At 35.9% G+C, this 288358-nt stretch overlaps 3 protein-coding genes and 1 long non-coding RNA gene across 4 annotated transcripts; 1 reads left to right on the plus strand and 3 right to left on the minus strand.

Annotated features, from left to right (window-relative positions):
- Window positions 1–26800: 26800 nt before the first annotated feature.
- On the plus strand, window positions 26801–146443 carry LOC145664193 (uncharacterized). Its single transcript, XR_014127330.1, has 3 exons — window positions 26801–27032; window positions 71436–71599; window positions 143915–146443. It is a non-coding gene; the product is annotated as an uncharacterized LOC145664193 (long non-coding RNA).
- LOC145664190 (uncharacterized) lies at window positions 33563–45120 on the minus strand. The gene is made up of 2 exons (XM_081730627.1): window positions 44991–45120; window positions 33563–39378 (listed from the first exon to the last, which is right to left on the minus strand). Exon 2 carries the CDS (start codon window positions 39360–39362, stop codon window positions 37293–37295), a length of 2070 nt encoding a protein of 689 aa, XP_081586753.1. The 5' UTR covers window positions 39363–39378; window positions 44991–45120; the 3' UTR covers window positions 33563–37292.
- On the minus strand, window positions 51410–111809 carry LOC145664191 (aldo-keto reductase family 1 member A1-A-like). The gene is made up of 6 exons (XM_081730628.1): window positions 111630–111809; window positions 69433–69597; window positions 65436–65636; window positions 62154–62401; window positions 60454–60622; window positions 51410–51606 (listed from the first exon to the last, which is right to left on the minus strand). Exons 1-6 carry the CDS (start codon window positions 111702–111704, stop codon window positions 51481–51483), a joined length of 984 nt encoding a protein of 327 aa, XP_081586754.1. The 5' UTR covers window positions 111705–111809; the 3' UTR covers window positions 51410–51480.
- LOC145664192 (1,5-anhydro-D-fructose reductase-like) lies at window positions 145626–226752 on the minus strand. Its single transcript, XM_081730629.1, has 7 exons — window positions 226490–226752; window positions 216608–216775; window positions 211504–211704; window positions 207423–207670; window positions 202312–202471; window positions 151508–151605; window positions 145626–145837 (listed from the first exon to the last, which is right to left on the minus strand). Exons 1-7 carry the CDS (start codon window positions 226562–226564, stop codon window positions 145807–145809), a joined length of 981 nt encoding a protein of 326 aa, XP_081586755.1. The 5' UTR covers window positions 226565–226752; the 3' UTR covers window positions 145626–145806.
- Between the last annotated feature and the right edge of the window lie 61606 nt (window positions 226753–288358).

The raw sequence follows: 288358 nt of genomic DNA on the forward strand, positions 1-288358 counted from the left end.
AGAGATGTGATAGAAAGTAAGTTGGCAGGAAAAAGGGGGAGCGGAAGAGACTACAGTTGATGAACAGTACAGTAGAGCGTCGATTATCCGAACGTCGGTCACCGCTTAACCGAACTGTGTACTCGCTCGCACCTGTTACTCTCCCACCCTACCGTCCATCATCCCCCTCACTCCCAAACCAAGTTTCCCACAGTAGTCGCCGCACTGAGCCACCGCTGGCGAAACATTGCTTCTAATGGGGCCTTCATAAGGCGCTGCTGACCGGCCAAGCCGCCAGTCGCTGTGTTTCAACAATCAGCACTTCTGTCGGTCTGTCAACAATCAGCCTACTAAAGTTGCCTTTGTACGTTACTTTGTAATACTTAAAGATATGCCTGTTTTTATGAATAAATTTACTGTACAGTACTTCTTTTTGGCAAATAAACATGTACAGTTCGATTATCCGAACAAACCAGTTTTCCGAACACCCATGTTCACCAATTACTTCGGATAATCGACGCTCTACTGTATTAAACTAGAAAATTCGTATATGAAGACGAAGAGGCCAACTGACAACAACGGTAACAGTAATACAAAAGTTTCTCAGTTTGCGACAAGTGTCATGCCAAAAATGACCGATGATGATGGTCATGATGAGTTATATCGAATTACTGACAAATGTGCTGTTATCATACACATAATTATAATGAAGTATAACACAAGAAAATATGAAATATTTCAGTTTAACGTCCCACGATTATGATCTTTAGGATAATGAGGACGATGATTAAGGCAAGTGAATTATGATGGAAGAATTGACGGAATGAGAATGTGGGAGGAAACAGGAGTACTCCCAGAAAACCCACGGACACGATGTCAACCAGAAACTTATTTGGCCGAACATCTAACGAGGGACCCAACGCACCAAAGGTAAGCGCTCTACCACTTAGCCACCATGTCCCCCCGTGTAACACAAGAAATATGGTTCGTATTAAAATAAATAATAATTTATTATTATTATTATTATTATTATTATTATTATTATTATTATTATTATTATTATTATTATTATTATTATTATTATTATTATTATTACTGACCATTACTTAATTTCCACCTATTCCTTGTGCTATCCATTGTTGAAATTTAGAAACGACGATATGGTAAATTTCTTTGCCAGTGGTTAGCTGTTATTTAACAGAAATTCTAATTATAAATTTGAAATTGATAATGTACAGTTTTGTTCCAAGAAAACTCTTATTAGTCATCTCCCTGTATTATTATTTATAGATGGATTTAAATCAAATAAATGAGTACTTACTAGACGAGGTAGACACAATAGAATACCGTTGAACCACTGACTGAGGCTGTGATTGTTGAAAGATTCTTCGAATTCTCAGAATAAAAAAGGGGGATTACTCCCTTCTCCCATGTAGCAAAATTTCGTAGTTACGTTAGCAATGAAAATCTACTTTAGTCAATTGACATTTTTCGCGAACCTAAATAATTTCTTATATTTGGTTGATGGAATATTACCTTTAAAGTAACTGATTCATACTAGCTTTGCTATATATAAGAGCTTACAATAAAATACAAATGCTGAGCAAAGCAACGTTTTATTATAAAATTAGTTGAATATACCCATGCTTCGCACGGGGGCTGTATTTGGAAATCAACGCCTGTGGGTGTACCACCATTGATCTCAGCGACCGCGAAAACTATGGATTTGACACTAATATCGGTCATTTTGGGCTATTTTTTTTTTACATGTCTCGGAATCCCCCGTCCCCCGCTGACTCCCGGCCCGCATGCAATTGTAACTAAATTTGCAAGTCATCGCTAATGGAAGTGTCACCATTGATTTCAGCGACCGCGAAAACTATGGATTTGACACTAATATCGGTCATTTTGGATTACTTTTACATATCTCGGTATTTCAACCCCCCCCCCCGGTTACCCCCGACCCGGAGCCGAATAGCGTGAATTTGGAAGTTAATGCGATCGGAGTTTCACCATTGATATCAGCGACCGCGAAAACTATGAATTCGACACTTATATCGGTCATTTTCTACTACTTTTACATATCCCGGTAAACGCCCTTCTTTTACATGCCCCCCTGGTTCGAATTTTGACAAAAACGTTTAACTCTGGTAATGCGAGCCTGAACTAAGGTATTCGTGTCTAAAATTTGGTAACTCACGATCAATTTGTCTGGTTTCCAAGTCGGTTCCGGTAAACGCCCCCCTGGTTCGAAATTTGAAAAAAGGGCTTCGTCTTGTTCTGGGGTCTGGGCCAAGGTAAACCTGACCAAAATTTGGTAACTCTCGGTCCATTCTTGTGGTCCCAGGCCGCACACAGCCAGCCAGCCAGACAGACAGACAAACACACAAACAAACTCTTTATTTTATTATTTTATAATAAAACGTTGCTTTGTTCAACATTTGTATTTTAGTGTAAGTTATGCCTTTAAAGGTGAGAGCGATGGTCAGTTCTTTTCTTTTCTTTCTTTCTTACTTTCTTTCTTTCTTTCTTTCTTTCTCTCTCTCTTTAACAAAACTATGCGAATTAGTAAGTTAAGAAGAAGTAAAGCTACAGTTGCAAGATTATCATAACCATAGGTATCCTGTCAGTGACTATAAACCGAGAACAGATCCTCAGCTAAGCCCAACACTTCTCTGTTTTCATACTGTTAATCAATTCGTATAACTTCTTTCTCCCTGTTTTCTTTTTCCTTCCACTTACTATCTATATCATGTGCTTTGGAATACATTTTTTTAGAAGTCAATGTTTTGACCAATTTATCTCTCTGTTTCTAGTTTTACCTAATATTACTCTTTCCTTCTCTTTTATTTCTAATATTTCCTAATTAATTTTCGTTTAATCTAGTTAATTTTTCGCATTCTTCCCAACACCCACCAGTTAGTAATATTCCCCACCCAGTTAGTAGGGTATAATAATTTTGGGTTACATCTCATTAACTATACTGTGTGTTCTCATCGTGTTATTGTAATAATAAAAACCTTGATGAGATTCCGACAAAAGCTCATGTTGTTCGGATTCCACGTTAGAGTATAGGTCCACGTCTTATATAGGCTCGTAGCTGAAAAGGATGACAGAGCTCAGATCAGTGAAACACCCATTGGTTGATATATGCCTTATTTTTGGAGATTTTTCACCCCGTTAAACGCTAATAACATTGTATGGTCAACGCCAAAAGTTCTTTCCGTTTGGGTAAAAGTTATTTTGGAAATAACTGTGGTATGGCTGAAACGTATAACGGTGGCATACCTGAAACGTATAGCGCTGGTATGGCTGGAACGTACAGAAAATTACATTCTTTTAATTTACTGAAAACTGTACTCAAGTTCTCATTTCATTTGGAAGTTACTTACGAAATTAATTCCATCAAAAGGAAGTGGCTAGCACGCTTGACTTCGGTTTGCGTGTTCCCGGATTCGATTCAAGGTGGGGGTATAGTTGAAAAACCGAAGTGGTTCGAATTCCACTATAATCAGAGGTCCACGTCCCCTATAATTGTAGGCCGTTAAACCAAACTATAACGGAAAGAACTTTTGTCGCTGACTGTACAATTTAACTATATGTTTTAAAATTATGCTTTAAAATTGATTTATGTTTTAAAATTATGCTTTTTAAAATTAGTTTTATCTGAATCCTTAGATAAACAAAATCGTGTTCATGGTTACAGTCATAGTGGTTGTTGTAATTTGTTGTTCATTTATTGTGTCTATGTGTATGTGCTTTTGGATAGCTTTACTAATTAGGAGCACAAACTTCCGTAGTACCAAATTTACATTAACATATATATATATGAAATCACGCTTCTATTACCTCTGAACAATTCTACATACTTCAATATCGTGCATGGTATATCTTGTATTTAGAGCTATTATCCGGAGAATACTGAATGATTTTTTCCTCCAATTTGCAAGTGTTTCGAATTAAACCTCGAAACGACTGAGAGTATTTACATAGACGTCTTGCTTTGTAGTTCCATGAATACACAGTAAGTTACCTATAAGTACGAAAGCGATATACATCTCAATACATACAAGTGACCTTTCGTCGTACTTCACAGAAGTATATAAATGCTTGTACTATCTGTTACGAAAGCAAATTGCATTTTTTTCATGGGATAGTATCTTCTGCCCTTTCAAGCAGTGGAAAATATGAGAAAAACAGTTCGCTTAATAATGTAATTCTCCTTATTAAAACTTTTAAAGCTGTGAATCCTAGTAAAATAACAAAATAAATAATGTTTGAAAATGCAGTTTACATAATACATAACACAAATAGTGCAACCAAACAAGGAAAACAGAAATAAAAACTGTTATATGGTAAGTCCCACACAACAGAAACATAAAAATCACTATACAGTATATGGTATTGTGGGTAACGTTCTTACCTACCAATGAGCTGGCCCATGTTCTAATCTTCAAGAACACCTCTTCTTTTCATTTCCTCAAACGAACAACTATTTAATGTAAATTAGAGTATTAGATATGGTTTCATTGTGTTAGATCTTTTTTTTATTATTATTATTTTTCTATGGTAATAATATAAGGCTATAAGTACGATTTTAGATGAAAAGTAAGGGTGTTCTAGATTTTTAAATTAATAAAATATAGAAATAAGCTTACATTCGAAATTAAATATACACGTAATTGATACTAAAGTAGCAAGTGTCTACTAATTGACTCAATCAGCATTTGTGTCTGTGTCCGTTCGTCTGTTTGTTTCACCATAACTCTCGTTAAATTTATCCGATTTTAATGAAACTTGGTATATGTCTTCTTCCAATCTTTGAAAATAAACTTACTGTTTGACGTTGAAAGAATCTTTCTAAACTAAGAGGCTAAAAGGGATTAAAATTCTCCCCATGTTGCAAGTTTTCACATACGAAAAATCATTTTCTGGTAGGAACTACGTAAATATGATTTGAACTTGATAAAATGTAGTGCATACTTTCTTTAGGGTATCCCAAACATTCCAAATTGTTGCGGTTGAAACCGATCAAGGATAAGTTGATAAAAGATTAAGTCTCCAAAACTTCGAAGTTTCATTGTTGAAATAATATTACACTAAAAAATTATTTTTCTTTGATAACTTTACAACAATGATTCGATTTTGATGTAATATGGCGTATACTTTAATTTAAGCTTCCCAATCCACTGCATGGGGTTAAAACCTGTCACGAATTTAAACGTGATTTCCCAAAGAAATATATAAGATTATCTATATAAAATTGATTTTGTAGCAATATAGCACATTTGAGATTTTCAACGATTCCCTCTGGATACAGTTAAAATCAGTAAAAAATGTGGACTATCGGATGCATGTATTTAAGGCTTTCTAGTCATTCTCCAACGTTTGGGTATAGAATCAGTCAAGGATAAAGAAATGAATTTAACTCCCTCTCTGCAGCTTAAAAACAGAGTTGTAAATGAGTGCCGCTGACTTGAGAGCGCTCGTTTTCCGTGAGTTCTATCATGAGATAACTCATTTTCAAAAATGTGAGCGTGAGTCGAGTTTAACTCGAAATATAGGTGAGTTTGAGCAACCTCAAACTAAGCTCAAGTTCATGTTCAACACTGGATCTTGTTATTTTCACAAAAATAATGTAATCGTCTATTTGTACATTTGCTGTTGTCCGAGAAGAGACTTTAATTACTGATTTGTCATAGACCAAATGATGCAGGTTAGGAAGGTTAGCACTAGAAATATCTCAAAGTGAGTGGAAGTTAATTTATTTCAAGTGATATTTGTTTACTTGACAGAATTTATCGTACTCTTTTAATATTTATCCAAAATTATAACACGAAAGTTATGTGCGAACCAAAGATAGAGAAAATATTATGTATAATTAGTAGGTTATTTTACTTGTAAAGAAATCAACAGAAATAAAGATTGTTGTAACCTACCAGTTTTGTGAAAGAAAAAATCATCTTAGTGTTTTTAAAAATTATTTTTTTTTAATTTCTCCATGTAATAACAAATTGTAAGTCGTAGGGTCAAATTATTGACATTTTTCCCTTTCTTTTCTCTCCTTTGTAAACTTGATGATTTTGGTGGGGTGGGGAGCATGGTAGCTCAGTAGCAGAGAGCTTAACTCTGTTGCGTGGGGTCCCTGGTTCGATTCCCGGCTAAGTAAGATTTTGGTGGATATGTCGTGTCTGTGTGCTTTCTCGCGATAATCCCGTTTCCTCCCAGAATGTCATTCTACCAATTCTTCCGTCATCATTTACTTGCTCTCATGATCCGTCTACTTTAGCCTAAAGGGCATAATCATGGACATTAAACTGGAAAATTTAATCTAATTTTTAAAGCTTTTTAGCATTAAGCATTAATAATTCTGTATTAAATTAGCTTTTTTTTGCAAGAAATAAATTATACGTAAGTCAGTTGTTGTTTTTTTGTTTTTTTTTTAAATTTCTACTCTCGAGAGACGATAGGAGAGAAAAATGTAAGGTGTCTGTGGAAAAGTCAAATTCGAGATATTAACTAATTTACACGTTTCATAACCCCCTACAAGCCGAATAATTGCTTTTAGAATGGTCATCTGTCTGTTCGTTTGTCTTGATATAGGTACATTTGTCTAGAGGCCATATTGTTCAACGTATCCACACCAAATTTGAAAGATAAGCTTTTTAAATACTAATGTAAGATTTCTCATTAAGGTCTTTTGACTTTTCCTCTTCCTCCTCCGAACATTGTAGTTTACTCAAGAATGTAAATAAAAAAATACGATTTTGTCCCCCCCCCCAAAAAAAAAATACGCGCTAACAATCTTGTTTATATTTCATACATTAATATTTTATTAACACCCTCAACTGCGGTGTAAGGATTTTTCTGGAAAATAGGGGCCACGGTGGCTCAGTGGTAGAACGTTCACCTCTGATGCATGGGGTCCCTGGTTTGATACCAGCTCACACCAAATGGACTTTGTGGTGGACAAACACCGTGTGTGTGGGTTTTATCGGAGTTCTCGTGTTTCCTACCAGCTTCTTCATTCCACCATTTAATTCATTTCTCATCATCACCTTCTCCTTTAGCCTAGCCAGCAAAAGCGTGGGACGTAAAACTTAAAGGATTTCATTTTTTGTGGAAAATTTCCAGAAGTGATGTTGGCTGTGAGTTATTTTCAGATGATTTTCTCAAAATGGCTGAGGCAATTTTGCTCATGTTTCATAAATAAATATAAATTCATGATCTGACAGTATATCAACTCATTTGTCCTGGAAAAATTCATAAGGGATAGCTTAATCTTGGGACGAGTTTTTCCAAAGATTTGCTTGTAAATGATTCAGATTTTTTTTCATATTTCGTAAATAAATATTCCATTAAGAACCTATCAAAATGGCGTGACTCATGTATCCTTTAAAACTCCACAACGCGTAGTTTATTTTGGGTGGGATGAGTTTTTCCAAGACGATTTTTTCAAAAATGACTGAGGCGATTTTATTCATAATTCATAAATTCTACAGTATAATTAGAGCTTAACGAAACCGAAAGTGAGACATGAAAATGTATCAATAGATATATTTTATTGAACTTATTTATGCATGAGCGGAAAATGCATGCGTAGTTTCCGAGGAAATGGAGAAAAACTATAATTAATCTGTGAACCTAAAAGCTGAAGCTTTACGACAACCGTTCCACTTATTGATATAAAACTGATCTTGAATTATATTCTCATTAAGGTCTTCATTATAATGTTAGGAAGACAACAACATAGTATGATTAATGAGATATACCCTAATATTATCATAAAATCTAAAATTTTAATTTCTGATACCACTCGTGCGATTATGTTGATAGTTTGGCATAGATCTGAATAATATCTCCAGAAAAATCGAGAATGGGTAGTTTAATTTTGGGCTGAATTTTCTTCGTGTGAAGTTTTCTGAGAATGTCCTATAATTTTGTTTCATAAATAAATGTCTCAGTAATAACTGCAGTTTCATTTGATTTAGTTTAAGAAATTGGAGCGAGAAAGTTCAGTGCGCTAGTCGCTGCTTTTCACTTTTTAAGTTTTTTCTTGCTTTTTAATGCATTTGCGTAGTGGACGTCTTACAAGCCGATGCTTGTAGGTTTTTAAAATTTTCTTTTAACTTAATACACTGGATAAGGTTTTTGAAACTTTAACCATCAATTTGTTAAATTAACACTCATTGTGTAAGCATATCAATAAGGTATGTATTTTATTTTTAAAACTAATAGGTTGTATTTTCGAGGTTTTAAGGTTTACTAACAATTTATTCTTGTGGGACAAGAAAATAAATAATACATTTAATATTATATTTGCAGAAATCGAACATTTTCTTTACAATGAGAATTTAATTTTCTGTTAGTCTTTGCAAGCTGGTTTTACTTACTTCACGCTTTAGTGTTCCTCCTCCTCCATCCTTCTTCCTCCATTGCAGACATTATTCCTGTGGCAAGAGGCAAACAAATGTTTCTATGCAAATGTTTGAAGTTTTTTCTATTCTTACATTGGCTGCCCATTACATCCGAAAAGTTAATAATGAGCGTATAAAGACATTGTTCTACCTATTGTACTTATTCTTAATGGATAAATGTAAAGTGAGCATAGTGGGGTTGAGTGAAGTGATATGGTCAGGAAAAGGTGAGATTGTATAGGGAAACTCGCTAAAGCTCGCTGGGGGCTCCGCCCCCAGACCCCCGGTCATAGCTTTGACATAAGGTGTCAAGTTCTAGAAAACGATTCCTTGAGGAATTCACTTCCCTTTACAGCACACACCTGTTACCAACACATACTTCAATTGAACCGGTATTATTGATTCCATTTAACTTTGGACAGCAAACACACAATTTATAAGAAAGAACTCTATTACTACTTCTATTCTGGCAATCATGTACATGGCTAATTATATACACTTTGGGCACATCTATACATGTTAGAGACAATAACAGAATGTATTTTCTGAAACATAAACAGCGGAAACTGTCTTGCAATAGCCTACCAATTAAACCTTTCATTTTCCGAAAACACTCACTGTTTACAAATGTGAATTTTTCCACTCTTCTAAATATTATGTTTTGCAGTGTAATTTAGTACGTAAATGTATTATAATAGTGTCCCTGTTGTTAATTGTACATATTACCTGCACTAAAAGTAATTCACATCTGTGATATAAGAGTGCGAAAATATTTCAGGCTTCCTGCATATTTATTCTTGTATTTACAATGAAGACTACAATTTACTAGGTAATTTACAAATATGAATATTGTTGGAAATTATTTATTTTTTTTTCATAGCATTTGAGTGAACACTACTTTTGTACTGTAATGTAGTACAGTGGATTATAATGGAAACCTTGGGCATAGTTGTACATATTACCTGCAGCAAGACTTTTTCAAATATTTCATATTTACTGGACAATTTCTTGCAGTCAACCTGTATCTCTCGTCTTGTATTTTCAATAAAGACTACAATTTGTAGGTAATTTATAAAAATGAATTTTGTTAAGGCTTTTTAAACATTAGTTCATAACATTTGATTCAACACTAGTTTTTGCAGTGTAACGTAGTACATCTTATTATAATGGTGTCCTTTGGTAAAAAATGTACTTACTGGGCAGCAAGACTTCTTGAAATGTTTATATACACTGGGCAATTACATAGAGTCTTCGTGTATCTTTACTCTCATATTTTCAATGAAGACGATTATTAACTAATTAATTTAGAATATAAATATTATTGGAGGCTTTTGAAAATTTGCTTATAGCACTTTAAGCAAACCACTATTTGCGTAGTAGTATAACAGTGTATTAGAATGGTGTCTTTCTCATTTCTTATTACAATTAAATAACAAGACATCATTTCCTTAATGATACTAAAAAACACATATATAAACCGATTACTATTCCGATTTTAGAGGTATAATTCCCCACAGATGCCGGCCGCAACGTACCAGTATTATGTGAGCAGTAAGAACGAAGTCGAAAATCTAAGGAAATCGGTAGTGTAGGGGATTGACGTGAGCCTACTGGACAGGAGACCTGGGTTCGATTCCTAACAATCTTTTTCTCACTTTTTCTTTCTTTGAAAGTTTATTTTTACAGCACATATTGTTTGCCTATAAGGTTGAGTCTATTATAAAACGCATTTCACTCCAACCGGTCCTGTAAACAAAGTACTGAACCGAAAAAGAAACTTTTCCACGTATCCCATATATTATAACTATATACGCTACCAACGAGAAAATTGTCAAAAGGTGCGTATATATATATATATATATATATATATATATATATATATATATATATATATATATATATATATATATATATATATATATATATGCGTGTGTTTGTGTGTGTGTGTGTGTGTATTTCCTTAAAAGTTATAATCTTATACTTTTTCAGTTGTGGTATAGACTTCAAACTTGGTATACGCATCTATCTAAACGACCAGTATAAACAGGGAGATTGTTTGCAATTATTTCCGGTTCGAAGCACACACTATCCTCGCGAGACAAATGTATTTTTGTCTCGTCTGTATACTATATCGTGGAAATGATGCTTAATGTTTTTTTCCAAAATGTTTTTGGGGGGTACACTGCCCCCTTGGGGCTCTTAGAGTGCCCCCGCAGGAGACCAAATAATACGTGTATAATAGAATAATAAATAGAATACTATGAGCAGTGCCCCTGGAAATACTAACTGTGATCCTCAGGAACATTGTTTCTGAAAGAAACACTGGTGTTGCCCCATCTCTAAAGCTACATATGTTTCTTTCTAAATAGTTGAGTATCGTCTCGAAGCTTCACACGAACATACTGCCTAGTTCCGAGACGATATCAACAAGTAGTGTATAAATATATTATTTTCGTCTTTGTCTGTAATAACGAAAATATTTTGTTCACGCAATGCCAACAGAAACTATTTTGATAAAACGAAGCAACGTGATAAAAAAAACGTAAGATTAAACAAGGTTCGGCGGGGAATCGAACCCAGACCTGCTACTCAGAAAGCAGACACTTTACCGCGGAGCTAACTTACTACGTTGAATTCTGTTTGATTTATTCTCCTCAATATACCACATAAGAGTCCAAATGAAGGCAATTCAAAAATATGGCAATTTTGCATTCAAGATGGCGACCTTTCCAATGATTTGTTTTTTCACTTAAACTAAACTACGTCCTTAATAACATAGCGAAACCTGGCTTACCTACCAAGAGCACAACTTACAATTTTCATGGTTACAAATTTTTGAGCCACCATTTTGAATCGAAGATGACGACTTTTCCAACATGTCGGAATTTTCCCCTCACATGAGTTGTAATCTACACACTTGAACGCAATTTCGTGATTCCACCATATCTACAAGTTGTGTAGAATTAGACGCCCCCTTATAACATTCCTAGAACTTTCTTACACCGAACATGACTATTTTTTTCAAGTTTAAGGGCGGATTCGCAAATTACGCATCAGAATAAACATCACCTCGAAATTTCAACGTCCTACATACAGCCATTACAAATTTCACATTTTTTCGATTTGCGCCGCGAAACGAAAACGAATTTTAATGCTCTTTTTTCTATCATAAACTATGTTCCTAGCTTCACTGCCTGACAAAATATGACGTTCCTATGGTGTGCGGAAGAACTCTAAAAACCAGCATTTCGAAACGACGAAAAATTTCGACACTGCATTCACAAGGAAAATGTCGCCTTTTTCGTGATATCGGAATTTTCCCATTACCCACATCCCATGACGAACAAGTATGCAAAATTAGGTGTTTGTATGTTTTGTGGAAGTATGCGAACAATTAAGTGTGTTTCCGATTATAGAGGTATATAATTCCCCACAGATGCCGGCCGCAACGTACCAGTATTATGTGAGCAGTAAGAACGAAGTCGAAAATCTAAGGAAATCGGTAGTGTAGGGGATTGACGTGAGCCTACTGGACAGGAGACCTGGGTTCGATTCCTAACAATCTTTTTCGCACTTTTTCTTTCTTTGAAAGTTTATTTTTATAGCACATATTGTTTGCCTATAAGGTTGAGTCTATTATAAAACGCATTTCACTCCAACCGGTCCTGTAAACAAAGTACTGAACCGAAAAAGAAACTTTTCCACGTATCCCATATATTATAACTATATACGCTGCCAACGAGAAAATTGTCAAAAGGTGCGTATATATATATATATATATATATATATATATATATATATATATATATATATATATGCGTGTGTGTGTGTGTGTGTGTGTGTGTGTGTGTGTGTGTGTGTGTGTGTGTGTATTTCCTTAAAAGTTATGATCTTATACTTTTTCAGTTGTGGTATAGACTTCAAACTTGGTATACGCATCTATCTAAACGACCAGTATAAACAGGGAGATTGTTTGCAATTATTTCCGGTTCGAAGCACACACTATCCTCGCGAGACAAATGTATTTTTGTCTCGTCTGTATACTATATCGTGGAAATGATGCTTAATGTTTTTTTCCAAAATGTTTTTGGGGGGTACACTGCCCCCTTGGGGCTCTTAGAGTGCCCCCGCAGGAGACCAAATAATACGTGTATAATAGAATAATAAATAGAATACTATGAGCAGTGCCCCTGGAAATACTAACTGTGATCCTCAGAAACATTGTTTCTGAAAGAAACACTGGTGTTGCCCCATCTCTAAAGCTACATATGTTTCTTTCTAAATAGTTGAGTATCGTCTCGAAGCTTCACACGAACATACTGCCTAGTTCCGAGACGATATCAACAAGTAGTGTATAAATATATTATTTTCGTCTATGTGTGTAATAACGAAAATATTTTGTTCACGCAATGCCAACAGAAACTATTTTGATAAAACGAAGCAACGTGATAAAAAAAACGTAAGATCAAACAAGGTTCGGCGGGGAATCGAACCCAGACCTGCTACTCAGAAAGCAGACACTTTACCGCGGAGCTAACTTACTACGTTGAATTCTGTTTGATTTATTCTTCTCAATATACCACATAAGAGTCCAAATGAAGGCAATTCAAAAATATGGCAATTTTGCATTCAAGATGGCGACTTCTCCAATGATTTGTTTCTTCACTTAAACTGAACTACGTCCTTAATAACATAGCGAAACCTGGCTTACCTACCAAGAGCACAACATACAATTTTCATGGTTACAAATTTTTGAGGCACCATTTTGAATCGAAGATGACGACTTTTCCAACATGTCGGAATTTTCCCCTCACATGCGTTGTAATCTACACACTTGAACGCAATTTCGTGATTCCACCATATCTACAAGTTGTGTAGAATTAGACGCCCCCTTATAACATTGCTAGCACTTTCTTACACCGAACATGACTATTTTTTTCAAGTTTAAGGGCGGATTCGCAAATTACGTATCAGAATAAACATCACCTCGAAATTTCAACGTCCTACATACAGCCATTACAAATTTCACATTTTTTCGATTTGCGCCGCGAAACGAAAACGAATTTTAATGCTCTTTTTTCTATCATAAACTATGTTCCTAGCTTCACTGCCTGACAAAATATGACGTTCCTATGGTGTGCGGAAGTACTCTAAAAACCAGCATTTCGAAACGACGAAAAATTTCGACACTGCATTCACAAGGAAAATGTCGCCTTTTTCGTGATATCGGAATTTTCCCATTACCCACATCCCATGACGAACAAGTATGCAAAATTAGGTGTTTGTATGTTTTGTGGAAGTATGCGAACAATTAAGTGTGTTTCCGATTATAGAGGTATATAATTCCCCACAGATGCCGGCCGCAACGTACCAGTATTATGTGAGCAGTAAGAACGAAGTCGAAAATCTAAGGAAATCAGTAGTGTAGGGGATTGACGTGAGCCTACTGGACAGGAGACCTGGGTTCGATTTCTAACAATCTTTTTCTCACTTTTTCTTTCTTTGAAAGTTTATTTTTATAGCACATATTGTTTGCCTATAAGGTTGAGTCTATTATAAAACGCATTTCACTCCAACCGGTCCTGTAAACAAAGTACTGAACCGAAAAAGAAACTTTTCCACGTATCCCATATATTATAACTATATACGCTGCCAACGAGAAAATTGTCAAAAGGTGCGTATATATATATATATATATATATATATATATATATATATATATATATATATATATATATATATATATATATATATGCGTGTGTGTGTGTGTGTGTGTGTATTTCCTTAAAAGTTATAATCTTATACTTTTTCAGTTGTGGTATAGACTTCAAACTTGGTATACGCATCTATCTAAACGACCAGTATAAACAGGGAGATTGTTTGCAATTATTTCCGGTTCGAAGCACACACTATCCTCGCGAGACAAATGTATTTTTGTCTCGTCTGTATACTATATCGTGGAAATGATGCTTAATGTTTTTTTCCAAAATGTTTTTGGGGGGTACACTGCCCCCTTGGGGCTCTTAGAGTGCCCCCGCAGGAGACCAAATAATACGTGTATAATAGAATAATAAATAGAATACTATGAGCAGTGCCCCTGGAAATACTAACTGTGATCCTCAGAAACATTGTTTCTGAAAGAAACACTGGTGTTGCCCCATCTCTAAAGCTACATATGTTTCTTTCTAAATAGTTGAGTATCGTCTCGAAGCTTCACACGAACATACTGCCTAGTTCCGAGACGATATCAACAAGTAGTGTATAAATATATTATTTTCGTCTATGTGTGTAATAACGAAAATATTTTGTTCACGCAATGCCAACAGAAACTATTTTGATAAAACGAAGCAACGTGATAAAAAAAACGTAAGATCAAACAAGGTTCGGCGGGGAATCGAACTCAGACCTGCTACTCAGAAAGCAGACACTTTACCGCGGAGCTAACTTACTACGTTGAATTCTGTTTGATTTATTCTCCTCAATATACCACATAAGAGTCCAAATGAAGGCAATTCAAAAATATGGCAATTTTGCATTCAAGATGGCGACCTTTCCAATGATTTGTTTTTTCACTTAAACTAAACTACGTCCTTAATAACATAGCGAAACCTGGCTTACCTACCAAGAGCACAACTTACAATTTTCATGGTTACAAATTTTTGAGCCACCATTTTGAATCGAAGATGACGACTTTTCCAACATGTCGGAATTTTCCCCTCACATGAGTTGTAATCTACACACTTGAACGCAATTTCGTGATTCCACCATATCTACAAGTTGTGTAGAATTAGACGCCCCCTTATAACATTCCTAGAACTTTCTTACACCGAACATGACTATTTTTTTCAAGTTTAAGGGCGGATTCGCAAATTACGCATCAGAATAAACATCACCTCGAAATTTCAACGTCCTACATACAGCCATTACAAATTTCACATTTTTTCGATTTGCGCCGCGAAACGAAAACGAATTTTAATGCTCTTTTTTCTATCATAAACTATGTTCCTAGCTTCACTGCCTGACAAAATATGACGTTCCTATGGTGTGCGGAAGAACTCTAAAAACCAGCATTTCGAAACGACGAAAAATTTCGACACTGCATTCACAAGGAAAATGTCGCCTTTTTCGTGATATCGGAATTTTCCCATTACCCACATCCCATGACGAACAAGTATGCAAAATTAGGTGTTTGTATGTTTTGTGGAAGTATGCGAACAATTAAGTGTGTTTCCGATTATAGAGGTATATAATTCCCCACAGATGCCGGCCGCAACGTACCAGTATTATGTGAGCAGTAAGAACGAAGTCGAAAATCTAAGGAAATCGGTAGTGTAGGGGATTGACGTGAGCCTACTGGACAGGAGACCTGGGTTCGATTCCTAACAATCTTTTTCTCACTTTTTCTTTCTTTGAAAGTTTATTTTTATAGCACATATTGTTTGCCTATAAGGTTGAGTCTATTATAAAACGCATTTCACTCCAACCGGTCCTGTAAACAAAGTACTGAACCGAAAAAGAAACTTTTCCACGTATCCCATATATTATAACTATATACGCTGCCAACGAGAAAATTGTCAAAAGGTGCGTATATATATATATATGCGTGTGTGTGTGTGTGTGTGTGTGTGTATTTCCTTAAAAGTTATGATCTTATACTTTTTCAGTTGTGGTATAGACTTCAAACTTGGTATACGCATCTATCTAAACGACCAGTATAAACAGGGAGATTGTTTGCAATTATTTCCGGTTCGAAGCACACACTATCCTCGCGAGACAAATGTATTTTTGTCTCGTCTGTATACTATATCGTGGAAATGATGCTTAATGTTTTTTTTTCAAAATGTTTTTGGGGGGTACACTGTCCCCTTGGGGCTCTTAGAGTGCCCCCGCAGGAGACCAAATAATACGTGTATAATAGAATAATAAATAGAATACTATGAGCAGTGCCCCTGGAAATACTAACTGTGATCCTCAGAAACATTGTTTCTGAAAGAAACACTGGTGTTGGCCATCTCTAAAGCTACATATGTTTCTTTCTAAATAGTTGAGTATCGTCTCGAAGCTTCACACGAACATACTGCCTAGTTCCGAGACGATATCAACAAGTAGTGTATAAATATATTATTTTCGTCTATGTGTGTAATAACGAAAATATTTTGTTCACGCAATGCCAACAGAAACTATTTTGATAAAACGAAGCAACGTGATAAAAAAAAAACGTAAGATCAAACAAGGTTCGGCGGGGAATCGAACCCAGACCTGCTACTCAGAAAGCAGACACTTTACCGCGGAGCTAACTTACTACGTTGAATTCTGTTTGATTTATTCTTCTCAATATACCACATAAGAGTCCAAATGAAGGCAATTCAAAAATATGGCAATTTTGCATTCAAGATGGCGACTTCTCCAATGATTTGTTTCTTCACTTAAACTGAACTACGTCCTTAATAACATAGCGAAACCTGGCTTACCTACCAAGAGCACAACATACAATTTTCATGGTTACAAATTTTTGAGGCACCATTTTGAATCGAAGATGACGACTTTTCCAACATGTCGGAATTTTCCCCTCACATGCGTTGTAATCTACACACTTGAACGCAATTTCGTGATTCCACCATATCTACAAGTTGTGTAGAATTAGACGCCCCCTTATAACATTGCTAGCACTTTCTTACACCGAACATGACTATTTTTTTCAAGTTTAAGGGCGGATTCGCAAATTACGTATCAGAATAAACATCACCTCGAAATTTCAACGTCCTACATACAGCCATTACAAATTTCACATTTTTTCGATTTGCGCCGCGAAACGAAAACGAATTTTAATGCTCTTTTTTCTATCATAAACTATGTTCCTAGCTTCACTGCCTGACAAAATATGACGTTCCTATGGTGTGCGGAAGTACTCTAAAAACCAGCATTTCGAAACGACGAAAAATTTCGACACTGCATTCACAAGGAAAATGTCGCCTTTTTCGTGATATCGGAATTTTCCCATTACCCACATCCCATGACGAACAAGTATGCAAAATTAGGTGTTTGTATGTTTTGTGGAAGTATGCGAACAATTAAGTGTGTTTCCGATTATAGAGGTATATAATTCCCCACAGATGCCGGCCGCAACGTACCAGTATTATGTGAGCAGTAAGAACGAAGTCGAAAATCTAAGGAAATCAGTAGTGTAGGGGATTGACGTGAGCCTACTGGACAGGAGACCTGGGTTCGATTCCTAACAATCTTTTTCTCACTTTTTCTTTCTTTGAAAGTTTATTTTTATAGCACATATTGTTTGCCTATAAGGTTGAGTCTATTATAAAACGCATTTCACTCCAACCGGTCCTGTAAACAAAGTACTGAACCGAAAAAGAAACTTTTCCACGTATCCCATATATTATAACTATATACGCTGCCAACGAGAAAATTGTCAAAAGGTGCGTATATATATATATATGCGTGTGTGTGTGTGTGTGTGTGTGTGTGTGTGTATTTCCTTAAAAGTTATGATCTTATACTTTTTCAGTTGTGGTATAGACTTCAAACTTGGTATACGCATCTATCTAAACGACCAGTATAAACAGGGAGATTGTTTGCAATTATTTCCGGTTCGAAGCACACACTATCCTCGCGAGACAAATGTATTTTTGTCTCGTCTGTATACTATATCGTGGAAATGATGCTTAATGTTTTTTTCCAAAATGTTTTTGGGGGGTACACTGCCCCCTTGGGGCTCTTAGAGTGCCCCCGCAGGAGACCAAATAATACGTGTATAATAGAATAATAAATAGAATACTATGAGCAGTGCCCCTGGAAATACTAACTGTGATCCTCAGAAACATTGTTTCTGAAAGAAACACTGGTGTTGCCCCATCTCTAAAGCTACATATGTTTCTTTCTAAATAGTTGAGTATCGTCTCGAAGCTTCACACGAACATACTGCCTAGTTCCGAGACGATATCAACAAGTAGTGTATAAATATATTATTTTCGTCTATGTGTGTAATAACGAAAATATTTTGTTCACGCAATGCCAACAGAAACTATTTTGATAAAACGAAGCAACGTGATAAAAAAAACGTAAGATCAAACAAGGTTCGGCGGGGAATCGAACCCAGACCTGCTACTCAGAAAGCAGACACTTTACCGCGGAGCTAACTTACTACGTTGAATTCTGTTTGATTTATTCTTCTCAATATACCACATAGGAGTCCAAATGAAGGCAATTCAAAAATATGGCAATTTTGCATTCAAGATGGCGACTTCTCCAATGATTTGTTTCTTCACTTAAACTGAACTACGTCCTTAATAACATAGCGAAACCTGGCTTACCTACCAAGAGCACAACATACAATTTTCATGGTTACAAATTTTTGAGGCACCATTTTGAATCGAAGATGACGACTTTTCCAACATGTCGGAATTTTCCCCTCACATGCGTTGTAATCTACACACTTGAACGCAATTTCGTGATTCCACCATATCTACAAGTTGTGTAGAATTAGACGCCCCCTTATAACATTGCTAGCACTTTCTTACACCGAACATGACCATTTTTTTCAAGTTTAAGGGCGGATTCGCAAATTACGTATCAGAATAAACATCACCTCGAAATTTCAACGTCCTACATACAGCCATTACAAATTTCACATTTTTTCGATTTGCGCCGCGAAACGAAAACGAATTTTAATGCTCTTTTTTCTATCATAAACTATGTTCCTAGCTTCACTGCCTGACAAAATATGACGTTCCTATGGTGTGCGGAAGTACTCTAAAAACCAGCATTTCGAAACGACGAAAAATTTCGACACTGCATTCACAAGGAAAATGTCGCCTTTTTCGTGATATCGGAATTTTCCCATTACCCACATCCCATGACGAACAAGTATGCAAAATTTGGTGTTTGTATGTTTTGTGGAAGTATGCGAACAATTAAGTGTGTTCCCGATTATAGAGGTATATAATTCCCCACAGATGCCGGCCGCAACGTACCAGTATTATGTGAGCAGTAAGAACGAAGTCGAAAATCTAAGGAAATCAGTAGTGTAGGGGATTGACGTGAGCCTACTGGACAGGAGACCTGGGTTCGATTCCTAACAATCTTTTTCTCACTTTTTCTTTCTTTGAAAGTTTATTTTTACAGCACATATTGTTTGCCTATAAGGTTGAGTCTATTATAAAACGCATTTCACTCCAACCGGTCCTGTAAACAAAGTACTGAACCGAAAAAGAAACTTTTCCACGTATCCCATATATTATAACTATATACGCTACCAACGAGAAAATTGTCAAAAGGTGCGTATATATATATATATATATATATATATATATATATATATATATATATATATATATATATATATATATATATATATATATGTGCGTGTGTGTGTGTGTGTGTGTGTGTGTGTATTTCCTTAAAAGTTATAATCTTATACTTTTTCAGTTGTGGTATAGACTTCAAACTTGGTATACGCATCTATCTAAACGACCAGTATAAACAGGGAGATTGTTTGCAATTATTTCCGGTTCGAAGCACACACTATCCTCGCGAGACAAATGTATTTTTGTCTCGTCTGTATACTATATCGTGGAAATGATGCTTAATGTTTTTTTCCAAAATGTTTTTGGGGGGTACACTGCCCCCTTGGGGCTCTTAGAGTGCCCCCGCAGGAGACCAAATAATACGTGTATAATAGAATAATAAATAGAATACTATGAGCAGTGCCCCTGGAAATACTAACTGTGATCCTCAGGAACATTGTTTCTGAAAGAAACACTGGTGTTGCCCCATCTCTAAAGCTACATATGTTTCTTTCTAAATAGTTGAGTATCGTCTCGAAGCTTCACACGAACATACTGCCTAGTTCCGAGACGATATCAACAAGTAGTGTATAAATATATTATTTTCGTCTTTGTCTGTAATAACGAAAATATTTTGTTCACGCAATGCCAACAGAAACTATTTTGATAAAACGAAGCAACGTGATAAAAAAAACGTAAGATTAAACAAGGTTCGGCGGGGAATCGAACCCAGACCTGCTACTCAGAAAGCAGACACTTTACCGCGGAGCTAACTTACTACGTTGAATTCTGTTTGATTTATTCTCCTCAATATACCACATAAGAGTCCAAATGAAGGCAATTCAAAAATATGGCAATTTTGCATTCAAGATGGCGACTTCTCCAATGATTTGTTTTTTCACTTAAACTAAACTACGTCCTTAATAACATAGCGAAACCTGGCTTACCTACCAAGAGCACAACTTACAATTTTCATGGTTACAAATTTTTGAGCCACCATTTTGAATCGAAGATGACGACTTTTCCAACATGTCGGAATTTTCCCCTCACATGAGTTGTAATCTACACACTTGAACGCAATTTCGTGATTCCACCATATCTACAAGTTGTGTAGAATTAGACGCCCCCTTATAACATTCCTAGCACTTTCTTACACCGAACATGACTATTTTTTTTTCAAGTTTAAGGGCGGATTCGCAAATTACGCATCAGAATAAACATCACCTCGAAATTTCAACGTCCTACATACAGCCATTACAAATTTCACATTTTTTCGATTTGCGCCGCGAAACGAAAACGAATTTTAATGCTCTTTTTTCTATCATAAACTATGTTCCTAGCTTCACTGCCTGACAAAATATGACGTTCCTATGGTGTGCGGAAGAACTCTAAAAACCAGCATTTCGAAACGACGAAAAATTTCGACACTGCATTCACAAGGAAAATGTCGCCTTTTTCGTGATATCGGAATTTTCCCATTACCCACATCCCATGACGAACAAGTATGCAAAATTAGGTGTTTGTATGTTTTGTGGAAGTATGCGAACAATTAAGTGTGTTTCCGATTATAGAGGTATATAATTCCCCACAGATGCCGGCCGCAACGTACCAGTATTATGTGAGCAGTAAGAACGAAGTCGAAAATCTAAGGAAATCGGTAGTGTAGGGGATTGACGTGAGCCTACTGGACAGGAGACCTGGGTTCGATTCCTAACAATCTTTTTCTCACTTTTTCTTTCTTTGAAAGTTTATTTTTACAGCACATATTGTTTGCCTATAAGGTTGAGTCTATTATAAAACGCATTTCACTCCAACCGGTCCTGTAAACAAAGTACTGAACCGAAAAAGAAACTTTTCCACGTATCCCATATATTATAACTATATACGCTACCAACGAGAAAATTGTCAAAAGGTGCGTATATATATATATATATATATATATATATATATATATATATATATATATATATATATATATATATATATATATATATATATATATATATATATTTGCGTGTGTGTGTGTGTGTGTGTGTGTGTGTGTGTGTATTTCCTTAAAAGTTATAATCTTATACTTTTTCAGTTGTGGTATAGACTTCAAACTTGGTATACGCATCTATCTAAACGACCAGTATAAACAGGGAGATTGTTTGCAGTTATTTCCGGTTTGAAGCACACACTATCCTCGCGAGACAAATGTATTTTTGTCTCGTCTGTATACTATATCGTGGAAATGATGCTTAATGTTTTTTTCCAAAATGTTTTTGGGGGGTACACTGCCCCTTGGGGCTCTTAGAGTGCCCCCGCAGGAGACCAAATAATACGTGTATAATAGAATAATAAATAGAATACTATGAGCAGTGCCCCTGGAAATACTAACTGTGATCCTCAGGAACATTGTTTCTGAAAGAAACACTGGTGTTGCCCCATCTCTAAAGCTACATATGTTTCTTTCTAAATAGTTGAGTATCGTCTCGAAGCTTCACACGAACATACTGCCTAGTTCCGAGACGATATCAACAAGTAGTGTATAAATATATTATTTTCGTCTTTGTCTGTAATAACGAAAATATTTTGTTCACGCAATGCCAACAGAAACTATTTTGATAAAACGAAGCAACGTGATAAAAAAAACGTAAGATTAAACAAGGTTCGGCGGGGAATCGAACCCAGACCTGCTACTCAGAAAGCAGACACTTTACCGCGGAGCTAACTTACTACGTTGAATTCTGTTTGATTTATTCTCCTCAATATACCACATAAGAGTCCAAATGAAGGCAATTCAAAAATATGGCAATTTTGCATTCAAGATGGCGACCTTTCCAATGATTTGTTTTTTCACTTAAACTAAACTACGTCCTTAATAACATAGCGAAACCTGGCTTACCTACCAAGAGCACAACTTACAATATTCATGGTTACAAATTTTTGAGCCACCATTTTGAATCGAAGATGACGAATTTTCCAACATGTCGGAATTTTCCCCTCACATGAGTTGTAATCTACACACTTGAACGCAATTTCGTGATTCCACCATATCTACAAGTTGTGTAGAATTAGACGCCCCCTTATAACATTCCTAGCACTTTCTTACACCGAACATGACTATTTTTTTCAAGTTTAAGGGCGGATTCGCAAATTACGCATCAGAATAAACATCACCTCGAAATTTCAACGTCCTACATACAGCCATTACAAATTTCACATTTTTTCGATTTGCGCCGCGAAACGAAAACGAATTTTAATGCTCTTTTTTCTATCATAAACTATGTTCCTAGCTTCACTGCCTGACAAAATATGACGTTCCTATGGTGTGCGGAAGAACTCTAAAAACCAGCATTTCGAAACGACGAAAAATTTCGACACTGCATTCACAAGGAAAATGTCGCCTTTTTCGTGATATCGGAATTTTCCCATTACCCACATCCCATGACGAACAAGTATGCAAAATTAGGTGTTTGTATGTTTTGTGGAAGTATGCGAACAATTAAGTGTGTTTCCGATTATAGAGGTATATAATTCCCCACAGATGCCGGCCGCAACGTACCAGTATTATGTGAGCAGTAAGAACGAAGTCGAAAATCTAAGGAAATCGGTAGTGTAGGGGATTGACGTGAGCCTACTGGACAGGAGACCTGGGTTCGATTCCTAACAATCTTTTTCTCACTTTTTCTTTCTTTGAAAGTTTATTTTTATAGCACATATTGTTTGCCTATAAGGTTGAGTCTATTATATATTCGTTTGCCTATAAGGTTGAGTCTATTGTTTGCCTATAAGGTTGAGTCTATTAAAAATTTCGACACTGCATTCACAAGGAAAATGTCGCCTTTTTCGTGATATCGGAATTTTCCCATTACCCACATCCCATGACGAACAAGTATGCAAAATTAGGTGTTTGTATGTTTTGTGGAAGTATGCGAACAATTAAGTGTGTTTCCGATTATAGAGGTATATAATTCCCCACAGATGCCGGCCGCAACGTACCAGTATTATGTGAGCAGTAAGAACGAAGTCGAAAATCTAAGGAAATCAGTAGTGTAGGGGATTGACGTGAGCCTACTGGACAGGAGACCTGGGTTCGATTCCTAACAATCTTTTTCTCACTTTTTCTTTCTTTGAAAGTTTATTTTTACAGCACATATTGTTTGCCTATAAGGTTGAGTCTATTATAAAACGCATTTCACTCCAACCGGTCCTGTAAACAAAGTACTGAACCGAAAAAGAAACTTTTCCACGTATCCCATATATTATAACTATATACGCTACCAACGAGAAAATTGTCAAAAGGTGCGTATATATATATATATATATATATATATATATATATATATATATATATATATATATATATATATATATATGTGTGTGTGTGTGTGTGTGTGTGTGTGTATTTCCTTAAAAGTTATAATCTTATACTTTTTCAGTTGTGGTATAGACTTCAAACTTGGTATACGCATCTATCTAAACGACCAGTATAAACAGGGAGATTGTTTGCAATTATTTCCGGTTCGAAGCACACACTATCCTCGCGAGACAAATGTATTTTTGTCTCGTCTGTATACTATATCGTGGAAATGATGCTTAATGTTTTTTTCCAAAATGTTTTTGGGGGGTACACTGCCCCCTTGGGGCTCTTAGAGTGCCCCCGCAGGAGACCAAATAATACGTGTATAATAGAATAATAAATAGAATACTATGAGCAGTGCCCCTGGAAATACTAACTGTGATCCTCAGGAACATTGTTTCTGAAAGAAACACTGGTGTTGCCCCATCTCTAAAGCTACATATGTTTCTTTCTAAATAGTTGAGTATCGTCTCGAAGCTTCACACGAACATACTGCCTAGTTCCGAGACGATATCAACAAGTAGTGTATAAATATATTATTTTCGTCTTTGTCTGTAATAACGAAAATATTTTGTTCACGCAATGCCAACAGAAACTATTTTGATAAAACGAAGCAACGTGATAAAAAAAACGTAAGATTAAACAAGGTTCGGCGGGGAATCGAACCCAGACCTGCTACTCAGAAAGCAGACACTTTACCGCGGAGCTAACTTACTACGTTGAATTCTGTTTGATTTATTCTCCTCAATATACCACATAAGAGTCCAAATGAAGGCAATTCAAAAATATGGCAATTTTGCATTCAAGATGGCGACCTTTCCAATGATTTGTTTTTTCACCTAAACTAAACTACGTCCTTAATAACATAGCGAAACCTGGCTTACCTACCAACAGCACAACTTACAATTTTCATGGTTACAAATTTTTGAGCCACCATTTTGAATCGAAGATGACGACTTTTCCAACATGTCGGAATTTTCCCCTCACATGAGTTGTAATCTACACACTTGAACGCAATTTCGTGATTCCACCATATCTACAAGTTGTGTAGAATTAGACGCCCCCTTATAACATTGCTAGCACTTTCTTACACCGAACATGACTATTTTTTTCAAGTTTAAGGGCGGATTCGCAAATTACGCATCAGAATAAACATCACCTCGAAATTTCAACGTCCTACATACAGCCATTACAAATTTCACATTTTTTCGATTTGCGCCGCGAAACGAAAACGAATTTTAATGCTCTTTTTTCTATCATAAACTATGTTCCTAGCTTCACTGCCTGACAAAATATGACGTTCCTATGGTGTGCGGAAGAACTCTAAAAACCAGCATTTCGAAACGACGAAAAATTTCGACACTGCATTCACAAGGAAAATGTCGCCTTTTTCGTGATATCGGAATTTTCCCATTACCCACATCCCATGACGAACAAGTATGCAAAATTAGGTGTTTGTATGTTTTGTGGAAGTATGCGAACAATTAAGTGTTTCCGATTATAGAGGTATATAATTACCTATATTCTATTCGGTGGCGTTAAGGTCGGGAATAGTGTCGTGATAATAAGAACAGAGTAGCAAGAAGTGTAACCAAAGTGAAATACTGTAGTGACTGTTTGATGTTTGTAAAGCTAAGTGCAAAATCAGTAGATAGTACTATAGTAGTAAAATGAAAATCAGTAGCAAAATAGGAAAAAACTGATCACTGAAAATATTTATGTTTTTTTTAGTTTGAAAATTTTTGAAGTATTGTAGTTATGATTTATAGTCTGTTATTGGTGGAAAGTTATTCTTGGTGCAAACCGATTGATTGATTACTTTCAAATCTTTGTTAAAAATTTTAAGAAAAGTTTCAAAATTGTTAGTTTGAAAAATTTTTCAACCACTGTTTAAAATATGATTGAATATTTGTAAATTTTAGGATTGTAATTACAATTCATAGTCTAAAATCACTGATAGATAATTATAAAAACAATCTAGACCTACATGTAAAAATAATAATTTCACACTTTGAACTTTGTCATGACTCATCGTCTGAGGTCATTAGTGAAAAACTATCTTTGATGTGATCTGATTGGCTGATTACCTTGAAATTTTAATTTTAAAATTTTAAAACGTTTTGAAAACTTTTGTTTAGAATTTTTAAAATCAGTTTTAAACTTTTAGTGTGAAAATTTGTTGAACATTAGGATTGTAGTCACGAATCATAGTCTAAGATCATTGTAAAAACAGGACATAGGTAATCATTGAAGCCTTTTGAAATGTAACGGCAATTTGTCACTTTGAACTTAAGTTACAACTCATAGTCTAAGGTCATTAGTAGAAAGCTATCAATGGTACAATTTGATTGGATGTGCATTGTCAAAAGTTTTTGTTTAAAATATTTTTGATCAATGTTTTAAAATATTTTGTTAGAACTTCTTTGTTTAAAACTTTTTAGGTTAGAAAATTTTGCACTCATTAGCAATTTTTGATTTTTAAATTAAATTGTTAGTTTAATTTTTTAACTCATTCAAAACTTTTATTTTTTAATCAATGTTTTAGTTTGAAACTTGTTAGCACTTGTTGAAAAGGTTTTAAAGTTTTGTTTAGAAATTTGAGTTTGGAAAATTTTGTTTACATTTTTTCACTACCTAAAATTTTGTAGCTTACTAAAAAAAATAGTGTAAGAAAAGTATCTGAGAAACGATTTAGAACAAAAAGATATGGCAACAATGTACAGAAGAATCACATCATTATGATGCAATCATGCATGTTAGAACAAGTTAATGAGCATCAGCAGAAATGCACGGCATCTGATTGCTTTGGGTACAGAACTAAAATTTTATTTTTACTTTTTATAAAGGCATTGATTATTTAAGGTTACTGTTAATAGCAACATCCATGCCGGATAAAGGATTTAGATACTGTTTATACCAGGGATGCAAATAAGCACTCGCCCGGGGTGAGTGGTTCATCGGTGCGGGCGATTATTTAACAGCATACCGAAAGTAAGTAAATGATTTCTATTGTGAGATGTGGGCTAGTAGCTTTTTTCTTGGGCTAGTAAAATTTTGTTGCTTATTTGTAGAGCAACCCACATTATGCTTTATTTTTTGTTTAATTATGCTTTATTTTTCCAAATTATGCTTTATTATGCTTTATTGTTAGTTTCAAATATTGTTTTATATGAATTGTATACAGTATAATGTATAATATTTACTATACATTAAATATTCTAAATATCTTGAGCTATTAATTAATATTTTATGCAAGCAATTTCTTTCATATTCAATGAACTTTCTATTTAATGCACTATAAAGAGAGAGGTATGCTTTACTCGAGTCAGTTTTTTATATCACTTGTGCGCCTTAGAGGTGCATATATACAGAAGGGAAAAGTATGATGCCACCAAAAAGTACAGAAAGTGCTCAAGTTCAAGAGGTACACATAATAATATAGTGTGGAGTTATTGTGTACTATTCACTATTGGCGGAGAGTTTTCTTCTTTTCCTTTTTTCTTTTCTCCATGTCAAAGGATTACACCGAAAAATTTACAGAAGTAAAAATAAGCTTTTCATTGTTGCATCGTTATGTTCTCATAGATTTTGCATTGTAAATATTACTTTAAAAATGTATTAATACAATATGTTAAACTTGTAGTTAAACAGAATTATCCAAGAATTGTGCTATATATTTAAAATTATGCTTTATGTTTTATTTTCTAAAATTATGCTTTATTATGCTTTTAAAATTACTTTCTTCTGGACCCTTACACAACCACAACCATGTTCAAGGTACCAACCATATGTCTAAATTGCTATTATGCTTTTTATGCTTTTGGGTTGCCCTACTTATTTGCATCCCTAGTTTATACAGTTTATTTTCAACTTCTTGCACCGAAAAAATGGGTACAGTTTATAACGATCTGGCAATACTGTACACAAGAATTGTATCACTGACGTTGCATGAACTTGTTCCGATACGCATAAGTCATTAGTTTTCAATCTTTTCTACCCGTCATGATACTTTTCCATTCAAGCGTGTACGCTCATATTTCAGCTATTCTTAATTTAAATTACAAGTAACTATTTAAAAAAGAAATTATATAATTCATTCCTTATTAATTAAATAACTCTGTTTTAATATAAACAGTAGAAGTGTGCTATAAATTTAATAGAAGCAAGTCACAGAATAACGTATCATATTATGAACTAAATCGTTTCTGAATTGTTGACGAAATGGCTGAGTTTCATTTCTGAGTACCAGCTCCTCGATTCGTGACTGAATGGTTCATTTTAAATCTTACGTACTCCCTAAGGCATATTTTTTTTTTTTACGCCCGAGAATCCACATTACTCTATTCTGATTGGTTGAGTGTTCTGACGTCACAAATCACTCTTGGTTTTCATTCCGTGATTTCAATTCGACTCTCAGAAGTTCTGTGACAGAACTAGATCACCGGAATATTAAACAAAAAACGAGCACTGAGCGTACAATGAATTGTCTAATTAAATAAGCGTGTTTATGGTTTACTATAGTATAGTATTGTGCTATATGCAAAGCATAATAGAGAATTCTTAATACATACATAGCATATAATTCCTTGTAATAAGCACAATTCTCTCTGCACAAGTAGAATAATAGAAATACATTGCGTTTTCGTAGTGCAATAACCTTTAGTAGCTTTTAGTTTATTAAACAATTTTCACTGCGTCACTTAAACAAAAGTAACTTCGAAAATTATGCAGTATAACAAAAACTACATGCACATTTACAACACGCAAATTAAAATAAATATCTTATTTTTCTTGACATAATTTGCAGAGTACATGATTTGAGCAGACAGTTCTACCAAAGTGCAGCCACGGTGGCTCAGTGGTAGAGCGTTCACCTCTGGTGCATGGGGTCCCGGGTTCAAACTCTGCTCCCACCAAGTGAACTTTGTGGTGGACAAACTTTGTGCGTGGGTTTTCTCGGGGTTCTCCCGTTTCCTCCCACTTCATTCCACAATTTCATTCATTTCTCATAATCACCGTCTCCTTTAGCCTAACCGGCATAATCGTGGGACGTAAAACTCAAATATTTCATTTGATTTCAAAGTTCTACCAAATTTTGACACATATCTTACATTTTCAGGTCTGGTTAGAACTTTGGGCAAGTCTTTACTTTAGGCAAGGCAGTGAATAAGCAATGAATCTGAACCGGTTCCCGCAGTTATGGTTACAGTTCCCAAGAAGGAAAGGCAGAAAACAACGTGCCCTGCGGGGCTCTAACCCGCCTTCACTCGCTGATGCTCGCTCGGCAATAATATGTATTGATAGTATATCATTGCCTTGCCCAAAGTAAAGAGTTACCGAACTTTGTATTTCTATTAGCAGAGCATGCATTAAATGAAGAGCTCCATTAGCAGAACTTGCAGATTGACTTAAGGAGGGCTCAGTATACATACTTTTTGCTAGGTAGCCTCTAAAAAGCAAAAATGCTATCAAACCGAATCAGGACTGGAGCACAGCAGGGAGGCCCATGCTAGGCGAGGGGGTCGTCCGTAGGGAGCAGGCGCGTCATCGACAGGAGGTATATGCAGAAACGTGGATACGGGAAGAGCACAATACATCCACTATCACTCAAAACTCATTTCGGCCTATGTTTAGCAGAAGGGGTCCAGCTATTTTCTCTAAAAAATGTTACAATTTTGGTAATTTCTGTTCACATTCGCTTAGTTTAGGGTAGGTTATGTTAGTTTATGTTATATTAGTGTAGGGGTCCCGCACAATTTTCCAAAAAATGATAGTATTTCGCTTATTTCTACCAATATTAGGTTAGTTTAGTTACGTTATGTAACGTCTAAGTACTTGCATCATTCATTTCGCCTGTAAATTTTGTGTTTTTACGTGCTTCTGGACCCTTGTACTAAACATACTACCTCATTTCAACATGCTGTGTGCTGACAGTAATTACATTTACACTCTCATTCTTTGAGAAAAAATGTTTCATATCGTATTTTACCTATAAATTTCCATTTGGTAGAATTGTGTGCTTGAGTGAACTTGCAGAGAGTCTGCTGTCTCATTTTACAGCCTCATGCCTAAATTACCACGTACAGATTGAAAATATGGGTGCTACTGATGTAACATGGAGGTGTGGCCTATTTTAAGAAGGCCACATTAAAAAAGTACGAAAGAAATGATGTAGCCTAAAATAATTTTGAAAGGCTTGAGTTCAGTTGAGTTGATTTTGAGTTTAACGTTCCTTTCAGTACAGAGGCTATATGAGACGGGACCTACTAATTAACGTGGAATCCAAGCAACATGAATTCTCTCCAGGATTCGTACCCAGCTCTCCCACGCCAATTTGAAAAGCTTATTGTACTAGTAGCCTCAATATGTGGGCGGAGTCACCAAACCCACACTATCCCATTTTAGGACTGCAAACTTACATTAATAATTAGAATGACTTACATTAAGTCTTTTAGCACCAATTGCCTTAGAACGTGTTTCTGAAGGGTAAAAAGTGGATTACATACCCTAAACTTTTTTTTTTTTTTTTTTTTTTTTTTTTAGAGTTGCACACTCAAATTCGTGAAATATTAACTTTTTACTGCCAAGTACATTACATAGCCAAAAACCAACTTATTCACCATTTTCATATCTACCTATTGTAAATCTGCACCAAAACTATTTTGCCGAGCGAATATATACAGGGTGTTAATCATAAGCGGAGTTAGAAATTCTCTGCTGGGGGACAGACCTTCAGAACAACCGTGGAATTTTTATTATCTTATACGTAGCATTTTTTATTTTTTGTCAAAAAGTTGGGGCAATGCTCCTCCATAGCTCCGCCCCTGGTGTTATTGAACTATGTCGACAAAGTGAAAGAGGTGATTCTTTACATCAAAATAAAGAAAAGTTCATGTTTGTTAAAGAACATAATTTAAACCCATTTTAACGTCCTCGTCGTCTTCCATAATTCTGCTAGGAGTATGACTGAAATTTTGTCCTTAGGGAATCTTCTATGCATATATTGCACATTGAAGAAATCTATTTTTTTTTTTCTTTTTACACCAAGCTCCGTATGTTCAAAATAGCGTGTGTTGATTTTTTTGCATTTTGGACAATCCTAGCTCTAAAACTATGTACACTCGTTTGAGATAACAGATAATACAAAGACTCTTATAATATAATCTCGATGTGTACATTGTACTTTTCCCAATGCCTAAGAGAACTACTTTTTCTTGAGGAATGGCTTCCTTCAGTTTGTTGGCTTAGTTCATTAACACCATATTTTATATTTATCCAGAATAACACAACGATAATTTGTTACAGATGGAGTTGTACAAATTTTGACTAAGAGCTCCTTCGTGGCCAAGCGGTTAGTATACGCACCTTTGGCGTGAGAGATCCGGGTTCGATTCTTGGCGGGAGTTCATGTGAAGCGGATTCCACGTTAATCAACTCAACAAATTTTGACTCTTTCCCGTTGCACATCCAGTATAACAGGCTATGTCAAGAGTATATTACCTGGCTAACATCTGCAACACCAGCCTCCTTAAGTTTTCGAAGTAGATCAGAAAATAGAAGGAATTACTACACAGTGCGCTATGACCACTTTTTTCGCTTCCTTTCTTGCATGCACAGAATGGGTACAGCTTACTACTTTCCTTTTTTCAGTAAGCTTGAAGTTGCACAACAAGATAAAACGATTATAATTCATTAGGAAAATATTTCTGTTCTTTGCTTCATCGTAAAAAAAGCACTGATGCTACATGAGACGTAAACCAAAGGTAGAATTCGAACTACCGTAATTCATTCAAATGTCTGGACTCTTACACCACGAATCGAACCAAAGACACCGTACACCAAAGGCATGCTTGTCATTGAACCAGCAAGAAGATCGAAGATTATATTCGTGTTATCAACGAACTTAATGGTGCAAGTAAAACGGGAGACTTTACACCGAGAAACCACTTAGGGCAGTCACTAAGAGGAAATAGGCACAGTTGGAAGTACCAGTACTGCGTGTTTTTTTCTTTAAAGCAAACTCATGGAATATTTTTCGTGAATGTCTTTCAGTTTCTCTTTAAGAACTAAGATACAGTCTTCAATTTAAGTACAGTGAAGTTCCGGTATTCCGAATAAGTCCGGGAGGAAAATTTTTATTTATTTATTTATTGTGGCAAAAATACGCAATTTTAGGAAGTTAATAACAAAGAGGATGAAAATGGATGCATGTTTTCGTAAAAAAACAAAATAAACTTTCGTTAAACACAGTTTTTTTTTTTCATTGATACTTGTATTTTTTAAATATTGTTCAAGCTTTGCACGGTTTTTTCTTCACTCAAATTGTAGCTTTGCCAACATTTAACTCTGTGGCCAATTTAGTCACACTTTAATCATTATCTAAACGCTTTAGAGCGTCTAGCTTGTCTTCTTTACGCTTACTCGCCATAACAATCGACTCTCGCACTGTAATACGCAAATGCTCAAAACAGAGGAAACAATGTTCGCACTGAGACAACAGCTGACAAACTGCCGACCGCTGCAGAGTGAACAACACAAAGATAATACAGCCATAATGGGAAAATTTGTAACTACGGTACGTGGAAAAATAAAGGCAACATATTTTCCCAACATTTATAACTTATCCAGTACAGTACATATAGTGTTGTCAGAAAACGTGTTTTGAAATATTATATGCTATATATTGCAACACAATAGATCCGATTACCCGCTTCAAACCACGATTTTATTGTTAATCCGGGTAATCTGAACAGGGTTCGGTCCCAATTAGTTCAGATTAGCAGGACCCCACTGTATCGTTAGAAAGAAGTCCACCTCTAAACGTTTGGTACATCTTTACACCTAGTATGACCATGATAAATAGATGTCTTAGTATTGAAGTATCTTACTCAATGGGGCATGCACTGTATCCAAGAAATACAAAAAGATATGCTATGGCGTGAAAAACGCCAAAGCATTTGTTGCTTTACTTTTTTTTTAATAATAATAATAATAATAATGAGAAACTGCCATTATGTGCTTCCGTCTAAAGCAGGCCTAAGTCTTTAATTCTCTGGTGGACAACATAGAAATAAATTTATTATCTTTCAACGTGTTCTCTAGACTAATCAATATTAACATCTTAAGGACGAAGAACGTTTAACGAGGGGAAAAAGTTCTAGTTGTATGTAAAACTTAGTGAAGCTTTTCCGCGTACTTTGAGTGGAGCTAAATATTTGGGTAGCCCAAGTTGTAACACACAAATCTGTCTACTCAAGAAAATACTAACAAATAATTTACTTTGTGTATGTAAATCCGTTCGAGACACACACTCATTGTATGAAATTAAAACTACTGGAACTTACACTTGAAAAATACATCGACAGTATTTTTCTTCATCAAGGAGTTTGGTATTTAGATTTATGCAAAATTTGTGTCACTGGAAGCCTAAAAGGAAGACAGTACGTATCTCAGTACTGCTTTTAAATTTTTGTACAAAATAAATTCTGATTGTAAAAATAAATAAATAAAATAGGAGTACATTTATTCACATTTTTAAAAAATTTTATTAACTATATTTTTTACAGTGAGTTCCATTATGACGATTCTCTACTTTCTCTTGTAGTAGCAAGCTTACGGAAAGAATTTACTACACTTACTATACCAAAAATAAACAATAGAAACATCAAATGAACGCCAATTACTTCAATGTGCCACAAACTAATGTGTTACATTAATGAGATTAACACTAAAACATTAAGAAGTTATTTTTAACATTTAAAAATAACTAACCAATCCAACATAAATAGCTTAGATAAATTCAATACAATAAAACATTACCAAACATCTACTCGCCTCGTTCGGTGGTCCTCTGGATGATTTAATGCTTGAAGAATCTGATAATTTCAAGTGCATTTTTCTTCTTGATAAATACACTTTTTGGACTTTCTTGTCTACATTTCTAGTCCTTCGATGAACTGAAAGATCTACATTGCACTTAGACTTATTGTATTTCCTTTGCATTAATATCTGCATTAATTAGTTCGTAGATGAACTGTGAAATAAATTCTACACTGCACTTTGTTAAACTATAGAAGACTAAACACTATCCCTGTGGTTATGTACGTGTGTGTGTGTCTATATCAATGATCAAGGAAAAAGGACTTGTAGCAAAGCTATACAACAAACATATTAATTATTTATAGACTAACATAACCACACGGATAGGGGTGCAGTCCTTGTCTACAGCTTTACAGTGGACAGTGCAGAATTTGTTTTACAGTTCCTCTATCAACTAAGTAATGTAGATAATAGTGCAAAGGAAATACAATATCTTTGACTCAGTACAATGTAGATTTTTCAGTATATTTAAGGACTAGGAATGTAGACCAGAAAGCGCAAAAAGAATATTTAACGGCTCTGACGAAGAAGAAAGAAGCCTTCAAAATTATCAGATTGTTCAAAAATTAAATGAACAAGAGGACCACGTATCAATAAACCGAATAGCTTCCATCAGTATTCACAGTATTGCCAAGGTTAAGACCGATGATCGCTTTATTAGATTCAGCATAATTTTCGAAGTAACAAGTACAATCAGATGCTACTGGTAAGAAGACATGAATATCCGAAACTATCGATATATTACTGAAAGAATACGTCACATCTGGAAGCAAATTGAAGTTAGTGAAGTTTATTACGATGATAGCTCGTTTATACACTTGCGAAATACATAAAAAGTGATTAAATTAGGTTCTATTATACTGAACGTAAATTTCAGACGATTAAGTTTGAACACTTCTTTCGCATCTACCGTATTAAATGTAGTTAGGCACTTTCACTGTGATTAAATATAATAGTTATTTATTATTATTTCTCTCCGATTGTTAGTAACCGAACACTGCCTAACAACTGATTCCATTTATCAAAAGGAAAAAGCAGATAAATCGTATAGTTACTATTTAATATGTCTGTCAAATATTGAGATAAACTACTAACACAATAAAAAAGATGTAAGGCAAATCATCTTCATATTAGCTACAACCAGCACTAACTAAATCATTTAGATTAGCACTAATAAATAGCACGTTATAGGCAGTTATAATTAGCCACAGGAGATAAATTTCAATTATCAAATATTGTTTCACTTTCAACTATTGCAGTGCTAATTTGATATGCCACATTTGTGCAATCATTCCCTCCCCCATTTATGATTTAAGCTTAGTTAGTTTGGCCACCATTAGCACATATAATATGCTTAAATCTAACACAGAAAATTCTATCTTTACATATTCTCGCATTTATTTACAACTATGTTTTCAAACGAAGGTTATGGTGAAATCAAATTTACAAGTATTCGAAGTGAAAATAAAATTGAACCTTGAAATAAATTGACAAACATATTTTCTCTCTCTCACATTTACGAATTTGTAATACGTACTCTGATAACTGTTGCATACACTTATTATTTACCTGTTTCCTTTGCTTTAATATCAATACTATATTATACAAGTATATTATAATACTTGTATATTATATACAAGTACTGGGTGTTCAATATACAATGCAACCCGGAGTTTGGGATAGTAGAAATTTTGAACCGGAAGCGGTACACAAATAATGGTTATACCAAAATGAAACCTTGTTCATACATATATTTTTAAACTAGGAAGCAACGACTGAAGTACACTAGGAACCACTTTTTTTTTTTATTACAAGTCACGTAAATTGACTCATAACTTATACGTGTAGATGTTGTGTCGTTAATTTTCAGTTTGTATAGTTGGAGTAGCTTGGAAACTATAGAATGGAAAAAAGAATTTTTCATTTCCATCGATAACTAATCGGATGAGGCCTCTGTAAGGGGGTTACTAAGGAAAATTTGGTTTTCATAAATTAACGTTCTGAATTGGCAACAGTGCTGATGTTTCAGTGCATCAAAAGGTGTGTTAAGGATCTGTCTACATTATGCAATTCCTCAAAACAATTTTCAAAAAAACTTTGAAATTATCGTGATAAAACTTTTACGTACATGCACCCGACAACACTGCTATTCATCACGAACTGAATTGTCAGTTCCACGGCAGATTCTAGAAGTGCCCCCGTTTTGATTCAATGAATAGCAGTGTTGCCGGGTGCATGTGAGAAAGTTTTATCGCGATAATTTCAAAGTTTCTTTTCCATTGATTTTAGAAATAGCATAATGTAGACAGATCGCATTTTCGCCGATCCCAAGAGGTTCAGTCAGAACATGGCTGAAGTAGCATTCTTAATGACCACGTACCGATGACGTCACCTATTACTACTACTACTACTACTACTACTACTACTACTGCTGCTGCTGCTTTTGCTTTGGATCTGTATAGTACAAGGGCAAACTTATTTTAATGATAATTTTAAAAAGTAATCGTTAAATCACTTTCTGAATATTATTTTAACAAAAGAAGTGTTATAAAAAATTTTAAAAATTATTAAAAAAACTCTCCTTAGGCAGGAGGCAGGGTTTGAGCCCACGCCAAAACGATTTTCCTTACTAGCGTGTTGCGCTAGTCCAATCAGCCCCGACAGCAGCTAGCATTTACTTTGTGCTATATGTATGTCATGACTCGTGATGTCGTATCTGTATCGGCCAATCAGATCAAAGGATATCGGAAGCTCTTGGGATCCGCGAAAATACACTGAAACATCAGCACTGTTGCCAATTCAGAATGTTAATTTATGAAAACCACGTTTTCCCTAGTAACCCCTTACAGAGGCCTCGTCCGATTAGTTATCGGTGGAAATTAAAAAATTCTTTTTTCCATTCCATAGTTTCCAAGCTACTCCAACTATACAAACTGAAAATTAACGACACAACATCTATACGTATGAGTTATGAGTTAATTTACGTGACTTGTAAAAAAATTGATTTACACCTTCGGTTACATCTGGCAACACTGTGTGGTTCCTAGTGTACTTCAATCGTTGCTTCCTAGTTTAAAAATATATATACGTACAGTGTTTTATTTTGGTATAACCAATATTTGTGTACCACTTCCGGTTCAAAAGTTCTACTATCCCAAACTCCAGGTTGCATTGTATATTGGACACTCTGTATAATACTATATAATACAAGATACTTGTATCTTAACAGTAAGTCTTAGTACAACTTGCTTTTTTTTTTTTTTTTTTTTTTTTTTTTTTTTTTTTTTTTTTTTAGTAACATTTCCCTGTGTGTAAGGCTTTATCAACCTGCACATTAAAACTTACATTTAAGTGAGTTTCACGACATTTTTTTCATTTTTTTGCATGTGATTTCCCTAAGGACGCATTCTGACTTATACATCCTGACAAAGAGTGGGGAGCCGCCGCTTTCTGCCTGTCACATTTTGGATGTATAAACGAGCGTTTACTTCGAGAATATCCGTGCTCGAGAGTGAAACTATACTTAGGAGGACGTCCAGTTTGAAGACATTTTCTTCCTGGAAGCTGAGTTCGCCTTCGTGAGACAGCTGTGGGTTGTACAGGAATGGTGGTTGCTCTGCGTCCTGCCGATACTTTTAACAATCCCAATCCCTTTTTGCCATACGAGTGGAGAGCTGACAAAAGTGAGGATTCAGTTATAAGACGTCTATGAGCCCGATGTAAAGCTTTAATAGCAGAATGAAATTCTCCGGGATTATTATCGTATTTCATCAGTATATCCTCAAAAATTTCCTGAAGTTCTCTTGTGGCTTTCTCTTTCAGTTGCGCTGTGTGCTCAATCATTGGTAATTCACCAGAGATTGAGGCACGTTCTGAAACGTGTTCTTCACCATTCTTCTCTGAACTGGCTATATTGCCACTTTCCGCAGATGATGCTAGAATGGCTTGTCCTTTACGTGGGCTATTATACGTAAGAGACCCAAACCAATCAGGAGGCAAATCCATTTTTCCCGTTGCTACCCAATATAATTCCTCCTTGGTCTTCGAATCCTGGGGAAGTATATTATTTGAGGTTACGTTAGCTTTTATGGAAACTGCATGTTGGTGTTTGCATGGTGCACCAGATCTTCCCATCATGCAATCACACCTTCCCAAGTCCATATCAACTAGGTACGTTGTCGCCTCATCGGAAGCAGATGCTACACTATATAATGATCCACTTACGTAATGCACTGCTAGCTTCTCGATCTTCTCTGGATTTGGTTTGTAGCGTGACTGCAGCACCTCATCCCATCTACCATTAGCAACATTAATAATTTTTCGTTCATAATACGATGGCATATCTCTTACCAAGAAATCTAGTAATTGAGGGATGCTGAAAGCTCTGTGCCTCATTAAAATTCTGTCCTTCAAAACTCTAAATGCTGCTTCAGTAATGTTATTTGTATTGTTTCCATGAGTTATCATACTTTTGCGGCTATACAAGCTCCAAGCATCACGTCTTTCACTAAGAGTTTTGATGTACGAGACGTATTGTGGATATTTTAATGAATTATCGCTACAGAGTTTCTCCAAACTATCCTCAAATTCTTTTTTGCTTGAAGCGTATACCAATTTAGAAAAGCTCCTGTAAAGGTTTTGTCTGTCTCTTTTGTCAATGGAGTTCGTGGCACAATATAACCAACGCCACACAGCTTGAAGGACATGAAAAATGCAAAGCATTAACAATGTTTCCGGAAAGCACACAGATAAACTATTCCGCAGTGCAATGCAGTCATCAGTGATAAATATTTTTGGCCCGGAAAGAGCACGACCACCAAAAGAATACTGTGTAAGTAGCTTTTTATATTCACTCAAAGCCTTAGTCAAAATATCCTCTTTCTCAGAACTTGTAAGAACTACTCCTATCGGTAATCCCCCAACAATGGTGTCAACCATTAAAAGAAAAATCCTACAGTTGAACCTATCAGCATTACCTGAACTATCAACAAATGCTATGTCCGCACTACTTTTCAGACGGTGCACACGCTCCATTAATGGTGTACACAGAACAACGATAAAATTATTGTCTACTTCGCAGAAACTTATCCTAGGATTTTCACACCTTAGATCTGCCACTTTTTTTTTAATACTTTCCATTATTTTGTTCGGCGTGTACTCCCCATATTCATTTTTAAACACCTTATAATATAATCTATAGACCCATTGTAATTCTGGACAAATGGAACGATCCGCAGAGACAACAGCATAGTCTTCGTGTTCCTCCATTAGTGTTCTCTTGTGGATTTCCATTGCTTGAGATGGGCTGTTACCTGCCTTGAAAAGCTCCAAAAAAGTTATTCTTGTTTCTGTAGACGGGTCCCGAAATTTCAAAGCTTCAGATCCCGTGGTGCGATGGTTGTGGTCACCAATTATTCTAACGATTGTTGGATACTTGGGCATGTATATGTTCTTAGACCTGAAATAATCATAACAAAAACAATTAAATAACTCATTGTATTAAAAAGAAAAGCTATCAAATTTTAGCGAGAAACACGACTAATTTACAATTATCTGACATAGAAAGTATCTAACTGTTTCATTTATATCAGCGTCTCCAAAAATTTTTGTCGTTGACACCCTGAAACAACTATTAATTATCTGCAGCCCCCAAGAAATAAAAGATTATTTAAGAAAGAAATTACATATAATGAAAATCAAGTAAAATTACGATTTTATAACACTAATGCCCAATTGCACCAATCGAGGATTAAAACCACATAAGGCACTCCGTTATTTTCATCTTTGCATAAGAGTTGAGCTGAGTTGATTTTGAGCAGCGAATCTATAGGAGACGGAACTTACTGATTAACGTAGAATCCGAACCACATGAGCTCTCGCCGGGAATCGAACCTGGGTGTCCCACGCCAAAGGCGCGCGCGCTAACAGTAGCCACAAAGGAGCTTTCATCTTTGGATAAGAATCTTACATCGTTGCACCAAGAGTCTGTGAAAAAGGATTAACTTCTCCATGCTCGTGGACATTTTTTTTTTTTTTTTTTAAGCCATATCAACTACTGAAAATTAAATTGCATTTCTGCTTTTTCAGAATATTAAGGGTGCTCAGTGCACTATAACGGCATTCAGATATTGAAGGAAATATCTGCAGGAAATCTGTGAATGTACCATTTGGGGTTATTATTTGTCGTTTTATATGCACAGTGAATAGCATGCACGAAGCACTACCAAAGTCCAACAGCTTTGGATCTGAAGGTGAATCATCTAAGTACTTCTTTAGATCGTTCAAAAACTTGAGGTTTACATTCGGCCCGTCCATTGATACTTGCAGCATCTTTTTCGTATCTAAACCAATGTCTTTCAAGTTTCCAAAAATGCCATCAGATGATCCTCAGCAGCAGCATGACCTAAAAATGCGGACATAAGATATCTTGTTCGTCCCAAAATCTAGAACTATATCCATTTGACCCTTCTGAGCGACAGGACTGAAACTTTCATCAAAAGAAATACAGATGATAGGACACTCTTTAACCACGTTTGTCAATTCTTTTTGAAAGTGTGGGCACAGTCAATGTGCATCTTGAACTGTTTCGCAATTTCGCCGAGAAACATCACTTTAAAAAGATCACTACAAATGCCAAACTTCTAGCAAAAGAAGGGTTATAACTTGATTAATAGCCCACAATATTTCTGCAGTAATAACTTCATGTTTGATGATAAAATTGTTGAGTATTTCTAGGCATAACACAAATATTGAATGTTGTGATTCTGTTATCAATAACACAAGTATGTTCGTTATTAACAACTCAAGTTCGCACTTCACGAAGTTCAGTTTTCACCGAAACAGAGTTGTAGTTGATGAAGCAGCATTCACAGGAACAGAGTCTGTAGTTGCTGTCTTAGCAGGTACCATGTGAAACAGTTTTTTGCTCAAACTTGAAGAATTTACTCTTTTAATATGCATTTTGCTTTCGGCATGAGATCGAACTGAAAAAATCCCATATTGCTAATATAAAAATTTGTCATCCACAAAGAGCAATACCCATACTTATTTTCTAACCTCTGAAGCAAATTCCAATTTGAATTTATTGTTCTGTCCAACCACTCATCTCTGAAAGAAGTCTTTCCTCTTATTTCACTCATTGTCTCTGAACAGATAAGTGCAACATTAACGTAAGTAAGTAAATGCATAACAATGGATGCAGTATATTATATACCGTACATAATATACTCAGGTCTGCAAACTAGCTGTAGGGTAAAATTTACTGACTAAAAATGTGGAAATGCTGACTAAATACCTGACAGTACTGACATCAATCCTCATTTATCCCTTTGGGGATCTTATGGTACAATTTGTACCATACGCGTTTTTCATGGTACATTGCGTTATTTGAGCTTTTTCGTCCGGTTTTTTTTTTTTGTTTTTGTTTTTGTTTTTCAAGTCCAAAGGCATTGTAGAAGACATTACGTATGGTTTCAGACCTTCCTGCGTCCAGACATAGGAGGTGATGACGTCATAAATCAAATTTATTTTCTCATTTACTAAGCCTATGTTCAATATCTTTTGGCGGGCTTATTTTTCCACGTAGAAGATTGAAATTTTGCACAAACATTCAGTCCACCGAGTAGTATTTACCAGGTTTTTTTTTCAGATTTGTGAGTTGAAACAGGGGCGGAACCAAAGGGCAAAGGGGTGAAAAAGGGATATTTTTACCCCCAAAATCCCGTTTTTCAGGATTTTCCAGCCTCACGTACATGATTGGGACACCTGAGTCATACCGTCTGAAAGGCAGTTCCATTCTGAAGAGAATGACGGTCGAATCATTATCCTAGGGTAATTAGGGACGTCTCAGGGATTTTTTGAAAAATATACTTCTGTATAGGGTAACATGGGTATTTTCTGAATTATTTTTCTGGCGGGCTTATTTCTGCACCTAGAAGATTGAAATTGTGCACAAACATTCAGTCCACCGAGTAGTATTTAACAGATTTTCAGATTTCTGCGCTAAAACAGGGGGGTCCAACGGGGCTAAAAGTTAAAAAAAGGGAAATTTAGTCCCAAAAATTCCCTTTTTTTTGGAATTTCCCGCCTTAGATACATGATGGAGACAAGTGAGTAATACCGCCTAAAGGCAGTTCTATTCAGAAGAGAATATGGGCGACACATGACCCTAGGGTAATTAGGGATGTTTCAGGAATCTTTTTCCCTGAGATCAATGTGTTTTGTGGTAATTTGGGGCATTGTGGGAATTCTTGATAAAATTTCTCCCGCCCTTACTATTCAAGATAGAAACTTGAAATTTGGCACACACATTCAGTATACCAAGTACTATTTATCAGTATTTTGTAGATGGCTACGTTCACACAGGAAGGTCCAGGGGGGGGGGGGCAAAGTTCGAGAAAAAAATTTTCCCTCCGAAATTTTCACTTTGACATTTTCTTTCCCGCTTCTGGTATATGGTATGAGCATGCAAGTGGTACCATTTGAAAGTCAGCTCTATTCTGAAGAGAATGAGGTATGAACCATGATCCTAGGATAAATAGTGACGATGCAGTAGCTGCTTGACTGAAAGTCTAAAAAATAGCCCAAAAAGCCGGGATCCGGAAAAGATCCCCAAAGGATTAAAATATGAAGCAGGCTAGGCTACAATAACAAATCAAATAATTAACTGTTTTTAAAATTGGCCGCCACCTTCTCCTCACTAAGCAGCTGTGAAAATTGATCTTGAAACGACAAAGAAACGCGATAAATAGGTAATGCTGTGCAATCATCTGGGGGGGGGGAGAAAATCACAGCTGCTTAGGCCAATCCCCTTGCCTCCTTCTTAATATACAATATAAAAACAAAGAAGTACGTACACAAAAATTTGTGCTGCATTGTGTACGACAAAAAATAATAATAATAATAATAATAATAAAATAAAATAAAATAAAATAAATCAACAAACACTTCGTAGACTTCACAAAATATTTTTTCAAAAATCAATAGGTAATGCGCCTTGCAACAAAAGACACTTCACCTGAAACTCAATATCACTACTTTCATGATCTCTTGACCGACAACCCCACCTCAGACACCCTGATCGGAGGTCTGATACAGTAAGCCTAGAGCATTATTTGTATTATATAAATGTATTATTAATTTATATTACAACTTGTATAAATAATTGTATATTATTCTATTCTAGTTATAATACAAGATTGTTATTACCCTTAACTTTTAGAATTCAAAAATCCAGGGTAGATTAAAGAGAAGGATAATATTTGTATATTTCATAATTTTTCCAGTATGTGGATCAAAATTGCAGTATCAAAATTAAATTCCAGTATAGTTCAAATATTTCCACTATCAGTATACACCATGAAATTAGCAAGTGAAAGTGAATCACTGCGGTCCCACGAGGAATTTCATAGTTTCATTTGTACAATAAAATATGAATGTTCATATTGTATTCTAAGTAGGATTATAGGAATATGGCTTTAAATATATATGCAAATTTAATAAAACCCAACATTGCCAAATAATACCCAATTTTGCCCAATAAAACCCACTGGGCTGGGCTTTAAAAATATGGGTTTTTCACAACCCTTCTTTTACCAAATGTGAGAAGAGAGCAGTCACCTCTTCTCAAGGAATATGGGAACGAAGAAAATCTGTGATGAATTGATATAAACAATGGCCAATGATTGTCTTTCATATAGCACAATGAAATCTTGCTAGCAGTTTGGAGGAGCACTGAAGATAAGGAGAGATGTGGAAGACCAAAAATAGTGGTGACCGTGGAAACTGTGGATCGTGTGCACGACACGAATCTTGCAGACAGGCGACCTAGTCTTTCACGTATTGCAGAGACCCTTGGGATCAGTGTGGAACATGTGAATTACATCGTGCATGAAAAACTTTGTTTAAAAAAGCGTCGCAAAGTGGGTACCCAAACTCCTCACAGCTAATCAGAAGCGGACAAGACAGGACTGTGCAGAGTGTTTTGCGCCTTCTTTTAGTAAGTGCTTCCAGCTTTATTAAACAAATTATTACTGCTGATGAAACGCAAATATGTCTGTCTGAATGCGAGATCGAAACTTAGTCTATGCAGTGGTGCCATAGTGGGTCTCCCAGGCCGAAAAAATGCCGTAGAGAAAGCGAAGGATGTCGATTTTGGGAATTGTTAGGGGGTAATATTGAGCGAATAGCTGGAAAATTACACACCGCATTGAAGGAAAACTGGTGAGGAAAACTGTCCAAACGCACAGTCTTCTTGCCAGACAATGCTCCTTGCCACAAAGCAAGCCATCGCAATGCACAATCTGTGTAAAATGAAGTTCGATATCATTGACCATCCCCTATTCTCCAGATATGGTCCCTCAGACTATTATATTTTCCGAAAACTTAACATGGACCTAAAAGGAACTGAATTTAGACAATGACGTCATAGCAGCTGCAGAGTTGTGGTTTGTACCGCACGACAAAATGTTTTATCATCATGGGATAGAATTGCTGCAGGATCGTTCTATTAAGAGTGTCAACTTACAAGTCAACTATGTTGGATAAAATGCTATCACTGTGCACCTAGCGTCATGTTTTCACTCTGAGGCCAGAAACTTAAGTAATCCGCTTCGTAAATGGATATTCAATAAACTACGATCATACCAGGTAGGCCAATAAGTATAAATTCAACGATCACCTAATGTGACAGCTGATGCTGTTTTTGAGATTTCAATTTCCGCATGTCTGGAGTAAACTGGATAATTTCAGACTCAAGATCTGGCTGCATGTTAAGTGTTCCTGTATTTGTTCTCCTTAAGAACGAGGTGAGAAAACATTCTATCAAACAGATATGTAGTGGCAAATGGAAACAGAAATCGTACAGCCCTTTTGGAAACTTTAGGATAAACAGCCTTAGTTTGGAACCAAACTCCAGCAACGATAATAAAGTAAACAGCATTTTGAACGTCAAATTACAAGGTAGCTCGACAAATCGGAAAATACAGGTGTAGGTGAGACGCCAATCATCTCATTAAGATATCATAAATTAAATATAACATAATCTATAAAAATATAAGTTAGTAGACATACCAACATCTCTTGCCAACTTTCTTTATCGTTACTCTGATGTGGGATGGGCATCCTGTGTGCTTCGCTGAAGCTTTACTTTTATCTATGGGATGCGTGTTGTGATGACACCGATAATCTGCCTATAATGAAAAAAAAGAAAAAAATGAAATCGATGTGATAAATCCATTCTGAAGTTCTTATTAATTACTATAACAATAATTAAAATCTACTAAAACTACTTGAAGTTCAGAGATTGTAGTGCATAATTTAGTTACTGCAGTAGGAAACCATATGTATGTCACACAATGTATACTACAATAAATTAAGTTAAGCTTCTGCTTCGCCCCCAGACCCTTCGACCTATTATTACAATTTCAATTAGGGCCTACCGAAACCATGAGATATGTATTTAAAAAATCCTATTTAAATACCATGAAGATCAGGATGGATTGATTTAAATCAGTCTGATTTAAATCACTTGATTTTTTAAATAAAAATCGTTGATTTAAATCAAATTCCGAAATAATTTAAAGTGAAAATAAGTAAAGTCCCGTTTCTGTTCTGTTATTTCGATTATGGAAGATGACAATCATAATACAATGAGACTCAAATGTACAGTATGTACAGTATTGTATGAAAACAAGTGTCATGCAGAGGATGATTAGGGAAAATCCCGTTTTGAAGGGGTAACAGGGCAAACCTGTTCTCTTCTTAACATATGGTTTATATTGTAAATCGTTAACTATTCCAACGGGGAAATCACTATCGACATTTAAGACGAAGATTCTTTTGTGTGCGCGTCTATATATTTGTTCCCAGATAATAGGGCGTATTTAGAAGTGTCCTATCCCCTCTCGATTTTTTTTTTTTTTTTTTTTTTTTTTTTTTGATTTTATAACTTTGGGCAAAATTTATGTATTTCGTACCGCAAGCTAGTTACAACTTCCTTAAAAATATGCCCTTGCCAAATATCAGTAACTTTTGTGAAAAAAAAAAGTGTCACTTTGATAAGCGTTGCTGTACTTTTCCTTAACGCTTAACCTTTTAAATTGTATCACCTATTTTTAGGTGATAGGCTAAAATCTCCATTATTCGATTAAAAAAGTACCAATAAAGATTTTTACTTCGTTTTCTCGAAGGCATTGTAGAGCATGTTACATATGCTTTCACGCCTCTCTGCGTCAAGACATAGGATGTGATGACATCATATTTAAAAAAGATATTTTCTGTTGTGCCTATTTTTATTATTTTTTGGCAGGCCTACATTTTGCATTCAGAAGACAAATTCTGCATACTCGTTCAGTTCACCCTTAGTATTTTTTAGATGATTTCAGATCTCTGCGTGAAAACAGGGGGATCTAGAGGGGAAAAAATATTTAAAAAAATGGATTTTTTTTAACAAAAAATAGCTTTTTTCGCGATTTTCCCGCCTAAGATGGAGACATATGAATGGTACCATCTGAAAGGCTGTTCTATTCTGAAAAGAATGATGTACAAACCTTGATTTTAGGATAAATAGGTATGTCTCAGGAAACTGTTACCTGAGATCCTGTTTTATACGCGAATCTGGGGATATTATTTTTCGCGGGCTTACTTTTGCGTCTAGAAGTTTGAAATTTTGGACACTCATTCACTGCACCCCTTAGTATTTTTCAATTTGTTTCAATCTTTACCTTTAAACAGAGGCGGTACAGAGGGATAAAAAGTAAAAATGGGATATTTCTTAACAGAAAATCCCTTTTCTCGTGATTTTCCAGCCCCAGATAGCCTACACGATGGAGACATTTGAATGTTACCGTTTGAAACTTTGTTTTATTCCGAAGAGAATAATGTACAAATCATGATTCTAGGATAAATAAGAATGAGTAAATTTCTATATTACATCCGGGTCATCTGGGGTATTGTGGGGATGTTCTTAGCTCATTGTTAAATATTTTTCCCGCCCTTACTATTCAAGATAGAAGCTTGAAATTTAGTACACTCTTAGTATTTCCCAGTTGATTTTGAGATCTGTGCGTTAACATAGGGGAGTCCAGAGGGGATCAAAATTAAAAAAAAAAAAAAAAATCCCCTCTCAAAATTTTCCGCTTTAGGGACATGATAGGGAAAATGTGAATGTCATCGTTTTAAAGGCTGTTCTATTCTGAAGAGAAGGTGGTATGAACCATGATCCTAGGATAAATATGAATGATGCTTGACGGAAAGTCTATAATTTACACCCCCCCCCCCAAAAAAAAAAAAACAATTTAAAATTGTTAAAAAACAATGTTTAGGATTGATATAGGTTAACGACTGGGGATTAATTCAAAATTCAATCCCAATACTTTCACTTAAATGGCATAATTAACATTTAATACTAATTCCTAATACTTTTCCTTCAGTTCAAGACTTGTATTATACGAGGAGAAAGATTTGATTTAAATTTTTAAAAAATCATCAAAAATGTTTTAAAAAAAAAAATCATGATTTTTTTCCACCCTGATGAAGATTAAACTTCCTTTAGGCACCTACAGAACTAAAAATATTCGCTTTTAGCAATTTTTCTAAGGATTAGTTCCAGGAAACTAGAAAATTGCCAAATAGGGTCAAAATTTCTAATAAACTGACGTATTACGGTTTGATAAAGTACAACTTTGTTGAAATAGCAACACTGTTAGTCTAGTAGTATTGAATAGCATGTCAAAAATAGGTTCTCCCGGCCGATACTTTAATGGTGCAAAATGTCAACGTTTTATATTTATTAGTTAGAAGCTACAAAGGCGTATCAAGATAAATGGTCCACCTGTATACCGCCCAACTCAATGCTGAAACGGAACGTTCCCGATTAATGAATATTTACATAGGAGTGCCGAATCAAATTGGTAAAGCTTACATTCAGTTGTTTCATACTAGGAAATCAGATTATGATTATTGTAATTTAGTAGGCACACCAACCGAAATAAGAACTTTCTATGGATACTGTGCTGTAAGTGCGTTCTTTTTAAAGGACACCCCCTCCTGGTGAAACTGGAAGTGGGGGATCATCTTTTTTGCCTTTTTTCGTCATAAGGTAATAATATGAGCTAAAATAAAAAAGATTAAAACAATAAATAGTAGAATTTTTTTCAGGCATAACTGGGTTAATACAGTTTCCATACATTTTGCTAAACTTTTCCGACGGTGGAAATTAATATCTAATAGAGTGCTCTTTTGTATGCAATCACTCAAATTAACAATAAATTTACTGTTTTTGGCCTACCTATGCTGCGTCTTTACCATTTCAGGATTGTAAGCATGCAACCATACAAGGTGCATAATTTACTTAATGAATGTAGTGTGCATCCTTAAAATGGGATAGAGAATTTTTAACCGTTCAGAAACACTTGCTAATGTTGAAAGACTATTTTGTGAAAAAAAAAAAAATAAAATAAAATAAAAATAAACGTAAGTATGCAGTCATAGAATAAGACAGTAGGGAACATGCCGTGAATACTTGTTCGCAGGGTTGGCTGGTTTAAACCACAAACCAAAAAACGAAACATGTTTGTAAAATCTTGATGAATACACACTTGTGGGTTATCACGATTCACTCCCGTATATTATTAGTATTATATTCAGATCTAAATTCCCCATTCATTACTCAGAGATTATATTACAAAAGCATCTTTTTCTTTATAAGTTTATGAATATTTCTTTTGTGATTTTTTATAGTTGTATATTGCATTATAGTTATGCAATTACAAAGAAAAACTCTAAATATTATTTCGGTGCTTGGGGTCCCTGGTTCGATCCCAGCTCACGCCGTGTGGACTTTGTGGTGGACAAACACCATGCTCGTGGGTTTTCTCGGGGTTCTCCCAACTCATCCCATTTTCTTCATTTCACTCATCACCATCTCCTTTAGCCTAACCGGCATAAACGTGAGATGTAAAACTTGAAGATTTCATTTCATTTCAAAATACATCGAAATGCCGTACTCTTTTGGGAGGAGGGGGTCATACAAACCCCACAAAAGGCATTTATTAAAATCAGAAGTATCTTTGGTATCTATTTATGTATAAATGGGACAGAGCCAAAGTGGACTCAAACAATTCTTATCTTTATTCACTTTTCTTATATGTAAATTAAGTAGTCGTATTTCTTTAACTTGTACTAATAAAAGTCGTAGCGAACTAACTTGGACTGAAATAGTTCTGTACTCTGCACTATTTTGAAATTGTACATATAATTCTGTATAATTGTTTCACTTGTGTAACTGTTTATCTTTAGTCCTTCTGAAATGACTCTTGATAGTTATATTAACAAGCAGGGTTGGCAAAAACCATGGTTTTTATTGAAAAAACAAAAAAAAATGTTTTTTTTTTGTTTAAACCTGGTTTTTTTGGTCGGCAGAGGTATCGCATTTGTGGCCAATTAGTCCCGGTTTCGAGTTAAAATGGAGGACAATTTCTCTCGGATGTAAGCCGAGAAGCAGTTTGGATTCCGCTTTTACCTTATGTGACCGCTTCCTGCATAACCTGATTGTTGCATAATAACACCAAGTTGAAATAAACTTATTTCTGTCTATAAGTGATACAAATACATAGAGCAAATTATTTAAACAAACAAAAAAGTTTAACCCCCCCCCCCAAAAAAAAAAACAAAAAAAACGGGTTTTAAGTGCATTGCACGTATAGGCCTAGTCGTTTTTCAGTCAATCAAAATTTACTATATTAATGTCTTTAGTAACGCACAAATGCACAATTCAATACGTTTAAAGCATTACTCGAGCAGACGGCTCTACAAAATTTTCACACATGTCCATGTGCATTTTCCGATTTCTTCTAGCAGAGCATGCACTGAATGAAGAACTAATGCTTAAACCATGAACCAACTTGTGCTAGGTGGCCACTAAAAGCACGTACGCCATAAACTGAGTCAGAGCCCGAGCGGAGCGAGGGGGTGCGTCCGTAGGGCGCAGGCGCGTCAGCGACGGGGGCATACACAAAAAAAAGGATAGTGGAAAAATACAAAATATCCGCAATAATTTTCAACTTTAAAAACAGTTAAATAATTGTAATAACTCTTACTTTCAAAATGGCTTCACTAGTTTTCCGGGTACAAATGGCCCGCTGCGAGGAGAAATTCGTTTGGGAGTATGTTTAGTACAAGGGATCCAGAAACACGTAAAAAAAACTCAAAATTTACAGAAGAAATGAATGATGCAAGTACTTAGACGTAACATAACGTAACCAAATCTAAGCTAACCTGAACTAACATAAACTTCCCTAATATTATAGAAATAAGCGAAATTCTATCATTTTTTGGAAAATTATGCGGGACACCTACACTAATGGTAATAGTTAAGAACAGCTACTTCTCATCTCCCGTGCACGAGGATACATCTTACTGTTGCACTACCTAAACACTCTAAGTACAAGGGCAAGAACTCAGTCTATTACCTACTTTTTAACATCCTAGATAGTCAATGAATAATTCCTGAAAGTATGGCGTTTCTCGTCCTTCCCTAAATGGGAAGTACGGCTCCTTAACTATAACCTTCGGATACTTCACTTCGTATCCTGTGCTTACTAGCTACCTTATGGGTGAATCCGTGCTTAAGATCGACTTTAATGTTTTCTACGTAGACACGTGTCTTATAGGTAAGAACACAACCATTTAGATTTACACACTAGTCTATTAAAATATTATTACGAATTTGTTTTGTAAAGTGTACAAACATGTACAGCAAATCTGCACAATTATTGCGCTGAAAATTACACTACGATACTTACAGTTAAATTTTTCCATTGCAATGTTTATACACAGCACAGTATTTGCAATGTGACGCCTGTTGAACTTGGAAACTACTCCTGTTTCAAATGTATTCTTTTATAAAATATTGTCTGAAATGTATATAGCATTAGCTTATATACGCAACTAAATTATGGAATAGATTTACAAGGGTTATAATTAATCAAATCATGGAGTTCACTTACCTTATATATTGTTTGTCTTCCATCATTGTTAATTCCTCGTTCAACTCGATAAGTAAGTCGATTTAATGTTTCAAATTCCTTAAACCAAGACATCCATTCTTCCCTTTCTCTTATACAAAGTCTAATTACATTATTTTCTAATTTCACGTAATTAATATTTGTAGGTAGAATATACATTATTCTTCCTGCTTTATGCCCTCCACAGCTCCACTAGTTACTTCCAAGTGAACGATTCGATTTGTGTCACTACTCCGTTCGACTCCGTTTCTGTCACAGAATGGAATTATAACGTATGAACAATTCAACCAATCAGAACTGCGAAATTTCTCCGGTTGTGGATTCTCGGGCGTGAAAAAAAAATATGCCTCCCTAAGAAGTCATCGAATACCATAAATTGAATACCCAGTGGTCTAAGGCATTTTTGAAACAGGTATGAACCTATTCCTTCAGAAAGAAAAAAAAACCTAAAATGAATACAACTACTTTTAAACCTCTTCTAATAGGTATGGTTTATTCATGAAGGTTAATACATGTAATTGTACGGTGTTGTACCATTAGAAGGGACACTCTGGATGCTCCGCAATTCCTAACCATATGCTCTTCAACTCCAACTGCCTCATCTCTCTGTTCAACCCTCGGAGTTTCTGGATCTCATTGTCTGTCAGTGTGAAGTCAAAAATCTGTTCAAAGATATATTATACGTAAGGATTATTTTAGAAGAGTGGTTAAATAACTTTGCTGAAAATGAACATATTCATACCTCATGATCCAAAGTAAAGGGTTAGTATCAAACAAAAATGCACAATAGTTAAAGATGAAGATGTAACAATATAGAAAAACACCCATTTTCTTGTAAGAATCGATCTGTGTGCAAGTAATTACACCAAAAGTCCATTTTTTAAGCTTCAAACTCTGTCGCAAAATTCTAATTTTCACCGGCTTTTACTAGTAGTCCGGAATTTTGCTTTTATTCTTACATGGTAAGTTTTCTCCTCCGTAAGATAAGGTTGTCAGCACTGCTTAGATTGTCTGCCTGACTTCAAGAAATAATAATTCGGCATTTAGATCTTTCTTTGTTTTGATGAAGAAAAATTGAAAACATAGTGTGGACAACTTATTCAACTTACGCTTTGTGCTACAAAGACTATTAGGGAGCATAACCATCATTTAGTAGGAATCAAATTATATTATCCGTTGTATTGTGAGTTACTAAGTACAGGGTGGTTCATGAGTTATGCTCAGGTTAACCCTTCAGTTGACCTCGTGTTCAATAACTCGTCCTTAACTAAAATTTTGGGCTTTGTTACTCGCTTATACCTTGTTGTTTAATTGCGACAAATCGGTTACACATTCAATTTGTAATACAAACGTAACAGTACGTGGAATTTTCTTGACAAGTCTAGCTTGTTTGGTGTTTTGTTTTACGTTAATTTCAACATCGAACCTGTATGGGACGTGAACCTACAGTTTAACTGAAACAAAGTGAACAGCGAAAACAATCGGATTCTAAGTCACTCCTCAGATTTTCTTTCAACTAAACTTTACAGTTATATATCTATACAATATTGTACTGTGCAGTCGCCCCTTGTCGGTCTGAGAGCTCAGATGATGAGTTAATGATTGACGTGTTCGGGGATGTCAGATCCGACAAGTTGCGCCCAGGATTTTGTAAATATAGAACTCAACAAAACATGAGGTACGGGATCTAACCTGGGTTGCATTTAAATGAAATCCAACACGTACAAAAGAAACAGACTGTGATGTTAAAGGGGGTGAAAAGGGGCAAGAAGGGAGTAACTTTCGGGATAGGTTAATCTACTCGCACTTACTTGCAGGTCTGATCGTTGTCCTCTCCACGATTCCTCCAACGGGCCGACGTCCGTCCATCCCTCTGTTTGGCTGGCTGGTCGTTCAAGTAACCAAAGTTAAGAGTCGGGGAAACCCGGACTGAGTAACCAACTTCGCGAAGACCGCAACTTTAGACAAACTTATAACTTCTTCTTAAAAAGCAATACATCGTCGTTGAATCAAAGGTGCTCTCTAAGATGGAGCAAGGCTATCAATCGTCAATTTCAAATGTAGCTAGCGGTCTACCTTCTATCTCGTCCCTCGCTCCATGTCGACTGTCCCTTCCAATAGTCTTTCAATCCATTTTGTCTGGCGTTCCTTCCGGGTTCATATCCTCGGTTATTCACTTTGATTTGTGTCTCGATGAAAAAAGTGCATGCTCGTAGATTAACCAAGGTAAAGTGATGATAGGAATGCGGACGGGGAAGCAATCTGTTATTTTATTAACTGAAAAATTTACAACGTAAGAAATGAATGGCAGACAGCAAAGGCAAATGAACTTAGAAAAACAAGTCGATAGGTGATTTAATTTGAAACGAATGATGATGCTTTTGACTGAGATGTTCTTTTAAAATAAAATGTCCCATTGTTCAAAATAAGAAACTTTTCCATATGTCCAAATACACATATCTTCACATCCCCCCCCTGAAATCAAAGTCCCGAATGAAAACATTTCGGAGACAAACAAAAAAAAATCACTTTTTAGAATTTCTGTTTAAAAAAAAAACTTAAGCATCTTTGTAGTTTCATTCAGTCTTCATGATAAAAACACAGCAGCAAATATAGTCTGAAAAGAATCATATGATAAGAAATGATGAGTACAGCAGAAATGTTCACACACTAACACAGTTGACAGCAGAACAGTCAATGCCAAATGACGTAAGCACAGCAACGTCGATCTTGTAAACACAGCATCACTAAGCATAAAATGTAGATCTGGAAATCACAGGTACAATGTCCTTACACATCACATAACTGGAAAGTTCATTCAGTACAAGTAGATTATAGGAGTAGGGTAGACAGGTATATGATAGTAACATCACAAAATTTAGGGGATATAGTCAATGACTGCCCAAAACACGTAAGATATGAGAATAGGGACAATAATTGGATAAAATGATGGAATGAATAAAAATCGACGAAAAATCAGGGAAAAAAAAACAAAAGTAATAACTAAACCATAATCCATACGTATATATCTATATATAGTAAATAAAACTCCAATTCCAATAAAATTGTAACTCTATAATCAAAATTATCATTACGCGGTAGAAGAAAAATTAATCTAGCTACCCATAGAAAGAACAGATAAAACAACACAAAAGAATGTTGATTTCAGGTTTTAGAAAAACGAATTGTGGAGAATTTAGTTCCACAATGTCCGACGTATTGGCAGAGTTATAGCCCTCTGCACTGGCTATTAAAACCTTAAAAGAAATCAACATGACAGACTATCACCAAACATATTCCTAAATCCCTAACTAATTATGCGCTAAAAGAAAAGAAACTTCTTTCTTCTTATATGAAAGTAAAAGTACGTATACCCACAGGAAAATGTGGAATTAAGTCAAATCTACAAATATACAAAAATATACACCAAATAAGCACAAATCTTCATCATACATAAATCCCAAGTCATCTTCATGATGAAATACACAAATTTATTATATACACTGCAGGCGATGAAAAATTGATCATTCCAAAAGATCACTAAAATCACACAAGAGGTTATAACAGTGTATATTCCTTTGAAAAGAATACATTGACTGAGTATATTCCCAATAACTAATAACAAATCGTAGGATCAAATCAAAATCCAGGGAAAGAAAAAAAACTGCATTCTTCTTTACATCCACATTAATATCATAAAATGCATCTTGAAAAATGCAAAAAACGTGAGAATTCCTTCTTCATCACTATCATAACATAGATAGCAAACAAATATAAATTCATAGTTGCGTCTATCTCCCTAGTTTTCTTCTGCTAAACATAATGTATCAATAAGATGTTGATTAGATGACCAAGAAAAAGAACGTGTTCTATAAAGTTAACCAACAGTTCTAAGTGACTGAAAAAAAATGATGTCTATATGAGTACTCCTTTTTCTCCTTATCTTCGTTGTAATTGTTATTGCCGGCAAGACTTAGAAATACAAACAAACCAAAAACAAATTCCATAATGACATGGCCAGTGTCAAAACAAAATTCGTTACCAACTTCACAGATGTTCCTAATCCATCAAATCTTCCTTTGAGAACCGTCTTCTTTTTTCCTCTTTTTTTTTTTTTTTTTAAAAAAAAACTTCATTGCAGAGAAACAGTTTCCGCTTCTTTTCCTTCTTCCAAGGGAAAATACACAGGTAAAAGACGCTGATAGAGATCCCAATTCTCCTTGTCGAAAATACACAATACAATACGGTCTACGTTGTCCACATGATCCTCTAAAAATTTTCGTGTACTCAACAATGCAATTCTAGCAGCAGGTTCCTTAGGGAAATGAAATGCACCAGCAGCGATGCAAGGAAAAGCCACAGTTGAAAACTGATTTTTCAACACAAAATCAAAACAATTGTTATAACAATTCTCCAAAGTCTTCTTGTTCGCATCTCTGGGACCACACGTCAATAATACATGATCAGCGGGGAGATTATAGCCTGGAGCAATCTTCACTTGTCCTGGTTTTAAAGAACGTATTTTCTCACAATCTTTACGAAATTCTTCTCCTGCAGCTTCTTGGATACTTCTATCTGCTCCTCCTAATGGAATAAGTAATTCATTCGTGGGATTGACAGCGGCGTCAACTTTAATCATAGCGATATCTCCTCGAAAAACACTGATTTTCTTGTTGATTGCAGAATTGGCACCAAACTTCGGTTTCAAGCCAGAACAATTCTTCCCTGTTTCAGCCCAAGTGGGTAAATGGTTGGCAATCACAACCTCACGAAGATTCACAGATGGAATATTTTCTTCTTTTTCTATCATGTTCACCGCAGGATTAAAAATAATCTCATAGTGTTCTTCTTTTTCTTTCTCTCTCTTCTGTATCTCTTCCTGTTCTTCGGCACAGCAGGCATTCGCAGTAGCATCCTCAACATCTTGTATATCCAAATCAACGTTATCTTCTTCCTCTCCCTCGTTTTCCTTCTCCTGTCTCTCGTAGTACTTCTTCAATCTTTGTACTGCAATCGAATCAACCTTGAATCTTCCTCGTGCAGTCTTGAACTTAACAAAATAGGAATTTGGGTGGTCAATATCCTGAATTATTCCTGGACCAAAATAACGTCCACTGAAAGCTCTGGTGGATCCTTTCTTCATGGTGCTGTCCAAAATCCATACCTTGTCTCCTACTTTGAAATTGGGTTTCGAATGACGTTTGTCATAAAATTTCGTTGCCGTCTTATGTCTCTGGAACCATTTATCATGGGCTTTGTCTCGTATTTCTCCAAGTTGCTGTAAACGTTCAGCATTGTCCTGAAATTGACAAGGGGTGTCCAAAATTGCTTCGTGTAGCATTCTACATCTGAATCCATGCAAAAGTTCAAAAGGGCTGTATCCAGAGGATAAATTAACAGTTAAATTGTGGGCTAACACAATAGATGGCAGCAGTTCGACCCATTTTCCTTGATCTTTATTACACAACGCAGATTTCAGTCTCTGTTCAATGTTTCGGATAGCTATCTCAGCAGTCCCGTTAGCGTAATGAGCTTGAACATTTACAAATCGAATCTTAGCTCCAATCATTGCACACAACTCCTTGAATAGGTTACTTGTAAAACATGGACCTTTGTCTGTGACTAATTCTTTGAAAATACCGTATTTCAAAATTACATTTTCATAAAGAAAACTACTTACAGAAGACGCTGTTATATCTGCTAATGAATCACAGATAGTATACCGAGTAGCTGCATCGACTACGACAATCAAATACTTGTGTCTCAAAATATTACTCGAGGAGTACAGGTAGCGACACTTACTAAGACGCGAAAGAATGTCTTCTATCGACGGTACAGGAAAACTGTCTGGTGCAATGTGTAGGTTAATAGATCTACAATCCAAACAAAATCTATAAGATCCAGACTTCTTTTTCACGAGAAGAATAGGCGAGTTATAACTCGAGATGCACCTCCTAATAACCTTTTGTTTAAGCAAAGTATCAATCTGTTTTTTAACTTCTTCTCTTAAATGGAAGGGGATAGGAAACTGATTGGTGTGAACTGGGACGTTATCTAGCATTTTAATTTCATGTACGTAGCCCTTGGCCACTCCAAAATCATCCTCTGACCAAGAAAAACAATCCTTATACTCCTCTATAACAGAATAAAACATTTGCTTCTGATCGTCCGAAAGTTGAGGGTTAATGTCCACACGCTTGACATCAAAACCAGCAGGAAAGTTATTGTTGTCTTGTTTACTGGCTAAACCATGATTTTGAACACTATCTGTATCATTTGGATAATGAGCACCCGGCCTAATGTCAATAGCTTCACCTAAATGAAGATTTTTCTCTAAACACAACTTTTTGTTGGTTGGGTTGACTACTCTAATGACAGGATTAACAGGATCCACTCTAGATTCATTAACAAAAATTTCGGCTTTAGAACAGATTTTTTCATTGGGTTGCAAAACATTTTTAATTCCCACTAAATCATTAATTTTTCTAACAGGTACTGAAACACTGGAATTTGGTGGCAAAGTAACAGATTTCGCCGTTATGAAATACGCTTGCATAAGGTTCGCTGTTTGTTCAGAAACTGTGCCTATAGCATGACTTTCAGGTAAAGCGTGATCAGTAGGCTTCCCAAACCTAACTATGTGAACTACGTGAATATCCTGGTTAATAGTGACATGTTGAGGAAGTAACCAATCGTTCCCCAACAAAACAGAAGAAGCAAATTTGTCAACAACTCTAAACGTATGCGTAAATGAATAGCCGTCAATTTTGAACTTCAGTACAGCTAACGTGTTAGTTTCAAGTCCTTTACCCGAGATGCCACGGATAATAGTACGTCTTTTAACGAGTCTAGTGTTCGGAGGAAGGAGCTCTCTAGTGCAAATTGAAATTTGACTCCCAGAGTCCAATAACGCTTTATACTCTTTATTTCCAATAGTAATTTTGATGCAAGGCAGAATCCTATCCCTAACAATAGGCGTAGTAATCGTGTGGGTCTTAAAAACAGGTCTTTCACTATTCCCTGAACTATTTCCACTATGTAAAACATTACAATTATTACTTCTCCTGACTTGCGCCATGTTGCACTCTAATGCTTTGGCCGGACAGTGTATTTTATTATTCGCGGGAGACGTACTATGATTCTGTTTGCACTTGTTCTGTTCGTTCTTAGCAATAACAGAAGTATTCGTCACAGAGCCCATTCTATCATGCATATTATTACTATTCTTGGCACTCTTACATTCAGAGGAACAAAAAGAAGAAAAAGAGTTACATTTCTGTTGATGAGACGGAATAGAATCTACTGACTGTTGATCACCGCATTCTTTCTCAGCGGATAAGATATCATAATGCAAACGTGCAAGCATTTCTTTTTTTTCCCGTTGTTCTTCGAGAGGAAATGAAACATGAGAATTATCGCGCAATGAAACATCAGCTATCTTAGCGATAAATTCCGGTGTACTAAACTGCAAGACTTGTTCTTTCGAATTAGATTTAATGAGCGTCTTGTAATTTACTATTAACTCAGCTGACTGTTCTTGTAATAAAAACTCACATAACGCATCAACAGATGGAAACGATTTGTTGCATGTAAGCTTAAAATACTGAGGCAATAACCCTTCAATAAGGAAATTAATTTGTTGTTGAATAGGCATGGCTTTATCAAAACTAAGTATGAGATCTAGCTTCTCATAAATATATGTCATAATAGGTTCCCCTTCTTTTTGATCTCTGGAACGAATAGTATGTTCCGTCACCTTCTTAACTACAAAACCACCAAATAATGTGATCATTCGTCTCTTTATGTCTACATACGACAAGTTCACAAATTCGTCTGTCCTAGTTAAAGCTAGAAACCACGCTAAGGCTCCGTCCCTTAATAGATATGGAAGCAAATGACGCTTCTTTACTGCATTGAACTCATAAATGACGCAGTAAGATTCGAAATACTCAAAAAAACGAATGACGTCTTCCCCATACTTGCCGTGAAAAAATGTGGGGCGCACAATAGAATCCAGAGACGTAAGACGAGCTTGTGCCAGAATGCTAGTATTCACCATTTTCTCTAAATATATCTAAATAATGTAACTAAAAAGCCCATAAAACAAAATAACACAACAAATTGAGAGGGTGGAGGGAGGGTGGTAAACCAAATAGAATTTCATCAAATTCTAACGGTGGGCGGCAAACAAACTAATGCAAAATAAATCGAGGGTCGCAGATATGTGTGCATCCACACAAGTTAAAACCACATCTCCGCCATGTGCAGTCGCCCCTTGTCGGTCTGAGAGCTCAGATGATGAGTTAATGATTGACGTGTTCGGGGATGTCAGATCCGACAAGTTGCGCCCAGGATTTTGTAAATATAGAACTCAACAAAACATGAGGTACGGGATCTAACCTGGGTTGCATTTAAATGAAATCCAACACGTACAAAAGAAACAGACTGTGATGTTAAAGGGGGTGAAAAGGGGCAAGAAGGGAGTAACTTTCGGGATAGGTTAATCTACTCGCACTTACTTGCAGGTCTGATCGTTGTCCTCTCCACGATTCCTCCAACGGGCCGACGTCCGTCCATCCCTCTGTTTGGCTGGCTGGTCGTTCAAGTAACCAAAGTTAAGAGTCGGGGAAACCCGGACTGAGTAACCAACTTCGCGAAGACCGCAACTTTAGACAAACTTATAACTTCTTCTTAAAAAGCAATACATCGTCGTTGAATCAAAGGTGCTCTCTAAGATGGAGCAAGGCTATCAATCGTCAATTTCAAATGTAGCTAGCGGTCTACCTTCTATCTCGTCCCTCGCTCCATGTCGACTGTCCCTTCCAATAGTCTTTCAATCCATTTTGTCTGGCGTTCCTTCCGGGTTCATATCCTCGGTTATTCACTTTGATTTGTGTCTCGATGAAAAAAGTGCATGCTCGTAGATTAACCAAGGTAAAGTGATGATAGGAATGCGGACGGGGAAGCAATCTGTTATTTTATTAACTGAAAAATTTACAACGTAAGAAATGAATGGCAGACAGCAAAGGCAAATGAACTTAGAAAAACAAGTCGATAGGTGATTTAATTTGAAACGAATGATGATGCTTTTGACTGAGATGTTCTTTTAAAATAAAATGTCCCATTGTTCAAAATAAGAAACTTTTCCATATGTCCAAATACACATATCTTCACAGTACAGTCCATTGTAACATGTAAGGATAAGTAGTCTATTTCTCAAAACAACTAGTCTTCTAGTACTACGGTAAAAGTTTTCAAAATTAAACATTTTACTATTTGAAATACGAATACAATAAAATCATAACAAATCAGAGATATCAGCATTAGTGTTAATATTTAGAAATGACCTATTATCATTCTAGTATTTCTACTTTACGATATTCTACGACTTCTAAGAATTATATTACAAAACTAGTAGTTTTGAGATATATGACACACATAATAAAAGTAGTAAATCAGAAGTTAGTAAAAAAATCTCTAAAAAAGGAAAATGTAGAATGTAAACTTACATCAAAATTTTCCTTGAGTCGTATTGGCTTTCCGCTTCTTGGAATGACGACGATGCCATTTTGGATAGAAAACCTCAACAATACTTGAGAAGGGGTTTTGTTGTGTGCTTTTGCGATTTCCTTAACAACTGGGTCATCCATTAAATTAGGTGGGTCCAATGGTAAATTTCTGTAGTTAAAAAAATTCTGCTATTACAGTACATAATGTAATATTTTCTTTAACGCCTTTTTTGGATAACAATCAGAAGAAAAGCAAATGTTAGTTTTTAAATATAGTTACTAAGGTTGGCTCATAATTACGAAAATACATTATGAATAAGTTTTAAATAGTTGATAAATTATTTCGTGTAATAACGGTAATCAACAACTATGGAAACAACCTTTATAACATAATGTCCTGTTTAAACACCTGATGATTCAGAAACTGTTTAGCACATATCATTAGATTCATTATTGCTACACTTCAGTTTCTTTGAATATATAAAAGTAGGTCTCTAGTATTAGGAGTCAAGAATCTCCTATCTTCTGGAACTAGAAGGGAAAATACTGTGAAAAATGAATGGATCTCTCCAGCATGGCAGCTGATTAACAGTCTGAAGAGAAATTATATCAAACTTACAACTTTATTACCAGCTCTGACCGTTGTTGTTGTTGTTGTTGTTTTTTTAACGTAAATACTGTATTAATTTCGTTTTCATAATAAAGTAGTGGCTTAATCAGCGGTTCCCAAACTGGGTAATGTGCCTGATAAAGTATATAGTAATTAAAGAAATAATTAAATATTGACAGAAAAGATCTGTATTTATGAAGTAAAACATTTAACTATTATAAGTAGATTACAAATTTCAGCCATGAATGATTAAAATGGATTCAAACTGAGTGCCGACACTCAACTGCATACACTCAGCATTACCGAGTATCAATAATCATGATGCAGTTTCATGCGTCAACAGCGAGTACTTTTTGAAACATTAGTTAAGGAATTTTTAAAGGAAACTTGATATTAAAGGTAAGGGAATCTTTTTAGGTGCTTATCTAAATAGGAGTACAAAATATGAAAAACAATTAACAAGATCATAAAATAAAAAGTTGAAAACTCTTGGCATATATAAATACCAGAGATGGACACACTTACACATTTTTGCCCTCAAGAGGATCGGGCTCTCCCTCACTCATCCTCATTTTGGTAGATGAGTCTAAGGGTGAGTGAGGGTGAATGTGAGGGAGTCGATTGAGGATGAGGGTTGCTGAGGGGAGGGCATCAAAATATTTGAGTGTAAGGGCAAGTGAATGTGAGGGAATTGATTGAGGGTGATGTGACTGAGGGTTAGCAAAAATGTCCATCTCTGGTTTCTATACAACAGGAAACATCTGGCAGCAAAATCTTACGCTAATGAAGCAATATTTTTCGGCTTTACAAGAAATATTAGACTGAATAATAAATTTCGTAAGTTTGATAAGAAAATTAGATCAATTAGAACAGTTCTTATATTAAAAACAAGACTACAACACCTTGAAAATCTGTTAAACGTGATAAATTACAAAGTTGATTCATAAATACGCATAGTATGAATGACAATTGCATTATAGAAATTTATGTTATAGATTCAATGAAACCTGATTAAACGAAACTTTTAGAATATATTAGTTACCGGTACTTTTTTTGTTTTGTTTAGAATACTATAATGTTGGTTACTTACATGCCAATTTGTTTTTTAATCAATTGTTTTGATCCAGGCGAACCCAATGGAGAATACGCCGTAATAATAATGTTATACTTTTGGCACACTTTGAGAAGTTCATTCTGTTGAAGATATATGTGATACTCCACTTGGTTCGTAACTGGAGGAATTCTTGCGATTTTCATTATTCTCTCAATTTGTTTTGGATTGTAATTGGAAATGCCAATGGCTTTAGCTCTTCCAGCGTCTACTTGAGCCTCCATTTGCTGTTATATAGAGAAAGAAGAAAAGTAAAATTTTCAGAAAAAAATAACATATTGATTATGTACTTCCACGTAAGCTATCATGCTTTTAGATTGAATTAGATTTTTAATGGTTATCTTTTCATGTATTAATCTATGGTAATTAAAGAATTGTATGAAAAATGACTTAGAAGGAAAGAAAATCATACTTGGATTTTATTATATTAAGTTTGATTATGGAATTGGGAGAATATCTACGTCAATGTTTCCAACTATTTGTGAACCACCAAGTATGCCGTATTGTATTGAAGGTACATGAATGCGTCCATTTTTAATGGAATACGGAAACACATATTAAACAGCAAACGGCAACGCACGATGTTTTATAATACCTACGATACGCCAGCCAAAGGTAACAGAATAAGATGACTCCTATATAGTTTTAAGGCATGTATAACCGTTTTATTTTTAAAGAAGCATGATGGGAAATCATAGATGGAAACTTCAAGTTATTTTGAACGAAGCGAAAAGTCTCTCCATTTTGGATAATATACATTCATTGATATTTTTACCCAAATAACGAAAATATTTCATCTTCCCGCATCGAAAGGATAGTTCTTGCACTTTTACAACCGTAAAGAAAAGCAATATTGTGTACAAACTGTGCTTGATGCGCACTATTATGAGTTAAGCACGACGTACAAAGAACTAATGGTAAATCCTTTGCCTCATATACGTTACATGGAAAAGTAATGTTGTTTTAATTAAGAAATTATCAAGAATTGCATTCAGGATATGTATTCAGGAAACTTGTGAAAGTGCTTCGACAAGCATGTATATCTCTTATGACGACACTTAAAGAGACAAGTGTTAATTCGTTCCCAGAATCTATTATAATTATAATTGCTTGCAATTTGGTGTTTCCACGCAACGTTTTAAAAGAAAGTACTATTGAAATTGTATCCAGTAGTCGATACCGCTAGTCTGATATGCAAGTCATTGAGGCTGCCTTATGGCTACAATACCAATTGAAAGAAATAAGGCACGCTGCAAAAGAGAAAGAAATTTTCATGGATAAAAGAGGGTAAACTTGACCGGGATGAAAAAACTTATAAAACCCATGTATATGAATATCACGGCAATGTATTATGCCATCCCATAGAATGAGATCAGTAAATTCATATCAACCAAAAAAAAAAAAAAAAAACACTTTAGAACATTATCATATTATGAACACACTCAAAAGAGGGTCAAGTAAGTCATCTAGACTATAGAAATTTAAGTCCACGAATTATGTATATTTAAATTTACGAGTAGATGAATCCGAGGGACAGAGATGTTTGAGAAATGCCAATTTCTCTGATACTATTACATCAAGAACTCTGGTGCTTTGGAGTAGTTCCTCTGATGTTAATTTCTGCTTCCTTTAAGAGGCTGGTTATTGTGCTTCACACAACCTATATTGTACAGTCCGCAGCAAAACACCTGCAAAATGAGCATGTAAGTTTATTGTGAAACAACGAAGTCTTTTGCTCCAAAATAAGTGTGCAGTGGAGGACTTCGAGGTTTCTCCTGGCGTGATTAGACGTTATGTTGATTCCCTGGGCTGTTAGGCGTAGTTTCATAATAACGTACATGCTCATGTTGCAGGTTTTTTTTCTTTCTGCGGACTGTACATCAGTGGCGTATGTTGGTTCAATAATTTGGGCTACAACCAGCCTTGATAATACGTTAATAATAATAATAAAAAAGTAAACATTGGTAGTGGGTGAGGATATTAATAATAGGGGCAACTGGCAGACAAAATGCATAATTGAGATAATAATACAACCAAACTGAGTATGTAGTGATGCAGTAGTGTGATATCACAGCGTAATTCAGGATGCTAAAAGTTTCTCTAAAATTCACGATGTGTCTTTTAATTCGGAACACATGATATTGTCAGCGAACTGATAAGTGATATGGCATGATAAAAACTGACAATGGGATGCATGACAGTCTATTTTATTCTCAATATCACCTCAGATTTTTATCAAAGGCATTGTGATTCCAGGAAAATCTGAGAGTTTGAATGAAATTTCACTAAATTTAAGGTTAATTCGAACTTCGTTAAGGGAAATGTTATTCCCAGGAAGCATTAAATTGCATATTTTTAATATTGACATATCTTTATTCTACATTCTAAACTAAAATTTGTCGTTCCGCATTACAAGATTAACTGGGCAAAACGTTAATTTCAATAACTGATATTTAACTATTACTTTCACATTAGACAATTTATAAAATACGAAATGCATAAGAAACACGAAGGAAGAATATACCATCCGGGAAAGAATAAAATATGTTTTTCATTACTATCATATATACAAGGTGTTTCAAAACAACATCGACAAAGTTTGGGAGGTGATTTCTGACAAGATAAGACAAAATGTATAGACCAACTTGGGTGCACAAATGCTTCCTTTCGGAGTTATAGACTGACGGAAACATGAAAAAGCGAAATTTAAATGTCCGTAACTCCAAAACTATGAGATCTACCGTACTCAGGTCAAAACTTCATTTAGGAACTAATATGTGCCCTACTCAAAGGTAAATGTTTCAGAATTCTAAGGTACTCACGCAACAGCTTTTGCAGATGGACTTCTGCTACGGACATTTAATTGGAAGTACTCACCAACTACCTCTATAAAAACTGTTGCGGAAGTACCGCAGGATTCTGAAACTTGGATATTTCGATAGGGCACATACTAGTTCCTAAGTGAAGTTTTGACCCGACTACGGTAGGTCCCATAGCTTTGGAGCTATGAGCTTTTAAAGTTCACTTTTTCATGTTTTCGGCAGCCTATAACTCCGGAAGGAAGCATTTGTGCACCCAGGTTGGACTATACTTTTCTTCTTATCTTGGTGTCAAGAATCACCTCCCAAGCGTTGTCGGTGTTGTTTTGAAACACCCTGTATAAACACTCCGAAGTACAATATTCATGATTTGTCATGATTCTCACAGTGATTGTTTAAGAATTATACGTTTATTATTATGAGCATTAACTGCGTACATTACCTTCCAAACTCCTTCTAAATCTGTCTGATCCAGCTTGAGCTTACCATCTGGGTTTCTAGGGTGTTGAACGATATCATCGACATTTTGGAAAGTGCACGGCCAATGCACGAGATAGAGATCCGCGTAGTCTGTTTCTAGGCTCTTCAGCGACATTTTCAGAAATCTCTCAACGTCAGATGGTCGGTTGCCGATTGGTGGAAGCTATAGTGAATCAAAAAAGTGAAGCTATAGTGAAGCAATAGTGAAATGGCTTTACATTTTTCATACATGAGAACATTTTGACAAAAATTAAAATTTTCAACCTAATATTTTCACAGCGTTGAACTGTAAAACTGCTTACAATTCCAATTAACACTAAAAAATAAGGGTAATCTCTAAAAAATGAATAGGACTTTGGAGACCATTTTGTGATTTTCTAAATGATTCTTGACACAATGTACTACTTCTTTTGTTAGTCTACGATATTATTGTGTACCTCATTCACTCCGAAGATTTTAGAATCTACTGGGCACGGAACATAGGGCTATATAACCTTATTGAATGAAAGTTTCTAGTAAAGTGGATTGATTAATACCAGCGAAAGTTATTCGGAAAAGGATAAGCTTAATATCACTTACAAATAGCATATGATAAGTAAACTGTTTTGCTTGAAAGAAAATGAACATTCAACAAATGTGTAAGTGAATCTTTTTGTTTCAAGTTTATCAATGCAAAAACCTCGTTCAGTTTTGTCCTACTTTACTTTAAAACCACCATTTATCACCTGCCTTTCGTAAATGTTATAATTGGCGTATATGTGACTTGAAGCCTGAATCCCTGCATGAAAATACAATACAATACGTAAGGTGTTTTCCCGGACATATCCTCTTGTTCAACCCCTAAAAATTGCCGGAAGATTTTTTTAATGTGATTTTTTTTTTAAGTTCAAACAACTGCTTCAAGACTCCTAATTATTAATACTAATATTGTTGGAAAGTTCAATTCCCAAGGAAAATCAAGTGTGAAGGAAAGTAACCTATTTAATATTTCTGTGATCGCTATTGTAAAAGTTTAGTTGTGTAACTTATATTTTCCCGATACTATACTAATTCTTTCGTGTGATCCCATGTAGCTTAGTCGCCAACGCACTCGCCTTTGGTACGAGCGGTCCCAGGTTCAATTCCTGGTTGGAACATTCGGGTGAAAAAGTATAAAAAGCTTTTCCAGCCAGTCATTCTAACTAAGGATTTCTCGGATTTTCCACTTTCACACTAGGCGATGTCTTGAATATTATTTAACATAATGGTCCCAGAAAGCTCCCTTCCTTCCCCATTCCTTTCTTCTTTAGCTATTCCCCGGGTAATTTGATTATAAATGGATGTCATTCCTTATACGTGATGGGCTAACGTAGGAATACATGTGAAACCCCAAAAATCTAATTTCTATTAATAATCCCTAACAAATTCTGCCGTTTCCTCTCACACTCTGATCCCACCAATTTCTTCATAATCAATTACTTTCATTAATTACTCGTCTTCTGTAATCTAGAGTGCATACAGTGGGACGTTAAACAAGATATTTCATTTTATTATTATGTACAGTGGTGGTAGTAATACTACATAGTTTTGTCCTTGGTTCTTGCGTAGAAATTTGCATACATAAATAAAAAAATAAATTTAAAAAAGTTACAAATTCATGAAACCTCAATTTTATATATTTGTGATATCTAAAATGTCCTCTTTTTTTTTAAAGTTGTCATATGACAAAAATAGCTAGAAATGTACGCAGATGTTTGTCAAGGAGTGTGAGTAATATATGGCAACAGACTAGCAACCCAAATGACGATAGTTTAAATTCGTGAAAGGTGCATTTATCTTTAAATTTAGATTTTTCTCTGTGCTTGAAAGTTGATGTCAAATGTTTTAATATTTTACAGGAAACCAAGGTACATATGCTATTGCTGTTGACAATAAAATTGTGAAGATGAAAATTAAGTTCGTACAGATGTATGATCATGAATAGGGTAATGTTTAATTTATTCTTGTGTCATGTGGGATTTTCAAAATATTTCGAATCGATTGCTGCAAACTTTGGCACAGTTTTGGATTTTTCTATCATATATATATATATATATATATATATATATATATATATATGAGTTGAGTTGATTTTGAGTTTAACGTCCAGTTCAGGAGTGAGGGTATGAGACATGGACCTACCGATTAACGTGGAATCCGAACCACATGAGGTTCCGCCGGGAATCGAACCCGGGCCTCCTACGATAAAGGCGCGTACGCTAACCGCTTAGCCACGGAGGATATATATATATATATAATGAGAGAGAGAGATACATATTTCGCACTGAGGCTATGTTGAACGTCAGTTTCGAACCATTCAGCCCTACCAGGAATCAAACTCGGCATCAGCCGCACCAATTGTGGCATGGAAAGGAGCTACAAAACAGAATTTTCTCCTCAACTCGATCTGATGCGGTTTAACAAAGAGATAGTGTTGAATAGTATGAAAATATCACTGTGGCAGTGTTAAAGAATTAAATGATTACGAAGCTCATAGTAGCACTACTGCTCACATGGTGAACGCAAGTCTTTAAGGTACTAATATTGATGACTGCATTATTATTTTTAAAAATTTAACATCCGACGATTATGAATCAAGACTAAGGTAGACGATGATGATGAGATGGAGAATGGTGGCAAGAAATGGAAAACATCTAGGAAAACCACTCGAACGATGATTGTCTGTCACAAGGCTCATTAGGTGCGGACTGGGATTAAACCAGTGACCCCTACAAAAGAGGTGAGTCCTCTACCACTGAATTCATCACTGCCCCAACTGTATTATCTGCCAACAATTATATTATCCAAACCTTTCATTTGCTAAGAATAATGACATTCCGTACCAGTCTTCGCAAAGTTCCATGTACAGCAACGCAACGGGAAAAAAATATATATGTAAAAAGTCATCACATTAAGCAAATCTTTGAAACTGGGATGCTACCAGAATCTGCGACAGTAATTCAAGGAGGGCAGGGCAACTTTTGGGATTACCCTATTATCTGTCTGAAACACAGTATTTTAAAGTGGGAGTATTGCCTTTGATAACTCATTGTTCTTAATAAATAAAATATTTCGGTAATTACTGGCAAATAATACAGTTGCCAATATTAGCACTTCAATGACTTACGTTGACCATGCGAGTGGGGTGCTATTAACAGGGCTGCCGTGTCGTGACAAAACGCTGTAACTTTGGCGAAGAAGTTTTGCGAAAATGAGCCTTAAAGTTTTCATCCGAAAATGTGATCTGTATCGTGTAGAACCAGTGTAACTAGGCAATAATGGTCAACCAATCAATTTTCACCAAATTTAATCACACAACATGCATTTACGTAACATTACATGTAACCACGTGTTTCCAAAGTCAAGATATACTATTTCTACACGATACAGATCACATTTTCGGATGAAAACTTTAAGGCTCATTTTCGCAAAACTTCTTCGCCAAAGTTACAGCGTTTTGTCACGACACGGCAGAGAGATTGGAAGAAGAGCATGACATTGTTCTTCCACGTTTCTTCTTTCATTCACCTACTTCTTTAACACTGCCGTGGTGTTATTTTTTACACTGTAAAATTAATATGGTCGTCTAATTTAACACCGGCTCTGCGTCAAATCAGTAACGCCGGGCTTGTGTTAACCTCAACACCGAATACTTGGAGTTGAAATACCACGTTAAAAAGGTAGTTATGTTGGGATCATTGGCCTGTGTTAACCTCAACACCGAATACGTGGAGTTGAAATATCACGCTAGATAGGTTGTCACGCTGGAATCATTGGCCTGTGTTAACCTCAACACCGAACACTTCGAGTTGAAATATTACAATAAAGAAGTAGTCACGCTGTTATCATTGGCCTGTGTTAAACACGGATTGAGACATGAACACAATCATGCAGTGTTGTGTACAGAGATTAACTATTTCTAATAACTAGGAAGCATTTACCTTGCTCGTGATGAAAATATCTTCTCGTTTTCCTCCCTTTGCAATGTAATCCTTCACTGCCTTTCCAACAACATCTTCATTGCGATACATATAGGCTGTGTCAACTAGGCGATATCCAATTTCAAACGCTGTCATCAGTGCCTTGTATTGAGCATCTGGGATTAACTGAAAAGTTTATTATTATTATTATTATTATTATTATTATTATTATTATTACCAACAAGAAGTTCAGGTAAGATAATTCAAATGATCAATGTTATTTGGACAGTATTTAGATTGTTTTCATCTATTTAATAGAACTGGAAGAATGGTTGCATATACCGGGTGATTCAAATTATATTTCCAATTTTTGTAAATCACAAACGATTGAATATAGACGGATCAAACAAGTGCGGTAGGAAAATTGTAAGAGCGCGCATCTAATGAAGTATTTTGCATAACCTCCAGGATCCCTATCATGATGCCTCTGAGGGTAGTGCTCTCAACGGGTCGGGTCGGGTCGGGTTGAAGACTGACCCGACCCGACCCGTGACCCGAATTGACTGACCCGACCCGATGACCCGACCCGACCCGACTGACCCGAACCGTGATCCGATCTGATTGACCTGACCCGATAACCCGACCCGAGCTGACCCGGTTGACCCGACCCGACAACCCAACCCGAATAACCCGACCCGACAACCCGACCCGAGCTGACCCGATTGACCCGACCCGACAACCCGACCCGAATAACCCGACCCGACAACCCGACCCGAGCTGACCCGACTGACCCGACCCGACAACCCGACCCGAGTAGCCTGACCCGACAACCCGACCCGAACTGACCCGACCCGACAACCCGACCCGAGTTGACCCGACTCGTAACCCGACCCGAACTGACCCGATCCGACTCGGGTCGGGTCGGGTCACGGGTCGGGTCGGGTCAACCCGACCCGTTTGAGAGCACTATGGTCACGACACTGGGTGAACGCCAAAATGCACTCACATTGGGAACCTAGTTTTAAAAGCATAATTTTAGAAAATAAAGCATAAAGCATAATTTAAAATATATAGCACAATTCTTGGAAAATTCTCTTTAACTGAAAGTTTAACATACTGTGTTAATATTTTTTAAAGCCAATATTTACAATGCAAAATCATTGAGAACATAACAATGCAACAATGAAAAGCTTATTTTCATTTCTGTAAACTTTTCGGTGTAATCCTTTGATGTGGAGAAAAGAAAGTAAAAGAAGAAATTTTTCCGCCAACAATGAATAGTATGCAAGAACTCCATACTATATTGTTACAGTGACAACTCCAGCTTTAAGTTGTTAGGGGGACAAAGGGGGGGCAGATACATTTTCGGGGGCGGCTATTTGCCATACCAAAAATAACATATTTATTACGTTTGACTTATTTTACATTACATTGTGTATTTCGTTGCTGTTTTTATGTTAGATCTATATGATTATAAATTAAACTTATTTCAAATAAAATTTGTAACTAACAAATAAGTAACGTCTGCACATGAAATCTTTTTCAATGAAACTTTTGAAGCCTAAACATAAATTGAATTACTTTCGCGTATGCTACAAATAACACATTCGTCTATATGCTACGTATCACTCGCTCTCTCCCTCTCTCTCTCTCTCTCTCTCTCTCTCTCTCTCTCTCTCTATATATATATATATATATATATATATATATATATATATATATATATAAATATCTATATATATCTATATATATCTATATATATATATATATATATATATATATATATATATATATATATATATATATATATATATATATATATATATATATATATGTAGAGAGAGACAGAGAGAGAGACAGAGAGAAAATTTACGAGGAGCTGCTGAAAATGTCGTAGTCCAATCCAGAAGGAGTGTAGGTACTAGGTAGAAAAATGAAATCGTAGTTTAGAAAAACATATCTCTGTATGTACAAATATAAATTTTCATATTAGGTCTAATAATGAAATTCTTATTGTTTCTCAGGCCTCTGAAGTGATTATGTGTGCCCAAACAGATAATTTCACGAACATCCAGATCCTTACTGTTATAACATTTTTGTTCCACCAAGGAAAGTCACCGAAGTAAATTAATTAAGAAATCAGTGAAACACCACGGGACTCTCCTCCGTTATATATAGTGGTGAAGAAGTAAGTGGCTTAGTATAAACGTAGCAATTTCTCAACAAATTAGACTCTTCCTGGAATCATGGATGCAATTTGTAACATTATTCTTGAAAATTGCAGCATTTCAGCCAGTGGTGGATATAGCCCGGGGCCGGAGGGCCTAGGCCACCCCAGTTTTTGTGTGACAAAAATAATTTAAGCTATTTATATTTATTATAGTCTGAGGTCTGCACCCCGCTTAATCAGTTTTTATCTTCTCAGCAAAACTTGTGTCAGGGATTCTGGGCATTTCTTTGGAACTCGTCGGTAGCATAATTCAGAATGGCTTGGGTATGCGCAAGTTCTCGGCATAATGGGTTCCCAAAATATATGTCAGGAGAATAAAAGGGTAACGGCATTAAGAGAAGTATTCTTCCAATTTGACCGTAATGTTGATCAATTTCGCTGACGAATAGTAACCATAGATGAAATATGGTTGTACCACTATGATCCTGAATCGGAACAACAGTCAATGGAGTAGTAGCACTCATTTCTCCATCGCCCCAAGAAGTTCAAGACACAGAAGTAGGTTGAGAAACTGTTTGGAACATTCTTCTGGTATAAGTATGGAGTGGTAGACTACCTCCTCAATGGTCAGATATTTAATCCAGAATCTCTACATTACTTACAAAACTGAAAGAAAAATTCAAAGTTCAACGCTGCGGAAAATGAAAAGAAAGGAATTATGTTCCTTCAGGAGAATACACCTGTCCATCAAGCTCCTGCGAACATAACTGACATTGCATAATCTAGGATTTCAATGTCTAGATCATCATTCTTATTCCGCAGATTTAGCTCCGTCTAACTATTACGTGTACTTATTTCCCAAACTTAAATAACACTTGAAAGACGCCATTTTAGATCAGATAGGGGTAGTGCTACGAACAGTGGTGCGAGGAAATCTAGATTTTTTTTTTAACTTTTCTGCAAAAGCTGGAGCACTGTACTACCATGAGCAAAATAAATGACGCGTCTCTTTATTTTGAAGTTTTTTGAAAATATCTCCGTTTTCTTTATATGTTCGAAATTTCGGAAGGTTTCCCCATCAGGAAAGGTTAATAACAAACCCGTTTTTAATATTTGTGTTAGATATTAGCTTAAAATAAAGAAATTAGAAGCAAAAAACATTAAATCGACAGAAATCTCGAGAATTACCAACTCTGCTAAAGTGGGAAATTTTCAAGAACGCGAGGGAATTCTGCAGTTCAACACGAAGCAGCGACATCTATGTCATTGAGAGAAGCGTGGATTAGATCTACAAACGAAAATTTTAACGAAATATTTCTAGTATGTCTTATTATATGCATTATCAGCGAACTCCAAATATATGAATCTATGCTAAGTATTAACGTATAGATAGTGCAAATAGTGGAAATTACCTATGGAAAAAGACGAATTGTTAGCCCAATCGTAATGAAAAATCGTCTTTACTGTAGAACAGGTTCAGCTTACGTAAGAGAGTAAATAGCTCAGTTAGGTAAAGCAACGAGTTTGTATACCGAAGGTAGACGGTTCGAATCCCGTGGAAGTACTGTTGTCATTTTTATCACTAAGGTTATTTTATTTATTTTTTATTTGGGAAAGAATCAAATTGTAACATATGTGTAAAACTCATGACGATACAAAAAAAAAAAAAAAAAAAGAAAATATCGTCGCATTTGCATTAGTGTCTCTAATTTTTGTTTGCAAACAGATTCGTAATTATTTCCCCTGTGCTCACTGATGCATAACGAATGTTTTCCAGTAAATGTTAATTCTAATTTGGAGAATTTTATAGTTTCACAATGTTTCTCACTACATAGTCTTCTATCTACGTGTTTGGATATTTTGATAACAGATTTCCCTATTAAATGTTTAATTTTCTCTATAAATATTTGTCTTAAATTGAAATTGTTTTGAATTTACTACATAAGCAAAGTTGCCCGAAGGAGGGGAGCTCAAGTAATAGATATTCTACGTAAAAGCAACCTATTGTAGAATGATGATGCTTCTTACCTTCAGCACATAATCTTAACGTTAGAGAGTCAGAGAGAGAAAAATCCTGGTTTTTCCTCCTCTATGACCACCCATCTTAAACCTCTACATATCATTGTTCGTCTCACATAATTTCGGCTCTCCAAAGACATTCATATTTATTATTATTATTATTATTATTATTATTATTATTATTATTATTATTATTATTATTATTATTATTATTATTATTATTATTAATGAATATGCCACCCTTACATAATGTTGTAACTTTACACATCTTAGTTTAAAGTGCTTTCTTTAGTAATAATTTGAGCAACCACGTCACAAAATTTAAAATGTATGAGGGGGCACGACGTTTTATTTCCCCTCCTCTCTTTTCAGCACCCTCCAACAGAAGGTATATAATTTCTGAGAAGCAGGGCAGACAAAATGAATAAGAAATATATTTAGAGCATCCTTTCCTCCTTCGTGAATGTAATATCACGTAGCATTTTTTATTCTACTGAAGACGACCCTAGGCCGTTATGGTTAGGTAACAAAAGAAATACCTAATATATTTATAGCGCCCCTTATCTGTAATATTACCTCTTCTTTATTTGTTCGAGGCTTCCTTACACAACCAAGGGTGACAAAAAGAATAGGAAAAGTGTCTAAAGATTACAAAAGACTTTATATTTTGTCAGAAACAAGGCAGTATATACACAACATTGCTTTCGTTAACAAGTGTTTCACCCTTGAGTCGCTTATAAAATTATGCAGAATAACTTTTGCCGATCATTGTTCTAGAGGGATTTGTCCAGGATGGTTTGGTGTCGAGCTAATAACGATAAGTATATTTATTTACATCACTGTTAAAGAAATAGCAAACTTTCTGAAAGGAACTTACTTAGGAAATATATCTTCCTTCTACTTAGCCAGAGCCCACTCTGAAAAATTGCATCTGGCATTCTGAGTGAAAGTTCTATGGGACTATTAGAAAAATATATTCCCGTTTTCACGCTGATGGTAGAATTTCTTAAACAGTTATTGAATTACGTTCGAAGGGTAGGCGTAAATAGCGCCCCCGCAACAATGTGGCGTGGGGACCGCACAAGCTGCAAGGCCAAAAAATATACAGAAAGTACGCAGGGGCGGAGCAGGCCAAATTTTCACACGGGCAAAGTGACTTTTTGGCGCCCTTCCCCTAGTAGTAGCCTATATTTTACATTTTATCATAGTGTTTTTAATAGTTTAAACCAGGAGCGTCATTTCAGATTTTGCTTTGGGGGGGGGGGCAAGACCTCTTGATATAAGTAAAATTTCGCGTTTTTCACTGATTTACTACTATTCTAATGATAACATCTATATACATCTCAAACTCACGGGGGGCAAATGCCCCTCCCTGCCCTCCCTAAATGACGCCCCTGTTTTAAACCCATTTTCAAAAAGAAATCCATTACCTAGGAAAAGTTCACAAAGAATATGGCCCACTATAAACAATACCAACTCCACCCCCCCTGGTCTAGTGGCTAGCACGCCTGCCTTCTGTGGTACCGGGTCCAATTCCCGGTGGATTACTGTTGAACGATAAAAGTGGTTCGGATTCCACTATAATTAGTATCCACATCTCCCTTGCCCATTAAGGCATAACCGTGGAACGCTAAACTCAAGCAAGCAAACAAACAATACTTAATTCCCGGCACTCTTTATTCTACATGCCATCTCTCAATTTTTCGATACACCCCCCTTAGTACTATGAAACTCTCTTCTTCCATAGTGAAATGGAAAAAGATCATATAATTGCTACTACTTTACAAGAATATAAACCAAAAACGTCAGTAGAAAGCACATTATAAAATTTACTTTTTGAGGCTCGTTTTGGTGTCCCTCTTTCTCTGGCGCCCCGGGCAGTCGCCCGGCCCTTAGTCCGCCCTTGAAAGTACGGACGCATAACTAAGGACTGCGGAGTAGAGGTTAACCTTTATGTTATGCCACTGGTTTGACGTGTTTGAAATGTTCAGTAAGTGATCAGTTGGTGAAATAATTTCGACGGTTAGTGATGTTTAAAGTTTAGCTAAGACAAAGCTACCTAATCAAATACATTTGATATCGCAATGTCACAATTTGATTTTTCCTCACATAAAAAAGATTAAAAAAAATAGTAATAAAAACCCTTACTCGTACTGGGCTCCTAACTAACTAACAACCTAATTCTTACAGACTAGTTGCTCTGACCAACTGAGTTTCGATTTCTTACGCGAAAGAAGTCTGTTATATTAAGAGGCATGCTTTTCATTATCAAAACTGTTCGAAGTAATACGAACATGGCTTAAGAACAGGGACGGAACTGAATTACCACTCGATTGACCTTGAGGGCAAATCACCAAAGCGTAGCTATAAACGTAAGTGGAGCATGCATTTCTCTGGAGTTGTGTTCAGTATTCCTATCTGCCAGTCATGCTTGTTCGTAGGAGTAATATGTTACAAACCTAACCTTTCGATAGAGCACAACGACAGAGAATCAAAATTAATGAATTCTTGCCCTTGTGAACTTGGGATACTACCATGTGCAATAAAACTGTCGCGTCTTCTGAAGTGATATTTTATCGAAAATAACTCGTTTTCCTTTATATATCCGAAGTTTTTGAGGGTTTCAAAAGGGACTGACTTCATCGAGGGAGTCGAGGGAGTCGAGGGAGTAAAAATAATTACTAGAGGGAGTCGAGGGAGTAAAAATATTCACTCGAGGGAGTCGAGGGAGTAAAAATATTCACTCGAGGGACTCGAGGGAGTAAAAATATTCACTCGAGGGAGTAAAAATATTCACTCGAGGGAGTCGAGGGAGTAAAAATATTCACTCGAGGGACTCGAGGGAGTAAAAATATTCAGTCGAGGGAGTCGAGGGAGTAAAAATATTCACTCGAGGGAGTAAAAATATTCACTCGAGTGAGTAAAAATATTCACTCGAGGGAGTCGAGGGAGTAAAAATATTTACTCGAGGGAGTCGAGGGAGTAAAAATATTTACTCGAGGGAGTCGAGGGAGTAAAAATATTCACTCGAGGGAGTCGAGGGAGTAAAAATATTCACTCGAGGGAGTAAAAATATTCACTCGAGGGACTCGAGGGAGTAAAAATATTCACTCGAGGGAGTAAAAATATTCACTCGAGGGAGTCGAGGGAGTAAAATATTTACTCGAGGGAGTCGAGGGAGTAAAAATATTTACTCGAGGGAGTCGAGGGAGTAAAAATATTCACTCGAGGGAGTCGAGGGAGTAAAAATATTCACTCGAGGGAGTAAAAATATTCACTCGAGGGACTCGAGGGAGTAAAAATATTCACTCGAGGGAGTAAAAATATTCACTCGAGGGAGTCGAGGGAGTAAAATATTTACTCGAGGGAGTCGAGGGAGTAAAAATATTTACTCGAGGGAGTCGAGGGAGTAAAAATATTCACTCGAGGGAGTCGAGGGAGTAAAAATATTCATTCGAGGGAGTAAAAATATTCACTCGAGGGAGTCGAGGGAGTAAAAATATTCACTCGAGGGAGTCGAGGGAGTAAAAATATTCACTCGAGGGACTCGAGGGAGTAAAAATATTCACTCGAGGGAGTCGAGGGAGTAAAAATATCCACTCGAGGGAGTAAAAATATTCACTCGAGGGAGTCGAGGGAGTAAAAATATTCACTCGAGGGACTCGAGGGAGTAAAAATATTGACTCGAGGGAGTCGAGGGAGTAAAAATATTCACTCGAGGGAGTCGAGGGAGTAAAAATATTCACTCGAGGGAGTCGAGGGAGTAAAAATATTCACTCGAGGGGGTAGAGGTAGTAAAAATATTTACTCGAGGGAGTCGAGGAAGTAAAATATTTACTCGAGGGAGTCGAGGGAGTAAAATATTTACTCGAGGGAGTCGAGGGATTAAAAATATTTACTCGAGGGAGTCGAGGGAGTAAAAATATTCACTCGAGGGAGTCGAGGGAGTAAAAATATTCACTCGAGGGAGTCGAGAGAGTAAAAATTTTCACTCGAGGGAGTAAAAATATTCACTCGAGGGAGTCGAGGAGGTAAAAATTTTCACTCGAGGGAGTAAAAATATTCACTCTAGGGAGTCGAGGGAGTAAAAATTTTCACTCGAGGGAGTAAAAATATTCACTCGAGGGAGCCGAGGGAGTAAAAATTTTCACTCGAGGGAGTAAAAATATTCAATCAAGGGAGTCCAGGGAGGAAAAATATTCACTCGAGGGAGTAAAAATACACACTCGAGGAAATAGAGGGGGGAAAATGTTCACTCGAGGGAGTCGAGGGAGTAAAAATATTCACTCGAGGGAGTCGAGGGAGTAAAAATATTCACTCGAGGGAGTCGAGGGAGTAAAAATATTCATTCGAGGGAGTCGATGGATTAAAAATATTCACTCGAGGGTGTCGAGGGAGTGAAAATATTCACTCGAGGGAGTCGAGGGAGTAAAAATATTTACTCGAGGGGGTCGAGGGAGTAGAAATATTCTTTCGAAAGAGTAATAATATGCACTCGGGGCAGTCGAGGGAGTAAAAATATTCACTCAAGGGTGCCGAGGGAGTAAAAATATTCACTCGAGGGAATCAAGGGAGTAAAAACATACACTCGAGGGAATCAAGGGAGTATAAACACACTGGAGGGAGTCGAGTGAGTAAAAATATTCACTCGAGAAAGTCGAAGGGGTAAAAATATACACTCGAGGGAGTCGAGGGAGTAAAAATATTCACTCGAGGGAGTCGAGGGAGTAAAAATGTTCACTCGAGGGTGTCGAGGGAGTAAAAATATTCACTCGAGGGAGTAAAAATATTCACTCGAGGGATTAAAAATATTCACTCGAGAGATTCGAGGGATTAAAAATATACACTCGAGGGAGTCGAAGGGGTGAAAATATTCACTCGAGGGAGTCGAGGGAGTAAAAATATTCACTCGAGGGAGTCGAAGGGGTGAAAATATTCACTCGAGGGAGTCGAGGGAGTAAAAATATTCACTCGAGGGTGTCGAGGGAGTAAAAATATTCACTCGAGGGAGTCGAAGGGGTGAAAATATTCACTCGAGGGAGTCGAGGGAGTAAAAATATTCACTCGAGGGAGTCGAGGGAGTAAAAATATTCACTCGAGGGAGTCGAGGGAGTAAAAATTTTCACTCAAGGGAGTCAAGGGAGTAAAAATATACACTCGAGGGAGTCAAGGGAGTAAAAATATTCACTCGAGGGAGTCGAGGGAGTAAAAATTTTCATCCGAGGGAATAAAAATATTCACTCGAGGGAGTCGAGGGAGAAAAATGTTCACTCGAGGGAATCGAGGGAGTAAAAATATTGTCTCGAGGGAGTAGAGGGAGTAAAAATTTCACTCGAGGGAGTAAAAATATTCACTCGAGGGAGTCGAGGGAGTAAAAATATTCACTCGAAGGAGTCAAGGGAGTAAAAATATTCACTAGAGGGAATCAAGGGAGTATAAACACACTGGAGGGAGTCGAGTGAGTAAAAATATTCACTCGAGAAAGTCGAAGGGGTAAAAATATACACTCGAGGGAGTCGAGGGAGTAAAAATATTCACTCGAGGGAGTCGAGGGAGTAAAAATGTTCACTCGAGGGTGTCGAGGGAGTAAAAATATTCACCCGAGGGAGTCGAGGGAGTGAAAATATTCACTCGAGGGATTAAAAATATTCACTCGAGAGATTCGAGGGAGTAAAAATATACACTCGAGGGAGTCGAGGGAGTAAAAATATACACTACATGAGTCGAGTGAGTAAAAATGTTCACTCAAGGGAGTTGAGTGAATAAAAATATGCAAAAATAAACAAAGCTTGGAAGATGAATTTAAAACTTAGTATTTTTAATAATGATAACTTACCATGATTATAAATGAAGAGAGTAGTAACATTTCTATATTAGATCAAAAAGTATATTTCGAACCCTCAAAACAAATAAACTTCGGTGGAAGAAGACGGTACTCAAACCACATGAAGCTTAATGAAAATTACAGTAATTTATTTGGATCTGTCGTACAAATATTCTAAAAGAAAGAAATGACACACCAATGATAAGTTTTATACGCTCGACTATGTGAACTAAATATTCCAACTTCCTAGGCTCCCTGGAGTGAAAACATTTACTTGTTCAAATTATTATTTTTACTACCTCGATTCACTCGAGCCAATATGTTTACACTCTGGACCCACTTGAATGAAAAATTTAAATATGTTGACTCCCTCGAGTGATTATTTTTACTCCCTCGATTCCCTCGAGTGATTTCTTTTACACCCTCGAATGATTTCTTTTACTCCCTCGACTCCCTCGAGTGAATATTTTTACTCCCTCCAGAGAATATTTTTACTCCCTCGACTCCATCGAGAGAATATTTTTACTCCCTCGACTCCCTCGAGTGAATATTTGTACTCCCTCGACACCCTCGAGTGAATATTTTTACTCCCTCGACTCCCTCGAGTGACTATTTTTACCCCTCCAGTGAACATTTTTCTACGTCGACTGCCCCGAGTGAATATTCTTACTCCCTCGACAAAATATTTTTACTCCCTCGACTCTATCGAGTGAATATTTTTCTCACACGACTGCCCCGAGTGCATATTCTTACTCCCTCGAGAGAATATTTTTAATCCCTCGACTCCCTCGAGTGAATATTTTTACTCCCTCTACCCGTTCGAGTCTATATATTTACTGCCTCGACTCCCTCGAATGAATATTTTTACTCCCTTGACTCCCTCAAGTGAATATTTCTACTCCCTCGACTCCCTCGAGTGAATATTTTTACTCCCTCGGCTCACTCGAGTGAATATTTTTACTCCCTCGACCCCCTCGGGTGAATATTTTTACTCCCTCGACTCCCTCCAGTGATTTTTACTCCCTCGGATGAAAATTTTTACTCCCTCGACTCCCTCGAGTGAATATTTTTAGTCCCTCGACTCCCTCGAGTGAATATTTTTACTCCCTCGACTCCCTCGAGTGAATATTTTTACTCCCTCGACTCCTCGAGTGAATATTTTTACTCCCTCGGCTCCCTCGAGTGAATATTTTTACTCACTCGACTCCCTCGAGTAAATATTTTTACCCCATCGACTCCCTCGAGTGAATATTTTTACTCACTCGACTCCCTCGAGTGTATGATTTTTCTCCCTTGATTCCCACGAGTGTATGTTTTTACTCCCTTGATTCCCTCGAGTGAATATTTTTAGTCCCTCGACACCCTCGAGTGAATATTTTTACTCCCTCGACTCCCTCGAGTGAATATTTTTACTCACTCGACTCCCTCGAGTGTATGATTTTACTCCCTTGATTGCCACGAGTGTATGTTTTTACTCCCTCGACTCCCTCGAGTGAATATTTTTGCTCCCTCGACTCCCTCGAGTGAATATTTTTACTCCCTCGACTCCCTCGAGTGAATATTTTTACCTCATCGACTCCCTCGAGTGAATATTTTTACTCACTCGACTCCCTCGAGTGTATGTTTTTACTCCCTTGATTCCCACGAGTGTATGTTTTTACTCCCTTGATTCCCTCGAGTGAATATTTTTACTCCCTCGAGTGAAAATTTTTACTCCCTCGACTCCCTCTAGTGAATATTTTTACTCCCTCGACTCCCTCGAGTGAATATTTTTACTCCCTCGAGTGAAAATGTTTACTCCCTCGAATCCCTAGAGTGATTATTTTTACTCTTTCGAGTGAATATTTTTACTCTTTCGACTCCCTCGAGTGAATGTTTTTACTCCCTCGACTCCCTCGAGTGAATATTTTTACTCCCTCGAGTGAATATTTTTACTCCCTCGACTCCCTCAAGTGAATATTTTTACTCCCTCGAGTCAAAATGTTTACTCCCTCGAATCCCTAGAGTGATTATTTTTACTCTTTCGAGTGAATATTTTTACTCTTTTGACTCCCTCGAGTGAATATTTTTACTCCCTCGAGTCCCTCGAGTGAATATTTTTACTCCCTCGACTCCCTCGAGTGAATATTTTTACTGCCTCGACTGCCTCGAGTGAATATTTTTACTCCCTCGACTCCCTCGAGTGAATATTTTTACTCCCTCGACTCCCTCGAGTGAATATTTTTACTGCCTCGACTCCCTCGACTCCCTCGAGTGAATATTTTTACTCCCTCGACTCCCTCGAGTGAATATTTTTACTCCCTCGAGTGAAAATTTTTACTCCCTCGAATCCCTAGAGTGAATATTTTTACTCTTTCGAGTGAATATTTTTACTCCCTCGAGTGAAAATTTTTACCCCCTCGAATCCCTAGAGTGAATATTTTTACTCTTTCGAGTGAATATTTTTACTCCCTCGAATCCCTAGAGTGAATATTTTTACTCCCTCGACTTGCTCGAGTGAATATTTTTACTCCCTCGACTCCCTCGAGTGTATATTTTTACTCCCTCGACTCCCTCGAGTGAATATTTTTACTCCCTCGACTTCCTCGAGTGTATATTTTTACTCCCTCGACTCCCTCGAGTGTATATTTTTACTCCCTCGACTCCCTCGAGTGTATATTTTTACTCCCTCGACTCTCTCGAATGAATATTTTTACTCCCTCGAGTCCCTCGAGTGAATATTTTTACTCCCTCGACTCCCTCGAGTAAATATTTTTACTCCCTCGACTCCCTCTAGTGTATATTTTTACTCCCTCGACTCCCTCGAGTGAATATTTTTGCTCCCTCGACTCCCTCATGTGAATATTTTTACTCCCTCGAGTGAATATTTTTACTCCCTGGACTCCCTCGAGTGAATATTTTTACTCCCTCGAGTGAAAATTTTTACTCTTTCGACTCCCTAGAGTGAATATTTTTACTCCCTCGAGTGAATATTTTTACTCCCTCGACTCCCTCTAGTAATTATTATTTTACTCCCTCGACTCCCTCGAGTCCCTCGAGTCCCTCGACTCCCTCGACTCCCTCGATGAAGTCAGTCCCTTTCAAAATGAGGAAACGTTACTGACAAACAAGGACGCATTTAGGGGTGGGTCCAGGTGGTCCGGACTCCCCTCTGAAATCCCAACTTCTCTGTAAATTTAGCCTAAATTTAAGGATTATCTTTTAAATTTTATTATAATTTATCCTAATATTGAAGTCGGACTTCTCCCGAAATAAATTACTGCATACGTGCCTGCTGACAATTTTCAATATATTCCTTAAATAAGTAAAATAACTAAATTAGGAGCAAAAAGCTTCAACACGGGCTAACTTTTGTCCACTGCCAATATTGTTAGAAGGGATATTAATAGCAAAAACTGCTAGGCAATGCTGAACCTTGGAACTGTTTAAATCGTAGTAAACCCTGTAACCGGGCGTTAACGTGAAGACAAAGCTTGGTCCATTGGTAAAGTGTTGGAAGAATATGAACTCAATGTTCGTAGGTTCGAATCTATCCACTCACCATAACATTTTGTTCTTATGTGTAACGATGAAATAAGAAAGAAAAAATGTATAACCGTTAAGACAAAACTTCAACCAAGTCTGAAGAGAACAATACTAAAATAGTAATACAATGACGTCAACTAAAAATTATTTCATGTAGCGTTTGGACGAAATTACAGCTGTTAACAATTGCAGAAATAAAAACAGACTGTAATGCAGTCTAGACTTCTGAATGCATTTACTTCCTGAAAACTTCCGTCTCGTCATTGGTATGCCGTTAATCATTGTAAAACCTTTCAATTGGAAGTGAAATGACACAAACTAAAACAGTTTTAAATCAATAAATGTCTATGTGTAAAAGTAGGTGTCTTTTATCTGTAGTTCTGAGTTCCTTTTACTTTGAAGTTACAAATGAGAGAAGAAAGTATGGTGTTCGAAAAAAAAAAAATCAAATTTGAGATTTCAACGAATTTACACGTATTATAGCCCCTAACACCGAAAAAGTTATTTTTCGATACATGTCCATCAGTTCGTCCGTCCGTTCGCTACACTTTTCTGTGCACTCGCCTAGAAGCCATACCTCGCCTAGAAGCCATACTTGAACATACCGTAAATTAGTTGAAAAATTTACGGTATGTTCAACTTTTCTGCACCAAATTTTAGTTTAAGATTTTCATAGTATTTCCTATAGTTTTTTTTTATTTCCCTCCTACTCCCAAAACAAGGGTAGTTTCCTGTACGATGAAAATAAAAAAAAGATATTTTCTCATAACTGGCTCTAACGATCTTGTTTTCTTTCTTTTTTTATAAATCAATATTTAATTAGCAACCCTATTTTGTGGTATAAGGCATTTATCTGAGAAAAATCTACAAGGGGTAGTTTATACTAAGGGGGTGAGTTTTTTCTCAGTGATTTTCTCAAAATGGACTCAAATGTTTTCGTTCATATTTCATAAATAAAGATTTCATTAATAACTTATCAATATGGCATAACTCGTTTGTCCTAAAAAAAAATGCGAGGGGTAGTTTATTCTTGGTGGAGTGTTGTCTGGGCGATTTTCTCAAAAACGACTCAAAAGAGTTTATTCATATTTCAAAAATAAATATTTCGTTAATAACCGAACAATATGGCAAAACTCGTTTGTCCTGAAAAAATATGCGAGGGGTAGTTTACTCTTGGGGGTGTTTTTCCTCCACGGTTTTCTCAAAAATGAGTCAAGCAATTTTGTTCGTACTCAGAAATAAATATTTCATTAAAAACCTAGTAATATGGAATAACTCGCTTACCCTGAAAGAATCCTCAAGAGATAGTTTATTCGGGGAGTTATTTTTCCCTCACGATTTTCTCAAAAATTACTCGGACAATTTTATTGATAATTCATAAATAAGTATTTCATTAATAACCCTATATTTTAGTATAAGTCATTTCTATGAAAAACAATTACAACGGATAGTTTATTTTTGGGGTCAAGGTTTTTTCCTCGACAATTTTCTCGAACGACAGGCGATTTTGTTCAAATTTCGCAAATAAATATTTCATTAATAACCAAAAGTATATCTTAACTCATTGTTCGAAACAATTCACAAGAGGTAGGTTACTCCTGACGTGTTCTTTTTGAACGACTTTCCCAAAGTGACTCATTTGATTTTTTCATCTTTCATAAACAATGATTGCATTAATTGGTCTATTATATGTCTAATGAAAATGTGCTCAAAGTGTGAGTTAGTTTTGTAGTATGGATTTTCTTCAATCGAAGTTTTTTATTCGATAATCTGACATTCGATGTATTTGAATAATACGATAATTTTATTCGTATTATCCAAATACACACTTCAGTAACAACTGCGGCCTAACACAGTTAAGAAATTGAATTGAAAAAGTTTAGTGCGGTGGCCCTGTAATTGAATATTTTTTGAGAAACTCCCTAGCTTTTTGTGGTAAACTCAGGCTTTTCTTTTTCGAGCGACAAAAGAGAGAAGAAAATATAGTGATTGTGAAAATAATATCAAATTCAGATTTCAACGGATTTACATATTTCATGGCGTCTACATACCGAAAATGTGACTTTTCGACACCCGTCCTTCCGGTCCGTCCGTTCGGCACACTTTTATATGCACTCGCCTAGAGGCCATACCGTTCAACTTATCTACACCAAATTTTAAACTTAGGGTTTACTTAGTATTCTTACAGGAGCTTTTCCATTTTTTCCTACCACCTAAAATAAGTATGGTTTACAAACAGGCGAAAATCGAAAAACGCTATTTTCTCAAAAATGGTTTTAACAATTTTGTTTATTTTTCATTAATCAATATTTAATTAACAACCCTATATTGCAGTATCAGATATTTCTCTTAGAAAAATTTACGAGGGGTAGTTTATTCTTGGAGGTGACTTTTTCTCGACGATTTTCTCAGAAAAGACCCTGGCGAATTTTGTACACACTTCATAAATAAATATTTGACCTTACAACATGGTATAAGTCAATTGATCTGAAAAATATATGAGTAGTAGTTTATTCTTGGACTTGAATTTATTCCCAGTGAGTTTCTCAAACACGACCAGTTGGCAACCCTGTATCTCGACAACGAAGCTGAATTCGAAAACTGCAAGAGGACCATTTGTCTCCTTTTGATGTCACGAATCACCTCCCGAAGTTTGTGGACATCTTTCAGGTTCACCCTTAATGAAGCTTCTTTTCGAAAAGTTAACTATTAACTTTAGGCATTGTTTATCTTTTTTTTAAATCACAAATGTCGTTATTAATTTTAAGGCAGAGAACTACTTCTGAGAGAATAGATCTTGAAAAATAATTTTAAAACTTAGACTTTTGTTTTCGAGACATTCCAGACAAGACGAGACATTTTACAAGCTATCTCGTGTCCAAAACATTTGCCTCGTATTATCTTGGATGTCACAAAGCGCGTCTTGTCTCTTTCTCGAGACATGTCTTATCTCGTGCGCATTCGTTAACACTTGGGAAGGATTATCTTTCTACTCAAAGCATTGTTTTTATAATGGTTGCATATTTATGATAATTGCTGTCCACATAAATTACAGTCCTTTCAGTTGAATTAATTTTTATTATTATTATTATTGAAATTGCAATATCTAGTTTAACGTTGGACGATTATGCACCTACGCTAAGGGAGAATGATGATGAATGAAATGGTGAAATGAAGAAAGTGAGAGGAAAATGGAAAATCTCAAGAAAACACATACCCATGCACACGGTATTTGTCCACCTCAAATTTCACTTGGCACGAAGTGGAATCGAGCCACGGACCCCCTGCACCAAAGGTCCCTGCAATGCTTTATTATTATTATTATTATTATTATTATTATTATTATTAATAATAATAATAATAATAATAATAATAATAATAATAATAATAACAATAATAATAATAATAATAATAATAATAATTGAAGCGAGCTTAACGAGTTTCAACTGTACGACTCAACCAACGTTTGGGTGCCTGTTCGTTCGTCTGCTCCTCTCATAAAAGACATTTCATTTTAATGAAACTAGTAAGTGCCTTCTTTTAGCTCTGTGAAGTAACTATTGCTTGGAATATGAATCTGCAAAACATAAGAGGTAAAATTAACCAAATGGTGCAAGTTTCCACTTATATATACAAAAGAATTTTGCAATATCAACTACGTGAATCTTGTCCCATAAAGAAGCTGAAACCCCTACACCGAAGAGCCCTCCGAGATTTGATCATTGTCCACACGGACTGAAATTGTCATTTGAAGCCAAGACTTTAATATGAAGCCAATAATTTCTTTAAAATAGACGGAAAATTCGGAAGTTATAAGCATATTCATATTTTTGCCTTTTCCCATAAGGGAGCCGTAGCCCCCTATACTGAAGACCCCCCCCCCGGAGATTTGATCATTGTCCACTCGGACTGAGTTTGTCATTTGGAACCAACACTTTAATACGAAGCAAAATATTTCTTTAAAATAGACGAAAAATTCGAAAGTTATAAACATGTTAATAATTTTACCTTTTCTCATAAGGGGGCCGTATTAGCCTACACTGAAGAGCCCCACGAGATTTGATCATTGACCACTTGGACTGAAATTCTCATTTGAAACCAAAACTTTAATATGAATCCAAAAATTAAACTTTTACATCAATTTAAACTGACTGGGTTCCAGTTCCCCCACTATTGTTTAGTTTAGTTAACTGGTAATTTGTGACAGCTTCACATCATCAAAAGAATGTTTCACTTCCCCTCCCCTCCCCCAGGAGTTCGTGCTGGATCCACCACTGGAATCAATAGACACTCTTCCTATTCTTTTTGTCACCATTGATTGTGCAGGGGCTCCCTCGTACAAATAAAGAAGCGGTAATATTACAATCAAGGGGCGCTATATATTAGGTATTTTTTTAGTTACCTACCCCTAACCGCACAGGGCCATCTTTCGTAGAAAAAAAATATTACGTGATATTCCAATCATGAAAGGGGAGAGGATGCGGTAAATATATTTCTTATTCATTTTGTCTGTCCTGTTTATCAAAAATTACTTTCTGTTGGAAGGCTACTGAAATGAGAGGGGCAAAATAAAAAGTCGTACCCCCTCCTACATGGTTGTTCAAATAAGTACTAAAGAAAGCATTTTAAACTAAGATATTTAAGATTTAAACTAGGAAACTAAGATATCCTACATTATGTAAGGATGGCATATTCAGGATTATTATTATTATTATTATTATTATTATTATTATTATTATTATTATTATTATTATTATTATTATTATTTGAATGCTTTGGAGCACCGAAATTTTGTGAGACGAACAATGATATGTAGAGGTTTAAGATGGGTGGTCATAGAGGAGGAAAAACCAGGATTTTTCTCTGTCTGACTCTCTAACGTAAAGATTATGTGCTGAAGGTAAGAAGCATCATCATTCTACAATAGGTTGCTTTTACGTAGAATATCAATTACTTGAGTTCTCCTCCTTCGGTCTACTTACCTTATGTAGTAAATTCAAAACAATTTCAATTCAATACAAATACATTGTAAAACTTTTCCGTAATTAAACATCTAGGGAAAATTAAACATTTAATAGGGAAATCTGTTATCAAAATATCCAAACACGTAGATAGAAGACTATCTAGTGAGAAATATTGTGAAACTTTATAAAATTCTCCAAATTAGAATTAACATTTACTGGGAAACATTCGTTATGCGCCAGCGAGCATATGGTGAGCAGTGAGCACAGGGGAAATAATTACGAAACTGTTTGCAAACAAAATTAGGGACGCTAATGCAAGTGCGACAACAGCATTTTTTCTTTTTTTGGTATCGTCATGAGTTTTACACATACGTTACAATTTGATTCTTTCCCAAATAAAAAAATAAAAATAAAATAACCGTAGTGTAGTGATAAAAAAGATAACGGCACTTCCACGGGATCGAACCCGCTACCTTCTGCATACAGACTCGTTGCTTTAACTAACTGTTTTTTTTTTTTTAACTATTTATTTACATGCTTAGTAGTACATAAAGATCACAGGAAGGTTTAACATTAAAAAAAAACTCACCAATACATATTGATAGTATATACAAAAGACCAGACGATTAAGTTAAGACTGTTAAAAAATTAGCAAAATATTTCCGCTTACGAGCAATAGAAATGCTGGTAGCAGCGGATTTTAGGAAAGCAAGGTAAAGATCAGGGTGATAAGGTCCGGGGGTGGTTAACAAATAGACAATAGTGTGTGCCACAAACCAAATAACAGTATTATTCTTTGTAACAGGGTAGTAATTAAAATCTGGGTAAAGTATTAAATCAGTGGCACGAAAAGAGGAAGGAGGAAGACGGCATATTTTGCTTAAAAGTACACACAACTGCTGCCAAATACTAGTGACTGAGGAGCAAGTTTCGAATCTATGACTAAGAGAGTCAGGTTGTTGGCAAACATTACACAAGTTATCAGGACCAATGTTTAAGTGATACAAACGTTCTTTTGTTTCATATGCGTTATTAACAATAACATACCAAAGAGATTTGTGGGTATAGTTCAGAAATTTAGCATGAACATTACACCAGATACGAGACCAGTTATGAGAGGGTTGCTTGACTATTATATGTGGTGTAACTGCGGGATGAATGTTTAAATAGTACCAATACAAGTCCTTAACAGACATGCATTCTATTTCACATTTTGTCAAAAGTGCATAAGCCATGTCTATTATGACGTCTTTCAGGTGAGGATATTTCCAACTCCACGGGAAGGCATTGATAGGTCCCTCAAGGTCAATACAGGCAAAACACGCTGCAAACACCGCTGCAGAGACAGTGCTGTGAGTAGAACACGCGACCTGACAGCTGCGATGTAACAAGAGAGCTTTGGCTTGAATGTTTACATCTAGAAAGCCAATGCCCCCGTCCTTGGGAAGCAAACGTAACTGAGTGGAAGACACACGTAATAATTTGCCGTGCCAAAGGAAAAACAACGCAGAACTATGTAAGGAGCGGGCGATATTGTGGGGGAGGGGATAAATCTGGGCGAGGTGCCAGAGTACGCTATACCCAGTCTGTTTAAGAAACAACATTCTGCCTAATAAACTAAAATGACGATGTTTATGAAAATAAAGAATATTTTTAATTTTTGCAGCAACGTGGGCAAAGTTAGTAGTAATGGTACGTGTGGTATTAGGAAACCACTCAATTCCTAGTATTTTAAGAGAGTCGACAACCGCAAAATAAACCCCATACTCTTGAGTACAATTGTCATTTAAACACATAATTTTCGTTTTACTGTCATTTAATTTTGCACCAGATATGCTTTGATACTTGGTTAGTAAATACACAATATGTTGAATTTCTACAGGGCTGTTCACGAAGTAATGTGTGTCGTCGACATAGCTTTGTGCAACAATTTTAGTATTATATACAGGGACCCCTGGTAAAACAGATTGAACAGAAAATAACAAAGGAGCCAGAGATAAACTAAATAAAATACTGGACATGCTATCGCCTTGAAGGATTCCGTTATTAAAAGGAATCGCTACACTTAAGCCACCATTAATCTTCATCTTAGTGATTCTTTGAGAATAGACACCTTTAATCATAGAGATAAATTTGTCACCAAAGCCAAAGTGAGTTAACACATTAAACAAATATTGATGCTGAATTCTATCAAAAGCCTTAGAGTAGTCCGTTGAAAGAATAGCCACTGTATGATCAGTTCTACACTCATGATATGCTATAAAATCTCGAAGATTGGATAGCGCTTCATACATACGGCGAGTCTGTCCATGGCCATATTGACAGGGGCTTAAGAGATCTTCAATGTATGTTTTCATTCGCAGAGTGAGGCAACGGGTCAAAATTTTGAGGTCCGTACACAGTAAGCTGAGCGGTCGAAGGGCATCAACGTCATGGGCGTTTGCATGTTTGGGAACCAACACAGTGATACCCGTTCGTAAGGAGGTTCCTAAAATGCAACTATCACGATACTCGTTAAAAAGGTCAGTGAGAAAGGGAGCAAGGATGTCAATAAAAGTGACATAGAATTCCACGGGCAAGGAGTCGACACCAGTGGATTTGCCTCGCTTACCAAGTTTAATGGAGGTCATGACCTCGTCTACCGTGAAGGGCTGGCTAAGACGCTCCCTGTCACCATCGGTTAAGGTAGCTGGTATGTGTTCAAAAAGAGTATCATCACTGACAAACAAAGAAGGCGTGGCATAGAGATGTTTAAAATGTTCTATAAGATATGCAGTCACGTGAGGTCCCTCATATAAATGTCCATCGGGGTCTTGAAGATGCGAAATCAGCTGTTGTTTACCTCTACTACGTTCTCGCTGTACGTGGACAGTACTAACAGATTCTGTGGAATCAGTCGAAGGAATCTTGCTACGAACAATATGGCCGTACATACGGCGGCGATGCATAGAGAGAAGAAAAGCCTTGATTTGATGAATTTGAGGCCGAACAGATTCTCCTTGAGCCTGCGCCTTCACATAGTCCCGTAAAAGCTTAGAATAATATGCATACTGTTCACAGAAGGCCTGATGACGATGAATACTGTATTGTTTACTAACAAAACGAAACACAGGTTTTACACGTTTCTCCCAAAAGTTCATAAAAGTACCTTTATAGCTGCGTTTCTCCTCCATTAAGGATGCCCACTCAGCACGGATGACAGATTGATAGTCCGCTTCAGCGAGGATCGACGTATTAAAATACCACAATGAATTACTTTTAAGGAATTTTGTTACAGGTAAATTGATAGTCATAACGACACAATAATGATCACTAAAAATCACAGGTTCAATTTTGATGTCCTTGACGTAAGGCAATAAGATGCGGCTGACGTAAATTTGATCAAGTCTCGAGGATGAATGCGATGTCCAAAAAGTATGACCCGGAACGCTGGGAAAATAGAAACGCCACACATCGACGAGGTCATATGTTTCAATCACTTTGTGTAGGGAAGGTGAGAAGGGGTAATGAGGCTGGGCATCTATCTCTGAAAGTACTGCATTAAAGTCTCCAGCGAGGATACAGGGGTTGGACCCATTATATAACGCCTGCATGAGATCAGTTTCGAAGAAATTGTTCCTTGCTCTAGTTTGAGAGTTCCCAGCAGGAGCATAACTGTTACATAACCGTATAGTCCGTAGTTGGCCCACAGTAAGTCTATCAGTTAGAGGAGTAGGATGTTCAAGAAAGTCTATATCACTTCTATATATAATTGCAGTTCCTAAGCCTTGGGGATTAAAATTAGAGCACCAGGAGTGAGTAAAGAGGTTGGAAAATTCAGGCAAAGCCACTTCCTGTGTGAAGAGGATATCTATCTCTGCTTTACGGATGAAATCACTCAAAGCATGTTGCTTAACCAAGGAACTTAAACCGTTTAAGTTTAGAGTGGCGATACGAAAACTATACATTTGGATCCACCAAAGAAAAAAAAATTGTAGAAAGGAGAAAGAAGAGGACATTAGAGAGAGAAGGGATATTACGAAAGATCCGATGCACTGTCAATCCCTGTCCTAGGACGAGACTTTGAACGGGTACGAGCGGACTCTACAATATAACTATCTTGAGACTTTATTAACTTCAAAGAAAAATCACTGTCGCCACTTTCAGTTTTCTTTTTCTTGCGCCGGGTTTGGGACAAAAACACATTGTCACTTGCACTAAGGTTACTAGCAGTAGAAACAACCACATCACTGGGCAAAACACTATCACTAGTAGGTGGGGCGTTGACACTAGGTGGAGCACCAGAAGGGGACAGAGAGGTGAGAGTTGTCACATCAGATTGGCGGTGCACAGAAGGAACGTCATCACTGTTGAGAACACGTTGATCAGAAAGTGAACATAAACCTGTATCAGGTTCCTGTGGAGGCTCAACAATATGGTCATCACTAATGGGAGGGGCCTCTTCAATATTCACTGTGCCGTTGGCAGAATCCATAGTATCAGAAGTCGACGCAGCTGTATGCATCATGGAATCACAAGGAAGGTGCACGGGAGGATCGGGCGATTTGACAGCAGGAATGTCACGAGGCGACGTCAAAAGTGGGAAGGTGTTGAAATTAAGTAATTCTGGTGTGGGCGTTGCGGAAGGAAGATTAACAGGAGCAGGGCGTGACAAAGGGGAAGATCGGGGTACGGGACGAGAGGATAGGGGAAGGGTACTAGAGCGACGCTTATCACAATCTTGGAAAAAATGTAGAGGACTATCACAGAAACTGCATGTCTTGATTTGACCATTATATGTGACCCACAATCGTAAACCTGCGATTGTCACATAGGAAGGTATGGAATGCTTAATGTTCATGCGTATCAACTTCCTGCCAGTACGAGTTTTATAAATGTGACCTGCATCATAGTATTCGTCTTCAATATGTTGCACCTCGCCGTACTTAGAAAGCACACTGATGATTTTAGCATTATCTAGTTCACTAGGACATACGTGTAGTTTAACTAATTGCGACATATTACTAGCAGAATCAAGGTCCAGAACAAATTCACTGTCATCATCTTTGTACACAACTTTACCTTGTGAATCACGTAGTATTTGCTCATAAGTAATCTGGTTTAAGAGTTTAATATACAATATTTTCCTGTTGAAGTCCATTTCTATTGAAATAACCTGGTCCGGGGATAATTTGAAGGTTGAAGCAATCCACTCATGGAGTTTAATCGACGTGGGACGATTACTGACAGGACGAAAATTAATTCGTATAGTATTCACTCGTAAACTAACCATGTCGCAAAACCGTTATCAAAAGACCAAAAGAATAGCACTGGGTCGTAATAAAGACGTTCACAGTCCAATACCACACACAAATGTGCAAAACACGAGGAACAAAAACGAAGCGTTCGCAACTGCACACAGCTTACAAGCACACAGCAGACGAGCGGTGTGCACACCGTGACTGCACAGACCGAACTGAACTGAGCTATTTGTTTTTTTACGTGAACTGAACCTGTTCCGGTAAAGACGATATTTCATTACGATCGTCCTACCAATTCGTCCTTTTCCATAGATAATTTCCACTATTTGCTCTATCTTTATGTTAATACTTAGCATATATTCAAATATTTGGAGTTTGCAGATAATGCATATAATAAGACATACTAGAAATATTCGTTAAAAGTTTAGTTTGTAGATTTAATCCACATTTCTCTCAATGACATAGATGTCGCTGCTTCGTGTTGAAATGCAGAATTCCCTCGTGTTCTTGAAAATTTCCCACTTTAGCAGAGTTGGTAATTCTCGAGATTTCTGTCGATTTAATGTTTTTTGCTTCTAATTTCTTTATTTTAAGCTAATATCTAACACAAATATTAAAAACGGGTTTGTTATTAACCTGTCCTGCTGGGGAAACCTTCCGAAATTTCGAACATATAAAGAAAACGGAGATATTTTCAAAAAACTTCAAAATAAAGAGACGCGTCATTTATTTTGCTCATGGTAGTACAAGGTAGTATATTGACTCTCGGGAGAAGAGAAGAAGTAAAACTTCACCAATCCACGTGCACTCCTTCTGGGTTGGGCTACGAATTTTTCAGCAGTTCCTAGTCAATATGGTAGACGTCACGTCAGTACTTTGAAACAAAATAAGTAAAGGAGCACTAGTATAAACCAATTACTAACTAAAGATCAGCACTCTGACAATACATTTTATTGGGAATCAATTTCATTCCATAATTTTATTATTATCATTTGCAGGAAGGGAAAACACAACTCTTTTTATCTCCTTCAAAAAATTAAGCCCTGGTAGTTGCAAACTAAGCTATTATAAGCACATCCTCTGAATATTGGAAGCCGAGAATAATGTTTCAGAAAAAAGAAGTTTTAAATAAAACAAAATATGAAACTGAAAACTTCAAACCTGGACAAATACAAACAAGTTACGTAACTGGTTTTACCTTTCTTTTGTTTCCAATCGAAGTTGATCCAATGAGAAGAAAACAAGTCGACCAAATCTACTATTGTTCGCTAGGCACAATTATTAAAAATCATAAGAAAGAAGTATAACTAAAATTTACCTCAAAAGGGGCTAAATTAGAAAACAGAAATATGCGTGCATACCCAGACGCTCAAAGAAGAAAGCTTGAGGATTAATCTGCCACATAGTAAATTCATGGAAAGTAGACTACAATTTGTCAATGAGATTGGTTATGATACTGATATATAATACTACATAAAGAATGTTTAAAGATTGTACGAGTCTGGGGGGGGGGGCAGTCTAGGTGGCAGTCAGGGGGGCAGAAGTAGCTACTAGGGGGGGCGCTCGCCCCCCTTGCCCCCCTCTGGCGTCATCACTGTATTGTTATGTTTTCTTTTTGAACTTAAGCATTTTCTGTACTTTTTGGTGGCATCTTTTACTTTCCCTTTCTGTATATATGTACCTGTAAGGCGCACACAAATGATAGAAAAAATTTATTCGAGCAAAGCACATCTCTTTACAATGAATTAAGTAGAAAGTTCATTAAATATGAGAGAAACTAGTTGCAAAAAAATATCAATAAATAGATCAAGATATTTAGAATATTTGATGTATGATAAATATACATTATACACGATTTATGTAAAATAATCATTGAAATTAATAATAAAGCATAATTTAAAAAAAGCATAATTAAACAAGAAATAAAGCATAATGTGGGTTGCTCTAACAATTAAGTTGTATGAAGACGAGAAGAAAACGAAAGCTGATTCCTTAACGAATTTCGTTGATCTTCTTTGTGTCTACAAAAACGCATTCCTAGAAACCTACAAGCTAGGTATCATCTCTGTGATTATATCAGTTTCTAGTGCTACATGTGAAAGGTCATTCTCTTCTTTGAAAAGATTAAAGACTTGTATACGCAAGTCAATGACTCATGATAGGTTGAAAAACTTAGTGTTACTTTATATTGAGAAGAAAATTGCTAAATCGTTAGATCTTTAACAAGTTGTGGATATGTTTGCTGCTGCCCACACGAATAGAAAGATAATCTTCAAATAGAGGCATGAACCTATAAGTTATTTTCTTTACCTGTAAAAGTGTATTTGCTTCCACTTAAGTCAACCAGCTACACATATTTTAAACGCCATGATTAAATAACTATTTACTTATATTAGAAATCAATTGCATTAATGAATCCTAGTTGTTTGTGGTACTAAATTCTTATATTTTCACTGTTTTCCAAAGAGTAAAATCATGAACAATAAAGATGGAAACATTCACCTTGAATACACACACACACACACACACATATATATATATATATATATATATATATATATATATATATTGGAGATGTCCCCCTCAAAATCCTCTTGGGCCCTTCATTGCCCCCCCCTGAAAAAACTCTATCTACGCTACTGGACACCATGCACCAGAGATGAATTCTCTACCACTGAGCCACCGCGGCCCTGCTTGGGCTTGGTCGTCCATATCCAATCTCTCTTTTGGCGTTGCTTAAATAACTTCTAGTTTTGTTCTAAATCCAGACTCCATATTGGCGTAGATATTAATATTACAGTCGATTGGTAAAATCAATCTTCCACATTTAAAAATTAAAGTACACACAAGTAGAAAAATAAGCATTTATCATAAAAACACTAGCTGCAAGTGTTCAAAATAGATTTATGGTTTCTATAAAATCAATTGAAAATTGCTATTTTTAATTAGGCAGCTAGTGAAAAACAGCAGCTTTCGACTCCAGCCGAGTTTAAGCTCAACCTAAACTCAGTTGACCAAAGTGAACTGACCCGACTGACCCGACCCGATAACCCGACCCGAGTGACCCGACCCGATAACCCGACCCGAGCTGACCCGATTGACCCGACCCGACAACCCGACCCGACAACCCGACCCGACAACCCGACCCGAATAACCCGACCCGACAACCCGACCCGAGTTGACCCGATTGACCCGACCCGACAACCCGACCCGAATGACCCGACCCGACAACCCGACCCGAGCTGACCCGACTGACCCGACCCGACAACCCGACCCGATTAGCCTGACCCGACAACCCGACCCGAGCTGACCCGACTGACCCGACCCGATAACCCGACCCGAGTTGACCTGACCCGACCCGACCCGTAACCCGACCCGAACTGACCCGACCCGACTCGGGTCGGGTCGGGTCAACCCGACCCGTTTGAGAGCACTATCTGAGGGCCACCGGAAAATTTTCAATGGTAAGTTACGTCATCTGAAACAAATGGATCACGAAAACAAACAACTTTTGTTATAGTGTAGGGCACTGTTTACAGATTGGTCACCATCTAAATGTGAGTTTTATCTGACAGCCAGAATAAAATAATGGCTCCAATTTCTTTTTGTACAGAAGTTGTTGATTTTTGAGATCTTTTCAACGATGTATCAAATTACACATTTACCATTTAAAATTTACGGATGCTCTCTTGGGCTTAATGATGGGGCTCACACACCTTTATATATATATTTGGATGTGTGCGTATGAATGTACTCTATATTCCAACGTGATTCCGGAACGTTTGGGGCAATTTTAACCAACCTTGGTAGACATATGACTTTCAACCTGGAAAAGACACTATCCAAGTAAGACACCTCAAGGCGTGAGAGTTGCAAAGAGTAATATGTAAAAATAATGCAAAACGACTGATATTGGTGTGCAATCCATAGTTTTCAGGGTTACTGAAATTACTGAATGAATAGAAAAAATAAAATACCTGTGTTTGCTGCGTAAAAAGTGTAAGTCCAAAATGATCTAAAGATTTGAACTTTAAAAAAAAAAAAAAAAAAAAAAAAACTTTTTAATAATACTTTGTGGTTAACTACTTATGTAGAGATTTAAAACTCTACTTCTCAAATTTTAAACGAAAACGTTCCACTAAAGTTTCATGTAAAAAGTATTGTACTGTACGTTTTAAGGAATATAACTGTAATAAAAGTAACTAAATATTAGTGAACCTTAAGGAATATTTAAAAAAAAACTTTTAGGATGTGCAGAAGTAATTATAAAAGTTCTGCTTCAAACTACCTACACAGACCATAATTCGATGAGCTCAGAAATACAAAGTAACAAAATAGCGTATCAGATTCAGTCTACAGAGTAACCGTTACTTAAAGAATGATCATACACTATTCCGAGAATCGAGATATGACGAAAAATCAGTGCGTATTTAAGGGGTGGCTACGGAGCTCAAGCCCCCGAAACAATTTTATTGTTATTTTATCGAATTATAACTACAGCATAAATGCTTTTTACTGATTCCAAGACCGATCCTCTTTGGATCCGATTCGAGGACCAGATTACTGTCCGAGTGCCTTGACCACTGAACTACGGTCAATATGCGGTAAAAGATTCGTCCTTAATGTGTTCACATTAGGTTTCTTTGCCTCCGCTTGCAAAATTCTACGTAATTTTTATTCTTTTCAAAACGTCTTTCGTATTTATTTTAAGATGATATACTGTAAGTCAAAAATCTTTGGCATAGTTTATATTAATAACTTGAGTCATTCTTTTAACTTTGGTCCTCAATTTTGTGTCTTCTCCACACCGAACTACAGATATAACAGAGTAAATGCTAATATTCTGCATTTGGTTTCAAGACAGTCCCCATTGCATGATCAAGGTCTTATGTCCGCCACTAGACAAACGTTTGTTCGACGTAGTATTGAAGCACAAGGATCACGTGGTCTCCTCCAAATCGAAATGATTGAAGTGTTGTCTTTAATTTATGGTTCTTTTTTAACAAGCAATAGAAAAAAATAACCATAAACCAGGTGTGGCGGAAATTCGAACCCAAGACAACTAATGGCTATCTTAGTGGTAAGTACGATAGTTACTCACCCAACAATACACAACAGAAGTTTTTTGTAACAAATGTAATATTTGGGACTAGTTGTAATACTTTTGTCTTAACGTTAAGTGCTAAGCTATGAAGATTTGTTCTGATTTCTTTTTTATCTTTTTACAGCTTGTTGTATGAACTGAAACAGTAAAGTAAATGTAAATATCTATTTTATTCATATTTGCTACTCGAATACTTTGTTAAACATAATTAAATTATGAAGTGGATGCGTAGTGTGTTGACTGATTGTTCATAACATCGATTCCAAGAAGAGTTAAACAATATAGACCCGCGACAAAATTCTTTATGACAGATAGTAATGTACTATTTTAGCACACAAGACACTCCTTTAGCGTAATTAATTGAATACCTACCAAGACACACAGGTTTCTATGACAGAAAAGAAACATTGTGTCGCACTCAAGATTTCTTTAAAAGGGTTGTTCTCACCGAGACTTGGCTACTTAAGTCTTCGTTCGGCAAACCAAAAGTTTGTGTTTATTTATTTTCTTTTTTTTTTAAATCAAACTTTTGTTCCCGTTCTTTCTTCGTCCGACCATCATTTCATGACACAACTCTCAAGTTAGTAGATATCGGCAGTGCTATAGGCACTATGTTAGAAATCGTGGGTTCGAATCCACGATAAGTCAATTTAACACTTTGTTCTTGCAAGGTGTGGGATGACTTCTCTTTACTCAAAGTTCTCCATCTAGAGATGAGATATAAGAATCATGCACATGTTAACCGAGACAAAATGAGAGTGGAGATAACTGCAATTGAAATATTATCCGAAACATTAATCGATATTCATATTTGTTTAAGTTTTAGTTCATTTTTGTTTATTCTTCTTTACGAAATTAGAGTTCTTGATTACTTAGAGTATAGCAAGGTAAAGTGAATGATATATTGTGGTTTATTACAAAAAAGAACTCGTATCCTTTTGATATCGTATATGTTTCTAATAAAAATATGCTTGTATTAGTAATTAAGGATTAAATTACACAAACTCATGTTATGCCCACAAAAAATATGACTATTTCTCATATTCGAAACATATGACATGTTTTCTACTTATGCAATGGTTTTCGCAAACAGAAGTGACACACACACTGCATGTTTTGTTTTTACTTTCTTAGTTATCTCTCTTTTTTCTTTTTCTTTTTAGTTTTTTTGTTTCATTTTCTTAACACACACTGGAAAGTAGTAATATAACTTTAGGAAATATTCTTCTTTGGTTTAATGTGTAAATTATTATTATTATTATTATTATTATTATTATTATTATTATTATTATTATTATTATTATTATTATTATTATTATTATTATTATTATTATTATTATTAATAATAATAATAATAATAATAATAATAATAATAATAATAATACATTAAAAATAAAAAGTACGTTGGTTTTGCTAATAACAATATTGTCGCAAAACAAAGATGGAAGTTAAAACACCTCGACCTGATGTTTTTTCATAAAGTTTTACTAGAGATATTAAAAGTGATAACTAACAAAAGTGAAGGTAGCATTGAAAAGAAAAATGAAAAAGATTCCGAGATTTTACAAAATACTGTAACCTGTAAAATAAAATGAATGTTTGACCTACATTGATTTTTCCTTGGTATGTCTAAGGTTAAATAAAATCTCTTTGTGATTTTCTCATGACATAAGTCACTCTGTAGATACTAAATAACGTATTCTACCTGATATTTTTTCGTCGCAGAGGCATGGATATTTTTCTAATTTTTTGCTGTTTGCTACAATGATGTGTTTGGAACAAACTATTGCACTTGTAGAACGCCTTATTTATTTCTCGATCAGCGAACCTCAACAGTATTGTTGGTTGTTTAACGTTGCAGGATATGAAAAATGGAAATGTGAATGCACTTTCGCTCGTATGTATATTTCTTTCTACATACTTCTATAAACCATATAAAAATAACAATATTAAAGGATATTACACTGTTATTATAAAAGTAATAACTATTACATGATCAGAGATAAAGTTGAAAATAAAGACAGGTGTGTGTTTGTAGTGAAAAGCTACCACAAAACGATATGTCATACTAGGACTGTCTCGTGATTTTGTGCGCCCGGGTCGAAAGTTCCAATGCGCCCCTCCCCCAGTGTGTTATGAGAAACAACCAGAGTTTATTCCGTACTCCTACATTTAAATATGGAATGTACGATAAAAGAAGTTGGTATTATGCCAATTTTTAAAAGTGAATGGTTTTTGTAGTTAAAACATAAAAGTTAATAAAACATGTTTTTGAATTATTGAAATCGAGTGTTATTCTTGTTTATTTTGAACTTGATACTCATCAATATAGTAACAGCATAGAATATACAAATAACGATACAAATATTAAATTCTAAGATAAAAGGAAAAAAAAATCTCGCAGATGCTGGAGAGAGTTCCAGTTGAATAATCCTAGACGATGTTTTACATTACCGCTAATTTTCAAGTTCATTACTCTATCGGGAGTCCCTCAACGACCTAATCTAGGTCCCCTGTTGTTCCTTGTTGTTATTATTGATATTCCTCTGTGTATTAAAACTTCTCAAGTTCTTCTTTTTGCCGACAATCTCAATTATACTCCAAAGTAAGTTCAATTGATGACTGCATGAAACTTCAATAGGCTCTACAAAGTTCAAATATGGTGTGATAAGAATAAATTAGTCCTAATTATGTCCAAATGTAAATCCATATCTTGCACGAGGATAGAAAATCCAGTTTTACGTATACAGTAAGTGGCAGTCCTTTTTCTATCCTAAATACTATCAAACACCTAGGAGTTATATTTGATAGCAAATTAATCTTTCCTGAACATGTTGACGCAATAATGAGTAGTGCATTAGAAACCTAGGTTAAATTTATAGGATATGACAGGATTTCTACAAAGAATCAACATTTATAAGGTTATATTTTTTGTATCTAATACAATAGAAAATATACAGTTAAAATTTTAAAAATGCTTGCATACAAGAGAAACGGTTTCTACCCAAAGTATGTCCCTTATGGATACTTATTATCAAATTTTAATTTTTCAAACATTAGAACAATGGAGATGGGTGCTTGATATGTTGTTCTTACACAAATTATTAAACAGTAAAATTGACTGTCCAGAATTAGTTTCAGAAGTATTATTATACCCCAATAGGTAAAACTAGAATAGCAAACACTGGGACATTCTATTGCAGAAAAGTAAGAATTAACATATTATATAATAATAATAAATAAATAATTGTTCAAATATCTGAATTAACATTATTTAAAAAAAAAAAATCATTTACCAACATAATCTGAATTCCTTGAATTTTGTTGATTTGTCGTCCTGGTAGCCCCACCTACGCGACGGCCCTGTGTCACACTACTGCAAGTTCCTATATATAGAATGCATAAATAGAATCATCAAGGACGACGCCTGGGTGTCAAATGTCATAACTTAGGGTACTAATGCGTTAATTTTCAATAAGGGAAGTGTATGTGAGCCCCCTTCGTTGTGTCGGGCTGTGCTTATCGGGTGACGTCACACTCATTCGATAAACTTTGCCTGCATGTTTATAGAATTGTGTTTCTGCTTTCGGGCGTTTTGACCGTATCTCTGGACGATTTCACCGTTTTGAAATTTAGGCGTTCTGACAATTTGACGATCTGATCGGGTCTATACGAAACAGATTAATGTCGTGACTCAGTATCCACTGTATTTTGTGGTATCAGGACATTTACGGTACAATCAGAAACCAATTTTTCTGGGACATTTGCGGTATTGTTAAAAACTTTCCCTTAGCGGGACATTACCGGTGCACACCGTGGAACGTGCGCTAAAAGCATCCATTTCACACCACGTTAGTCTAAATTGGAATGAATAGAATAATAAAAGAGGTGGGTATGGAGATGGAACGGCTTAATATTATGTTATTCAACCTGATTGGCTGATTTTGGTAGGTTATAAATATATAAGAGGAGTTCACGCGGGCCACCTAATGAAAACTATCACAGTAATCGACAACCTTAATAAGAAACCATGCACTTTTCATTAGGGTTTTCAGTACAGACAGTAATTTTAAGAACGGGAATGATTTGGAGGAAACAAATATTCCCTCTTTGATCTCCAGCCTCTTACCAACAAGAGCTAGTAAGACGTATCAGGGATTTTTCAGTTTGGTGAAGGCTAGGGATGGACACGAGTCGAGCTAAAACTCGACTCGACTCGAATTCAACTCGAGTTTCGAGTCGTGTCAAAGGTAATTTCCTCGAGTCGAGTCATTGTTTTTGAGGTGGAGTTTCGAGTCGAATCGTGTTTGATAAATGACTCGCTCGTTCAGCTCGTTTTAGCTCGTTTTGAAATCATGGCCTGATAGACTGGAAAGCGAAAACCATGAGAAATATATGCAGTAATGTGGAATACTTTTATTGTTGCTCACGAAAGGGGACGCTGCTCGCATCTCATCTTGTCTCGATAACAATAGATTTTTATAACGAGACAGCCTCAAATGTCGTGAGCACTAATATAAGTATATACTGTGAGACCTGCACAGTCGAATTTTTGAGCCCAAGCACAAGCCCCCCTAAGTAGTGATGTTAACCAGCACAGTTAGGTTCAACGGAGCGAACAGCTCGTGCCGGCTCGGTTGGGATGAGCCACCGACTCGGCTCAGGTGAGCCATCGGCTCGAGCCAGTTCCGTTGAAACAAGTCCGTCGGCCCGGTTCGACTCGGCTCAACTGAGCCGATTGCTCGAACAGGCTCGGTTGGGTGAGTTGTTAGCTCAGTTCAATTCTCGGTTCGGCTCGATAATGAATGAACTATGAACCGAGCCGCTCGAGCCGTTGACAACCCTAACACCAAGACTGAGCAGTTTTGAACATGTTTGGACAGTGACCTATAACTTCTAAAAAAAATTGGCTCGAGCCGTTGACAACCCTAACACCAAGACTGAGCAGTTTTGAACATGTTTGGACAGTGACCTACACTCTAAAAACGGTATTGTTATATTCAACCATAATTATGGTTGAATGTAACTATACAGTATTGTTAATATAGCGCCAGCAAGACTTATGACTCGGACTACAATATTATATTTTTAAAAAGCTCTAGCTGGGCCAACAAAAATTATGGTTGTCCTAGACATGTTTATGATATTAACAACTATACTAATTATTGTACTTGCAACTATACAGCTCCTATATAGTTGGAAATAGCATATAGAATGGTTGTCGAAACCATCACAAGATTTATTATGGCTGTCCCAACAATATAAGACATGTTCCTTTAACCATACTCAAAATGGCTACTATAACGTATGGACTTGCTATTGTAAATACCTATTTTGTGTTGCGCTGACCATGAACTTAGAACTCAAAAATTATGAGTAGGTTGGTATTGTCCCTTCTAAAACACTGTAATGCTGCAAGAACAAGAAGAAAAAAAAAGGCAGTACGATAACACCTCTTGACATTCACATTATTTATAAATTTGCAATACTCCTTACATTAATACCAAAAATATCTATTAAATAACAGTGTTAATCTAAGTTGGTCGTACTTTTCTGTTAAAAGCAAAGCGTTTGAGATATATTTTTTTCAAAATGTGAACAAAGAAAGATGAAATGTGTTATATTTCTTGTAATCCTTTATGAAAGAAATGTTATGAAGTGAACATTTGCATAGCATTTACAAGGGTAACAATTCTGCCATCTCATGAGCTTATTTGTACTAGAAACATGGTTTATAATAATATACTCATTTACATGCCAGAAAATGCATAAACTTCCGTAAATAAACTTTCTTTCACATTTCTCTATTAGTTCATTTAGAGTCCATGTTCTTAATAACTGTCTTGCTATTCATTTCGACATACACATTATTGAAAAAAAAAAAAAACTTCGTTTTTGAAGTTGCAAATGGCGTCTTTGTTAGTGTTTCACGTTGGTCAGCGCATGCGTGACACGGAATAACACATACAACCATGTATATTGTTCACGCAACTATGTGTATTATACGTGCAACTATGTATATTATGCGTGCAACTATAAAAGCAATAACAATATGGTATGTTTTATGTACCACAAAAGAATTTCTTCACATGATTATGGTAACATAGGAAGTAATGTTAATATTGTTTATGTAACAAGAAATATGTTTCCAGCGGCTATACCATGTTTAACTATATTTTTATGGTTCTCAAAACCCTACTCGTTTTTAGAATGTATAACTTCTAAAAAAATTTGGCTCGAGCCCGAATACTTGCTTCTGCGGAACTACAACCCAGAACCTCGTGAAGAATATCCTTGCCTCCTGAAGACTTCTCGACGATCGAAATCGGCAGTCTACTAATTTTAGTATTCAGATACAAACTGCCTATCTTTCATCGTTATACATAGTGTTGTTGTTGTTATAATAATAATAATAATAATAATAATAATAATAATAATAATAATAATAATAAGTAGTAGTAGTAGTAGTAGTAGTAGTATCATTGATAATTACATTGTCTATGTAGGATACTTGAAGAGAGTACTTAAAACTATACACAAAATTTAGCTCGATTTGGCTCAACTCGACTCAAAACTCAATCCGAATTCGAGTCGATTTTCGAGTCGAGTTGGAGGAAACTTTTCGAGCCGAGTTCTCGAGTCGAGCTCAAAGATGTCTGTTTCGAGTGGAGTCGAGTTTCAGAGAAAACTCGCTCGAACTCGCTTGTGCCCACCCCTAGAAGGCTAATATTAATGATTGGAATATGAAATTAACCAAATTGAATTTCGAGCAAGCAGCAATAACATATCCAAGAACATTGTTCCATTAGGAAACGCACATTAGTGTGTGTAATTTCCATATTAATCAGTGTTTGTGGAAGAAGGCTAAGGAATTGGGATTTATAAATGACTATAAATCAGTTCCAGAGGTGAATATCTGACTCAGGATGTGTTCTGTCCTAGCATTATGTGTTACTGTTGTGTGTTTATCTCTAATGTACTAATTGAACCTGGGGGCGCGGTGGCTCAGTGGTAGAGCGTTCACCTCCGGTGCTTGGGGTCCCTGATTCGATCCCAGCTCGCGCCAAGGACTTTGTGGTGGACAAACACCGTGCTCGTGGGTTTTTTTCGGGGCTCTCCCGTTTCCTCCGACTTTCTTCATTCTATTATTTCATTGATTTCTCATCACCGTCTCCTTTAGCCTAACCGTCATAACGTGGGACGAAAACTTAAAGATTTCATTTCATTTCTATTATAAATCATGAAAATAAATTACTAATTCATTGAACATTAATTTGGACTTTTTCTCATACTTATTCTGAGCTAGATCTGACCCTAAATATCCCTAAATATGCTCATAACAATGGACAATTGTGTGCAAAGTGAGTGACTTGTATCCGAAAGTAATTCTTTGGATAATTCCATAATACTTTCTCGTATTCAAAAATATCTCATTTTGAAAACGAAGAGCTTTGAGTAAACACTAGCAAATAGTTATTGGAAAACTGTTAATGAATCCTATAAAAGAACACCAAAAATATAAATATTTCTAGAAGTTACCTTTAAATAGTGTTGCCACGAGACGAGACGAGACGAGACTTCAGGCTGTCTCGTCTCGTCTCGTGCAAAGCATGTCTCGTCTCGTGTCTCGTCTCGAAAAAACGTGCTCGTCCCGTCTCGTGTCTCGTCTCGAGAGGTTCTGTCCCGTCCCGTCTCGTCTCGTCTCGTTTGTCTCGTTTTGTCTCGTCTTGTCTCGTAAAAAAATATAGCAGCATACCATGGGAACGAAAGTAAAATGTACCAGGCTGCACCATGCTAATCAAGATACAACTAAGTTATTACCCAGAACAAACAAGACAAGAAATGTCACGGTCAGAGTTGGCGTGGGTCAATGAAAACTTGACCCACGACCCACTGACCCACCACCAACCGTGACCCACGACCCACTGACCCACCACCCACCATGACACCATGACCCACTCTGACCCACCACCCACGGTGACCCACTCTGACCCACCACCCACCGTGACCCACCACCCACCATTAACCACTCTTATCCACTTTGATCTAGTCTGACTCACCAAAATCTAACGTCATGAAGTCTGAACACGATCCACGGCCTCTTCTGAACTGACTAAAGAGTTTACACTTGTAATAAAACAAGACTGACATTGTCACTAATCGGAGTTTGAATTTCTAGTCAATCGCTCAAGCACCACTCTGTTACAATAACGGTGGATCTGACCTTTACGATATAAAAAGGTAAAGTGTTTGTCAGTGAGGAAACAGTTTGAGGTGGGGGGAAATTAGTGTGTGCCTAAAATATACTTGTACTAAGAGAGTATTGTTGCTATTCTTGCTAAGAGAGTATTCGTTAAATTTAAGTTACAAATATGCATAATTACAATTATTATGAATATTTATTGAAACGTAGTTTACCTAAACCAAAGAAGAGAGTTACTAAAAAGTAGGTACAAAGTTGAATAACACAAATAAGCCATTAGTAATACAAGTATACATTTTCCGTAACTCGTAATTTTCCACCTTAAAACAAATCTGAAATAGGATTTATTTCCTGTTGGTAAATTTCTGGCGGTAAATCATCCGCAGTGGAATGATGTTAATCCTTCAGCCAAGAAATAACTAGCTCGTCTACTTTGAGCTTGTGGGGAATCTTGTGAATAAATTATCAATTAAAGCCCGCTAAACTGATGATTTCTTATTTGTTTATAAATTTATTTTTTGTAATTACACATGAAGGTTTGATACCATTACCAAGTTCGTTCCCCCGTCTAGAAAGCGAAAGGGAACGAGGTTTCTGGAAAGTATTCAGAGGTGAATGGGAATTTCCCTCCTTCTTCAACTTCAATTACCACACTGCTGTTTGCCATGTGCCAAATTACGATGAGTTTCAGTTAAATTATCATAGTATAATTATTTCCTTGTTGAATTATCAATACTTCTCAGTGGAAAAAGGATGAAATTTCGAAGTTCCAAATCAAAGTAAGTAGACCAACGTAAAGGGAAGAAAGTAAATTTTCCATACAATTATGCGTACAATCCAAATTTCAAATTTCCGTGTAATTAAGCTTACACTACAAATTTTATGTCTATTTTTCTCACAACTTTATGGGTTGATTATCCTGTGCTGTGAGTGCTCCATATAATAAACATAAGCTTCAGCAATTATTATAGCAGAAAGCAATTTATATATGAAGCCAAGCACTGTATTTTTTGTTTCTGATTTTTTTTCTGAAATAACATCGATCGTTTTCGATCCTTTTTACAAACCAATTCACTACCAATTTTCCATGTATAGAAAGTGCGCCCCCCTCCCCACATAAAGGAGCATTTAAAAAAATGCTAGGACACATTCTGTTTATTTTCAATAAAGAGTTAATACACTTAATTTCAGCTCCGTAAGTTTAACGGCTTGCGAGATACTCATTTTGTTTCGCAAAAATTCGGATCCTCACTACCTCCTTAGGATATTATGCATTATAATAAAAGCAATATAACATCCTAATTTGTCTTAAGGCCTAACTATATACCAAAAGTAATTTCATTTGACTTTGCAATTTGACCGTGATGATCAGGCACACATAGTTACATTCAATTTTTTTATAAATAATTTATATATTACAGTGATTCAAAAGTGATTTTTTCCAGTAGTTAGCTCTAAAAACCCACAGGTCTTGAAAGCCAAGTTGTAGTGTAAGTCCTATTGCTATTATTACTATTAAAATATTAATATCCAAAAGTGCCCGAAGTTCTTTTTTCACTTGGTTAGATATACTCACCTTAGGGAAGTAGACAGAAACAAGTGGAAAAGAAAGGGAAATGAAGGTCTTGAAAGTAAAACGGAGACAAATTTACCAGTCTTCAGAAGATACTCTCTACAATGCAGTGATCAGAGAGGGTCGGTAGATCATACTGAGTCGGTAGGTCGCAGTGGGTCACGGTGGGTGGTGGGTCGCAGTGGGTCATGGTGGGTGGTGGGTCGCAGTGGGTCACGGTGGGTGGTGGGTCACAGTGGGCCATGGTGGGTGGTGGGTCGCAGTGGATCACGGTGGGTGGTGGGTCACAGTGGGTCATGGTGGGTGGTGGGTCGCATGCTGTTGACCCACGACCCACTGATCCATTTAGAAAACTTCAACCCACTTGACCCATTGATCCACTCCATCTCTGGTCACGGTAGCTACACCGTGAAGCATTTACCTCTGGTGTGTGTGGTAGTCGGTTCGATCTCGGTTAGTGCCATGTGAGCTTTGTGGTGGACAAACATGGAGTGTGTGTGTGTGTGTTTTCTCGAAGTTGTCTTGTATCCTATCACTTTCTTCATTCCACTAATTTCCCCATCATCATCTATTCGGAGTGGGCCAAAGTTGCCTGAAGGTCTTAAAAATAAATTCAAATAAGCTGACAAGGTAAGGGCAAATAGTTTACAAGATAATATATCTCTGCTGTTAGTTGTCTGAGGCTTCTCGACCCTGGCCTTTTTTTTTTTTTTTTTTTTTTTAACATTTTGAAACATTGAAATTTGTTTTACCAGTTTCAATACACGAATATATAGTAAATTGCTCATAGGTACGTGGAAAATGAAGACACTAATGTCAAATGATGTTTTCACGACAAGCAAAGTCCGATGTAAAGGTGTCACCATCCCCGACACTACCGTATACTACCAACCACCATATAGAGGCCCACTTGCTTTATAGTGTCGGTATATATATATATATATTAGATAGATAGATAGATAGATGTGTGTGTACACTTTGATTTCATATATTCCAGCCTTTAGGTTTCACAGTGTTAACCCATACCAATCCAAAAACTACTTTCCATTTTAGCATGTTTAGATTTGTTGCAATTATTACATATATATATATATATATATATATATATATATATATATATATATATATATATATATATATTTTAAAAAGGCTTGGAACCAAATAATTTTATTGAGTAATGGAAAGTATTTGATTGAAATTTTATAGGTTACTGCACAGTAAGCTCTATTTGACACATCGGAGGAAAGAATGCTTGGGGCCAGTCTACACCTCCATGGTACAAATCTCTTCCCATACCCGCGGGGTGTGTGCCCCTATATGGTGGTTGCCCCGTTTGTGTAACAAACTCATGACAGTATACCCAGATTAGCTTGTGGTCTAAAAAAAGGATATTTGGGTGGCCATTTTGGATTAAAGTTTCTTATATTGTCGTGATCTATTCGTAATCATACAACGTACATCTTCATACCAAACCGAGCAGTCTGCGGTGATAGACCATCGGCTTTAAGGCCACGGGTTGAGTCCCGGAAGGGTCATGTGTATGGATTTTAACAGCATTTGTTTTTCCGTATTGTGTCAGGGGGCGAAATCGTACGGAATAAACGGATTTCAGTCTGAAAAATTTGGAGAGAATATCCTGGCCAGGTTACTTTCATGGGAGTACGGAATTAGTAAAAATATAGGATATACATTTTATAGCAGGGTTAAAAATATGGTTTGGGTATCCTATTTCTTTTCTGTTAATTATGTTCTTCAATGTTCGAATTTTGATCATTGTCATAATATTTTCTGCTTTCAACGAGTTCCATGAATATCATACCAAATGTTCTTTACATTTATTAAGTTCGAAAGGCTTAATGCGCCTGTAAGAAAACATTTTTGAAGATAATTCAGGTCCTAATGAATATTTTTCACTAGAAAAGTGAAGTATTCTTCTCCTCCCAACATAGAAGCAGAGGGCAATTTCGCACTCTGGTCAGATAAAACATTTCCGCGTAACAAAAGGAAGGCCCCCCTGTAAAACCTCTTCAGCTCCAGGGTTATTGTTACTATAGGGGTACCATAAATTTGCTGAAAGCAAACAATTTGAAGGGTTCGTCGACAATATGTTTGCTTTCTTTGTCCTTCGCCGGCTTCCAAACGAAGATGTGAATTTTTCAACATGACTGCTGTAAGCGGGCGATTGGTAAAACGGTAAAAGTGTATTTTTAAGTGTGTGTGTGTGTGTGTGTGTGTGAGGGAGGGAGGGAGGGAGGGAGAGAGAGGGAGAGAGAGAGGACAAAACTTTAGTTGCAAGATGTATTTCAATTGCCGTTTTCAGTTCATTTAGTAAAAAGAATACCGCCGCGCCACCAGGGAATAAAGACAATTGTTGTCTGTTTCTTTTTGCCACCTCAGCCAGAACTTTCAACTACAGCCTGTGATGAGTATAGACCTTACCCAGTTTTCAAATTGAATAGCTGGTGGTGGTAGTTCGGTTTCTTGACCTTGTAAAAATCTTCCCTGTCTTTGTTTCGTTTGTCATCATTCCAGCCAGAAATGAAAAAAAAAAATGAGAAATCCTTGGTTTACAGCAAGGAGAATTTGGGACAAGAGATTAAGGATGATATTCCTGGAAGCTCACGTATCACGATTGTTTCATTCAATAGACAGAGGACACTTTTCTATGAAGGCTTTTCAACATGTTTTCTCACAAAGGGGATTTTCCTTTTGCAATCTATATGACCATTGGCAATTTCAATCTTGTCCATTCCCGCCAGCGTTTTGATTTTCGAGACGAGAAAAGTAGTCTGTCTCGTCTCGTGTCTCGTCTAAAAGGGTTCTGTCTCGTCTCGTGTCTCGTCTCGTTTACGAGACGAGACGAGACGAGACACGAGAAATGTCCCGTCTCGTGGCAACACTACCTTTAAATATCATGGACAATCGTTTGACTGATCACAGATAAGGATTTGTTTACTTTTTTTTTGTTTTCTTTTTAGTTTTGACCAATCACAAACAAGCATTTGTTTACACCTTTCGGATGTGTCTACCATGTATTGTAGTAAATGCTTTTTTTTTTTTTTTTTCACTTTTCTGTATAAGTGATAGTTATATTTGGGTTTACATGTTGTTAGTGTTCTGAGAAAGGTTTGTATGTACGTATGGTGAGTTAACATTGGTTTTATATTTTGAAATGAGATTTTTAGTCTGCTATTAGTATGCAAAAAAGCCCCAAATCCCTTGAAAAAGTCATGTTATTCTCCCCTAGAACAATTTGCTGGCTACACCAATGTTATAAAATTTGGTCTTTGTATAGCAGTTGATTCTGTGTGCTTATCCTCTAATTGAACACCCGAAAATATCCTCTATTAGCTTGGAGAATAAGAAGTTATTTCGAATAGTACCGCATGTGTCTCAGTACCACAAATGTCTATAGTCGAAGTGCCGCAAATGTCGATACCGCAAGTATTGCGCTTTTGTATTTTGTTGTGAAAAATAAGTTCCCCCCCCCCCCTAAGGAATTAAATAAACTAATCAAATAACTTCCTTACTAAAATTAAGAAGAAAATAAACTAAGAAAATATAATTATAAGGCTATAAATTTATTAAATACTTACCATTCCAGTTCCTAGACCAACTAGCGGCATTTGTAAGCCATTGTTCAGAGTCACATACAAATTTTTGTGAGCCATTTTTCTGTAAGCTTTAAATTATACGTGTAGAGCGAGAACGGTATTATATGGCGGATCAAGAATTATAAACTATCTTCTGCAAACTTAAGAGAAAAAATGCTAACTGATTACATCTTTAGCTAATTATCATGTTTAAATGCAGAAAAGAAATGACCTCTAGATAAGTGATGAATCATTCGGTCTTATGTCACTTTAACGCTTATGATAACATTTAAGCATATACATATTTGGAATGCTAATATGAAAAGATTATTTGGCGTAACTTCAACCGGGGAGCTCCTTCGTGGCTAAGCGGTTAGCGTACGCACCTTAGGCGTGGGAAACCCGAGTTTGATACCCGGTGGGAGCTCGTATGGTTTGGATTCCACGTTAATAAGTAGGTCCACGTCTCATATAGCCTCGCTGCTGAACGTGACCTTAAACTCAAAAATCAACTCAACTCAACATAACTTCAACTGGTGTTGTTTCAATCTGAAATATATCTTACGCTCAGTGTTGCCAATTGTAGGTACATATTTCTAAACGAAGGGATATTTAGAATTTTTGCTGACCGTAGTGTTGCATAACTAATGAATTTAATAAAATTAAATCTAATAAATGAATATACAGTTCAAAAATATGAATATTTAAGGGAATAAGTACTAAGTTAATATGTATGTAAATGAATTTAAAGAGTTGTGGCTAGAATCTCTTATTGTCATGAATGACAATTTATTAATGAAACAAATTGTCTACAAAGGAATGTAACATCTAGAACACTAGCATAATGGACATCTTTTTAGTAACAAAATTTATATTTAGTATTAAGCATTTAATAGTGTTGAATACAACACCCAATGCAGTACATGTAAACTTAACTACATGGCAGACAACATATTCAATCAGCATTAAAACGATTATAATTGGGTTAAATAATAGAAATAAGCTGAATACTTAGGAAATTCGCTTGACTTGTAGAAAAATTCGGTTCATTACAATCATGTGATATGCAAATAGACATTTAAAGCTTTCGAATATCTTTATTTATTGCAGATCCTGTTAGAGATAGTGCTTCTTTTTATGATATTTGTTGTTATACATTGGTGGCTACTTCTCAGAGACTTTTCCATTGTCACTCCGAAGCTCTGACACTCGACATTTGTAAATCAAATGGAACACTGGTTCTTTTATACATAGAGAGCTATCGGTCCTGTTTCAGTTAATTTACCTTTTTAATTAACTAGAAGGCCACTATATTGTATTTTAGGTTTTTACCAGAATTTAAGTCTAAGTGAAGATTTTTGGAAAAATATTATCACTATCTTAATGACGTAAAAATATCCCTGGAGACTAATTTATCACAGGGTATTTGCTACCAATTTCTCATATTTTTATCTGAAATGTTAATTTGTTTTTTCTACTAAAAACTCATGTTATTATCACAGATTCTATTTGACTATTCACAAACACCCTCCTGTCAACAGAGAAAAAAGTTTACCAACATATATCTTCTGCTTCCAAAAAATTTAGAAAAGATTACAAATTTTTGTCTAAACAGCGGCTTTAAGAAGAAACACATGTTTTGCAATTTATTGCTAAAATAAAATACAGGCCAAGTAGAGCCCTATGGTATATGTTTCGTGTCTTTCAGTCCACTTGGAGATAAGTTATTAGATTTTAACTAAATTTCAAACTACAGTATATAAACCATCCAAAAACAAGTGTAAATCGTTCTACATTTAAAGAGTTTCCTGCTTTTAAAGAGCCCGCTTTTCAATTACAGTAGGGACGTATTGCGTAAATTGGTAAGAAACATAATTTAAAAAAAACTTAATGAATGAAAATTAAGAATAATTAACCATCATACTGGTAATATTCATTGATCAAAGTGACTGTGCCTGACACCATCCTGGCAAAGTGTAATTGTAGCTCAGTTACCAACCCTAGTCTCAATCGAGTCCGATGTGCTTCCGGAAAGAAAGAAAAGAAATTTATCGCAGAATTTGAGTCGACTCTTAATACGAATTTCCAGTGCTATTGTTGAGTCTCAGAGCGGAATTCTGAAGTTAGTGCTGGTTGTATTTGCTATTTTTTATACGTAATAAAGTTGATTGGTATAGACAAGAGAGACGGGGAGTTGGAGGGTTCACTAAAGCTTATTTCAAATGAAGAGGAAGAATAGTGACCAGCAGCGGACGAAACTTCGAATACCTATGGAAAAGATTCAAATCAAGAGAAAACTGACAACTGTCTTGTGCAAAATCTTAATTCTGACTTACATAAATATAAATGTTCATTTTTGTACCAAAATATTCCTATTTACTACTTCATTGTAGCGAAATTATGTATAATGAAACACGTAACGCATGCAGTAAAATTTACCGTAAACAAGTTTGCTGAAAAGAAAGAACAATTGAACTTCAGAACTCGCTCATGGGTGTAAGGAGAGTGTACGCACCATCTACGCAGGAGACCCAGGTTGGATTGCCAGTAGGAGCTCATGTAGTCGAATATGATAGAGGCATGTAAAGTTGAGAAGGGAAAATTTTGAAGTATTTGGGGAAGTCAGTTGACATGTTGGTAGCTGTAGCCATCTTCAATTCAGCTTGAACGTTTTAAATGAGAAGAGGGTAGAGCAAACTATCAAACATAGTTAGAATTACTAATACAACTAATAACAACATTAATAATAACAAAATGGTATGTTTCGTAAGGGATAACTTTAATCAGTAAAAGTTTATGTTTGCATAAATTTACCTTTTGTTTTGTTTTCTTGTTTTGCTGGCCTTGAAGTTGATACATGATATCGCTAACGTGCTCTGCGTACACACCAACAAAACTGTCAGTCATAAAATATCAAATTTCACCAAACTTCTATAAAGAAGACATGATTCTCATGGTTTGCGTCAGGATTGCCAGATAATCTTTTCTTAAATTGTCTTGCAAGAGTGAGAGCGCCCACAATGTCATTTTAAGAGAGGTGTCATTATTGAGCTGAGCGAAGCGAAGCTCTTATACTCGGGTTAGCCGTTTGGTTGTCCGCGAACTCCTCTTAGACCGTTTGGCCGATCTCAACCAAACTTAGCACGCTGATAGAGTATGTCGTGCTGAGTGACAACATAGGTCGAAATCAAAAATCCGATGTACCATCGAGGAATAATCACCGAAAAACGCTTGCTCCTAGTTTAGGAAATGTAGAGTGTTCAATGTAGTGTAGTGAATTTGTGTACGTATATGCAAGGAACAAATTTCCCTATTACTAACCTGCTGTTGATGATATAGATGACTTTTCTCTTATGAACCTGGAAACGGCTTGTCCTTGTAGATCGATGAATGAGACTAGACGCAAAATCCACTGGATTCACTACTTATCCAGTGGAGCTTAAAATGAGGATAGATTATAATTGAGAGTGTTACTTCTCATAGGACAGATAGAGTTCAGAGTTAGCGTTGCAGACTCGGCTGTATATCTCTGAAGTGTTAAGGTGTTGGTCTGCTAGTTACGGGTGGCTAAAAGGAGATTGAATCGATAAAACGAAGTCCTCAGCTTATACAGGGTGTTACAAAAGTGTATCACAATATTTTGAGAAGAGATTCCTCACATCAAAATAAAAAAAAATCATATGAACTTTTGGATAGTTTCGGAGTTCTAGAGTGCCGAAAACGTGAAACAAGTGAAATTTAAAAGTTCATAGCTTTACTACTATGTGACCTATCGTAGCCAGGTCAAGACATCACCGAGAAACTGGTATGTGAACTCTTAAAATATCCATGTTTAAAACTGCTCCAGTACTTGCATACCAATTTTGAGAGGTAGGTGTAGAGTGATCAAGTACTACCAAACAGCCTCTCTAAAAATGATTGTGCAAATACCGGAGGTTCTGAAAGATAAATATTTGGATAGTCCACATACTAGTTCTTCAGTGATGTCTTGACCCAACTACGATCGGTCCTATAGTAGTAGAACTATGGACCTTTAAATTTCATTTTTCCACGTTTTCGGCACTCTATAATTAAGAAACTATGCCCTTCCAACCACACATCCATATGAACTTTTTTCTTACTTTGCTGTGTGGAATCTGTTTCCAAAATTTAAAAAAAAATACATATATTGTAAATTTTTGTAACACCCTGTACATCCACGGAAGAGAGAGTACTGAAAAGTGGAAAAGCAAAGTACGGGGCAAAAATAAATGACCAAGAAACGCCATTAAAACTAATGGAGGTTTTGGTAGTCTATTTTTGTTCCGTACTTTACTACCTGTATTATATCAAATTCAAAATCTTGACGTGTACAGAAATATGTCAGTTTGTTACGATTTGTTGTAAAGACAGTTTTACATGACACGTACATTATACAATAGAGATAAACAACATAATTTGCACATGTAGACATAACGCTATTCTTTTCCAGCTTGTCTGGATAATTTAACAAGCGGCTATTAAAAAGAAAACTAAGAAATCCACGTGCCTGAAATAAGCATAAAGATTTCGATGAAATTAAAAAATTGATTTCCATTTATTTTTTTTAACTACACAATGGTTACTATCTACCTCAAGCTAGGTTTCTATCATGTAACTTTAATTAATATAGCGTATCCCAGGGGTTTTCAAACTTTGCGGCGCAGGACCCTGGGAAGACGCCAAAGGTTATAAGGGTAGGCTCGAGGAGTTTCAAAAAATCTTACAAAGGAACATGTTTAAAATGCAACACGCATATTTGAGTCTGCACCCTTCTTCTTTAGTAATACATAGTGGACTAAGCCTTTGTATCATCTCTGCTCAACATACGATCAGGAATGGCCCTTTTACCTTTGACTTAAACTTGTATAATGTTTGTTAGATGACCACTTACGATCTTCTATTTATCTCTGTAGAATAGTATGTCTTCTTAACACAAGTTTATGTCCAAATTGAGTAGTTCTTTCCAGAGGACACACAGCACAACTGGGTCTTGGACCCACTCAACGCAGAGAATACCAAATTTCACCATCCGAGAAGAGCAACAGCTCATTATTCTCTCTTCAGACAGTACATTGAAGGCTAAGTTTCTTTCTACATCGTTGCCTGAATTTTGAAGCTCAGTGAGGAATAAGTATCCGGAATTATAAGAAGGCCTTGCGAATGCTCCTTCCTTTTTCTGTGAAACCGGATTTTCAGCCATGGTGATGATCAAATCCAAATACAGGTCAAAACTAAATCTCCAGAAAGAGATGTGTCTTGTCATTTCAAAATAACTTCCGAGAGTTAATAAATTGTGAGACTCAAAACAAGCTCATATATCCCATTGACTTTGTCCATTTAAATGTGTCGATTTTTGTTATGTAAATTCCCTCTCTGTCCGTATTTTTCAATTTTAACATAAATATCTGACTTACCACAATTTATAAATATTAACACCGGCTAATAACATTAAAAGGTATAGTCAGTGTGTACAATGTACATCACCTGTGTTAATAAGATATTTTCATTAGTGATTAATAAATGAAACATAGTTTATTATAGTGATAGTCTCTCTTTTAGGGGCACATGCCATTTCTGACACGGCAGGCGCCTTCAGACTTTGGTGGTTGAGGGAAGCCTCAACTGCAAAAACTTTGGAAACCCATGGCGTATCCTGAGGGAAAGTGATTCAAGCTTTATTCCAAAACATGGCATGTTATGAATTTTTATCATTATAGGCAATGATACAATGTTAGCATTTTTGGTGGGTATATGTTAGACCATTTTCAAAAATATTGCGTATACAAAGTTCCGTATATGGTCCCGTAACTTTCATGTGATTATACGCTGGATTAAGTGGCTATACGTCGTATACACTCCATTACATTTTTGATTGCACTTTCATTGAAATGATTATCTTATGGAGGGAGGCTATTGAAATATTTGCCATAAACCTATTCTCCCAGTGCGACAAACGGGCATTTGAGCTAGTATATTTTAAACTACCTATTTTTATTATACGAGCTATGACATAGCTATACATATAACGTGGGCCCAGGTTTGTTTCGCAGTAGGAGAGCAATAAAAAAGAATGAACTCATTAAGTTGGTTTGAAATCCACCTTAAACTGTAGGTTCACGTCTGTTATAGCCTTGGCGCTGAAAAGGGGCGCTATTCTTCAAAACAGGCATTTAAAATAAACAAGTACATATATACATATGCACTTTACCGTGGGTGTACCGGATATATTTGTGCACGCCCTGATAGGTCTAAAATGGTTTGATGCTTAAATTTTGGTAATTATTCAATTTATTGTTCAACATTTTTATCTGTTTATTTTAAATACAGTAGAGCATCGATTATCCGAAGTATATGGGGGACATGGGTGTTCGGAAAACTGGTTTGTTCGGGTAATCGAACTGTACATGTTTATTTGTCAAAAAGAAGTACTGTACAGTAAATTTATTCATAAAAGCAGGCATCTCTTTAAGTATTACAAAGTAACGTACAAAGACAACTTAAGTAGGAATATATAGTATGTGGTACAGTTTATTAAACAAAAATATGTACATATTACATACGCATTTTGCATGAACAATACACACAGTACACAAAATTAACGTTTAAAAAAATCCTTTATTTTGGTTCGGTTAAGCGGTCGTTCGGTTGACCGACGTTCGGATAATCGACGCTCTACTGTATATTTAAAACTCATTTAAATGGAAACGTGAGAATATTATAGTTAGAACATGGGTGGGCTTTACCTTTGTTAAAACTCAAAAGCAAAATTTTGGTTACATCTATGTAGCATGCATGGGCGGCGATTAGGGGGGCAAAGGGGGGCAGTTGCCCCCCCACTTTTTTGAAATGACCCATTAATGTATATAGTTTCATTTGGAAATATTAGTTTTTGTATGTATTAATGGTTCATAGAATAACAATTGTGCCATAAAATATTTGCCGTCCCATGAGTACGTATTGGTTGTCTTCCGTTTCAGTTAAGAAAGCTACAGAAATTGCGTTTTAATTGCCACGAAAAATGGCCCAAAAATTAACCTATTGGAGCCCCATAATTCGAGTGTATTTTCATTCTTCTTACAAGGGCTCAATATGTTAGTCAGCCGCTTTGGTACTGTAGAGACTTTTATAGTGAGTTTGTATCATTGCCATTACATTTGCATAACGTTTCTCTTTTGTTTTAAAAAACAGTATGTGTGTGTGAGTGTCAGCAAGTTGAGCACCAGGAGATCCATACAAGACGGTCCTCCGGAATTCTTACAAAAAAGACAATATAACAGTAAGTTGTAAGTGTTAGCAGTTGTTGTGTAGTTAGTGCAAATAAACATTTATTCATTTATTACAATTAAACTGTTTTGTGAACATTTATTCATCAAAAGACAGATCATTGGTCCTCCGGGCCGGATCATAGTGAACTAGCGTTTGATACAAACTGTGAATGTGTATGTGAACAATCGTTACATTGCTCTCTGTTTAGTTTTGTTCGTGTGTGCAGTGACGTTTATTAATTCTTCTGGAACTTATGTGAATAGACATAAGTGAGAACACGCTCATCAGTGTGGACTTGTGTTTATTAGTTAGTGTGGACTTACAATATTTTTCAAGATGGAGGACTCAGAAAGAAGCAAGTTAGTGAAACAACGTGGTGTGTGCAAAAGTCAACTGACAAGAATTCAAAACTACGTAAGTAATATTAATTCAACAACTACAATTAGTCAGGTGAAAGTACGTAAGACTGCAATGATTGAGTTGTATAAAAAGTTCGATGAAGTGCAATCACAGTTAGAAATAAATTACGAACAAGTAGAGGACGATGCATATAGAGAGGAGTTTGAAACCAGTTACTATGATGTATTAGCGCAACTAGAGGATTTTATTATTCAGCATAGCCAGGAATCTCATTCAAACAATTTCTCGAGAAATGAGAATCAGGTGTCAAGTGATCAATTAAAATTGCCTCGTGTTGAATTGCCATCATTTGAAGGACGATACGAAAATTGGCTTTCATTTTCAGACAATTTTAAAGTTATGATTCATAATAACGATAACGTGTCAGTGTTGCAAAAGTTCCATTACCTTAGGAGTGCATTGAGAGGGGAGGCGTATGATTTAATAGCGAATCTGCAAGTTACAGAAGCTAATTATAAAATTGCATGGCAATTATTGAAAGACAGGTATGAAAATAAGCGTTTGATTGCAGCTACTCATGTCCGTAATTTGTTACATATTAAATGTATCACAAAGGAAACTACATCAGAATTAAGAGAATTTATTAATACAGCTACTAGTAACTTGAATGCATTACGAGCTTTAGATTTGCAGACACCATTAGAAGAGGTTTTGTTAGTTCAACATTTCGTTTCTCAATTAGACAGTAACACTAGGCGTGCGTGGGAGTTACAAATCACAGATCATTCTTTCCCTCCCTTATCAGAGTTCTTTGCTTTCTTGGAACGTAGGTGTCAAGCATTTGAAACTATAAAAAATACACCATCGCAGGAAGTAGTGTCAAGGTCAAGGGGCGATAAAAATAGACAGAGTGCTGAACCAAAACAAAAAGAAAAAACAACCAAATCATACGTGACAACAACTCAGTCTTTCTGTAACTTTTGTAAACAAAACCTAATACATCAGCTGTTTAAATGTCCTGCATTTTTAAACGCTGAAGCAAAAGAAAGACAAGACTATGTTCGAGATAATTTATTGTGTTTCAACTGTCTCAAAAAAGACTGTAAAGTAAAGACGTGCAGATCAGGTGGTTGTAAACGCTGTTCCAAAAGGCATAATACCTTGCTGCATTATGAAGTAATGTCAAAAGCAGATGAGAAACCCAGTGTTGCTAATTCACAATCAAGAAATTTTTCGAGTCATTCTAATACGAATAGGGAAAATATGACACAAGGTTCTTATTGCATTTTCAAGGGAAAACCAAATGTTACTGTTATGTTATCTACTGCTATAGTAAATGTACGAGATGCAAATGGTAAATTACATCCATGTAGAGTATTATTAGATTCTGCCAGTCAAAGTAATTTTGTGACTGAAGATTTAGTTCAAAGGTTGCGTCTACCTAAAAATAAACACCGAGTTCCAATTCAAGGTATTAATAGTGTGATTAGTGAAACAAAGCATTGTGTAGATGTACATATAGAATCAAGAATTCGTGAATTTGCAATTGATGTAAACTGTTTAGTTTTGCTCAAAATAACAGATAACATCCCAAGTAGGCCAATAGATCATGCTGATTGGAACTTGCCGACAGACATAGTGTATGCAGATCCTAACTTTCACCAACCAGATACTATTGACATTTTGTTAGGCGCGGAAGTGTTTTTGGACATTTTGCGATCGCATAAACTAACTAGACCAGGGAATTATCCAGTAGTACAAGAGACTGAATTTGGGTACATTTTGGCGGGTAAAGTTCCTACAACAAGAGATTCTAGTATACCACAAGTGTCATTTTTTGTGCAAGAAAGTAACCTTGATAGACAGTTACAGACATTTTGGGAGCTCGAAACTATACATTCAACAGTCATGACTCAAGAAGAAAGGCAATGTGAACGACACTTTGAGGAAAACACTACCAGAGATAGCAGTGGTCGATTCGTTGTACGTCTGCCAATTAAGCCAAACCATAACCCATTAGGAGAATCATATAATTTAGCTCTTCGTAGATTTTACCAGCTAGAAAGACGGTTGCAGCAGTGTCCAGAAATTAACGAGCAGTACTGTAACTTTATGAGGGAATATGAAGAATTAGATCATATGAATCCAGTGAAAGAAGAACATGAAGATAATGGTATGAAATGTTATCTGCCACATCATGCAGTATTGAAACCATCCAGTACCACAACAAAGCTAAGAGTGGTTTTCGACGCTTCTGCGAAGACTTCAACGGGGGTTTCATTAAACGACATACTTATGACAGGACCAACAGTCCAGCAAGATTTACATTCAATTGTCACGAGATTTCGAACCTTTCCTATTGCTTTTACGGCAGATATTCAGTCAATGTATCGAATGATTAAAGTTCATGAAGATGACATTGGACTTCAAAGAATTCTGTGGAGATATTCATCAGTGGAACCAGTCAAGATTTATGAGTTGCAGCGGGTCACATATGGTGAAGCATCATCACCATATTTGGCTATGGCGTGTCTTCGAAGGTTAGCGGAAGAAGAAAGAAGTAAATATCCTCAAGCAGCGACAGTATTGGAACGTGATTTTTATATGGATGATGTAAGCTCAGGATGTCATAACGTTGAACAGGCTTTAAAGCTTCAGAAAGAACTTATTCAATTATTGCAAAGCGGTGGGTTTACTTTAAGAAAATGGTGTTCGAACGAGCCAGCATTGTTGGAAGCAGTGTCAGAAGAACATAGGGAAATTCACTTACCGTTTGAATTTGAGTCCGAGTCAGGTGTTTCAACATTGGGTTTATCGTGGAATCCTACATCAGATAAGCTTCTCATCACCAACAAGTCAGTTAATGAATGTCTCACGAACAACATACCAACCAAACGTCAAGTGACTTCGACCATAGCAAAAATATTTGATCCTTTAGGACTCCATAAGCCCAGTAGTTACTCCGTTCAAGATTTTCTTACAACAAATGTGGATCCATAAGATCAATTGGGATGATCAAATACCATCAGAGCTCTACCAGCAATGGTTAGACATATGTCATCATCTTCCAAGTGTTAACGAAATACAAATTGATAGATGTGTAGTATTGAAGAATTATGTTCATGTCGAGATACATGGATTTGCTGACAGCAGTCAACTTGCGTACGGGTGTTGCATATATGTTAAAACTGTGGACATTTCAGGCAAAACTACTGTTAAACTTTTGGGTTCTAAATCGAGAATAGCTCCTATTAAAAAGGTAACGTTACCAAGACTTGAACTTTGTGCGGCAGTACTTTTGAGCAGGCTGTATCGAAAAATAATTCCGATATTAAACATTTCAGTGAATAGTACTTACTTCTGGACCGATTCAAAAATAGTGCTTGCATGGATATCATCTCCAGCTGCCAGATGGAAGGAGTTCGTGGCAAACAGGGTTGCAGAGATACAGGAGATCACATCAGTCAACCAGTGGCATCATGTGTCGTCAATGGACAATCCAGCCGACATTATTACACGGGGAATGGATCCGAAACAGTTGAAGGAAGCAGATATTTGGTGGCATGGACCCGCATGGCTTGAATCATCTGCATGGCCCGAACAATCAGAAGTGGTAGACGAAGATGTTCCAGAAGAAAGGAAAGTAACGAGCATATCTTTAGTTAGTTATGAAGGTGACATAAGCTTTCTGGAGAAATTTTCATCATTGTGGAAACTATTGCGAGTTATTTGTTTGTGTCGTCGTTTTATTTACAATTGTAAAAATTACAACGAGAAGAAAGTAGGAACTATTTCCACTTCTGAAATTAGTGATACTTTACAACAATGCATTAAGCTAATCCAACAAGTTAGTTATTCGCAAGAATTCAAGGACTTAGCTTCGTCAGGCCAAGTTTCATCCCAAAGTGAACTTAAATCTTTGTATCCATTTATAGATAATAAACAGTTGCTACGAGTGGGAGGACGACTAAAAAACTCCGACTTACCGTATGATAGCCGACATCAGATCATCTTACCACCTAAAGAGCATCTCACCAAATTGATAATTGAAGCGGAACATAGAAGATTGTTACATGCTGGACCGCAGTTATTGATTTCATCATTGAGGCAAAAATATTGGATCCCACGAGCTAAACAAGTCGTTCGATCTATCATTCATCAGTGTCTAGTTTGTTTTAAATTGAAAGCGTCAGCCTCAGAACAACTCATGGGTCAATTACCATCAGCACGAGTACAGCCAGCTCGAGCTTTTATTCACGTAGGGGTGGATTTCGCCGGTCCCCTAATGATTAAGCAAGGAACTAGATCTCGTAAAGTGACAAAGGCGTATGTTGCAATATTCGTGTGCTTAGCAACCAAAGCGATTCATATGGAGTTAGTGAGTGATTTGAGTAGCCAAGCATTTTTAGCAGTTCTTCGAAGAATTGTATCCAGAAGAGGCAAATTTTCGAACATCTATAGTGACAACGGAACCAATTTCATTGGAGCTCAGCGAGAACTTAAGGAGCTTCAACAACTACTCAGTTCACAACAATTTCAAAACTCAATTCAAGATGTTGCAGTGCAAGAAGGATTTACATGGCATTTCATTCCACCCAGAGCAAGTCATTTTGCAGGCATTTGGGAAAGTGCAGTGAAGTCATTTAAGTTTCATTTAAGAAGAATAGTAGGTTGCACGATTTTGACATTTGAAGAACTCAACACAGTCATAACACAAATAGAAGCCTGTTTGAATTCAAGACCAATCACCGTTCTATCCAATGATCCCGATGATCCTTCATTTATGTCGCCAGGACATTTCCTTATTGGTGAACCTTTGATGAGCATTCCTGAGCCAGATCTAGTGGACATTCCGACCAACCGATTATCAAGATGGAATCACCTTCAGAAGATGAAGCAGCATTTTTGGAAAAGATGGTCTCAGGATTATCCACATGAACTCCAGCAGAGAAGAAAATGGACAACAAAACAACCTAACATTTCTATTGGAGATGTGGTTCTAATCAAAGAAGACAACTGTCCCCCATTGTCATGGAAATTAGGTGTCATTCAACAAGTGTTTCCGCGAAAAGATGGACTAGTGAGAGTAGTGAGTGTAAAGTGTAAGACAGGGACTGTTAAAAGACCGATTACTAAAATTGTACCTTTACCTAAAAATGATCATGTGGATTGTGTGTAAGTTGATTGACTTGGTTCAATCAAGAGAGGGGAGAATGTAGAGACTTTTATAGTGAGTTTGTATCATTGCCATTACATTTGCATAACGTTTCTCTTTTGTTTTAAAAAACAGTATGTGTGTGTGAGTGTCAGCAAGTTGAGCACCAGGAGATCCATACAAGACGGTCCTCCGGAATTCTTACAAAAAAGACAATATAACAGTAAGTTGTAAGTGTTAGCAGTTGTTGTGTAGTTAGTGCAAATAAACATTTATTCATTTATTACAATTAAACTGTTTTGTGAACATTTATTCATCAAAAGACAGATCAGGTACAATTTGAGACAACATTTCGTACAAAAAAGAAGTCCTTCACAACTTGTGAATCACAAGTTATTCTTTAATTGCACAAAAATCGAAAGTTCCTAAAACGTCTTTTCATCTTTCTAATACTAAGGAATATTTTGATTTGATATTTTTTAGTTTAACATCCCGTTCAGCAGTGAGGCTATATGAGACGAGGACCTACTGCTTAACGTGGAATACGAACCACATGAGCTCCCGCCAGGAATCGAACCCGGGTTTCCCACGTCAAAGGCGTGGCAATGTTTGCAGTGTAATATACGAGTTTAGGGGTGTACATATACAATTTTGTATATACAATTAAATTTAGTGAATTCAATATAATTCTATGTTTTAGGATTATTTTGTATAACTGGAGTGATTCTAAATATTGTTGAATTTTGATGTACGTATTCCAAGAAAGTGAAAACTGTACATGCAACGAACATGCTTCGGGATGCTGCAAAAGTACTTTAAATGTCGCAGCATATGCTTCTAGTATTTACTATCTTTCTAAGAGTAATAACATACATTTAATAGCATGTGTGGAATTAAAAACATAAGTTGTTCATTAATCCCCGGTTTCGATGTAACTTTTGCAAAACAAGTCTCATTTTTCATTACTATTCGATTAATATAATTTTTCTGTTTATTTGTTTTGCAAATTTGTTATTAAATAGGCCCCTAATCTGATCACACAATTTTCCAAACAGAATTTTAAAATGTTCTTGAGCAAGGAATCAAATCTCTTCTTACACCTTCGTTGTTTAAGAGTAAAAAGGGCTAGTATCTACTTGCGTTGCTCTTGCCAATTTACTTTAAAAAATATAAAACACGATATACGGTATTTTAACTGGAAAAGAGAGTATCCTAATAGTTATACAACCTTTCGTCAAACAAAATGTTAGAAGAAACCAGGAAAACTAACATTGATATACAAATATTGAAATCATGTCTTGCCCCCCCCCCACTTTTAACGTCCAACCGCCGCCGCTGGTAGCATGTGTGTATATGTTTCTCTCTATATATGTATTTTTTTAAAAATATACAGAGAAAGAATAAAGTATCAATATAATTAAAGAACGATTATTTTAGAATGCTAAAATCCATTTCTCAAATGCGACGAAATATAAAGTGTAAAAAGTGGTAAGCGAGAAATCTTCAGTTGACAGAAATAAACATTCTCCTGTAAGGTAGTCAAAACTCACATGGTTCGTTACAATATGCTCAATAGATGGTGCTGCTGTCGTTCAACAAATGAAAATCAGTAAAACACCATAAGGTAGAAGTATTGTGATTATTTGCAAAAGTCTTACATAAAAGCTTAAAATTAGTTAAAAGCTTAACCATGACTTTAATGACATTTTAGTTCTATCACAGAAACTGTCATTCAATATTAATACATTACTTCTCACAGCAATCTAACGAAATAGGCTTATACGAGAACAAAAATGTTGGTCTTAGTCAACGTCAGGAATGTAGATTACAAAGTTTGTTTTTGTAAATCCAGACAGTAATAAACCATTACGATTCTGGATTACAATAATAATCATAATTTTCAAAATACAAAGTTTCATCTATCAGTAGAATATTTTATTACAGTAATTAAGAAAATAGTCAAAATCTTGAGTTCTCGTGTCGTTCGTTGAATATGAGTAGTCAAGGAGTTCAGTAATTTGCATATAGAGCAACCCACATTGTGCTTTATTTTTTGTTTAATTATGCTTTATTTTTTTCCAAATTATGCTATATTGTTAATTTCAATCATTGTTTTACATTAATCGAGTACAACGTATAATATTTACTATACATTAAATATTCTAAATATCTTGATCTATTTATTAATATTTTATGCAATCAGTTTCTTTTATATTTAATGAACTTTCTTTTTAATGCAATGTAAACAGATGCTTTACTCGAGTCAGTTTTTTTTTTTTTTTAATCATTTGTGTGCGCCTTAGAGGTGCATATATACAGAAAGGGAAAGTAAAAGATGTCACCAAAAAGTACAGAAAGTGCTCAAGTTCAAGAGGTACACATAACAATATAGTGTGGAGTTCTTGTGTACTATTCATTGTTGGCGGAAAGTTTTCTTCTTTTCTATTTTTTTTTTCTCCACGTCAAAGGATTACATCGAAAAGTTTACAGAAATTAAAATAAGCTCTTCATTGTTGCATTGTTATGTTCTCAATGATTTTGCATTGTAAATATGGTTTTTAAAATATTAATACAATATGTTAAACTTGCAGTTAAACAGAATTTTCCAAGAATTGTGCTATATATTTTAAATTATGCTTTATTTTCTAAAATTATGCTTTATTATGATTTTAAAATTAGTTTCTTTTGAACCCTTACACAACCACAAGCATGTTCAAGGTACCAACTATATGTGTGGATTGCTATTATGCTTTTGGATTGCTCTATTAATAATAATGATAATTTCACAGGGTTACTATGGTTTAACGCAAAAAGCATGTCCAAAGAAGAAACATATGTTACTCACTAGATTCTATCGGGGTGAACAAAGCTATATACATGCTATAAAAGCTCATGTGTTTTCGTTCATAGTTTGAGAAAATTCAGAGAAAGCACTTAAATTCGTAAACCTAAACAAAATGGGCGCTATACGAGAACCATGCCATTTATTGAGGTGAAATATACCGGTGCTGAAATATACCGGTACCTTCATTAGGTTCTCCATTATCATACTAGCAAGACTGTAGTATACTGGTAAGGTTAATGGGATGCAGTCTAGGATTGTCGTTAGCTCTGAAATTTTAATTTCCGTTTAGCTAAATTATCGTCTAAATGCAAGACATATCGGGGGCACGGTGGTTCAATGATAGAGCGCTTACCTCTGGTGTGTGGGGTCCCTGCTTCGATCTCCGGCAAATTAAGTTTGTAATGGGCAACATTGTGTCCGTGGATTTTCTTGGGGTACTCCCGTTTCCTCCCACATTCTCATACCACCAATCCTATCATCATTCACTCGCCTTAGTCTGTCTCCTTTAGCCTAAAGAGCTTAATCGTGGGATGTTAAAACTAGGGATGGGCAAAACCGGTTTTTATAAAAACCGGAAACCGGTTTCTAGAAAAACCGAAATTCCGAAAAAACCGACATTTCGGTTTTCTCCAAAACAGATTCAGTTTTTCACAAAAACCGGTTTCGGTTTCTCGCCAGAGTAAAGTTTCTTTGTCCTCAGAAAACCGGATCCGTTTACTACAAAAGCAGTTTTGTTTTTCAACATATTGGTTCTTAAGCATATCGGTTTAGGTTCTTACTTACTTTTTATGAGAATTTCCAAAGAAACACTATTGTGGTCAAAAATAGAACCAGTTTTGGGAAAACTGAAACCGGTTTCGATGAAAATCTGAACCTATTTTGAAAAAAAAAACGAAGCTGGTTTAAGCTAAAAACAGTTTAATTTCAAAAACCGGTTTCGGTTTTCCTAAAAACAAGAAACCGAAAAACCGTCTTTGTGCCCAGCACTAGTTAAAACTGACATATTTACAATACCTATCAGTCGACTGATCACAACGAGTTCAACATTATATTAAGAATAAATTGTGATGTTTGAGAAAATCGATAACGGCGAAGCAGGCCCGTATCCACGGGGGGGCAAGAGGGAGCCCCCCTAAATTTTTGCTGGCCCCCATAAAATTTCACGGTAGGCTTGCAAATGAACTATAATATGGTGATGAAGTATAATATGATTGAGTCGGGCCCCCCCTAACTTTTACCGCCCCCCCTAAATTTTGGGGCTGGCTACGGGCCTGCGGCGAAGTTTTGTGCTGCTAAAAATATGTCGTTTGTTGCCAATAAAAAAAAAGTTTTTATTTGTTGGAAGAAATTATATTTTATGTACTGTAAATGTTGCAAAATACACTGTTAACTAGCAGATGGTTTATGTTTTATTAATACTAACACACATACTTTCTGCGCCCAGACTACTTGTAAGACGGCTGCAAATTGACCAAAGAACAGGAGAGTCAGGCCGAAGTTCAGTACTGTGAGTAATGCAACAAACCCTCGTAGCGTATATTCACCCGAGCATGCGCTAGACAAAAGCCTCCCCAACCGTGTAAATGAGACACACGATCAATTCACTTAATGTTCTTTCTCCGCATCTTCTACCTCTGGCTTGGTTTCACTGTCCTCTCTCTCTTATTCAATGTACGACCGGCCTAAGAGTTAATTTGTACCCTACAGACTAAAAGGAGACGAATGGCAAATGGAAATTTGAAGGATAATGGAAAGTTTTGTGGAGTGAGAAAGTAAAACGGAACATCAAACCCCCAACAAAGCTTATGGACATACATAATATTATCTACAACAATTTACATTGCTTGCATCGAACTCAGGACCCTTTACACGATAGGTGAGCACTTTACTATTTACCTACCATTCGTCTACATAAAGAAGAGTTATCCTAAGTATGTGGCTGCAAATATAAGTAGAAAGGTTGTTACCAGCGTCGAGAAATTGTTCGCAAGTGTGTGTAGAATCACTGTTGTTTGAAGGGTGTTTTGCACAAAGACGACGTGAATGAACTTGCCGGTGTAAACCGTTACCACTGGTACAAGACAGTTAAAGAAAAAAAGCAGCCTTTGTTCACAGACGCAAAAGTAAATAAAACAATTTTCGAACTAAAGTTTTATAATATTGGAATACATACTGTAGAATGACCAGGGCCGGATTTAGCATTTTGGCGCCCCTAGACCCAATAATTCCCCCCCCCCCAGTCCGGTTAAAGTTACTTTCCTAAAAACCTTTATTAAAAAATTATATCAGGCCTATATGTTAATTGCTTAAACACCACTCCACGATGCAATTTTATCATTGCAAGTTTTTTGAGGAATTTACAGAGTTTGTCCGGAAAGTAATAGGACTGATTTTATTCCGCCATGACTGTAGTTCGGAGCGTGCGCGCACCGACTGGATCCGGTAGAGGGCGTTCCTAGCTAACGAACGAGCGGCTGGTCAGTTGTCTCCGAGCACACGGAGAGTCAGGACAGGCTTTTTCGCGCGACGTGTTTCTGAGAGTGGTGCAAGCCGAAAATGCAGCGTTCGTTAGAGCAGAGATACGCGATTAAATTCTGTGTTAAACTCGGTAAATCTGCGACAGAGACGTTTGATATGATCAAGCAGGCTTACCCAGATGATGCTTTAGCAAGAAGTGGTGTGTTTCGGTGGCACAAGGCGTTTTCGGAGGGCCGGGAAGAGGTCCCCGATGAAGACCGTGCTGGAAGACCTTCGACTTCGACAAACACCGACAATGTGGCTCGTGTGCGCGAAGTTTTGAACTCAGACCGTCGACTAAGTATTCGTTTAATTGCCCAGATGTTAAATTTACCAAAAACTGTGGTTCATGAAATTGTGAAGGAGCATTTGAACATGCGCAAGTTGTGCGCGAAGACTGTCCCAAAAGTGCTCACTGACGACCAGAAATTGCGGCGAGTAGAATTGTGCCAAGAAAATTTGAACATGTGTGAAAGAGACCGCCAATTTTTGAATAACGTAATCACAGGTGACGAATCATGGATCTTTGAGTATGATCCTGAGACAAAAAGGCAATCTTCCGAGTGACACACGCCGGCGTCTTCTCGCCCAAAAAAGGGAAGAATGAGCAAATCCAAAGTGAAAACGATGCTCATTGTCTTTTTTGACATCAAAGGCATCGTCCACCATGAATTTATTCCTCCTGGACAAACCGTCAACGCCAAGTTTTACGTGGAAGTGCTCAAGAGACTCAAACGAAGGGTCAATCGGGTCCTACCAGACATCAGAGCCGACTGGAAGCTGCACCACGACAACGCCCCGGCTCACACCGCCTTTCTTGTGAACAGCTACTTGACCAAGGCCGGCATCCCAACGCTTCCGCAGCCGCCCTACAGCCCAGATGTGCCCCCCGGACTTCTTTTTGTTTCCTCGCCTGAAACGCCCGATGAAAGGCAAGCATTTTGAGACGACAGAGGGGATTCAAGCAGCTTGCACCGCGGCTCTCAAGGCTATTCCGGAGAATGACTTCCGTGACGCCTTCAATGCTTGGGAATCGCGCTGGCAGCGCTGCATCGACGCAGAAGGAGCCTATTTTGAAAGTTTTTAAAGAATTGTAACGATTGGCTCAATAAACTTTTTAAAATCGACTCAGTTCTATTACTTTCCGGACAAACCCTGTACTTGGTTCTGGGCTTAACAAAATACCGTTAATGTATTAACAAAAGATTGTTGAATAACTTTGGTTTTGTTCAATTTTGCCATTTGGGCAAATAAATATCAATATTGGACGATCAATGTTGTAACGAAGTTGATGCATAATGTTGAAAAATAGTTTAAATTTACCAACAATTATTTGTTCCAATCAACTTCAAAATAAGAATGCTTTCTTAGCCTGATTTTTAAAAATCAATTCAAAAAATATATTAAGTTATGGCTATTTTTATTTCTAGATATTTTTAATGTTTTTTTCTCTAGGCCGTGCGCCCCCTGGGAGCTTGCGCCCATAGGCCCGGGCCTACCAGGCCTATTGGGAAATCCGGCAATGAGAATGACTTATTTCAGAAATTAAAAGCAAATCAGGTTTATAGGTCACACCCGCCTCTTCATTCAGATGTGTTTATATACCAACCCGTCCTCAAGGGAACGTTCGGTTGTGTTTATACAACTTCCGTCTCTAAAGAGTTAATAACATTGCAAACACTCAGGTTCTTGAAAATGAAATGAAATTTAATATTTCAGTTTATCCACGTTGTGCCCTTTAGGCTAAGGGAGACGATGATTAAAACAAGTGAATGATTATGGAAAAATTTGGTGGAATCAGAAAGTGGGGGAAACGGAGTGTCGAGAAAACCAACGGACACGATGTTGATCACCACGAACTTATTGACCGGGGATTGAACCAAGAACTCTACACATAGAGGTAAGTGCTCTACCACTGAGATACCGTGTACCCCTCAGTTAGTTTCTTCTACAAGTGCAAATTCTATATTGTGTTTTGCTGTAAGGGTGGTTGGGGTTGATCTACTAATTCCCCTGTTGTGTGAAGAAAGAAAAGAGACGGATCTGAGATGACATAGCAAAAAAATTCAAATAGGCAAATGATTGAGGACCAAAGTTCGTTAGCCAAATAATATTCTTACTATATCCTCTATGTGATGTTCAGAAGTTTAATTTTGATGTACTCGATTTTTAAAACATGCTTCACATTTACATGAAAAATATATATTCCATCCTTTAATATATTTCCTTCGTGGATAAGTGATTAGCATATGCGCCTTTGGCGTGGAAGATCCGGGTTCGATTCCCGGCGTGTGTTTCGGATTCCACGTTAATCAGTAGGTCCCGTCTCGTATAGCCTCGTTGCTGAAAGGGACATTAAATACTTACGTCAAGTTGGCGACCACACTTGTAGCGACCAATCTAATATTAACAAATTTTTTTGTGCTCAATTTGTGCTAATTTATGCTGCAGTTATCAGAATTTGTGCTACAATAGTTACGGAACTAAGTGAAAAACAAAGTTGGTCGCCAATTTGATGTCAAGTTAGCGACCACATTGTCAAAAGTGACTCCTACCATAGAGACATTAACAAATTATTTTGTGCTCAATTTGTGCTGATTTATGATGCCGTTATTACAACTTTCGCTGCAATAATTAAAGAATGAAAAAAAAACAGGTTGGTCACCAAGATGACGTCCAGCTAGGAAGGAAAATACTAAACTTTCAGCGACCACCCCTTGTAAACTTCAAAGAAGAAATTAATGCTTGCGATGGAATTGTCTCTCGATGCTTGTATTTGTGCAGCACAAACCAGAATTTGTGCTCAAACAGTTAACCAGAAATACGGCATTAAAAAAACTAGAAACAAAAATTAAAATTTCAGCGACCACCCTATCTACAATTGAAAGAAGAAACTAATGCTTGCGATGGAATTCTCTCTCGATGCTCGTATTTGTGCAGCACAAAGCAGAATATGTGCTCGCACATTTAACCAAAAATTCGGCATTACCAAAAAGTAAAAAGCTTTATTAAAATTTCAGCGACCACCCTTTCTACACTTGAAAGAAGAAATTAATGCTTGCGATGGAATTCTCTCTCGATGCTTGTATTTGTGCAGCACAAAGCAGAATTTGTGCTCCCATTGTTAACCAGATATACGGCATTATAAAAAGTAGAGGGAAATATCAAAATTTCAGCGACCACCCTTTCTACACTTGAAAGAAGAAATTAATGCTTGCGATGGAAATGTCTCTACATGCTTGTATTTGTGCAGCAGAAAGCAGAATTTGTGCTCGCACAGTTAACCAGAAATAAGGCATTAATAAAAAGTAGAAAAAAAATAAAATTTCAGCGACCACCCTTTCTAGACATGAAAGAAGAAATTAATGTTTGCGATGGAATTGTCTCTTGATGCCTGTACTTGTGCAGCACAAAGCAGAATTTGTGCTCGCACAGCTAACCAGAAATTCGGCAGTACCAAAAAGTAAAAAGACTTATTAAAATTTCAGCGACCACCCTTACTACACTTGAAAGAAGAAATTAATACTTGCGATGGAATTGCCTCTCGATGCTTGTATTTGTGCACCGCAAAGCAGAATTTGTGCTCCCATTGTTATCCAGATATACGGCATTAATAAAAAGCCGAGAAAAATATGAAAAGTTCAGCGACCACCCTATCTACACTTGAAAGAAAAATTTAATGCTTGCGATGGAATTGTTTCTAGATGCCTGTATATCTGCAGCACAAAGGAGAATTTGTGCTCGCACAGTTAACCAGAAATTCGGCATTAATAAAAAGTAGAAAAAAATTAAAATTTTAGCGACCACCCTTTCTACACTTGAAAGAAGAAATTAATGGTTGCGATGGAACTGTCTTTCGATGCTTGTATTTGTGCACCAGAAAGCAGAATTTGTGCTTTCACTGTTAACCAGATATACGGCATTAAAAAAACTAGAAACAAACATTAAAATTTCAGCGTCCACCCTTTCTACACTTGAACGAAAAAATTAATGCTTGCGATGGAATTGTCTCTCTATGCTTGTATTTGTGCAGCACAAAGCAGGATTTGTGCTCAAACAGTTAACCAGAAATACGGCATTAATAAAAACTAGAAACAAATATTAAAATTTCAGCGACCACCCTTTCTACACTTGAACAAAGAAATTATAGCTTGCGATGGAATTGTCTCTCGATGTTTGTATTTGTGCAGCAAAAAGCAAAATTTGTGCTCGCACAGTTAACCAGAAATACGGCATTAATAGAAAGTAGAAAGAAAAAATTAAAATTTCAGCGACCACCCTTTCTATACTTGAAAGAAGAAATTGATGCTTGCGATGGAATTGTCTTTTGATGCTTGTATTTGTGCAGCTTATAGCAGAATTTGTGCTCGCACAGTTAACCAGAAATTCGGCATTACCAAAAAGTAAAAAGACTTATTAAAATTTCAGAGACCACCCTTTCTACACTTGAAAGAAGAAATTAATGCTTGCAATGGAATTGTCTTTTGATGCTTGTATTTGTGCAGCTTATAGCAGAATTTGTGCTCGCACAGTTAACCAGAAATTCGGCATTACCAAAAAGTAAAAAGACTTATTAAAATTTCAGAGACCACCCTTTCTACACTTGAAAGAAGAAATTAATGCTTGCAATGGAATTGTCTTTTGATGCTTGTATTTGTGCAGCTTATAGCAGAATTTGTGCTCGCACAGTTAACCAGAAATACGGCATTAATAGAAAGTAGAAAGAAAAAATTAAAATTTCAGCGACCACCCTTTCTATACTTGAAAGAAGAAATTGGTGCTTGCGATGGAATTGTCTTTTGATGCTTGTATTTGTGCAGCTTATAGCAGAATTTGTGCTCGCACAGTTAACCAGAAATTCGGCATTACCAAAAAGTAAAACCACTTATTAAAATTTCAGAGACCACCCTTTCTACACTTGAAAGAAGAAATTAATGATTGCAATGGAATTAACTCTCGATACTTGTTTTTGTGCAGCACAAAGCAGAATTTGTGCTCGCACAGTTAACCAGAAATACGGCATTAATAAAAAGTAGAAACAAATATTAAAATTTCAGCGACCACTCTTTCTACACTTGAAAGAAGAAATTAATACCTGCAGTGGAATTCTCTCCATGTCTGAAATTTTGCAGCACAATTAAGAATTTCTGCTTCCAGTGTTAACCAGATATACGGCATTAATAAAAAATAGAAAAAAATATTAAAATTTCAGCGACCACCCTTTCTACACTTGAAAGAAGAAAAATAATTCTTGCGATGGAATTGTCTCTCGATGCTTGTATTTGTGCAGCACAAAGCAGAATTTGTGCTCGCACAGTTAACCAGAGTTACGGCATTTATAAAAAGTAGAATCAAATATTTAAATTTCAGCGACCACCCTCTCTATACTTGAAAGAAGAAATTAATGCTTGTGATAGAATTTTCTCTCGATGTTTGTATTTGTGCAGCACAAAGCAGAATTTGTGCTCCCACTCTTAACCAGATATACGGCATTAATAAAAACTAGAAACAAATATTAAAATTTCAGCGACCACCCTTTCTACACTTGAGACAAGAAATTAATGCCTGCGATGGAATTGTATTTGTGCACTACAAGCAGCATTTGTGCTCGCACCGCTAACCAGAAATTCGGCATTACCAAAGGTAAAAAGAATTATTAAAATTTCAGCGAACACGCTTTCTACACTTGAAAGAAGCACTTGAAAGAAGCATAGCAAGCTACAATTACCTCGTTCAAGTGTAGAAAGGGTGGTCGCTGAAATTTCAAAATTTTTCTTTCTATTTTCTATTAATGCCGTATTTCTGGTTAAAAGTGGTAGCACAAATTCTGCTTCTTTCTGCACAAATACAAGCATAGAGAAACAATTTCATCGCAAGCTATAATTTCTTCTTTCAAGTGTAGAAAGGGTGGTCGCTGAAATTTTCATATTTCCCTCTACTTTTTATTATTGCCGTATATCTGTTTAACAATGGGTGCACAAATTCTGCTTTGTGCTGCACAAATACAAGCATCGAAAGACAATTCCATCGCAAGCAATAATTTCTTCGTTGAAGTGTAAAAAGGGTGGTCGCTGAAATTTTAATATTTGTGTCTACTTTTATTAATGTCGTATATCTGGTTAACAGTGGTAGCACAAATTCTCCTTTGTGCTGCACAAATACGAGCATCAAGAGACAATTCTATCGCAAGCATTAATTTCTTCTTTCAATTGTAGAGAGGGTGGTCGCTGAAATTTTAAATTTATCTTTCTACTTTTTATTAATGCAGTATTTCTGGTTAACTATGCGAGCACAAACTCTGCTTTGTACTGTAAAAAAAGCATCGAGAGACTATTCCATCGCGATCAATAATTTCTTCTTTCAAGTGTAGAAAAGGTGGTCGCTTAAATTTTAATATTTGTTTCTAGTTTTTATTAATGCCGTATATCTGGTTAACATTGGGAGCACAAATTCTGATTTGTGCTGCACGAATACAAGGATCGAGAGACAATTCCATCGCAAGCATTAATTTCTTCTTTCAAATGTAGAAAGGGTGGTCGCTGAAATTTTCATATTTAACTCAACTTTTTATTAGTGCCGTATATCTGGTTAACAATAGGAGCACAAATTCTGCTTTGTGCTGCACAAATATAAGCATCGAGAGACAATTACATCGCAAATATTAATTTTTTTATTCCAGTGTAGAAAGGGTGGTCGGTGAAATTTTCGTATTTCCCTCTACTTTTTATTAATTACGTATATCTTGTTAACAATGGGAGCACAAATTCTGCTTTGTGCTGCACAAATACAAGCATCGAGATACTATTCCATCGCAAACATTAATTTCTTCGTTCAGGTGTAGAAAGGGTGGTCGCTGAAATTTTAATATTTGTTTCTAGTTTTTATTAATGCCGCATTGCTGGTTAGCTGTGCGAGCATACATTCTGCTTTGTGCTGTACAAATACAAGCATCGAGAGACAATTCCATCGCAAGCATTAATTTTTTCTTTCAAGTGTAGAAAGGGTGGTCGCTGAAATTTTAACATTTGTTTTTAATTTTTATTAATGCCGTATATCTGGTTAACAATAGGAGCACAAATTCTGCTTTGTGCTGCACAAATACAAGCATCGAGATACTATTCCATCGCAAACATTAATTTCTTCGTTCAAGTGTAGAAAGGGTGGTCGCTGAAATTTTAATATTTGTTTCTAGTTTTTATTAATGCCGCATTGCTGGTTAGCTGTGCGAGCATACATTCTGCTTTGTGCTGTACAAATACAAGCATCGAGAGACAATTCCATCGCAAGCATTAATTTTTTCTTTCAAGTGTAGAAAGGGTGGTCGCTGAAATTTTAATTTTTTCTTTCTACTTTCTATTAATGCCGTATATCTGGTTAACAATAGGAGCACAAATTCTGTTTTGTGCTGCACAAATACAAACATCGAGAGACAATTCCATCGCAAGCATTAATTTCTTCTTTCAAGTCTAGAAAGGGTGGTCGCTGAAATTTTAACATTTGTTTTTAATTTTTATTAATGCCGTATATCTGGGTAACAATGGGAGCATAAATTCTGCTTTGTGCTGCACAAATACAAGCATCGAGAGACAATTCAATCGCAAGCATTAATTTCTTCTTTCAAGTCTAGAAAAGGTGGTCGCTGAAATTTTAATGTCTTTTTACTTTTTGGTATTGCCGAATTTCTGGTTAACTGTGCAGGCACAAATTCTGCTTTGTGCTGCACAAATACAAGCATCGGGAGACAATTCCATCGCAAGCATTAATTTCTTCTTTCAAGTGTAGAAAGAGTGGTCGCTGAAATTGTAATATTTTTTCTAATTTTTATTAGTGCCGTATATCTGGTTAACAGTGCGAGCACAAATTCTGCTTTGTGCTGCACAAATACAAGCATCGAGAGAAAATTCCATCGCAAGCATTAATTTTTTCTTTCAAGTGTAGATAGGGTGGTCGCTGAAATTTTAATTTTTTCTTTCTACTTTCTATTAATGCCGTATATCTGGTTAACAATAGGAGCACAAATTCTGTTTTGTGCTGCACAAATACAAACATCGAGAGACAATTCCATCGCAAGCATTAATTTCTTCTTTCAATTCTAGAAAGGGTGGTCGCTGAAATTTTAACATTTGTTTTTAATTTTTATTAATGCCGTATATCTGGGTAACAATGGGAGCATAAATTCTGCTTTGTGCTGCACAAATACAAGCATCGAGAGACAATTCAATCGCAAGCATTAATTTCTTCTTTCAAGTCTAGAAAAGGTGGTCGCTGAAATTTTAATGTCTTTTTACTTTTTGGTATTGCCGAATTTCTGGTTAACTGTGCAGGCACAAATTCTGCTTTGTGCTGCACAAATACAAGCATCGGGAGACAATTCCATCGCAAGCATTAATTTCTTCTTTCAAGTGTAGAAAGAGTGGTCGCTGAAATTGTAATATTTTTTCTAATTTTTATTAGTGCCGTATATCTGGTTAACAGTGCGAGCACAAATTCTTCTTTGTGCTGCACAAATACAAGCTTCGAGAGAAGATTCCTTCGCAAGCATTAATTTCTTCTTTCAAGTGTTGAAAGTGTGGTCGCTGAAATTTTAATATATCATTCTACTTTTTATTAATGCCGTATTTCTGGTTAACTGTGCGAGCATAAATTCTGCTTTGTGCTGCACAAATACAAGCATTGGGAGAAAATTCCATCGCAAACATTAATTTCTTCTTTCCAGTGTAGAAAGGGTGCTCGCTGAAATTTTAATATTTGTTTCTACTTTTTATTAATGCCGTATTTCTGGTTAACTGTGCGAGCATACATTCTGCTTTGTGCTGTACAAATACAAGCATCGAGAGACAATTCCATCCTAAGCATTAATTTTTTCTTTCAAGTGTAGAAAGGGTGGTCGCTAAAATTTTAATATTTCTTTTTTTTTAATTAATGCCATATATCTGATTAACAATGGAAGCACAAATTCTACTTTGTTCTGCACAAATACAAGCATCGATAGACAATTCCATCGCAAGCATTAATTTCTTCTTTCAATTGTAGAAAGGGTGGTCGCTGAAATTTTAATATTTGTTTTTAATTTTTATTATTGCCGTATATCTGGTTAACAGTGCGAGCACAAATTCTGCTTTGTGCTGCACAAATACAAGCATCGAGAGAAGATTCCATCGCAAGCATTAATTTCTTCTTTCAAGTGTTGAAAGTGTGGTCGCTGAAATTTTAATATATCATTCTACTTTTTATTAATGCCGTATTTCTGGTTAACTGTGCGAGCATAAATTCTGCTTTGTGTTGCACAAATACAAGCATTGGGAGAAAATTCCATCGCAAACATTAATTTCTTCTTTCCAGTGTAGAAAGGGTGCTCGCTGAAATTTTAATATTTGTTTTTAATTTTTATTATTGCCGTATATCTGGTTAACTGTGCGAGCACAAATACAAACATCGAGAGACAATTCCATCGCAAGCATTAATTTCTTCTTTCAAGTGTAGAAAGGGTGGTCGCTGAAATTTTAACATTTGTTTTTAATTTTTATTAATGCCGTATATCTGGGTAACAATGGGAGCACAAATTCTGGTTTGTGCTGCACAAATACAAGCATCGAGAGACAATTCCATCGCAAGCATTAATTTCTTCTTTGAAGTTTACAAGGGGTTGTCGCTGAAAGTTTAGTATTTTCCTTCCTAGCTGGACGTCATCTTGGTGACCAACCTGTTTTTTTTTTTTCATTCTTTAATTATTGCAGCAAAAGTTCTAATAACTGCATCATAAATCAGCACAAATTGAGCACAAAATAATTTATTAATGTCTCTATGGTAGGAGTCACTTTTGACAATGTGGTCGCTAACTTGACATCAAATTGGCGACCAACTTTCTTTTTCACTTAGTTCCGTAACTATTGTAGCACAAATTCTGATAACTGCAGCATAAATTAGCACAAATTGAGCACAAAAAAAATTGTTAATATTAGTGTGGTCGCTACAAGTGTGGTCGCCAACTTGACGTAAGTACATTAAATTCAAAATCAACTCAACTCCATCCTTTAGTAGAAAATTTTCAGCAAATTATGGTTACTACAGTACCAGGATATACATTTCCATTAGTGTTGTTATAAAGGCGAAAACTACATTTTTGAATTCGAGACGAGAAATTTTACAAGTCTTGTTGACAACACTAACTAGTTCAGCCACGTCTTAGATCTCAAACACTGTTACATGATTCATATTATAAAACTATAAATTCATGAAGTGAATTTACGTACAGAATGAAGAGCATTTATCAGCGTTTAGAGATAAGGAAATCATTACACAATATATATCTATATATTTCAATAATAAATATGGTTTAAATGCTGTTGTATCATTCTTCATTTTGTGGACCTCCCGTGAGCATTTGTGCCGATCCCAAACATTTCAGCATTCTTGCCAATTTAATGTCGAGGACAGAACCCAAACAACCCCTGCAAGGCTTCTAACCCGTTCCTACTACTACTACTACTACTACATTAGCTGTGGATCAATATAGTACAAGGACAAACTTACTACTACTACTACTACTACTACATTTGCTGTGGATCTATATAGTACAAGGACAAACTTACTACTACTACTACTACTACTACATTTGCTGTGGATCTATATAGTACAAGGGCAAACTTATTTTAATGAAAGAAGTTTAATGAAAATTTTTAAAAAATAATCGTTAAATCACTTTTTGAATATTATTTTTAATCTTATTTCAACGAAAGAAGTGTTATAAAAATTTTTAAAAATAGTAAAAAAAAAACTTTTCGTGGGCAGGATTTGAACCCACGCCAAAAACAATTTTCATTACCAAGATGTTGCGCTAGCCCACTCGGCTACCAGAGCCAACGACATTTACCGTTTACTTTGTGCTATATGTAGATCATGACTCGTGATATCGTATCTGTATCGGCCAATCAGATCAGAGGATATCTGAAACGTTTCGGATCCGCAAATATGCCTCCCGTGACACGGATGGATTCTGGTAACTTCTAGATGAAATTAATAAAGAATCTTAGCGTAAGTTTTGAAGAATACCAGACAAAATGAGACGACAAATTTTACGAATCGAGACGAGAAAAGCTTTTTGAGAATCGTGACGCAACGGGATTTCTACAAAATTTAAGAGACGACACGAGAAAAATCTTATTTTTCGTCTCATTTCGTACCGTGGCCAATAATCGCCTGAGTACCTTCTTGATCGAATAGCCTAACGCCTGTGCTTTCTCTGTATGTAGTCTGAGTTCAATTTCCGTTGAGGATGCTAGCCTTAAATAATACAACCTCAAGTTGTGATGCAGGTCTCACTTTAAACAGGAGTTTTTGTCCAATGTAGACGAAGTGCTGAGAACTGAGGTTAAATTCGAATTAAAAAACACTTAACAAGCGCCAAAAACAATCACTCTAAAGTACAAGCAATCACGGTCTGATTAGCAACATTCTGTGTCTTCGTTCGTACCTTAAACAATAACGCGCCGTATGAATCAAGTCGCAGAGGGACAGGCGAAACACATGCTCCGGGTGCAGGGAACAGACATATGATGTATTAGGAGGAGGAGCATTCACAAAAATAACAATATTGAATCATACTTTTGAGAAGTAACATACATTAGGTAATTCATTTGTTTTAGCACACGACAAATTTACTGTGTTTTTTATTGTTCTTTGAAATACTACTGCAGATTACATTACACCATTATCGCTCAGGAGTGTACGCAGAATTTCATCAAGGGGGTCTCTTCAAGTATTTAAACTCATATCGTTTCAGGACACGCGTGATTTATATAAATTATATTAATATAGTAAATGCTTATTTATCCGTAATATATTGGTCCCCATTGCTCTGCCTTATTCGTCCATTTCTTGCACAGTGAGGTGTCGGATTGACGAAAGTACCAGATTACTATATATATCTAAATTTTTGTATATACACACACACATTACAACCTATCTTGTACTCGGTACTAGATTTCTATGATTATTTTAAAATTATGTATGTACGTGGGTAGTACAATATGTTTCCCTAAGCTGTAAAATATTTATTTTTTAAGATACGCTTGTAAACTGTACATACATGTAATAGGTGGGTCCTCCCTCACAAATGCACATAATCCCTATTGACATTTAGGAATTTGTCCACCGTTGAACCAATTTGTACAAACCCTTGCAAATATCAATCCTCTGGCTATTGAGAACTCTCCTCACATTCCGCTTTACTTCAACTCTTTCGAAACGTTCACCTTGCAATGCAGACTTTAACACCGGAAAAGGATGGAAGGAACTCGGCACTAAATTGAGGCTGTATGGAGAGTGGAGTAGCCATTCCCACCCTAATGCTTCAATTTTGTGTCTTGCTTTGTGTGCTGAGTGGAGGTGGGCGTTATCGTTAAGAGACCAGTTCGCTTATGTTGAATTGCGTTTACCTGAAGAAGAGTTCAGTATGTTGCGCTAGTACGCTTGGCTACGAGGGCCGACTCAGATTAAGAAGAAGAGTTCAGGTTCGACATAAGTGACCCGATCTGCTATCAACTGGTGATTAAGTAAAGCGGAATGTGAGAAGAGTGCTAAATAGCCAGAGCAATGATTTTTCACAAAAGGTTTGAACAAATTGGTGTAACGGTGAGACAAATGCCTGAATCTCAATGGGGATTATTTGGAGAAGTAAGGGAGGACCCACCTAAACATACATATTTTATATAGTTTATAAATGTCTTTTTTTTAAGCTTGGAGAAACATATATTGAATAACTCACATAATAAAGGGTGTTTTTGTTTTAGAGGCGGAGAACTTTAAACTGGCAACACTGTTTTCTGATCCAACAGCTGATGTAACAGTTCTCGGCTGTTTTGAGGTTAGTTTGGTATGACAGTTCATAATGAATAGACTCACGCCGGAGCAACGTTTACAAATTGTGCAAATTCATTTTGAAATCCAGGTTCAATTCGACAAACTCACCGGGCATTACGTGCATTTTACGGTGCTTATCATCCATCAGAGCGATTAATTCGAGAAACTATGGATCGTTTTCGCAATACGTTTACTCTAAACGATAATACGCATCCCATAAGACGTCGTACAGTGCGGGAATAACAAGCGATTGATGGTGTAACCATTGGTCCATATGTCCTCAAAAATGATGCTGGTCAGAACATTACAGCCAACGGTGAGCGATACAGAGACATAATTACTAACGTTTTCGTGCCTGAATTGAAAGACATTAATGTTGCAAACACGTGGTTTCCGCAGGACAGCCCCACATGCCACACAGCGCGCCACAATTAATTTACTGAAAGAAACACTTGTCGAACGATTAATTTCACGAAATGGACTTGTTAAGTGGCCACCTTGTTCGTGCGATTTGACAGAATTAGATTATTTTCCCTGGAGATATGTAAAGTCGCATATCTACTCCGAGAAACCAGAAACAATTGAGCACTTGGAAGCCTACATTCGACGCGTTATTGCCGAAATACAGCCTGACTTACTGCGAAGAGTATGTGGAAATTGGACTTCCAGATTACACCATGTGCGCGCCAGCCGCAGTAGCCACATGCGAAAATCATATTCAAACATTAATGCCATAAAAATGATTGTCAAATAAAGCCAATTTCATGGGCATTAAAAACATTTTTCTGTGTTTTATTTCAACATAAAGTTCTCCGCCTTGGATCTTTCCTTTTGGATGTCATTATTGAATTCACCAATTCGCGATCACAATAATCACTATTGGTTTAAAACTTCAAATTGAACTTCAAAATTTGACTTTGTTGGCACAACACTGTCTTAGTGATGATAATGAAGAAGAAAAAAGAAAGTTGTTTTGACAGCCGGATTAATGATAGTATACTGTACATGTTTTTTTTATTGATTAGTATGATAAAATATAAATTGTTGCTGCTGAATTGAATTTCGTTCTTTCTTCGTTTTATTCTTTGAGTTTCGACGTTGAAAATTTGTATATTTTTGTGTTATTTTTCTTTATTTTAAAATTAGGTAACTAAGTTTTAATAGTGAAGTTTTATCAACAGAAAACAATTCATTTCTTACTCCAAAAACATCGACTATGCCGATATTAGTGAATGCAAATTGCTTTCTTTTCTTTCTTTCCAGCAGACGACGCAAGGATCTATTTTAACAGGCGTACAATTCAGGAGTTCGGATGAGATCAATAACGCTGACAGAAGCTTTCTCACAAGATTCAAACCGGCAAAGCATGGAGTTGCGTCTACGTATGAGAAGCGTTAGAAGCTGCACAGTTGAACTGCATTGTTTTGTTTACCCTAATGTTTAAATACCTAGATATATTAGCCTGTATTTAATCATTATTAACAATGGTCCTAATATTAGGCTTCCAATCGGGGTGCGATGGCTCAGTGTTAGAGTGTTTACCTCTGATGCGTGGGTTCCATCCCAGCTCGCGTCAAGTGAACTTTGTGATGAACAAATATCATGAGCATAGATTTTCTAGGGGTTGTTCCGTTTCCACCTACTTTCTCCATTCACCATTTCATTCATTTCTCATTATCATTGTCTCTTTTAGCCTACCCGGCATACCTGTGGGACGTAAAACTGATAGATTTCTTTCCTTTTATTTTTATTAGACTTCTAAATTATGCTATGCAAGGGTGGGAACTCTTATAGCACGGCTACTTGTCTGTCGACGAGTATCAGACAAAAAAACGGTTGACCCTCTAACAGCGAAAAATGTTTATACTTGTCAACGGAAAGCTTTCAGGGTCCTATAGGTATGTATGAATCCAGCATCCCAAAAATAGGTTCCAACTATCTTAAGTCTCTATTTGAACTCAAAGTAGTCTAAAGCAACCATTTCCAGCTCCAACATTGATCATAGTCAGTAAACACCGTAACAGATAGCAAGAAATACTTTTTCCAAATGCATTTAGCGTCCCAAGAATACGTTCCATTTTCCTCTTATTCCTTTACTGAAACCAAAGTCTGTAAAAAAATCTACCACCACTTTTGGTTGCAATATTGATCTCCATTCAGCAGAAACAGTATGGCGAATAACTGTTAAAGGCGGATTTTCATGCAAGCATCCGCTGCGTTTTTTTGATTATGATGTGGCTCAATAGCCAATTGAGAAGACGGTTCTACGTGTAACACAACTTTCGATTGGCTACACGTAGAAATCGCAAGCAACGAACGTAATGGACGCTTGCATGAAAATCCACCCTTACGAAAATGGTGTACAAAAAGCACTCTGGAATTAAATGATGCGTGTAACCTCTTTAGATAACATGTATCTTCTGTAGTTATACTCGATTTCCTTCAGATCCATCGATATTCACATTCGAAACATATACGGGTAAGGGAGGGACTTTTGTTCACTTTGTATAAGATTAAATTCAAGTCATTTACATTATTATTATTATTATTATTATTATTATTTTGAATGATCTAAAATTTCTCATTGTTCTAGCTTACCTAGTTCTGCGTAAGTCTACATATAGTCATAAGTAAATCTTTTTCGTAGAGCATTCCGATACAATACATTCCGATATCATCTACGATCAAATTCCATGATTTATGTTCAGTAAGAAACATTTTAAACTACGTATATATCTATGATGATATTTTAAGTTTTACACTAGTCTCACAATATTTTCAATAATTTTATTTTTAAAATTTTCTAAATATGCAAAATTAGACAGGCATTAAATATGACTAGGGTAAGCTGAAAATTGTCTTTCTCTTGCTTTCGCAATTATCAGCATTGCTTCTCATACGACTTAAACAATACTTTCTTTTTAAAGAAGGAAATCTAATGGAAGAGGTAGTACTGATAAAATGAAATTCAATCTTAGTAAAACGTGACAATTTTATTTTCTTTACTAATGTTACAGATAAGGCAAATACTGTACAACTGCATCCAACAAAATCATGGAATAGGCTATGTAAAATTGCTTCAAACCTGGAATGCATTAAACAATATAAAGAAGGGCCAATATTAATTGACTCGCTGCAGTTTAAAGTTTCAAAAATCAAAAGGGAAATTCTGGATGGTCAGGTACTCTGAAATGAAACGAAAACATATAATAAAATACTTTGGCTCAAAAATACACATTTGAAACTATTGAAAGTTTTAAAACAAGTTATAATTTACAAGTTTTGAAATGTTATAATTTACACATTCAATCTTCTAAAGTTGCAATACATTTTAATTTCACATATTTTCTTCTCTTTTCGATACAAACTGCACTAACCACCAATTGAAATATTTGAAATCACTTATCTTTGTTGTTTCCTTCCTTCAGAGGCATAGTTTTATATTTATTTCCCTCTCTCTCTCTCTTATATATATTTATATATGAAGGAGGGTCCTATCTCAAAATCTCACTTTTTCAGACATAAGGAAAGACAACAATTACGTCGACAGGAAAGTAGTTGAACATGTAGGGGAAGATGGGGCAAGATGATACAGTTTTTTTTTTATCCCGTGGTAAAAGTACTATTCAGCGCAAGTCACTGCTTTTTATACCGACAAAGAATGGTATTTCTAGTAAAAACTAACACTGTGATATTGATGTTTCCTCAGTGGTTGCCAAGGAACATTTGTTTTTAATGACTAGGTTAAAAATATCAACTTATCGGGCAAGATGATGATAATACTGGGGCAAGTTGATACAATATTAATGTTTTTCTTAGATATAAATAATATATAATTTTGTAATCTAAAAGCATAAATAAACCTATATCGATTATTTTAAATTTATATTAGTGATAGACACAAATGTTACACAGAGATCTCAACGATACAGATTAAAAAAAAAAAAAAAAACGGTCAATACTGCATTTGTAATTTGAAAATATAAACCTGAAAAGGACTAGTCTACTCATAGTTTATATTCAGATATTCCTCTGATCTTATAACTTTAAAATAAAACTGTTATTACATATTCTTTGTTCGCTAATAATAATTTTAATAAAAACGAATGAACTAATTCTGAAGTAATATAAAATGTAGATGATAACACTAAAACTAATATAAAAAATAAATGGGAGGTGAAACTTGAGGTGTGCCGAATTCCTATCACTAATCACTCACCACTTACAGATATCACTCATTACTACAGATGAAAGGACTAACGCCTTTATAATTTGTACAGTTCTCATGAAACCACTGTTTGCAATCACAACATTCAATCAAATCTGTGGACGGCGGATCGACATATTTTTCTGAACATATTGAGCAGTAATATTCACGTTTGTGTGCTGGTGACTTCTCGATACGTTTTCCCATAATGCATTTTCCCTTCTTATCCTTAGACGCAAGTTCTTTATCATTTTTACTAACTATTAAATGAATCGCGTACAGGGTTACAAGCCGTCAAGGAGAAAAACATAGGTTTCCGAACTTAAGATGCTCTCCTGAATAATTTACAAAGTGTGACTTAACGTATTTCTTCCTTGTACCCTTCATATAAATAATGATGGGGTAAGATAATACATGTAACATTTTGCCCCACGTCTTTCCATATTAACTTGCTCCGAAGTACACTTAAAATATTTTTCGTTATTTAAAATACTGCTTGCAGCTGTGGCGCCATAAGGTCTATATGTCTTTGTTCACAACATTCATCAGTTCTCGTCGTAATGCTTAGAATTTTCGTACACACACACACACACACACACACACACACACATTTATGAAATACCTTAGTACTTACTAACTGGAATTTACAGTCATACTGCTATTTTTCTTTTACATTAGTTAAACACACCTATTTTTAAAGCAAATTTGCCTGCATTTATGCAATACTTCCGTCTTGATATCATCATCTTTCTCAACGATTGCTTAAAGCTTAGAAATGTAGCCACTAGAGGGAAAATACCATCTTGCCCCCTTTTCCTATAATAACTCGTCACCTATTCCAGATAATAATTATGTGGAATTATTGATTAATTATTGCATATTTAACTTTTTCCTCCTCTGTGAAATTATATTTCCTTCTTTATGTCTGAAAAAGTGAGATTTTGAGTTACGAACCTTCGCCAAATTGCTGACGATATATATATATATTTAGCCTCCGGCTTGGCTGGACAATATATTTATACTACCAAACCATTTGGTTGTTAGGTAAACAACGTTTATTTATTTTCTCCCTCGCCATACATTTTCTTACCTAATTACTTATTAATTTCATTTTTCTTTCAAAATTTAGACCAAAGTTATAATCCTACCTTTTCCTGCATATTCCTATCTTTAGACAATTCAAAATTGGACTTCTCTTATTTATTATACAGAGTTAACAAAAACTGAGCGTACATATGAAACAATGGACTTTTCATTCAGAAAGAGAGAGACAATGTCACTGACGAAGGACAAACGCATATAATAGTTAATCCTTTGAGCAGAGGGTGGCAGTTGCAGGAAAGCCGCGGATATTACAATAAGTAACATACAGACACGTCGACGATAGACATATGACACCGTAAACAAGAGGAACATAGAATTCAAGAAGATCGGAGTGTAGAGATTAGCCAAATAGCGGTAGACCACACACGGAAGCAGGTAATACAACGTCCTCAATGGTCTTGATAATGATTTGTAAGAGTCCACAGAAGGATCAGCCGATTATAAGTCAAGATACTATCTTTGCATTGTGGAGCTTCAGCATATAGCACACACACACAAGTTGCAACCCCTGAGTCGCCTCAAAAATGATCTGGATCATCGGCGCAAATCTGTCTTCGGCATTGGGGGAAGCGGGTAAGACCGTTCCCATATTTTTTATTATATATATATATAAAGCGATGTTCAAAAAATTTATGAAGTTTAAAAACAATGCTGTGGGGGATCAGAGGAGCAGAGTTGTCTTCAACATTGGGAGGCGGGTAGATTTGAGGCTTATTTTGAGGAGGAGAAATGAGATTCATATTACAGTAAATGAATCTGATCTCTGAGGTGAACCTGTTGTATATTACACAGCAAGGGACATCCATTTCATTTCACTTTTCTTTGTGGCAGTCGGACACAAATCATCACATTTCTCCCCAAAAAAACCCATTTCAAATCTGATTATTAGGGAAACAGTTCCCCAGTTCCAAGATTGGGGGACATGTCCCTCTCATCCCCTTGGGACTTGCGCCAGTGATTTGGATAGACGAATGGGATTTTGTGAATGAATACAGAAGCAGCTAGGTGACTACCAGATTCATCTTTAATGATTACTACCGTGATTACTAGTGACATTCTCACCGATGAGATGAACTCGTATTTTCACTTATTAAAAGATGAGAAGTTTTAGTGTTGCAAATCTCTACTGGATCGAGTTTTTCAAACCGCATCGTAGTGTGAAAAACTAACGTACCGTTATGGTAATTGGAATATCAAAGTCGTTGTTAACGACAGTGCTTTAACCGCAGAAACATATCTTTTCATGTTCTTAGCTGAATACTGATTTTCCCTGAAGTTCCCCACAACGATGGTGCATCTCATTTCATATTTCAAAGCATAAAGTTTTGCCTCTATAGAAACAAAGAGGCACAAAGATCAGCAAGAATGTAGTGTTAGAGATTATGTTTTAATATTTCTGTGAGAAATTTTTCATGTATGATAATCATGATAATCATGCAAAATACACAACACTAATTTTGTTCGTCTCAGAGATGGCCAACTCTTCAATTCAACCCATTCTCTTTATACTGGAATCGTTTACGGTCAAGGTTTTACGTTGTTTCTACAAATAGTCTTTCATAATAACCTTATTATTTATGCAGGAATTTCTTTCATAGTAACCTTATTATTTATGTAGAAATTTACTCTTTACTAAACGATTACATTTTTCAAGTTTGGTGCGGCATACCCGGGTTCGATTCTCGTTGGATTATTCCACCTCTCATATGCTTTCTATAATGTCGGTACTGAGAGGGGATAATCTTCAAACGAACTTAACATAATAAGTAAATAGACATTTACAGAGTAACATGATTGCGTGGAAATACCGAGCAAATGCGAACGGCCGGTGAGTACAACGTAGATGGTAATGTGAACAAATAGTAACAACAAATGGTGTCACGGCGTGCAGACGCGGCTGTAAGGAACTGGGGGACTTTACGAATTCAGCACACTATCAGTGCTGTATAACGAGTATCGCCAACAATTGTTAACAGAATGATGCAGTTCAAATAGGACGGAAATAAAATATTGTGTCAAGCACAACCAACGCCACTCCTGAAATGTACGTTCCCTTCCCAATTTTATCAATGACATTGCAGTCGAGGTTCACAAATCAGCACGAACCGTCCAGCGATGCCGTGGAAATATCGCCAAAAAGAAGCCTGCTTACAAACTACAAATGGCACGGAGGCACAATTAGGCCCTCGCCATATTGCATTTTCCAATGAAAGCCTTTTTGCACTTTCTCGAACATCAATCTATAGTTGGTGTTGAAGGGATCGATAGACCACGATTTACTACAATGTTATCATCCTGCTCTGCGATATGGAGTTGTAAGTGCCAATGATGCAAGATGTAATTTGGAAAGTGGTCGTAGTAATTTTTTCAGTGGGTATATCAATGATGTCCGTAAAATCCATTTTCAGAGTAATGTCATTTTTAGTACACCTTTCTTCCATTATAAATTCTTTTGAATGGAAAAAACCTCTCTACTGTGCAATTATGACAAGCAACGTCAAATATATTTTCACTGTTACTTCTGAAGGAGAAGTTCTTTCTAACTCACGAAGATAAATTATTTTTTGTAGTTTCACATAGACTTGGAAATTTAAACAATCATCTACTAAGCTCAGTTAATCAACGTCTTGTTGATGGGACTATGCGTCTTTTTGTTTGAATTTCTATGTTCTGTAGTTCTTTCTCGTGGCTGTTCTTAAATATCTCAATCTTCTTGTTAAGGGTGGCATATCAATTTCTTCGTCTCTTGACTTGTATTACATAAGAATGTCGATAATAGCTTAAATTACCCTAGTTTTCGTCCCATTGCCGATTCAACTCCTGTCTTTTCATCAGCAATCGCTGTTCGTCTGTTTCTATCATAGTCGTCAATTTTAAACTCACAAATTTTCTTGTTTGAGCGTTCGTATTTTTCAAAAGTATATCTCTTCTTCTAGAAATGACTAAGATCTGCTGGCTTTAAAATTTGGTTTAACACGCATGCTTGAACCATCTCATGGCGCGCTCTGTCACATGCGCTCCTAAGTGTGTGCCCAGTCTGCTAATTTGGAAACACTGTCATGATTATTAACGTTCTTTGAAATAGACGAATTATTGTGGTACTCCACACAACTAATGGATGATGGAACATATACCATAGTAGTAAGCTGGGCATACGCTATAATGGGTCAAATAATCCTCGAATCTAAGTACTGTATAAAATGTTTGCCAACTCCTACCACTAAAATTGGACGAAAGGCCTCACGGACAGCAAGCAAACAACATTTATTTGGGGCACTTTGTAACGGGTTGAATCATCTTTCATAAAAATTCATCGATGACTTACTGAATACCATGCCACGTAGGAAAGAAACTTGCAAAGGGGACTCCACTAAATATTAATTCCTGCATCAGAAGTGGTTCCTTCTGTGCACTGGTACGTAGTAATACAGTATATTGGTCGGTCACAGACTTGTTTTTCGGGTGTCTATTTACTTATGTACAGGTAAGATATATTAAGCGCTCTTTTAAGAAAAAGTAGAAGCACTTGAAATACAGTTGCTTACCCTTTGAAGAAATGAAAATCTACAACTCGTGCTGAAGGTCCTTGATCTAAATCATTCAACGTGGAAACATCTTCAGAGCTCAACTCAAAATCATATAACTGAAAGAAAAAGAATGTCAATTTATTTACCGATAGGTTATGTCTACGATTATAATTACGGTGGACCATAACTCTCAGACGATGTTTATGTATTTTCAATTCTTATAACTACGTTAACTTGGTCTTTCACAATTGGCAATGGTGTTTGGCAACAATTGAAATAACAGTGGTACCAGTAACAAAACACAGCTGAAAAATAATTTTAAGGAAGATAACAGAAACAAGAAATCATTTGATTGAACACTTGGTTGCGAGTGAGAGTTAAAAAAAAAAATATCTTTGAGTTCAACATCCCACGATTATGCTCTTTAGGTTAAAGGAGACAATGATTAAAACAAGTGAATGATGGAAGATTTGGTGGAATCAGAAAGTGTTAGGAAACGGGTCAAGTCTACAAAAGACAATGAACTGGGCAGATAATGCAGAAACTTATGACGTAGTTCCAGAGACATACGAAAGGAGAGTTTCGGGCTTTAAATCCCTTATTGGGCAAGATATTATAGACAAATAAATATTGTCCTGAAAGAACATGAGATTAAATGCTTGAACCCCATTGAAATTCTGCGTAGCCCACTGCACAGTTCTAACAGATTTGGAAAATCACTTCCAAGAAAAAGAACACTGTTAGCTTGGGGAAAACGAGTATTTCCTTCTGCCAACGTCGTAAAACGAACGAATGGGTCAACAAGTCACCAGGTTTAACACACATCCTGTACTTGGTGAGCCTCTTGCAAGATTACCTCGTAACTCGACCAAACCACGGCGAGTACTATATTCAACATTAGATGAGACTATTCCGACAGTCCTTTAACACTTAACTTACGTTAGTATTAGGAAGATATACAGAAACTAGCAGATCACGTGCTTAATTACTGGAAACATATCCATCCTTTCTTTGAGAATGTGTTCTTTTCAGTGCTGCGGCACGATTTACCGTTTGGGCTGAAGGTATTAGAACATAATCCATCATGTATTATGTTGTGAGTAGGTATTGTTGCAAATTATGCAATTAGATCAATTTTTAAAGAGCCTGTTGCGGAGCAACCTATCAGGAAAACGCTTCAATATTAGTTGGAATTCCCAAATTGTAAAAAAAAAAAAAAAAAAAAAAAAAAGTTATTAATTAAATGCTGTTGTAACAGGATGATGCACCAGTTCATTTCACGTTTCTTACTCGTGAATTTCTTAACTTCCCAGGAAGGTGGTTTAGTTCCGGATCTCCGATATTAGTTGGTCTCCACTAATTTCCTGTCTTACTACATCAGAAAATATCCTGTGGGAGTGCTCAAAGAAAAAGTGGCTGCAAACCGCTATCAAAGAAACGATAAGTCGAGAAAAACTTTGGCCAGTGGCGTATAAAATTTGTTAAGGAGGTTTAAGCTACCAAGTTTATATCATTTTAGGATTCATGTATACATCATTGGGTAGGAATGCCCTACTTTTTCGTTGTTGTGCATTTTCCGCCCCTCCAAATAAGGTAAAGCCGTTGAATTTAAGTTTAATTTGAAGAACGATGAATCGTTTGTAATATATCAAAATACAATTTTATTTTAATAATTTTAAGAACATACACAAAACCATTTATAAAAACTTTTAAGAGGGGAGACTTTGGCATACATGTTGGAGGAAGATGTCCCAGGTTTCCAATATTTCTTAAAGTGCTCGTAAGCATCGTAAAGATAAGCAATTACGCTGATGTATCACTAATACTACTAACTTTGAATTGTACTTACTATCTATCTAGTTACAAGAATATCTTGAACGTAATGACAAATGTTTTCGAAATGTGTTTTCTAAAGCAGTAGAAAAAAAGAATAGTGGATATTTCACATCGTTACCACTTGGTCATTCTCTTTTCAAACTGGGATTTTTTGCGATCACAATTAATGCACTGGCAGCCATAGATTGTGCATGTTTCGTGTAACCACCTCTCACACACCATATACATAACAGAAACACATTATTATTTTCTTGTGTGGAGTAGTCGTTGCACTTAATACAGCGATCGCTACAACAATCTTTGTTCCTGTTGCTACGCACATTATTATTTTGCTACCTCTACTTGTTACACCACATTATTTTCATTCACACCTTGTTCATCTTTAGTAATGAAAATTGATTTCGTCACCTACTGTATGTTTGCCATAGTTCATGTATGTCCTGCGATATTGAGAATTTTCCAGTAAATATGACTTTTAGCATTAGCTGTTTTTGATTTTGATTTTTCAATTACTGGAGGTGAAACTAATTGAACAAGTAACTTGGTCGGTGTTTCCTTTATAGAGGGCGCAATACCATCTTTATACCCAGTACACCTTAGAGGAAACAATGAAACTGAACGAGGTATAAAGCTGCTGTCATTCTTCTACATTTTGCAAAGTTCATTTAATACGTTGCTTTCCTAACATTCTGCAGATAAACCTGAAACTTGGCTAGTGTATGTCTATGATAAACTAAAGAGTGAATTGACACTAGAGTCAGATATTGCAAACGCAAGATCTGGAATTGTATCCTTATTCCAATGAAAATTCCTGAAGGCCAAAATCCTATATGTTGCATTTGATACGGCACTATCCTTTCCCCATGCTTTGCCAAAGGGAGTCTCAAACTAAGAACGAGTTTTATTTCTAAGAAAGTTTAAAAATGTATCATCATTTGGCACATAAACCTCGACAGGTTTAACAATTTCATACATAGCACATTCTTGTTAAATCAATTAAATATACCCTATTTAATGATCACTAAAGGCATTCAGATTTCTTAAATTCAGATTTTTAAATCAAATTTTGGCATTGTGAGTCTTGAGAGCAAATTTGCTCTAATGTTCCCTTCTCTGGTTTCTTGTCCACACACTTTTGCTGCAAACTCCGTAACAAGTTTGACACATCTTTCAACTTCCTGAGTATGGCATGGAAAATTTAAGAAGTCAAACTCATGAGCAGATTTGCCATGCATAAGGGATATGATAGTTTCTGCTGTCAAGCTTTCCAGCACTGGAGTGGGTGAAAGCTTACATTTTCTCCAATCTATCAGCTCACTGTAGTTCATGGCATCAAAATTTATTGAAGTTGCCATAAAAGTTCTAACAGAGCAATTCAGACAGGGCAGTGTGTTCCAGATGTGGCCATAAGAGATCCTAGATCTCTCAGTTACTTCCGATGGCTGACATGTGCAAACTGGGTCTTACGGTTGCACGTTTCTCAAACAAATCCTACAAACTAAATCAAAGTGCTTGTAAACTTCATTATAAAGACATATGTTCCTACCTGGTTCAACATAAAGAGATATCAGTCAGTGAAATATGGGTCTAAACATATTTTGAAGGTAGTTCAAACAATTAGACATTTGCCAAACAACATTAAAAGAATTATCGATCCTGTGATTTAGAGAGACGCGTTCTTCTGTCATCCAAAGAACATGTTGTTAGCTATGACAGTGTATGAGAGACAACACATACGAGAGTTGGGTTACAGGAGAGTGCTAAGAGGCAAGAAATCAAAATCCGAAGTTGAAATTTGTTAGAACGTTTGTTGCAACTTCAATAAATTTTGATGCCACGGACTACAATGGCTGATAGATTGGAGAAAATGTAAGCAGTTGCTTCCTCCAGTGCTGGAAAGCTTGAGAACAGAAACTATCCTATCTTATCACTTATGTATGGCAAATCTGCTCATGAGCTTGACTTAAATTTTCCATGCCATACTCAGGAAGTTGAAAGATGTGTCAAACTTGTTACTGAGTTTGCAGGAAAAGTGTGTGAACAAGAAACCAGAAAAGGATACATTAGAGCAAATTTTCTCTAAACTCACAATGCCAAAATTTGATTAAAAAGTCTGAATTTAAGACATCCTTTACTAAATCAACATAATTTAGCACACCCTAATTGGTCGGAAGGTTGAGTAGGATGTAGGTGGAACTCGAATTGTAGCCGCCACCTCGTGATGAGTTCTGGGCCATTTCGAAAAAGAAAAAAGAAGAAAACGTTGATAAATGGGGGAAGAGCTGCAAAATCATTATGAAAATGTATAAAATCACTCACATTAACGAACATGCCTCACACAACTAAAATAAAGTACTTAGACTCTATAGAAATGAAAAGAGAAAAGTAATCTGATATTCCTTGCGTAAAGGTAAATTTTCGTGTTTTGTTGTCTTTTTTTTTTTTTTTTTTTTTAAGTTTTAGGCCGTTTACGCCAACTGAAGATAAGAAGTTTGATTATTTTCGTTATTGTCCCATTGATTAGGAAGCAAATACGCAACTTTTGAGCCCTATTAGAATTCGATACTCAAAAATCTGATTCTTTCCCCTAAAGGTAAATGTTGGTGTTTTTGGTATTTTTTTAAAAAAAAACTTTAGGCCGTTTGCGCGAACTAAAGATCCAAAGTGTGATTTTTCTCATTATTTCCCCATTGATTAGCATGGCGAATACGTAAACTTTTGAGCCCTATTAGAATTGGATACTCGAAAATTTGATTTTTCTTCGCTCCACCCTAATGACTAGCTCTCTTGTGCAGCGCGGAAACCTAAATGAGCCAATTAGCAAATCGTTCTTAACAAATTTATATGATCGAAACAAGTTATCTGTGTGAAGGAAAAACACAGACTCCAAAACTTTTCACATGAGTGAATGCCCCGCAACACCCCCCTAACACCCCTCCAATTTTCTTTACACACACCCCTGGATGGAAAAGGAATACTCCCCCAATCCAATTGTATCAATATCATATAGGTTATTTATTACATCAAGGTAAAAAGGTTTAGCGTTTAGGAAAGAGGACCATATTCTTTATATTTATATATATATATATATATATATATATATATATATATATATATATATATATATAATCACCCACTAAAATTTGCTGGGGTGAATAAATTGAAATAATAGCAGAATTTTGCGAAATAATTAGACTACAATAATTCGTATGTAATCAATTCACATGCAATTACTAGGTAAAATAGTGGAAGTTAATTCCTAATATAGTGAAACCTGTCTTAACGGGCATCTCTCAATAGTGGACATCTTCGTAAGAGGACAAACTTTCTTATTTTTCCATGCCATAAATGTGTGATGTGGTGTCATGAGAGAGAACCCTCCCTTTTAGGAACACCTCTCATTTACGACAAATAATCGGTTCCACCGATGTTCGTTTTGAGAGGTTTCACTGTATTACTTAGTTTAATAATAATAATAATAAAAAATGCTCAGATGTGTGAACTTACTTTCTTGAACCTACCACTGCAAAGAGTTAGAGTTGATATTATTATTCTTATTATTAGTAGTAGTAGTATTGCAGTAGTTGCGTAACAAAATATACTGTTTTCTAGTTTGAGTTTGTTTAAAAATTATATCACTATTCTGAGAGCGCACACACCCTTTTATTCTGAACACCCCCATAAATAAAAATTTCTGGCGTACTTACTCAGTGAATCTATTGTGAATCAGACAAAATGAATTGATTCACCGAAATAAATCATTTTGCCCGTTAGCGTTACGATCTCCACCAGATTCTTACCTTAGGATGATGTAACTTTTAGTGCTGTGACAGGCCATATTCAAGACTATTAAATTCAAAGCAGTACTTATATTACTGCTTCTACAAAAAGTAACATTAAAGAAATTCAATGTACCGAAGACATGTATGTTTGCAGACGATGTCTCCAGTTCACGTTTTCTCATGTTTTAACGAAGAGTATTTTTTATCTCATGATTCACATGTAGGAATATAGGAAGACATATAACCACCAATAATATAGCTTAAGTAAAAATTCAATTGAAAATCGTTATTTCGCAACACTTTCTTACTAACTCCTGAATTTGTTAATCTCTTACGTAATAATGGAAAAGATATATATGCTGCCATCTAGGAAGCATATTTTTACTAAACAAAATACCGAAATTTGTGGGAAGCTATGTTTTTAAACAAGAAAGATTCTTTTCTCTAATCCAAGGTAAATGCATAATAAATATATACAAAAAGAAGGAAACATTGTGGTTTATAGAAAAAGAGGCGTGTATATAAACATAGTGGCGTATTTATGGTTTTGTTTCGGGGGGCTTAAGCCCTGAAGCCACTGTATATATATGTTGGAAGATGGATTGGACACAAAGGGTGTATAAGAAGGGTGATTTTTTTTCTTTTTTAGAGGCGGAGAACTTTGTGTTGAAATAAAACACAGAAAAATGTTAATATCCATGAAATTGGTTTTATTTGAAAGATCAATTTATAGCATTAATGTTATATAGGTGGGCATGTGTTTATAGGTAACATGTGGCCACCACAGCTTGCGCGTACATTTCGTAATTTGGAGGTCCAATTTTCACACACTCGTCGCAGTAAATCACACTGACTTTCGGCAATAACGCGTCGAATGCTGTCTTCCAAGTGTTCTATTGTTTCTGGTTCCTCGGCATAGACATGCAACTTTATATATCCATACAGAAAACTATCTAATGGCGTCAAATCACACGAATGAGGTGGACAATTAACAGGTCCATTTCGTGAAATTCAGTTGTGTAACATGACGGGTGCAAGGGGCATTGCCCCCCTAAATTCTGATAGAAGTTATTGTGGGCGTCGAGGGCGCCTAATGATTACTTTTCCTTTTTTTTAAAGCCAATTGAAGAGTGAAAAGTTTATGTACAAAAGCAGTGTTTTGTATGCACTGCCAAATCTTCGACAAAATATAGAGTGCTTTGTATTATTATAACTAATGGATACTTTTTCTGTTCCTTTTGGTGTTGATTGTCTAGGGCACATTTGATACAATAAAATAAAGAAATAAAAAATTACCTATATGACAATCAAGCAGCGATAAAAACATTTTCTTAATCTTTTGTCGCCCCTCGTTATGTACGGGCGACATAATCATTCGATAGAATAAAAATGGAAATAATGATACAATGACGGAGCATTGTAAATCTAATTATTCCTTTCGTCGCCCCTGACTGTCTAGGGGTGCCTTAGATAGAATTAAAAAAAAAAAAAAAAAAGAAATAATATTGCATCTAGGTGCGCTGTAGATATATTAATTATTCCTTTTGTCACCCCTGATTGTATAGGGGCGCCTTCGATAGAACAAAAAAGAATGTAATATTGCCCCAAGGGTGCTGTAGATATATTATTTCTTTTGTCGCCCCTGATTGTATAGGGGGCGCCTTCGATATAACAAAAAAGGGTATAATATTGCACCAAGGGCGTTGTAGATATATTAATTATTCCTTTTGTCGCCCCTGATTGTATAGGGCGCCTTCGATAGAACAAAAAAGGATATAATATTGCACCAAGGACATTGTAGATATATTAATTATTCCTTTTGTCGCCCCTGATTGTAGTCTATAGGTTCGCCTCCGATAGAACAAGGATCTCCTCAGCTACCGCGCAGGAAACAGACCCCGAAAAGACTAGAACACTCGCAGACATCCGCGAAAAATTACCAATTCAACACCGCAGTAGAGAAATTACGCGCAACATATTATGAATGTTTGGACAATATCATTTGCAAAATTGAGTCGATTCCATCAGCCTGGACTGAAGAAGTATCGTGCAATAGAGAAACAATGAAATGAAATCTTTGAGTTTTACGTCCCACGGTTATGCCGGTTAGGCTAAAGGAGACGGTGATAATGAGTAATGAAATGGTGGAATGAAGAAAGTGGGAGGAAACGGGAGAATCCCGAGAAAACCCACGCACACGGTGTTTGTCCACCACTCGTGCAATAGAGAATGCAATTCTGGAAGGCAGGGGTGCCCACAAGGGGGGCTATGACGCAAAGTGCGTCATTGAAATATTTGGGGGGTTAAAAAATCTGTATAAATATGTTTGAGGGAGTGTAAAAATTAATCGAAAAGATTTTTTTCATGGAAGAACACCTACGGGTAGACAATTGGGGGGTGCGTCATGGACATAAGGGGGGAACCACTGTGGAAGGTAACTTTTCTCAAAACATTAGTGACATTTTAAAAGAATAGAATGTCAGTCCGGACTGAATACAACTACAGATGCAACAGTTGCTCACCACTACTCCCACTTCAAAAAATCTGAGAGACCTGCTTGAGAACTTCAAGAAACTCTGTAAAGAAACAAGACTGTGGTTTCCTGAAGTGTTGAAAGTCCTTTGTCTCCTACTTGTCATCCCGGTGACATCTGCAACTGCCGAGAGAAGTTTCTCAATGTTGCGGCGTCTCAAAACTTATTTGAGGTCCACAATGACCCACGCAAGACTGAACCATTTTGCGGTTCGTAGTACATACCCAGACAGATTTGACTCACTGGACGTGAAGGAACTGTAGAGAAAATTCACAAATAGCTCCTACAGTACAACTGTCTTTGGAAAAGTGCTAATTCTGCTCTTTGAACTGTGCAGTTTTTGTGTCGAAATGAGCTATAGAATCACAGTGGCTGGTTATTTTTACATTGAACATTTAATCAAATTGAAACTATAGCCCTATTATTCCGTTCTTGTTAAATATAATTAAAGTTGGATCGTTACGTACGCAAGGGCTCAAAAAACTGCTTTCAAAATAGTTTTTTCTACCGCTTTTATGCCTGTCATTTTATTATTATTATTATTATTATTATTATTATTATTATTATTATTATTATTATTATTATTATTATTATTATTTCAACTTTAACGAAGAAAGTACTTTCCACCTTTGTTCCCCATTATAAGAAGAAAAAAAAAGACTTAATTACTGCATTCTGAAAAAATAAATATGAGAAATTCAATAATGAAGGATAATCGATCATTCATAAGAGAAAAAAGGGCAACTATATTAACCCTTTGAGGACTTTTGGTATAGATCTGAACATGGCGTCGACCTTCGGAATTTGCTTTATAAATTTCTAGTAAAGCTTTTCATACCGTCTTTTTTGCATTCATTCAAGCAGGAAAGCATCAAAGAATATGTTTCATGGGCAGTTTGCAGTCACGCTTGCGATACCTGGGGGCAGTGACGTCACAAACATGGACGAAGGAAAAAAGAAAAGGATACATTTTAGAGCATTTTTTTTTTTAAATGACATGTCTATTAATCCTAGGATCATGGTCCATACCTCGTTGTGTTCGTAAATGAGGAATGTTCGCAACTGCACCACTCAAATTTCCCTATTATGTACCAGAAGCTGAAATATCCCGCCCAAAGTGGAAAAAAGGGTATTTTTCAGGAGATCTTTTTCTTTTTTTCGGGAATTTCTCCCCTCAGGGACATAAGAATGGTACCGTTTAAAACCTACTAGCATTCCAAAAAAAAAAAAAAAAGGTAGAAACCATGATCGTAGGGCACATAGTGATTTTTCAACAAAAAAAAGTTGAATTTTTCCCCTATTACACATTTTTAGTCAACGTGTTTAGTAAAGTAACTAGAGTGTCATCCCTATTTGTCGTAGGATCATGGTCTGTACCTCATTTTGTTCGTAATGATGCAACGTTTCCATCGGTACCACTATCATTGCGCTGTCATGTACCTAGAAGGATAAATTTCCGGGAAAGTTAATTTTTGAACATTTGAATTTCCCGCTATTTCTTTATATATTTTGGGCGGGAATTTCTCCCCTAAGGTACATGATACGGACATGCAAGTGATACAATTTAAAACGCTGGTTCATTACAAACAAAAAGGTACAAACCATAATCCTAGAACAAATAGTCTTGATGCTAGAGCTGATGTACTAAATTTCCTTCCCCGTTTTTGGGTAAGTCTGTGGCTATTTGAGAATGCGATTTCGAAGAGTTACCCACTAGAGAGAATGCGACCAAGGTGGCTCTTTGGTAACTTTATTTTTGCCAGAGTTATAAATCATACTGTGAGCCAGTCAGGGTTTCCAGGTCTTTCTTGCCAAGTCCAGGTCTATAACAGTATAGTTCCATTACTCTCCACAAAGCATCTTCAAGGCATTTGTTTCTTGCTAAAATCCCCTTGCCTAGCAACACGTCTTTTTTTTTTTTTTTTTTACTTCCTTTTGACATCTTTTAAAGAGCAGGCGGTCTATTGTTCCGAAACGCACCAAATACGCTCGAGCTGACGTTTTCTCCGCGTTTTTATTGCTTTCGCGTTTGTGATTAGCCATCCACATTTAAATACATGGTCAGTGTATTCCAAGCGTACGCATGAGCAATAAAAACGCGTTGCGATCGCTTCAAATAGCCGCCTTGTAATAGTTACTAATGTATTGTTGTTCAATAAGCTCTAGCGTCAAGAGTGTTCATTGTACGATCATGGTTCGTACCTCATTTTGTTAGTAATCAAGTAACGTTTCTGTAATACTGCCGTGGCTCTAGCATGTATCCTCATCCGCAAAAAAAAGTTCGCATATACTGTAACTTCCACATTTTCATTAATAACTCGCTTTTCTGACTATATTATCGCTTCTTTGTGCTTTCCTTAACAAAGCAGTGTAATAATGCATAATTATTTATTATTTTAGAGAAAAAATAAAGCAAAATAAGAAAATTATAAGCAAAAAACCTTTAATCTTATGAAACCTTAGTGTGTCAAATAATTACACGAAGAATATCCCGTGGGAAAAAAGAGGGAAAATGACACAGGTATTAGGAAACACTCACTAACATGTGAAGCTATTGAACAGAAACATGAACTGAAGAGTCAACTACGTGTTTCTGCGTTTAATATGCAATTCACACTTCATGCACAGTTCCAATATGCAAAATCAGTCAATATCTTCAGTTGAAATTACTGATATAGGGAGAAAATGACTATTTAAAACTTCAGGTGTGAACGTGCGCTTGGAGCGATATATGAGCATTATTACAGCATGTTGTTTCCTGAATTGTCTCGGTGGTCAAGCGTGTTTAGTAGTGTTCTTGAAAGTCTAGCATCGGAGGGCGGCAGTTCGAATCTGCCTCCTGGTAGTTTTGATTTTTTTTTCAACGTATGGAAACATTTCTTTAAATATAAAGTTCTGCTTTGAAGTGCTTGAAAAAAAAAAAAAAATCAGATGAACTATCACCTTTCAAAACCTGTTACATTTGTTCACCCTGTCATCATTTATATACGAAGACGCTAAAATGAGGAACGTTAACATTGTTATAATGGGAACAACTTTCTGATTTGAATACCAACCTTAAATCACACGTCCAAAATGAAAATTATTCATGTTCTGATACCTATTGTAATATACAGGAGTGTGCATATAGAGAAAGAAAGAGAGAGAGAGAAAGTGTGTGAGAGAGATAGAAAACAATATATGCTGTAATTTTAATTACAACGTAAAAAGTTATTGCAATTCATAATCTGTATTTTTACAAAGCGATTTGAACGCTTGAAGCGACTTAATATTCATAAAGCATCTTTTTCTTGAAGTGTCGCAAATAGTCCGATGCTTTGTAATATGTGCCAAAGAAATAAATGCATGTTTTTAACAGGATAGTATCGTCTACCTTTTGCTTCAATTGATGGTATAAAATAATGTTGAGTTGATTTTAACATCCCTTTCAGCATCGAGGCTATATGAGACGTTTAGCTACTGATTAGCGTGAAATCCGAACCACATGAGCTCACACCGGGAATCGAACCGGGTCTCTTACGTCAAAGGTGCGTATGCTAACCGCTTAGCTACGAAGGAACTCGGTATGAAACTAGAATAGCACACATTACCCCATATTATTTCACCGAAAGATTTCTGTTTTATGATCAGTTAAAATAGTATTTCTGGACACCGTAGCGAAAAATGTATTTGCTTTTTCAAGTAGTGTACGAAAAATACAAAGAATAAACACAGTAGAAACGAAACCAAGAAATGAATTCAAAGTAAAGTGCTTTGCCTCTCTCGAATAAATCACTCAATGTATTACAAGTGCATATCTCGTGCATTTCCAGTAGAATTATTAAAACGCGCTGGCTTTATAACTTGGCTGTGTGGTCTAGTGGCTAGCATGTGTGTCTGTGGTGTACAGGGTACCGGGTTTGATTCCCGGTGGGAGAACTTTTGGAATTTTAAATGTTCTCGACGTGTCTGTGTTTGTGTCCCTGTCATTCAAGGTTACTGTAAAACGTGTATAACCGAGTAGGAAATATACAGAAAGTACTGATAAGGGGAAAGTAGACTTTGGTAAGTGAACTTCGGGTCCGCCTTTCGCGACGTAAATTAAGAAGAAAATAAGTGGGTTTAGCGAGGCGCTTGAAATTACAGTAATGATTGACGATTCGGTTCCCAGTCCGGTTTTCTTTCTATATAAGGATATTTTATTTTTTCTAAATACAGCGTTACATTTTTAACATTGAATTGGTTATAAAAACAAAATCAGATAAACTGTCAGCTTTCAAACCTCTGTCACTTTTATTCATCATCTGTTTGTATACGAAGATGACGCTATGGAAATGCTAGCACTACCAAAGTTCAAATAGATTTCTTAGTTAATATCAAATTGAAAACACACGCCCAAAATGAGAATACATGTTTCTGCTTTATATGTATAGTTCAATTATACCAAACAAAATCCGCTATCCCCATTCCGTTTGGCGGTAGGGGTAACTTTAAAATTTTAAAGTGGGACCCCCATTTCTTATTGGACATTTCGATTCTCCAGAAAAAAGTGACTGATTTCACCCAGAATTGAAAACAATTCCTTCACGGATGGCACTTTAATCGATACGGGAAAAGGAGGGGTAGCAAAACGTTATGAAAATGTTTTTTTGTCAGATCCGTGCTCTGTGGTCATACAGTTAGCATACTGGACTGCACAGTCAGAGATCCTGATTTCAATTCCTAGTAACCCTAGGGGAACACCAAATGAGTACATAACACACTGAGAAAAATCCATTATCCGGACAGCGGTATATTGTACAAATACAAGGATTCGTTATGTTTACTAAGGAAATCTGTACGGAGCGTACTTTATCCATATACTACATAGGTACTGCCTTTTACCCGCTTAGATATTACATCATGTCTCTGCAGGATGTCTGATATCTAACAATCTTCTGTATTTTACATACGTATACGTATGTTAAATACTTCAGCTATACGTTATATACGTCCATCTGTGTGTAAGATCCAGACCGCCTATAGACACTCTTTCTTTCGCCATGGCTGACGTCATTGAACTACCGTCTTTTGCTTGCGAAACGAGGTTGTTTACAAACGGAACAGAAGAGAGGAAGGAAACCTGGGAAGCCTGGGTAAGTACAATAGTTAACTATTACTTTAGTTAAATATTCCCATTAATTATATATTCTTTAATGTAACTTGCTTTAATATAGTACTAAGTAAGTAATGTAGTTTATGACTACAATTCTTACTATTGTAACTCGTAAATGATTGAGGAGAATGGAATGGGTGAATCTGAATTTTGAAAAAACTTTGAATATTAATGTTTTGAAACATATTATGTTTCAAGGTAGCAAAATGAATGTTATGTGTTTATTCATTCCATTTTATATGTGACGATTTATTACTTGGTGCAGATTTACTACAGGACTGCTTAACATAATTGCTAATAAACCGTTTTCAGCGCGGAAATTTCCTTGTGTAGTGAAGATTTAGGATTTAGATTTCTGGGCTTTCGGCATCAATGGCCTTGTTACCCCATATGAGGGATGACTTTCCTCGGCGAGTACACTATCCGGGGAAAGGAAGGGAAGAAAGGATTGGGGAAGGAAGAAAACGGCCTGGGACCTATATGTTAGGTACCACTCCGGCATTTGCCTGCTGTGAATGAGGAAAACCCAAGAAAACCTCATTCAGGATGGCTGGACTTAAAATCTTTTGATACTTTTTCGACCGAGTTCTCCCCCGGGATCGAACCCGGAACCGTTCGCACCGAAGGCGAGAGCGCTAGCGACTACCCTACGCGGGGCCACTTGTGTAGTCTAGAAAACTCATTTTTACTAGGATATTTGCAAATTTTTTTTTTTTTTTTTTTTTTTTTTTTGCTTTTAGTTTAACGCCCCATGATTGTACATCAATGTAAGAGAGAAGGTGACAATGAGATACATGATAATGGTGGAATCAAGAAAATGTAAGGAAACTGGAAAGTCTTAAGAATAACCACACCTACAGTGTTCACCAAAAGGCTATTTGTCGGGAGCAGGAATCGAACCAGGGACCTAACGCGTCAGAGGTAAGCGCTCTACTACAAAGCTTTCTTTTGTTTAAAGAACTTGTTTACATTGAAATATATATATTTTACGAAGATACTAACATATTTTACAGCCTCACTGAAATTAAAAAAAAAAAAAAAAAAGTAGTCAGGGAGAGTTTACTTGTCAGATTTTTATTTTTTAATTTAATTTATTTTTATTTTTATTTATTTTTGCTTTGTTATGTTCCCTAGTTAATTAATGTTTGGGTTACTGAAAATTAAAACCTTTTTAGTATTATTGTTATGTCATCACTTTGGAACCAAAAAAGTTAGATTTTTTTTTCTTGTGTTTTCATATAGGAAGTTGGTAAGTTTGTGCCTTAGCATTGGTTTGGTTTCTAGAACGTAATTGAAGGTCATGTTGAGTTGAGTCTTGGCGGGTTTAGAGTTCGTGAAGTGTCAGGCACTGCTTGTGCCCCTGTCTTCTGTCTGTGACGTTTCCTGGCTTTGGGCTGTGAGGTATTTATGTTGAGGAGTACCAACGCAGGCCGCGTGATATACAGGTAGCTTCAACAGCTACGAGTGCCAGATGTTCATCTTTCGTTACGGCGTGACTAATGCAGTATAGTACTAGGTTCAAATTCTATGGGTGGTAAAAATGGTCGTGGTGTGGTAAGAAATACAACGTAATTGTTATTAGTTTATTAGTGTTTCTTCATAGTATAGTTTCACTATTTCTAGAAGGAATTAAGTATTAACGAAGTAATAAATAAGCAAAAGCACACTTTGATTGGCGTTAACTATTTCTCATACTCCATTGAGAATGTTTTGATCCTCAGTTGCGCAAACATCCAGTGTGCGTTTTTTTGTTTGCTTACACTGCCTTATAGATGAGCTCCCTCGTGGCTAAGTGGTTAGTGAACACGCCTTTGGCGTGGGACACCCGGGTTCGATTCCCGGCCGGGGGCCGCGGTGGCTCAGTGGTAGAAGGTTCACCTCTGGTGCTTGGGGTCCCGGGTTCGATCCCAGCCCCGCCAAGTGAACCTTGTGGTGGACAAACACCGTGTGCGTGGGTTTTCTCGGGGTTCTCCCGTTTCCTCCCACTTTCTTCATTCCACTATTTAATTCATTACTCATCACCGTCTCCATTAGCCTAACCATCATAACCGTAGGACATAAAACTCAAAGATTTCATTTCATTTTTTCGATTCCCGGCCGGAGCTTATGTGGTTCGGATTCCACGTTAATCTGTAGGTCCACGTCTCATACAGCCTTGCTGCTGAAAGGAACGTTAAAATCAAATCAGCACTGTTTTACAGATGCAATTGTTCGATTCCGAGTTCGAATGAAGCTTTTTACGGGCAGGGGGCGACTTTTATATATACAATCCAAGGATTTTAGTTATTAGTCAGTGATGCAATATATAGACCTATATATATTACAAAATTGAAAGTGACTATGTTTGTGACTCTTAATCTCTTAAGAGCTGCGGTGGCTCAGTGGTAGAGCGTTCACCTCCGGTACTTGGGGTCCCGGGTTCGATCCCAGCCCCCGTCAAATGAACTTTGTGATGGACAAACACCTTGTGCGTGGGTTTCCTCGGGGTTCTCCCGTTTCCTTCCACTTTCTTCATTCCACCTTTCATTCATTGCTTATCATCAGCGTCTCCTTTAGCCTAACCGGCATAACTGTGGGACGTAAAACTCAAAGGTTTCATTTCATTTTTTCTTAATCTCTTTGGAATCTTGTACTTAGGTTCACAGCGGAAGCGACGAAATAACTCGACTCATCCATTGTAGCTCTCTTCGCAACCAGTTTCCAAAATGTTGGCAATAAGTTTGCGAAACGGGATATGACGACTCCAATTTTGGGTGAAAAGTCGCTATAAAAAATAATAGAGAAATTCATTGTCTATAAGCATTGTTTTAAAGTTGTAGATGTAAACTAAACAATATGTTCTACTCACTGGCGCAAATCCGTGGGGGGGGATGACGGATACATGTCCCCTCCAATCTTGGAACTGAGGGGGACTTCTCCCCAATAATCCGATTTGAAATGTGTTTTTTGGGAGAAATTTGATTATTTTTGTCCGATTGCTACAAAGGAACGTGAGATAAAATAGATGTCCCCCAGATAAGCCTCAAATCTGCAGCCTCCCAACGCTGAAAACAACTCTGATCCTCCACAACATTGTTTTTCAACTTCATAAGTATTTTGGACATCGTCAAAAAAAAGTATGGTAACGGTCTTACCCCCCCCCCCTCCCAATGTTGAAGACAGATTTGCGCCGCTGGTTCTACTCACATCTTTGTAAATAGGGCGCAACCAATCCTTTAATTCAGGGATCATTTTTTTGTAAAAGAAAAAGTGCAGAATAATTAAAAGACCCCAAAGGACAAATATAACAAACATCTTCTTCGCCTTTATTCACGCAATCTATAGCTAATCTTGTTGCTATCGGTAATGATGTATTACGTGTGTTTCTCAACGGAAACTCTGCGAACTAAAGGACATCAAGTTTGTAGTTGTTCTTCGTTAGAGGGCAAGGGTAACATAACAATGCAGGATTGTGGGGCAGTGAGTATGCTGTATTTCCAAACTCTTCATCAGTTGGGCTGATTAAAACAAACAAACAGAAAAAAAGAACGTAAAAACTGTTTTGAACTAATAATGCTTCTCTACAGATGAACATTTTGTTTGGAGCAGAAAGTCGCTAAATGTGTAAGTAGGTAAATCGTCATTTAAAAATCACCCAAAAAAGTCTCCAATCGGAAAAAAATATTTTTTGTCGCTATCGTAGGGCGACCATACGTCCCGTTTTGACCGGGACAGTCCCGTTTTAGTGGCGTGTCCCGGCCGTCCCGTCAGTAGATGGAAAAAGTAGTATTCGTCCCGTTCTATGTAAATGAAAGAAGTAAATAACAAACCCAGTATCTTTACTCCTTTTAAAAGTATTAATAATTAATAATAACAAAGAGGCAAAAATTGAACTGAAATTCCCTATATTAAACATACTCTATAGTTCGCAGTACTGCTCGAAAGGCAGCAGAGGTTTTAGCCAGGGTTGCCACACTCGAGAGTCGCGATGATGCCAAACACGGGCCTGAATTATGCTAGATTTTTGCAAATTATGCCAGATTTTTAAATTATATTTCCGTACTAATTTTAAAGACCTGCCCCTATTATATATATATATATATATATATATATATATATATATGTGTGTGTGTGTGTGTGTGTATGTGTATGTATCCAGGATATGATTAAGGGAGGAGCTAAATCATAGTTTGCAGCTTTATCCAGTGTAAAGTAGGATTGAAGCCCATTTTATCCAGTGTATACCTGAACAAAAGCAAAACATCCCCTTTAAAGCGATCGAATTAAAAGAATGCTATCCTCAGGTTTGTATTCACAGAGATTATTTTCACAAAATTTGAGTTTCATGGGTAAATCAGTAGACTTTGAATACATTCACATCGTATCCATTGAGTTGCGAAATAGTGTACCTCGAGACATGGGCGCCCGAAGAAAATTTTCTAGGGGAGCATCTCCATGGTTGCTATATTATGTCTGATGGTTTGCTATATTACGTATAAATTTTCGTGAGCCAGAGGAGGGGAGCATTCTTATCAATCACGGAGATTACTGAACTAAATATAATAAAAACATCTAATTCGAATTTCTATCATCCCTCAGTCGAACCCGAGACTGAAACATAAGAGATGGGATTTGTTTTTAAACAACGTAACGTGCCTAGCGAAGACTTCACATTGTGAAGATTATATTAGTGAAAGTTATACAAATGCAATTTTACAACTTAATATAGTCTACATATTACTAAATGTTGAGCGCCCTGTTGCTATGTTGTTAGAGTATGCGTCTTTTGCGAACAGAGTTTGATTCCTAGTAGGAGCTCATATGTTTCAAATCCGACGTTAAGCTGTAGTTTGCGTCTTGTAGAGCTTTGCTCCTGAAAGCGACTCTACACTATAATCTAATTTAATATCACTAAATATTAAAAAAATATATAATAACACCGAGATGACGTGAAATGGCAGCCATCAAATCCATTTTATATTTTCACTTAATCTAGTGGTAATTAATATAACAATTACCAGGCACACGTATAAATACTCAGAAACAAGCACATACCCACGTACACGTACACAAATATGAACCCTTCAAATCTGTTTAAATCTGGTGGACTTTCGCTGCATCAAGCACTGTTATCCTCAAACAAACTTCATCATCAACTTCCCATGTATCTGCATTATTTGATTCATCTACAGATTTGTCATTTGCACGCATCTTTGCTTTTGACATTTTCGGGGAAGGTTCAGGTTTCTTTCTTCATTTAAAGAATCGGTTCTCAATATTAAGAGAATCAGGGAAGGGAGAATTTATGTTTTATGAATGGATAACATTTTAAGAACCATATATAAAACATACCGCTTCCGACACAGCACTGAAGCATTTCTTTTAGCGGCATACTAGTGGTCTCCTAACGCTCATACCCCTTTCCCTCACAAATTGTAAAGTGAGAAGGAACAGAAATATCCCAGATAACCATACACTCAGGTTTCAGTTGAAGGAAGTAAAACTACGGGTAAGTAAACATCTTGTGCAGAGTCACGTTTTGTTAATTTTTGAACATTTCTGTGAATTCAACAATACAATAGCGGAAATACTAACTGGTTTTATTGCTCCAACCAATGCTACAACTAAAAGGAATTCTGATCGTTGAACCATCCAAATTTTCGTTTTCTTTCTGTTCTCCAGAGGGAAGAATGAAATTATGCTAGATTTGGCCAAGATGCTAAAGTCAAGATGCTAGATGCTAAATGCGTATGAATTATGCTAGATCTAGCACCAAGATGCTAGATATGGCTTCACTGGTTTTAGCAGTTGGTTGTGTGTTGAACAAATTTCAACGTGTCTTTCCTTTTTCATAAGTACCCGTTCTGTAACAAAGAGAGAGAGGAGGAAATCTGATATCAAGGCACTGATAAGAACAAAGGTAGATCTAAAAGTCTAGGGTTGCAAGAACCTGTCCCGTTTTTAACTGAAAATTTTATGGTCAACCTACGCTATCGTTGAGGTCGAATTCCCCTTATTTAGCGACTTTACCCAAAATTGGCAACATTGACGCCCACCGAACAACCAGGGTTGAATTCAGGGGGTAGCCCGGGGGGAATCTCCCCCCGAAGAAAATTCATTCCCCCCGGAGAAACTCCCAAAATTTCAGTCACAAAATGTAGAAATTACTTCACCCAATTATTTGCTTTTCTGTCCGTGTACGTGCAGACGAAATCCGATCTCTCAATATACATATAAATGACGCAGACCCATTCTATATAAATGTTAACATGTAACATCTAAGATAGAATACCAAATAGTGAATAAAACTTGTATTTCTTAACGCTATGACTGAGTTTGGCAGAACATGAAATTGTTAACTGTTGAAGAAAGGTTTGTATTTTAGTAGGTACTATACTCTCGCCCTATATTATATATTAGTAGGTAGCACTAGCACAGGTTGAGATACGAAAGGAAAGATAGGGAAGATCTTTTGATCATTCCATATAATCTCTCATGTCAGCAGACTTCAGTTCTTGAAAATATACAGTTCCTACATTATTTGAAATAGGGCGCCTAAATCCCATTTCTCGCATCGGAAGTAACAGACGTAAATGTGTTTTACGATTGTTAAAGTAAACACATCTTTCTTTAATTAAAAATAATTCAGTTAAAGGGTGAGATTCAGTGGGCGTCATTTAGAGGGATCAGGGAGGAACAGTTATCCCTCCTTGATTAGAGACTTATATAGAATTTATCAATATGATAATAGTATATAAGTGAAAGATTGCTATTGAAGGTGGCCAAGATCCTGCTCAGTGCCGTTCCATGGGGGAGGGGCAAGCGGGGCGACGGCCCCGGGCGCCGAAGTAAGGGGTGAAAAATTCGGGAGGGAAAAAGAAAAAAGAAGGAAAGAAAAACAGAGGAATGAAATACATGTGGACATATATAAAATGAAAGGAAAAAAGTAATGAAAAGTGCTCAAAATCAAGGAAAAGCAGGGTTTACTTTTTAAAATTTTCCCACCTTTGGCGGCTGGTCTGTCGACCTCACTCATATATACGGGGATGCCGTCGTATACTCTCGCGCCAAGCGCTGATTTTCCACGACACGGCACTAATCCTACTGAAGATTTCGTCAACTAAACTATTGATGTATATGCAGTGAAGAAACCAAGGCTAATATGTTTGATTTAGAATCAGAAGTGTGAGAAAGAATGATAACTTTTTATTAAGATATTCCTAAGTATGTTTGTTTTAGGAGAAAAAATATTTCAGTTAATTTAAATCTTTTTAAAAATTTTTACATTAGTAACAAACAGTAATTACTGAATATAGGAAATAATAAAAATAGTTACTGTAAATAGCAGTTAAAGTTTAGTCTAAACTATTTTTGCCAGTCTTTATTTAATGTTTTAGATGAAATCAAACGATTGTTTTCTTAAAATTATAATCTCATTGAATATTTATCAGCAATTAGTCTCAATATTAGGTAAGATGTGTATGTGAATGGAATTGTTAAATATGCTGCTTTCTTGAAAAAAATACAGAAAAATAACCCTCCCCCGAGCAGTTGACATTCCCCCCCGGGTGTAAATGTCTGAATTCAACACTGCGAACAACACCCCGTTATCTTTAGCCTAGCCAGCATAATAGTGGGACGTAAAACTTAAAGATTTCATTTCGAACAACACTCCCAGAAACCTATTGTTATACCATTCCCAAAACACCCTTTTGTACAGTTCTCCCTATTCGAAAAAAAAATTGTAAATAGCAGTGTTCATATATAAATATGGAACTCAATTTCCCTGAATTTTCCAGGTTTTCCAGGTATTAATTTTTAAATTTCCAGGTCTAGTGGAAGAAACTAATAGTACGAGAACACATAAATTTTAAGAATACTATATTTATATATTTGAGAATGGCCACCCTTCTCCCCAATGAACGATTGCAATTAAATATTGAGTCACAAGAAAATAAATAATTAAAATAAATAAAATTTAAGTTGAAAAATATGAAGTTGAGAAACCTACTAAGGGAATTATATAATACTTTTGTTCCATACTTGAATACATTCAAAATATACAAAAATATTGGCTTGGGGAAGAAAAAAGGGCCCGCGAGATTTTAACTGATTCTTATAGTACTCGACAACAGAAATAAATTACTGAAAGAATTTTCAAAATCGGCGCAGGTAAACATGCAGAAAATCGCATTTTCATGTACCGGTTCAAAATGGGGAAGAAAAGACGACCGCGAGATTTTAATTGATTCTTGTAGTACTCGTCGAGAGAAATCGATTAGTGAAGGAATTTTCAAAATCGGCGCAGGCAAACATAGAGAAAATCTCATTTTCATTTTCCGGTTCAAAGTGGGGAAGAAAAAAGGGCCGCAAGATTTTAACTGATTCTTGTAATACTCGACGAGAGAAATCGATTAGTGAAGGAATTTTCAAAATCGGCGCAGGCAAACATGGAGAAAATGGCATTTTCATGTACCCGTTCAAAATGGGGAAGGAAAAAGGTTCCGCGAGATTTTAACTGATTCTTGTAGTACTCGTCGAGAGAAATCGATTAGTGAAGGAATTTTCAAAATCGGCGCAGGCAAACATAGAGAAAAATCTCATTTTCATTTTCCGGTTCAAAGTGGGGAAGAAAAAAGGGCCGCAAGATTTTAACTGATTCTTGTAATACTCGACGAGAGAAATCGACTAGTGAAGGAATTGTCAAAATCGGCGCAGGCAAGCATGAAGAAAATGGCATTTTCATGTATCAGTTCAAAATGGGGAAGAAAAAAGGGCCCGCGAGATTTTAACTGTTTCTTGTAGTACTCGACGAGAGAAATCGATTAGTGAAGGAATTTTCAAAATCGGCGCAGGCAAACATGGAGAAAATGGCATTTTCATGTACCGGTTCAAAATGGGGAAGGAAAAAGGTTCCGCGAGTTTGAACCGCTACGATGTATGTTCACGAATGTCCCCGTCTTCTCAAATTTAGTTAATTACTGTGACACTGAAACATGTGACACAGAGTCACATTGTGGATGACTGCAATCGGCAACCACTGCACATATACTCCTCCCGCCCCACAGTTTGATTATTTCGATCCATTCCTCACGTGCTAACGGCATGGTTCAACATCTGCAAGAAAGAGGTAAATGTAACGTTCAATTGGCAATAGCTTTTCACCAAATTAAGCTGCATGAAATCTGATTGCATATTTGACATACTGAGAAAATTCTAGTCCGTGGCCATATGTATCACATATCCCATCAATTCATAAAAATTTTGAACACAAAATTACGGTCGTCCGTGTGACGTACTCCCAAAAGGCCTAATGTGTATCACCCACCTCACATTCAATGAAACCACATCCGTGTAGAATTTAGAAAGGAACTTCTTATGATGTATACAGGATGTCTCAAACGTTCCCTGACATAGGATAACTCTGTTATTATCAGAGTTACAACAAAATGTAAGAGGAAAAACATCTCGAAATATGACGTTTTCAATCTAAAGTGAACACTTTTTAAAAAAAATCGGACGAGATGTTTGTGCTGTATACTCTTTATGCACCCAATTTTAAATGAAAATGCAACGTTGTCATTTACCTGGACCCACAACATAAGTGAATGAAGTTACTGTTTGAAACGGGGGCTGGCCATCGACATGTTAGCGTAAAAGACAGTAACTTCACTCACTTACGTTGTGGGTCCAGGTAAATGGCAATGTTGCATTTTCATTTCACATTGGACGCATAGCGAGTGTACAGCGCAAACGGGTCATCCGATTTTAAAAATTCCTTCACTTTAGAATGAAAACATTATATTTGGAGACGCTTTCCAAAGTAGTATAATTTAGTTTGTTTAAATTTACAATTTAATACAAGTAGATTCGGATTTATATGCGTAGGATTTTGTATGCATCTAACTAATGAATTCTTTATTTTCATGCTTAACTTAGTGACTTGGCTTTGGACTGCAACTGATTATTGTAACCCATTATTGCTTGAGAAGAAACAAGATATCCGAATCTTCATTTGGAGAAATCAAACGTCTATTGGAAAGCTGGGGATTACAATCATTAATTTCTACATTTCAAGGTGCGTAAATTATATATTCTGTGTTTGTTGTTAAATTACTATTACTATTATTGGGTTTAGAATCAATCAAGCACTTCATGATATTTTATGGGGATCAAGATGGGTGCCGGATAGATAAGTATTTGAGCGTCAGGCTCTTATTTCTTTTCAATTTAATATTTAATCAATGATTATTTTTCTCCCTCATTATTCCACCAAATCGTATTCCAAGATCATATATCCATTTTTGATCGATATATCCATATTTTTGATCTCTTTCATATTTCTATATTTTCGATTTTTGATATTGTTTATATTTCGATATTGCTGTATTTTTCGATATTTCGAACAAGTTTCGATAGTTTGTCAATATCGATTATCTATATCTAAATTCGGATATCCCAAAGCCCTATCGAACCCCCTCCGAAATGAAGTTTTTGGCTATGGACCTGATTAGGGATGCGCACGAGACAAGACGAGACAGAATTTTTGTTACGAAATTCGAGACGAGATAGAGCTCTTCCAATAGAAACGGATCCAGTTTTCGAGACGAGACATAACTTTCGCGGCACCTTTTCGAGAGGAGACAATCTCAAATCTTTTCTCTTGCGCATCCCTACACTTGATCATGAGGTATCAAAAAAAAAAAAAAAAAAAAAAAAGTTAATGAGAAATACCGGTAACATGTAAATACAATATAGGTAGCTAAAACATTTTTGTTTTCATTCTTCAGTAATGCATTATTATTAATCTCAGGGGGGCGCGGTGGCTCAGTGGTAGAGTGTTAACCTCCGGTGTTTGGGGTCCCTGGTTCGATCCCAACTCGCGCCGTGTGGACTTTGTAGTGGACAAACACCGTGCTCGTGGGTTTTCTCGGGGTTCTCCCGTTTCCTCCCACTTTCTTCATTCCACCATTTCACTCATTTCTCATTATCTCCGTCTCCTGTAGCCTAACCGGCATAATCGTGGGACGTTAAACTTAAAGATTTCATTTTTTATTAATCTCTGTATTTTATAGTGTATTCTCAAGCTTAAGGTGATGTATAATTAAATTTTGAATTCAGTTAACTTATTTTGTTTCTCAGATTGTTTTTAAAATGTATGTACAAACGTTTATTTTCATTCTTGAGAGTTTAAAGTGACGTATAGTTATTAAACATAGTATTTAATATTGTACTCTTAACGTGGAAGTGATATACAGTTAACTTTTGAATTCAGTTAACATTTTTCTCTCTGAAATTGCTTTAAAAAGTATGTAAAAACGTTTTTATTTTATTTCTTGAGTGCTAAAAGTGATGCAAAGTTATTAAGCTTACTACTTTATATTGTATTCTTAACCCTAAACTGATACACAGTGCGTTTTTGAATAAATTATGTCAAGTTATTTGAGTGACGAACACTGGTAGAAAATCCTGACTACTACTGGAACATTTTGATTTTAAGGTGACGACTACTGGTGCAAGGATTTTAAAATATTGTTTTTCCTCCAACGGCTACTCCTTTTTTAATTCTAACTACATGGTCATTATAGGAAGGATCAGTGAGTCTTTCCAACTATGGTACAGCTCCGACAGATTCACGATGCTCAGAGAAGAGACAAAATAGTATGTTTTCAACCTTAAAGTGAGAACCACTGGCGTTTTTACCCTGCTATGCAAAAGTAAGTGAGTACTCCAATGGAGTTCCAATGCGGTACTTAATTTCTGCGTTTTAGATATATGGAAATACATGTCTCTAAAATGTAAAGAACTGATTTTTTTTTTTTTTTACTGAAAACTGCAACTCGGTAAGCCTTATGGATACCGAGGTATGGGAAAATAAACTATAGGTATGTGGGGCTTGCATACTTGAAGCTACAATTCGGAAATTGAATTAAAATATGACTAACGGCTATCAAGATGTTGTCAAATAAAGGGAGGACCAACACAGTTAAGGGGTTTTCGTGTTAGATGCTAAAATTTCCGAAATCGGTCATGGAAAGTTAATAAACACCAGTAGCAATTTCATCTTAAAGTAATTAGATATCTTCATGGGGTGTTAGAACATCATGGAGTCTACCAAAATTAAATTTTAAAAGCTTTTGAAAATATAATCTGACATTTGTAAACAGTATTTGAAATATGTATTTACCCAAAACTTCCAGCTAGTACATCTAACATCTGGAGAAACACTGTGAAATAAAAGCTTGAAATTTCGGAAACAATTATTGGTCGCAACAAAATTAAATAAGATGGTACTTCTATGGGTTAAATCAGTACCTCAGTACAATTTCGATCGAAAGATTAGTTCAGTCCTAGGTTTTCTTCAGGCAATTCCAAGGGTTCATCGAGCTGTGCAAAAGAATGAAAATTCGCTGTCAATATCTAAGATAGTAAATAAGATATAAGGAATTATATATTTTATGACGTGAAAATAGAGATCTTTATGGATTTGTACTTGTGGGTCTTTCCTAAAAGAAAAAAATTCAGAAAACTACTGTATATACCTTAATAGACAATTCAGTGGGCGGGGACACAGTAGCTTAGTGGTAGGGTATTTAACTAATCTTTTTTTTTTTTTTGCAGAAACTATTGGAGTATTCACTTAACCCATAGAAATACGATCATACTTAACTCCCTATTTAATTTTAAAATTAAATAAAAGGAAATATTTCAGTGTAGCGACCCACGATTATGCATTTTAGTCTCAGGGAGATTATGATTAAAGCAAGTGAATGTTGTTGACAGAATTGATGGAATGCAAAGGTGGGAGGAGAGTACCCCGAGAAAACCCACGAATACGATGTCCACTACAAACTGACTTGGCCGTGGATCGAACCAAGAACCCAATACACCAGAGGTAAGCACTCTACCACTAAGCCACTGTGCCCCCGCCCATTTAATTGTCTATTAAGGTATATACGGTTGTTTTCTGAAATTTCTTCTTCTTACAGCAAATACTCAAAAGTACAAATCCATGTGGGTCTCTATTTTTACGACGTCATAAAATACATAATTCCTTATATCTCGCTTGCTATATTAGATATTGACAAAAAATGTTCACTTTATTTCAGAGCCCGATGAACGCTTGGAATTGTCCAAAGAAAATTTAGAGCTGAATTAATCTTTCGATCGAAATTGTACTGACGAGTCTGAGGTTCTCACTTAACCCATATAAGTACCATCTTATTTAACTTTTGTTAGGATCAATAATTGTTTTCTGAAATTTCAAGATCTAATACGCTTTTATTGTATGGTGTCTCTCTAGCTGCTAGATGTACTAGCTGGAACTTTTAGGTAAATACATATTTCTAATACTCTTTACAAATGTCAAAATATATTTTACAAAACTTTTAAAATTTAATCTTGGTAGACCCCATGATGTTCTTAAACTCCATGGAAATACCTAATTATTTTAAGATGAAATTGCTACTGATGCTTATTAACTTTACATGACCGGTTTCGGAAATTTTACCACCTAACACGAAAACCCCATAACTATATGGATCCTCCCTTTATTTGACAATATCTTGATAGTCATATTTTAATTAATTTTCTAAATTGTACTGTCTAATATGCAAGCTCCACGTACCTATGGTGTCGCTTTTTATTTCACCATATTTCGGTAACTGTTAGGCGTACCGACTTGCGGTTTCGGTAAACACACACCTCTAACGTTCTTTAAAACGTTATTAAGACATATTTTAGAATATTTAGAAATGAGAGTTCTGGGAATATCATGGTACCCGAAAACCCCCATCAGGGCGTGTGTGTAGTGTATTTAATTGAAACTACTTTTGAGGTTGTTGTAAGCCCTCGTAATTACGTTTCCGAAACTGCACCATCTAGTACGCAAACTCCACAGTTCTGTAGTGTCGCTCTTTATTTTCCCATATCTCGATATCCATAAGGCTTACCGAGTTGAGGTTTTCGGTAAACAGATGTCAGTTCCTTACATTTTAGAGACATATATTTTCATATATCTAAAAAATACAGACATTAGGTACCCCATGGTAGCCCGAACACCATTGAGGTACCCACTTACTTTTGAATGGTAATACATTTTGAGTTGTTGTTCAGCATCAATAAACACTTCATAGTTTTTCTACGTGCAACCCAAAATTCCATACCTGACCTAACAGATTTTGTCCATTTAATCTCAAAAATGTTAAGATACTTTGTATTGTTAAGTACAACCAAATTAAGCACACTGAATATAACATTTTAAATATTTTCTGATTTTTGTTGCAGGTATTTCGTGCATCAAACCAGGATTCTGCTTGAAAGACAGTCAAAAGAAGCAGTGTAGGTTGTGGCTAAAAGTACGCCCTTTCTGAAGACAGACTCAGTTGTACTTACATTATTTTGTACGAATATATAACCCTAATAAAGATACTGTACTACAAATTATTTCTTTCTTCCATAAATTATAATAAAATATTATCTCTGTTTAAAGAAAATGATTGTTAATGTTAAGTCATTTTAATTCTTTTTCTCTGTAATAAGAACATTATCCCTAGCAATATTTTTTATCTTTGTGCTATTGCGATTGGATGAAGTAAAATTCTATACGAAGCACTATTATTTCAGACATGCATTAATAACTAATGTATTGTTCTGTATGTAAGACAATGTGTATACTGAACATGTCTAGCGAAGGTGTTGTTTTAATACAGAATCTATAACTCAGCTTTTCAGTAGTCAACTTTATTGGGAATCCGAAGAAAGAAGTTAAAAAAAAAAAAAAATGTTGGACTTACCAGCGTGTGTGTGTTCGAATTCTGGACTAATCCAAATTATCCAGAGAAATCATTATATATTTCTTTGTTGCTATTTCAGATGTATCCTTTATCCAAGTCGTATGAAACGGAGACTTCATACATCGCTATACTTTGTATGAACTATGTTCCGTATTTACTTAATCACTTTGTAACTTTCTCTAGTGTTGACAAGGCCGCAGGTGTCAATCGAATAGTTTAGTGTTTCACTCATGTCACCTTGTGACTAAGGTACGTCCTGTCGGTATATGTATGGTACTGGGTTCAATTAGCGATAAAATACATTTTTAGCGTTAAACAAATGCAAAAATCTATACGAAATGAGATACCGTGATCTCTGACTTACGGATAACACCAAGCAACTAATGGTACTGAGTGTGATTGAGTTTACTAATTACTATTTGGCTAAAATCAGTGTTCCTTTATCTATAGTTCTTTTCGTGCTTTGAATTGCAAAGTTTGAAATAACCGTTTTAAATTATTGTGTATATATATCTTCCGAGTAATTCTGAGAATCATTGCTCTTTCTTTAAGCAATGTATGAGACTGTTAAATTGCTCTTTCCTTAAAATGTTGCACTAAGAAGGATGCATCCAGGAAAGTCCAAATTTGCAGAATGTCTATAGCAGGGAAGAATAAATATGTTTAGTCGATGGCTGCACAACGCCTCCGCTGTCACCACGTTGTCACACAGCGAATACAGCGAACGTTTAAGAGTATTCTGCACTTACTATTAGGTATCGGCCTGGGAACTTTGGCGCATCTACCCAGTCTCCTTCTTGGTGTTTCATTTTTAATGGCGAGTACTGAGTAGGAATAATATTGTAAGCGAATGCGTTTCCGGCTGACACCACACTTTTAATTATTGCGACATTTAAAAAAAAAAAAAAAAAAAAAAAACCTGTTAATTAAAATGTACAGAGAAGTTATTTCTGGAAAATTCTATTCAGGCCTCTTGTGGTAACAACTGCACTTTAGTAGAAGATACTATTAAGGAAAAGAATGAGGTAAAATAATCTTTATATCGTACAAGCAATGGATGATAACAGCTTAATAAATGATTGTACGTAAATCTTGTTTGAGTTTGAATATAGGATTGTATAAGGCTGTGCATTTTGCATTATTATTGAGGTGCTGCAACTAACTAACTGCAAACCATATGATAAATTCTTACAGTAATATATCACATATTGATTTACTCTGTATGGAAACGAAAATAGTTTAATATATGGTTAACCTCCTTTGTGCCAGGGGCGGATCCAGAGGGGGGCGATCGGGGCGATCGCCCCCCCCCCACAAGAGGAAACTTTCTTATTATATATATAAATAAACCCATCCATAACAAGTTTGGAGCTCTTAAAAGTAGCAGTATTACCGCCGACCGCCCCCCCCCCAGAAGTCCGTCCTGGATCCGCCCCTGCTTTGTGCCCATAATTTTAAAATTAACGCTTGTGTCACTTTTCAACACTTGACTTTGCAGTAGCTTTCCAACGAATTAGCAGGAAGCCCAAACTTATAGGACACCCTGCAGGTAAATACATTTCTTTGGACAGTTTCACTGCTCCAAACTAAGATTTGAAAAGTGTAGTATTGTTAATTTTATTATTATTGGCACAAAGGAGATCAACCATATTTTAAGCTATTTTTGTTTTCATACAGAGTAAAACAATATTTGACAACATTACAGTAAGAATGTATCATGCACTTTGCAGTATGTTGCAGCACTTTAATAATGGTGCACTATACGTACACTCTAGATCCTGCATATGTCCGATCCATACATTACAAGAAGGCAATACGTATTCGATACAGGTAAAATCTGTATATTTCATATGGACAACCTATTAGCTATATACATCCAATCTATACATTACATATGGCCAACCTGTACGCGACATACGTATAATCTATATGCTGCATGCAGACAGTCTGTAAGCTACATATATGCACTCTGTATGGTGCATACGGATATTCTGTATGCTGTATCTGGACAAGCTGTGTGCGACATAAGGAAAATCTGTATAATACATACGTACAATACGTATACTGTATCTAGTCGTACGTATGGGGCACAAGTACAATATAGATGCTGTCTCGGGGTTGAACGCAAGAAACATACGTACAGAACGTATATTGCATACTTCTTGAAATCATGCTCCGTCCTGATAGTCAGTGTATGTCGTCATTATTAACCCACATGCTACATACGACCCTGACGTCACAAAGCTAGATATTACCTCCGTATATACTTGTTACTGCAGATAACGTCACACGAATGACGTCATTGCACTTGTGCAGACAGTACGTATAATACATACTTTTTCAGCTATACGTTTGCTGCAGGATGTTATATACGGTTGTACGTTAAGTCCAGAAACTACAGGAATTACGAATGTAACCTACGTTTTTAAGTATGCCACCTACATTTTTTTTTCTCAGTGCACGTAGTGACTATTTTCATGAATATATGCATCATATAAAAATCGCTTAAAGTTTGATACTAAGATATTATTATTATTATTATTATTATTATTGGTATTATTATGTTACATATTACTTGAGCTTATAATTAGGAAGACCTAGGCGCAGATGGGAGGACAATATTAAGATGGATCTCTCAGAAATAGGAATACAAAGTAGAAACTGGATCCAGTTAGCTAAGGATAGAAGTCAGTGGAGAGCTTTTGTGAATGCGGCATTGAACCTCCGGGTTCCATAGGCCATAGAATTAGTTAGTTAGTTAGGAGGGTAAGTGTGCCTAAAGTCAGCCGTCTCCAGTAATCAGCCATTTTTCAGTAAAAAGCATATTAAATAAACATACGGTAGCTTGTTATCAAACAAATAATCAACTACAACTTAAATCAGAGCTCCAGTATTCAACCTCATTTGTTCTGGCCTGGTGTGACTCCTCGTGGCAGAAAAGAAAAATTATCATTTGAGGTCTGCTGATGCAAGTGAGCAAAGTGCGCATTTTGTTAATAAAAAAATAAGGAAGAAGCTTTACTTCAAAGTTAAGTTAAAATTATATTATTGTAAAATAGTACGAGTTATTGCTTTCTTCTATGCATGAATGTATCGTAGCTTATCAAAAATTCGTGGTTTATGATACAAAACAAGATATTGCGTAGAAATAAGGGGGCTGACTACAAGTTGCATTTTTGATAACGTTTTCCGGTAGTCAGCCATTAGGGGCTGACTACTGGAAATGACTCTTCACTTCAATTTCCAATGGTCAGCCCCCCATTAGTTTCAACGGACGACTACTGGATATATATACTCCAGTAGTCATCCACTTATCATTCATTCAATTTAAATGATACATGACATACAACTAAGACACTTAACTAATACGTAGAAGACTTTTCTAACGATTTAATGAAAAAGTAACTGTTATGATGTCACTAATTGCATCATACAAGTATAATACAGTTATAAAGTACGGGACAAAATTAAACGATCGAAAATGCCATTAAAACTTATGACGATGTTGGTCGTTTATTTTTGTCCCGTACTTTAATATCAGTCTGGTATTGTAACCATTTCAATTCTTGTATTTTTCTAGAACTGAGAGAAAAAAGGTTAAGGATTTATGGCTGGTCTGAATTATTTCTCTAAAATTTAAAAAGGACAGGTAATGAGTATTTATTTTGCCCTAAGCATACGCCCTACATAAGCTTTGGGGGCCCGGGCCCCCCGGCGCTAGTAGGATCGACGCCCTTGACCCTGATCATAGCTTAGTCTTTTAATCTAAGGTAGCTATGAGGAAGTAAGGGTTATCCATATCTAATTGATTTATTTTTTTAAATTGCTCCGCACAATGTCGCGTTTCTGCACGTTTTTAATTCCAAGGCTGCAATTGCTCTTCAACTATTATTATTATTATTATTATTATTATTATTATTATTATTATTATTATTATTATTATCTGTTCTTATCTGCTCTGTTCCTAGAGTTGCCTGATTGCCGAAACAATACAGAATAATCATAAATATTTACATTCTAACTCACTATGAGCGTGAGGAAAATATTGTCTAACAGTTTAAGAACGCGTGATTTAGCGTTTCTTTCAACCAGTCCAAAGACATCTACTGGAATAGACTCAGTGTCAGATGTTTTTGCAATCAGGTGCGTTGAGGATACTCTATCCAAAGAGTCTTCTTATTCTACACTAATGAACACATATAAGGCTATTGTTCTGTCCGAAGAGGATCGATCTGTTATCAGTAGATACTTGCTAGTGAAATGCTCGATATCTTAGTCCTGGAACATACCAAATTTTAGCAATTGGCCGTCTAGAGCCTACAAATATATCTTCGATATCAGAAATAGACGTTACGTCTGACTCAAACCAGGAAAACAACATATCCGTTATGGCATCTTGTACTGAAGCGACGCAAGGTGAAAGGTCTGCTTCTGTTTCTACAGTCAGTAGAGCCAGAAATAACTCCATATGATCTCAGAAGAAATTCAAAGAAAACCTTCGTAAAATACTTCCATATCATCTGGCTTTGATTAGCATCTTTTCTGGCTAGCTCCAATCAAAAACAAAACTACCAAACATGTGCCCAGAGAAAAAGTTCAAAGTGCAGTATCCTCCCAAGCATGGAGAAATTATCAGATGGTAAAGAATGAAAAGAAAAGAAAACTAGAAGAGGAATGTCTAAAATGAAAAAGGGAGAGAATAAAAAAGGAAGGAAAAAATTTAAGTCAAACAAAAAGAAAAGGACTGTCAAGCCAAGTAGCACTAGTAGTTAAAAAGACGAGAAGCAAGAAGTTGTCGAAATGCCGTCTAAGGCCTGAGGAAGAATTCATAAGTGATATTGAGAACGATACACTTAAATATATTGGGTGTCACTTTTGTGATCACTGGTACCACTTAAAATGCACGTGCCTCAGTGTATTATCGTACGAAGAACCTGCTAAACAAGTGCTTATGTGTCCTGAATGTGCTTAATGAACTTCATATTAAAGGGTTAATGTCATAGCTAAATATAAATATCAATGTAAATATAAATAGGCCTATATATTAGTTTTAAATAGGCTAGTCTAGGCTGAGGCACATTTTTCTTAGTTTATGGTAAATATCATACAAGAAGTCTTTTTTCCTGTATCGCAATATATTTTCCACCAGGCCTGCTTCTAGCCACAGAGGTTTGGGGGGGCATAGATATGTTAGGGGGGGGCAAGTCATTAAAAATCTCTTACACATATCTAAATTGTGTTTTTTGTGTTGAGGTCTGGAGGGGCCACGAAAAGTTTAGGAGGGCCAGGCCCCCTAGCTCCCTCTAGTTGCGGGCCTGTTTTCCACGTAGTTTTTCTTTGTAGGAACTCTGAGTGCAATATATTTGTCCCTTAATTTGCTACTGAGGAATTGATCTCTAAAATTCCATTTAAAAAGTCAATTCTATAGTGTGGCTGAGTACTGGTTAAAGTAATGGCTGACCTTTGGTTTTCATAGGCCGACTACTGTTTTTTTCAGGGTTTCTGGTATTTTCTTTTTCCTGTGTAATTATGTATAAAATATTTCCTATGCGAGCTACACGAACGTAAAATTTAAACACTGTTCTTTCTAATGACATATGCAGTAAAAGTTATTAGTAAAAAATGATTTTTTTATACTTTAACAAAGTTGAAAATCTCCTTAAATGGTCGACTACTGGCACATTTACCCTATTACTTGAGATGCAAACTATAGTTGCAATTTTTTGAAGGAATGTTGCCTAACTGGAAAGTAGAACTTTACATATTGTTTTGTCTGTAAAACATATGCTTGTTTAGCTTTATTTGAAAGTGTTAATTTTGCCAAAAATATTGAATGTTGGAAAACCGCAATAGCATTTCCATATAGGGGCCAAAAAAAGAGAGCTGATATTTCTAAAGGAGGCAATCGTAACAAAAACGGATAGGAGATAAACATAAATCGAAAATGTTATGTTGAAAACATTTTCATTGATTTTGTCTTCTGCCTCAGGCACTGACAAGGCCAGACAAATATTGTCTATTACGTTTAAAATTGCCTAAAGGAAAGTTGAACAGAATACCACAGATCTTATCACTCAGTAATCAGTTGTGAAGTGCTCCCTTGTAGTCAAACAACATGTATCGAAATAACGTGTTTTCTGCCTCTTAGCAAATAAAAACTACGATCTTACTAGCTCTTGGAGTAACCAACTGCGTCTCCGCAGACTTACCGAAAGCATGCCCAGAAGGCTCCAGGCAGTCATCGATGTAGAAGGTCATTGGACCTCCTATTAGACACTTATATATAAACAGCCCTTTTCAGGGCTACGTATTCCCTTCCATTTTTTTTTTTTTTGAATGCCAATGAAAATGTATCTACGTCACTTTCACCGTTAAACAATGAAAATAAAAAAAAAACATAATAGCAGTGGACAAGACTCGATCGTGCGAACTTGTGTATTGTAATCTCTCACTTATCCCCTGAGCTACGAAGTAACACGTAAACTTTTTGAAAAAGATATTAGTAGTTCATAACAACACACTCCCTTTTTATGTAATTCATGTGCCCCTTGCTGCTATCGATGGCGTGAAAACAAAATGCTACACATTACCCCATATCATTTCACCAGTAGATTGCTGTTTTCTGATCAGTTAAAACAGGATTCCTGGATATCTAAGCGAAAAATGTATTTGTTTTTCATGTATTCTACGAAAAACCTAAAGAGTAAACACAATCGAGACAAGCAACTTTCTCGAACAAACCACTCAATGTATCAGTGTCATTGCAAACAACGTCTCGCTGATGTAATGAATAACAACATGTAGTAAAGATCATGGGGTCTTCAGATCAAATACAGCTTGTCATATGGTTTTGTTTTCTTCAGCACAATAGAATTTTTTAAAAAAATTATCCAGTCATGTAAGAAAAACAAATTTTGCAGAAATATAACATTTCGTTTTGAGAGGCGTATTAGCACGAAGAAATAGTTTTATTTCTTGCAATCCAAACCGTGAAGAATGAGCTAATGAATATCGTTTATGGGTCTTTCAATAAACACCATCCAGTGTGTTGTCGTCGGCAACGTTACGTTTTTCCTTTTCTTTTTTTCTCGTTTTCGCGCATCACATTCTGTTTTTCAATGACTTCTAATACTAAATTTTAATCCACTGTTACTTCGTTCGTCGTTTTCACTTCCACCTATTACAATATTAGATTTAGGCATAGCTGACTATCCTCTAATTTGTATCGAAGTTTTGTCAAGTTTCTAGTGAACGTCAGCTAACCATTTTCTTCCAAATACTAAATGTATTCAAATATTTATTTCAAACGGCTGATTTGATTTCCCGTGATGATCGGACAGACAAACACGACGTCACTTTTACATATTGACCGCCTTATTTGGAACTTGCCCCATTTCCCCCTCAAAAGTGGATTTTTAAGGACAACGGAAGATGGGCTCACATATTTTAAAATAAGGTGTTTATATCCATCTGTTCCTCTTACGACATATGTGTTAATGAATCCGACTGGACCAAATGCTAAATACCTTATATTTAAAAGATAATTTCAAGTGCTTCATCCGTTTTGCTGTGAAGACAAGACACAATCTCGATGTCATCATTCTTAAATATTGAGCAAAAACGATACAAATTGCCCCTCTTCTCCATTTAGTACCGAAATTTCTAAACACGGTCGGACACGTGCACACTCGTTTTAAATAAGGAATTTATGTATCATATTTCATCTCACAAACGTGAGAGATTCTATTTTTGGCATACATTTTAACCCCCTCTCTTCTGTTTGGATACGCATTTCAATAAAAATGGCGTGACAACAACCCAGTCCGAGGTAGGTGTTAACTATGTTAATAAAATTCATTTCAAACGGTTCAGCCATTTTTCGTTACGATAAACAACGTGTTTTTAATTTATATACTATGCAAATATAGGTTAATAGTATTGTTCTGTCTTGTTATTTATTTATTTAAGTTATTTATTGATATAAGATTGAGGTGTTACGTTTAATGTTTAACAATACCTAGCATTTAGCATGTTATCAACCGTGAAGTAGCGAATTTTGTGTCTAATATTTATATTATATTCAATTTATTGTGTCACGCTAGTAGCAAATTAAGCATAAATGCGAAAACATTGTTCACTTTCAGTTCTCAAGAGAATTTCTTTCCTGTCTTTCTATTATTTTGTCAATAGCTTACAAAACACTGGCATCAGACTTTTGCAATTATATTTTTTAACGTTTTTCCCATAAACTCCCCTGAAAATTTAACCTGAATCGAATTATATTTTTTAACGTTTTTCCCATAAACTTCCCTGAAAATTTAACCTGAATCGACCCTTACCGGGAATCGAACCCGAGACTACAAGAACCAAAAACACTCGCGCTAGCCACTAGACTTTTTTTATTTTTATTCCACGTTAATTAGTAAGCCCACGTTTCATATAGCCTCGCTGTTGAAAGTGTTACGTGTATATAGACTAGACCAAAATTAATTATTGGTGTCCATTTCAGGATCACTCAGTATTATTATGTTTTTAAGTGTTAGAGTGTTACAAAATCCAACACTTTTCAGTGCCTTATTAAACAACTTATTTTTTTAAAAAAAGTCTTGAATGTATATTCACGGATACAATAAGAATAAAAATCACTATTAGAAACAAACATTTGCAGTAAAAGGAAAAGCAGAAACTATTTGTGTAATAAAATGTATATCTTTGTCAAAATATTTGTGACTTGGTGTAATCTATATTCACGTAACATTCCTCCACTAAAAACATGCTACCGAGTGATCCTGAAATGAACACCAGTAAAAAATTTTGGTCTAGTCTATATTCACATAACAAAAGGAACAAGAAACTAAAAATCAACTCAACACTACTTTTATACCACCAATAGCAGCAAGGGGCAGACGATACTATCCCGAAAAAATGCATTTATTCCTTTGACTCGCATTGCAAAGCATCGGACAATTTGCAACATCAATTACAAAAGCTTGAAGAGAAAGAATCTTTATGGACAATAAGTTTCTTACATACAATATTCAATTATAAATTGCCTACTACTTATCTTTCTTATTTAATTTATGGGGCGCGATGGTTCACTGGTAGAGCGCTTACCTTTGGTGCATGCGGTCTCTGGTTTTATTTCGTTCAAGTAAGCTTCTGGTGGACAACATTATGTCCGTGACTTTTCTCAAAGCATTTCCTTTTCCTTCCACTTTCTCATTCCACCAATTCTTATATCATTTTCTTAATTTAATTATCTTCTCCCTTAGCCTAAAATAGCAGGATTCTAGAACACTGATCCGTATACCAATTGAGTGGTGATGAAGAAAGCAATCAACCTGGTTAACCTGCCTTCACCCGCTATCGCTTGCTCGACATTACTATATGAATTGTGTATTGAGATTTGATAAAGAAAAGAACCAAACTGGTTACTAATCCAAATTCTCCTCTATGTGAGGACCAGCAATCTAGAACCTTCCCGCCTAAAGGGCGTAATAGTGGGATGTTAAATATTTCATTTCATTTTCTAATTTAATTTAGCTCTTCCACATAATATTTTATCTGAAATAATAATAAGATATTATCAAGTGCTCGCAAAGCTGGGAGCGATCTCGGAATCTACCGTAATGTGCGGTAATCTTATTAAATATGTTTCACTACTAGATCAGTTGTTGAATGTTTCATAATGCTATACTAAATTCCATAAACATTCAAGCGAAATAAGTAAAATTGATGAGATTGACAATTTAAACCGCACAGTATTGCAAAGCTGGCGGTGTAAATATTTACTCCATTACGCAAACTCTGTTTCAAATACAACCATTATTATACAGTTCATGTTCATAAACTTGTTCTTATAACAACTATATCATTTCCTATTTAAATTCAATTTATAGATAATTTTGTGTTACATATCAGCTGATACTCACGCTATAAACTATACAATAAGTTAACATTCGATGTAAATAAATAAGAAATGTATAATGTTACAGATTCTGGAATTGCAATGTAATTCAATTTTAAACTGTATACATTTTCTATATGATTGTTTCATTTACTTTACAAAAATCCAGATTATGATTTACACTAACTGTTTTAATTAAAAATACAAGCTTATACAGGGTGCGGGGAAAGTCCCGGAACGGTCCAATATCTCGCGAAATATACAGATCAGCAAAACAAAAATAACACGTGTTAAACAGTTTTGAAAAATCTATCCAATGATACCAAACGCAATCCTCCATTCCCACACGGGGGGTAACTTTAAAATTTTAAATGGAAATCCCCATATTTTGTTGCACATTTGGATTCTTCAGAATAAGTAACAGTGATTTGACCCAAAATTGAAAACAGTGCCTTCACGGATAGTACTTGAATCGACACATAAAAAATGGAGGCGGCAAATCTTTATGAAAATGTGGCCTCTCAGTGTCGAGCTCTGGGCCATGCGGTTAGCGTACGGGACTGCGGCATGAAAGGTCATTAGTTCGATTTCCACGCAGAGTAAAATTTTCATGTGATTTTTTTACCCACATAACGAATTCATACATTTTAACTTCCATAAAATAATGCATTTGTCCATATTTATTAATTTGCAAGAAAATACAAATGGTGACAAAAATGGCTTATTTTTGTTGTAAATAACCCTACTACTAAGAACTACTTCATAAAGCTACTTTGCAAAACAATTATCGATATTGTATTCCATGTAACTTCATCTTCGCACACACTGTTTTCAATTTTTGATCAAATCACTATCACTTTTTCTGGAGAATCCACATATGAAATAAGAAATAGGGGTTCCCATTTAAAATTTTAAAGTTATCCCCCGTAGTCCCCAAGGAGGTAGGGATAGGTGATTGTGTTTTCTATCATTGGATAGCTTCTTTAAAACTATTTAACATGTGTTATTTTTGTTTTGGTGATATTTATACTTCGCGAGATATTGGACCGTTCCGGGAATTTTTCCGCACCCTGTATACAGTATTTTATCTCTCTTTCGCACTCTCACTCTCTATATTACAACTGAGTGTTGCAATAGGTATCAAGAATATGAATAATTTTCATTTTGGACGTATGGTTTAAGGTTGGTATTCAGATCACAAATCTGTTCTCATTATAACGGATGTGGTATTAACGTTAATAAGGATCGTTAACGTTCCACATTTTAGTGTCTTCGTATATAGCCTAATTGATGAACATAGTGAATAAATGTGACTGGGCTTTGAAAAGTGATTGTTCATCTGGTCTTGTGTTTTTAAGCACTTCAAACTAGACATTTATATTTTAAAAAATATTTCACTATATTGAAAAAAAAAAAAAGCGTTCCGCACTCAGGCTCGAACTGCCACCCTTCGGCTCTAGAATTTCAACAGCATTACTAAACCCGCTTGGCCACGCAGGCATGTTACGAAATAACGCGTTCTGATATTAGAAATAGACTCGCTCCAAGCGCAGGTTTACACTTGGAGTTTTAAATGTTAAATAGCCATTTTCTGTTTTTATTTTCAGTAATTTCAACTGAAGATATTGATTGATTTCCCATATTGGAACTTCACGTGAAGTGTGAATTGTATATTCATCTCAAAAATACATTATTTTCTGTTCCTTCAATTTTACGTATTTGTGAGTGCTCCTAATACCTGTGCACTGTATGGAGTGAATTTCCCTCGGGATATTCTTCGCGTAATTATCTGACAGACTAAAGTTTCATAACAATCACAGTTTTTTGCTTATAATTTTCTTATTTTGCTTTATTTTTTCACAAAAATCATAAATAATTATTCATTACTACACTGCTTTGTTAAGGAAAGCACAAAGAAGCGATAATATATTAAGAAAACTGAGTTATTAATGAAAATGTGGAAGTTACAGTATATGCGAACTTTTTTTTTGCGGATGACAATACCTTGCGGAACAAATTCCCGAAAAAGTTATTTTTCTTGACAAAAATCTCTCACTTCCCGGGCGGGATTTTTTCACTTCTGGTTAGTGATGTGAGGTGGAAAATTTTCCATTTCGGAAAATTTTCCGCTATATTTTTCCGGAAAATTTTCTGTTCTAAACAAATATCAGTAATCAAGTAACAATTCCTCAGCAATCATAAAATTGGTTAAATTCACGTATAGAAATGTAAAAAAGTGAAAGATCTTTTAAAGAATCTGAAAATTTTCATGGCTCAGACAATTTTCAGTAGAATGTAGGAACAAGTGAAAATTTTTCATGAATCGAAATATTTTCTGTCTTATATGGAAAAACCGAAGAAGTTTTTATGAGTTCGAAAATTTTCATCATTTTGAAGCAAAAAGTAAAACAAGTTTTTGTGAATCGGAAAGTTTTATTGCTCTGTAGAAACAAGTGAAAGAAATTTTCATAGATCGGGAAATTTTCATCACGATGTAGAAACAAGTGGAAAAAACTTTTCATAAGCCGGACAATTTTGGATATTATGTATAGTGATGTTAGGTGGAAAATTTTCCACTATATTTAACTGCACATTCAGCTACAAAATTGAATTTCTGTAGAGGAAAGTTAGTCAGCAACAAATTATAATTTTCCAATTAGCTTTCAGGAAACAGAAAATGTTCCAATATTTCAAGTTGGGAAGTAAACTTTTACACAGTGTTTCTCTCTCTCTTCATCTGCGAGCTCCTTCGTTGCTAAGCGGTTAGCATACGCGCCTTTGGCATGGAAGACCTGGCTTCGATTCCCAGCGGGAGCTCATGTAGTTCGGATTTCACGTTAATCAGTTGGTCCCGTCTTATATAGTCTCGCTGCTGAAAGGGACGTTAAACTCAAAATCAACTCAATTCAACTCCTCTGTGTGTGTGTATGTGTGCAAAATGCAGAGAACATGAGTTCGTAGAGTACAAATATCACATTCTATAATTTAAAATTTCAATTTATTAAAAGTCATGAATGTTTTCCGATTCATAAAAACATACTCCACTTATTCCTACGTCGTTGTTTAGCCGTGAAATTTATTGGTAATATGTATTAAGTTTCATGAAGTGAAAATCTAACGATTCTTCATTTCAAGAATGTTTCAAAACCTTCAATGCGTTCTTACGAATCGACCTTTGATCTTACAATATTAGATTTCGTCAGTTTAATACGCATGAGATTGTTTTCTCATAGCTTTACTACTTTTATAGATTTACATTCTGCAACATTTATAAATAAGTAGATATAAGAGAGAGAGGAAGAGAGAGAGAGAGAGAGAGAGAGAGAGAGAGAGAGAGAGAGAGAAACATTATGTAAATTTTACTTCCCAACTTGAAATATTAGAAAATGTTCTGGTTCCCGAAATCTAATTGAAAAAATTATAATTTTGTTGCTGTCTAATTTTCCTCTGCAGGAATTGTATATCTCAATGTGCAGTTACATATAATGGAAAAATTTCCACCTAACATCACTATACATAATATCCAAAACTGTCCGGATTATGAAAAGTGTTTTCAGTTGTTTCTACATCGTGATGAAAATTTTCCGATTCATGAAAATTCCTTACATTTGTTTCTACAGAGCAATAAAACTCTCCGATTCACAAAAAGTTGTTTTACTTTTTGCTTCAAAATGATGAAAATTTTCTGACATAAAAAGTTCTTCAATTTTTCTATACAAGATACAAAATATTTCGATTTATGAAACATTGTTTCACTTGTTCCTACATAGTACTGAAAAGTGAGAGCCATGAAAATTTTCAGATTCTTTAAACGATCTTTCACTTTTTAACATTTTTATACATAATTTCAGTCAATTTTATGAATACTGAGGAACTGTTACTTGATCACTGATATTTGTTAAGAACGGAAAGTTTTCCGGAAAAATATAGAAGAAAATTTTTCACCTCACATCACTGCTAAACAACTATGTAGGAATAAGTGAGGTATGTTTTTTATGAATCGGAAAATTTTCCGTTTCAAAATTTTCCGGAAAATTTTCATCACTGCTTCTGGTACATAGGGGATATTTGAATGGTACAGTTGGAAACATTCATTCATTACTAATACAAAGAATTACGTACTATGATCCTACGATAAAGAGTATTGACACTAGTGCTTGTTGAATAACAATAGTTTAGTAGATATTAAGGAAAAAAGGGCTGGGAAAAACAGTAAATGAATTTTAGCACCAAGACTATTTACCCCAGTATCATGGTTCATACCTCGTTTTGTTTGGAGTGTTTTTTTTTTTTTTTGGAGGGGGGGGTATTCGCATGTCCATGTTGTGTACCGGAGGGAAGAAATTCACAGGAAATGGAGACTTCTTTTTTTAGAAAAATCCTTTTTTCCCGATTTGGACAGGAATTTTATTGCCTTAGGTACATATGAGGGAAATTTACAAATTAGAAAAACACTGTTTCATTCCGAACAAAACGGGGTATGAACCATGATGCTACGATAAATAGTCTCGATGCAATAGCTGCTTGACAAAGTCTAAAATTTACCTAAAAAGTGAAGTCTTAAAAGGGTTAATGTATAGGGTTTTCTAATTCGAACGAATTGTTTGTACAACTCTAACAATAATGTTTAACGACAAAAAAGTTTCAGTAAAAAGTTAGTGGTAGGAACAATTCTGAACTGTTCTGAATAGGAACAATTCTGAACTGAACAGTAGGAACTGTTCTGAATAGTGGTTTAAGGTCTCGAAAAAAAAAAAAAGACTAAAAAAACGATTATCTTTTCCATGCTTTTTTGCTATTTCCATGCTATTTAGTGATTAATTAATAGTAAACTGTACTTCATACGTATCGCGACGCAAATCAAATGAGGTCTACTAGTTTTACTAATGTACGACTCTGTGTTGAATGAATACATTGGACATCTGAAAAAGCTGTCCTTACTTCAAGTTAGTTTAATATTTTAATTTTTCAAATGTATAGTTTTTCCGTAAATTACAACTATTTTCCCCACACACATGAAAAGAAATACATAACAGTAATACTGTAATGATTAGTGGAATGTGGAAATGACGCGCTGTGATGGGGGGGGGGGGGCGCTGTTGAGAGAAGGGCGCAACAAGAACTCTTGCCCGCTCCTCTATTTGAAATGTTGTTACGTGTCTGGTGAAATTAATCGTTCATCAAATGTTTCTTTCAGTAAATTAATTGTGGCATGTGGCGCCGTCCTGCTGAAACCACAAGTCTGCAATATTAATATCTGTCAATTGAGGCCCGAAAAAGTTAGTAATCATGTCTCTGTACCGCTCACCGTTGACTGTAACGTTCTCACAAGCATAATTTTTAAGACATCAATCGCATGTTGTATCCACACTATACGACATCTTACAGGATGCGTATTACCGTATAGAGTAAACGTATTGCAGAAACGATCTAGTTTCTCGAATTAATTGTTGTGATGGACGATTATGAGCATCGTAAAATGCACGTATTGCCCGATGAGTTTGTTGAATTGAACCATGGTTTACAAAATAAATTTGTATAATTTGCAAACGTTGCTCTAGCGTGAGTCTCTTCATGATAAATTGCCAAACCAAACTCACCTCAAAACAACCGAGAACTATAATATCAGCTGTAACTGAAAACAGTGTTGCCAGTTTAAAGTTCTCCGCCTCAAAAAAAAAAAAAAACTTTAGATTAGTTGACTCAAATTTCTAAATAGGGTTGCCAGATTTTTCAGAGTAAAAAAAGGGATATTTTTAGTGATTTTTAGAAGGAAAAAGAAGTTTGTTAATTATGTGGAACAATCAAACTTAAGCGTTATCCACAATCCACCAGTGGATTAAGCAAAACTTCGTCAAAAGAGGTGGGTTCAAGCTTCCAAATTCACATCCTTTCAAGTGTTTGCTCTTCGTATCTTAATATGATGAATGTTCATTTTTCTATAATGTCTTGCTGACGGAGGAATTAAAAAAGGGAAACCTCTTGTGTACGCCACTGCACTCTACAAATAAGAAATAACCACATTCTCATTACAGTTTGTATTCTATCGACTCAATATGTTATTAACAAGACAGCGATACTAGCATAGAGTCAGGTCTGTCTCGAATAAAGTTGAATCACAAGTGAAGTTCTTTCAATAGACTGGAATAGTGATGTCGTCATTTCCTTCCCGTTACGATAATGATCGCCATGTTTTTTTTTTCTATACAAACGCGTGAAGCTAATGGAGCTAAAGAGCTTATTTCTAAAAGCTCCACATTCCTAAATAAGGTAGAAATCGAATAGTTAATGTAAGCACAATTATCATGTAATCCACCATAAGAAGCAATTGTACGCAACATAAACTCCCTAATGTGTAGATTGACAAACTGTCGGCACAGAGAAAGCTGTAAAAATATATTATTTTTAAAAAAGAAGAAAGTCTTTTAGAATAATGTTAATTCTATTGGGGCATTTAGACTTCTAATGTCTGCTGTTTACAATGGGAGTGCACAATATTATCTCTAAGTATAGTCTACATTACAAAAGAAAGAAAAGGCTAGCCTTGAGAAATATTCAATCCAGACCATCAGTGGATATAGGTAACATATTTTCTTATATTCTCTATCAACTTTTTTGTTTAAAAAGAAGCATTTAGAAAACGTACAATAGTTACGCATCCATTTATGAATGGTTCAGTATATATTTTAAACAACTGTCAAACAATAATCCTGTTCAAATTTGCAATATCATGTTATTGAATCAAAAATTTTCCGGAATTATTTAGGGTTAATATCTGATTATGAACAGGGTGAGTACACTTTAAGGTTTAATTTAACCTGAAAATATAGAAATTCCCAAAATATACATCAGAAAGAAAATTTCACAAGACATGTGAACTCGCTGATCCAAGTTTCAATGCTTGTCATGCACGTAAAATTATTTAACATATTTTTTTCTAATTACTTTTTTTACCTTTTTTTTCAGTTTCAGTCATTAGAAATATTTAAAAAGCATAAGTATTTATTCCAATCTAATGTTTGCAGTTCCGAAATATTTCATCACTGTTTTCGTTTTGCACATAGGTTCTTTAGGTATTTAGGCTACTTGTTGTTTAGAAAATAAAATGGCGATCACCATGGCAACGAGAAGGATGTGACGTCACACTATTTCAGTCTATTCTCGGAATTTCCCCTTCCCCGGCTAATAAAACCACCAATGTAGCTCAGTAGCATCATTCCAGATTTTGAGGGTAAAGTTGTCCAGCAACATAAGAGATTCACGGTTTTTGTTAGTATATGTGTACGCTATCTAATAAAAGCATGTGGTTCTCAAATTCATAGAGGTGATTACCCCTCTTCCCCCCCTAAAAGAAGCAACTGATGTCTTTTGTCAGTCAAGAGAAAGAAAGCAAAGCCTTCTAATGTTAGATTATATTCACCTCTTGACTTGATTATATTCACCTCTTGATTCTTCTCAAGTACAGTACTTCTTCTCAAGTAGTTAATGATGCTATTTTTTCTTAAAACAAGAATTTATTCCCATCCGAGAATGGGCGGGTCGTAGAAGGCAATATCTTCTCTGTAGCCAGAGATTTTCTAGTTTTTAAGCGTTAAATGTGTAGAATGGTTACTGGCTGTATGATACTATGAGCTGAAGGGGAGAACGTATAAGGGCTGAAGTACTGGAGACAATATGATGATTACACACAATGAAAAAGTGCCTCCTTATTATGTGATGTCTGCAGTAGTGCACGGAGATTATGTGCAATATATATGTGGGTTGCAGTGGTATATACGTCAGTCTGGATTATATAGGTCTATAGCAATAGTCTCTGTTCGTATATTGCTAGAAGATGATCCAGTGGTGGGTAGACATAGCGTGGTAAAGCTGGAACTTGGTCTAGGAGCTCATGGACAATTGGATGTTCCAGATTGATGCGTGTTTGGATATAACGTTGGCGTAGATGGAAGAAGTGCGGCAAAAGGGTTGGAAATTGCGCACGAAGATATATTTCAGCAGTGGAAGTATTGAAAGCATGAGAGTAGGCCAAGCGTAAGGCGTATCTTTCGAGAGCTTTCAGACGCTCATAGAAAGTCGGAGCTGTTGATAACCGGGTGAGATGACTGTATGTGATTGCTGGGCGTACAAAAACTTTATAGGTAAGCATAAGAAGTTTTGTATTGAGACTCCACGTGGTGCATTTGAGACTTCGTAATAAATTCAAACGGCAGCGGATATTAGCTTCCAGTTGTGCGAGATGAGGCTTCCGACTAAGATATTTGCCAAAGATGACATTCAGGTATTTAAGACTTTTGAAGTGGTATTGGGGAGTCCAAGAGAGTTAAATGTGAATGTTGAGGATTTCGGCGCATGGCCCAAAGAGAATCATTTGAGTTTGTTTGGATTTAGCATGAGCTTCCATTTCAGACACCATGAAATAAGTTTGTCTAAAGCTGGTTGTAGGAGTAGATTAACACGGTCAACGGAAGATCCCAATGCCAGAAGAGCAGAATTATCAACAAATTGTAGTGCATATAGTGGAAGCTGAGATTGAGGCATGTCTGCTATATAAAGAATACATAGTCGAGGTGATAGAACTGATCCTTGTGGCGCATCAGCGCTTAGTTGAAAGGAAAGAGATATGGCCATGTTGATCTGAACGAAAGCCTGGCATTGATGGAGAAAACTTCCATAAGTATGAGGAAGCAGATGTGTTAGTTTATAAATTAGACCCTCATGTCAAATAGTATCAAACACTAGTTCAATATGAAAGAGAAATTACAGAGTAACGGAGTACGCTGTAGCGGAGGTGGAGTTTTGATATGTGGAGTTTCCAGGAATTGAATTTTCGTGTTAACACCAAACATTGCTGGTCCCACTTTATAGATAAGACGTTTATAAAGATCGGGATTCTTGGTTTTGAGGATGGTTCCGTTAGAAGTCTTAGTTAATTGATGGAGATCTAGCCGTGAACAATATCGTAGTAATTTTTAATGTAATTTTTGATGTCCACAAGCTCAGAAGAAACATTAGTAAATAGAATAGCAAAAATGAGAGAAGGAATAAAGTCCATATATCTCCAGAAACACATCGTGCAGATTGGGATTGTATGTTGACTGTTGTAGCGATTTCCAATGCGCTACATTATTTTTATGATATATTAAATTCTGTTGTTGTGAAGTAAATTTACTGTTTAAAAAGGGCAGAGAAAGAAATTGGTTAAAGTTTATTTAAAAAAAAAAAAACAGGATTGTAATATGTAGGAAGGAATTCGTTTTGTTTTTCTTTCTTTCGCTCTTATTTCTGTAAAAGCTTGAAGTTGTAAGCAAAACACCTTTTCTTTTCATTAGCTGTGATTTTGAATGATGTAGCACGGGAAAACGGGAAAGTGAGTGACACGCCCCCTTTTGTGGCTTCGGTTGCCTCGTGCTAGCTATGCCTCGTCACTTGGTTTGAAGGTGTGATACAGGGAACTAGTGGAAGTTTTCGTACATGCAACAGCTTACGGTTGAAGTCGGGAAATTCGTATTACATTTCTCTTTCCTTGTCAGTGCAAAAATCTAAAATATAAAAATATCGTGAATTAATGTAGTGAGTGTGGAGTGTTTTTCTTTTTCAAAAAATGTATGAAGAAGTAACTTAACGTTAGTTTGCTACAGTTTGATAGGAAAATTGTTAGGCTATGTAAACTGTCTCAATTTAATTGAAGTTGCATTAGGACTCCTATTATACCGTCTTGATGCTAGAAATTAACAAAGTTAACAATTAAAAGTGTGATTAATTTCTAAAAGTGAGATTAAAAAGTGAGACAAAAAAAATAGATTTTTTTAAAAAAAAAAGTGAGCTTGTAAAGATTAAGTAATCTCTAAATGACTTTTCTTCTTACTTCTAAGTTTTTAAAAATTGGAATTAAAGTACTTAGTGGAATGATAGAGCTAGTACGTAGTAGAGTGGGTAAATACGTTAGTGGCTGTAAATTGAATTAAGTAGTTTTCGGAGTAGTGGTTAAAGAGGTCAAAACTAATTTAATAAACGGTAGATTTCTAATCGAATAAATTTAATGACACTATATAGGGAGTTTTAAGAGGAGTAGAGAAATAAAACACAGTACCAGTTTGATCGAATTGAGGCAGAAAATTACGTTAAATTTAGACTTATTAAAGGAAATTATTTAACTGTAAAATTAACACAGTAAGATTATATAGGGCGTTTAAAATTATTAAGCACTGAAATAATTAAATTTATTGCTAAATCGTGTTGCACTATAGTAGAAGAAAGAGAAGTTCTTAGACTGTGGAGCCAGCAGATGATTAGAGCCTTTGGGGTAAAAAATTATATTTCCTTTCTATTTCTAATTTTTCTAATGTAAAGTGGTATGTACTTAAGAATTTATTTTTGCTATTACTTAGAAACAGTAGATATAGTCACTGGGTGTTGAATGTAAACGTAAAAAAAGAAATTAAATTATTCACTGAATATCTTTTGAGCCCAAAATTCTCCACATCGATTACATTTAAAGTTAATAAATTTGTAACGAAGAAAGGGTGTTCGCAATTCAAGCTTATAATTCTCTATTGGTCATTAAATGTTTGGTTTTATAGTCCAAATTAAACTGATTTAAATACAGTGAATTGCACTCCTTATACTATATAGATCGTTGAAAGATCAGTAATTGTTAGCTATTGTTATTGTTTGACTATATTTAATTGTATATTGTACCTTAAATAAAAAAAAAATTTAAGCTAATTAAAACTGTCCCAAAAATTTAATTTATCTGTTTAATTGCTATGTTCTTGCATTCACCAATCAGTTCTTTTATTGTATGAACGAGAGAGAGAGTGGAGTGCTATAATATTAACTATTTGTCTTTTTTTTATTTTTGGGAGGTTTTCAGGTACGCTGCTGCTGTAAATTTTCACTGGTTCCGAGTCACTCGCGATTACTTTGTTTTTTTAAAATTATTTTTCTCAAGCCATATAGTAATTGCGATACCGAAAAGTGACGCTTCGAACAAACCAAGTCAATATTTTTTTTATTTGTTTGAAGAAGTTCTGGTTGATTACCTAGGAGATTTGTTTTTAAATTTGGATGCTATCACTTCCGAATTATAAATTGGATCAGTCTAGATATTTATTAATGTTTTAGTAAAGTACTCAATGCTACACTGTACGAGGTCTAGGAGCACTGAGCAAAGCATCAGTATACTTTAGTTTCTTGGTTGAGCGTGAGCGGTCTTGGTTTGTTTCGCGAGCTAGTGAGAGGCTAGAAATGGACGATGTTTCCGCTATAAAACATCGGTTTCTCATTACAGATTTTAGAGTAAACTGCCTTTCGAACCTCCTAAGATGGTGATGGTGGTGGGATCAACTATGCCGTCATTTTATAGCATTTGCGAAGATATCAAAACTAACTAATTTTCCTAATCTGATGTGTATTTCTTATTTTCAACTGTTGGTAACCCATTTAGGTTTTTGTCGGTTACAGCGCCATCTATTACGCGCAATGAACAAAATGTTTAATACAAAGTTCTGTATTTCCCTCCGGAGAATCCGAATCTGCAATAAGAAATGAGGTTCCTATTTAAGATCTCAAAGTTGACCCCTCCCGACCCGAGGAGTGGGGCAGGATGTCGAATGTGGTCATTGAATGTCGAGACCAACAACTCCTGTTAGAATATTTTTCAAGTCCGATTTGTAGTTTGCCAGATATGTCCAAAAAGAGTTTTAATACATCACCCGGTATTATATAAGTAGGCCCTATGTGTCTGCGTATAAGTAACCTTAAATTCAGAACTTTCATCATGAAATTAAGTAATTACTATAATTTCAAACATAAGTAGCCAAACTATATTTTAGATTTTAAAAACAAACATATTCTTCACTTCCATTGGTGAATACCGAGAAATTCGCAAAGAAGCTTTTGAATTTGTGTTTCGTTTCGCTAAATATTTTTACCGTAAAATAATCTAAATTAAAATGCTATTGTGTGGTCACATACAGAAAGAAACGTCAAAAGTTTACAATTACTACTTGAAATTAATGCTGTCGCCCATTTCGAAAATTTTAAAATTACATAGTTTCTAATGTATTGAAATTTCATTTCTTATTGATAGTTTGAAACGTTGTAAATGGTTGTAAATTTTCACAACTCTCCCCCAAGTGGATTTGCATTCAACCAAAGGTAGTTTTGTAGGGCCTTATGCAGAGACGTTTTGAAGTGTTATTAGAGCCATACTAAAGAGTTCGACTAACGTATGTTTCCTGCAGTAGTCAGGTTTTTAGTATTACTCTAATCACATGTTAAAGCGACTCTGCATAAGGCGGGTAAAGTTTAACAAAAAGTCCAAAAAAGCCTCGTGAAAACAGCTCTTATTTGTAGAAGAATACATAATGATCGTTTTTGACTGTTGCAATGGTCTGTTCAAGCAGCTTGATAAAGATTCACCGTAGCATAACAACAAAAGCTACTTCTCTTATACGTTAAAAAAAAAAAAGAAAGAAAGAAAAGGAAAAGCTTGGTAAGGTGAATGTAGGGGACACCAAAATCTCTAGCAACGGCTCTGTTCCTGTGGCGGATACAGTTTCCGGCAATCCAAGCACTAAATCACTTTCTAGTTACAAATATTTACATCGTTCACCTCTGGTGCTTGGGGTCCCGGGTTCGATCCCGGCCCCTGCCAAGTGAACTTTGTGGTGGACAAACACTGTGTGCGTGGGTTTTCTCGGGGTTCTCCCGTTTCCTTCCACTTTCTTCATTCCACCATTTCATTTATTACTCATCATCACCGTCTCCTTTCGCCTAACCGGCATAACTGTGGGACGTAAAACTCAAAGATTTCATTTCATTTTTTCACAAGTATTTACATGCAACTTACCTGAAAATTTTCTTTAATCCTGTTCGAATTTACACTTTTGGGTATTACTGCGATTCCTTTTTGCAGTGTGTGGCGCAGCAAAATTTGTGCTGGAGTTCTTTGATATTTCTTTGCAATTTCTTGTACTACAGGATGATTAAGCAGATCTGGTAATTCTTTCCTGAAAAGAATAGTTTAAAAGTAATCAAATGTGTAATTAATATTATCATCATTCGTATTAAGATTCTAACGGCTAACTTTGTCCTAATTTCAAGTAAACTTTCGATTAATTATTCATATACCAGGTACTATCAAAATTTGAATTACAGTTTTAGTGTGAACATCTATGTACATTGGGATTCTTCGATGCTTCATGCTCATTCAACTTTAAAGTTTGTTCCAATTAAATTCTAGCATTACATAACCATTTTATTGTTATATGAATGCGTTTTACGATAACGATGATTTACATAATAATTATCTTATTAAGAGTGAATTGCTGAAACAATTTCAAGTATTAATTCTAGGGAGAAAATACTTTTAGCAATACCATGAATTTTATCTTTAAGAATATTTCCTGATTACTTCGAGTTGCTACTAGTCTTGATAAACAAATAGTTTCTTACATGAAATTATACTGAGCGCGTTCAGCGATCGCATCAATTTTTATATATAGGGGCCTATAAACTTTTGAGCAACGGCGCGGCGTAGTGATCGTTAAAACGATAGAGATTTCAATGAACTTATTGGTTTCATACCTCCTAGAAGCAGAAAAACAAATTTTTGGATGTCTGTCTGTCTATTAGTCCTGATGTATATCACTCACCTAGAGCAGTAGTTCTCAACCCTTTGTGTCGCGACACACTGGTGTGTCACGAAGTCCCCTAAAGAAGTGTCGCGAAATTTTAGAATTTAAAAATCATGAAAAATTTAATAATAATTAGTTAAAATTTAGATTGATTGTACAGTCAACATCTCCAGCGGTAACAATATTGCTCGTGCTATATATAGCCATTATAAAAACTAATTGGTTTCACTATTAATAATAATAATAATAATAATAATAATAATAATAATAATAATAATAATAATAATAATAATAATAATAATAATAATATTATTATTTATAATAAAAATATCAAACAAGTGTGGCGCGATGTCCTAGACGTTCAGCAAAGTGTGTCGTTAGTCAAAAAAGGTTGAGAACCATTGGCCTAAAGGACATAACTGTTCAACGCAGTCAGACCAAATTGTAAACTACACGTTTATATGATTGTCTATGGCTGAACTTTCTTCCTATCCCCAAGAAATAAGGTCAGTTTAATTGCATGTGAAAACGTTGCAAATTTTCCCGTAAACCACTCTAACGATTTTGTTTATATTTCTTAAATCAATATACCATTAACAACTCTAAAATATCGTATAGGTGTATATCGCTTTCCTAGGAAATATCCAGAAGGGATAATTTACTCTTGGGAGTAAGTTCTTTCTGATCGAATTTCTCAAAAAAACGACTCCGGCGATTTTGTTTATATTTATGACATAAGTTATTTCTCATGAAACATTCACAAGCAATAATTTATATTTTGGGGGAGCATGAGATTTCCAAGTTTTCCGTAAATCATAATATAATTTTGTTCATATTTAATAAATAAATAAATGAATTAGTAATAACTGTAGTATCACTTAAGAAATGAAAACGAGAAAGTTTAGTGTGGTGAACCGTACTTTTTATTTCATTGGCGTTCCTTATTTTGTCGTAAGGTTTGCAGTTTTCAAGGAGTTTCTTCCAGATCGATGACTTTCATCCTTTTCACATCCACTTTTTCTCCCTAATGTTACATCTCTTCAGTACCTTATAAGCTTTCTTTAAAATCGACTTTGTGTTTAAATTAGTCAGGAACAAAGGGATGAGTACATACTATCTTTGGTAAAAATATATTTAACCCTTAAAGGATCCTGGCTTTTTGGGCTATTTTTTAGACTTTCAGTCAAGCAGCTACTGTATCGTCACTATTTATCCTAGGATCATGGTTCATACCTCATTCTCTTCAGAATAGAACTGGCTTTCAAATGGTACCACTTGCATGCTCATACCATATACCAGAAGCGGGAAAAAATGTCAAAGTGAAAATTTCGGAGGGAATTTTTTTCTCGAACTTTGGCCCCCCCTGGACCCCCCCCCCCCTGTGTGATCGTAGTCATCTAAAAAAATCTGATAAATAGTACTTGGTATACTGAATGTGTGTGCCAAATTTCAAGTTTCTATCTTGAATAGTAAGGGTGGGAGAATTTTTATCAAAAATTCGCACAATGCCCCAAATTACCATAAAACACTATGATCTCAGGGAAAAAAATTCCTGAGACATTCCTAATTACCCTAGGACTATAATCCGCCAATCATTCTCTTCAGAATAGAACTGTCTTTCAGGCGGTACCATTCACATGTCTCCATTATGTATCTAAGGCGAAAAATTCCTGGAAAAAAGGGATTTTTGGGGGCAAAATTTCCCTTTTTTCAAATTTTGCCCCTCTGGACTCCCCCTGTTTTTACGCAGAAATCGAAAAAAAAACTTCTGGTAAATACTACTCGGTGGACTGAATGTTTGTGCAAAATTTCAATCTTCTACGTGAAAAAATAGGCCCGCCAGAAAAAATTTCCCTACCATGCCCCACTTTTACCCTATACAAAAGTATATTTGGATAAAAATTCACTGAGACGGTCCTAATTACCCTAGAATAATAATTCGACCGTCGTTCTCTTCAGAATAGAACTGCCTTTCAGGCGGTATGACTCACGTGGTCCTATCATGTATGTAAGGCGGGAAAATGACGAAAAACGGGATTTTTGGGGTAAAAAATCCCTTTTTTTTAACCCTTTGCCCCTCTGGTTCCCCCCCTGTTTTAACACTGACACCGGAACAAAAAATGTGGTAAATACTACTCGGTGGACTGAATGTTTGTGCAAAATTTCAATCTTCTACGTGGAAAAATAAGCCCGCCAAAAAATATTGAACATAGGCTTAGAAAATGAGAAAAGAAATTTTTGAATTATGACGTCATCACCTCCTATGTCTGGACGCAGGACGGTCTGAAACCATACGTAATGTCTTCTACAAGGCCTCTGGACTTGAAAAAAAAAACGGACGAAAAAGCTCAAATAGAAGAGAAATAACGCAATGTACCATGAAAAACGCGTATGGTACAAATTGTACCATAGGATCCCCAAAGGGTTAACGGTGTTTTTCCTAGAAGGTAAAGAGAATTTCATGACACAAAATGTATGCTTTCTTCTTAGTATGACCTATTTCTTGTGGTTGACATTATTCGGTGGCAAGAGTGAGTTTATCCCCAGATTTAAGAACATGTTTCAGTATAGTTCAGTATACTGCTTAGGAAACGAGAGAATTCTTCCAATAAAAACTGATACACTTACCGAAACGAAACACCATTTTTCGACACATTTTCGAGACTTCACAACCTTAACTCTTATGTCCTCTTCATTCCCATGTTTCAGAATATTTCATAATATTTAGGGTTGAAATCGATCATAGAGGAGATGACACCATTGTTTTTACCAAGGTCAAATCAGCTCTATCAGATTATATTTTTTAGAATTCAATAAGAGCTTGCAAATACGGGATTTTCTTCATGTTTAACCTCACTTAATGTCACATTGAAATCATAATAGGAAAGAAACGCAGTAAGGCTATGGTAACGGAATGTAACTTGGCAACAGATTTATGATTTATTGTTATTGAATAAATCAAATGGTAACGCTATATATTTTATTATGCACAATGCATGAGTCGAACAGAACTATCAAGGCTGGATTTGGTTGGTTTACCAATTGGAATTAAACATTCTTTTCAGCACTGAGGCTACATGAGACCGGATCTGCTGTTTAAAGTGGAATCCAAACCATTACTCGAGATTATATCCAAGACAAGTAACCCCACACGACTTAACCAGTTTCCTATGAAAGTGTACTTGCACAGGCGTACACGTTTTGCATAGTTGTTTCATTTAATTTCATAGTGAAAGTAAATTTGTACGACTTTAAGAGGGGAAAAGAAAGAAAATGCGTAAGTGCCCACGGTTTAGTAAACATCAAGGTTCAACTGTCACTGGACATCAACTACCACAGAAGACTTAAAGAACGACGTAATGAACATTTAGTGAATTTAGCATGAAGACAAAGGTTTATAAAACTTCTTGTTCTCATGCTTAAGATCAGGAATATCAGAATACGTCTTCTCAATTCTAAAGAAAACCTTTTTGAATATAGTACTTGTAACAGTAACAAACTTCCACATTCTAATCATCTATTTTCTCAATCAATGGTAAAATCCAATTCGATATGTTGCCTCAATTCGCATATTCCATTAATTTTCAGTCTTTCAAGAAGTATCTACCACAAGCGGATTACTGAGGGGATTTTGCTCGTCTGTAATAGGGCTTAAGTAATTTCGTGGTGCTGTATTTTCCACGAAATAGCCAGGGAGAGAGGGATCTGTTTTTGGTAGCATGAGATTCTGTCCTGATGGGTGATCTACAAAACAGTAGGAGGACTCTGCACTCATCTGCGAAATAAATATTCACTGAGCATACAAAGGAGTATCGGTGACATTAGAAAGAGAGCTTCAACCAAGAATATTATTAAATAGAGGATCTGCCCATATGTTCTTCATCATATTACCTCAATTAAGTCAAAAGACATCCGAGCATCCGCACGTCTGATCGACTACTCTCGTTTCCGCCATCCTCTAATTGGGTACTTTCGTTTCCGCCATGAACGTAGGCTTAAAATATTTGCGATCTTTTTGGGCGGAGCGGATAGAGTGGGGGATGGCGAAACTGTGACTTATGGCTTCACGATTTTGTTATATAGGCAGATCCTGTATTTTACAATATCCTTGGCTTCAACTCTTGGTAAGTAGTAGCTACTTATTTATTCTATCACAGAGAAGATGATGACAATATTTTTAGTATATACTCTTCATATGATCGACACTACAAATACTGTGGCTCAGGAGCAGCTAAGAAATAACACAATAACAGTTCGTTGGATACAATGTAAATTTTACCAGTCCTTGTTTTAGAGAAATTATAAAATAACAATGCATACTTACTTGATTCCTAAATGTTCAAATATTTTCGCTGTGCCACGAGTACCCAATGGAGAATAAGCACAGACTGTAATTCCGTTTTCACGACAAAATTTCACCATTTCCTTTTGTTGGAAGTACAAATGCAGTTCTATCTGTAAGTTAGCTGGAGGTATTCTTGCAGATTTCAATATTCGTTCGATTTGCTTGGAATTAAAATTTGATAAACCTATTGCTTTTGCTCTCCCAGCATCCACTTGTGCCTCCATGGCCTAAATAAAGAAGAAAATTATAAAGTAAGCTATTAGTTCCTAGGGTGAATATTGGATTGTTTTGTGCTGGAAGTTACACCTGAAATTGTTCCTAATTCATACATTCATGCATCGTAAAAGTAAGTGAATGGAAACTAGTTACGTTACGTTTTTGTGTTGAAAATATTGTAACTTATATTATATATTGTAACTATTGATTAAAGAAAACTAACGTTCTTTTATTTTGAAAACATGTGCCACAAAAATCTGGGTGTTTTCTTTTATTTCTTTACACACAAAATAAAAATCTATAATAAACTAACAGAAGACGCAAATGTGTTTTGCGTTACACTAAGACATCAGTAGAATAAAATGATTATTTTACGGAATAACTACAAAAAGTGTGAAATTAAATAAATTGCACATGCTGTCACCTACTTTATTCTAGATTAGAGGGGCCGCGGTGACTCAGTGGTACAGTGTTCAACTCTAGTGCATGGGGTCCTTGGTTCAATCCCAGCTCGCACCAAGTGAGCCTTGTGATGGGCAAACACTGTGTGCGTGGGTTTCCTCGAGGTTTTCCCGTCCCGTTTCCTTCCACTTTCTTCATTCCACCATTTCATTCATTTCTCATCATCACCATCTCCTTTAGCCTAACCGGCATAACCGTGGAACGTAAAACATAAAAGATTTCATTTCATTTTTTTTTTTTTTAAATTTTAGATTAATGATGATCAAATAGCGAATTTTCCGTTTTTCTAACTCCATGCGTAACAGAGTAATGTTGCTGCCTTTCATACATAATCCACCTGAAAGAGGACTTTACCTTAAACTTAAACATATTCTTTTTAAGCATTTGGTTACCAAGCCCCTTGTGTAATGTAAGGTCGTTAATACAGGGTCGAAGAAAAATAAAGATTTCATTATACAGTAGTTACTTTCAATTGCTCGTAGCCCTAATTTTCCTGAATTTTGCAAGTAGAAATACGTAGAATAGAACTAATATTCAGAAAATGTATGACTTACGCACACTGGGCGAAACAGAGCCTTAAGCGGAGGTGCACGTAAAAATAGTCCCCAAGTACAGTTTTTATTTTGTCCTGATCAGGCCCGTATCCAAGGGGGTCTAGGGGGCCGGGCCCCCTACATTTTTACTGCTAGGGATGGGCACGAGACAAGATTTATGGCTGTCTCGTCTCGAAAATGTGCTGTAAAAGTGGTCTTGACTCGAAAAATATATATTTTTCTATTGGAAGAGCCGTGTCTCGACTCGAATTTTGTCAGTAAAATCCTGTCTCGACTCGTCTCGTGCGCATCCCTATTTACTGCCCCCTAAAATTTTCACGGTTGGCTTGCAAATGAACTATAATATGGTGATGAAATATAATATGGTTGGATCGGGCCCCCCCTAAATTCTACCGGACCTACCCTACATTTTTGGGCTGGCTACCAGCCTGGTCTTGCACAGCAGTGTATAATTAATTGTGCATCAGTGCCTTATATCATATTAGATAAAGTCAAGTGGAGTCAACCTAGGTTACGATTAAGTACGCGACATTTGTGGAGCACACAAAACGAGAAAAAAAGGACATGAATCACGGTAAAGCGTTCGTTTTTAAAGTTTGAAGCAGGTAAGCTACAGTCTACGTTAGACCGTATTGATATAGCTCAACCTCCTCATACAATCGCCAGAAATGTGACCCATAGTAGTGAGGGTACATTTATTACAAATACTGATGAAGTGAAAGGCCAGTGTACCTAGTTAAAAATTCAATTTTTCTAGTGAGAAGTATAGGCCTATTTACGAATAGAATAGTAACAAAGCTTATACGAAGAAAGAACTAAAAACTGGAAGTAGTAAATCGCTAGATAAAAATTCTGAGTAGCTTACGTCTCTTCCCTACAGATGGTTAGAACAGAAGTATACCCAAGCCTATAACGATATTGTGTACTTTTAAATATCATTTCTTGTATTTACGGGCAATAGGTGCTATTGAAATATGCACAAGCTAGTTAGAAGAAGAAGAAAAAATATGAAAAGAAACAAGGATCTTATAAAATAGAGGATCTTCCCTTACAACAAAATCTTGAAGCCATACGTCAGTTTCGCCACCCCTACTCTGCCCACTCCGCCCAATAGGATCGCAAAGTTTTGAGCCAACAATCATGGCGAAAATGAAAGTAGCCAATCAGACGATGGAAGAAACGAGAGTAGCCAATCAGACGTGCCGATGCTCGGTTGCTTTTTGGCTTCACTGATTTAATAGGATGAAGATACATATGGGCAGATCCTCTATTTATAACATTCTTGAAAAGAAATTAAATTAATTTTATTTCTGATATTATTATTGATACCTTGTCTACATGATAATCTGATATGTGTTATTGGTTGTCATAGAAACGAAAAACAATATATAACAGAAGATCCATTTTGTAGAATCAACATGTACAATATTTAAAAGGTGTAAATGTTTAATTCTTACGTACTATAATAAAAAAGGGAAATATCAAGATGGAGTGTTTAAGTGAATTTTAGTAAAAAGTAGTAGACAAGATAATAATTATTCGGACTGTGGGCTAAAGTGTAACACAGAAAATACAGAATAAGTACAGTGTTAACATTTTAAGCCAACGTGTGAATTTGTGTCGTGGACAAATTAAACCATATTACATTTCATTTTGAATTGCGATGATATTTTAATATAAAAATTTCTGCCTCGTTACGACATTCTGTATAGTATTATTTCTTTAACTATTGTTCCTATTTCATTATTGTTATAATTTCAGTTATTATTGTTAATTACTCCCAGGAACAGTTCAAGCAGGGCCGGATTTAATTTTTTGCCGCCTCTAGGGCGAAAGGTTCCGATGCACAAAATTTTAACGCCACAGAAAATTTAAACAAAAATAATAATATGCATACCTTCGTATAAGTTTAATGAACTTTCATTTCCAAAGAAGGATTTGTAGCTATTGTCACAAGTTTATGTTCTGGGAAATAAAATTATAGCGAATGGTTACTTTTAGTTTTACAATATGCAGTAGTACAATAATAATAATTTGCTTTCAATTTTGATCCAAAACATTATGCATATTTAAATAGTAAGGATATCACTAAAGCGAATAGGATAATTTTTGATCGTTGAAATTTTCCTACTATAATACTAAATTACTAGCTACTTTCTCAATATTACATTTTTCTATTCACATTAAAATCATAAAAGTAAATGAAAAACGAGAAAATGACATTATTAAACAGTATAATAATTATTTTTAATATCTTTGGTCAATTTTTGTATTTTTTCCGTCATACTATTACATTTTCTATCATTGTCTCTAGGGCCGGACCTATTGGTAAATCTGGCCCTGAGCTCACGACGGGTACTTAGAGGGCGGAAGGGTCAGTTTTAAACCATCAGTTTGATCAGAAGATACTAATTTCAGAACAAAATAATAACTTTTAAGTTATGATAACTTGAGTAAGAAAAATGCCGAGTATGGCATTGTTCATACTAAGGAGTATTATAAACAAAGTTTACTTGCGAAAGTTACTCATATCATTAAATATCTGCGTTCAAAAATAACACATTGCTATAATCCTAATAGACCTTAAATGAGGAAGACCTCGGTTCGATTCTGGTGGGAGCTCATGTGGTTCGGACCTCACACTAAAATGTAGGTAGTCTCATATTGCCTTAGTGCTAAAAGAGACGCTAAACTCTAATTTAACCAATCAATTTTAATATAATGAGCAGAAGCTAGATCGTTGTTAATACTATACATTTTAGTCTAAAGAGTATATTTTATGTATATTAAAAAGTATTTGAAAATTAAGTCTACAAGCTTTTCTTTACCTTCCATACTCCGATGTGATCTGTGCTGGGATCAATGAGCATAACTCCGTTCTCATCCATTGGGTGAATGTCGTCGCCTCGCTCGAAGTATCCAAAAGGTGTGTGCACAAGATACAAATCTACATAGTCCAACTGCAGTCTTGCAAGAGTTTTCTTCAAATATTTCTCAACTCCTTCTGGTCTGTTTCCAATTTCAGGCAACTATGTATAAAAGAAAGTTTTCAACCTATTTTGAAATCTCCCGGGGGAAATTTAGGATCTAAACTTAGGTAACACTAAGAAAATTTCAAATCATATTTCTAACGTTTATCCTCTTACTAATTTAAATCAGTGTATACGAAGGAAGAACTTCGTTAATGAATTAGTTAAGTTATTTTACTACTATTTTAGGAAAATATTGTAATAGCTCAGGAAGCAGATTAGGTAAAACTGGACACTCATTACGTTAATTATAAGAAAACATAAATAGTAAGTACATCAATTAAATTTTAAAATTTAGACCATTAAGCAGATGCGTCTCAAGATTACTAACATCCGAACTTAGAAATGTAAGAGAAAACGTGTGAGTGTTACATAACGAAATGTGCCAAGCGTGTGAAAAATAAGCGTTAAAAGTCTATAAAAATTACAATGTTATGGATTTCGTGTTGAAAACAGTGTCATAATATATTTATTAAGATTTCACACTATCTGCTTCACTTAGTTCGATCGTTGACCGTTGACAGCAGCATGCACAATGTAAACAAACATGATAGACCATTTACTTGTTTGTAAGTGAACTCAGGATCGTTGCGCTTCATGAAGTGTAGAAAATGGTCATTTTAGTGCAGAGGTGGTGGCGCATAGTGAATGGAGTAAACGCTACAATTCGTTCAAAGACAATTTAGAACTATCATACAAAGCTAATGGCCACTTGCTCTGTAAAAGATGTGAGAAGTAGCCGCCTGTCCACCTCACGATCGAAGAAAAACGTGGCAAGAGTTCAAAAAAAATTTAGCCACAGCCCGGAAAAAATCACTCCAGGTAGCTAGTGACAGTGGATTTTAAGGCATGCAGTAAAGAATACAATTTTCGCCTACGGAAATTCATGGAGGCACGAATTCAAGGAATTATTGCCAACATCTCAATTGATTTTCTTAAGAAAAGCATCAATTGTACTCGTATTCCTGGTCGTTTGAGGAAGCTGGTTAACAACATGAGTGTCCATATTGATACGAGACATATTCCTTTCTTTTTAATCCTTCTCGCATTTAACGTATACCTTTCTTTTTAATCTGACGAAGGACATTACATATTTTTCTAATGTATAAAAATCAATAGGCCCTATAAAGAAGGTTTTTTTTTTGGGGGGGGGATGTAGTTCCTGAAATCTATATTATAAAATTGAAAGTGACTATGCTTGTGACTATCCCGACCGATCTCGATCAAATTTTCAACGTAGATGCGGTTCTGGCCTGCAAGTGGTTTTAGCTATTTACTTTGACGGTAGAACTTTGGGGAGGGGGAGGAGGGGGACAGAAAAAATAAATAAAACTAATTCTTGAACCACCCGACCGATCTTGATCAAATTTCCAATATATATGAGGTTCGAGACTGGTATGATTTTTATGATTTCACACACTTTGACGGAACAACGTAGGGGAGGGGGTGGAGGGGGAGATATACAAAAATCAATAAATATAAAAATAAAACTGACTATGTTTGTGAATTAATAACTTTTGAACCACCCGATCGATCTCAAATTTTCAACATATATATATAAAGTTCAAACCTGAGAAGTTTTTTATAATTTCATTTTGACAGTAGATCTTAGGAGAGGGGAAGGGGAGGAGGGGAAATATATGAAAATGAATAAAACTTAATGACTCTTGAATCACCCGACTGATCTCGATTAAATTTTCGACATAGATAAGGTTCGGTCCTGAGGTGTTTTTATTTTCATATCACTTTAACTGTAGAGCTTAGGGGAGGGGAAGAAGAGGGAAGAAATCTATAAAAATAAATAAAACTTAAGTCTTCAACCATCAGAACGATCTTGATCAAACTTTCAACATAGATAATGTTCGGGCCTGGGATGTTTTCGTCATTTCACTTTTATGGGAGGGAGAGATGGAAGATATGTATAACAAGAATAAAAGTGACTGTCTTTGTGATTCCATCACGCTTTAACCACAGGATCGATCTTAATCAGATTTTCAATATGGATGAAGTTCGGGCCTGGGATGCTTTTTATCATATCACTTCTGATGTCATTTAAATCCAAATTCAGCCCCGCAAAAATTGTGGGAGGGGATATATATATATATATATATATATATATATATATATATATATATATATATATATATATATATATATATAATAAAAATGACCAATATCAGTGTCGAATTCATACTTTTCGTGGTCGCTGAGGTGAACAGTGACACTTCCTATGCCGTGGCCAAGAACATGGGGAGGAGAAGGGATAAATAAAAATCATCGAAAATGACCAATATCAACGAGCGCTTTAGTAATAGTAAAAAGTGACTGACTAACGAAACATATTACTATTTTTTTTTTTTTTTAATTTAATCCAGCGAAGCGGGTAATTGATGCTAGTGGATACATAAAAACGGAAGCTTACCACTCACAGTGATGTAGGGCCATGTCTAACTGTTCAACTCGAGGCGTCTTTTCAGGAGTAGATTAATAAAATGCTTTTCCGGAATTGTTTTTAATCATCCAACGCATGTATCAGGAATTTGTGTAAAACGTACTGTTGAGTCGCTAGTAGAGGAATAAATGGGTATTTTCACGGTTTGTTGGGGAATTTTCAAGTGAATGATGGGCTCATTTGAAAATCGTTACTGAGCATCTAGCAGATAAGAGAAATTTTCTCTCGAGAATCATTGTTAAACTACCAGCAAATGAATTTGAGTTCGGTTTCGTGAATCATTTCTGATGCTTGAGTAGACCAAATCAGGGACACTTACGGTTGTTGAACCTAAGTACGAGAAGTGCATTTCCAGAATTTACTTTGGATTTCCGAACAGAGAAATCTGGAGTTGCCTCTTTCAGTGTTGTTTACTTTGAGTTATGTATTATGATGGTTGTAAAAATTGTTTTTTTTTTTTTTTTCAGCAGCAATATTTACTCCTTCAGATGTGATTTTTCAACGTAAAAAATTTTTTCGCCCAACAGTGTACTTTTCTTTTCAAGCACACACACATCTTGATATATAGGAGTATTCTACTGTCAGCTTACAGAGCGGTTTATGCTCTTGATACGAGAAAACTTAAAAATTATATGATTAAGACTTACATTGAAATTTGGATTACAATGAAAATACAAATCCCTTCGTGATTTTGCATTGCAATTTAAATAATGATTATAATAAGCAAGTGTTGAAGAAAAAGTTCATTCACTGGCGTCTTTACCACAACCTTTTCACTAAGACTACCATACGAATTAGTGATGTGAAAATTAAAATGCTTTCAAATTTGAATCAGTACCGTGAAAATATTCTTAAGCTCTGCTTAATTAATGTGATTTAGAGTACAAAATTTGATGATCAATGGAGTCTTTAGAATAGCCGAAAAAAATGTTTCAATGTAGAATTATTTAATTACAATATATTCCAAAGTTATAAACCTCAAAGACTGCGCAAGTTAATTGGAAAGTTTCTGACCTGACCCAGAAGACAATAGTTCTGAATTTTAAACGTTTTGTGTGTTAGAAAGTAACTACATATTTCCTATCACATAATATGTTTTAATCATTGCTTCTGTGCAAGTGGAACCGTGAAACAGAATAGAGGAACTCGTAAGTGAGCAGCGCTTTGCAGTGATCGTGCTGTGATTCGTTAGCTGTTCCTGAGAAGTTGATAGCCAAATACACAAAACACGTTGGAAAAATGAAATCTTTAAGTTTAACGTCCCACGATTATGCCGATTAGGCTAAAGGAGACAGTGATAATGAGAAATGAGTGAAATGGTGGAATGAAGAAAGTGGGAGGAAAGGGGGGAACCCCGAGAAAACCCACGAGTACGGTGTTTGTCCACCACAAAGTCCACACGGCGCGAGCTGGGATCGAACCAGGGACCCCAAACATCAGAGGCGAACGCTCTGCCACTGAGCCACCGTGCCCCTCACAAAACATGTTGAAGTGCTATGCTCCATAGTATTCAGAGCTGGTTTAAGGGGAGCTGTAGATCCGGGAATCCAGGTGGACGGTGGTCTTCACTCTAAACAAAATCTCAACTGGCTGCCTAGAAACAATCATACAAGATACAATCATCATTTTTTTTTGTTTATTACATTTATATAATAGGGTAACTGTGTATTTTTATGCATTTGTAAAGTTCTATTAGGTATAATATCGTCTAATGCATGGCATGATTGATTTAGAACTACGTATATTCCCTTAACTTTCCGACTATACTTTCAAGGAAAAGTATTATGCGAAGTCAGTAGCCCCGGGCCTCCAGATGAGTTAATCTGGCCCTGATATAAATTTATGGGTGAATGAATTTTAATATCGTCGACGAGACAACCCGTGGGTGCCTCCACAAATGGAAACTCGTGGGTGCCTAATAAAGCAGCAAATTATTGCAACAAATCAGAGAATATCTAAATAGCAGGTGCAGGTTATGGCTACACACTGGGTCCCCAGACATTTTATGATGGAAGCAAAGCGCAAATGGATAGTTCTATCAGACAAATTTGAAACTCATACTTGCAGATTGCAGATTTCCTATGTAAGTCTGATAAAACGTCATCATTTCTTTTCTTTGTCAGCAAGGCACATCTGAGGGCAAAACATTTCTCCAATTACTTTGATATTTTAGATGCTGTATCAAATTAACTTTATACCCAGAAAGAATACTGTATATAATATTGGTAAAATTCCAGTTCGATACCACATATCCTTCCTTGTCACATCAGGAACTTTCCAATCGATCCTCGTACTTTTATATTAAATACAGTATTACAACATCCAAATATTACCTTACGGTTTATGGGACTCGGATACCAAAAACACACATGAATATAATGATATGATTCAGAGGATACAATCGAAAATTCGTGTTTTCTTTTCATTCATATATTTTAGAAAGTCATTTACCTTAGCCACGATAAATAACTCTTCTCTCTTCACTTTCCCAGAGTCCAGCCATTTTTTAAGAATTCGTCCAACCACGTGTTCGTTTTCATAGACAAACGCTGTGTCTATGTGACGATAACCCGTTTCCAAAGCTGTGTCCAATGCTTGTTCTAGCTCACCTTCAGCCGCCTAAAGCAAAGAAAAACAAACATTAGTTAATTGAATAAGGTTAGATTTAAAATATCGTTTTAATTCATTTGATAGAAATGCCTGGAAGCTAACTAACGTTTTACGACCTGTAGGAATTGTGAATTCTGTGCGGGGGGGGGGGGGTCCGGAGAACCTCAGTGATTAGCACCTATACCTTGTCATTCGTAGGTAGTTTAAAAGAGGTCCTTGGGCCATGGGGATGAAAAAAGTGACCAAGAAGATCGTCCTGACTGATGTCTTCAATTCTCCCAATCCGCCATTTCTCGTCGAAAAATACAGACTACGGTATCATTAGGTTCAAATGACAACATGCTATGTTCTGGAAGTACTGAAGAGTACTGCAATCAGTAAATTCATCTGGTTACGACAATTGATAACATATGATTTGTGTTTGTCAGAGGTACAAATCTATGATATCATCTGGTATTGATAATTCTTTTACAAGTAGCAAATCTCGAATTTCTTGCTGTTTGACTGCACTTCTGATGAAACTTAGATAAATTGTGTGCCTGAGATAGTATCAACACAGAACCTGAACATCTGTTCAGCTGTTAAAATTTCGAGTTTCACATCAATGTAACAACTTATAACTCAGAAACTACTCAAGTCTCAGTGATGCAGTTTTACCCACTTGTTACCGCACAACTATAGTATATTTTGTGCAAATTTCAGATTTTTTATTTGCGTCCTTCCTGAGATATTTGATGATGAAAATGCACGATTTTAAAAAATTCGCAACGTTTAAAAATTTCCAAAAAATTAACTATATGGTTCTCAAATCTGAAACTTGTTTGGAACGTTGTCTTTTATCTAATCTCTATGTAGACAAAAAAAAAATGAAGGCGAGTCTCATTTATTTCGTTCCAAAATGTACATTCCAAAACGCCCATTTTTAGGTTTCCAACATCAATGTTCAGAGCTTTTTCCCCGACGTTCTAAAGTACGTCTCAATGTCCACAGAACACGGAATGTTGTCCATTCTATTATGTTTCATATGGTTTTGGTTTGAACTCATTACCTTTAAAACTTGTTACAGCGTTTAACGGAACCCTCTTAAAAATGCACACACGCGCCAAATGCGCACACGCGCCTATACAAAATGGCCGCTGCAAACAAACCTGCGCGGCTAAAAAATAAATAAATACCCGTTTGCAACTCCTTGAATGTGGTACAATATTAGGGGAAAAAATAATAAATAAATAAATTTTGTCAGCAACCTTTGACATGGAAATTGGTCGCTTTCATTTGGATTGCCTCATGTTGTTTACTATTCTGCGTTCACAGTTCTTTGTTTTCCTTATTAGTATATGTTAGCAAACTTAGTACCAAAGAAATTGATAACTTACAGATATATTATGGGAAAGCAATCAGAGAAAACGTTGGCAACCTTCAGGAGACGAAGAAAGCAGTATGGGCAACTTACTTTCATAAATATTCAACTGACGAGAAACCAGCGCATATGTTTTGTACTAAAGGAGAAAATTCCTGATGTGGGAATAACAAATCTCAAGCAACTGGAGAACATTATGAACATAAGCATTCATTGCTTGCTGCAGTGATGGATGCTAGCAAACCTATCTATAAAGCGCTTGCGGATCCCGCCCTTTTAGGAAAATGTTTGCGTGGGAAAACACAAAACCAATTGAAAGTTTCAATGCACTGATATGGTAACGATGCCCAAAAAACTACATTTGCGGGTTCTAAAATCGTACAAATTGCAGTGTATGATACTGTTTTGTGCTTTAATAATGGCCGTGAAGCAAGAACTGATGTTCTAGAAAAGATGGAAATTTTAACTGGTGAATGCACCTCCAAACTACTGCGAGACATAGAAAGCGTAACAGCAAAAATTAAGTTGGCAATCCCGAAGCTTACCAAGGAATCAAGAATAAAGAAAAAAAGGTGTAGAAAGAATGAAAGACACAGCTGATGACAAAGAATATGGTTATGGTGCTTTCTCAATGTTGTGGTCCGACTTACTGATGTAAATCCGTTGCAAAGTTTAAACTTTTAATTTCTCAAAATTGCATTTTTGGACATACATGTACCATTTCCTCACGAAAATGCAAAAGAAGCCAAATTTTGCACAAATCTTAGTTAGATGTACCTCTATTTATTGAACTAGAATTATAGAATAGTTCATTTATTTCTCTCAATTACTCTTTGGTGAACGTAAAAAGAAAATCACATTAAAATTCTTCGAAATTTTAAATAATTAATTAAAATAATATTGGATTTTTATGTAACCTAGAAAAATAATCCTAGTTCAGTGGCATTACCAGCTACTATAGGTTGCGTCGTATAAAGATTAAACGAATCGTTTCAGTAGTTTCCAAGGAAAAGGTGCAAACACTTTTAGAAATGTCATAAAAATTCAAGCCTATGCTATATATGTAAAAGGCAAGATAGACGGGAAAAAGTTAATTCAGAGATGTTGAACTACTATACACATCTATCGACCAAAAATTAAACTTCTGCGGGCAATAGTAAAGCGTGGGTTGGCAAATTTCCCGTAAGGGGCCAAAACACGGATATCCCTGCTTAACTTTTGTGTTAACTTCAAAAACCATTTACTTTTTTTAAAAAAAATTGTCAATACCAACTTCTTTTATCTTACATTCCGTATTTACGTCTAGAAGTACAGAATAAACTCTCGTTGTTTTTCATAGCACACTGGGGAAGGGGGTCGCCGGGAAATTTTCGTCCCGGGTGCCTTTAGCCCACGCGACGGCCCTGTTATAGTAAGAACTTATTCTCCATAAAGGGGATTTATATAGGATGTTAGTACGTGTTTTCTTACAGTACGTAAGTACTCATTTATCTTAACTCTAAACTAGTAAATATAAAATTGCTTTCTTTTTAATAGCATAATATAGTAAAATTTTCGAAAATTTAAATTTTTCCCAAACTTTCCGGTTCTTTCCAAGCTCGGGAAGGAAACCGTAAAAAAGAAGTACATTTTTCCAGTACAGTACATACACTGTAGTCAGAAAACGTGTTTGAAAATACTATACGCTATACAACACAATAGGCCCGTTCACACGCTTCAAAACGCGATTTTACTGTTAATCCGAACAGGGTTCGGACCCAATCAGTGTTTCTTCCAGAAACGTTATTTTTTTTTGGGGGGGGGGGCACTCAGTGGTGCTATTCAGCCGGTTTGTACCGGTTCGCTAGAACCGGTTGTTAAAATATTTCGAGTTCGCAGAACCGTTTGTTATAACAGTGAATTTTGCCCAGTTATACCCAGGAACAAAAAGTTTTAGTTTAACTATCTTTGTTTTTAGATATTCCTACAGCTACAGGGTTAAACATATGGGGCCTTATGCAGAGTCGTTCCGACGCTTGATTAGTTCTATACTAATGAGTTCGACTAACATATGTTTCCTGCTGTAGTCAGTCCTTTAGTATAATGCTAATCACACGTCAAAACGACTCTGCATAAGGCGGATGATCTCTCAGAACAAGGTATAAGCGTTTATTTCTTGATCTCAAATGCTCAAATATCACATATCAAGAATGAGAACTGGATTCACATTCACACTCATGGTTCACATGAATCTAGAGGTGAAGATTATTTACTGTGTATTGGAAACGATAACATACCATTATCAAGAATTGTCGATCCATTGCTGGATTAAGGTCTTTCCAATAGTTTTAGACAACCACCTATCTTGAATAATTCGTTTCCAAGATATTCGTAGTGCTATCTAATTTCATCACACCACTTTGTATTAGGATACTCTGTAGGTCCCTACTTGTCACTTGTGGTATCCAGTAAAAGATTTGATTTTGTCTAAATTTTGGAAAACACACACACATTATATATATATATAGGGAGAGAGAGAGAACCGGTTGTTAAAAAAATAGAATTGCACAGCACTGGGGGCATTGTCCCCCGGAGGAAACCAAAATAATACGTCTATAATATAATAATAAATAGACGAGTGCTGCAGCAGTGCCCCCCGCAACACTTTTCTGAAAGAACGACTGGTCCCAATTAGTTAGGATTATAATTAGTGGAACTTCACTGTATACAAAAATAAACATTTTTTATCTTATGTGAGTTTTGTTTAATTTCGATAAATAACATTTTGTCTTTTTTTATTGTTTAAACTTCGAATTAGCACCAATGAGTGCATCGAAATCTTTTAAAATGCTTAGAGCCTCTGAAGGTCTTAATCCGGACCTAGACCCAGATCTCCATTAAGGTTTTATCCAAGTTTTGTACACCTAGTGGGGATCGAATTCGTTACTACGTGCACAGAAAGCACGGATGCCCTTTATTATAAAAGAGTACATTAATTACATGAATTCTAATCAAGAATGAAGTATGATAATAATAATAATAATAATAATAATAATAATAATAATAATAATAATAAGAAGAAGAAGAAGAAGAAGAAACGATAAGTTGTAAGATCATTTATTATACTTCGATAATATATGTAAAAGGCATATGGTGCAATACCGTATGTCACCACGAAAGTACGAAGGGTCGAAGGAAAATAAAAATCCTAATAAACCCACGCATACGGGTTTGTTCACTATAAAGTCAAGTTGGCAGGAATTGGGATAGAACCAGAGACCCCACGCTAAAGAGGTGACGGCTCTAGTACTGAACCGCCACGGCCCATCTCTCATCTATGTATTGTTCTGGTGGTGGCATTTAATAAGGATATGTAGGGTGTTTCAAAACGGCACCGACAACGTTTGGGAGATGATTCCTGACACCAAAATAAGACAAAAAGTATAGACCAACCTGGGTGCACAAATGCTTCCTTTCGGAGTTTTAGGCTGCCGAAAATATGAAAAAATGAACTTTAAAGGCCCATAGCACTATAACTATAGGATCTACCGTAGTCGGGCCAAGACTTCACTTAGGAACTATTATGTGGCCTAATCATATAGGCCCCCTATCTATATTTCAGAATCCTGTGGTACTTCTGCTACAATTTTTATAGAGGTAGTTGGTGAGTACTTCAAATTATATGCCCGTAGCCAAACTCCGTGTTCAGACAAGTCGTAGCGTAAAGACGGTCACTCCGTCTACAGTTCAGGCATATGCTCCGGTTTTCGTAACCAGTGATGCAAATTTGGCCTATTTTTGGCTAAATCTAGCATATTTGAAGAGACATTTAGCCACACAATTCTACGAAATGTTTATAGCCTTAAATAAAGCTTATTTTATGAAAGTCTTTTGCCATTTTTGGCCTTTTTTATTATACGTTTTTCCTTTAAAATAAAGTGTAAACTTAAAAAGTAATCTTGTCTGTCATATATAATCGTATTAATTTTTCAAGACAGAAAATGTTTTATTACGCAGCAAACCCTTGTTTTTCTTCTTTCTCCCCATCCCATAGATCTATAGTTACTTAAACTTGTCTACTCAGAAAGAATTTTAATGTCGCTCCAACAACGGTCCTGTTTACTAGTTTTTAATTATTTTAATTTCACATTTCATTGCAGGAATGAGAGTTTTATAATACAAATTTAACTATTCGGATCTTTAAGCCACGGAGATTGTTTTAGTTTATTAAAGGAAACAAATATGTGATCTAATTATATACTTTAGTTCATGGCTTCAAAAAATCATACTATCCCACTATGTTTTTCACCACTTCAGAATAAAAATTAAATGCGAATTTAATTTTCTGTAAATTTTGTACACAATAATGAAATCACGTGATTCTTTGTTTTCTGCTTATGGGTAGTGCGTCTTAAAATTAGCATTTAATTTATACATTTTGAACATTGTGGATTTTTTTGTGTAAATAATAAAAAAAATGCTACTTCAGTACGGACAGAGGTTTCGTAAACAATGGCTCGTGGAAAATGAATTCAATGATTGGATCCTGGAAATACCTTCAGATACAACAAAAGCCCGATGTAGATTTTGCAAGTTCGATATAAAGGCTAAGAAGTGCCATTTATCTCAACATGCTGGTGGCAAAAAAAAAAAATCTTGATTCCATGCATTTTTTTTTTTTTTAACATATCGTTCCCTGGATTCTATTGTAAAATCTTCAGAGAAGTTCAGCGTTTTTCGAGTCCACGGAAAAATAAGAAGTGTATAAGAAGAATGACGTGTCGAAAGAAGTACGGTACTAGTGACAATTAAAACAATGGCAGTCTGCACAACCAATCCACAATCCAACGAAGGTGCTTCTAATTCCAGCTGTACAGCTAGCTGTGACGTCATCAATGATGAATTATTTCAATTCGACTCATAATGGCTGTTGACTTTTACAAATTAGGTGAGTTGTTGATATATTTTATTGCAATTTAAAGTTATCACTCGTACGGTAATCTTCAGTGAATAAAATTCAAAATCTCAAATCTACTCACTTATAACCCTACACACAAAACGGAGGTTTAAAATCTACAATGTGGATGATAGGTTAGCAGTTCAAAATCTAGCTTTTTTTTTTTTTTTTTTTTTTTTTACGTGAAAACGCTTATTTCTAAAGGCCATCTAGCCTTTCTCTTTGAGAGATTGTTGGCAACACTGTTCGTAACAATTGGGAAGCGATGGCTGATCTTCGGCAATGTTCTAGACAATTTCTCACGAAGTTGATAGAATTATATAAAAAAACTTTTCAGGAAGGAATTGTCTAAAGTAAACAAGTCTATTCGATCCGGTGCTGGAGAAGCTCAGATATACAAGCCAGTGTTGTGGTATTATGATTTGCTTGCATTTTTGAGCAACCAAGAAACTCCCAGAAAATCTAGGAATACCATGGGCAGTGGTGTATTTAGGAGGTGGCTATCGGACTCAAGCCTCCCGAAATAAATTTGTTATATGCAAAACTTCATTACAATTTGTCGACACTTAAAAAGAAAAATATAAGTACTCATTCACGTGTTGTCCATAGACCACCCTCCCCCCGAAACAAAATCCTAAATACGCCACTGGCCATAGACGATGATTCTAAAGACTCTGAAGAGATAAGAAAATCTCTCGCTATCAGTAACGATTTCAGGTTATTTTCACCGTGGGGAATTTCAGTACACAGACGTGGAAAAACGTGCGAAAATTTGAAATAAAAAAAAAAAAAAAAAAAATTGAATCGGCTTCAGAAACAATTTGAAATCGACACAAGTCAAAATACTTGTTTTCTTTGTCTTGCGGTGACTGCAAAATTTCTCTAAAGTTGCCTCAATTTTTATTTATTTTGTGAAATAATATTTTCAATTTTAAATATGATCATCGACACGCATTACTTTATTAACACTAGCAATACCAAAAGGGGTCTCGGAGGCCCACAAATTATATTTTTAGATTTTTTAACATTTTTAATTCGATAATAGATCTGAAAACAAAATGATATTGTCAGGCTTCAGCCTGTTGGTCATACAAAGTGCTTTCTTTCTTTTTAGTGTTTATTTTTCATTTATAATTAAATAAAGCGTTTTGGGCCTCAGAGGCCCCCTTTGGTTGTAGTAAGGGGCAGGCAGGTAGCCAGCCCAAAAATGTAGGGGGCGGTAGAAGTTAGGGGGGCCGATCCAACCAGTTCATTTTCAAGCCTATCTTGAAAATTTTAGGGGGCAGCAAAAATTTAGGGGGGCGGCCCCCCTTGGATACGGGCCTGGTAAGGGGCTATTCACAAAATACGGTAACTATTACATTACAGTGTTTTGGTAATGTAATTGAGGGGTACTCTGTTTACCAATGTCTGGACCACCTTTAACGTCGCGTGTATTTACGACGTCTAATTATATTTCTCTTGAGAAGACAGAGCGCAAACGATGACCACAGCAACACTTCCTCCATGTTGGCTTTCGCAAAACTGAGTGGCAAAGACGGAGCAAAAGACTGTGCTGTGTAGACACACACGAATTGCAACGTTTTAAAACTGCGCAGGTAAATCGTTGCCAAGACGGAGTCTTTAAAGCTAATAATATTCTAAAATTTCGAGACGAGACTAAGCAGCCTCATCCAGGATGCGAGATCATCAAAGTAGAGCTTTTCTATTTCAAGTGTCCCATCGGAAAATATGTGAAACATATTTCTGCCCCAACTCCGCCTCCCTCTTAGGGAGGAAACCTTCCTTTTGCTTTGAGGAAAGAAATTAATGACTTTAGCCTTGCTGTCATTTAGTCGTGTGATCTTGGCAAGTGAAGATCGTAGGCTACTTGCAATGGCTACCAAGTGAGTGAGTGCACAGCGAAATCCGTGAAATAGTTCAATATGGCATTCTTGTACGCATCCAACAATTGACGGGTCTCTGCTACAGCAACTTGTCCCTCCTTTTTCAAGAGAGATACAAGAAAACACACATCGACAGCAGTGCCAGCAAGGGCATAGTTGAAATAGAAAGGCCTTAGAAATGTATTTCGGGGGAAGGGGAAAACTAGTGTAAGAAAAGCCGATATCATTTATAATACACAGCTGCGCATCGATAAATAGGACCGCTCTGACTATAGTAAAAAAGTTGGATCTTGTTAGCTTAGGGTAAATTAAGTTTGGACCCAACTTGTTAAAATTAATCAAGTGTAATTTCTCGTGTCGGCGTAAAGACACTTGTAAATTTCACATGCACACGCCTCGCATTGGGACATTATTTGATCCAGAAGAGTGCTGTGGAAGGCGCGGATCTCCTCCTGAACAATTAATGGCGGCTTGAAAGAAGGAGTTTTACATCAATTCAAAATAAAGTACTGCAATATACTATATCAAGTACTACTTCTATATATATATATATATATATATATATATATATATATATATATATATATATATATATATATATATATATAGAGAGAGAGAGAGAGAGAGAGAGAGAGAGAGACCAGCAATGGAGGTTTGGGGGGGCATGAATATGTTAGGGGAGGTAAGTTATTAAAAATCGTCGTATACAATTCTAAATTCTGTTTTTTGTATTGAGTTCCGGAGGGGCCACGAAAAGTTTAGGAGGCCAGGCCCCCCTTTGGTTGCGGGCCTGGGTGTGTTGAGTTGATTTTGAGATTAATGTTCCGTTTAGCAGCGATGATATGATAAAACGTGGACCAACTGATTAACGTGGAATCTGAAAATCAGCTCCCGCCGGGAATCGAACATGGGTTTTCCACGCCAAAGCAACATAAAGAGTTGTCATACTCAAACACCTACAATTATTAAACCATGGAACTTACGAATAGATATGAAATTGGGCATTTACACATGAACTACTGTTATTAATTTGCAAACTTCTAACAATAACGTGACCTTATTTACCTCCGATAGTTACTTATTAATGGGGATCCTCCTCCTTTCCCTCCAAGATTTCAAACTCTGATCTCTCATCTTGATTAAATCCCTAATCATTATGCAACACTTAGGTTTTAAACGACGGAAACTAGAATTCAAAAGAAATCCAAACTGTCTGAAAGCAAGGAATATGAATCAAACCTTTCGTACCCCTTTGCCAATGTGCCTCTTACGGTGATCAAACTCAGGACCATACATATACTAGTCATATGTTCATTCGCAGTCTCTACAGTTTCTGTGTAACATCGTAATATAATAATTTATAAAATTATACAGTAAAATATACCTAGAAGTAAACACTAAGATTATATACACACCTTCTGTAAAAATTAATTTCATACGTACAAATCCAGCTACGTCCAAGAAATTTACAAATGGCAAATTGTTACGTTCATTCTTGGCGCTCAACCGCGCGCAAATCGAATAGGACTGAGACCATTTACCTGCCAAGTACCATATCCAACTGCAGGCATCTTGGTTCCTCCTGGCAAATCTATGTAACGAGGTGCTGAACCCATGTTTTCTTAAGCAAACTCTTCTTAATGCACTGCACACACACCTGAATAATCAAATCACTTCCTTGTAACTAATTGTAACCTTGAGCACGAGCTAACACGACTTTTTAAAAAGTTAAGAAGGTGAAAGCAAAACGTGTTTGATATAAACGATCGGCTATCATCGTGTGTATTCGGTGGAAGTAATTGACCCTAGACGGGCAATGCAATTGTCTCCTGTTCGTAATCTGGGTCACAAGACGTACTTTGATATCAAATCTTAAACGATAAACATGCTTAACAGGGAAAGAATGAAAATGGTAAATACGTTTGTATGTATATAACCTTATTATTCTTTAAATGTAAACATGACTAATCTCACTGTCAATATTAGTGTTGGTTTTAAATATCATTATTAGTGGGTTTATTCCGTTGAAAGAAAAAAATATACAGGCATTCTAACTTCATAAATTGTAACGAAGCAACTTCCGAAATATGCTACACATGCGTTAAGCCTTAAGGAACGACCCTGTTCGTCCGTCTGTCTCTCTGTTGACAGGTATAATAGAAAAAAAAAAGAGAAAGTAAGATTTTTTAAAAATGAATTCGGCATATACGAAGAATAGGTTCCCTCTCCGCCTTATCTCGATATTTAAATCGGAAGGAGTAGCTTCCAATACTTGTCCCCATAGAGCAAAAAGTGATAAATTTTATGCAGTTTTACGTCCCACGGTCATGCTGGCTAGGCTAAAGGAGACGGTGATTATGAGAAATGAAGGGAATGGTGGAATGGAGAAGGGGGAGGAAACGAGAGAATTCCGCGGAAACCCACTCATGATGTTTGTCCACCACGAAACTCATTCGGCGCGAGCTGGGATCGAAGCAACAACCTCATGCACCAGAGGTAAACGCTCTACCCTTGAGCAACCGCTGACTCCATATAGACATTGATATAGATAGAATGCAACATCCAAAAAATATATCTCCAACCTTATCTCTAGTGTTCCCCACGAGACGAGGCGAGAAATAAGGTTGTCTCGTCTCGATTTCCGAAGAATAGTGTCTCGTCTCGTTTTGTAAATTCATGTACAAAATTTATGTTCTGATTTTCTTAATTTCATCTAGAAGTTATCAGAATACTTCAGCTTCACGAGAAATTAACGGAAGGTGTGGTATAACAACATGTAAACAATATATGCGTATTATTGGAGTATATTTTGTAATGACTTACGTATCTTTAACTCTTTGACATGCCATGGCACATAAGGGCGCCGATCCTGGGAGGGTCAGGGGGCCCGGGCCCCCAAAGCTCATGTGGGCCCCTCATTGTATTTGTGAATATACAATATTTGGCATAATTTGAATGCAATTTGTCTTAAAATCCTCATATATATGCCGTCTGCATCTGAATGTCCCCCCCTTCCAAATTTACAGAGAAATCGGCGCCCTTGATGGCACATACAGTGTGTTATGGACATTCGCTCTTTATTATCTCCCTCTGACAATCATTGGAACCGATTTTTTTTTCTCCTTTTACTTTTTAAAGGTTCAGAAGGAATTCAAGTCGCTATTGTTGGCTGTCAAGCACCTGCGTAGTGATGACGTTACATTTAAATATCTGTTGATCAGAACTGCATGCGTTTCACACATTATTACAAATAGTAGATAGTTTTAGTGTCAAACTACGAATAAAGACAGGTTTGAAGAAAGCTTTACAGATATAAGGTTCACAGTGCATAACTATAGATGACAAAATGTCCCTTATCAGATCCCCCCTCTTCAAGGCCCTATTGCTCATAGAGGTCAGAAATATTTTTTCTTTGCAGTTAAGTTACGTTGAAAGTGTGTTTGGAGTTAGATTTTTGTAAGAGTAGTACTTATTGTTTTCTTCCTTTCTCTGACTTGTGACTGATTTTGTGAAAAGCTTTTTTTTTTTTTTTTTTTTTGTCTCAGCACACGGGTGTTTGTATAATTTGCAAGCTTTCATAGAAGAAGTGATTGAAATTATTTTCATTTGAGTACTTGGCGTGGCTATTTATAAGAAGGTTTGGCTTGGTTATTTTAGAGGGATTAAGTGCAGTTCCTTGGTTAGATAGTACAATATCATCACTTTGAAAGCAATTATGGCATTTCCGTTCCAATCCGTCATTCTGAGGCTCTGGATTTGACACTAAGCAGGAAAGAGTGAGAGAACAACTTAGTTCTGATTCAGATAGCGAAAGTGTCGGTGGTGAGGAAGATGTGTGTGATGATGATGATGAAATTCTTGAAGTACATATATTCGATCGAGAAAGTGGGGGCGAGAAGTATGACGACCCTGCTCAACCATCAATCAGTGTAGGATTCTTCCAGCTGAAAATTTTCGATCTTCGAACAGGATTGGGAAATATTTTTTTTCTCGCAACTATACAAAAAATTGCTCTCCCCCTCCATTGAAAATCCTCAATAATAATAATAATAATAATAATAATAATAATAATAATAATAATAATAATAATAATAATAATAATAATAATAATAATAATAATAATAACTATCGCTTGCTTTCAGAATGCACCACATCACTAGTGGTAAAACACAAAAAATTCACATAAAATACCCAAAAATGGTTACCGAGTTGGTCATCCCTACAATATAATACAAGGAATAGTATTTTCTTGAATGGTTTGTCCATCGTCTGTTATAAATTGAAAAACTTTGGTACAAAAATTCCCTCATTAGTATAGAAATTCCCTAGTCATAATTTTAAGCGAAATGGAATTAAGCAAGATAGGAATTTCCATCTCATCTAAAGTGGCGGAAACTTTTATCTTGAAGAGGTTAATAAGCCGTTAGCAGAGATGGTATTAAACAACGGTCACAAAAAATAGCATACATTGAACTTCTGTAAAATAAAATATGAAAATGTACGAGATTCGTACTGTCTTCAGAGATCTATTACCCCTTCCTCTAAGTTTCTTACTTTCTTTACAATTCGTCCCTTTCGAGACAAAGGGGCGTATCTATTTTTTTTTCAACTTTACCAGGAGACAAGTTTAAAGATTTTTATAATTTATTCTATCGTGTTCTATTAAAATTTAATTGGATCTCGTAAGTTATACACCTGAAACGAAGGAAATCCAAGTAAATTTTAAAGGGAGAAGATAGAATAAATAACAAGAAAAGGTTTAAACTTGTCTCGTGTAAAATTTAAGAAAATGAGATACGCCCATTTGTCCCGAGAGGAACGAATTAACTGTTTTTGAATTAGTTCTCTATAAACTTTCTATAGTTTAGTTGAAACTTTGTTTTTGAAACAGATGTTTAGATATTTTGAGTCTATAGAGTATATTATTTTGGCTTTTGACCAAGACAGAACTCATGAAATGAAATGAAATTTCTATTTTAATTTCCCACGAGTATGCACCAAGGCTAAGGGAGATGATGATGGTGATTATGAATGAAATGGTGGAATGAAGAAATGCAGGAAATGAAAGAGTTTCAAAAATACCATGCGCACGATGTTTGTCCACCCCAAACCAACTTGGTATGAGCTGGAATCGTACCAGGGGTTCTTTCTATTAAAGGTGAGCTCTCTACCACTTAACCACCGTGGCTTTCAAGACAGAATTCATAATGGAGACTATAAGGTAATTTGAACTTAGGGGGGTCGAAAAAATCGAAAGTTTGAGGACCCCTTTGCGGTAGTGCGGAAAAGTTGTGCCTGCATGTAAGTATTACCCCTGCAAAATTTCAGAAACTTGGATAATATCTTCTGTTCTGGCAAGGTCTCTGAAATTTCGAAAATTTGGTAAAAAAAATAGGAAAAATCCAAAATTTTGTAAATTTTCAATAGAATCGTAGATCACATTGGTGTAGGACGGAAAAGTTTACACACATGTAGGTGTTATCTGTGCGAAATTTCAAAACCCTAGATCATATCTTATGTTCTGGCAGGGGGTGCAAAATTTTGAAAATTCGTTGAAAAATTCACAATATTTAGGCCTATGTTTTCTTATTTTTTAATACTAGACGTTTATCACAGGATCTTTCATGGTAGTAACTAAAAGTTGCGTTTATATATATTTAACAACTATAAAAAGTTTCAGAACTCTGGAATAATAAAGGAACAGGCATTTCTGATCGATCAAAGAACAAAGCGACTAATATGTATCGCCCCGGGAAATGTGCAAGAAACGAGGAAAATTCAAAAGCGTCTCAATAGAAAGTCAAATGGTTTTCTTTATAATTCTGAATCTGAAAGTAATGTCTCAATTAGTTCGTTTCATGGCTCATCGCTATCGGACCAGGATATGCAGTTCACAACAAGAAATTCAACATCCTCAGAGGTAGAAGACGCAAACAAAATGGAGGTGGACGTCAGTACAAGTACACGTTCTTTGCCTCGAACAGCGTCGTCCCAAATGCTACTGAAGCTTACACATACCGCCATATTAAGTCAAAGATTCGGGGTATCGCTTCAAGCCATTGCCGCAATAGCCAGAGGTGTTTTACACGACGTAGGCCTAATCAGCACATCGTATACAACATTAATGGTTGACAAGAGCAAAATATCAAAAGAAAGATCTCGAACTATGAAAAAAAATAAGAAGTGAGAGTTTGGAAAATACATGTGGTCCTATTTTAGGTCTTCACTTTAATGCGATGCTAACCGACGAAAGAGCACATGTTCGAAGAGTTACAAAAGCAAGAGCCAGAGAAGTTGAAGCAACAGGTGAAGCTGATTGTGTTCGCAAATTAAACATTCCTAAAATAAATTTTGAAGCTAAGGACTACATTTACATTATCAACTGGCAGACAACCCAAGTGATCCCACCACCAGTCTTGAATAACATAACATCCTAGGATCTGCAAACCATGCTGCAAGAAGAGGTTCCAACTGAATGGTCATTTGCTGAGTTTCCATGCCACACCCAAGCTATGGAAAGAATTGTACAAATAGTTACGGAGACCTCCATGAAAGTTTTCGGTCATGAAAACCATGACAACTTCATTCGGACTACCTTGAAATCCAGAAAAAGTATGTCATCATTCAGGTTCAAGGGTTAGTATAATATGTGAGTTGTGAAACCTTCGCGAAAAATTTTCACAAACTTGAAATTGAAAGTCGATAAGTTTTATAAGGTATTCGTTTATTTTTCTGTTTGTTAAAACATAAACATTAATATTCTAATCTGTCAGGTATTTGTGTGAATGGAACATTTGAAGCCTAATAACTGTGTAGTTCTAACATGTTGCTGCTTTACTTGAAACACATGAGTAATTGTGATTGAAAGAATATGGTTCAAGTACTAGTAAATAAAAATATATAAGTTCAGGCCAACTGCCAGAAGAGAAAGATTTATCACAGAGTTCTGAAACATTTTATGGTACTTAAATATGTGAACGCAACTTTTCGTTACTACCATGAAAGATCCTGTGATAAATGTATAGTATTAAAAAATAAAAAAAAAAGATAAATGTTTTGAATTTTTCAATGAATTTTCAAAATTATGTACCCCTGCCAGAACAAGTTATGATTCTAGGGTTTTGAAATTTCGCACAGGTAAACGTATACGTTGATATAACTTTTCCGCGCTACCGCGAAAGGTACTACGGTTCTATTGAAAATTTACAAAATTTAGATTTTTCTTTTTTTTCTTTTCTTTTTCTTTTTTCTTTTTTCTTTTTTCTTTTTTTTTTTTACCAAATTTTTGAAACTTCATAGGCCTTGCCAGAACAGAAGATATTATCCTAAGTTTCTGAAATTTTGCAGGGGTAATACTTACATGCAGGCACAACTTTTCCGCACTACCGAAAAGGGATAATCAAACTTTCGATTTTTTCGACCCCCCTGTTGAACATGCACCAAACCTAAGCCAATCGAAGACCGCGATTTATTCTTAAAATTCAATTTCTGTAGGTATGTGTTGTATGGCACTTACATCGCTCTCACAATCTATTTGAAAAAAAAAAAAAAAAGTGAAATGAAATATTTAAGTTTTATAGTGCGTCCCACGGTTATGCCTTGTAGGCTAGAGGAGATGGAAATGAACAGACTTAGGATTTAGGATTTAGATTTCGGCATCTTTCGGCATCTATGGCTATTTAGCCCGTCACATTTTTGAGGGATAACGTCCCTTGCCGAGCACACCATCCGAGGAAAGGGAAGGAAGAAAGGATTGGGAAAGGAAGGAAGCGGCCTGGGACCTAGAAGTTAGGTACCCACCCCATTTGCCTGGTGTGAATGAGGAAAACCTTATTCAGGATGGCTAGCCTGAAAAAGCTGTTTACACTTTTTTGACCGAGTGCCCCCACCGAGAATCAAACCTGGGACCGCTCGCACTGAAGACGAGAGTATTAGCGTGGTAATGATCAAAATTAGCGAAATAGTAGAATAATGAAAGTGGGAGGAAACTTAAGAACTTCGAGAAAATCCTACCACAAAATTTACTTTGAAATCGAACCAGGGATCCTACGCGTTAGAAGTGAACTCTCTACTACTGAACTACCAGCGCTCCTACATGCTATTTGAATTAAAGTAAGTAATAAGTCTATATGAGACGTGGATCTACAGTTTAAAGTGAAATCCGAACCTCCATAATATGTCGAATGCTTTTCTATCGGGAATAGAACCCGGAACCCCATGCACCAGAGGCGCGCACGCGCTAGTCACAAGATCAACATGGAGAGTATAGAATTAAGTTGTTTTTATTTAATTATGAGGAAGCTACAGAAAAAAAATGTCCTAAACCTTGAGTGTTCAATTCAATACTTAATAATACAGTTATTGTTTGATTCATGAAGGGCTACATGCGATGATCAAGGCTAAATCACAACAGCATCGCTCTTTTCTGAATAGTGTTCATTCAAGTATCGAAGGCCATAGGTTAAAGAAAGCATTCTGTCTATTTACTGAGAAAAGTAAGCTTGATGTATATAACCTTCACGATCATGAAAGCAAAAAATCACAATTACGTGGAACGACCCCTTTTCTCGGTTTTATTTTTACCTTCAGCGTTCTGCTTGATAGAAAGAACCTTCTGCCTCTGTTAGGGTTTGGTTTAGTTTGTAAAGCTAGAGACACACATTAGGGAAATGAACATTTTTACTTCCGCCTCTTGCTAAATAATTTACGTGTTAGAAACAGGATTTTCGTTGCCAACCACCATCTATTTATTATAAATTAAGACAATTCGTTACAAAAAATGAAATGAAATCTTTCAGTTTTACGTCCCCCATGATTATGCCGGCTAGGCTAAAAGAGACGGTGATGATGAGAAATAAATGCAATGGTGAAATGAATAAAGTGGGAGGAAACGGAAGAATCCCGAAAACACCCACGGACACAGTGTTTGTTCACCACAAAACGCACTTGGCGCGAGCTGAGATCGAACCAGAGAGCCCGTTCATCAGAGCAGGGGCGGATCCAGGACGGACTTCTGGGGGGTGAGTTGTAATACTGCTACTTAGAGCTACTTTTAAGAGCTCCAAACTCTGGGATTTGCCTTATTTATATATATAAAAAAGAAAGTTTCCTCTTGTGGGAAGAGGGGCAATCGCCCCAATCGCTCCCCTGGATCCGCCCCTGCATCAGAGGTGAACACTATTACTGAGCCACCGTGGCCCACTGAATTCATTACAACTATATTTTCAATTTACCTAAAATTTCTGCAACGAAAGAAAGATCTCAAATAGAGACTTACCTGTGTCCCAGTCGGTGTCCCGACAAAACGTACCAGCGACAAAACGTACCACCTGAATTTTCGCGACAAAACGTACCACTTTTGACGACCTGTCATAAATGACAACCTATCATGGATTAATTAAAGCATTTCTGATTTTTATTCCACGACAAAACGTACCACTTATATAAATTACAACCTGTCTTGGACTAATTAAAACATTTCGGATATTTAATCCGCGACAAAACGTACCACTTCAAGCTTTTTTTTTTTTTTTTTTTTTCAGCGTGTTCACTGATTATTCTCCAGATCGAACAAACTTCTCTTAAAGGTTCTATACGTGACAAACGTAACATTAAACACGTTTATCAGCAAGTAAGAGAACACGAGTCTTCCAAAATACATTAGACCAATGTGGGTGCTTACATATCTAACAAAAGAGAACACAATGTTAAGAAACTACTTCCTCATGAACAGGTAAAACAACGGCAGTATAAGGTTGAGAAGAACAGACAGGTAATGTATCGAGTTGTCAAAGTGTAGAAACTCATTGGTAAAAGAGGGCTCATTTACAGAGGAAATGTAGCAGCCTATAAACTGAAAGACACAGCTACAGATCATGGAAACTTTTTGGGTATTATTCCTTTCTTAAGCAAATTTGATCTTCCGCTTAAAAGTAATTTAGATAAGGTCACCCAGAAGAGTCATATACGAGGAAGTAAGCAGGATAGTGGTCGCATAACTTTTACTAAACACGGTGAATTTTGTTTTGAATGCTATCAGCACACTTATCAGAGAAGATATTTCGAAAAAAGTCTCTCAAGCTTCAATATTTTCTGTTCTATTAGACACTACTCAAGATATAGTAGTTTCAGGCAAGTGCTCTGTTGTTTTACGGTATGTTGTTAAAATGGTTGTTAAACAAAGTATTGTTATTGTAAAATGCATATCTACCACAGGCCAGTGTCTCTGCGGTTTACTGCTGGAAATTCTGCAGAAGTTGAACCTTGATATTAAGAAGTGTATTTGAAATTCAACCGATGGCTTAAGTAACATGCAAGGACAATATTCGGATTTTTTCAATTCACCTATGATCAGTTACACGTGTGATTCAGTTGATTTTGAGTTTAACGGCCCTTTTAGCAGCGAGGCTATATGAAACGGGACATACTGATTTACGGGAAATCCGAAGCACATAAGCTCCCGCCGGGAATCGAACCCAGGTCTCCCACACAAAAGCGCATACGCTAACCGCTTAACTACTAAGAAACTCAGTTACACGTGTGGTGTTACGCTCATATACTCAATCATGTCATATGTGATCTGACAAAAAATTGCATTGATTCTGTGTCATTGTTCTCCTGAATGACTGTGCGATATTTATGCGTGAATCTTATCAGCGAATGTACATTTGGAAGATCAAATGTTAACAAAGGCGTCTTACAGTTATTTCGAAAACAAGATGGTAGAAAACACACTGTTTTTCAGAAAAAGTTTGGTCATTTTTCGAACCAAAAAAGTGCTTTGTATATAGAGTTGACAATAACAATTAAGAAAATTGCTTCTACAGAAAATATCAAACCAAAAGCTAGGTGTAAAGCGAAAGGATATATAAAAGATCTTCTCAAGTTCAAAACAATTCAGACAGCAGAAATGTTCCTTAAGACATTTCAAGTAACGACCTCTCTGTCAAACTATCTCCAAATAGAGGGTGCTACTAGTGTAGTCCTATCGGATGATGCAGACTACTCTGTTCGAACTGAAAGAGTAGAGAGATAATTTTGAATCCGTCAAGAATGCAGCATTAAGTTTTGCAATGGGCCAATAACAAATTTGAAGACTTAGAACGTGATTTCTTTCTTTCTATTGACCTATCGACAATTCGCCTTCAGAGATGGACAAAGATTTTTCCTGTGAATATGAAGATGAAGCTGCTTCTATCCAATGACCAGGTACTGCATCGAAGCATTCAACACAATATTGGACATGATAGTTTTGAGTATTTCTTCAAGATTCAAGAAACAATGTACTTTATGGATTATTTGGACCATAGCCACTTCAACCAAGTAACAGAACTTCCAGACGTGACTTTCGATAAACTTACATATTTTCTGAAAAACTTCACATAAGAAGTTTCCAAGGATACTATAAATGCATTCTCTTGGACTTTTGAAGGACGTAGATATCCTTGAAAGTCAGTCTTGATGACGAGCACAACCGAGGAAAAATGACTGTGCTGATGGTGCAAATGATTCAGAATTACATTTGTTTACAAGAAAAGCGAATGCAAAACGTGTTGCAAAATTTCCAATGTGCTGCTTTTTAATTTTGCAGAATTGTAATTTGTAATACTTATCCAGGTTTCCAGCATACAAATTTTTATTGACTTTGCCCGTAACTCAGGTAACATGTGAAAGAATTTTTTCAAAATTGAAATAAACTAAAATATATTAAAAATAGGCTAACGAGTACCATGTCTCAGGAACATTTGAAAACATTTTGTTGATGTCTATTGAAAAAGATTTATTAAAAAAATATTTCGAATGCAAAAGTGATAGATACAGTAGCATCGAAAACTAGTACACTAAAACATCTGCTAATTTTGTAATATAGTATACGTTCTCCTTGAACTTCATAGAATATTTTGAACAATTCAGAATAATATATTGATGAAAGAATATCAGGTTTTAATTGTCAATTGTTAATACTATTGACTTACTGTAGAAAGAAAACTGTGCAATTGATTTGTGACATTGAGATGCTGGTGGCCCTTGTGGGAGAAAGCGCCCGCGCCCCTTTAATAATGCCTATCCGTCTCTGGTCCAAAGCCTGGATAAAGTGTGATGGAAATCAGCAAATATTCAAATATTGCATATGCAAGATTCTTGTTGGTCTTGGTCTGGCGAGAATCTTGCAGGTATGGTCTTCGTGTTGCGAGAATCTTGCAGGCATGGTCTTAGTCTTAGTCTTGGTCTTGCATCGGTACTTTTTCCACCACCAATCTGTTCAACTTTTAACCTTATTTTGGCCGATATATATATACTTATATACCGTCCTATCAAGTGGTACGTTTTATCGCCTGACATTATTTGATGGCTGAGTGGAAGACTCTTCGCAAGTAGCCCTCCAGGCAAGTGGTACGTTTTGTCGCTTGTCATTATTTAAAGTGTTTTTAGAAAACCCTTCACTAGCAGCCCTCAGGGCAAGTGGTATGTTTTGTCGGTGGTACGTTTTGTCGCTAGTACGTTTTGTCGGGTATTCGTCCCAGTCAGAACTTCGAATAATTATTTTTTCAACTTAATACCTTACCAGTTCAAAAAATGCAGTGCAATTAATGAATTGAAAAAAAATCGTTATGAAATGCTTAAATTTGTCTTCATTTTTAAGATTTCAGTTAACTTTACAAAATACTACTACTACTACTACTACTACTACTACTACTACTACTACTAACTACTACTACTACTACTACTACTACTACTACTACTACTACTACTACTACTAATAATAATAATAATAATAATAATAATAAAATAATAATAATAATAATAATAATAATAATAATAAAAATAAAAAGTCGCAAGTCTTAAGCTGTGATTGCCTATCTCATTCGGGAATATAATAATTGATAATATAGTGATAAATATATACTAGAACGATAAATGAATTGTCATTATTGAGCATGTGTCATCATTCTTTCGCATAATTAAGTCATCATATACGTAGAGAAAGTAGATGGGATTCTAAAGAAAACTAGAACTCAATAGTGTTGTAACTATTAAACAGTGGCGGATCTAGAAGGTAAAAACAGGGGGGGCAAGCCAGAATCCAGATTATCACAGGTAAATATCATGAGTTTGCTATAAACTTTCAAAAATATATAAGTAATAGCTTAAATTATTTTTGTCACTCAAAAAACTGGGGGACTAGGCCTTTCCGGCTCCGAGCTAGATGATGTATGCACTGATGATCACGTGACTCAAGATGCCGTTGTTACCTTTTTTTTTAACCCCTGAATCTTTAATCTTCTGGAAATCTTTATTTCCTTGTCGGTTTTTTTTTTTTTGGCTGTCTCAAAGAAAAGTTAGAAGTCACATTAAAATATGATATCATTGATGTAATGTTTGAAGATATGCACTAACTTTCGGCAAGTTGGCTTTATATCCGAAAATTTGATAGCTGGTAAAATTCTCCTAGGAAATTAATACCCACTGTCGATTCCGGTTTCTTCTAACTAAGACAATGTCAAATATTACATTTAATTATCTCTTAACCATTTCGTGTTATCTCTTAATAGACGCACTTACTTTCAACAAGATGGCATGATATCCGAAAATTTCATAGGAGGGTAAAATTTTCCTAGGGATTTAATACACCCTTGTCGGTTCCTGGTTATATCAAAGAGAAAGTCAAATGTTACAATATAAATTGATATTATTCCATGTTATCCCTTAGAAGACGCACTCATTTCAACCGATATGATTATATATTCGAAAATTTGTTTTGGAATAAGTGAAGCATCCTATGAAATTATTGCTCCTATTCTTGGTTTCCCATATTTCAAAGACAATCAGACAGAGTTATATTAATATCATTTTACATTACCTCTTAGAAGACACCCTCACTTAGTCCTATTCCTATTTCCTATCCAAAAGTATGACATCATGTCGGCTATTGGTTACTTCAAAGATATGGTAAGATGTTGAATTACAAAGTGATATCATTACATGCTATCTTTTTTGGATAGGCAGCCACTTTGGACAAGACAGCTTTATGTTCGAATATTTGCTTGGGAGAAGTAAAATTTTCCAAGGAAATTATTCTTTCATTTTCTGACGATTTCGAAGTCAATATCAGATGTTACGATATTAATTATTATCATTTTACATTATCTCTTAGAGGATACATTTATTTTATTTCCCTAATTTCCATCCCAAATTGTTTCACCTTATTGGCTACTATTTACTTTAGAGGTCGGTATTATTATGTATTTACTATTATCATATGTCTTACGACACGCACTCAGTTTGTGCTGTCACGCTTTCCATCCAATATTTTTTGGACATACAGGGTGCTTCAAAAGCCCCTTAACATGGGGTAACTCTGTTATTGTAAGAGTTACAACAAAATCAAAAAGGGGAAACCGTCTCCAAATATGACTTTTTAATCTAAAGTGAAAGGTTTTTTTTTTTTTTTAATCGGACGAGCCGTTTGAGCTGTACACTCTATATGCGGCCAATGTTAAATGAAAATGCAACGTTGCCATTTACCTGGGGCTGGGGAAGGAAAGGACGGGACTAGATGTGGACAAATTTTGTAAGAGTATGGTGAATGGGTGCATGTTTGACATGCAGGCTGACCATCGACACGTTGCATAACAGTATCTTATGTTGTGAATCCAGGTAAATTGCAACGTTGCATTTTTATTTAACATTGAAGACATCTAAATAGCTTTCTTATAGTATATTCTATAGTTAGATAAGAATTCCATGACCTAAATGCTATATTTCGCTCTGAAATTCACCATCAAGATGGATGGAGCACATGTTTTACGAATTAAAGCTAACATGAAGAATGTAGTATTTAAGAGCAATTTTAGAGGCTATTTAACTTTATTTTAACTTTTGAGTTATCGACATCTTTTTTCTTCTCTAGATCATTTTAGTTTGTCATCCGTGTTTCATTTCTAAGAGCTTAGTACTCTAGCTTCTAGCGCAAAAGTTAAACTTGCCGTTTTTCTATATATCCGTCAAAGCGTACGTTTTTCAATATATCCGTCAAACCGTACTTCCACATTTCTGTTATACTTTAGCTGTGCAGTGATTTAGCAATAATTTCCCGGACACAACCTTGAACTCCAATTTATACAAATAATCAGTAGCGGATTTAGAAAAGTACTTTAGGAGGAGTTTCTCTGATTGTTTCGTTTTCTAAAAAGTCCTAATTTTATTTGGGAGGTGCTTGAAGTTTATGAGTACAGGCATAACTAATATTTCGTTTCGTTTATATCTTTAGCAATAATCTTCCGGATACAATCTTAAAGATCATTTTATACTGAGAATCAGTGTCAGATTTAGAAAAGTATTTTGGGAAGGGTTTTTCTTACTAATGTTTAGTTTTTCTAAACATTCGTAATTTTTATTTGACGGGAGCTTAAAGTTTATGAGTAAAGGCATAACTAATAGATATTTCCTTTGTTGCAGACATTCCTTAACTTTGGGGAACAGGCTTCAGTCCGAAAGACCGCCCCCCTAACCTTCGCAAAACCGTCACTGCTGGTAATTAGTGATAATAACGATTTAAAAACAATAAGAAAGGATGTCGGCCAACTCACAGTACACGCACTATTTGTACATTCACAGATAGAATGAAGAAAAGCTTTGTCAGAATGGTCGAATGCTGGATTGAATCCCGGACTTTCCGATAAGAGCACAAAAGCTAATCACTCAGTCATGTTTGTTGTGCAGTTGTATTTAACTTAATTTAAATATATTCCGTAGTACTTTTGGGGGGGGGGGGCGGAGGGAGTTCCGTAATGATACGTTGAATCCCTCTTGTTAAAAATTCAGAAAACTTGAGGATTTGGTAAACCGTGCTGGTGGTTATATAAAACTTAAATGAAGAATTTCAAGAATATACAGTACCAAAAGCTCTAGATGTGCAGCCTTTAAGTGTATCATATAAATCAAAGTATTTCTCTTATTTTTTATTTTAATTTTATTTTGTTTCAAAAAGAGAGTATGGAATATTTTGAAGTAAAAATACTACATACAATTTTGCTAGTTATTTCTGTATTTTTTAAAAAGAAGTGTTTACTTTTAGGGTTGACTGGTTTACACCAACTTTTTTTTAATAACTGGTTTAAACCAAATAAATAAATAAATAAATAAAAAGAACGAAAAATGCAAATCGTGAGAACTTCATGGTGACGTTTCCAGATATCAAACCACCTGCAATAGTTTTATTTCCTTTTCACCTTTTAATCAAGGTGTCCCATGTTCAATTCTCGGTCGAACCACAACCCTTCTTTCATGCGTAAACCAAGTAGCGGTTCGGATGTCAATTTAAGCGAAAGTCTTCTCCTTGATAACCTCGGTATTTCGTAAGGATGTTAAGCCTAAACATAAGAAACGAAACCAAATTGTATATTTCTGCATGCTTAAATGCCTGTTGTTTTATAAAGAAGACAAGATTGCTTAAATATATTGATAGAAATTGGCAAAATTTATCGATTGCCTACGTAGCTTTCAACATTAGCTTGGATTGGACTTTCAATGATATCTACGTACTAAATTTGCACTTTAATATCTCAGTTTTAGCGTACTGATTATGATACGTTGACCTTTAAATTTTACATCCGAAGCAATAACAGGATTTTTTCGTTATTGTCTTACATTTCAAGTAATGACGGGATTATCCCGATGGCTAGGGCGGGAGCTTCTCAATTTAAGAAATTTACTGACCGGACTTCTTTAAGCTTATGCGACCTCTTCCAGCATAACCCCGCTGTTGCATAATAACACAAAGGCGAAACAAACTTGTTTCTGTGAATATGTAATATAAATACATAAAGCAAAAAATCTAAATAAAAAACCTGGTTTAAACCAAAAAAGCCTGGTTTAAACATCTCCCAAAAAACGGTTTTTTGGCATTTTCAAAAACGACCATGGTTCTTGCCAACTCTGCTTCCTTTTGTATATAGGAGGCTAAAAAATTCTTATCATATACATTGGTTAATCCTTTGGAATTTATAATGTAGATATGTTGAAGAAAAATTGTTTGAAATATCTTTTCGAAATTCATTGTTTATTTTCGAAGTTTTATATTATTATCAGCATCAACCACTAATTAAATGACTTTTTGTGTTATAGAGAAGCGAAACAAAGTATGCTTTATCAATTTAAAGCAGAATTTTGAAAAGAGCCCAAAATTTCCCAAGCAAAAAAGCGAAGCAGAAGAAACCGAGTTTTTTCCAAAAAAGCCGGTTTTTTCCCGAGCCCTTGCATCTCTAGTAAAAACTGAAACTTAATTTGAGCTCTCATGGTGTCTAGCCAGCAATTTCATAGAAGTAAAAATTTGTTTGAAAATTATAAATATTTCCGTGTCAGTTTCCGGTTACATCAAAGACAATATCTAAACTTAAGAGTACTGATTAATACCATTTTACACTGTCGTTTAGAAGACACATTTATTTTATCCTCCTACTTTCTATCCGAAAATGTTTCAGCCTGCTCTAGTGTATGATGCATTAACTTTGAAATCGCTTTATTTCTATCGGATGGTGTAGCACTCTGTGAGTTTTTGGTTACTTCAAACACAAAGTAAGTTTTACGCAGCGCCGTAACTTAGATTTTTTTCTGGGGGGCAAGCATTAATACGCGTATTTGGGACCCTAGAAAAATTGCTTTCCTAATTTTTGGACCCCTTCTTTCCATCCTTCTCTTATTCTTTATGCCCAATCTCCCGGAGCTAGTGATGAGCAAATGCAAGACCAAGACCAAGACCGGGGTGGTCTTGGTCTTGATCTTGGTCTTGCACATCCAGTCTTGGTCTTGGTCTTGCACTGGAACACTTGGTCTTGGTCTTGGTCTTGGTCTTGCACACCTAGTCTTGGTCTTGGTCTTGCATGCAAGAGTCTTGCAAGTCTTGCATTTAAGAAATCTCAAGCTTTTCATAGGTAAATTTTACTCTGGATATGAGGGATAATAAACTCTACAATGCTCCAATAGTAATGGAAATACAATGCATGTTTCTAAATATAATATAGTTTAACTTCGTGTAGGTACGATGATAATGTACAACATAGGTGATAACCTTTATTTTTTTTTAATGGGTACCCACTCTTCACTACTTATAAGAAATGCCTAAATCACAACGTTTCGTAATCTTTCAGTATTTTTTAACAGACCCAACACTCCACTGGCTCCCAAACTACCCCTCAGAGGCATGAAAGAAAAACAAGACGGCACAGATTATTGAAATACCATGAATTGCAAAATTATTTTTAAACTCTAAAGGCGTCAAATCTTTCTTTTCAACCACGATTAGCTAATACTTGTATTAAACAAACTTCCAATTAAATATTGAGATTTCGTCTTACTGATTCCAATATGTACTCTATGGAGCAGAATCATTGACATTACGAAAAAGCGATGAAAAAATGCAGGCTTTCGAAACATGGGCATGGAGAAAAAAGGAGAGAATTAGCTGTGTTGAACGGAAAACGAATGAGTAGATGTTAGAAATATTAGCAGTAGGGGAAAAAGAAGAATTTTAGATTTTGTTAAGAGGAGGAAGAGGAACTGATTAGGATATTGGCTGAGGAGGAAGAGGAACTTATTAGGATATTGGCTGAGGAGGAACTATATTATGAGGGACGTGCTAGAGGATATTGTGGAAGGAAAGAGGGGGAGAGAGTGAACGAGACTAGTTGAAGGAAGGTATTAAAACAGAAAATTGCTACGTCAAGACGAAGAGACTAGCTGAGGACCACCGAACCTCGAACCTTCTCAGTTGCAGCAAGTAACCTGTCAATAATGGCAGAATACCTATTATGATGATGATCATATGTTTAGCAATATTGACCAAAAAAAGAGAGAGAGTTCCTCCCCCAAGTTGTGGTATTGAATTTGCATTTAAACGGGATCGGAAGTATTTATTTATTTATTTATTTCTAGACACAACAGGCTACATAACCCAATTACAGTGTCCGTTACATGTATTAAGCGACTATAACACATTCATACATTCATCTTATAATTCATAGTTATAATGTGATTGCAATATCATTGATGTTCTTTCATTTACAATTATTTCTTATTACATTACAAAGAACTTCCTTGAATTGACTTAGGCTGTTACTATTAATATCCAAATCTGTTGTGTATTTTGTTAACCTATTGTAGATTGTACTCAATCTCCATATTGGTGACTTCTTGTTTGTGTTGGTGTGTAATCTGTCGCAGTAAAAGAAATTGAAATTTTCAAGGCGAGTTACATTTGTAGGAGTGCATATTTTAAATTCTTGCAGTAAATTGGTGCAGTCGATTTTATTATTAAATTACTTATATAGGAACAAGATATCTTGCATTATTCGTCGCTGTTCTAGACTTAACGTATTAAAGTTTAAATTTAAAGATTGACTATTATATGTTTTCGGATATACTTGTGTCTCCCTATATGTCAGTACCTTAGATATTTATTCTGAACTTTTTCTATATTATTTAAGTTTGTTTTTGTGTGAGGGTTCCATGTAGTGGCTGCGTATTCGAGTTTTGTACGTACGTAGTGTTCATATAGCTTTCGGATAGCGGTAATACTAGTAAATTCTTTACTGATCTTGATGATGAATCCAAGGTTTCTGTACGCCTGGTCAATTATGTGATTTATGTGATTATTAAATGTTAAATTTCTGTCATATACCACCCCTAAGTCCCTGACAGTATCCGAGGTTGGTAAAGTGATGTCATTCATCTTATACGAAAATTTCTGAGGGGTTTTGCGGTTTGTAAAGGACATTACATTGCATTTGTTAGTGTTCACGTTTATGATGTTCTCTTTGGACCATTCCATCAGTTCATTCAAGTCATTTTGAAGCATTTTACAGTCATTTAATGTTTCTATTGCCATGTATATTTTAACATCATTTACAAATATCAGCGTGTGAGAGTTTTGTATACTTCGCGGTAGATCATTGATAAATAGTAGAAACAACAATGGCCCTTAATTTGACCCCTGTGGCACCCCTGATAGTTGTACATACTCCTGAGACTTACACCCTTTGTACACGACGAATTGTTTTCTGTTTTCCAAGTAAGATTTAAATAGATCAATAAGTTCGCTGCTGAAGCTAAATTGTTTAAGCTTGCTGAGCAATCTATTATGATTTACGCTGTCGAACGCTTTCACGAAATCTATGTATATTACATCTACTTGTCCCCCCAAGTCTAGTGTTTTACTTATAAAGGTAGATATTAGACTAAGATTTGTGACCGTTGACCTGCCTGTAAGAAAGTCATGTTGGGATTCTGATATAGATGGTCGCACGTGTGCTATTATCCGCTGGTATAAGACGGTTTCATAAATTTTTGCAAAGGTGCTTAAGATTGTGATGGGTCTATAGTTTTTTAATTTCTCTCTTATTTAGTATCACTATTAATCACTATCACTCTTTAATTTATTTAGTATCACTATTGACCTTAGCTACGCCGAAAACTATTTATTCGACACTAATATTTGGTCATTCTTGATCATTACCTAGGTATTGTGTGTCATTTTCGATCATTTTATGTCTCTTCCCTTCCCTCTGCCAAGTTCCGGGGCTGAATGTGGATTTAAACAGCATCAGAAGTGTCACTGTTTATCTCAGCGACCCCCAAAACTATAGATTCCATTTTAATATCGGTCATTTTCGATCATTTTTAAATATATTTCCCCTCCCCCTCCCCTAAACTGCACCGTCAAAGTGATATGATAGAAACAATCTTAGGTCCGATCCTCATCTATGTTGAAAATTTGATTGAGATCGATCAGCTGGTTCAAGAGTGATGAAGTCACAAAGACAGTCTTATATTTTTATTTTTTTTACATATATCTTCCCCCTCTCCCTCCCCTACGTTGCACCGTCAAAGTAAAATGATAAAAATCGCTCCAGGCCTGAACTTCATCTGTGTTGAAAATTTGATTAAGATCGGTCGGGTGTTTCAAAAGTTGTTTTATTTAATTTATATATACCTCCCCCTCCCCTCCTCCTCCCCTAGATTCTACCATCAAATTGAAACAAACTCTAAAACACTTTCCAGGACCGAACCTCATACATGCTAAAAATTTGATTGAGATCGGTTCAAGAGTTATTAAGTTACAAACTTAGTTACTTTTATTTTTATTTATATTGATTTTTGTAATCTACCCCTCCTCCTTCGCCCCTACATTGCTCCTTCAAAGGGAACTGACAGATAACATTCCAGGCTTGAACCTTATCTATGTTAAAAATTTGATCGAGTTTGGTAGTTTGGTTCAAAAGTTATTAAATTAGGTTTTATTTATTATTTTATAACTCCCCCTTATACTTCCCTAGGTTTTACATTCGAAGTGAAATGATGAAAACACTTCCAGGCCCAAACCTCATCTATGTTGAAAATTTGATCGAGATTGGTCAGGTGGTTCAAAAGATTAGGAGTCACAAAAATGGTAACTTTCAATTTTATAATATAGATAGTATAATGTTATATCCATGCCCGAGGCCACAGAGGTTTGTGGAGGGGAACGAATATGGTAGGGGGGCAAGACATTAAAATTTTCCTCAAAAATATCTTAATTGTGATTTTTGTACTAATATCTGGAGGGGTCACGAAAAGTTTAGGGGGGGCCATGCCTCCCTAGCCCCCTCTGACAAAGGCGCCGATCATGGGGGTCCAGGGGGCCCGCTCCTCCAAATCCTCTTATAGGCCTTCTGAATCTGAATGGGTCCCCCAAAATTTACAGAGAAATCGGCGCCCTTGCCCTCTGGTTGCAGGTCTGGTTATATCGTTCAATGCTCGATGTGTCGTATACCTAAGGAAGCTAAAAGTTAATATTAATAAACAATTATTCAACGTATAAGCATCCTCCCATGAAATCAAACTTGCGGTCACATGCACTAAGTTTTTGCCAATGTCTTGAAAATGTTATTTTGATATTAATTTTATGAGCACACATTAAAAATTTCCAACGGATGCTTGAGTTTCGGAACCAAGACCATACCCATGTAGTCGATACCTATGGTGTACGGCATTACCGATTTTCATTACTACATTTCTCTTTAGTTTTGGAAGAAGAACACCACTAATATGCTTTGAAATGAAATGAAGTATCTAGTTTAACGTCACACGATTATGCACCAAGGCTAAGGGAGACGGTAATGATGAAAAATGACTGAAATGGTAGAATGAAGAAAGTGGGAGGAAACGGAGAAACTCCAAGAAAATCCACGTACACAGTGTTTGTCCACCAAACAAGCTCACATGGCGCAAAATGACACCTGTGTGGCTTGAAAACGAGCAATATCTACAGAAAACGCGAAAAACCAATTCAAAAAACGACATACTGTAGCTATATGCTAGAGGGGCAGATCGACTCACACGGATTGCATAACCTACTATGAACACATCCACTCCAGCAGCATTTGTACTGAAGCCACGAAATTCATCTCCTTATTTTTTACATTATATAAAAAATTTCAAGTAGCGTCGGTACTTGTGCAAGACTCTTGCGCAAGAGTCTTGGTCTTGGTCTTGGTCTTGCACCCCTTGGTCTTGGTCTTGCATCGGGATTCCTGGTCTTGGTCTTGGTCTTGGTCTTGGTCTTGCATGCAAGACTCTTGCAAAAACTGCAAGACTAAGACTCTTGCGCTCATCACTACCCGGAGCCTGTGGACCCTTCCTCACGGCAAGATGTATGGGACCGTTATTTACGCCCCTGGGCCCGTTCCATATATGATAAATTAATTAAGGGGACAATATTGACAAATCTCAAAGTCATACTAATACATATTATTTCTAGGGCACCTAATAGTAGACATTTTTTACTGAAATGGGCCCACGACTCATTTTTGTTTTATTTACCTTTTGTGTGTTGTTTTGTTTATGTAATGTAGTGAACCTGTTTGATGCTTCATTTATAATTTCACGTTCGTATCGTATATGGAGTAAGAAAATTTTGATTTAAAATGGCGGGGAGATTCCGGGAGCGGGGAGCTTCCCTGGGCAGTTGCCCCGCTGACCCCAACAAGTTACAGCCCTGGTTTTACGATATTAATTAATATAATTTAATATATTCTCTTTTTAGTCGAACTCATTTTGTACACTCCTAGTTTCTACTTAAGATATCTATTCTAGAATATTACGCTCCCTCTTCGGTTTCTAATTATTTCAAAGGTACCATCATATGATAAAATATTGTCAATTAGTGCCATTGAATAATTGTTTACGAAATGCATTCATATCGACTACAGTTTCTTTACATCAACAAATCTGACTGAGAGGCTAAAAGTTTTAAGAAATTATTGTTCCATATTGTTAAAAAGAAAAAATAAATCAGATCAAACCGTTTGATATCAACTCTGCGGAGTCTCGCTTACTTTTGTATTTTGTTTAACTTCTACTCAAGAATTGATGGTGGTTAATATTCCCTAGTTAATTAGTTCTTCATTGCAATTTTCAGGATTACTTTAAAGTCAAGTAAGATGTTAGAATGCTATTAAAATGAGTATTAGCCAAGCTTCTACCACTGGTATTTTGAGTGTCTGTTCGTCTTTCCATCCAGTGCCGAGCCGTGCAAAATCAACGTCCGGGGCGAGAGTATACGACTGCGCCCCCAGTGAGATTCATTTTAGGTATATCTTTTCTTTTTTTCTCTCCCGAATTTTGCGCCCCTTTTACTTAGGCGGGGCGCAAAGTAGGCGCCCCATCAGGAATAAGAGGGGAAAGTAGGTGCAGAGGTATTTCTGCAAGTGGAAAGAAAGCATATTAGTATTTTTCAAGTGATTTTGAAGTTTGTACGTTAAGACAAGGCCAGTCCAGAGAGGCTTAAGCTTTCGAAAAAGGGATTTTTTAAAAAGAAAAATTCCCATTTTCCTCGAATTACCTTTTCAGGTGTATGATACGGACATGCGAATGGTACCATTTGCAAGGTTGCTTCATTTTTGAAGGTAATGAGGCACGAATCGAAACCTTAGGATAAATACTGATATGTTAGGAAATATTTATATTACGTCCTATCTATTCGGAGACTTTTTAAAAGGGATATTCATCGCATTGGTAAATATTTTACCCTCCTTAGTTTTCAAGATATCAAATTGACATTTTGCACACTTATTGTGTACACTACTTAGTATTTTTCAAGTGATTTTGAGATCACTACGTTAACACAGAGCTAGTCTAGAGGGGCCTAAAGTTTTGAAAAAGGATTTTTTTCAGAATAAAATACACATTTTCCTCTAATTCTCCTTTCCAGGAATAAGATAAGGACATGCGAAGTACCTCTATTAACCACAAGTTTTCAATGGAACTAATGGTTGTCGCTTAAAAGAAATTTTACTACATTTTCGTGTAAAAAGTATTTAAGAACTTATTTCTGATACACTACATGTTTGAACGGAATAGCATGAATCAAGTTTAAGAAGTAATATGCAATAAATCATCAGATTACAAACTTCGTTTTGAAACGTTGTTCATAAACATAAATATTTGCATAAACCAAGATTATTTTTCTCATTGAAATTATTGTAACTGTAGTTATTCCTTCTTGTCAGATAATATGATACTGTACATGGCACCCTGCTGCGAAGGGCAAGCAAACTGTTGCTCCCCTGAATTTTTAAAGGATGTTCAGTTTTTCTAAGTACTTGTCAAAACATATTAATTTGATTACTAATATACTATAGTACTTAACATACGAGTACTTATAGTAAATACTCTAGAACTATAGTTTATTCACTGTAGCTAATAGGGATATGTGCGTAAATAACTTTCGTTTCGTTATTATACGCGTATATTACGTGCGTGTGTGCATAAAAGTGTATGTGTATTCTCGATGTATGTCTGTCTTTTGCGCTTGTATGTCTGTCTTTCGCCTCTTTGGAAGAATCTTACGGGTGTTCCTGGTAGTATGTATTTTTTTTTTAAGTTTTAAGTGTTTTTCTGTGTTGAATAATAGAAAATAAAAATAATATAATCGTTTTTTTAAAAGTTAAATAAGTAATTTAAACAAAACAGTATGACTCGAGTAAACAACACGAATAGTGCAAGAAGAAAAGTACAAAAGTAATTTTTGAAGATAGAACTTTGGTAGATAATGTTTACGGTAAACACACACAGGGACTGCTAGAGAGCTCCTTTGCGGCTAAGCGGTTAGCGTACGCGCCTTTGGCGTGAAAGACCCGGGTTCGATTCGCGGCTGGAGCTCATGTGGTTTGGATTTCGCGTTAATCATTAGGACGCGTCTCATATAGCCTCGCTGCTGAAAGGGACGTTAAACTCAAAATTAACTCAATTCAACTCAAGGACTGCTAGACACGTAAACTTGTGGGTACATGCATGTGTGTGACTTAGCATTCCGAAAAATTATTCTTAAGCCGAGGGAAAATTGCTCACAAAACTCGTTCGTAAGCCGAGTTGTTCGCAACCGAGGGGTTCGTAAACCAAGAGTTCACTGTAGATCTATCTCGTACAAAAAAAAAAAAAAAAAAAAAAAAAAAAAGATTTACAAATATGAGACCAAGTTAGGGAAGAAGCAAAGTTGGAAGGTACCCAAGTTAACAGAGTTTATTATATTTCAAAAGTTAGCTATTAATACGGATCGAATATTTATTTTTATTATTATTACTTACAGTGGAACATAATATCTTACAAGCTTACTACCCTCACGAAAACAGTAGATGCAAACACTGACTTGTATAGACCTTCGCAATTCGTTGCAGGCCTTTTCATACTTTTGTAAGTCATTTGTTTCATTTGTTCTTGTAGAAGCTATACATGAATCAGCAAAAATACCTCGTCTGCATGTTCCATACAAACACCGTAGTTCTCGAGCCTAAAGAAGTAACAGAATGCAATTACAGAAGAAATACAGTCACTTGTTATGCACTATTGTAACAAATTTACCAAGGTCCTTCGGAAATGCCCGTAAAGAAAATTTAAAAAAAAGTAGAAAGTGTCCGGTTCTTCTGTTAGTTTCTTCTCCAGTAATTAGTTTATGAATGATTCTCCCTGAAAGATATCTGTATAAAACAAATAGGTGTGTTACGTGTACATCACTAAAAGGTTTCGGTTTCAGTTTGTATGATGTCATTCTTTCTCAATTAACACTGATACTGGAAATGGTAGATTTTACTACTTCCGGTTTTAATAAACTTAGAGAGAGATTAGAGTGAAAATGGAATACATTCTTGGGGCGTTTAGTTGATTCTTTAAAAAAAACAACAACAACAAAAATACAGCTTCTTGCTATATTTTATTGTTTCTACTCTACACGATTATGTTAAAACCGGAAGAAGTTGGTTTCTGCCACTTTCGGCTGGAATAGAAGTTAAGAGAGAAATTGCTATCGGTGCCTATTTTTAGGCAGCTAATAGATTTAAAAATCAGAAATGGGGATAGATACAAAAGTGTAGTTTGGTGCATAATGTTAACTCACATCTAAAGTTCAGTTCTATACTTACGCTTCCAACAAATCTCCCTGTTCTAATTTCTTTTGTTTTTGTTTTCTTTTTTGTAGGTGAGGCATTGACAAAAATGACCACCCCGAGGAGATGCCACAGTGTGGAACGGTGAATAGAAACATAATCTGCTTCCCAGTTCCACCAGAACTTTCAGACGCGTTACGAAACCATCAGATCCTATCATCCGGCAGTAGTACACGAGATCCAAGGAAACCGAAAGTGTCATGAAGAGGAGGAGTTCTGGACGTGAGAGCACGAGTAAAGCAGATGTGCAAGGGGTGCAACAAGCATTTCTCCGAAACTCAACCAAATCAGTCCGTCAAGCGTAAGTTGCAGTTACCACCAACTACGATGCACATTATGCTACCCCAAGTGACTGACGTACTATATCCCTTCAACCTAATGACAGGGCAAAGCGTGCAAAACATTTGCAAATTGCAATTGAGATTCTGAATCGCATCGACGAGGACCCAGGCTTTCTGACAAAGGTGATGTTCTCGGATGAAGCGTGCTTTCATGTGTGCAGGTTGGTAAACCGATACAATGTGCAGATATGGGCTCAGAGAACCTCCGTATAAAGCGGAAAATTGTGCGCGACAGTCCAACATTCTCAAGTTGAGGACATGTTTGAGGGAGTCGGATGTACACATATTCCTAATATTTCAGACCTACATGCCAGAGTCAAAATTACCCAGGAGTCATTTGGGGAGGGCAAAGGGGGGTAATTGCCCTCTCCTGAGATTGGGTATTATTTTAATAAACTGCATAGTAATATATTCACTAAAAACTTGGAACTCTTCTAGGAGAATCTCACACCGCCTAGCAAAATTTGAAATGACGCTGCTGCGATTCCCCACAAGTTCCATTATATATATATATATATATATATATATATATATATATATATATATATATATATATATATATATATATATATATATATAGTAAATAGATGTCATCAAGATGAACAATATGTTACATGCCACAGGGGTTAAGGAGAAACTCTAATGCATAGGATTCAAGAAAATTAAGAAAACTTTTTGGGTCAAAAGATCCAATACATTTCAATCAAAAATTTTCTTGTAGGCCTCATATCTCCAGAATTACATACAGTGTAGCTAAACTCAAACTATCACTTAACTCAGTATGATATCCTTATTCCGTAGAAAATACGAAAACTCAATTTAGGGGCCGTTCAAAAATTTTGTCGCCCCTGATCCAAAAACTAATCTTTTGATGCATTTTCGGATCATTCTAAAATTCTTGTTTGTAGCGCTAAAAATATAGGTGATATAATTCGTTGCAAATCTGATGGAGCTAATGCTATTTATTTCGCTACATTTATTAATTTATTTACTGCAAATAAAAAGTATATACTAATAACTAGAAGATTATATCTATTGTTATTTGATTTCTGCTAACAGTGGTGCATACATTACTTGTAATAAGAGTAAGGATAAGACTATAGACTTAGTTTGAAATTCATAACTGATCTGGCGCCATCTCTGCATAATTAGTGCTTTACTTCATAAGACAACTAATTGATTCTGAGCTAATCTTAAATTCTGTATGTGCGTGTTTCAGTTGAAATTTTTAAGAATTTAAAATGTGTTTGTTGTCTGTGACGAGACAAGAAACTTGTTAAACTAACCATAAAGACTCTTACGTTTATGAGTAATGTTCAGTTGTACAAATACATAATAAATCAAGGTAAAAGAAGAGAAGGACATGGTCGTTTGAAATATTTATTTAATCTCTTTTTCTAACACTACTTTGCTTGACACTGTGACCTACTTTTTACATTTTAATTAATTTCATAAAGGCTTCTACAGCTTTAATCAATCTTTCATAAACAGAATTTTTGCAACAATGTTGTCTGTAATCTGTAGATTCTCTTTCATTTTAAAGTTCCGACATTCATGTCATTCCATTTATTTTTTCTTTCTTTTGTAATTTCATTTCTTTTACACCTTTTGAATTCGTGTCAAGAAATGATTTTAAAAAAATATATGCACAAGCATATTATATTGTCATGTAACTAGTAGGTGTCATATGTACACTCATGTCCAAAATGATTGTCGCATATCTATAACTGTTTTCTTGTAAGAATAAAATTTGATAATGATTTTGCAGGGTACTTTTAATACTGATACTACGTATATAATCGCGAAATATATATTTGTGTTAAGTTTCATAATAAAAGAATTATAAATGCGAAAATTAGAATGAGTAAATCAAAATGTTGCTAAATAGATAAGAAAGTTTTTATTTTCGTTTTGTTGTTCTTATTTACTGCTCTTTTGACTTGAAATTTGCCACATACATGTCTTTGCCGATTATACACATACTAACATTACAAGAAATACCGGGCGAATTCGTTATCAAATTATATTCCTACAACAACAAATTACAGATATGCGACAATAATTTTGGACATGAGTGTACATCACGTGGAAGAGTTTGGTTAGAACATTAAAAGTAAATGAGTGGTATGCAACCACATTGACTTTTAGTTGCAATTGGTTGCATACCCTAAAGGGACAGATAATCTATAATAATCCCTTACGAATATACATGAGGGGCCAGCCACATCTTGGGATCAACTACATAGATCATCTGCATCAATGAACGCGATTTCCAACTTTTGACTCTTTGATCAAAATTGATGTTGATCAGGCACGTAGCCAGGATTTCGTGAAGGGGAGGTCTGTGACATGAAATACTGTGACCATTACACCAGGGGCTCGATTATTCTAAACTATTTTACTGGAACATATATTGGTTCGTTTAACCAGGATTTCGTAATGGGGGCGGGGGGTTTGTAATATGAAATTCTGAAGGCTCAGGAGCTTGATCAATGTAAACTACTTTACTATCAACATATATTGGTTTGTTAGGACAATAAAATGAGGATATGTTGGTAAGTATTTTAATAACAAACTATGAAGAAATCTCGAGTAATAAAAGAATAAAAAAAAAGTATTGAAAAATATTTTACAATATTTACGTTCCTTTCTTTGTTCATTCAAATATAATAAGTTTCCTTTCATTATGACCTCAACTGTTATGAAAAGTACATATTCACTATTATATAAAAAAAAAGTATATACTCAATAATGTCTTGCAAAATATTTTACAATATCTGCGTTCCTTTTTCTGTTGAATCAAATGCTAATAGAACTCCTTTTCCATATACATTTTTGTTTTTATTATTCCGTCAACTACTGTCGGTTCCAAATTAGGGGTGTTCGATAAGGCTGGGGACCTATCGAACTTGGGGAGTGAAAATTTATCGAGTTGTCATCGGTTACTCGAAACCCTTCGAGTATTTGAAATTATAGAAGTTTCGGATATTATCGAAATTTCGAGTATTGTCGACATTTCGAGTACCGGTATTATCGAAGTTTCGGGTATTATCAAAATTTTGAGTATTATCGAAGTTTCAGGTATTATCGACATTTCGAGTATTAAAGAAGTTTCGGGTATTATCGACATTTCGAGTATTATCGAAGTTTCGGGTATTATCAAAAGTATGATGGACAGTTCGGTTCCTTCACCTCTCCAATGATACTTTCTTGCAGCCAAACTAGTCAAACAACTTTTTTCATCTGATAAGTTATTGCAAAGTTATATTTGTCGAAAACATATGAAGGGTAAGGGGAAAAAACAAGGAATGTCCATGTGTGAGCTTTATCGGGTGCTTTGTCCTATGTGTTGGTGACTCTTGGTACTATTTCACTGTATATGCCATGCATGCGTAGATGTCGAAATGTCCATGCAAAAAGGGGCAAAAGATTTGACTAACCCTATTCTTTTTATGAGGTTTTCAATATTAAAACGCTGTTTTCTCAAAAATCAATTTTTGTGACATTCCTGCTTTTTTCCCCTTACCCTTCATATGTAAAATTATTTTTCTGCCTGCCCCGTTATTGGCGCAATCGGCAAAGTGATTATTAGTAGACTAATGGTGTCTTGGGTTCCAATTCCATTCGGGTGATGCATGTTTTCTCTTCCTCTTTCTCTCTTCTGACAGACTGCTTAAACCTTGTACAGATCTGCGGGGAAAAAACTTTTCCTTCACTTCATTGCTAAGGAGAGAAGTTTTAATATGAACACTCTCCATATATGTAATACATATTATATACAACTATGATAACCTGGAATGCATTGTTTCTTCCGAACACTCCGATAATCCCGAACTTTTCAAAATATTAAACCGACTCGACAAATGCGATCATATTGATATATTTCTGTATTTGCTGCTTTCAAACAATTCGAAACTCTCGAACAGTTCGAGTGTCTCGAAGTTGTCTAATGTTTCTTACATTTCGAGTGCCTCAAACACTTCGAGAGTACCGAACATTTCGGGAGTCTCGAACATTTCGGGAGTCTCGATCATTTCGAGAGTCTCGAAAATTTCGGGAGTCTCGATCATTTCGAGAGTCTCGAACATTTCGAGAGTCTGAAACATTTCGGGAGTCTCGAAAGTTCGATAATTCGATAAAATTAAAATTCTTTATCGATGAAACGGTTTTGAAATTTTATAGATTTGTTATCGATTACTCGATTATCGGAACAGTCCTATTTCAAATGACAGGTTAAAGGAGCAGTAGAAATTGTTTTTGAAATAATATGTTTGATTCTGCAAGGATGCGATGACGAAAAATTATGATAAAAAAATGTCCACGCTGTTACTCAACGACACTATGCTTTCGGAAACTTGAAATCTCCCTGACTACTAGCAGAAATGCTGAGAATTCTGTGACTTTTCTAGAAATTTCAAATTAACTGACTCTTCCAGGATATCTCTCTCACCTCGCCACCATGTATTGCAAGTAATACAAATCTCCTCATAAGAAGGAGTAACCAAAAGCTTCCTGTAGTTTTTATTTTTTATTTTTAACGCTGATCCTTCTTTTTCTCATTTTATTTTTTTTCATTGTTCCTGAATTTTAATCATTTCTGGTCTCGAAGGAGGGGGTTCCGGACCCCCGGACTCCCCCCCCCCTTGGCTACGTGCCTGTGTTGATCCATCAAGTGATTCTTCTGATTTTTGTCTTCCGCACAGAAAGGATAAAGGAATTTTCATTGCTAAAACCAAAGTTCTTAAAAATAAGAGTAGGAATTGAACGCTTCATTTTAAAGATTCTTCGGGACATGATGAGGCACAAATTTTGAGCGGCTCTCGCGGGCAGCGATTATAGTTCGCTATCTAGTCTCCGTCTGTCCGTCGGTCCTTCAAGTTTTGATTTCTTATGAACCTTTGAGCAACAAAATCTAACAGGCTACCTAAGAAGGCCATTAGTTACATTTCTTCCCAATTAGGTTCAAACTGGTTAAACCGTTCTTTGAAATGAAAAAAGCACAGACTAGACACGTTTTTGTCATAAATTTTAAGCTTTATTGTCAAATTTGCTTCCGCAAATGGAAGAGGGAGGAATAAGAAACAGTTGTACTTAAGATTCTCTTCAAATGTGTGTCGGTACATTTTTGATCACAAAATGTGAAGCTGTCTTTCGAAAAGAAATGGCCCTAGATCCTTACGAATTCCCTTTACGTCTGGCTCTTGCTCCATAGATTGCTTCCACAGTCAGAGTTGGAAATTGAACGACAATATTCCAATATGCATATGAAAATTTCATTGTAGACAAAAAATGTAGCTACAATATCGAAAATTACAGTTAAGCCTAGGAACACCAAGAGGGCCCTCTGAGGCCCACACTCCTTGGTTTCTAATTTAACCCTAAAATGCCTTGGTGTTCCTAGGGTTAAGTTGTAAATTTGATACATTGTTTATATTTTTAATCTAAAACCATTAAATAAGCGATGCAAGTAGAAGAAATAAAACAGCTACAAACAGATTACAATGATTAATCATCTGCTTCACGCGATTTGCTAATTGTTTCACTACTAATTTGAGTATCATCAGAACTTACCTTTCTTGGAGCCAAAACTAAGGAATAATTTATGGAAAAATCATTGAAGTTAGCACGGCAAAAGCAAGAATATTTGAAAACATTCTGCTTTTTTACTGCTATCATGTGATTCATCTGAAATGTCTTTTGAGTGAAGGGTTGAGATGAAACTGGTCTTTGTTTCTAAAAGGGTTCGAAATTTCAGGAAACAATGTAAAATCACATTTACTTCCAATGTTAATATAACAACCTAGCAGAACTGTAGCGAGAGATTTCGGTGCCCGGGGCGAAGTAGAATCCGGCACCCCTCTACACTCACCATACCAAACTTTTGCCTCCTTTTTATTTGTTTGCATACAAGAGAAGCAGCTTTTGTTGTTATGCTAAACTGAATTTTTATCAAGCTGCTTAGACAGACCATTGCAACTACCAAAATTTTAAGAGCTGTTTTCAAGAGACTTTTTTGGACATTTTCTTAAAATTCAAAATACCACCTTTGGTTGTATACAAACCCACTTGGAGAACAGTTATGAAAATCTACAACTATTTACAACGTTTCATGCTATCGATAAGAAATGAAATTTCAATACATTAGAAACTATGTGCTTTTAAAATGTTCGAAATAGGTGACAGCATTAATTTCTAATAACAATTGTAAAATTTTGTAATATTTTTTTTTTTTTTTTTTGGTATATGATCGCACAAAAGCATTTTAACTCCGATTCGTTTAATACCAGCTATTAAACAGGTTGAATTTGTTAATGATGGACTTTCTTTTATTACTCTTAAGGATCGGTGGTGTAATATTATTGTTTTAAATGTACATGCTCACAGTTTTTACAAAGAAGTAGTGAACAAGGGCGCCGATTTCTGTGTAAATTTGGAGGGGCTCATTCAGATGCAGAAGGTATATATATATGAAGATTTTAAGACAACTTGCACTCAAATTATGCCAAATATTATACACTCATAAATACAATAGGGGGCCCACATGATCTTTGGGGATCCCGGGCCCCCTTGGTCCCCTAGGATCGGCGCCCTTGGTAGCGGAACGGTTATTTGACCAACTCCCTCGATACCACATGAAAATTATGTTAGGGTATTTCAATGCGAAGGTAGGACAAGAGGATATTTTCAAACTGATTATAGGGAATGAAAGTCTGCATAACGAAAGTAATGACAACGGCGTTACACTCGTGAACTTTGCAAGATCCAGAAAATCTTACCTTGAAGAGTTCAAAATTCCCGAATCTCGATGTTCATAACACAATCAAATTGATCACGTTTTAGTACATAGGAAAAGATAGTCTAGCATAATAGTCCAGTAAAGATAGCTCATTTTTCTGCCAAGAAAGAAACAAATTAGTAACAAGGTGAAAATTGGTATGGAAGTAGAGGAATGTGTCAGCAATAACATACTAAAAGTCCCCTAAAATACCACTGTAGCTTTCCCCGCAATTTTGAAAAATGGCCGCCATATTTAGACGACGACAAGGAATTTATGGGAAACGTCACCCTTTACATTTATTCCTCTAGTCACTGTTCTAATTGTCACAAAGCCATGGATCATATATTGTTCGAAAGCTTGAAAAATAGAGAATCTAAGTAAATAACATATATGTGCATCGTGCTAAATTTCTAGAAGAAGAGGAAGAAGAAAGTAGCTTTTTTATTTAAAAAAGGTATATTTCTAGAAATCATGGGAAGTTTGTAACACTGGCAGTTATTGCACATCAACGAAACAACATCAACATATGTCCTTGATATTTATCTCAAACATAGCCAACAATGATACAAATTGGTGCAATACAAGCTGAGGAAAAGAATGATAACCATATTACTTTCTGAACTCTGTATACAAAAGTGCATAAGGTGACATTCACTTTCACGGCTCTAGTCACTTTCTGTTACTACATAGGACCAAGAGTTATATATCATTGGAAATCTTAAGAAACATAAATTCGAACGAGGTAGACTTAACACTTATACTAATCAAGCCCAAACTGGAAGCAGCGCAAAACCCAAAATTTCGGGACAAAACGTGATTTTCATACAATTGTTTAAAACTTGCAACACTGACAATTATCGTATGTTAATAAAACTGAACCACAGTTTTCAATATCATAATTATTAATTTACTTTAAAAATAGCGTACATTTTTCTCAATGGAGTAAGCTTTAATGACACATAGTTTTACCTCACGTAAATATAGCACAAAAATTATTTATTGACAGTATTAGAACGTAAGAGAAATTGGTAGTCTGCTTTGCATGAGTAAACAGTAATTCACACACTTAAAATCACTCTCAACTACAATAGTCTTTTGATTGTAATTCTGTTTCTAAAGGTCGTGTTTATAACAAGAATGCCGTTTTCCTACTATTATTCTTCAAATCAAACTTAATGTTTACATTAGATGTAGTATATACTTTAAGAACATTTTTGTAGCTAGAAATCAATGAGATTGTCATTGTTATCTCGTTCATCTCCATGGTCTTCATCATTTGGTTGTGCATTCTTACATCCAATTTTTCGACACTGATATAAATTAGAGCACGCAATTCCTGCTTTTCGACAACCGCACATACGATCACAGTCATTTTTACAGTTACAGGATATTAAATGCACGACATTACACGGAGCGGGTTCCTTGGTCATTCTTTTTGATATGAGAATACCTCCTAATGTTTTCCGTAAATACTCTGTCAATCGCGTATCATTGAGCAACATCTCGACTCAATGAACGTACACTGTGAAAAAATGAATGGAAGATATCACTTTTAACGTATACACACAAAGGTAATGGCTTTTCGGGTTTAATCATTGAAGATATAAGACACCTTCGTGTTCTGAATATCCAAATTCAAAACCAACTTCTGTACAATGTAACATGGATGATACTCAAGTTATTGAAGAGAGCAACTTGCCCGAATTGGTATAGATTTATGCAGCTGATGACAAGGAACAATAGTAACTACCAAACATTTCAAGTAGTGATTCTACCTTTCATCAATCTTCAGCCAACAAGCATGAATCCTATATACTTGTCACTTATGTTTGCCAGTAAAGAATATGCAGGAAACAAGCAAAAACGTGCATAGTCACGTTCGACCAACCTTTGTATGCTAAATAATGTGACATTGTAGCAGCATGTAGAAATTCTGGTGAATTACCGTCGGCGGTTGTTACACTTGGGATTTGCCACACATTAATGTCATTTATGGGAGTAGTTGCATATATAATGAAAGGTAGTGACATGAAAGAACTTTGGTCTTGTGTGTATCCTAGTAACTCCATGCCACAGATGAAGTCAGGCCATTCTTATTCCTCGTGCTTTGCGAGCTCATTTTTTAGCACAGTTAGCAATTACATTTTATATATTTAATGAATTAGACTCCAGTGAGAAGTTTATGCGTCAATTCCGAGATGTTTGCATTCCTCTAATGACTGAAGAAGATATCGATTCTGATGTAATTGTTCAACACTCAAATATAATCAAGACTGCAAATGATCTCAAGTTATTCGTGGACGCTGCTGCAGAATGAGCCGTACAATTAAGGTCTTTGCCCTGTACTTTCAGCTTGTAGAAATTATGTGTCATTTCATTCGAGCGGAAAACGAATGAGAGAGTGTTAGAAATGGTGGGTGAGAAAAGAACACTTTTAGATATTATTAGGAAGAGGAAGATAAACTGATTGGGACATTGCCTAAGAAGAGATTGTGTCATGAGGGACGTCCTAGAAGGTATGTTGGCGGGAAAGAGAGGGAGGGGGCGAAGGAGACTACAATTAATGCATGATATTAAAACAGAAAGATCATACGCGAAGACGAAAAGGTTAGCGGAAGACCGTGGAGCATGGAAGCCCTCAGCTGCGGCAAGTGACCTGCTAATAAAGACAGAATACCTATGATGATGATGATCATTCGTGCCGAAAGAACTGGAGACTGGAGTCTTCACCTTCACTGCACACGGGAAATGTTGCCGTACTTCCATGTAGCTGGGTATCTTTTGTATGCCAAATATGCACATCTATATTTACAAGGAATCTTGTGGCTGAAGGATGAAATGGATCCTCGCGAGTTCCGGCTATTTACACGAGACGGTTACTTCACTATTCGCAGGAAACATATTTTTTGGAGTAATATATGGTCTGATATAACGATTGAGCATGTTTTAATGAGAGCAATGAAGAGAAGTGGTGGACTGTCCCATGAGAGAGGCATGACTGAAAGGGTAATATCTAGATGGGTGTCAAGTATGCCAGCAGCTTAACACATACGAGAATGTCTTGAAAAGTTATTAAGCAAAGATAGACATGAAATTCACCCTGTTCGGCATGTGGAACTGTACGAAAGCAATCAATCGCGCGATATATTACTTGTAGAGAAAGTCTTGCGTTGGTTTAGCCAGCATTCTCCATTTCCTTTATATCCGGGTTCGCGTCCCTAAGCACTGGCATAACAGGTAAGGAAATGGTCAACTGTGATAAAGCTAAGGAAATCGAATTGGCTGCTATGGAAGGAATGTTTGGACAAACATTTGGAAATGTAAAACTTAAATAAAAAGATAAAGTCATCCCATTATCCGCAATGCACAATACAGTGCGCATCCGTGGTGAGCGTACTGGCTGTAAACACCATGCTAATCTTCAACCGAATCAATCGTGTTGAAGTCTGAAGAAGAACTCCGACAGTGTTTTGCTTACGAACTTTCACCCTATCCACTTTTTCTCTTCACAGGAATGTCCATGAGGAAAACGAAAAAGTCTGCTTTGTATGACATGTTTGAATATCGGACAGATTCTAAAACTCAAATTGAGAACACTGTGTACGTTATAGATGGAGGCTGGCTTCTACATCATGTTGTTTGGCCACAACATGGAACATACCTTGACGTGTACAACTCGTATGTGTGCTATGTAGTCACAAAATTTGGAACGAAAGTAACAGTTATTTTTGATGGGTATTGTACTGAAAACTGTACAAAAGCCGCTGAGCAGGAACGACGTGAGTCAAAGATTCACTCAGCAACTTCATTTATTTGTTATCCACAAATGAAACTGTATTATCAACTAAAAAGGATAAATTCTTGGGTAATTTTAAAAATAAGGATTGTTTCCCCCGTGAGTTGATGGTTCATTTGACACAAGCTGGAATTCAAATCCAGCAAGCAAGAAGTGATGCTGACACACTCATAGCTAGAACTGCAGTAGCCAAGTCTTTAAATCCTTGTAAGCACGTCATAGTAATTGAGAGGATGTTAACATTTTAATATTTTTGCTTGCAAAAGATAATAATCAGTATGGCACCACATTTCGAAAGACAGAACGTGGACAAGAAGTGACAAAAGAATTTAGTACTAAGAAGCTGCAAGATACATGGGCAAATGTACTAAATGTTTTGCTCATTTACCATGCGACACATCATGTGGTTTATATCGACAGGGAAAGAAAAAAACATTGCGATTACTTCAAAAACGGGAAGATTTATACCGATTACTTGAAGTTTTCAACCATGATAATGTTAGTGTATAATCTCCGGCAATAGTAACCTGATTGGATGAATTCCAGTATCATTCATACATCTGTACAGTAAATCGCTGCCCAAATCAGAACGAAATACAATTAGCAACATTGCCACCCACCAGTGATGCTGCGAAATATATCTTGAGAGCTTATCATCACGTTTAATTATGGCATGGAAATGATATGCGACCGACTGAATATGGAGGAAAGCATTAGGAAGTATTCTCATACCAACAAGAATGACCAACGAACCCTCTCCGTGTAATGTCATGCATTTAATATCCTGTAACTGTAAAAATGGCTGTGATCGTATGTGCGGTTGTCGGAAAGCAGGAATTGTGTGCTCTAATTTGTCAGTGTCGAAAAATTGGATGTAAGAATGCACAACCAAATGATGAAGACCATGGAGATGAACGAGATAACAATGATAATCACATTGATTTCTAGTACGCGTAAAACATGTCTGAATGGACTAGTTACAAAAATGTTCTTAAAGTGCATACTAACGTCTAATGTAAAAAATAGGTTTAATTTGAAGAATAATAGTAACAAAATGGCATTCTAGTTATAAACAAGACATTTGAAAACAAAATTACAATCAAATGACTATTGTAGTTTAGAGTGATTTTAAGTGTGTGAATTACAGTTCACCCATGCAGGGCCGGCGAGAGCGGTCGCGGGCCCCGGGGCTGAGCAATCCCGGGCCCCTTGCATGTTCCCTTATAACTTTTTACGTTCTTACCACTTTGGACGGAAATACACTAAAATGAACATTAAGGCTTATTTTGAACTCTTCATTAGACCATTAATGCGTTTAATTTACATGTTAAACAGTATTGCTATATCTCCAAATAAGTGATTAATAAGAATTCTGAATTTAGCCTATGTTTACTATTCGCTGGATAAAAAAAAAAAAAAAACTCATTAATTCACTATTTATGATTTTGTTTAGACCCGGCATTTAGTAATTCTTTATCCTCGACCGTCGGGCCCCCTTTGGAGCCATGGGACCCAGGGCTCTGGCCCCTCCTGCCCTCCCCTCTCGCCGGCCCTGCACCCATGCAAAGCAGATTACCAATTTCTGTTACTTTCTAATACTGTCAAATACATTTTGTGTTGTATTTACGTGGTGTAAAACTATGTGCCATAAAAGCTTACTCCATTGGGAAATATGTAGGCCATTTTTAAAAGTAAATTAATAATTATGATAGTGAAAACTGTGGTTCAGTTTTATTAACATACGATAATTGTCAGTGTTGCAAGTTTTAAACAATTGTATGAAAATCACGTTTTGTCCCGAAATTTTGGGTTTTGCGCTGCTTCCAGTTTGGGCTTGATTAGTATAAGTGTTAAGTCTACCTCGTTCGAATTTATGTTTCTTAAGATTTCCAATGATATATAACTCTTGGTCCTATGTAGTAACAGAAAGTGACTAGAGCCGTGAAAGTGAATGTCACCTTATGCACTTTTGTATACAGAGGTCAGAAAGTAATATGGTTATCATTTTTTTCCTCAGCTTGTATTGCACCAATTTGTATCATTGTTGGCTATGTTTGAGGTAAATATCAAGGACATATGTTGATGTTGTTTCGTTGATGTGCAATAACTGTCAGTGTTACAAACTTCCCATGATTTCTAGAAATATACCTTTTTTAAATAAAAAGCTACTTTCTTCTTCCTCTTCTTCTAGAAATTTAGCACGATGCGCATATATGTTATTTACTTAGATTCTCTATTTTTCAAGCTTTCGAACAATATATGATCCATGGCTTTGTGATGATTAGAACGGTGACTAGAAGAATAAATGTAAAGGGTGACGTTTCCCATAAATTCCTTGTCGTCGTCTAAATATGGCGGCCATTTTTCAAAATTGCGGGGAAAGCTACAGTGGTATTTTAGGGGACTTTTAGTATGTTATTGCTGACACATTCCTCTACTTCCATACCAATTTTCACCTTGTTACTAATTTGTTCATTTCTCAACCCTATCTTTACTGGACTATAATTGAAGATCGGCCGTTCAGAAGACCTGACTGTGACACTGATCACTATCTGGTAGCAACGATAACACAGGCCGATGTTTTTAAACTTTTGAAAAGTTACAGAAACAAAACTCACTGACTCTGACTAATTTTAGGTCCCTGAATATGAATATGATATCCATTTTACTACATTATCTCGCATTTTTTGTAACGCATAGTTGCCAGATTTACCATAATAGGGAAAATGAGCTATCATGAAGTGTACCGGCCAATGAGCTGTTTGCGTGCCGAAAGGGAATCAACTTCATTTCGACAGTTGGTCAAGAACGAAATTCAGTTTAAAAAATTTTTTAAATTAATTATTGAATCAAACCAGTTAAAAAACTATATATTCTGTTTGTCTATTAGCACTAGAAACTATATATTCTGTTAGTGTAGGCCTATTAGCATTTACATACACAGAGTAATTTATAAAGTCTAATGTTTAGAGCTGAAAATAACACCATCTGCTTTATGATCTTGAAGCTTTGCTGGCGTCTACTATTAATCCAATGTTCTCGGGATTGCTGCCAGAGTAGGTGTTGTTGTACTGAGCTTTCGTTACCATACAGCGGCAACATCTTCAGAGCTATGTGTTGAAGTGTGCTGGTCGTGCAGATTATATAGTGGTCTTTAAGAATCGCTGTGTTCCTATTGGTTGTTTTTGTTGGCCAATGGCGTGCTCTGATTTTGCTGGTGGAAACTGCTCTCTGATTGGCTGATGGTTCTTTTTGTACTGAGAAGCTGGAACCAGATGTCAGGTAGATGATAACCTTCGTCTCTGTTGATAGATGGCTTGTATGTACGGATGAATAAAGATTCATGTATTTTCCTGTCCCAGAACTGTTTACTTTTCTTTAGTACTTCAATTTGGTCCCACATGGCCGTATGATTGTATTGTATACAGTGTTCGGCTATTGCAGATTTTTCGGGTTGTTTAAGTCTGGTGTGTCGCTGGTGTTCTTTCATTCTGTCTTCAATGTTTCTTCCTGTTTCACCTATGTAAGTGGCGTTACATTTACAGGTGATCCTATAGATGCCTGGTGTCTTTAATCCCAATGAGTCTTTTGCACTTGGTAGTAAACTCCTGATCTTCGGTGGAGGGCAGTGTACAGTCTTGATGTTGAATTTCTTCAATAGTCTTGCTAGTTGGTTGGAGGATTTCCCCATATATGGAATAAGTGCAATATTTTCCTTGACTGCCGTGTTGTCCTCTTTTGTGGTGCAATCTCTGCTACTGTATTTTCTCATGGCTGTGTTGATCTGTTTCGACGAATATCCGTTGAATTTGAATACTGTTTCCAGGTGAGACAGTTCTGTGCTTATATTATCTGGATTTGCTATTTGGTATGCTCTGTGTATTAGAGTATTTAACACCCCCATCTTCTGTGCAGGATAATGAAAACTGGTCGCATCGAGGTAGAGATCAGTGTGTGTGGGTTTCCTGTAGATTGAATGGCCTAGACTTCCATCTGGCTTCTTGTATACGAGTACGTCCAGGAACGGGAGTCTTCCTTCTGTTTCTGTTTCCATTGTGAACTGGATGTTGCGGTGTATAGAATTCAGATGCTGCAGGAATTCGCCGAGTTTCTGTCTGCCATGGGGCCATATGACGAATCTGCTTTACTTTTTTCTTTTATGAAATGTTGGGTCCTCTCTCTTCACCGTCCAGCAATAGTCTCCCATCATTACATGGTCCCACCGTCCTTGTTATCGAGTTTCCATCGTTCTTATATCCTGGTAAAACCGTTCTCCCATTTCGTCGCTTACATCTGCAAGATTTTCTGGAAAGAAGTTGAGGTGAGAGTGCAGAAAGTAGATTTTCAAGGACATGCGACATCCCAAAGCTTCATATGCGCCCAGAAGTTGCTACACCAGAGCCTCGTAATTTTGAGCTTTAGTTTTGCCCACAAAACCTTTTACAACTTGAACAAAAGCACGTCAGGCATTTAACTCTTTGTCGTTTAAACTCTGTTCAAACAATTCGTAATGGATAAGTTCGCGAATATCAGGTCCTATGAAAACTCCTTCTTTTAATTTACAATCACTTAATTTTGGAAAACACTGTCTAAGATACTTAAATCCTTCACCATTGCCTTTACGAAATTCTTCATGAGGCCCAAATTAATATGAAGAGGTGGAAGCAGCACCTTGGCTGGATCGATCAGAGGCTCATACTTGACACTGTTGGTACTGGGCTTAAATATCTCTCTGAGGGGCCACTCTTTTTGTGAAAAATGTTTTCCTGTGGATCTTGAGTCCCAAAGACACAAAAAAACAACAGTACTTTGTAAATCCACATTGCAGACCAAGTAATATTGCAATAATTTTTATATCTCCGCAAATTTGCCAACCATATTCTTTGTAGTTAATACGATTTAAAATGAGTGCGAGATTCTCGTAAGTCTCTTTCATCGAAACAGAGTGTGCCACAGGAATAGACGGCAACTTATTTCCATTATGAAGTAAAACTGCTTTCAGACTGTACCTAGACGAATCTATGAAAATACGCCAATCGGATGGATCATGTTGAATTTCTACTTCATTCATCAGACCATTGATGTCCGTGCATACGCAAAGGGAACCTTCCATTCTGTAGTATTCTGAAAAGGGCTCGTTCCTTTTCCTGTAGTGAGTGTAAGTAGTTCCAGGGGCCAGTAAATTCCACTCTTTGAGTCTAGCACCCAAAAGTTGAGCTTTCTCTTTCGAAAGTTGTAACTCTCTCACTAAATCATTCAACTTATGTTGTAGGATGAAGTGAGGTTCATCTTTTACGTGGAAGGAACTGTCTCTTGGATCTTCATCTGCAGATATTGAGTTGGTGTCCTCATCGCTTCCTGTAGGCGCAGTAATATCGATAGTTTCCCAATCTTTCGGAGGAGTACGTAAAGGTAAATTTTCTCCATGGGGCACTGGTCTAATCGCGGATTGCAAGTTTGGGTATTCGACGGCACGTTGTTTCTTCTTGTTACTTCCTGCTGTATTCGTCATACAAAAATAGCAATCAACATAATGATTCTGGAGTTCTCTCCATATCATCGGAACAGCAAAAGGCATCCTTTGTTTGGTTTCTTTAAGCCAGGCATTCAGAGTCACATAACACATCAAACAACACACATGAGGGGCCCAGCTTTTATCTTGATCACCGATCTTGCAGCCAAAATAAAAACAATTTGCTTTTCTAACGTCATCATTTATCGATCTAATCTGCGACTTAACCATAAATACGCCACAGATAAAACAAAATCTGTCCGGTGAGTTTTTACATCCTCTGCGGGAAGAACTTGACATGTTGCACAGGAAAGCGAAACTTAGAGCAACAGTACTACTATGAGCAAAATAAATGACGCGTCTCTTTATTTTGAAGTTTTTGGAAAATATCTTCGTTTTCTTTATATGTTCGAAATTTCGGAAGGTTTCCCCAGCAGGACAGGTTAATAACAAACCCGTTTTTAATATGTCTGTTAGATATTAGCTTAAAATAAATAAATTAGAAGCAAAAAACATTACATCCACAGAAATCTCGAGAATTACCAACTCTGCTAAAGTGGGAAAGTTTCAAGAACGCGAGGGAATTCTGCAGTTCAACACGAAGCAGCGACATTTATGTCATTGAGAGAAATGTGGATTAAATCTACAAACTAAACTTTTAACGAATATTTCTAATATGTCTTATTACATGCATTATCTGCAAACTCCAAATATATGAATATATGCTAAATATTAAGGTAAAGATAGAGCAAATAGTGGAAATTATCTATGGAAAAGGACGAATTGGTAGCACGATCGTAATGAAATATAGTCTTTACCGGAACAGGCTCAGCTCACATAAGAAAGCAAATAGCTCAGTTAGTTACAGCAACGAGTCTATATACCAAAGGTCGTGGGTTCAATCCCATGGAAGTGCCATTGTCACTATGGTTATTTTTTATCACTATGGTTATTTTATTTATTTTTTATGTGGGAAAGAATCAAATTGTAACATATGTGTAAAACTCATGACGATACCAAAAAAAGAGAAAATGTCGTCGCATTTGCATTAGTGTCTCTAATTTTTTTTTTTTTTTTTTTTTTTGCAAACAGTTTCGTAATTATTTCCCCTGTGCTCACTGCTCACTATTTGCTCGCTGGCGCATAACGAATGTTTTCCAGTAAATGTTAATTCTAATTTGGAGAATTTTATAGTTTCACAATATTTCTCAGTAGATAGTCTTCTATCTACGTGTTTGGATATTTTGATAACAGATGTCCCTATTAAATGTTTAATTTTCCCTAGATGTTTAATTACGGAAAAGTTTTACAATGTATTTGCATTTTCCATAAGTAGAAGCTTTGCTTTGTAGATAGTGTCTGATGAAGCCGAGATGTTACTTGGTGAAACTGTAACACGTATGTAGTTTTTATGTGAATATATTGTTTTGCTCAGCAAATAGTTTTTTGTGTTTAAATGTATATGCATTGAATTGAAATTGTTTTGAATTTACTACATAAGGTAAGTAGCTCGAAGGAGGAGAACTCAAGTAATTGATATTCTACGTAAAAGCAACCTATTGTAGAATCATGATGCTTCTTACCTTCAGCACATAATCTTTACGCAAGAGAGTCAGACAGAGATAAATCCTGGTTTTTCCTCCCTATGACCACCCATCTTAAACCTCTACATACAATTGATAGTCTCACAAAATTTCGGTGCTCCAAAAACATTCAAATAATAATAATAATAATAATAATCATAATAATAATAATAATAATCCTGAATATGCCATCCTTACATAATGTAAGGATATCTTAGTTTCTTAGTTTAAATCTTAAATATCTTAGTTTAAAATGCTTTCTTAGTAATTATTTGAGCAACCATGTAGGAGGGGGTACGACGTTTTATTTTGCCCCTCTCATTTCAGTACCCTTAAAACAGAAAGTAATTTCTGATAAGTAGGGCAGGCAAAATGAATAAGAAATATATTTACAGCATCCTCTCCCCTTTCATGATTAGAATATCACGTAACATTTTTTATTCTACCAAAGATGGCCCTGTGCGGTTAGGGGTAGGTAACTAAAGAAATACCTAATATATAGCGCCCCTTGATTGTAATATTACCGCTTCTTTATTTGTACGAGGGAGCCCCTACACAATCAAGGGTGACAAAAAGAATAGGAAAAGTGTCTAATGATTCCAGTGGCGGATCCAGCACGAACTGCTGCGGGAGGGACGGAGAAGTAAAACATTCTTTTGATGATGGGAAGCTGTCACAAATTACCACTTAACTAAACTAAACAATAGTGGGGTGAATCGGAACCCAGTCAGTTTAAATCGATGTAAAAGTTTAATTGTTGGCTTCATATTAAAGTTTTGGTTTCAAATGAGAATTTCAGTCCAAGTGGTCAATGATCAAATCTTGTGGGGCTCTTCAGTGTGAGAAAAGGCAAAAATATTAACATGTTTATAACTTTCGAATTTTTCGTCTATTTTAAAGAAATATTTTGCTTCGTATTAAAGTGTTGGTTCCAAATGACAATTTCAGTCCGAGTGGACAATGACCAAATTTCGGGGGGGGGGGTCTTCAGTATAGGGGGCTACGGCTCCCTTATGGGAAAAGGCAAAAATATGAAAATGCTTGTAACTTTCGAATTTTTCGTCTATTTTAAAGAAATTATTGGCTTCATATTAAAGCCTTGGCTTCAAATGACAATTTCAGTCCGTGTGGACAATGATCAAATCTCGGAGGGCTCTTCGGTGTAGGGGTTTCGGCTTCTTTATGGGACAAGATTCACGTAGTTGATATTGCAAAATTGTTTTGTATACATGAGTGGAAACTTGCACCATTTGGTTAATTTTACCTCTTATACTTTGCAGATTCAAATTCCAAGCAATAGTTACTTCGCAAAGCTAAAAGAAGGCACTTACTAGTTTCATTAAAATGAAATGTCTTTTATGAGAAGTTGTCATGGAGCAGACGAACGAACAGGCACCCAAACGTTGGTTGAGTCGTACGGTTGAAACTCGTTAAGCTCGCTTCAATTATTATTATTATTATTATTATTATTATTATTATTATTAATAATAATAATAATAATAATAATAATAATAATAATAATAATAATAATAATAATAATAATAATAATAAACCATTCACCTTTGGTGCAGGGGATCCGTGGCTCGATTCCACTTCGCGCCAAGTGAAATTTGAGGTGGACAAATACCGTATGTGTTTTCTTGAGATTTTTCATTTTCCTCCCACTTTCTTCATTTCACCATTTCATTCATCATCATTCTTCCTTAGCGTAGATGCATAATCGTGCAACTAGATATTCCATATAATTTTAATTTCAATAATAATAATAAACAATTAATTCAACTGAAAGGACTGTAATTTATGTTGACGGCAATTATCATAAATATGCAACCATTATAAAAACAATGCTTTGAGTAGAAAGATAATCCTTTCCAAGTGTTAACGAATGCGCACGAGATAAAACATGTCTCGAGAAAGAGACGAGACGCGCTTTGTGACATCCAAGATAAGATGTTTTGGACACGAGATAGCTTGTAAAATGTCCCGTCTTGTCTGGAATGTCTCGAAAACAAAAGTCTAAGTTTTAAAATTATTTTTCAAGATCTATTCTCTCAGAAGTAGTTCCCTGCCTTAAAATTAATAACGGCATTTGTGATTTAAAAAAAAAATAAACAATGCCTAAAGTTAATAGTTAACTTTTCGAAAAGAAGCTTCATTAAGGGTGAGCCTGAAAGATGTCCACAAACTTCGGGAGATGATTCGTGACATCAAAAGGAGACAAATGGCCCTCTTGCAGTTTTCGAGTTCAGCTTCGTTGTCGACATACAGGGTTGCCAACTGGTCGTGTTTGAGAAGCTCACTAGGAATAAATTCAACTCCAAGAATAAACTACTACTCATATATTTTTCAGGTCAATTGACTTATACCATGTTGTAAGGTTAAATATTTATTTATGAAGTGTGTACAAAATTCGCTAGAGTCTTTTCTGAGAAAATCGTCTTGAAAAAGTCACCTCCAAAAATAAACTACCCCTCGTAAATTTTTCTAAGAGAAATATCTGATACTGCAATATAGGGTTGTTAATTCAATATTGATTAATGAAAAATAAACAAAATTGTTAAAACCATTCTTGAGAAAATAGCTTTTTTCGATTTTCGGCTGTTGGTAAACCCCACTTATTTTAGGTAGCAGGAAAAAATATTGGAAAATTTCCTGTAGGAATACTATGTAAACCTTAAGTTTAAAATTTGGTGCAGACAAGTTGAACGGTATGGCCTCTAGGCGAGTGCATAGAAAAGTGTACCGAACGGACGGACCAGAAGGACGGTTGTCGAAAAGTCACATTTTCGGTATATAGACGCCATGAAACATGTAAATCCGTTGAAATCTGAATTTGATATATTATTTTCACAATCACTATATTTTCTTCTCTCTTTTGTCGCTCGAAAAAGAAAAGCCTGAGTTTACCACAAAAAGCTAGGAAGTTTACCAAAAAATATTCAATAACAGGGCCACCGCACTAAACTTTTTCAATTCAATTTCTTAACTGTGTTAGGCCGCAGTTGTTACTGAAGTGTGTATTTGGATAATACGAATAAAATTATCGTATTATTCAAATACATTGAATGTCAGATTATCGAATAAAAAACTTCGATTGAAGAAAATCCACACTACAAAACTAACTCACACTTTGAGCACATTTTCATTAGACATATAATAGATCAATTAATGCAATCATTGTTTATGAAATATGAAAAAAAAAATCAAATGAATCATTTTTGAGAAAGTCGTTCAAAAAGAACACGTCAGGAGTAACCTACCTCTTGGGAATTGTTTCGAACAATGAGTTAAGATATACTTTTGGTTATTAATGAAATATTTATTTGCGAAATTTGAACAAAATGGCCTGTCGTTGGAGAAACTTGTCGGGGAAATAACCTTGACCCCCAAAATAAACTATCCGTTGTAATTGTTTTTCATAGAAATGATTATACTAAAATATAGGGTTATTAATGAAATACTTATTTATGAATTATCAATAAAATTGTCCGAGTATTTTTGAGAAAATCGTGAGGGAAAAATAACTCCCCGAATAAACTCTCTCTTGAGGATTCTTTCAGGGTAAGCAAATTATTCCATATTATTAGGTTTTTAATCAAATATTTATTTCTGAGTACGAACAAAATTGCTTGACCCATTTTTGGGAAAACCTTGGAGGAAAAACACCCCCAAGAGTAAACTACCCCTCGCATATTTTTTCAGGACAAACGAGTTTTGCCATATTGTTCGGTTATTAACGAAATATTTATTTTTGAAATATGAATAAACTCTTTTGAGTTGTTTTTGAGAAAATCGCCCAGACAACACACTCCACCAAGAATAAACTACCCCTCGATTTTTTAGGACAAACGAGTTATGTCATATTGTTAAGTTAGTAATGAAATATTTATTTATGAAATATGAACGGAAACACTTGAGTCCATTTTGAGAAAATCACTGAGAAAAAACTCACCCCTTTAGTATAAACTACCTCTTGTAGATTTTTCTTAGATAAATGCCTTATACCACATAATAGGGTTGCTAATTAAATATTGATTTATAAAAAAAAGAAAGAAAACAAGATCGTTAGAGCCAGTTATGAGAAAATATATTTTTTCTATTTTCATCGTACAGGAAACTACCCTTGTTTTGGGAGTAGGACGGAAATAAAAAAAACTATAGGAAATAATATGAAAATCTTAAACTAAAATTTGGCGCAGATAAGTTGAACGGTATGGACACTAGGCGAGTGCACAGAAAAGTGTAGCGAACGGACGCACGAACAGATAGACATGTATCGAAAAATAACTTTTTCGGTATTAGGGGCTATAATACGTGTAAAATTTTTGAAATTTTAAATTTGATTTTTTTTCGAACACCATACTTTCTTCTCTCATTTGTCACTTCAAAGTAAAAGGAACTCAGAACTACAGATAAGAGACACTTACTTTTACACATAGACATTTATTGATTTAAAACTGTTGTGGTTTGTGTCATTTCATTTCCAATTGAAAGGTTTTACAATGACTAACGGCATACCAATGACGAGACGGAAGTTTTCAGGAAGTAAATGCATTCAGAAGTCTAGACTGCATTACACCTATGAGCCTGTTTTTACTTCTGCAATTGTTGACAGCTGTAAGTTCCTCCAAACGCTACATGAAATAATTCTTGGTTGACGTCATTGTGTTACTATTTTAGTATTGTTCTCTTCAGACTTGTTTGAAGTTTTGTCTTAACGGTTATACATTTTTTTTCTTATTTCATCGTTACACATAAGAATAAAATGTTCTGGTGAGTGGATAGATTTGAACCTACGAACATTGAGTTTTTATTCTTCCAACACTTTACCAATGGACCAAGCTTTGTCTTCGTTAACGCACGGTTACGGGGTTTATGACGATTTAAATAAAATGGCTGGCTGTTAGAGTTTCCTGCTCACATATTTCGATAAAAAAATTTCATTGCTTCCTAGATACGTAGAGCAATGTTTAGATACACATTTTAGGAGAGTGAATTTTGGTGTATATAATAATTTCATGCCAGATAAAAGCTGGATAAGTTTTGATAACATGTTTCATATGTAGTTCTTAATAATAGGCTTGTTGTTCGGGATGACGTTCCAAGGTTCAGCATTGACTAGCAGTTTTTGCTATTAATATCCCTTCTAACAATATTGGCAGTGGACAAAAGTTAGGCCGTGTTGAAGCTTTTTGCTCCTAATTTAGTTATTTTACTTTATTATTTAACGAATATATTGAAAATTGTCAGCAGACACGTATGCAGTAATTTATTTCGGGAGGGATCCGACTTCAATATTAGGATAAATTATAATAAAATTTTAAAAGATAATCCCCAAAATTAGGCTAAATTTACAGAAACGTTGGGATTTCAGAGGGGGTCCGGACCACCTGGACCTACCCCTAAATGTGTCCTTGTGTCAGTAACGTTTCCTCATTTCGAAACACTCAAAAACTTCGGATAGACTATATAAAGGAAAACGAGTCATTTTCGATGAAATATCACTTCAAGGAGACGCGTCAGTTTTATTGCACATGGTGGTATCCCACGTTCACAAGGGCAAGAATTCCTTTCCTTTGGTTCTCTGCCATTGTGTTGTTTTGAAAGATTAGGTTTGTAAAATAATACTCCTACGAACAAGCATGACTGGTAGATAGGAATAGTACTGAACAGAACTCCACAGAAATGCATGCTGAATTTACGTTTATAGCTACTCTTTGGTGGTTTGCCCTCAAGGTCAATCGAGTGGTAATTCAGTTCCGTCTCTGTTCTTAAGCCATGTTCGTATTACTTTGATAATGAAAAGCATGCCTCTTAATATAACAGACTTCTTTCGCGTAAGAAATCAAACTCAGTTGTTCAGAGCAACTAGTCTGTACGAATTAGGTTCTTAGTTCGAGCCCAGTACGAGTAAGGGGTTTTATTACTATTGTTTTTATCTTTTTCATGTGAGGAAAAATCAAATTGTGACATCGCGATATCAAATGTATTTGGTTAGGTAGCTTTGTCTTAGCTAAACTTTAAACATCAGTAACCGTCGAAATTATTTCACTAACCGATCACTTACTGAACATTTCAAACACGCCAAACCAGTGGCATAATATGAAGGTTAACCTCTCTTCCGCAGTCCTTAGTTATGCGTTCGTACTTTCAGGGGCGGACCAAGGGCCGGGCGACTGCCCGGGGCGCCAGAGAAAGAGGGACGCCAAAACGAGCCTCAAAAAGTAAATTTTATAATGTGTTTTCTACTGACGTTTTTGGTTTATATTCTAGTAAAGTAGTGGCCATTACACGATCTTTTTCCATTTCACTATGGAAGAAGAAAGTTTCATAGTACTAAGAGGGCTGTATCGAGAAATGGAGAGATGGCATGTAGAATAAAGAGTGCAAGGAAGTAAGTTTTGTTTATTTGTTTGCTTGAGTTTAACGCTCCACGGTTATGCCTTAATGGCCAAGGGAGATGTGGATACTAATTATAGTGGAATCCGAACCACTTTTATCGTTCAACAGTAATCCACCGGGAATTGGACCCGGTACCACAGAAGGCAGGCGTGCTAGCCACTAGACCGGGGGGGCGGAGTTCGTATTGTTTATAGCGGGCCATATTCTTTGGGAAGTTTTCCTAGGTAATGGATTTCTTTTTGAAAAATGGGTTTAAAATATTAAAAACACTATGATAAAATGTAAAATATAGGCTAGTACTAGGGGAAGGGCGCCAAAAGTCACTTTGCCCGTGTGAAAATTTGGCCTGGTCCGCCCCTGCGTACTTTCTGTATATTTTTTGGCCTTGCAGCTTGTGCGGTCCCCACGCCACAGGGTTGAGGGGGCGCTATTTACGCTTATGCTTCAAACGTAATTCAATAACTGCTTAAGAAATTCTACCATCAGCGTGGAAACGGGAGTATATATTTTTCTAATAGTCCCATAGAACCTTCACTCAGAACGCCAGATGCAATTTTTCAGAGTGGGCTCTGGCTAAGTAGAAGAAATATCTGTTTCCTAAGTAAGTTCCTTTAAGAAAGTTTGCTATTTCTTTAACGATGATGTAAATAAACATACTCATCGTTATTAGCCCGACACCAAACCATCCTGGACAAATCTCTCTAGAACAATGATCGGCAAAAGTTTATTCTGCCTAATTTTATAAGCGACTCAAGGGTGAAACACTTGTTAACGAAAGCAATACTGTGTATACACTACCTTGTTTCTGACGAAATATAAAGTGCTTTGTAATCTTTAGACACTTTTCCTATTCTTTTTATCATCCTTAGTTGTGTAGGGCAGCCTCGAACAAATAAAGAAGAGGTAATATTACAGTTAAGGGGAGCTATAAATATATTAGGTATTTCCTTTGTTACCTAACCATAACGGCCTAGGGTCGTCCTCAGTAGAATAAAAAATGCTTCGTGATATTCCATTCACGAAGGAGGAAAGGATGCTCTAAATATATTTCTTATTCATTTTGTCCGCCCTGTTTCTCAAAAATTATATACTTTCTGTTGGAGGGTGCTGAAAAGAGAGGGGGGAAATAAAACGATGTGCCCCCTCATACATTTTAAATTTTGTGACGTGGTTGCTCAAATTATTACTAAAGAAAGCACTTTAAACTAAGATGTCTAAAGTTACTACATTATGTAAGGGTGGCATATTCAGGAATAGTAATAATAATAATAATAATAATAATAATAATAATAATAATAATAATAATAATAATAATAATAATAATAATAATGAACGTCTTTGAGAGCCGAAATTATGTGACACGAATCATTATATGTAGAGCTTTAAGATGAGTGGTCATAGAGGAGGAAAAAACAGGACTTTTCTCTCTCTGACTCTCTAACGTTAAGATTATGTGCTGAAGGTAAGAAGCATCCTCATTCTACAATAGGTTGCTTGTACGTAGAATATAAATTACTTGAATTCTCCTCCTTCGGGCAACTTTTCTTATGTAGTAAATTCAAAACAATTTCAATTTAAGAGAAATATTTATAGGGAAAATTAAACATTTAATAGGGAAATCTGTTATCAAAATATCCAAACACGTAGATAGAAGACTATCTAGTGAGAAATATTGTGAAACTATAAAATTCTCCAAATTAGAATTAGCATTTACTGGAAAACATTCGTTATGCATCAGTGAGAATATAGTGAGCAGTGAGCACAGGGGAAATAATTACGAAACTGTTTGCAAACAAAAATTAGAGACACTAATGCAAATGCGACGACATTTTCTCTTTTTTGGTATCGTCATGAGTTTTACACATATGTTACAATTTGATTCTTTCCCACATAAAAAAATAAATAAAATAACCATAGTGGTGCAAATGACAACAGCACTTCCTGCGGGTTCGAACCCCCTACCTTCGGCATACAGACTCGTTGCTTTAACTAACTGAGCTATTTGCTTTTTTACGTAAACTGAACCTGTTCTACAGTAAAGAAAGTTTTTCATTACGATTGGGTTAACAATTCGTCTTTTTCCATAGGTAATTTCCACTATTTGCTCTATCTATACGTTAATACTTAGCATAGATTCATATATTTGGAGTTCGCTGATAATGCATATAATAAGACATATTAGAAATATTTCGTTAAAAATTTTCGTTTGTAGATCTACTCCACGCTTCTCTCAATGACATAGATGTCGCTGCTTCGTGTTAAACTGCAGAATTCCCTCGCGTTCTTGAAACTTTCCCACTTTAGCAGAGTTGGTAATTCTGGAGATTTCTGTGGATTTAATGTTTTTTGCTTCTAATTTATTTATTTTAAGCTAATATCTAACACAAATATTAAAAATGGGTTTGTTATTAACCTGTCCTGTTGGGGAAACCTTCCGAAATTTCGAACATATAAAGAAAACGGAGATATTTTCAAGAAACTTCAAAATAAAGAGACGCGTCATTTATTTTGCTCATAGTAGTACAACCACTTATTCCATAAAACCACTAAAATGTACTGAAAACACAGGCAAACGGTTCTAGAAATACGGTAAAATAAAACTGAAGTTACTGACGTAAAAATTCCAAGTCAATTCTCCTGACAAAATACTTATACGCTTGAGAGATTACTTACTGCAATGCATAAGAGCAAGACTGATCCACGCAATAACGGCGCAGTCGGCGTTTTTCCCCCACTTCATCGTGCCGCTCATTGTTACCACATAGACCCTATTTTTAAAACCGGTTTCAGTGTTCTAAAAACAAACAAACAAAGGAGGGGGAGGAACACAAGTGTCAAGCATTTCAATCATCCCCGTCCTCCCGATATTCATTGTTATATATATATATATATATATATATATATATATATATATATATATATATATATATATATATATATATATATATATATATAGATATATAGATAGATAGATAGATAGATAGATATATAGATATATATGGTAACAACAAAGGGTTCCTATTTGTCGCCAACTGAATGAAATCTAATTTATTTCTTACTCAAATAGCATTGTCAGACCGGTTACTTCGATGACACTGAAGCCGCCCCTACAAAATGGCAAAATTGGCAACAATGCATAACGCCAAAATAAGAGCTAATGTAATAAAAGGCTATCAATTTCGAATTCAGCATCCTCAAATTAGCCAGAATCAGAGATTTTCCTTTCTGTAACTAAACTAACGTCGGCCAGTGTAATAGGAGAGAGATTATCGTTGAATAAATTAAATATTCAACATCTAAAACCGAAGATGTTTAATTTGAAGAAATTACAGGAGAATCAGGCTAGAGGAGAATACCAGATTGAAGTGTCGAATAGCTCGATTTTAGAAGGTTTTGAGAGTACTTGTTTTGAGGATACTTGGGTAAAAGTTAGGAACAGCATTAAAATTTCAGCAAGAAAAAAAAATAAGGCACGCAAAAATACGTAGGAAGAAACCATGGTTCGACCAGGAATGCACCAAACTAGCGGAGAATAGAAACAGGCGAAACTGGGTTGGCTACAAAATCCGAACGATATAACAACACAAAATTTCGTTGACATCAGATGGGAAACTTCCAAAATGTATGGGAAAAAAGCAACATGCAATTTTTTGAAAGCTAAAATTAATGAACTTGAATATAATAGTTAAAAAAAAAAAGCGATACATGTGTAAGGCCATCAACGAATTTAAGAAAGGGTATCAACCTCACGCGTATAATTTAAAGAGAGATGACGGAACAATTCCCACTGATAGCATCTTGAATAGATGGAAATATTTCTTGTAACGATTTGCTTAACACGCAGTCAAAAACTAAGGTCTGTGGGCACAGGAAAATGCACAAAGCAGAACTATATGGTATTAAAGAACCTAGCCAAACAGAAGTAGAAATCGCTATAAAGAAATTAAAGAAACACAAATCTCCTGGTATAGACGAAATTCCGGTTGAGTTAAATTTGGCTGGAGGCGAAAAGTTATAAACCCACTCTCCTTACCTAGAACGAGGAGAAATTACCACAAGAGTGGAAAGAATGAATTTTTGTTTCAATTCACAAGAAAGGCAACAAAGCAGATTGTAATAATTATCGAGGCATTTCTCATATCAATATCCTATAAAATCTTCTCGAACATTCTATTAGCAAGATTGATCCCATACGCAGATGAAATTATTGGAGATTATGAGTGTGAATTTAGACGAAATCAATCAAATATCGACCAGGTATCTATCATTTGACAAATACTCGAAAAGAAATGGGAATACAATACCCCGGTACATCAATTATTTATTGATTTTAGAAAGGGAGCGCGGTAGCTTAGTGGTAGAGCGTTCACCTTCGGTGCTTGGGGTCCCTGGTTCGATCCCAGCTCACGCCGTGTGGACTTTGTGGTGGACAAACACCGTGCTCGTGGGTTTTCTCGGGGTTCTCCCGTTTCCTCCCCCTTCTTCGTTCTACCACTTCACTCATCTCTCAACATCACCGTCTCCTTTAGCCTAACCGGCATAACTGTGGGACGTAAAACTTAAAGATTTCATTTCATTTTTTTTGATTTTAGAAAGGTTTACTATTCTATTAGGAGAGAAACATTGTAGAACATTTTTTCAGAATTTGGAATATCGAAAAAGCTAGTTAGAGTATTTAAGATATGTTTAAATGAATCCCAAAGTAAAGTCCGAGTAGGATAATTCTTGTCCACGAGCTTTCATGTCGAGAATGGCCTGAAACAAGGAGATGCGTTGTTGACCTTAATATTCAACTTCATTCTGGAGTATGCTATAAGGAAAATTAAAGATAGCGACCAGAGCCTGCAGTTCAACAATTGAAGGGTATTCGCCAGGCTATGGCGTATGCTGATGAAGTAAATCTGATAGGATATGATAGAAGAACAACAGAAAGAAATGAAGAGGACTTATTAAACGCCTGCAGGTTTGGAAGTAAATGCAGAAGAAAACTAAATACATGAAAGTTCGCTGAGATCGTAATACTGCAAATTATGGATGCGTCAAAGTATCAAATAATACTTTCGATAAAGTGGATACTTTTAAATATCTATGATCAACATTAACAGACCAAACTCATATCCACGAAGAAATTAAATGTCGACTGAAAGCAGGGAAATTTTATTATTATTAAGTTCAAAATATTTTATGGTCGCGAATTCGTTGAGGAATTTGAAGCTTAAAATATATAAAACGATAATCAATGCCTGTTGTTCTGTATGGTTACGAAACATGGTCACTTACTTTAAGGGAAGAATGCAGATTCAAAGTATTTGAGAATAAAATCCTGAGACGAATATTCGGACCCAAATGGAACGGGAATGGACAATGGCGGAAACTTCATAACGAGGAACTGCATAATTTATGCCCTTTACCAAGCGTTGTTAAAGTCATCAAATCTAGGACGCTCAGAGGTGCAGGTCATGTTAGAATGGAACAAAGTCAAAATGCTTTCAAAGTTTTGACCGGAAATCCAACCAGAAAAAGTACATTAAGAAGACCTAGGCCCAGATGGGAGGACAATATTAAGATGGATCTATCAGAAATAGGAATACAAAGTAGAAACTGGATCCAGTTGGCTAAGGATAGAAGTCATTGAAGAGGCTTTATGAGCGCGGTATTGAACCTCCGGGTTTCATAGGCCATAGAGTTAGTTAGTAAATTATTTTACGGTAAAAACAAAAATTTGCGAAATATAATGGAAATTCAGAAGGAGGCTTCTTTGTCGATGAAGGTGAAAAATATGTTTAACATTTGTATTTAATATCCAAAATATAGTTTGGCTATTACATATGTTTGAAATTATAGTAATTTGCTTACTTATTATTAATTAATATATTAAAAGTACACTAACACATGTTCTCACACAAACGCACACACACTAATTTTATATATATATATATATATATATATATATATATATATATATATATATATATATATCGCCACCGGAAAGCAGAAAGGTGCTAAGCGCCAAACTACGAATTTCTCACGAATGAAATACTAATTAATTCCGATTCTTTCATTCTTCTATAGAATTCAGTTTTCACTACAGACCTTTTATGTTGTCTCCTTCCTGCGAGCATTAAACATGAAATGGGAAGTCAGGATATGCACTTAGCTGCTTGCGTGTGTCTCTCCACTCCTTTCACTTTCATACCTCATTCTCACCGTCGTCCTGATTAATCCGATTGGGTAGAAAAGCGGGATTAACTAAGTAAACTCAACACCATCACAACGCCGAACGTGTGTTTCAGTCTTTCACCGTTTCTGATTTTGAAACCGCTCCTGCGTACACTGTAAGTCATTACTCGGCACCTTGTATAGTGTCTATTGAATTGTCATTAACAAATGAAGGAAAAAGTATAAACTTGTGACTCTTATTGATACGTGTGAATTGCGAGCGGAGCGAGCAAGAAAATTTTGAACAAATTTTATTTATTTGCAGACCGATAACACTATTAATTTAATAGGGCGTCAATACTTACAGTCGTTTGCTCTTTTTCAACACTTTCTTACTTCTTGCTCGTTCGGCGTCCCCTTGCTATAAGCGCCCGGGTTGACCGCCTCGCTGTCCCCCCTAGCTACGTCTCTGAAACTAACAGAAAATAAACCAAAACTTGATTAAAGTTTACTGTGTACAAGACGAGTTACTTTCCTTTTCTAAGCTCAACTGTTAAACTTTTTTTTTTTTTCAAGGAAAGCAGATAAAGACTTTTGTAATTTATTTTCTGTAAAGTCCTTCAGCAAATAACTCTGTAATTAGTATTCAAAATAAACATAGAAACACAATTAGGAGAATCCTTAAAATTATGAACCTTTATATATTAAAAAAAGTAGATTTCTTTGTTATTTCTATGTCTGGTGTGTGAGGTCCCTGGACTTTGTCGTAGACAAACACCGTGAGTGTGGGTATTCTCGGAGTTTTCTCTTTTCCTCTCACGCTTTTCACTACGCCATTACCATACATCTCATTATCATCGTCTCCTTTTGCCTCAGTGCCTAATCGTGGGACGTTAAACTAAACAAAAATATTCCTCTATTTTAAAATTAGAACAAAATATATTGTCAGCTGAATTAGCTGAATTTCAAAGCAATTCTATCTTAGCATGAAGAGAAATTTGAATATTTCAATTGCAAGAATAATGCAAATGTTTCATTATATTAAAACAACCCTTACGCATTTTGAGCTACTACTACCGATGACTGAAAGAAAGGATTCTTCTAAAAGCATTGTTATTAGCATTTCAGAAGTTTATAATTGTGTATATTTACGTCACTTTGCGCCTAATAACGATCCTACTTGCGCCGATGAAAACAAATAAGAAATTTTGCATCTTTGCTTCACGTTTATTAGTTTTCCAGGTAAACTAATCTTAAACTAAAGTCTACAATTCTATTCATGTTTAACTTAACAATTACTTTTATTTGTTTAATTGTCTCAGACTGATGTATCCACATCATATATATATATATATATATATATATATATATATATATATATATATATATATATATATATATATATATATATATATATATATATATATATATATATATATATATATATATATATATATATATATATATATATATACTAGAGAACTTAATGCAACATACGTTACTATATGAATGCAAAATATAATTTGCAACCCTCCGAACACATCATTTTAATATTCTCTCATGAACTTTTAAACATTACTTTTCTGTCATATTATCCATTCTGTGTGTGTGTGTGTGTTGGGGCCGCGGTGGCTCAGTGGTAGAGCGTTCACCTCTGGTGCTAGGGGTCTCGGGTTCAAACCCTGCTCCCGCCAAGTGAACTTTGTGGTGGACAAACACCGTGTGCGTGGGTTTTCTCGGGGTTCTCCCGTTTCCTCCCACTTTCTTCATTCCACCATTTCATTCATTACTCATTATCACCGTCTCCTTTAGCCTAACCGGCATAACCGTGGGACGTAAAACTCAAAAATTTCATTTCATTTCATTTATCCATTCTGTGCGATGCTGCACTGTCACCAGAATAGCATCATAACATGGATTTGCATATACAGGGTGTTTGAAAACAACACCAACAACGTTTTTAAGGTGATTCCTGACACCAAAATAAGACAAAAAGTGTAGACCAACTTGGATGCACAAATGTTTCCTTTCGGAGTTATAGGCTGTCAAAAACATTAAAAAAGCAACTTTAAAAGTCCATAACTCGTAGACTATGGGACCTACCGCAGGCGGATCAAGACTTCACTTAGGAACTAGCATGTGCCCTATCCAAATATCTAAAGCGTTTTTCACAGTCCTTTGCACCTTTCAAAAACAAACCGCATAACTTGATGTATCCTGCGCGCACGACTATTTGCTGATTGGTGAAGAGGATATTGTTTCGTCTGTTTCCCGCAATATTTCTGTTGCAGCACGTGCATGTATTTCTGCTACTGCGATGTGCATTACTCGTCTCACTCTCACAGCATTGCCGTGATATAGGGCAAAATACCCAATACTATATAATGCCCCCTCGTTTAAGAGCAACTGAACATTGTTATTTTCCCCCAAACTGTAATTATAGATGAAATTACAATGAGTTATGTCAAATTATCAACTGAACGATAAAGAGATGGCGCTGGTATGTAACAGCAAGCATATTTATCATTATGGGAGATTATTTCTTTTTGATCTATTACCTAAATCATTATGCATATCCATGAAAAACAAATGGTACTTTTCCCCCTTAAGTTCAATTTATTGATGTGCTTTCTTACATTGTATAAGATGCGAATATACAAATACTAACTTCAGTACTACAAAGTAAGAAAATAAATATTCTATGGGAACACGAAAATTAGCTATTATAGGTCTTAATTTTCTTCAAGTGAATTGAACAACGTTGATATCGTTTGATAAAGTATTTGCTTTTCTTCTGCACTTACGGGTTTGCCATGTTTATGTTTAACAGAATAACTCGGAGCAGCAGGTAACCTGCTGGCTTCCTTAGGCGACATCTTTAAAGTATGGTGCGCACTTCCTGTGTTTTGTCATCTGTTGTAACAGTTTTCTCTTACAAATTCGATTTTGGTTCAAGATTTCGATCCCATATAGATACATACATTGAGTCGAAACCTAAATGTTGTTACTGTGCCTTAACAATACACTAATTACTATAATACATTGCATTTGTTGTGTACTATTTGCCCATGGAAGAATAAACTGTTATTAGTCTCATTTTCAATGTTGCTAACTCATAGTTATTTTTCAGTTTTCCACAAAGAATGGTTGTCAAACAGTTGTGTCATTTCATGAAAATGGGCCAAGAAAATGAAAAAGAGAAATCAAGTGAACTCGCTGTTCTTATTGAAGATAAGTTCCTTATAGTATTTCAGATCTTTGTTTGACCTTTCATTAGAGATGAGGAAATAGTCAATTAAAGAAAGAGAGAGAGGGGGGAGGGACAGAGAGAAGTTAAAGAGGATAAAAACCTGTTTTAGTGATTCATTACGAAGTAATATAAGGCTAATTTTTTCAGTTATAATTTGTATATCGCCTTTATAAAATGCAATAAGAATAAATGACCATTTAAAAAGATGCAAAAAACGAATATTCGGTGCCAGAAATGAAATAATGTACAAAGGAATCTTCAACATTTAAGAATTTAATAATATTGGATAGGAATGTTCATAACTTTTGAGTCTTATTTTTTTCTGGCTGCAGTGAAATTAAGAGGAGGTACTATGTGCATGTTAAATATTGTGTCTTTATTCCTATGTAGAATCTAAAAAGATTCTTGGAATTTGTTGAATAAGATGTCGATCTCTCATGACTGATATTAGTTTATGGTGTAACTTTTCTGTTAGATATCAAATGAAAGGATAAGTCACGAAGATTCAAAATATATTTTATAGGTATTTTATTACATATAACAAAGGAAATAAAATAATAAATTCTCTATTCAATAAATAAGTAAACTCAGTACTTTTAAAGTTCTTGCAGAATGAACAATTGCTTGTTCCAAACACTCGCTCGCCTGTAATGGAAACGTACAAGGAGCTCAATTTTGAAATAAAAAGAAATAAAATTTTTTGAGTTTTACATCCCATGATTATGCAGGCTAGGCTAAAGGAGACGGTGATGATGAAAACATGAATGAAATGTTGGAATGAAGAAAGTGGGAGGAAACTGAAGTACCCAGAGGAAACCCACGCACATGGTGTTTGTCTACCACAAGGTTCACTTGGCGTGAACTGGGATCGAACCTGGAAGCCCGTGTGCCAGAGGTGAACGCTCTATCACTGAGCCACCGCGGCCCCCCAAGAGCTCAATTTTGAATAGAAGTTGTGAGTACAACTGCACATGTTTCTAGATCTGATAATTAACTCCTGTGTGGCTATATGATCCGCGTACCTGTCGTCGGGCGGGAGACCCGGGTCCGTTTTCCGGAGGAAATTCATGTAGTTCGGATCACTCGTTCGGCTGTAGGTCCAAATCTTATAGAACCTTGTTGTTGAAGGGGACGTTGAAGGGGACGATAATCCATCCATTCAACCATAGATCTGCTAGTAGGAGCACTAAGTCATCATGTAATAGTGGCTCTGAATCCTAACATTTTAGGTAGATTCACAGCTAGAGGAAACGTTAGGAGCGGGGATAGTAAGTTTTAGCTGTAATTTACACTGGTAGAAGAAATTCAACGTTCTGCCCTTCTTTCTCTTGATGCGTGTCTGCGTTTATATAGTAGTTCAATGATTCAGGAGAGCAGTGCGTACGCCACTGCAAACGGGAGAAAATGGTTCCTGATTCTCTTATCACAAGCCCATGCAATTTTATTTTTAATCTCATTGTTTTCCCCCCTTCAGTTTGTTTATTCATTTCTTAGCACAAAATTGCATATAACATTTTTTGTTTAATTAGTTGGCAACATTTCTGCACTGCAGTCTGCATTGTTTACAAGGGGTGCAAAGCTTCGTGAAAATCAGATTAAGTTTCAGAATCCTGTGGTACTTCCGCAACAATCTTTGTAGAGGTAGTTGTTAAGTACCTCAATTTATCTGCCCGTAGCCAAACTCATTCTATAAAAATTATTGCTTGAGTACCTTCGGATTCTGAAACATATATTTTTGGATAGCGCACGTATTAGTTCCTAAGTGAAGTCCTGACCCGACTACGGTAGCTCCCATAGTTTTGGTTTGGAGCTATGGACATTTAAAGTTAATTTTTTATGTTTTCGGAAGGCTGTAACTCCGAAAGGAAGCATTTGTTCACCCAGGTTGGTCTATACTTTTTGTCTTAGCTTGGTGTCAGGAATCACCTCCCAAACGTTGTCGGTGTTGTTTTGAAACACCCTGTATATGGAGTAGACATTCGAAAATAGCTTTAACAAAACGTGAATTGTACTTTTCACTCAGGATATTGCTTTTGAGAATTACGCTCTATGATAAAATGATAAACTGCGTGGAAAATACGAAACTGGTAAAATCCAAGATCTAAACAGTTAGAAGCAGCATGTGTGTAACTGTTAGGAATGTCTGTGTCATCAGATACAACAGATATAAAATATACAACAGCTTGTTTTTACGTGTATATTATATAAATACCTACATACATAGATACATAAATAAGCATTCTTTTCCAGCAGAGTAAAAACTGCCAATTAATATTTGCAAGCGACATATAAATAAGTTCTTTTTTCTCGAAAAATACGTGGAAATTTGCTCCCAGCAGCTCAATATAATCCATCTACTGATATATATGAATCAGCTATCATAACCCGGAAGTCAGTACATATTTTAGCTCATTCCCTTAACTACTGCGCAAAATGAAACGTTACATATTATAAATATTGTACTATAAGATAGAGTAGTGTTTCAGCTACAGCACAAGGCACTGACTCATTTGGTTGTGTCTCCTGATATTCGAAAAATGTAACAAATAAAAGAAAATATTTGATTCGTTTTACAATGAGCACACAAGATGGCACTTGCTGTAAGATCTTACTAGAATTGCTCAGTTTTACGAAGTGTTTATTTGTATGTGTAAAGTATTTTAAAGTAACGATCTTCTCACGAAATAGATATTTTGTTTGATCGTTTTTAGTGTTATGTTTCATATTTTATTTACATATTAATTTACATTTAAGGAAATAGATTTTGAGACGAAACTTGCGCAGAACGCCATAATGCGTTGTTGCCAAATTTGTACGTTTACTGTAGTAGTCACAATAAAAAAATTCCTGGATTCTAGCGTTGCAGTTCGAGAAGCGGAACTGCGGTAAGAGTCGAAAACTAATTTCTCTAGTAGGTATCCAAGCAGAATTCCAGGATTACTTCCTTTATTATCTGGCATCAGTAAACACTGGACACTATCTGGCAACGCCACACTATTTAAGCATAGCACTAGGAATAACTAGTGATCCACCTTAATTGGGTTTCTCATTAACCATATTATGTACTGTCAACTTGCTTGCGTCATAATGAAGAGCTTGACGCAGATATACT

The sequence above is a fragment of the Thermobia domestica genome, chromosome 11 (assembly GCF_964235325.1).
Source record: "Thermobia domestica chromosome 11, izTheDome1.hap1.1, whole genome shotgun sequence".
Taxonomy (NCBI): Eukaryota; Metazoa; Arthropoda; class Insecta; order Zygentoma; family Lepismatidae; genus Thermobia; species Thermobia domestica.

What these genes read in the sequence shown, in the direction of transcription:
- LOC145664190 (XM_081730627.1), bottom strand. Translation starts at nt 39,362, where the DNA reads ATGCCCAAGTATCCAACAATCGTTAGAATAATTGGTGACCACAACCAT.
- LOC145664191 (XM_081730628.1), bottom strand. Translation starts at nt 111,704, where the DNA reads ATGGCTCACAAAAATTTGTATGTGACTCTGAACAATGGCTTACAAATG. An exon ending in TTGGTCTAGGAACTGGAATG is followed by an intron (nt 69,598 to 111,629) that starts GTAAGTATTTAA and finishes TAAACTTTTCAG; the next exon opens with TTAATCCCAGATGCTCAATA. An exon ending in ATTTAGAAGGAGTTTGGAAG is followed by an intron (nt 62,402 to 65,435) that starts GTAATGTACGCA and finishes TCTATATAACAG; the next exon opens with CAAATGGAGGCTCAAGTAGA.
- LOC145664192 (XM_081730629.1), bottom strand. Translation starts at nt 226,564, where the DNA reads ATGGGTTCAGCACCTCGTTACATAGATTTGCCAGGAGGAACCAAGATG. An exon ending in AGTTATTTATCGTGGCTAAG is followed by an intron (nt 211,705 to 216,607) that starts GTAAATGACTTT and finishes TTTTATACATAG; the next exon opens with TTGCCTGAAATTGGAAACAG. An exon ending in ATCACATCGGAGTATGGAAG is followed by an intron (nt 207,671 to 211,503) that starts GTAAAGAAAAGC and finishes TTCTTTATTTAG; the next exon opens with GCCATGGAGGCACAAGTGGA.